Here is a 243,793-nt window from a genome sequence, read left to right on the forward strand (position 1 = left end):
GTGTTAAATGTCACAAGAGATTTTCATCTTAGTATTTAGTGGCTGGCAGGAGATGACTCAAGGCCATGGAATTTAATTTTAAATTGTTTTCAAATAAATTCACAGGGTCCAATAACATGAAACTTTGGAAGGTGACAAGGTGGCTTTGGAGATTTGAAAGTTTTTAAAGCTGTATATCAAAGGCTACCTCTGACAGTTACAGGGATTTATCGTGTTCTCGACCCCCATTGTTTCTAAAAGCTCTCAGCCATGCTTCTTTGTGTAGGAGAATTAAATTTGGAAAACTTGCCGTCTTCCACTGCCTGGAACCTCAAAATCTCTAACCTCATGTACCTAGAAACGGCTCAAACATTCTTTTCTGGGGGCTGTCATTAAATCCCCATTTTCTGGATGGGGACACAGAGGGTACACCATTGGTCAAGGTCACCCAGTGAGTCAGTGGCAAAGCTGGGAATGCAACCCAGACTTTCTGACTCCCTTGCCTGTCCTCTGACCATTAAACCACACGCTCCTGACCAGGATGAAACAAGCTTGTCTGTCCCAGCGTTGGGAGGGAGCTGAGGGAAACTGCAATTTCCCCGCTTCCCTTTCAAGTGTTCGTATTCCATTTATTTCATCAGCTAATGGGCAGATCACTCCAGATCATTTTTCACTCTAAAAAACTTAGTTGTATTAATTTTTCAAGGAAATGCTGTCTTAATTTGGAAGAGCAAGAAAGACAACATTTTTTTTTTCCATTGTATCACATTGTGTAACATTGGCAGTGTAGCCACTTCAAAAACCCGCAGAAGCTGCTTCCTTTGCTCTGCCGATGGCCGGTTCCTTTGCCAGCTTCTCCGTGTGGCCTTCCTTGTACTGGGGTCGGGCGTCCCGTGGTTTCTGGCAAAGGCAGGTCCCACCGACAAGCCAGGCCTTGACGTGGCTGTTCCTTCTCTTGATCTTTTGAATGCTCCTTGACCACAAGAGAACCCAGTTCTCCCGCCAGCTACACCCCACATGCCACTGGAAATGTAGTCGGTGGTGAGGATCCAGCAGGACGCCAGCCAGAGTGCAGAGCAACTTTACTAGGGACAAGGGAAAAACAATGCAACCAGTTCTCCCGCCAGTGAGTACCATCTCCTGCCAAAGACCATGGGGGGAGAAAGCTTTTCAGTGCTGAGCACTGGGACCAGCCTCTGGGTAAACTCTCCCTCTAGTTCCTGCAGCCCGTAAAGTTGTTTCTTCCAGCGTTGTATGCCTGTCATGTTTGATCATAAATAGTTCTTTCTCAAAGTGAACAAAATTGTTTACTCTCAAAGACCTGTTGCCATTTGGGGGACAACTTTCCAAACTCTGGGTAGGGTGTTGTGACCTGCCCACTGCGCGCCGTCTCCCTGTTTTGGCTATTAGTCATCATCTTGTGAGGACTTCGCTCCCAGAAGCTGTTAGCAGAAGCCAGAGCCCCATAGAAATGGGATCAGGGAACCACAGGTGTGTGTCGTCACGGTGCTATCCAGACTCCTCTTTCTCCTCCCTGTGCATGCTATGGTCAGGTGTGATTACCCAAAGTCATTTCACAATTTAGTGCTGTCCCCCCGGGGAAGGGCTACACCTGTTTCTGTGCCCAGCCACCTAGACTCTGCTTGGCCAGAGACTTGAGGACTCAGGCTCTCCCACTGCATTTTGGAACAAAGTTCCCACCGACACACAGGGTGGCCCCAAATCAGTTTCCCTAAAGGTCACCAATACTTTAAAAGCCGATTCTGCTTCTCTTTCCCCTCACACATGGCCCCCAACACATCCTATTATTCTGTTCTCTGGCTCTTTCTGCAGGAGCTATCAAGCGCTGTATTCCCAGGAGAAGGAATAAGTTTGCTAAATGTGACGGCACTCGATGTGCTCCAGGAAGAGTGACAACATAATTTTGTTTACTATTCACTCCAAGTTCTAAAGAAGTAAACTTCATTAACTTTTCTGATAAAATACAAAGACTCTATTATTTGCCTTACCCATAAAATTAAAAAAGAAAAAAAAAAACTTTGATGTCCTCAAGAAGCAGATTTTATTGAAGTTTCTATTGCTCTACCTTGGTGATGGAGAGGCTGATACGGCTTTGGTTGGCCTCTGACCTCTGATGGGAACGCCCAGGTCGGCAGCTCTGTGCGGTACTGGGCATCGGCTTGCCTGCCCGTCAGTATATACTTAATGGTCCACCCCACAACTTGACCAGTAGAACAAAGAGGTGATAGATCTCTGGCTAATGTTATATGGTTTACAATTTTCCTTCCCAGGGTAACAAAACTAAGAATGTAGATACCTTATTCAAAGTAGTTCCTCAACCAGAAAATAAGAGACTTAAAAATATAACATAGCCCGGGGCACCTGGGTGGCTCTGCGGGTTAAAACCTCTGCCTTCCACTCAGGTCATGATCTCAGGGTCCTGGGATTGAGCCCCGCATCGGGCTCTCTGCTCAACGGGGAGCCTGCTTCCTCCTCTCTGTGCCTGCCTCTTGGCCTACTTGTGATCTCTGTCTGTCAAATAAATAAATAAAATCTAAATATATATATATATCATAGCCCAAGGAAGCCTGACTTCAGTCACAGATGGGAGATGGGTTTAGAGAGACTGAGGCCCCGTGAGGAGGACAAATCAGCCTGGACCTCGAGCCTCTGTATTTGGTAGAAGAGGTGACAGGCCCCGTGTAGGACCGGGTCTTCTTGAGTTTCTGTCCACCAGGTGGAAATCTGCTCTTAGGATGAAAATTGTAAGGAAAAGTATCTGGAAAAATAATTTTTAGAAAACTGTTTTAGTTGAAAAAAATTAGCTAGAAAACCAAACCAAACCCCCAAATTAGATATTGGAGCAGATTACCTTATTTTTTTATGACTTTTTTCTGCCAAAAGGAAATGGTCATGTGTGTGATTGTGTTAGCAAGCACAGGCCCCAGCCTCCAACTGCTCACAGAAATTAAACTGCTTTCAAAGGGAGTAGCAGGCGAGACAGTCCAAGAAAAAGAGTTTAAGGCCTTTTGCATTCATTAAAATTTATTTGGAGCATGATAAATCTTCCATACATGTCAACCGGTCGTCTTTTCTGCTTTATTTTAAAAGCAGCATTTGAGGATCTGAGAGTAAACAACGATGTGAAAGTTTCCTTCACAAGACTTTCTTGTTCTATTTTTCCTCCCCTAATAAAATGGTGTTTATGGCTCAATAGACAGAGTTAGAAAGAATGTGAGTAGGAAGGTATAAAGTTTTAAAAATCTAAACCTCTAAGTCTTTTTATACTTAGAGTTAAAAAGACTCTATAAAAATATATATATATATATAAAATATATAAAAAAAAGACTCTATAGCACTGTTTTTGGAGGTTGAACTTTCAAAAAAAAAAGGGCAAACTTTGTTTTTTAATTTAATCTTGTATTGTAAGTATATATATCATAGTGTGCATCATTTTAGCCGTTCCTAAGTATACAATTCAGTGGTATTAAATATAGTCACAATTTTGTGTGATCATCACCACTATCTATATCTAAAACTTTTGTCCCCAAGAAAAATCTGTGCCCATTATTAACTCCCCATTTTGTTTCTCACCGCCCACCCCCCCCAGCCCCTGATAACCTCTATTCTACTTTCTTTCTATATGAATTTGCCCATTCTGGGTATCTCTTATTAAGCTGGAATCATACAATATTTGATCAGTCTGACTTTTGTCTGATTTATTTCACCAAACATAATGCTTTTAAGGTTCATCCGTGTTGTAGCGTGTATCAAAATTTCATCTCTAAGAAGGACAAAATTTTACCATAAACAATCAGAATTTTGACCTATTTTCTTCTTTTGTGCAGCCCTTGTGATCTGGAGTTTGTTAACTCTCCACGGAGGAAAGCAGATGTCTCTGATCTTACTTGGCTTTGCTTCACTTCCAGTCTCCTGAGCACTTGGAAGTTTTTTTCTGTTGCCTGAGAAGCCCAGAGAGATTCTGGGTTTTGTTTTTATTTTTCTTTTGGATTGTCTGGTATTGTGAACTGACAAATTCCAGTTTTAAAACCAAAGGACTGAAAATCTTACGTTGAGGCACTTATGGTCAACCCCAAAAGTTGTGTTTTTTGTTGTTGTTTTGTTTGTTTGTTTTGTTTTGGCCCTCCTTGACCTGAATACTTATAATTTTTCTTCAGCTAAACTGGGGAGAGATACAATGTATAGGCAATGGACATTTAACACAACCCACATTCATGACTTCTTCTTTTTTTATTACCTTTTAGCCTAGTGTTTCACAACCCTATTGGGCTTGATGGCACCTTTTAACAAGTATTTCGTTAAGTCCCTTTTAAAATCCTAAAATGAAAATAGACAATATAACCTATATACACCTATTTTTTAAAAGTCAAGATAATGCCTTAAGCATGATGTAAATTAGAAATAAAGGGAGAATGATTTTTAATAAAATAACATATATTCTAATAATGTGTATTCCGATTTGCTTGGGAATAACTACATTGAAAGACGTAATGACATAGTCAGAAGCTGGCATTAGATAGAGAACCACCTTTAACTTCAACAGCTATAAACACAAACCAAGACAAATGTGTTATATAGACAACTAAATCCACTGAGCAATGTTGCAATTCTCCAACAGTTCCATAAATTTCCAAAATAATGAACAAGTTAAAAAAAAAAAAGTTCTGAGCAAGGCATAATGTTTTATTCCTAGAAAACTTAGGGTGTGTTAAAACTGTGTAGTAAATATATTGTGCTTATATATAAAATGGAATTAGATTTTTAGTTGAAAGGATACATAGGCTTGTCCAAATTCATGACTGTCTATTCAAAAGTCATGTACGGAACAATTCTTCATTGTGCAGTACTGTCCCAAAGGACATATTATTTTCTGTACAGCTTTGTGCCAGGACTGCCTTGCAACATGTCAATATCCCTAACATTTGCCTGGTAAATGTTAGTAATGTTTCCCAATCAGTGTGACAATCAAAAAACAAAACTCACAAATTTTTGAAATGACCTGAAAGTAGAAGAATAACTTGTCTAGTCTTTTAGAGGTGGGAAACCAGCAGATAATTCGAAGTGCCTCTAACAATTTTCAAGTATGTTTACACACCTAATTTCCAGAGTGGGATCTGGAGAGAGAAAGGCTCCAGGGACAAATTAGGCAGGGAGGCTCCTCATGTCCTTGCCCATGCCACGGGCCTGAGATCTTATCCTCTGCCTTTTTTTTCCCAGACATTCCATCCACCACCACCTTTGCCAAGCTTCATAAAGATAGGAAAGTACATAAACAGTTTTCCTGTGGTGTAGTGGAACCTCTGGGGTTGAACATGCAAATTATGTCGTTACAGCTTCAAAAAAGGTTCAGGTTCTTTCCTCCATTTCATTTTTCCCTTCTAAGCTCACCCTTAATTGCAGCCTCCAGACCAAAGCTGCAAGTCTTGGCATAGCTCCCATACCATTCAAAAATCTAATAATTCCTTTCTATATGTGTCTCCAATTCCACCTCCTACTTGGTTCCTTGCCTACAATGTTCTCGAAGTTTGCCTGAGCTAAACTTGGTGGCTTCCTGCCTTCTGTGCCACAATCACCCTGGAAACTGAACTTTCCATTCTCCAACATTTTAGTGTTCCGGGTCATCTTTCCTGAGTGGCCAATCTTGCCACATATCAAAAATATGTTCTAGGGGCGCCTGGGTGGCTCAGTGGGTTGGGCCTCTGCCTTTGGCACAGATCATGATCCCAGGATCCTGGGATCGAGCCCCGTGTCAGGCTCTCTGCTCAGCGGGAGCCTGCTTCCTCCTCTTTCTCTCTGCCTGCCTCTCTGCCTACTTGTGATTTCTCTCCCTGTCAAATAAATAAATAAAATCGTTAAAAAAATATATATATGTTCTAACAAAGCAGATGCCTTCTATGCCTCAAAGACTCTAAAATTTTTCTCCAGCCCCGATCACTTATGTTGCCTACCCAGACCCCAAGATAATCCTACAAAATGAATTGGGAAGGTGACATCTTTTCACTGAGGTCACTGAGATGGGACAGATTGATTTGCTAAAGTTCCGTAACTAATAAGTAGCAGAAGTAGGGAACGAATACAGATTTTGGTTCGCTTACTTGATTTTCGTCTTTATTTTCTTACTTTAATTCAGTAGGCTTTTTAGGGGTTAGTTCACTAACCCCATTAAAATAAAAACTTCTTCAGTGAACTATTTCATGTTTACCCTTTCCACTCTCCTTTGAGATTGTGCAAGTCTCTCAAAAAGCCTTCTTGCTTTGCTTGCTGTCAGTCTGGCAGAAAACCCCTCATTTCCTAGTCTATCATCACATCCCCGGAAGTGCCTCTGCCCTTTAGATGGTTTAAGGTGCCCTTCCTTTGACCCCTTCCCCCATTCTTATTTTTTCTGGACACACAGAACCCAGATTGCCACACTGAAAAACATGTTTGCCCTGCCTCTGGGTAGCAAAGGTGTGCTAATATTTGCTGTTTTATTTCTGAAGCATATTGTAGGCAGGAGAGCACTTTGGACTTGGGACTTTTCGGAACAATCATTGCTGTAAGTTCACCAGCTGCTGAGATGCCAGCTTCCCATGGGTCTCCCCTTGCCCCTGCATCACGAACTGCTCTTTAAGGTCTTGCCCACATGCTGCCTCCTCTGTAAATCTTCCTTTAAACTTCCAAAAGAATTCCTCTATTTCTCTCATAGAAGACCATCTAAAGTCTGTTTAGCACCTGTTTAATTCTGTGGGATATTATAGTAAAATGCTCGCAAATATTTGTTTTGTGTTCTTTCTTCTTTATGCCTGGAATTACATTTCACTCATTTCCTTGCTTATCATTGGTATCGAACCTCCTGCTTCTCTCTAGAGTTGCTTCTTTCTAGAGTAGACTCTCTCTGAGAGGATCTGTGGATGTTAAATTTCTTGAGTTCTATATGTTTCAGTTAAGAAATTTTGGGCAACAGGTAACACACATCCTTGCTCAGATGGTTTTAAAAATAAAGGAATTTAATGATCTCACCAACAGGTCCCGAGATAGGGCAGCCGCATGCAAAGATACCATCTGAAGGAATGATTCTTCTCATCTCGTGCTGCTGTTCTCCACCTTTCTCATCTGCTCTGGGATTAACTCCCTTCTTTACCATGGTTGCCACAATCCCAGATATCACAGGCAGACATGATAATGTCCAAGGAAAGAGTACGCTGCCTCTTCCCCTCTGGACCTCTTGAAAAGAAAGGAGAACTTTCACATGGTCCCCCAGCACACTTCTCAAATAGAATTGTCCAGGACTGAGTTACCCAGCCCTTTTTATACCAACAAATGTCAAGGGGAATGGGATTACTATGATTTAAGATCTACCTTTTCTTGAGGGCTGGAAGGTGAGGGCAAACACCATTACCAACTTGTGATATGGGTAACACTTGGCTTGTTGGACCACATTTACAAGAACGCCTTCCAAGAACGCACTTAGTCTCCACAGAGAGTTGTTCTTGAACCTGGCAAAGCAGGATTCACAATGGGTCATGCCCTAGGGCAGAGAGCTCATGGCTGCACTGTTTTAGCAGGCTTGAAGAAGTTAGGGCAGCAGGGATACTTAACCAATCTTATGATTGAAAACTCAGGGCAATGGGGAGGGCACGTTTTGCATGGAGCACTGGGTGTTGTGCAAAAAGAATGAATACTGTTACGCTGAAAACTCAGGGCAGTGGCCTTTCTGGCGAGAATATGTGGAAGTGGGACAGCAGCTACCTGCAGTTTTCTTTCCAGCTTCGGTGTCAGCTATAGACTTCATAGGACACCCCCACTGAACCAGCTTGTTGCCTACCTGTAGGAAAGAGGAAAAGAGTTCCGAAGATGTATGATAAGAGTTTGTCTTGCCTCATCCCTGAATTGCATGGAGAAAGAATGAACACTTTAGAAAAACAGGGCTCTCCCTGCAAGAGAGAACATTTCTTTAAAGAGGGCTATTGAGTGTGTTCTATACCTTGCATGCTTGAAACCCTCACCAGCTGTGGCTGAGTCTTAACTCTAGACCGAAGTTCTTTTCCCTTCAATACTCTGAAGATTTTGCTTCATTGTTTTTTCTCATCTAGGACTACAGGTGAAAATCTGTGAGTTATCTGTTTTGATTCTTTAGAATAGTTTTTGCATTTTTTAAATCTTTAATGTGCCAAAATGTCATAACTTTATGCAAATATGTGAAGTTGTTTCATCCTGTTTGGTGCACAGTACTCCCTTTCAATCTAAGATGGCGTTCCTTTTTTTTTTTTTTCAGGTGTTATTTCTTTTGTCATTTGCTTGAGGATTTACTTCATTATTTCTATTTTATTCCTTCTGACTAACCCAGGAGACTCATGCATCATTAAACACATTTTCAAACTTGCAAATATCTCATCCAAGTCTCTTAACTTCTCTTGCTCACTTTTCATCTATTTATTCTTTGTGTCCTGTTCTGTAAGGATACTTGCTCCATTTTTCAGCTCACCATTTAGCTCTTTCATTTTTCTTTTATGCTGCTTAGCCCTCATTGAGTTTGTTTTTCTAATAAACTTCATTATTGAAATATAACACATACAGAAAAGTGCATAAATCCTAAGCATACAGGTTGATAAGGACTCACAAAATGAACCCTCATCTGTTACATCTGTGTAACCCTTACAGATGAAAAAAGAGGACAGCACCAGGGAATGGTTGCCTTTGCAGCTTTAATATATAGGACATATGTTTCTGATATGGTAACTTAGTGAAATGAAAGAATAAAGAGAAAGTGGAAAGTACTGCCAGACTCCTCTTTAACTTAGCTTGCAATTCTGGCCAAGAGTTCATTCTGCTGGAGCCACCATTCTGGTCCTGGGTCAAAGAAGAGTTTTGTTCCCATGAGGTAAGTATGCGATCCTCTTTCTCTATAAAGATCTAGTTTACTATGATATTGCTGTCCTAATTATTTCCTCTTGCTCATATGATCATTCTCCTCACTCTTCCTCTCTGTGATGTCAGTTCATGAGTTTCTATGGCCAAACCAAACCAAGCGGAAGTTTTTCTGAACAAACCCTTTCCTAGAAGTCTAAGGATGGATTATTATGCAAGGGCCCTTCACTGATTGGGAGGATTAAGAGGAAAGGGTTATTTCTTCTCAGTAAGAAATATATGGAAATGACAACTCTCCCTAGACCATCAAGTCAATGTACACTGGCCTGCTTATTGCCTCAGGAGTGATCTAGAAGGGGATTCTGGAGAGGTATGCTATCTTCCTTACCTAATTTTCTGTCTACCACTCTCAAAGTTATTGTTACTCATTCTCCTTGTGGAGGACTCTGTTTTAGCAGATACTGTCGTGAGGAGAAAAATCTCAAGAAATGGATCACAACTTGCAGTTCTCATATAGGTCCAATGAAGTCTCAAAAAATAGGTCATAGATAGAAACTTCTGTGACTCATTAAATTCAACAGATGTTATTGAGCACCTACCATTTTTTTTAATTCAGTCAACAACTATTTATTGATCAACTACTATGCATCAGTCTCTGTTTTAGGAGCCATAGTAGATACAGGAAATAAGATGAGACCCTGCTTTGAAGGAAATCATAGTTCAGTTGGAATGGAAAAGCATATAGAAATCATGAAAACCAATGACAGAAAAAGACGTTGCCCTGGAGCAGTATAAACAAATGACACTGGGAGAGGAAAGGGAAGGTCAAAAGAAGATACAGATGTAGTGAAAAGAAGATGTACATGCACCCAATGTTCATAGCAGCAATGCCCACAATAGCCAAACTGTGGAAGGAGTTGAGATACCCTTCCACGGATGAATGGATAAAGATGATGTGTTTCATATATATGATGGAATATTACTCAGCCATCAGAAAGGATAAATACTCACCATTTGCATCGACATGGATGGAACTGGAGGGGATTATGCTAAGTGAAATAAGTCAAGCAGAGAAAGACAATTATCATATGGTTTCACTTATTTATGGAACATAAGGAATAACATGGAGGACATTAGGAGAAGGAAGGGGAAAATGAAAGGTGGGAAATCAGAGGGGGAGATGAACCATAAAAGACTATGGACTCTGGGAAACAAACTGAGAGTTTCAGAGGGGAGAGGGTGGGGGGATGGGTTAGCCTGGTGATGGATATTAAGGAGGGCATGTATTGCAATGAGCACTGGGTGTTATACACAAACAATGAATCATGGAAAACTACATCAAAAGCTAATGAAGGTGACTAACATAACATAATTTTAAAAAAAATTTTTTTTTTAAAGAGGGAGCTCACACTCAGATCAGTAAACTAGGAGGGCTTTGTGGAAGATAATATTTAAGATAATCCTTATAGCTAGGTAGGAATTTGACAGAGGGGATGGAAGGAAGAGCATTCCTAGAGAGAAAACTAGAAAGTTGCCTAAGAAAGGGATGGAATTAAAGGCCAACAAAGTATTTGCGTGGGGCTGGAATGGCAGTAGAGACAAATAAGCAGAGGTTTTTTTTTTTAAAAAAAAAAAAGAGAGAAGTGGGCACCATACTTATAGATAGCAACTCTAACCAACAGCCAATGGAGAGTGTGTCATCCAAAACAAACTATTTTGAAAAGAATAGGGTTTCCGACCGAAAATAAATGATACTTTTGATAGTCCAATAGAGTCTGGGTTGAAAGCAAAGTGACAAAATGACCCTTTCCTTAAGGAGTCCTCTTTTTCATAAATGGATTAGAGGAACCAAAAATTTGCCCAGTTTCCCTAGCTAAAAAATATGGGTAAGCTAAGGTAAACATTAAAGAATTAGTTCCAGCTAAAAGGACCCTGGAAAGCTTTCTGGAAAATGCACATTTAAGCAGAGTTTTGAATGATGGGACAGGGGTGGAGAAGATGGATCTGGGAAGATCAAGCTCCCAGTTCTATTTGTAATGCTCATGGGGCGAGGGTGCCTGTGGAATCATTTGCCCTCCACAGGCATAAGCTGCCGAAGCACTCTGACCCAGCCAATTAAGTGTGGGTATCAAATGAGCTTCTCATTAGCATCAAGTGCTATGATGGATAGACATTTTATGAATCCTGTGCAATCCTCTAGGCATTTAAACAGGGACTTTCTTTATCTTTTGTAATCACTATTACATAATACCATGTGTGGCCACTATCCCCACAATCTGGGGGGATGGAAAGGAGAGAAGTTGGGGACGGCTTCTGGGAGAAGTGGATGGTGAATTTAAGATCTAAAAGTCGAGATGGAGGGAGAGGGAGAGCGTCTCAAGAGGAAGGTAAAGGGGGCAAGACAGAATTTGGTGGAATCAAGAAATGTCAGTAGTTCTGGGGCACTGAGGTAGAGGAAGATTTTTAAGTAAGGGGAGTATGAGCCACATCTAAGGCCTTGAATACCACCGTAAGAAGGTTAGCTCTTACCCTAAAGGCGATGGGAGTCATCAAAGCGTTGCCAACAGGAGCGAACTTCTGCTTTAGAAAAACCACTCTGGCGCCTGAGAAAAAGAATTGAGCGGTAGTAGGAGGATGGAAGGCAGAGAGAGGAGTCCAGCTTCCATCGCAGTTTCCCAGCCCAAGCAAGGTGGCCCGGATCAGAGTGTAGTAACTAAAACTCACTTTTAAGAGCTGCAGAACGCACTTATTTTTCTGCCGCCTGCTAATGTCGTTAAGGTCTCTCAACACCCCTTGTTTGTCAGAACATTGCCCAAGCCAATTTTTTAAACCAAAAGGCTTAGGAGTAAGAATATCACATACACTGAGGAAATTTTAATTTAACTTTCCTGAAATTGGGAAACCAACCTCTTGCACAGTTCAGCACATTCCTCAAAGCTGCTCTCACTGTCCTGCCCGGCTGAGTCAGGCAGCAAGAGGACGTCGTTGCTAAGACGACTCCATCCAAGGCCCAGCACTCGGCGCTGCCCTCTGCTGCGCTCTCTGGCCAAACCCTTTGGGATTGCTTGGAAAATTACAAAGGAAAACTAGCAACGCTACTACTTCTCCACCTCTTTCTCAGAAATCCCGCTTTAGGCATCCTGTTGTGGCCACCGTGTTATTTCTGTATCTGTCTCTCCCGCCACAAATTCTTTCTTCTTTGAAAGGAAACGTGAACTTTCCATTGAAATTAGGTTTCATTTTCTGATATTTTCAGACCTTATTTAATTTTATTCTATTTGTTGGAAATCCATCTAAGGAAGGAGGAGAAAGGGAAGGAGAGAAGGTGCATCTGATCTAATATGTGTTGCCCAGGGCTAAGTATTATGAGGCATCCAGGTACCAAATCTAAATGCATTTCCTTGTTAACATATACGACACCGTATATTAAATAAGAGCAATACAGCACATCTGGATTTCAAAAAGGTATTTGGCAAAGTTTCAGTATAAGGAACAAGGTGAAGAAATGGAGACTAGTTAAGGTTGTGTGGTTAGCATGATTCAAATCTGACAACATCCAGAGCATGTCGATTAAAGAATCCCTGACATTTTGTAGCAAGGGCTTTAATCTTAACCCTATCCTATTTATCAAATTCATAATCACTTGGATAGCAACATGTGCTATTAATTTCTTAAATGATCCAATGCATCTAGTGCAATTCTAGGAACTTAGTCATTGCTCAATAAATGTTGAATTTAATAGAGAGGAAACCATTGATACTTCACCTGACAGAATCACAATTCTAAAGTAGTTCATTAGGCTGAAAGAAAGTGAAAATACAAATACAATAATATTGAAAAGGTAAAAATTAGTTTTGTGCTCTTGGGCTCAAGTAATCAATGTTCAGGTATAGGATTGAAAAAGCCTAATTTAACATGTGATTTTAAAAATTAAGATTTAGGGGGCTCCTGGGTGGCTCAGTCGTTAAGCGTCTGCCTTCAGCTCAGGTCATGATCCCACGGTCCTGGGATTGAGCCCCGCATCGGGCTCCCTGCTCAGTGGGGAACCTGCTTCTCCCTCTCCCTCTCCCCTTGCTTGTGTTCCCTCTCTCGTTCTCTGTCTGTTAAATAAACAAATAAAATCTTTTTGGCTCAGTGGGTTAAGCCGCTGCCTTCGGCTCAGGTCGTGATCCCAGAGTCCTGGGATCGAGTCCCATATCGGCCTCTCTGCTCGGTGGGGAGCCTGCTTCTCCCCCTCTCCCTCTCTCTCTGCCTGCCTCTCTGCCTACTTGTGATCTCTGTCTGTCAAATAAATAAATAAAATCTTAAAAAAAAAAAGAATTTAAAAAGAATTAAGATTTAGCCAACTACATGCGAAATATGCGTTAATAGGTGACTTTTCTCTCCCTGCAAAACCAATTCAGGCTATGTAGCATCATACACGATCAAGGCAGATAATGGTGTACTCACCATTGAGCTGTTTAGACATCTGGAAACTGTGCTTCATACTAGACACTGCATTTTAAAAGGATTATTAATCAAGAGACTGTGTCCAGACTAGATTAAGCATAATGGAGCTCCTATGAAGAAAATGTCAAGATATTTGAATTATTTGCCTATATTACAAAATAAAATTTATGCCAGAGTAGGGGTAGTACTGGGAGTCTTCATGGTAGTCTTCACATGTTGAAATGCTATCATGTACAAGCAGAATTCAGATGATTCCTATTTGCTCTAGAGGGCTTAGTTTAACTAAACTCAGCTTAGCTAAGCTAAATTTAACTTAACTAAATATAACAGCTTAACTACACATTTGAAAGAAGTGAAAATAAAGCAGATTTGACTGTAAGTAAGAGATAATTCCTTAGCAAATAAATTGGCCAATAAATGAAATAGTAAGTGTTCCAAAGAAATACTGAAAAGCAGGTTACTTTTAGAGAGAATTATTACATGAAATAGTTTGTTGAATTTTAAAAAGTACTTCATATTTCAAAGTCCCTACCATCCCTAAGACTGCCTGATTATGATCACAGTTATATTGTCTGAAAGGAAAAAACAAAAATTAAACCACCATAACCAACTAATCATCATGCAGACCAATATGATGCATGAATTTAAGAAATACTAATGCAGTTGAATTCCACAAGTCTTTGGGGATTGCCTCTTTAGTACTAGGCACTTTGTAGATGCTGACTTTATCACTGAAGCTTACAGTCTCATGGTGAAGAATGATCTAAGTGGGTAATTTCAATATGTTTCATAACATATTGCACGTAACAGACACTTGTATTAGTTCCCAACAGCTGCTGTAAGAAATTGTCAAAATTTAGCAGCTTAAAACACCACAATTTTACTACTTACAGTTCTGGAGGTCAGAAGTCCAAAATGGACCTCACTAAGCTAAAATCAAAATGTCAGCATTCTAGTTCCTTTTGGAGGAAGAATAGGAAAGAATCTGTTTCCTTGCCTTTCCTACTTCTAGAAACCATCCATATTCTCTGGTCTGTGGCTACATTCTAATAACTTCAACGCCAATGACATTAAGCATAGTTGTTCTTACACTGCCTTCCTTCTGATTCTCTATCCTTCTGATTCTGCCTCCCTCTTCCAACCTGAAGGCCTTTAGGATTATGTTGGCCCCACCCAGATAATCCAGGATAATCTTCCTATTGCAAGGTCAATGGAATAGCAAACTTAATTCCTTTGCCATTGTATTAGTCATGGAGGACTGTCATAACAAAATACCACAGACTAGGTGCCTTAAATAACAATTTTTCCCCCCATAGTTCCAGAGGCTAAAAGTCTAAGATCAAGGAAGTAGCAGGGTTGGTTTCTGGTGAGACCTCAGTTTCTGGCTTCTAGACATCCTCCTTCGCCCTGTGTCCTCACATGACCTTCCCTCCGTACATGTACACTCCTGGTACCTCTTCCTCTTCACAAGGATGCCAGGCCTATTGGATTAGAGCCCTACTATTATAAACTCTTAACCTTAATTAATCCTTAAAGATCCTACCTCTAAATATAGTCACACTGGGGTTCAGGATTTCAACACATGAATTTGTAGGGGGACACAATTCAGCCCATAACAGCCATGTAACTTAATATATTCCCAGGTTCCAGGCATTAGGACATGCATATGTTTAGGGGGCCATTTCTTGTCTACCCCAGTCAGTGAATGTTTGTTGAATGAATGAATGAATGAATGAATGAATGAATGCTAAGGCAGGACTGCTGACAGGGAAGCTCAGAGGAGATCCTTAGGTCAACCTGGTATCTCAGGGAAAGATTTCTAAAGAACTAATTATGGATGCATATAAAGTCAATAGGGGAAATTGTGGGAGAAAATATTAAGCATCATGCAGTCCAATGCTCAATTTACAAAGAATAAAAAGAAGGGTCAGGGAGGTTAAATGACTTGTGATAGAAGCTAGTTTTCTCTACCTTTAGTCTAATACTCAGTCTACCATATTGGTCGACACTTGGGACAGCATGGAGAAGGGCTGCCCTTTGACAGTGCAAAGAAAGCAAACAATAGGTAGTATGAAACAGAAGCACTCCACCTCATCAGACAAAACAATCCCCTTGGGGATTTAGGAAACTACAAGGAAACTCTGTGCTCTAAGTATGTGATGATGAGAACTTAGGTAAAGTGTGAGCCCCTGTTTCATCATCTACAACATGGGGTAATAGCAACTTCTATTTCATCCAATTATTGTCAACTTTAAAAAATGAGTGTGCTTAGAATAGTCTTTGGTGCATAAGAAATACTCAATGAATGTAGGTACTATTATCATTGTTATTATCATTACTAGCAACTTCTAATGCCTTTATTGTAATGGATATACCTCCCAGCTCACTGGTGCTGAAATAGTACCAGGACACAGAAATCAACAAGAGTTTCCACCACTATGGACGTCAGTCCAACCAATGCCTAAATGCCTATGATAGTCACACAGGTGGTCTCTGTGAGTGAAATGAGCCAGCTGGGCCCTGTGGCAGAAGGAGGGCCCATGTCCAGCGTATGTGGAACAACTACTGAGTTCCAGACAATTTTTGCCATATAGCATCTTGCCCAATTGTCTGAACACCAGTTTTTCAGAGGAAGCTGAAGATCCGGATATTTACATATAAAATATCAAAAATTTTCACTGGCAATTCCAATCATAAACATCTGTGAACCAGATGTTGCCCATAGACTACAAGTTTGCAATGTCTAAGGTGAAGAAAGCACTGACTAATTAACTAGCAGTTCTCTACCTGGGGTCCTAGATAGAATTCAGGGGTCTTCGAACTTGAATGGGGGGAAAAACACCTAATTTATATATAAAATAATTTGCATATCTTTTTATATCTATTTGTATTTCTTTTATTAAATAATAGAAAATAAATTGTATATATTTATTTTTCTAACACCTAATTGAAATTGAGCATCTCCTTAATTATGAGTATCAACAACAGACCACAGGAGTATTAGAAGTACCTGTAGCTATCACCCATAGAAATCACAAATATTTTTACATCACATTACACCATTGTGGCATCTCAAAATATCTACTGTGCTCATTACTGCTTTGAAATTACAATTAGTAGATCTACCCTAGGTCTTGCTGTTTAATGTATAATATATTTAACGTGTGTGTGTGTGTGTGTGTGTGTGTATAACACACATAATACCGTATCATGAATTTGATTTTTATTTTTTATTTTTTTATTTTTTAGATTTTATTTATTTATTTGACAGATAAAGATCACAAGCAGGCAGAGGCAGGCAGAGAGAGAGGAGAAAGCAGGCTCCCCACGGAGCAGAGAGCCCGATGTGGGGCTCGATCTCAGGACCCTGGGATCATGACCTGAGCTGAAGGCAGAGGCTTTAACCCACCGAGCCACCTAGGTGCCCCTGATTTTTATTTTAATACTATGTTAACTATTTCATCATATTTAGTTGCTTTTGCAATGCTTTTTTATTTTATGAATTGAGAAAGATTATCCTGAGAAGGGTTCCATATTCTTCACCAGACTGCGAAGGAGTCCATGGAACACGCTATACACACGCCTACACACACACACACACACACACACACACACACATGTGCACGCGCACACGCCAGGAATGAACATTGAGCGTCCAAGGAGGGGAACGAAGGATCCAGGCGAGACAAAAGATTTCTCCAAAAGGAACACACACAAGAATTGTGCATCTTGGTTTGCTCTTTGAGAAAATGTTAGCGTGTGACCATGCTGCGGTGGCCCATCTCTATCCCTGAAGCAGTGACCTGAATTCATCCAGTCTTCTCAGGTACTACAGTTAAATCGAATTTCAATGCCCTGGAGTGACTGAGTGTTGGTGAAACCGAAGCCTGCTGTTGTTAAGCGTTATTATGGAAGCGGGCTAGCCAAGGAACCCCGTTTTGTTCAGTAAACGGGTCATGCTAGAACTTCAGCTGTAGTTACAGATAAAGTTTTTTTGTTTCGGTCTTGCTGGGCTGAGGAGCTTCTAATTATTTGCCTGCGATCCCCTCTTACCAGAGCCTCTCTGCTGGTAGATGATGGTGGGTTACTTTGCAGGTCTGGGAAATGTGTTTGGCCTGCTCCAGTCTGGGCTGCCTGCTCTGCTTGCTGGGTTTTGCAAATCTGAGCTCGGTTGTGGGTTTATTTAGTTCCAGGAGACTGGTTTGGCTTTTCACATTCCTAGGTCTCGTGTGTCTGAAGACCTTCAGTTTGGCTTTACGAATGATCCTATGGTGTAACACTAGCTCCTAAGCGGTAACGTAAGTTTGGTAATAATAATAAAACAGAAATAGGGAGCTATCAGAGATTATTAGTACTGGCGTATGAATTAAACCATATTGTAACAAATCTGTTTCAAGGGTAATAATCTTAGTTTGGACAGAACTGAATTCAAGACCTCAGTCTCGCTGGCATTTCCCACATCCACTTCCTCTGAATATGAAGATTTCCAGATATACTTACATGATGTACGCTCCCAACTAGTCTTCAGATAGTGCTCTAAAGGAAGTCATTTCTACCAAACTCTGTTTTCAAATGTCCTGATAATTTTTGAGTTCCAGTATTTTTTGAATACTCCCAAAGTCAAAAATAAGAGGGCTCCCATACCTATTTATAGTCCTGAAGGGGAGAAATACTTGTTTCTTTTGTTCATCATGGTTCATCTCTAGCCTGGTACACGATAGGTGTTTAGTTAGATATTTTAGAACTAAAATATTAGTTCGTTTAGTAAATATATGAATCAATGCAACACAAATTAAGTGTAATAACAATGCTTATTTCAATAGTTATTGAAAGGATTAAGACACCATTTTAAAAACATCCATAAACTCGTAAGTCCTATATAAGTGAATAAACTGGATTCACCAGTGCCATAAACCATAGCTAACCTCACACCCTCCCTCCATTGATACCAACTCTAATAGTCGTTTAGTTATATAAAAACCTGTCGCTAAGTGAAATTATATATTTGGCATGTTTTTATTTGCTGCCATTCTATTCTCTCTCTCTCTTTTTTTTAAGATGTTGTTTATTTTATAAGTAGGCAGAGAGAGAGAGGTGGCAGGCAGAGAGAGAGAGGTGGGGGAAGCTGAGCAGAAAGCCCCTTTCGGGGCTCGATCCCAGGACCCTGAGATCATGACCTGAGCCGAAGACAGAGGCTTAACCCACTGAGCCCACACAGGCACCCCCATTCTATTCTCTTTTTATCAATGCTACCCTCATGGGGGGGCTGCAACTTCCAGGGGTCCAGGGTCCTCACAAATCTTGTACATTTGACATAATTAGTTTAGAAGATGCCCACTTCCTTACTCCAGACACTGAACATCTCCTAACATTGCCTCCCTACCATCAAAATTTATCTTTTTTTATGTGCTATTTGTTCTCAGTAGTACCGAAGCTAACCTGAAGAGCTTTATACATGTAGGTATGTCTCAGCAGGTTACTATTTAATGTCATATCCTTCTTAATTGGTGCATGTGCCTTTCAGTAGGGGCAAATACTTCAGCCATCCTGGCAAAATGGCAGGAGCATACTGGCTTTTCCAGGATCATTACATATTATACCACATTGGCAGCTACCTATTTGGTGCATAAATTCAGCCCTGGCAGTACATGCAAAGGCTTATTTTGCCTCTGTTCCACCCAGGTGCACTGGGAGACCTGGGCAAATTGTCCCATGTCTCTCTGCCTTAATTTCTTCACGTATAAATTGAAAAGGGAGGACAGAAGTGCCCCCCAGATAATCTAGTCCTTACTGCACCTAAAAGAGCAGTGGTTCCAGGGTTATCTCTAATAAACCGGGTTAAATGAGAAATCTGTAAGAGATGCTGATGTTTTTCTCACCCTCACTTGACACCAGACTTTGACAATAGAGTAATTTAGGGATATATATAGATATATAGATACATGTATATATGCTCTTGGCCATGTAGCAGCCTGAGGTGAGAATTGCCAGTAGGTATTTCTACTGCTTGGTGATCATTCAGGAACCCAGGCTAAAGGTGACTCAGATATCTGGCCCCTATTAACACCCTCAATTCCATTTATGAGCTTAGAAATAGACCACAAACTGGTAATTTTATCACTTTGTACGTTAAAACATGATCCATAAATTGATTTATCTCTTCTCTCTATAAATTTGAAAATTTTAAAAAAATCACAGCATGATGGCTCTTTAACTGCATGTAGTGGGCAAACTTGATAAAACATATAGAGTTATTTTTTAACTCTACGAAGACCTATTAAATGAATCTGAAGGCTTATTTCTTTTTTATATGATTCTTCGGCTCAATACAAAATGTCAAGGATTGATAATAAAGGTCTATGTTTTTAATGTCTTATTTGCCATCGTGTTAACATGTCAGTGTCAGGCTGTCCTTTCTGTAGAGGGAACTAAACTTTTAAAGATAAACAAAGGAATGAGTTCCTTTGTGTTCCACTTTTGTTGACACTGGATTTTTCTTCTGGACAAAAATAAAGCCCTTTCCCCCCATCATAAGTAGTGACTAAACTGACCAAAAAGGAAAAATAAAAGGACAGTAATGTGTTGTCACATGCCAGGAGACAGTGGTGACTTTTTATTTTTATAGTGCATTGTAAAAGACATCTAACAAAAGAAGTTTGAGGGACTGCTAAGAATAAAATACATTTAAAGGTCTCTGGCTTCCTTTTCAAACATGACTTGAAGGATGATCAGCATTCATTTCTGAGGGACAAATAGTAAGTCAAGGAAAGTAAGTCAGCTTATAAAGAAATATATTTACCAAAACCCAGAAAATGAGAAAGTTATGCTCTTCACATCCATCCAATACAAGTTTGTTTGCGTCTATGGAGAGCCGTGATATTCTATTGGCTAGAACCGCCACGTGGTTTCTCTGCTTGGCTGGATCTTTAGGGCGAGCAGACCCACAGCAGCTGAGCAAACAGGCTGGAGTTATGTGTAGCTTGAGACCACCACAGGGGCTGCTGGAGGAAGGCAAGACAGCCATACTGTGGAACCTGGGGGAGTGGCTTCTGAGAATGAGATGGTCTCAGGGGCGTCAGAAGCCTGTTATGGACTCTGTGCCAAGATGCTGAGTCTCCCAGATCAGCAAGGTCCCCAGATCAGGTTAAGTCTGGGGTCTCCTGCCTGCCTCTGTCAGACAGCCAAAGACACTTGGTGCTAAGTCCCAGGGAACTGTTTCTGGGCCCTCCCACGGCTGTCTCACAGTAGTTTTGGCCCAGATCATTTCCTGCTACATTTCCTTTCTCCATTGCCATGTAGAAAAGTGTGATGGGGCATGAAAAATAGTATTGCGAGCCAAACAACACACTCTATTTGAAAGGATTGGTCTGGTATCCTTAAATAAAAAATAATTTTGCTTGTAATTTCAAATGCTAGCCTACGAACTTGAAAGAAACTCAAATGACCACAGGATGGGGTGATATAGACTACCATGTGGCAGACAGCAGAAAAAGGAGATCCCATAAGAACCTGGGAAAGGGGTCCCTAATTAGAAGGTGTGGCTCTGGTGTTGGGCCTGAAGGCATTTGACTATAGTTAAGCACTTTCCAGGACTCAGAAGCCTGAGATGAAGTTAGTTATACATCTAATGCCTGCTCACACTAAGTCTTTAAAAGTTAATTATACCAAACTATACTTTTTCATTTGTATTATTTTGCTTGTTAGCATTAGAATTCTTCTGCTTTATTTTCAGAATCTGACAAATTACTAAATAATATAAGGTAAGAGTAAATCTGAAAACATGTGAGATTTGGCAAATAGGTTCCAGACTGACCACTTGTTTATTGGCCACTCTGGGGAAAACTCTACCACTTCAGGTCTTTAAGCAAAAACTTATTACAACGAGTTTGATAGGAATAAATCTGGAAAATTAAAATGATTAATGTCCTTGCCCCTAGGCAAGATTAAAGGCAAATAAATATCCTATTTTTTCAAAAAATATTCATTACTATATAAATAAACAAAATATACTATTTTTCAATAAATATTCATTACTACTTCATTACTACTTCAGGCTCCCTTTTATTTTTTTTAATTTTTTAAAATTAACATATAATGTATTATTTGTTTCAGGGGTACAAATCTGTGATTCATCAGTCTTAAACAATTCACAGCACTCCTCATAGCACATACCCTCCCCAATGTCCATCACCCAGTTTCGTTTGTATTATTAAAGATAGTCAGGATGCAGTCTCATATCTTGTAGTCTATCCCACATTAGCAGAAATAGTTATAAATTAAGGTTATCACATGTATGAATATATATTTAATACAAAATATTCGTGGCAGGTAATTCCATTGGAAAGCAGTCATCCTCTTCTGAGCCCATGCACATGTGTGCACAAGCACCAATACTATCACCCATGCACAGAATTCAAGGACAGACCCAAAGGAAAAAAGATGAGTAAGGAAAAACAATCGGGAAAAGTGGGGCAGAATTGGAAATCAAAACAAACTTATATTTGAAATGATGTGATTAATAAAGTAGCCAAAGAATGGCCCTTCAACATCAAAGTAATGCAAGAACAGGGACATTTTCCAAAGCTCCATGGAGAATAAGGAAGTCATTTCACTGCATGAACTACAACAATATACACAACACTAGCTCTCCTTTCTAGTCATAACAAAAATTACTTGAAACATATACAGAGTGAAGGAAAGAATTTTGGTTGTGAATATTGAGAATTCAAGAAAAGAGATTTCCTCTGAAGGCTGAAAATCTACCCAGTGTGTATATATATATACACACACACACACACACACATATATATGTGTGTGTGTGTATATATATATGACTTTTTAAGTTAAAATTCTTGTTTTCTCCTTTACCTTGAAAGCCTAAAATAATTTAATCTCCTTGCAAATTATTTTAGAAAATAGACTGTAAACATTCACATTATTGAGCATATGTTTAATGGAGATAAAAGAACAAGAACAAGAATTTTAATGAGGCATTTTTGCTAAGGAAAGATCTGAGTGAATTTCATGATGGCTTAGAAAAATAGAGTGGGTGTGTTTCATGTAGATTAATGTTATTTGGAAAGTTATAGGATAGATTTAAAATCCATTTTATGATAATAATGACAAGTCACCTTAAGTAGTGTCATTATGTGCTGTTAATAAGTTAATTCATAACTGAACTTTCCTTCTTTCACAATAGAAAAATTCAAAAATATTAACACCATGAAAGATAAATAAGAAAGGGGACTAGTCTAGATTAAAGGGAACTAGAGAGAATGACAACCATATGCAATGTACAATCTTTGATTGGATCCTCAAACAAAAATAACTGCAATAAACTATGTTTGGTGGAAAATAGAAGAAATTTGAATATAGACCCTTTATTAAATATTACTGAATCAATATTAAATTTCTTGGATGGTTTGGTAGACTATCTTCATTCTTAGGAAATACATGCTGATTTAGGAGAAAAGTGTAAAGTTGCTTTCAAATATACATGCAGATATACAGGTGTGTGTGTGTGTGTGTGTGTGTGGAGAGAGAGAGAGAGAAAGGTAAAAGCAAATGTGACACAATGTTAACAATTGGTGGATCCAGGTAAAATAAATGGGTTTTCATTGTACTATTCTTTCAACTTTTCAGTTGATTTGAAATTGTAAGGACCCAGAGTTACTAAGTTATAGATGAGAGCTATTTCACTTTTTAGCAATTTTCCAGGTAATAATTGAAGAAAGAATGATAGAATTAGTCTATCTCCATTTTGCAATTTCTAATTATTTATGAATCTAAATGCCAAGCATCAGTGGCCATAAAAGGAAAGATGATCAGATATTATGTGCCTTTTAAGAGAACACATCACTGAGAACACACCATTGTTGTAGACTGGGTTTGACAGAAAAATTAAAAAACAACAACAAAAGTATCGAACCTAAGTTCAGTTTCCAGCTGGCTGTTCTCAAACATCAGCAGAATCAGAATCTCCTAGAAGACTAGGTTAAACCACAGACTGAGGTCCTTCAAACCCAGAATTTCTGATTCCGTGGGCTTGAAGTAAGTTTCAGTGATTTGTGTTTCTAACAAGTTGCCCAGTAATGCTGAGGCCGTGATCTTGGTCCACCCTTTGAGAACAACCTCTCCATATCAACATATTAACTTACAAGAACTACAAACGACAGAGGAACAAGTCAAATAATACCATAGGGCTGCTATCAACAAAACCAGACTGTGGGTAAGCAAAGGAAAGAACAATCTGCTTCTTAAATACAGTACAATTTAAATAAAGTTGAAAGGGGAACCTGTAGGTTAAAAGAGATTTAAAAGATGTACCCATCAATTGTAATATGTAAAATTTTACTTGGATTCTTATTTAACTGTTGTGTTGTTATTTTTTTAAGATTGTATTTATTTATTTGAGAGAGAGAGGGCATAAGCAGAGGCAGAGAGAGAGGGAAAAGCAGGCTCGGAGCTCCATCCCAGGACCCTGAAATCATGACCTGAGCCAAAGGCAGATACTTAACTGACTGAGCAACCCAGGCACCCCTTAACTATTTTTTAGAAGTATTTATTATATTTACGAGACATTTAGAAATTTGGCCACTGACTGGATAAATTATGGTTAATTTTTTAGTTTTATTAGTGGTATTATGGGTTTTTGAAAAAAAGAAAGTTCTTATTTTTAGATGTATGTATTGAAATATTTACAGATGAGAAAAGTTAGAGGGAAAAAATAAAGGCAAAAAAATCTATAATTCTTAATAGCTTTGCTGATTTTTATTCTCCAACAAGAATATTTTTTTTATCCTTACTTGTTTCATCATTAGCATTCCTGTCTAGCTTTTTAAAAATCCTCCTTTCCTCTGATGATGACTCAGTTCTTGGAAATCTGAGATGGCCCTCACAATTATTCTCATGGTTAAATTCTCTTTCCTTTGGTGCCAGCATGAGTCTTCCTGAATCTAGAGTATGCATGTGTTGATTTCCTCATTAATTTGACATTTTGAAATGTCAAAATACTAAAATACCAAACACAATCAATATAAGTTCCATTTTAATTACAAATAAAATCATGAAAAATTAAGTTCAGTTTTATTGTGAAAATACCATATATAAAGTGTATATGATGAATAGATAGATTAAAGAATACCAATGAAAACCATCCATCAACCACTCATCTTAAGAAATAAGACTATCAATACCCTAGAAGATCCCATGTGCCACCATCTAAATAACCTCCCCTTTCCTGCCGCATGAAAGTAACACTATGCTGAATTGCATACTAATTATTCCTTTGCCAAAGAATGGTTTTATCATCTAACACTATAGTTTTGTCTGTTTTGATACTTACATAAATAGAATCATACCACGCATTCTTCTGTGTGTCCTTATTGCTATTTTACATCATGTTTTTGAATTTCAGCCATATAGAAATGTATAGCAGTCATCCATCCTTTTTCACTGCTGTATAGTATTCAATTATTCATTTGTACAGGTTTCCAAGATTTATCAGTTCTTGGATTGACAGATAGTTTCTCTCTTCCTTTCCAAATTTTAAACCCTTTTATTTGCTGGCTTTGGGAACTTTTCTTTATTCATTTACTCTTTCTACTAAGGACATCATTTTGTTTAGATTTTTCTGTTTTTTGATGTTAGTTTTGGCGGATTATCTTTCCTAAATAAAAGTTCTTCTGTTCAGGGGTGACTGGGTTGCTCAGTCTGTTAAGCATCTGCCTTCAACTCAAGTCATGATCCCAGGTTTCTGGGATGGAGCCCCAAGTCAGGCTCCTTGCTAGGCAGGGAGTCTGTTTCTCCTTCTCCCTTTGCCCCTCTCTCTGCTCATGCTCTCTTGCTCTTTCTTTCTCAAATAAATAAATAAAATCTTTTTTAAAAAATGTTATTCTGTTCAGCTAAATTTTCAAATATATTTTCAGAGCTGAGTGTTCCCTTAGATTTGTTTTATTTCCTTTATATCTACCATTATCTCTCTGTAATCATTTCTTCTTTTATTTTTTTGTTAACTTGCCTAGTGTTTTGTCTACTTTATCATTTTAACGAACTTGTTATATTTTCTGATTTCTGAATCACTAATTATATTGTTATTATTTCTTTCCATTTGCTGTGCTTCATTTTTTTCAGCCAGATACCAAAACATTATTCACTCTCTGGAGTCTTCTACCAAAATTATTTAAAGCTATTGAATTTTCCTCTAATGGCTGCTTTAGCTCTATTCCATATGTTTTGATAGTATTTTTTTTAAAGATTTTTATTTCTTTATTTAACAGAGAGAGAGATCACAAGTTTGCAGAGAGGCAGGCAGAGAGAGAGGGGAAAACAGGCTCCCTGCTGAGCAGAGAATCCAGTGTGGGGTTTGATCCCAGGACTCTGAGATCATGACCTGAGCCGAAGGCAGAGGCTTAACCTGCTGAGCCACCCAGGCACCCCTGTTTTGATAGTATTCACGTTCTTGTCCTTTTGTAGAAATCCTGTGGTTTTTGTTTGGATTTCTTTGTTAACCCAAAAGTTGTTTAAAGAGAGATTTTAAAATTCCAGGCAAGAAGGATTTTTTTCATGATTAGTTTGTAGTTTATGATTTCTGGTGTATATTCACAAAGCAACTGAAAATATTGTCTATTTCCAGGGCACAGGTTTTGTGATAAAAAAATCCTATTAACTATTTTTTCAGCTCTTTGTATACTTACATACAGGCTTTTCATCCATTTAAGCTATCATTAACTATGTCTTCTTTCCAGGCACATGGTTAAAGTGTTCTACCTACCCCAATTTAGGTTAGAGATGGCTGTATTGATTGCTGTGGATAATGAAATGTGAGCAAAAGTAGCATACAGCATTTCCAGGTGAAGGCCTTTAAATGCTGGTGCACTATTTATTTAAACATCAGCTTGCCACAGTACCAGGAAAGGAATTTGGAGTAAAGGAGACTCCATCAGCCTGTAAGCCTCAGTGAAGGAGGCCTTGAGAACAGGCCCCTATTCACCCATGATGCATGTGTCGCATAGGCAAGAATTTAATTTTGTTAGTTTAAGCTGCTGAGATTTGGGGATTGTTTGTTCATTAGCAGGGTAGGCATGACTCAGTTCATCTGAATACAGCAGGTATACAAGACGCTTCAAGGCAGAAGCGTCTGCTTCAAGAGCTTGATATGTCATCAAAGACTCAAGTTTGTGTACCTTTAAATCTTGACTTCAGCTTCTCCCTGATAACAAGAGATGCAGAGGTTCTAGGACTTAGACTCAGACATGAAATAGCAAAAACAAGAAGAAAGAGCATATTTTCTCTAGCTCTCTCTTAGGAAAACGGAAACTCCCTTATATAGTCCAGCAGAGGGCCCTTTCTGCCTCGTTGCCTAGAACTGTCACAAGCTTATTTCTGAGCCAATCACTGACAAGAGGGATGGAATTTCATGATTGACATTGACTAATGGTCTAGGATAAAACAGATGTTGGGGTCTCAACCACAATGACTGCTGGTAGCCAATGATCTCTATTAGTATGTATACATATGTAGGAATGATTATTTTTCAATATTTTAACAGAAGAAATATGTTGGTTTCTAGAATTTTCCTGGTAAATATGAATTAGTATAAAACAAAGTCATTAATTTTCTCCAAATTCTGAATTTAAAAACTTTTGTTTCTTAGGTGATAGTTTATATATTATCATTTGTATCTTACATAGGCTCTTTATTTGTAAAAATAGCCACTCACATGGTGTCAATAGAAACAGAAATGATAAAAATATATAAAATTATAATCCAGGATAAGCAATGATTAGAGTATATTTGTACACTGGCAAATATATATTTCTTATTACCTGAGAAAGGACAAATATCACTTTAACCAAGGTTCCCATACTTTCTGACAGCTAAATTTGGCTCTTTTGTTTTACTTGCCTAAAATATTTCTTCTTGTCCAGACTTCAGTCAATTACCATGTATGTTATCTCCTTGTCAGATACAGCTCCTGTTCAGTTTATTTATTTGTAGCAAATGGTCGATGACATTTCAGAGATCATTTCCCATTAATACATACATCTTTTTAATGTGTACATCGTATCTTTTGTATGAATGGATCTTAATTTAACCTGCCCTCCCCATTTGTATGTATTGAGGTTATTGCCAGTCTTTTGTTTTTATAAGCAATGTTGCGATGAGCATCTATTTTTGTTCATTTATATAAGCATATCTGTAGCAGAAATTCCTAAAAGGGAAGTGTGTTTTCACCACTTGACACAGCTCTGATATGAGTCAGACTTGCCATTTTTAAGAAATTATTCAGAGGATATATCCACAAATAAATAACTCTAAAAACATTACTTGATTCATAGGAAGATATAAATGTTGAATGACTCTTGTCCCTGTATGAACACACCTCTTTATTTTTATTTCACCACTTTTTCTGGTGAGTTCACAAAGTTCATATTACCATAGAATGATTTATTCGTGATTGCCAATGTGATTTAATTAATTTGAGAGGTTTACAGCTATTTCATTCACTTATAAATATGAGAATAAATGACCATTAAAAATAACAAAATAGGGGCGCCTGGGTGGCTCAGTGAGTTAAAGCCTCTGCCTTCAGCCCAGGTCATGGTCCCAGGGTCATGGGATCGAGCCCCATATCGGTCTCTCTGCGCAGCAGGGAGCCTGCTTCCTCCTCTCTCTCTGCCTGCCTCTCTGCCTACTTGTGATCTCTCTGTCTGTCTGTCAAATAAATAAATAAAATCTTAAAAAAACAAAAAACAAAAAACAAAATAAATACCACCATCAGGAACTTGTGAGAAGAAAAGAGTAGTTTTGAAAAATAATGTTTTCCAAATTCTCCCTATATTTCATTCAAGGTTCATCTCTCAGAGCATTACTTTATATATTTTTTTAAATGTTTTATGGGTCCTTTGTGAAATAGTGAAGGTTACTGGATGTATGACTTAAGTTTTGCAAATCAAATGTTTCTTTAAAATTCAACAAATTTTCAATGAGGTTTAATTAGGCAGAGAAGTGGTTCAGAACTCATTTTAAAACATGCATGATAATTAGGGAACATCAAAGAGTATTGTTACATTCTAAACAGTAAACAACCAGCTGTTAATGATTTAACAAATTCCAAATGTTAGTTCAGAGAACTGAAGCTTTGTTTTTTTAAGGCAAGTATAGATTAAGTCAATGATTTACTCAATTCCTCTTCTCAAAATATAGTTTCACCAAAGATTGCAAGGGTCAAATTTCATGGAATTTTGGACCTGAGAGATGTTATGTGTCTTCCCATCCACCAGCAGGTGAGGACGCTGTCTTGGCCAAGGTCATATTTGGTTACCAATAGGCTGAGCTAGGACACAGTTTCCCTGGCTCTCAATCTAGGTCACTTTCTACTAGACTGTGCTGTGTCTGCATTAATGTATGTAAAAAACCTCACGACACCATCTACTGAGTTTACTGTGGTATATAATTTTTTTTAATCAAAAAAAAAAAAAAACTATGTTGAAAATCATGGATAAATTACAGAGATATACCAGTGAAGGAGGGAGGAAAAAGTTTCTCTCAGGAATCCATGTTCTGGTGGGAAAAGTGCATCCCTGATGATTAAAAGAGGCACTTGGGAAGAATGAGAAATCCTGCTGGGACTGATGAGCTTTCTGCCCTGAACTTGCTGGGAGTGGTGGCATGTCTGTCCCATTATGTCATGGTTGCCTAAGATCTACCACATTCTCATTACAATCATAATCCCTCCTTCTTACACCCTTTACAGGTTTTAAAACATGTCTCCATGACTGTCTGGTCCTCCCAGTGAATTGTGAGGCAGTTGTTATCTCCAGTTTCTAATAAAGAAACCCACTGTTATAAGAGGGTGACTTGCCCACAGCCTCACAGCCAGAAAGTTGTAGAAGTGGGACTGGAACCCCAGGATTTCTGGCCTTTGGTCCAATGGGTTGTTCAATATTAATCAACCTGAATTTCCCAAATTCCGAATATTAGTTTACTGGGAATTCTGAGGTTACTTTGGAAGGGAGATCCTTCAGTGGAAGTTTGGGTAACCTAAATTTCCAAATTATAGCATGCTTTCTTGGAAAAGGAAAATAGTAGCGCCCAAAAGTTCCATGGAAGTGCTTGTGGCTGTTAGTGAACTGTGAGGATGGCATTTTGCTAGAAGCATGAAACCACAGTGAGCTTTGAGTTCCTCAGTTTGTTTGTTCCATTCCTTGTCATGGGGATAAGAAAACTTGAAAATAAAATATCACTGAAATTAAATGCATCTGGAAAGAAGTTTACCAAAATGTTACTAGTCCCTGGGTGGTTGGATTGCAAGTTAATTTTGTTTTCTGAATTTTCCACATTTCCTACAATAATTATGCTACTTTGATAATCGGAAATTACAGAATTCATCTGTAGCTGTATTTAATTCCCAACCTATTCAAAGGGGAAATTTACATTTTTTTGATCTATATACTTAGATGGAAAGACATTTGTAACCTCTCCTAACAAATAAACATCCTTTAAAAAAAATCAATCTGTGAGTGAGCTAAAGAATTCATTCAGGCATCTATCCGTTCTTCCAACAAATACTTACTGAGCACCTACAATGTACCAGGCGTACTTAGGCACAGGGACTACAGCACTAAACAAAACAGATAGAAATCCTTGCCTTCATGGACCTTCCATTTCAGAAAGGGACACACGAGTATGAAATGAGTATAACAGAGTATGTTAAATGGTGCTAAATTATCAGAAAAAAAAATGAAGTGTGGAAGAATGGAGCGCTTAGGGTGGGAACATTTGGGACAGGGTATTCAGGGAAAGCATCTCTGAAGAGGTGACAAGAAAGAAATGAGGTAGCGAGCCTCATGAGTTTCTGGAGGAAGAGAAATCCAGGTAGAGAGGGCAGTGAGTGCAAAGGCGTAGGGCAGGGATATATTTAGCATGTTCACAAACCGCGAGGTGGCAGGATCATCTGGAAGACCACATGCAGCAGGAAAAAGAGTAGAAGATGCCATTGGCAAGAAAGAAATACAATCTGACTTAGGCTCTAGGATCATTTTGGCTGCTGTGATAGGGATAGATTGAAGGCAAGCAGAGGCAGATGCAGGGAAACAGATGGAAGGAATATTATAAACCTCAGCAAGTGGAGTTGGTGGCTTGAACCAGAGGGGCGAGGATGCAGGGAGTCAGAAGCGGATAGCTGTGGGATATATTTGGAAGGCGGGACTACTGAGATTTGCTCACAGATTGAATGAAGGTTGTCGGAGAGTCAGCCGTAACTCAAAAAGTTTCCAAGTGAGCAACTAGAAAATTGGAGTTGTCATTTCCCAAAATGGGGAAGATGGTGGGAAACAGACTGGAGATGGACAGAATTAGGAACTCACTTTTGGACATGCTAACTTTGAGATGCATATCCTCTATCAAAGTAGAAATGTTGATTGACCCTTGGATATACAAAGGAGTGGTTTGAGCTGGAGTTAAAAAGTTGAGACATGTGAGCATGCAAATGACAGGTGAACCCAAGAGGCCAGATGAGAGCAACAAGGAGTGAGTGAGAGCAGACAAAAGAGCCAAGGAGACTTGAGTCCCAGCTCCTTACAGAAACCAGGGGAGGGAAAGCCAAGAGATGGCATATCCCGGGGGCCCAGTGAAAACCTAGTGAAACAACAAAGAGGGTATGTATCAGGTGGTGATAAGTCAAATGTAGCTGAGAATTATTGTGCTTCAGACCAGTTATTTCTCAGAAACATTTGAGTCATGTTTGTTCCAGGGACTAACAACTCATAATGACTGTGCCAGAAAAAAAAGCATTTTAGAAACCGTAGTATCACTTCTTAGCATTTTGGCTAAGATAGAGTATAAAGGCCATGGTATAATGAAAGATGGAAAACATGGGTTGGAAGACGAGCTCCACTATTTATTGGCTGTGTGATCTGGGAGAGTCGCGTAGCCGGTTCTATTCTAGGTTTCCACATCTGTAAGACTGAAGCAATACTAGCTATCCCATTCTGTTGCTGTGAGGAATAATGGGAAGAAAATCTCTATCTATCTTTGTTGTTTCTAACAAACAACAGGCACTCAATAAATGTTAGCTTCCTCTTTGGAATTAAATGGCAGAGTTGTTGGGCCATTTAATGGTCAGACCTTATAACAGATTTTAGACTCTGTGAAATTGGTCCTCAATGACCTAATTCCCCATTGTCCCCCTTCGTAATTACTTAGGTGCCAAATATGTGTCCCTTGCTAAACTTTAAACTTGGCTTCTCAAACTCAAAAACATGAAGCTGAGGAAGTTTTAAAAAATAACTGGCTTACGTTCTCCGTATTCTTTTTTTTTTTTTAATTTATTTATTTGACAGACAGAGATCACAAGTAGGCAGAGAGGCAGGCAGAGAGAGGAGGAAGCAGGCTCCCTGCTGCGCAGAGAGACCGATATGGGGCTCGATCCCAGGACGCTGGGACCATGACCTGGGCTGAAGGCAGAGGCTTTAACCCACTGAGCCACCCAGGCATACCATGTTCTCCATATTCTTAATGTCATCAAAGCAAAGAAAGGTTTGGGAACTGTTTCAGAGAAAGGAGAATAAAAAGACATGACAAATAGATACAATATGTGATCCTGGACTGGATCCTGGACTGTTGGGGTAAGGGGCTGCTAGAAAGGACATAATGGGGACAACTGACAAGACTGGAATATGGACTATACATTTATTACTAACATGTTAATAATATTAAATGCCCTGAATTAGATAATTCTGCATGTATATCTAAGGGAATATCCTTGATTTAGGAAATGCCACTAAATCATTTCAGATTAATGTCATTAAAATAATTATATATAGAACAGAGAGAGAGAAAATGAGAAACAAACATGACAAAATGTTAAAAGTCAATTAATCTGGGTGATGGATATACAAATTATCTCTATTATTCTTGCAACTTTTCTGTACATTTGAAATGATTTCAAAATAGGAAGTTGAAAAATACCACTCCATGGAGTATGCTGTTAATTACTTCATGCAAAAAGCTTCTTGCCCAGGGGTGCCTGGGTGGCTCAGTGGGTTAAAGCCTCTGCCTTTGGCTCAGGTCATGATCCCAGGGTCCTGGGATCAAGCCCTGCATCAGGCTCTCTGCTTAGCGGGGAGTCTGCTTCCTCCCCTCTCTCTCTCTGCCCGCCTCTCTGCCTCTTGTGATCTCTCTCTGTCAAATAAATAAATAAAATATTTAAAAAAAAGAAGAAGAAAGAATCTCTTATTTAAAAAAAAAAAAAAAGCTTCTTGCCCAGAGGGGTTGGGGCAATTTTTCTTTCACATATATTTTATACATACGGCAATTTTCACAACAAAAAAAATTAAAAAATAATAATGAGGAATGTCTAAATGTCTGTATTTATATGGAAATATGTCAGGTGAAAAATGAAATTGCAGGCCTTTGAATTACAAACACCTTTGGTTATGGAAACATACACACACGTTATACTTGGTTTATGTCTGGAAGATAGAAAAAAAACCTTTAAAAGCAATTCCTCTGAGGAGTCCAATTGTAATTTTATTCCAATAATTTTCTTTCCTGTTCAAGTTTTTAAATCATTGCTTTTCTAATTTAAAATATATTTTAAGGTGGATAATAAATGATACTGTTAAAATTTGTGAACCAGTAATGAGGGAGTGGTTTTGAAAGAAAGAAGCAGAGAATTTCTCCTGCTGCAAATACAAAGATTAGAAAAACTAGAATTTATCAGTCTTGGTCTTTTGTCTAGGATCACACTACGGCAGGAAGCAGAATTATTCCTGAGAATGGACAAAGCAACTGTTATTTAAGATCTTACTGGCTTTCAGATATTTAGGTAAATTATTCTTTTTTTTTTAAGTATTTATTTATTAGAGAGAGAGAGAGAGAGCAGGGGGGAGGGGCAGAGGGAGAGGGCAAAGCAGGCTCCCCACTGAACTGAGAACCAGACATGGGGCTCAGTCCCAGGACTCCGAGATCATGACCCGAGCCAAAGGCAGGCACTTAACAGACTGAACCACACAGGCACCCCTAGGTAAATTATTCTTAATCCCCAGTTCCCTGGCTTCTGAAAATCTAGAGCTTCCCCATGAGTTCTGCTAACATCTGATTTTATCATTCTAGTTTACTCTGCCCCTTCAACAGTCAAAGCTATTTTGTTGCTGCCTGGGTTTTCTCTGCTGCCTTTCGTAAGGAGCTCAGGTACGTTCCTGGTTTACAACTGCATAATTTAAGGAAAGACTTGAAGAGTGTTGGAAGCACCTTCACCAGACATTGTCAAACCCTCCACTATCTCCCTCTTTCACATTACCCTGACTCCTCAAAAATGGATGCTCTCATTCTATGAGCCTGGGGCTGTGTGTATACCCTCAGAAAGGTAGTAACATTCTGTCCTAGCAATTGCATCTACAGTGAGCCAGCTGGTCTATCCTCCTTGCCCCAACTCCCCTTGGAATTCTGGTGAATGAGGTGTTTGTGAGTAAGAGTTTATGATTATGGTTTTTGCAAATGAAACATCCAATCAGGCACAATTGTGGCAGGGAGTGAAACTGATTCATGGAAGTCAATAGTTATCAAAAGACTGTACCTGAAATGCCCTGATGTCTCCTCTGCCTCATCCCTCCTTGTTCTTAAAGACATGATCCTAGGATCACTTCCTGGTGAAAAATGTTTATAGCTCTCTGGTCCATCTGCAGGCTGATCATCTTTAGATGCACATAGTAGCTGAAACCACACAGGTAAGCGAGGTAGTCTAAAGGGTCCGTGAAATACAGAGCAACAACAGCAATAAAAATAAATGACTGTGATTAGAGACACAGACTATAGACACTGGCACTCAAAATTCAACCCCAGATCCTCTACTGGCTACTTTGATCACAGAGATACTTGTTAGACTAAGTGCAGGGAAAAGAGAATGACACAAATTCCTTTGAAGATCGTGGGGAATTTGTTTTATTTACTTTCATGAAAATGAGGGCATGTACGGAGGTGGGAAAAGTTTATAAAGAAATCTATGGATAAAGTTTAGTAAGCCTTCCAATGTATGGCTTGTCTTGCTTCTGACCCTGAAGTGTTCCATACCTTTTCTTCATTATTTTCCCACTTACAGTCATTGACCAAAACATTTGTGTTTGTCTCTCACCAGCTCAGGAAAAAAAGGTCATGAAAGGTCTTTAAAGACCTATCTCGGTAGGAGCTCTGAAGTTAGTTAAAATCCAAAATAGAAGAATGAGGTTCATCTCTAAGCTGACCCTGGCCTATCCATCTAAGCTCTGGAACTCCTCACCAAGTGTGGCAGACAGAATAATGGCTTCCCAAACATGTCCTCATCCAAATCCCTGAAAGCTGTGAATCTGTTACCTAACACAGCAAGAGACTTTGCTGATGTCATTAGATTAAGGAGATAGAGAGATTATCCTGGATTATTCAGTGGGTCCAACAAACCATAAAGGCTGTTAAAAGCAGATATAGGAGAGCAAGAGTCAGGAAAGAGATTTGCAGGTGCTGTGCTCCTGCTTTTAGAGATAGAAAAAGGGACTGTGAGTCACGGAACACAGATGGCCTCTAGAAACTGAGAAAAGCAAAGATTTCTAGCTGGAGCCTCCAGAATGATCACAGCCCTGCCAAAACCTTGACTCTTCTGAGCAGTTCAGACTCTTCTGACCTCCTGAACTGAGTAATCATAAACGTGTGTTGTTTTAAGCCACTAAAGGTGTGTAATTTATTTTAGCAGCCATAGGAAACTAATACACCAAATCACCCACATTATTTTCTTCTCGTACTTCTCTCTAGCTGAAACTGTGTTGTTCAACTGATTTGAACTCTCCGCTCCCTCAAGAATGTAAGCTACACGTGATAATGAGAAATAACCTAGGACTGAGCTCGTTCCCTTTCTCTCTGAGAGACAGAACTACTAATTATGCTGCTGAAATAGGTTGACATTAGTCAGTATCACCAGAGACCAAGAACCCGATATTCATTCTCATGTGTTCTTGGGAATCTACGATGGGCCAGGTACTTGGGAAGCGTTAGATGGAGAGAAATATAAACATGGCTCTGGACACCTAGGAGTTCTCACTCCAATTACATAGAATAACAAGGTAATATTGATTGTAAAATTGTTTTTTGAGCAATCAAAATGCAAATAGAATAGCAATGTTTTAGAAGTCTGTGTTTTACAAGAAAGGTATGGCGGCTCAGTGGTGAAGAGTAGTGGCTTTCAACTCAAGGCATTTAGTTGAGAATCTTGACCATTCTTTCTTTCCCCGGGACAATCTGGAGTGGCTTCTTCTCTCTTCAACCTTACTTCCTCATCAGTAAAATGGGACCGTGAGATTCATGCCATAATCATTGTGATAATTAAATTGGAAAATATATGTGGGAGCCTTTAGTATAATGCCTGGCACAATATAATCACTCCATAAATGATAACTTAAAAATAGAATTCATTTCTCGATATCCAGAAGCAATTTTTACAAAACTGGATGGTTTCCCAACTTTTCCTCACCAAGAACCTCCAGAACTGAGTTATTATTTTGAAGAGCTTTGCTTCCCATGTGTTCCTACTCCTTCCCCCATTCCCAAATCCACAGTTTCTGCTCACTGCTAAAATGACTTTCCAAGTCAGATTTGTCAACTAGGATTTTCCTTAGCCTATTTTCTTTTTAGGAGGTGGGCCCCAGTCAGAAAAGGGGTTTTGGAGGTTAGTTAGGAGCCTCTCCAAATAAAAATACAAACATCATTCGGGAGGCACCATAAGAAAGCAGAAATGTAAGGACACATTCTTCTTCTTTTTATGGTCAAGATGGATGAGCTAGGGGCACCTGGGTGGCTCAGTGGGTTAAAGCCTCTGCCTTCGGCTCAGGTCATGATCCCAGAGTCCTGGGATCGAGCCCCACATCGGGCTCTTTGTTCCTCAGGGAGCCTGCTTCCTCCTCTCTCTCTGCCTGCCTCTCTGCCTGGTTGTGATCTCTGTCTGTCAAATTAAAAAGAAAAAAAAAAGATGGATGAGCTAAATTTGTTAGGGCAATTTTGTTTGCTTCTATGTGTGTGTGTTTTGCCGGGGGGGGTTTACTATAAAATCCCTCATTGTTCATTTTCTGCTGGATGTTTTGCAATATGAGTTTCATGGTTTACGTTCCAACACCTCATTGCCAAGCTGATTGGAAAGGCAATTGATTTTACCTTTCCAAAGATTAAATTATAAAGTTAAACACATGTGCCAGATTTTCTCTTTAACACATAAAAATGCTTTGTCTTATTTCTTTTACATCTTAACTCAACACACAAAAATACTCAATCTTATATTCCGAATTTTCAGAAGCTAATGCGGGGAATAATAAAGAATGATCAACACATGGGGCACCTGGGTGGTTCAGTTGGTTAAGCGGCTGCCTTTGGCTCAGCTCCTGATCTCAGGGTCCTGGGATTGAGCCCCACGTCGGGTTCCCTACTCAGTCTGCTTCTCCCTCTGCCCCATCCCCCAACTTGTGCACTCTCTCTCTCAAATAAATAAAATCTTAAAAAAAAAAAATGAATGATCAACAGATACATAGACCAGTGAAACAGAAATGACAGCCCAAAAGTAACCCAATCATACACAGTCCACTAGTATTTAACAAGGGAGCCAAGAATACTTAATGGAGAAGAGATAGCCTCTTTAATAAATGGTGCTGGGAAAACTGGATATTCACAAGTAAAAGAATGACCCAGTATCCCTATCTTTAATCATACACAAAAATTAACTCAAAAGACTTAAATGTAAGGCCTGAAACTATGAAGCTCCTAGGAGAAATTGCAGGAAATTGCAATTTGATTTTTTTTTTTTTTTTTGGCAATGGCTTGACATGGTTCTTGGTAATGATTTTTTAGAAATCACACCTAAAGAACAAACAACAAGATCAAAAATAAGCAAGTGGGGTTGCATCAAACTAAAAAACTTCTGCACAGTAAAAGAAACCCTCAACAAAGTAAAAAGATAACCTATAGAATGGGAAAAAAATATTTTCAAAGCACATATCTGATAAGGGTTTCATATCCAGGATATATAAACTAAATAGCAAAACAAAACAAACAAAACCCACAAATAATCCAATTAAAAATGGGCAAAGGACCTGAACTGACATTTTTCCAAAGAAGATACACGAATGGCTAACAGGTACATGAAAAGATGCTCAACATCACTAGTCATTAAGGAAATGCAAATAAAAACCACACTGAGATGTTACCTCACAACTTTAGAATGGCCATCGCCAAAAAGACAAGAGACAATAAATAAATGTTGGCCAGAACTGGAAAAAACTGTGCACTTTGGTAGGATTGTAAATTGGTACAGCCACTCTGGAAAACAGTATGGAGTTTCCTCAACAAATTAAAAATAGGTCTTTCCTAAGATCCAGCAACTCCCAATTCTGGAAAAACATCCACAGGAAATGAAAACACTAACTTGAAAAGATACCTGTACTCCTATTTTCCTTGCAGCGTTATTTACAATAGCCAAGACATGCAAACAATTTAAGTGCCTATCGATAGATGAATGGATACAGAAATTGTGGCATATGTACACAATGGAATATTATTCAGCCATAAAAATTGAGGAAATCCAACCATTTGTAACAACATGGATGGGCCATATATGCATTATGCTAAATCAAAGTCGGAGAAGGACAAATACTGTATGATCTCACTTACATGTGGAACCTAAAACAAAACCAACCAAACAAACAAAAAACGCACATGAAACTCATATTAAAAGAGACTAGAGTTGTAGTTTCCAGAGGTAGGGTGTGGGGGAGGAGGAATTGGAGGAAGTAGGCAAAAGGTACAAACCTCCGGTTGTAAGATAGGTAAGTACTAGCAATGTAATGCACAACGTGACGACCATTGTTAACACCACTGCCTGCTATAGAAAGAAGTTGTTAAGAGAGTATTTCCCAAGCATGGTCATCACAGGAAGCTAATTTTTTTTTTTTTTTTTTTTTTGGTGATGAGTATTCTTAGAATCTATTCTCTTATAAACATTTCCATATACAACACAGGAGTGCTACCTATGTGATGATATTTTTTCTTTTCTTCTTATTGTATCTGTATGAGGTAATGGATGCTAAATAAACCTATTGTGGCAATCAGTTTACAGTATGTCTAACTGAAAGAGTCCTGCTGTATACCTTAAACTTATAAAGTGATATATGTCAATTATTTCTCAATAAATCTGAAAAGAAAAGAATAATTAAGCCCCTTAATTTTTTTAACTTTTTATTTCTTCTTGGCATTTTGTTTTGTTAGGGTTTAAAGATTTTATTTATTTGAGAGAGAGAACAAGTAGGGGGAGCAGCAGGCAGAGGGAGAAGGAGAAGCAGACTCCCCGCAGGGCAGAGAGTCTAATGAGGGGCTCCATCCCAGGGTCTAGGATCAAAGCTTGAGCCAAAGGCAGCCGCGTAACTGACTGAGCTATCCAGGTGACCCTGTTTTGTTAGGGTTTTAATGTCTTTTTTCAAATTGAAAACCAATCAATTAACATGTAGTGTATTATTAGTTTCAGAGGGAGAGTTTAGCCACTCATCAGTTGCATACAACACCCAGTACACATTACATTAAGTGTTTTCTTTAATGCCCATCACTCAGTTACTCCATTCCCCAACCCCCCTCCCCTCTAACAACCCTCAGTTTGTTTCCTATAGTTAAGAGTTTCTCATAGTTTGTCTCCCCGACCCCCGCCAAAGTAGAGATTCTTTTTGTTTTTGTAAAGTTTTTATTTTAACTAGAGTTAGCTAACATTTATTGGGGTTTAAATGGTGTTTTTCCAACATGGGAGCCGATGTGTCTCTTTTCCTTTTTTTCCCAAATAGAAAGAACTCAAGTAGCAGTCCCAGTGATGAAGCCAGCGCTGTGGAATGGGGGTTATCACCTGTAATCTCCTCATATGCTGGTGGCTTTCGGAAAATCCAACCTTCCCGCTGAGTAAAGGGTCTCAGCAAATATGGCACCTTTTCCCCATTTATTACGGCAGCTACCCAGGAATCTGTGATAGGGTCATATTCCTTTTGGAGAGGTGGGAAATTTGAGGAGAGTAGTCTATGGAGTCATGCTTGGAAGGATAGACCCCTGGAAGAGTGCTCGTCATTTATGATGGGCAGGGGCTGGGAGCTGCTGGCAATCACAGCACAGCTTCCCCTCGAGGACACCGTGACTATTGAGTCTGCCTTTCTGGCTTGCCTGCTGAGACCTGTGTGGAGCCTCAGCAGGCACAGCACGTGATATGTAATTCCTGGGCTCTCAGAAGGCGACAGAAGCCAACTTCAAACACTTGCAAAAGAATTCAGGCTGTTTAACAGTGGGGATCTACCAATCAAGATGTACGAATGAATGTCAGCCCCCCTCACTTAGAAATCTAAACCAGGGTATATATTTTGCCACATGGGTCAGTGTGTGTGAAGACTGGAATCTCTCCCTGTCTCAGGCTATTGAATTCAGTTCAATTTGTCCTTACTACTTATTAAATTCCTTCTGTCTGTATAGCTCTGTATAACACATTACTCTGGTAAACATGGAAATGAGTGATGATGTCAGAAAGAAAGGAAAACCACATTTAGAGAGTCCATTCTATGTATCTGCTTTAATTCTTTCTTAAATGTTTCTCACAACAACCCCAAGAGGCTGTGCAGTTTGAATTAAGGGTCCAGCCTCATGTAATGAGCAGTCTAATTGCTGAAACTGCATTAAAACAGAAGTTTCTTTTTTCTCATGGAAGAGTCCAGAAGTTGGTGCTCTGGGCACTTTCTACCTTGTACTCAGCCATCCCTAGAGTATTACACTCATCTGTATAATGTAAGATGGCTCTGCACACCATCGATATTCCCTCCCCTTGCACGTGTCCCTTCGGCTCACAGCCTGTTTATCAAAGCTTAGCCTCATGGCCAAATCTCCCTGGGAAGTGGAGGACTTCTAATAGGTGGTCACATGCCAGGCTACAAAGCAGAAATCATTTACATAAGAGCTAAGGATGAAACAGATATTGTAGAACTTAGATCATTCTAATGATTCCCATTTTACATTTATGAAACTGAGATACACACAGACTCATAACTAACCTTCCCCAGATCCAGGGGCTTTACTGACCTGTACTGCCTCTCTGTAATGCCCTACAATAGTTGCTTTAGCCTATTGGCTAAGCTTTTCCTGCCAGAATAGAGTCCTGAAATGCCAGAAGTATGCATTTCCACGGTTCTATATTCTTTATGTAATGGGAAATAAGACTATGACGAAAACCATTTAAGGGAGAGCACTTAAGAGGTTCCAAAGCTCTCATCCAGTCAGCAAGGGAAAACCAGGTTGTTTCAGTGTGAATTCTATGGGGTGGGCGAAGAAGTCCAACACACCAAGCAACCAGGGTGGCAAGGTTGGTAAGACTTGTCTGGGAGGAGTCAAGGTAGAACCTTCCCTCTCTCTGGTTTTATACCCTCAATATGACAGTGGTCACGCCATCATGATGACTCAAGTCTGCCATCATAACATGAAAGCAGCCCTAGGTTAGGCAGTATCAAGCAAATGGGCATGGCCATGTTCCAGTAAAATATTACTTATGGACACTGAAACTTGGCTTTCATATGGTTTTCATGGGCCACAAAATATTATTCATCTTTTGATGTTTTCAACCATTTAAAAATGTAAAAATCATTCTGAACTCATACTCCATTTTTAAAACAAATAACAGGTACACCTGTACTATGGATACTGCTTAACAATAAAAGGAAACAAATTTTGATACATATGACAACTGGCATGGATCTCAAGGATGTTATGCTGAGTGAAAAGTCACTCTCAAAGGTGACATACTTTATGATTAGATTAAATAAGAGTCTCAAAATGACAAAATTACATAAAGAACACAGTAGTGGTTGAGGATTAGGGATGATTGGAGATAGTGGTGTGGTTGTGACTACAAAGGAGTGGCACGAGGGAGATCTTTGTGATGATAATGGAATTGTTCTGTGTCTTGATTGCGGTGGTGTCTGCATGAATCTTTACCTGTGATAAAGTGGCACAGACACACACATGCATATGCGCACACACACACACGCACACACGCACACACACGTGCACACACACACATTATGCCAATATGGATTTCTTGGCTTTGACATTGTACTAAATTCTGTAAAATGTAACCAGTAGGGGAAACTGGGTAAAGCCTACATGGCACCTTTCTGTATTATCTTTGAAATTTCATGTGAATCTATAATTACTTCAGAATTAAAAATTTAAAAAGAAATTAAAACACACAGTGGGTTTGGCTCATGGGCTGTAGTATGTCAACCACTGGACTAGAAAAAAACATTTGCAATATATATAATGGGAAGATATTAACATACATAATTATATAAGATAATGTAAGTCAATAGGGAAATAATAAGCAACCCATTTTTAAAAATGAACAAAGGATATAGGTAACTCACAAAGAAATACAAAGGCCAATAAGTATATAAAAAATGATTAAAGCAACATAGTAATTAAAAAATAATAACAATAAGCATCTTGCTACAGTGTCAAAAACATAAGATTAATATTATCAGGTGTTGGCAATGTGATGCAGAAATGGATAGTGTCATACACTGTCAGTGGGACAGTAAAGTGGTGAATTAAATTCGAAAGACAACTTGGTGGTTTCTGTGAAAAATTCAAAAGATATCTCTCTAGTCCACCAATTATACATCTCAGAATTAATTCTCTGAATATACTTCCACAGGACCACAAAGATGAGTATAAGAATTTTCACTATAGTTTAGTTGTTTCTTTTTTCAAAGCAGCTTTATTGAGCTATAATTTATATAGCATAAAATTAACTCATTTTAAATATACAAGTCAATGATCATTAGTATATATACAGTCATATAACCATTATAAAAATCTATCATAAAATCCAATTTTAGATCATTTCCATCACCCCCAAAAGATACCACCCGCCCATTTGCAGTCACTCCTTGTTCCCATCCCTAGACCCTGGCAACCACTAATGCACTTCTTTTGTCTCTATAGATTTGTCTTCCCTGGATATTTCATACAAGGATTACATTTTAGTTTTAATTGGGACATGTTCAATATTCAACAACATAATATTTCTTTCACTAATGCTCTGGTACCAACTATGGACATGATTTAAAATCATGCTTGAATTTAGCTTAAAAGCATCAAGGATACAGTTTCAATAAGAAGGAGCTTGAAGGATATTAAATAGCATGTAAATTTGCATGTAGACCATCTTCCTTCAGAATCTGATAAGCAAAAGCTGTTGAAATTTGTCACAGAGTAATGCCATGCAACTGTTACACTGTTCCCCTTCCATAGGGGATACAAAATTGATCCGTGTATTTTCAAAGTGGGAGGCATTGGTACTTTGACAGAGTTCTATTACAGTGACAGTATTCTTATTACACCCAGTGTCTAATGTACACCTAATTGTATTAGACACAGAAAGCTGTTATGCACTGATTATCAACTGCTGTTTGTAATCTTTTGAATGCACTTTTCTGATGCTGAAAAAAATGCTGGAAAAAGTCACAAGAGAGAGAAAATGGAAGAGAAAGTGATCCATAAACAATGGGGCTTCATATAGCTCCATGTGGCTACATCAAGCCTCATGATGTCTCAGAGACTCTGACAAGTTCTAGGAGCATAATAAATCTCTAGGCTTAATAGCAATAAAGCAAATGGTAGCTTCTGATTTAATATGTACATGGGTGTCAGGGTTATGGTAACACTTGATATTATGAGTCCTTTGAGACTTAGACCTCCTGACAACTGCTGAGCCTACTACACCCCAACCATAAATCATTGGTCCTCCTAATCAATCAAAGATCAATTTTCTTGTAGGCAAACTGCTAATTTAAATGTTCAGGGCTATTTTCTCTGTTTGTTATGATGCAATTACATTTTCAAATATTTGAAAGGTTCAGTAGAGAGAGAAAATAAAAAGATTTGGTTCCTTCGAGCAGGGTAGGTGCTACTGATACCTACAAATTCAGCCACAATGATAAGAAAACAGAAAGCATAGGGTTGTTCCCCATTGGGACCAGATCCTGAAACTCTGCTCTCTCCTTTCCATACAGTAATCATTTTGGGAGAAAAGTGAGAGAGTGGTAACAATAGAGTAACATCTTCCCCATGGTAGAACAAGCAAGACTTGAAAAGAAACAAGGCAAGAAGAGAGTGGGAGAAGAGTTTAAGAAACTAAAATTAGTTCTTCTTGACTAAAGCAGAAGTTGCAGGGAAGAAAGTGGCAAAGGATGAGCCTGATGTGTAGACAAGAGCCAGCAAGCAATGTTAAGGTCTTGGGAATTTACTCAAGGACAATGGAGAGCTATTAAAAGATTCTGAGTAAAGGAGCAGCCTGATGAGCCTTGGAATTTTAAGGTTCACTTTTGATACAGGGTTAAGAACAGTGTGGAGGAGAATGAAGCAGAGGCAGTGAGACCCTTTTAGAGATCATCAGAATTCCTCAGGAAAGATGATCATGCTGACATTACTACAGTGCTGGTAGGACAGAGAAGAGGTATTTACATGGTGGAGTCTACAGCACTTGAATCTACACTGAATGAAGGGATGTGGAGAGTGAGGGAAAGAGAAGGAGGAGTCAAGAATGCTCCCTGTGTTTCGGGTTTGGGCAACGAGCTGGCTGATGGTGACATTTACTGACATAGAGGTCAATATGGGAGTAGCTGGTTGAGACAATGTCTAACTGGGACTTTTTTTTTTTTTTTAAGATTTTATTTATTTGTCAGAGTGAGAGGGTGAGAGCACAAGCAGGGAGAGTGGCAGGCAGTAGAAGAGGGAGAGGCAGGCTCCCCACTGAGCAAGGAGCCTGATGTGGGACTTGATCCCAGAACCCTGGGATCATGCCTTGAGCTAAAGGCAGATGTCCAACTGACTGAGCCACCCAGACATCCCCTAACTTGGACATATTAAAGTACTAATATTAAATATTAAAGAAATGGTCAGGGGCTCCTGGGTGGCTCAGTGGGTTAAAGCCTCTGCCTTTCGCTCAGGTCATGATCCCAGGGTCCTGGGATCGAGCCCCGCATCGGGCTCTCTGCTTGGCAGGGAGCCTGCTTCCTCCTCTCTCTCTCTCTCTCTGCCTGCCTCTCTCCCTACTTGTGATCTCTCTCTGTCAAATAAATAAAATCTTTAAAAAAAAAAAAATGGTCAGAAGGCAAGTACATAAACAATATGAGTTGGAAGTTCAGGAAGAGAAAGGAAAAGGGTAAATATTTGAGAGTGATATATTAAAGCTATGCAGATAAATGAGATGAGACAAGACTATGGGGAAACCAGGACACAAAGACAGGCCACAAAGATAGTATTATTGGAGCTGGGATCACAATCTTCATATAGTGGCCTTGCCTAAGTATCAGAAGACAGAGCCATCTAACATTGTAGCAGAGAGCCCCAAATTAGGAAAAAGAGCAGTTTGAATCCCAACCTGGTCACATATAAATCAAATGATATTAGGCAAGTGACCTAGACTCTTTATGCCTTGCTTTCTTTTTTTTTTTTTTTAATATTTTATTTATTTGACAGAGAGAAATCACAACTAGGCAGAGAGGCAGGCAGAGAGAGAGGAGGAAGCAGGCTCCCTGCAGAGCAGAGAGCCCGATGCGGGGCTCAATCCCAGGACCCCGGGATCATGACCTGAGCTGAAGGCAGAGGCTTTAACCTACTGAGCCACCCAGACGCCTCTATGCCTTGCTTTCTTAAGCTGTGGTAAGCAGATAATAATATGAGCTTCAAGGGTATTGGAGATGGAATGTGAATGCAAATCCAAAGCATCTAGTTCAGTGTATCGATCAATAAATGGTAGTTCTTACTATCATTTTCAATGAAGGAAGGAAAACGTTTCTTTGAAGATCATCACATATTTTACAGATTACAGATTATGTTGAGAGATGCTGATTTTAGTATTTTAATTTTAATTGAAATTTAGTCAACTTTCACCTTTACTTCTCATTTAAAATGCCTGATCTTTAACTTATACAAATTGTCACTTTTTTTTTAAACAGTAGTTGTACCACAGGAGGATTGGTTGGCCCAAGACCATGCTATATAAAGTGCTAGAGATGACAATCTGCAGTCTATATTGGAAAAGCTCTGCCTAAGGCTGAGAAAGACACAAGAACCACTTATAGTGTCACACTTATTCACATAAGTGTGGGCTTATGGGCTACTGGTATTCTGTATAAAAACACTACAAAGAATAGAGTACCATATGTGGAGGGGAAAGTGCCTACATCATAGGCAGTACTGTTTAATCTATTTGGGGAAGAAAGAGCCCATATGAAAGAACATGATAAATATGCTAAGTTTATACAATACATGCTCAGTGATAAATATTCTAAGCATGTACTTCAATAATTCTCTCATCAGCACAGCCTTGTTACCCCCACCATCAGCAGATACTGATAATTAATCAACTGAAATGAATCTTTACAGAATAAACAAATCTGTTATACATGAATGATGATTATGTCTCTTTCAGTTGTGAAGGCTTTTCATAACTTATTCATGCCAACGTTTGAAGACTTTTCCCTTAGGGAACAAAATCTTTTTGGTGAGACCTCTTTCTAGATTGTTTCTGGTGATCAGTGGCATTTCAGCCATATTCAGTGGATGTAGGGAATTTTAAGGAGCATATGGGGTTTGTGGGGTGTTATTCCAGTCCATTCTCCAGGAGGGAGGGAGTAAGCTCCTCAGTCTATCTCACAGGCACTTGCAGTCTTGCTGGCAGAGCTGGGATGGCTTGCTCTGACTATACTCATAGAAGTGGACATGACGCTATTGTATTCAGATCTGAATAAATCTCTGTATAGGCTGCTTTGCAGCTTATGCATACAGACATTAACTCCTGTGGATAAGGAATATGGAAAGAAAGTGCCACATGCCAGACAAAAAGAGGCCTCAGGTTGGTCCTGATGAAAATAACAGCAGTCTCATGAATACGATGTACAGACCTACTCCAACCAGTTCCTAATACCATCTTCATGCCCATAATGAAGATAATACCCTACAGGTCTCTTGCATTTTTGCACATCTTATTAGCAGAGGCTTTTCTGGTGTTTGCTCCAAATTATCTCATTAGGACATTTGTATAACAAACAGCTTTGGAGACTTCTGGCCATAGAACAGCATGCTTACTGTCCCCTATAAAAGATACAGGTTCCCTAATTCAGAGTCCTCCCCTGTAATGCAAAAAACTTTGGACAGGTATCACCTGGCCCTCTTTGTGTCACCTTATGGGAATGGGACTTAGAGAAACCAAAACTGATATCTCAGCTGTTGCTGTTACTGTGAACAATAAACTGTCCTCTGTCTCTGATCCAGGAGTCTCGTGTCTTCTGCCCACATCCGTGAAACTTGTTAGCTTGCAGTAGACTAAAATCTCAGAGCCTTTACAGGTTTTAACACTGGGTTTCACCACATCTAATATCTAATATGAGTTATTTTCAGTTTCAGTATACCTTGGAAATTTGCCTTTGTGCTTCTAGTCCTTCAAAAGTGAAATGTGAGATAGAGAGAATTGATCTGTAGTCAGTACAAATTGAAGATATTTCTGAAAGTCATGTGGAAAGCCAAATAGTCAAAGCCTATTCTAAATCACCCGCAGGAGATAGGAAATTATTAAATACTCTTCTATATCTTAAAAGCAAAAAAACTCACAGAGAATGAATAACTAAAATGTTTTTCTAAAAAGTCAGACATAAAATTTCAAAATAGGAAGAAAACTCAAAAATAATTTGATTTGACTGATTCTGTCTATTCAAAAAGATAAGGCATGTAAGGATAGTCACTGACTTCCTTTGCATTCTCTGTAATGGTTTTGGTAGACTTCTTTAATTTTCCTTAAAAAATTAGAGCAAATTTGATGTACAAAGTTATTTGTCACATTTTACCTATGGTAGATAAAAATGATAAATGATTTAAAACTCCCAAACACTAGAGAATGGTTAAGTGTTGATAAATTCTTGCAATGTAATATTAGGTAGCAATTATAATTATATTTTGCAAGAATAATTAGTGACATGATATCATTTTTATGCCATATCATTGAAACGGTAAGATACACAAATTGTGTAATCCCAATAATATAACACATCATTACAACACACACTCATGCATACAAAGAAAAGAACTAGAAGAAAGTTATTGTAAAATATTAAAATAGTTATAACTGGATTAGGGGAATATGGATGATTTTTATTTTTTCTTCTTTGTTATTTTTGGTGTTGTCAAAACTCTCTCTAATCTAATTAGAATTTAAAAATAACTGATGCTTTATGCCATAAAATCAAAATCCTATTCCTAAATAACTAAGGCTCAGTCTGTGCTTAATCCACCACACTGTTTATTTTAGCCTCTCTCCTTCCCATTTAGAGCTCTCTTTGCTAGTTGGGCAAGCTCAGGGTGCAGTGTGGTTTTGATGGGGGACGGGTAACAGAATTGTATCTGACTTCTCTGCCTCCCACTTCATCCGATTCCTCTTACCCTATCCTCATGTGAAATCCCATATCTGAAAATCCCTCAAATGTTCATCTCTGGGACCCCTAACCCATGCCCTGGCATTTCATTGCTGGACTTTGGCCATCTTGCTGCCTAATGGTGCAATTGAGTACAAATTGGGGACACATTAGGCAGAATATCTTCTTGATTCACTCCCATCTCCTCCATCAAGTCCCTCTTTTCTGCCCCAATTCCTGCTCCTCCTCCTCCTCCTCATCTCTCTCTCTCTTTCCTGCCCCCCTCCCTACACACAACTAGCTCTGGATCAGCCCAATTCAATAGCAACATCATTCAAGTTCCTCAGTAATTTAAAATTTTCTATGAGCTACATTAAAAGAGACTTATAAAATTAATATTAAGAATATATTTTATATGGGGCGCCTGGGTGGCTCAGTGGGTTAAGTCTCTGCCTTCGGCTCAGGTCATGATCCCAGGGTCCTGGGATCAAGCCCCACATCGGGCTCTCTGCTCAGTAGGGAGCCTGCTTCCCCTTCTCTCTCTGCCTGCCTCTCTGCCTACTTGTGATCTCTGTCAAATAAATAAATAAAATCTAAAAAAAAAAAAAAAGAATATATTTTATTTAACCCAACATGTCTAAACTATTGCCATTTCAACACGTCATCAATTTATGTTAGTCAGATATTTTACATATGCTTTTTCTGTACTAAAATCTTTGCAGTGCAACATATATTTTATATTTTCAGCACATCTCAATTCACCCTAGCCCCATGTCAAGTGCTTGGTAGTCATATGTGGCTCATGGTTACAGTATTGGACAGCAAAGCTCTGGTCTTTCCCCCCACAACTTCTGATCTGTGTCCCATTAGCCTGGGTCTTCCAAAAGCGTGCGTGGCTTTTGGGGCTGGCTGTGCTAGGACAGCTATCTACATTAACTAGCGACTTTGGAGGCAATGCCTGTCACAGATTGTGACGGCAGATCAGGTACCTTTCGTTTTCCTGACTTGCAAAAACCCTGATAGGCAGTTACATATCCGACCTATGAATCTTGCCAGAGTATGTGACTGGATCAGTGGAGATCTGTTCCCTTGTGAATGGACAGTTTGCAACTTAAGGACAGAGGCTATCACTGTCCTTGATATAGAGCATCCCACCCCAGTCTCACTATAGTAAATAGCTTCCTATTCCACCTTATGTCTGAGGTTGGCTGGCTGGCTGACTGGCAGTCTGTTCAAATGAATCAGGAGAAGAAAACAGAATATTAGTACTTGATTGAGCATTTGCAACAACGAGTACATTCACTTCATTGGTGAAAAAAAAAACCAAAAAACAGAGTCTTGGAGGGGAGAAGTAATTTGCCCACAGTGATAAGGCTGGTAAGTGGCAGAACTGGATTAGAACTAAAATCCGGGTCGCCTGATCCTTAGCCGGTGACATCAAGTCTCAAATCATTTACTTGTGAAAACGTTGATTGAGCTACTGCACCAGGTCATTTACCAGTAGAAAGGCCCAGGATCTACCCCAGAATTAGAAGCCATTCACCTTCTCCATCTAGCTCCAATCTTTCTGTCCCAAGTAACTTTTCACACCAATGCCCAGAAAACACACACACACACACACACACACACACACACGTAATTGCTCACTGTCATCAGTGCTAAAAGGGCCAGAAACAGGATGCAGAGATAGAGAACAACAAGGAGCTTCCTGCTTTAGAAAGGAGGTTGGGAAGGCACCCCGAGTACCTGAGGATGAAAAAGAAGATCAGGGAGAGGGACTGGTGGTGTTCGCCACAGACTGAACAGTCAGTGCAGAGATCCTGGGACAGAAAAGCTCGGCCTGTTGAGGAACTGGAGGCAGTCAGGAAGTAAGGGGTGGGAGAACCTGAGAGGCAGGAGGGGCCACATTCCATGGGGTCTCACAGAGAAAAGCCAGACAGTCAGCTAGAGTTTGAATTCTCCTGCCCCTTTTGGTATCTGGTGAGTTTCTTCTTACTTTTACCTGTTGATGTTTAACGACCTCTTATTCGTTTAAAGATCCTCTTATTCTCAAGAGAATGAGCTCTGCCACCTGCACGAGTCCCTGGAGGTTGACTGTGCTCGCCTCTCTTTCTAGCTGGCAGGGGATCCCTAATGGACTTAGGCAGTGGCAGCCAGAAGGAAGATAAAGCACTGCAAAGGCCGGTGGCCCTGGGACTGGAACTGTGATTGTGTCCAAGTGACAAACAAGTTCAGACATGAACCATCTGGTCCAATAGCCTCAAATTGGAAACCTAGAGCTAACACTGGTAAGTTGTTCGTAAATACTCAAGGGCTCTCCCATTCTCTGCCTTATTGGAATTTCAAGTTCCAGCTTCGAAAGTAAATTTTCCATGTCTTGTAAATTGATCTGTCTCCCTTCTTTTTTTCCACCCCTATGTTTACGTGCCTTTGAAAGATTCTGAGACAGTGCGCCTAGGCCTGGATAGTCTTTATCTGTGTAACAGAATACTAGAAGCAGTAACACTAGAATAGAGTCATCGAGCTCCAGAGCAGGAAGGAGTCAAGGAGGACAGCTGCTCTGATCCTTTCATTCTTGTATTGCTATCATTTAGAACCTACTTTTATGTGCTGAATGATTTACATATTCAATTATCCTAGCAACCTTGCAAAATGGGTACTTTTATTTCATTTACAGATCAAGAAACTGAGGCTCAGAGAGGTTAATAACTGCCCAAAGGCTCTGCAGCTGTAATTGGCAGAGCTGGGACTCCAATAAAGGTCTGTCTGATTATTCACTCACCATTCTATTGGAAGCTAGGTAGACAAATAGACAAAGAGAGAGATAGATGAGGAGGTAATAAGAGCCAGGGCAGAATCTACATAGCTCAACTAGTCCTTGCTTGTCTACATCTTGATTAGCTGTAAAGAAGGGTGAGAGGGAAATAATACCTATGATAGAGTTTGTTGTTGTTGTTGGTGGTGGTGTTTTTTTTCTGTTTATTTTTGATGCTTACTTTTTATTAAAAAAAAGAAAAAAACAAGTCTCATGAAACCAGTTTTGGTAAGATTGTTTTCCTGAGCATCTAATTCCATAAGGAATTACAGAGCTCTTGATGAAGAGTTTTAGGAGTTCTTTTTTTTCTTAAAGATTTTATTTATTTATTTGACAGAGAGAGAGATCACAAGTAGGCAGAGAGGCAGGCAGACAGAGAGGAGGAAGCAGGCCCCCTGCGGAGCAGAGAGCCCGATGCCGATGCCGAAGGCAGCGGCTTAATCCACTGAGCCACCCAGGCGCCCCAAGAGTTTTAGGAGTTCTTGAGAAAGAAACAGCTGCCCTAAGAAGGAATGCTCCGTACTATAGCTGGTCAGGCCTGGAGAGCTCACTATACGTTCCTGGCTTCTGCTCCTTCCTGCTGATCAGATGCTGGCCTACTGACACATTTGCCTGTTCTGCTACATCCCTCCTGGGTGCCCCGAGGGGTTGGGGTGGCCTACGCCTGACTTGCCATTGCTTTGAGTGGATTGCTGGGCTTGGGGGACCTCAGTCAGACTCATAAACGCAAAGTTGGGCTTGGTGAACAAACCCTAGAGTATTCTGCTTCCAGGCCATAGAGATAGAGCTTAATCTCTTTAAAGACTTGACGTAATCCCGCGAGCAATCAGTTTTGCTTTACTGGGATCTTATGGGACCATGGTTAAAGGTTTTAAATATTCTACTCTCAGAACTGCTATTTCTCAAAGATTTACTATGCCAGTGATACCATATTCAGAACAAGGTGTGTTAGGCTCCCCCAAAGGCATTCGTGTCTCCATCCTCAGAACCTCTGAATATGTTACATTACATTATGTGGCAAAAGAGGATTAAGATAGGAGGTGGAATTAAAATTGCTAACCATTATGAACTGAATTGTGTCCCCCTCAAAATTCATATACTGAAATACTAACCTCCAGAAGCTAAGAATGTGCCTGTTTTTGGATATGGGGTATTTAAAGAGGTAATTAAATTTAAAATGAGATCACTGGGATTGCCTCTAATCCAGTAGGACTGGTATCTCTCTAAGAAGGGAAGATTAGGAAACAGGGACGCACACAGGGAAGACCATGTGAAGACACGGGCAGAAGACAGCCATCTATAAATCAAGAAGAGAGATTTACTAACCCTGCTAAAGACACAAACCCTGCTGACACTTTGGTCAGAGACTTTCAAACTCCAGAATTGTTAAGAAAATAAGTTTCCATTGTTTAAGTCACCTAGTCTGTGGCACTTAGTTATGGTAAACCCTAACAAACTAATACACTAATCACTTGACCTTAACATTGGAAGGTTATCCTGGATTGTGTGGGTGAGCCTGATGTAATCACAAGGGTCCTTAAATATAAAAGCGCAAGCAGGAGATCAGATTGATGTGATATGGGAAGAACTGGACCTGCTCTTGCTGCCTTTGAAGATGGAAGAGGGCCATGAGCCAAGGTATGAAGGAGACGTCTAGAAGCAGAATAGGAAAGGAATAAATGGATTCTCTCCTAGAGCCTCCAGAAAGTGGTACAGCCCCACCGATATCTTGATTTTACCCACTTTACTGAACTATAAGATAACACACTTATGATGTTCTAAACAAGAAACTTGTGGCAATTTGTTATAATGGCAACAGGAAACCAATGCACAAGGGTTCTGAGCCTGGTCCGTACAACACAGCAGGATATAAGGCATGACCCTTGCTTCAGCACGGTTCCGACTTCTGTTGTTCTCATACTATTAGTTCTTCAAAATATCCCTACTATTTCTTATTTACCTACCTCTTTTGTCAGTGTTGTATAAGACACCAGGGGTGTTTCTCTTATGAATGGTGCTGGAATAAGGTACTGGGAAGAGCAACTGCTCTGGTCTAATATAGGAACATTCACAATTTGCCTTAAAACTGTGGATGAAGCCAAGTCATCAGATGTCCTTAATTTAAACTTCCACTCACTGGCCCCTGTGGGGTAATCTTCCTCAATCATTAGAGGCATTGGTGCTCTAGGTGTAGGACTTCGTATTTTCTTTTTTTAAAGATTTTGTTTATTTATTTGACAGACAGAGATCACAGGTAGGCAGAGAGGCAGCCAGAGAGAGAGGCGGGGAAGCAGGCTCCCTGCTGAGCAGAAAGCCCTATGCGGGGCTCGATCCCAGGACCCTGGGACCATGACCTGGGCGGAAGGCAGAGGCTTTAACCCACTGAGCCACCCAGGTGCCCAGACTTCGTGTTTTCAATGCATACATTAAATGGATATTTATTGAGTGCCTTATACATGTCAGTGTTGCAGACACCAGGCATACAATCTCTACTACTTTCTTTCCAATGGGGAAGGCAGATGACAAATAAATTATAAATGTATTCCAGGTGATGATAAGGGATAGAATGAAAACCTAAGCAGCAGGTGAATGGAGGAGGGGCAGATTTCTCTGATCCAATGACATCTGACAAAGACAAGAATAATAGATCTGTGAATTCTCTGAGGGCCAGGACTGTGTCTTCTTCACCTTGGCTTCTGTGCATAGAATATGATGTAGGGCAGGAAAATGGTTTAACATTAGAATATAAGGCCATGTTAGCAGGGGCTGCAATGATCAACACTTAAGCCATGGAAGTATAAATAACGTGTATAATCCCTTGAATCCTGGTCAAGCATCAGCTCTCTATTGAATTTTACCCAAGAGTCCGTTATGCTCTCAGAATACACAGCAATCACATACCTCTGTCAACTTAGAACTTTTGGGGGTACTATGTGCCATCTGTTACCGCAGTACCATATTTAGATACTCTTACCAGTAAATACTGTAGTCTAGGGACTTGAAATGAAATTGGAAACTTGAATTCATCCCCAAATCTGTAGTGGCTATAGCAGATTTTAGAAGTTTTTCTTTGCCTCATGCAAAGCTCCATGTAATTTGAGTGCCTGTGAATCTCATCATTTATCCCTGGAATATCTGGCTATTGACCAAGATGTTACGATGAATTGTATGTAAAGTTAGTGATTGTGATTCCTTTTCCCCAGCAGACTTTTGGTAGTTGCTGATATGGCCCTTACTTCCATTTTTGGGTAACTTTCAATGCTCACATTTTATATTTGGCGAAACTGAAGGTCTACCCATGGGGGCAAGGGTTCACAGGCTTGTATATACCTGCTCTGGTCTCAGCAACTAGCTATTCAAGGCGAAGAGCATATCTCAAAACTTTGGGGATTTGTTTTCAATTACACTTTCTCAAGATGTCTTCTTTTCTTGTCTTGACTCCTTCCCTCCCTTTCCTTTTTTTTAAACTCTAAAAATGTTGACACAGCTTTCTCTTTTTGATCTACTAAGAATACTAGGTCATATTCATTTCCGACCTACTTTTAGCCCACTCTCAGGGAAGCCTTCTTATGCTTGATCTGACACTGGGCAGGATTCGCAAACCAAAATGACTGCCCCAAAGGGTCCTGGGTCCTGAGCAAGGTCAGAACTTGGGAGCTCTTCATTTACTTATTTCATGGTGCTCCGCTTGCTCTGGCACACATGTCCTTTACCAGCTCTGCCACTAGCTTTGCAAAATGCAATCCATATGAAGGATCATGTTGCAATTTGTAGTAAATGCCTAAAATTTCCAGTAGATGATGTGTTTTGCAAGCATTCTTGCTGGAGTAGACTTTCCAGCATGCTGGGATCTGGGAGCGGGCTGGTAGTGGTAAGGATACCTCTTACTGGCTTGTCTGGTGTTTAGGGAGCTGAAGAAAACCAGATAGTTTAAGAGCATGGTCAAAGGGCATCTACAAGGTATGGCTGCTCTGGGAAAGGTGAAAGCTCAGAGCAGGACACGCTGTTCACTTTTCTGAATTCCTGGGGCTTGAGCTCACTCTCAGGCTGTGTGCCTTCATAGCCCATGACCTTTCCCCGTGATTTGGGTTGGCTGCTTTCCCAGCACACCAGGTTGGCACCCGGTGCTATAAGACAGATGGCTTTGGGACCTCTATGGGTTTCTTTGGGCAGCTATAACAAAGTACTACAAACTAGGTAGCTTCAAACAACAGAAATTTATTATCTCATAGTTATTCGGAGTACAAGTCCCAGTCAAGGTGATTCTCCCAATCAAATCAAGCAGAGCCATGCTCCCACGGAGATTCTGGGTAAAATCCTATCTTTCGTCTCCTTAGTTTCTGGTGGAGGCTATTGACTGTTGGCATTCCTTGGCTCATAGCTGGGTCACACTAATCTCTGCCTTTTTATCACCTGGCCTTCTTTGGTATGTCTCTGTGGCTTCTTATAAGCACATCAGGGGCAGTTACTTTCAAATGGTAGGGAGGATGGTAGTCTGGCAACAGAGAGAAGGGGCAAGTATGAGACAAGTCCCTTATTAAGAGTGCACCAAAACCTGTCAGGACATGATGAGGAGGTCAGAGGCAACACGGCAGGTGCCCAGGCAACTTACACTTCATCTTCCCAGATGATGTTTCACATCACACTATTGCTTCCAAGGAAATCAAGGAGCCTCTTTCCTATTTCAGAACTTGTGGCTGAAAATTTCCTATTTTGAGAGACTTTTTGAAAATTTCTTTTTTTGGGGAAATTCTAGAATGAAGGAAGAAGCTTAATAATTGAGTCTGACTCCAAATCTAAGTCAAAATTCACTTTTATCCATATGTGGATACACTTGCGTCCATAGAGTGGTAGGTTTGGTAGGTGGACTGATAGCCCCCCAAAAGACATCCATATCCTAAACTCTGGAGCCTATGAATGTTAACGTCTATGGCAGAGACTTTGCAGATGTGATTAAGGATCTGGAGGGTGGAAAGATTATCCTGGATTATCTGGGTTGGCTCTAGATGCCACGGTAAGTGTCCCTAAGGGGGAGGTGGAGGGATTTCTCAGACAGAAGAGGCCATGTGAGGGAAGCAGAGTCACACAAAGAAGATGCTATCTATGTTTGTGGGCTTAGAAGATGAAGAAAAGGCCGTGAGCCCCTGGAAAAGGTAAAAAAACAGATTCTCTCCTATATCTTCTGGAGAAAGCCCAGCCCTACCATCACCTTGATTTTAGCCCCTTAAGGCTCACTTTGAAATTCTGACCTCCAGAATTGTAAGAGAATATATTTCTGTTTTACGTCACCAACCATGTGGTACCTTTGTTAGAACAGCCTTAAGAAACTTACAAACAAGAGTATGATACTTTGTCTTATATTTAAAAACATAACTCTTTCAGAAAACTTATCATGAGCACTGAGTAAGATATAGATTGGCATATCACTCTATTGTACACCTGAAACTGAAATAACACTGTATATTTACTACACTGGAATTAAAAACGGAATGAAATTAAAAAATATATAACTCTCTTACATAAGGACATAGAGGCATCAAGACTTGAAGACAATACAGTAAAAGTTTAACAGTGGCTAACTCTGGTGGTGGGATTACGAGTGATTTTTTTTTTTTTTTTGGTCATTACTATGATTTCCTAAATTCTCCAAGATATCCAGAGAAAATCTTACAGATTCTTGATTCTTTTTCTATTTTTTTTTCTTTAAAAGTTAAGAGAATATTATTCAATCTTAAAGAATCTTAAAACTCTGACACACACTGCCACATGGATGAAACTTAAGGACATTATGCTCAATCAAGTAAGCCAGTCACAAAAAGACAAATGCTATATGATTCCACTTTTATGAGGTATCCAGTGTAGTCAAATTTATAGAGTAGAATGGTGGTTGGTTGCCAGGGGCTGCAGGGGAGGGAAGACTGGGAGTGGCTGTTTAAAAAGTATAGAGTTTTAGTTCCGCAAGATAAAAAGAGTTCTGGAGATTGCATAACGTGAGTGTGCTTAACAGGACTGAACCATACACTTAAGATTGGTTAAAAATAGATTTAGACCACATTGAGGGTGCTTGGTGGCTCAGCAGGTTGGGCGACTGCCTTCAGCCTGGGTCATGATCCTGGAGTCCCGGGATGGAGCTCTACATGGGGCTCCCAGCTCCCCGGGGACTCTGCTTCTCCCTCTGATCTTCTACCCTCTCATGCTCTCTCTTACTCGTTCTCTCTCAAATAAATGAATAAAATTTCAAAAAAAAAACAAAACAAAACCACACATTTTTCTAATGTATGGTTTTTAAAAAAATTTTTTAAATGAAATTTTTTAAAGTTCATCTACATTATAAAAGGAGAGCTTCAGTGATGCCCTTAAAAATAAATATGCGGTATGTGATGTGATCTTGGTTACATGAGGTTGTGTCTTCTCTGTACCTTTTAAATTCCTTCAGAGCTGCTGGGGCCACTTCTCCACATGAGCTGTAGACCCACCCCCCACCATTTTTTTCTCTAACAATTCCCCTGGTTTTGCTTTTGTTTTTGTTCTTTCACTCTGCATGGTCTTTCTTCTCTGCCTATGAACATGTTCAAGTTTTTCTGGCTCTGTTAGATCTCTTGGGAGTATGTTAATCTCTTGGGAGTATGTTTGAAATGCTTATTTTTCTGGCTTTTACAAGGTAATATGTATATTGCACAGCCTCTTCTTACAAAAAGACACACACTTCAAAACACTCCTCTTTTGTATTACTGATCTTGGGTGTCTTGCCAACATTCATATACCAGGGATGTAGGTGCAAGATAGGACGACTCCGTTTCTCTCTCCACCCCCACATATATTAGTCATCACAGGTGACTAATTTTACCTCCTATATATTCTTTTAGCCCCATCCCATCTCTAGTTTCAGGCCCTCAGCCTGCCTTTTCTGAATATACCAACAGTTCCATCTTGCCCCATCTTCCCCACGGCAAGCAGAGTGATCCATCTATATTATAAAACTTCAAATGCTACTTCTCGCTCTAAAGCTTCAGTTATGGTGCATACCCTTCTTCAGCATGGCACCCAAAACCCTCCATGACATGGTCCCTACCTGTCCATCCAGACCCTTCATCCACCAGTCCCACAGCTCAAGTCACCTTTCATGACCAACTACTTGCATAACTTGCTGTGGTTCTCCGGCAGTTTCTGGGTCTCCTGCCTTTCCTCCTTTTCTCTGGCTGGAAAACCCTTCCCCTCCATTTCACTGAACTAATACACAGCCTCTTTTCTGCATACAACTTAGGCATTATCTCCCCTAAGCTACTTTCGGAGTCCTCAGTGTTCCCATAGTGCCCTGGGAACAGGTTGTTGCCTTAACAGGTTATTTAAATAGAAGTTAACTATTTATGCATCAGCCTCCTCAACTAGCCCTTAAGCTCTTTAAGGGCTGGGACCATCTTTCAAGTCATTTTGGTGTTCCCAGTATCTAGCACAATGCCTGGCACATGTAGGCACTCAATTAGTATTGACTGATTAAAATAACTAATTATACACTTTTGCTGAAAGGTTATATCCATAAGCCACAAAACATTTAAAGCCCTTTTCTCTGACCACCATTGCCTTAATTATAAATTGTCATAGCAGAGACATGTGAATGGAATTTTGATAAAGAGGGCTAAGATCTCTGGAGCTTATGCGTTCAAATTTTCCAATCAAAATTCTGACCTAGTTGTCCTAACAGGGCCTGTGTGTGTGTGTGTGTGTTGGGGGGGGGGAATCTTTGACCTCGTCCATCCTAATACGCGGGGCTGAAATGAAGTAGCCTCCCGAATATTATGTTCTGCACTATATATACCTGTCTGATACTTAGAGTTTACAGATTTGGCCTCAAAGTAGATTTGCCAGTGATACTACTTTGCTATCTTCCCTTCGACTGGCCAATGCCTTTGGATACATTCTACTATGGCGCAGAGTGGAGCCCCTTTGAAGGCGAACCGACATAGAAAATGTGGCTAAATAGAGACCTAGTGGAGTCCTCAACTTCCTCAGTCTCCGTGCCCCTCCTGTCGAGTCTCACCCGGGTCTGGCAGTCGCCAGTCGAAGTCAGCAGCCTCCCTCATAAGGTCACCTACCCCCAGGCCACCCGCCCGCGGCACCGAGGTTGCCGCCCCTGGACGGAGCAGCCCGGGTCACGTGCGCGCGCCCCGTCCACCGCCCCCGGACCCGGGCCCGCCCCGGCCGCAGGGCAGAGGCCGTCGGATCACGCGCGCCCCGGCTGCCCGGCCGAGCGCAGCCAATGGGCGGGCGGCGCCCGCATGACCCGCGCGGGCGGGAGGGCGTGGGGAGGCAGGCCAGGCGCGCACGCCGCCGGGCTGTATCGCTACCCCAGCTGCCGCCGGGACTGGAAGTGAGCCGCCGGGGCCCACGGTGCCAGCCAGCCTCCGAGAGGGTCCTGCAGCCGCCCGCACTCGGGGCGGAGCATGGCGACCGCCAAGGTAAGCGTCGGCCCGTTGTCCCGGGGAGCGTGCCTGCCGGCCGGGGCCCACAAACTCGGGAGCCTCAGGCGTTCACGTGCCGAATTGGTGCAGCGTGGAAAACAAATAAGAAAGGGGCGTGGGGCAGCTTTTCCACCTTGCAGCAGCGGGAGGAGGTGGGTGACCGTTCCTCCCGGGTAGCACATGTGGCCCGTGCGGGGACGGAGGCCCGACCTCGCGGTAGAAACTTTGCCGGTTGAACCCTCCCACTTGGCCCGGGAGGGGAGTCGGTGCCTGGTTGGCGCCCTGCGGGCTTAGCCACGCTCGGCTTGGAGAAGCCCGGTGGGCCCCGGCGGGAGAGGGCCCGGGGTCATTAGAGCCCCGCGGCTGCCCCAGAGCGCACCTGCTTCTGACCCGGGTTGTTGTTGACTCAGGCCTCTCCTTCCCGGCGGCACAGCCTGGGCTGAAGCCGGAGCCTATTAGGTTTCAAAGGCCCCGCCCTCCTGCGGGTGGGGAAGTCACCTTGACTTCCGTTTTGGAGGCTGTTCGGACTAGTTGGTTTGCGCGCGCGCGTGTGTAAAAACTCCAGAGGACCCCGTCCCGCCCCCACTTCTCATTCTTCAGCCCTCTCCCCATCTGACAACACTTACATACCGGCCTCTGAGCGTTTGAGAGGCTTCTTTTTAGAAATGACAAAACAGATTGTCCTGGGAGCCTGTTAACTCTTGTGAAGTTTCACTTAAAAGGAATTCTGTGTAATGTGAATCATTCACTAACCCAGAGGAAAGGCAGCTCCGACAGCTTGACCTTTCCTCTTTCACCGTTTTTTGGAAACCTGGACACCATTTCAGTCTCTTTGGACTCCATTTCAACTTTTCTGACAGAATACCATATTTAGTCCCAATCACTTGACTCATTGGAATTTATTGCTTTTAATTTTAAGTTCACGAAGGCAGCCCTTTAATCAAGCCTATACAACTTCTTAGTTCGTCTTAAGTGCCGTGAACTTAAATATACCCAACATCTCAAACATTTGTCCTTAATCAAAACTCTGTGATAACCCTCAAGAGGAAAACATGGCCAACACATCATAGTCCTATTTATTCAAGCAAACTAATCACATTTGCAATGGAAATTGTAAGCAGACAAATATATTTAAATGATGTTCTATGACTTAAGTTTCTCCAGGCTCCCCAAATCTGCAGACTTCGTGTTCCTAACTATGTGGCCTAAGTGGCCTTTTTCTTTTCTGTAATTAATTACTCTTGAGTGTGTGCATGAGTGTGTTTATGTGTGTGTGAACATATGGGTATAGAGAACTGTTTTAGGTAGATTCTTTAAGGATCCCTGGTATTCATTTTTGGAAACTATATTAACCCTTTCAAACCCTTTCAGCCCTTGACCTTTTCTTTGCATTAAATTTGCATGCAGTCAGAGTCCAAGGCTTCTTATGAATGCGTTCTCTCCTGGTGACTTTTTGCAGCAGAGTAGGTGAAAGTAGATTCCCGTACTTTATTTTTTTAATATCTGCAGGTGATTTAAATAATTTTACTTAATTTGGGGGTAAAATAATTGAGGGACCTAAATTGAGGAATATGCATATAATACAATTGGAGTATAAGAAAAAGATCATTAACCAGTATGAAGTAGATAAGTGACATGGAAGCAGATCCAGCTTTTTGGTTGTATCTTTGTGAAACTGTCACATCATGTCAATAAGTACAGTTGAATTTTAGCCAAGTATGAGAGAGAAAATGAAACATTTCATTTTTGCTCTTCGGGAGTTTGTATTTTTGTTTGTTTATTCATTTTAGCCTTGCCTCTTTTCAGGGTTTCTGATGGCTCATGTCATGTATACCTGTATTTACAAGCCAACAAGACATCAACACCAAGTCAGAGCAGATGAGAAAAACAGGATAAAGGGAAAATAAGATGCAGCTAGGACTAAAGTCAGTGGAAAATAAGGATGTACTTGCTAGACTGAATTTTCTAGCATCCAAAGTAAAGAGGAAATGATCAGTGAGGTCAGTTCCGTGAGAGCGAGGTCTCCTTGTACTAAGGGTGGTTTCTCCCCATGTCCTTTTATATGCTGCGAGTGAACTGCATTCAAAACTAGCTCATGATCACACACATAATATATATGTAAGGCCATTTCTTATAGTGTCACTCCCTGTAGCTCAAGGGCAGTACGGTAAATGTAGTCTTAAAAGTTCCCAAAATGAGCTGTGCTGGTCTGCCTTAGTCCAAGAATGTCTCTTACTTAGTTGCCTTTTGGCACTGTTCTTGCCATGAAGAGCTTGCCTAGGAGAGAGCTCACTTCAATGGAATGTCTCCGAGGTTGGGCCAAGAGTCTGAAACTCAACAGTTATAGGTGAATTCCAGCACTCACTGTGATGAATTATTTGAATATTTAATTAGGCAGATTTGATATTTTCTGGATGAACTCAGCCACACCTAGCAGTTTATCTCTTTATTCTGAGTTTCCTATTTTTTTTTCTTTTTTTCTTTTTCCCCAAATGTAACTAATTGTTCATGTCCCTCATCCTTTAAGTAGTTCAGATAGGCAGGCTAAGAATCTAGTCTTTGGCCTGCTTTTATTTTGCATGAAGACTCCGCATAACGATGCCAAAGGTACATGTTTTTCACGATGTAACATTTATCTAACTCCTAGTATTTTGAGACAAAGTCAAAAGCTTCCATTCTCGGGGCACCTGAGTCCTCAGTGGGTTAAGCCTCTGCCTTTGGCTCAGGCCATGATCTCAGGGTCCTGGGATCAAGCCCCACATCCGGCTCTTTGCTCAGCAGGGAGCCTGCTTCCCCCTCTCTCTCTGCGGGCCTCTCTGCCTTCTTGTGATCTTTCTCTGTCAAATAAATAAGTAAAAATCTTAAAAAAAAAAAAAAAAGCTTCCATTCTCTTGTTCTACCTACTTTCGTAAGGATAATCCTTATGGGTTCCCTTGCTTTATGATAAATGGTAAGTGGTCTGCCTGTACTATTTGTGTTGTTTTCAGGATTTCTTTTAGAAACTTCCAAGCACTACCCTGCATGTATTAAAATGCAGAAGAGTTTTTAAAATTCATGCAACTCCACAAAAAATGCATTTTTATAAAAGTAGTATTAGAGAGGAAAAACCTTTCCTTCCCCTTCACCCCTTGTTTGGTTGTAGGGAACATTCCTTCTTGGTCATCGGTTGAGTTTGTACATTAATAATGATGAAGTGAAACTAAATGAAACTGTTAAAAGTTAGAGAATGCGCCCTCAAATTCATCCTTGAGAGACGTTCAGAAACAAAACTGAACAGGGACCAGTAATTCGTCTAAAATTAGCTTGGACCTGAAAGAAAGGAATTTGGAGACACATGGAAGTGTTAATAATGAAAATTTGGTCTGTAGGACTAGTATACTTAGTATTGATAGTCCCTTCTTGAATGAGTTGTTGCCATGATCGTATTATGTTCTTTTTTTTTTTTTTTTTTCAAGATTTATTTATTTATTTATTTATTTGACAGAGAGAAATCACAAGAGAGGCAGGCAGAGAGAGAGGAAGGGAAGCAGGCTCTCCGCTGAGCAGAGAGCCTGATGTGGGACTCGATCCTAGGACCCTGAGATCATGACCTGAGCTGAAGGCAGCGGCTTAACCCACTGAGCCACCCAGGCGCCCTTATGTTCTTTCTTATGTTCCAAATATGGCTAAGTTGAGGATATGAAGATGAATTGGTCTCCCTTTGTACCTTCAAGAAGACCACAGCCACACTGCAGGCTCATTCCTCTCATGGAAATGCCTGGGTAGGCTTAGTGCTATAACAAGGGCTATGGGGGCATCAGGGAAGGAGACCATTTCTGTGGGCATAGGAGGTGGTATTTCAGCAGGAATGGTTGTGGGGAAGAGGGAAGACCCATTCCAGTGATAAGAAACAGCAAGTGAAAGGCAGAGTTATGTTACAGAGGAACCTTGGTCTGGCAGCCTTTTCCCTGGCTCACCTAGTTTGGGACCCTGTGCACCCTGAACACCCTATGTGGGTGTTCCCCAGTTAGGCCACACTCCTTATAAGTGTCACTCAACCAATAGAGAACTGGGGGGTGGGAGTGGTGGGAAGGATTGAAAGCCAGGATATAACATGTAAACAAACTAGGGAGCACGTCTTTTGGGATATGGAGTTGTTTATAAGATTGCTGAGGGGCTGTGACTCCTTCTGCTTCTTTGACTTCTTTGGTCCTATGTCTGGTGTCTACTTTTGTTCTCTTCTTAAATGGAGTCATTCTGCCCTGAGTTTTCCACTCTCTGTGAGTGGGAAACTCCCCGCTTCGCTCAGCATGTGCTGCTTCATAAGCTTCCATCCTTGCTGCCATGATGCCTTGGGGTGTGTCTTGGAAAGGAAGAATGTGTGATTCTGCAGATGCGTGTTGGTTTTGCTGGGGAATAAGGGGGCTGTGCCCTCGCCACCATGATACAGTTCCCTTAGCATGTCTTCAGCAGCAACTGAGCAAGCCCTGTTTTCATGGCCTGTTTAACCAGACCCTCTTGTTGGGTTAAATCGGCCCAATTATGGTGGCTCTGGTCTGTTACCTCAGAATTATTCCCAGTGGTTGATAGGTAGCGTGGTGGTCTGGTTTGTTGATTGGAAACGTTTACAAGATAGAGTACTCATATTCAGCCATTTCCTTTGGAAATTTGCTGTGCAGTTGTGTGAGTGAAAATAAGCCCGGATGGTTCCTTTTGACTTTAGGTGCTGACAACATAGCAGAGTTGGCAGTGTTGAAATTCTTAGTAATTTAACCTAAATAAACCACTCTATTTAATGACTGTTATTAGGCTGGTAGCTTTGTCTTGATTTCCACATGTAGTCACAGTTTCCACATGTTATCCATGAAAATTGTTGACTTGATATGTAAGAGTCAGATATTTCAAGATACACTTACTGTTCTACGGTAAAATGTCTTTTGCATAAGACTCACGCAGTACAGTTTGGAGGAAAATTGTATAAGTCTAAGTGTAGAGGAGGAAAAAGTTTTTCTGGACTCTTCCTAGGGGTCCCTGGCTGGATCTGAGAATTAAATTGACAAAAACAAATGGACAGGAGAAAAGCACACAAATTTTACTGAATTTTTACCTGGGTATGGGAGTCTTCACAAGAGAATGAAGACCCAGAGAAGTGACGAGGGCAGGAAACTTTTATTTCTTTTAGACAAGGAAAGAGTGGGTTTGTAAAGAATTGAGGTGAAGGGGTTTGGGCCAGGAGTAGTAAATGATGAAGAAGTAACTAGAAGACAAGTTAGTTTAGTTGGTTAGTTTAACGAGGTTTTATTTGTACAGCTGTCTGGGTCCCCACTTCCCCATCTCTGGCGATAAGAATGTCTTTCCTCCTCCTGGTATAGGGAGGGTACCCTTCACATGGGAGTTACATGACCGATTTCAGGAAAGAGGGTTGTGGGGGCGGAGGTCAGAGTGACCTTCCTGCTCCTACCGCTTTCTCAGACTCCTTCGGCTTCAGACATTCCAGATGCCAAGGGGCTGCGTTTTGGTGCACTGTGTCCTGAACCCCATCATAAGCCTGATTTGAACAAGCTTGTAGCCCCAGATGCCTATATAGAAGTTTTTCTAAGTTAGGCATGAGATTTTCACGTGTCTGAATCTGGTCAGTGGTAGGTTGAGCTGCAGAGGAGCTCGGAACTGATTTCTTAATTGGGAGGAGGCTGCAAAGAACGTTTTATTTATTTATTTTTGTGTAGCTCTGGTTTAGTGAGGAGCTAGCCAGGGAGGAGTGGGTTATATGCCCGCAGCTTACATTGATGGTGAACACATGGATGAGTCTTAACTTCTCTGGGAAAGTAGGGAGTGTCTGTGACGTGTGTGATGAGCAAATGCAGTGTAACGTGTGCAGATGCTTTGGGGATTTGGAAGTGCTGCAGGATGGCCAAGAGATGCCTTTGTGGGCTGTGGGACATTTCTGTCTAACTGAAAACTGGGGGACAAAGACATTATTTGATTTACCTGGACAGGACAGAGTTTGCTTTTCAAAGCTTGTGATCCATTCAGTGTTCACCATAATAGTTAGCCGATGTGGCTGCTTAGCCAGATTCTCTGAGCGGTCTTCTGGAGCCTTGTTGTTGGAACTTTTGGTCCATGGGCCAGCAGCATTGGTTTACTTGGGAGCTTGTTAGAACTGCAGCATTTTTGGACTCAGCCCAGGCCAAAGATTTTGTTGCATCAGAATCTGCATTTTAACTAGATCCCCAGGGGACTGTATGCACATTAAAGTTTAAAGAATAGTGGTCTGTAACTCTCATTACTGTGTAATTAAATGTAGTTGCCTTCCTATGCCAAGGGTGCAGCACCTTTTGAATGGTTGTAAGTTAGTCCAACTTTTTGCAGAATTAAATACATAATGATAAAGTCCAGAATAAATTTTAGGGTTTTAGGATTAATTTTGATTCTGCATTGGGGTCAGGATATTATTTTTGGAACATATCCCTGAATTATTATTTAAGGGAGTGCACGATTATTATGCAAGGGTTGTACTTTTCTCCATTTCTTAACTACCCACTCATACTTAAAGGTCCTGAAAATGAACTTGTGCCTCATCCTTTTTTTTGACATTCCCTCCTAAAGTCATCAGCTCTGAAACTGTTAGCCTGTCCTCCTCATTTCTGGATTCATGGGACCCCATGTCCCACTGCTTCCTGCCTGTAACACCTTTCCTCAGCATTCACGATATCCCCTCTCACTGCTGGCGTCGTAACTCTCATATTATTCCTTTATCTCATTTGCCGGCTTCTTTTCGTCCTTCTGCTTCCCCCTGAACTGTCGGTGTCCCTAGATCCTCTTCCCTCTGAAGGGTGATGGCTCCGTGTCAGTCAGTCTGGGTCGCTCGCTCAAGCAGCAGCCTTGCATTTGCAGCTGTTTGTTACAAATCTCAATTTTTCTGCCTGGAAGATATATTTCCAACTCTGCTTACCTAGAATTGAATTCATCTTGTTGTTCATTCCTCACTTTGAGCTTGCAACTTAACTTTCCTACTGGTTCAAGTTTCCAATTAGCTCAATTAAGTGCCTGTTGTGGGCGGCCAGGAGAGGCCATCGGTGGGAATTTGGAAGAGGACGGAGAGATGGGTCCAGTAAACCCTTATGCCCTAGAGCAGGAATGTCCTGTCTCTTCCATTTATGTCCAAGTTTTTATTACTTTTTAGCTACAGCGTTGCTCTAGCTTCCAGCCTGGTGGTGCCTTTGGTCTGTTCCTTTCACTTCCCTCTCCATTCTGTCCAGGTCTGTCAAAAGCAGCTTCTAAGATTGGCTCTTACTGCCAGGCTCAGAGCAGTACTGTGTTCACGTGGACAGTGCTTAACAGTTTTTGTTAAAAGATGCATTCGGGTGTGTTGTTGATACTGACCATCTCCCAGCTCATACTGTACCGGGCTTACCAAAATGAGTCTGTTATTGGTCATGTTTTCAAGAATTCACAGTCTGTGGGATTAAAATAATCAGTTAATATGAAGATCCATGCTTATCTTTATGATTATCTTTATAATCATCTATAGCATAACAGGGAAGGTATTGTAGCCTCAGTTGACAGGGAAACTTAAGATTCAGAAATGTTATGCAAGTAACAACAGCCTTAGCACGTTACATTTATTTAATACAAAGTCAGGCACTGTTCTAGGCACTCTGAACATGAAGTAATTTAATCTTCTCAACAATCCTATGACATATAAGTGCTGTTCTTATCTCCATTATACAGATGGGCAGACTTACCTGAACAGAGTGGTTAAGTGTCTTGGCAAACAGAGAAGTTAAATGATTTGTCCAAGGGCACACAGCTTAGAAGGGCCTGAGCTAGGATTTGGAAGTCAGGCAGCCTGGGTCCAGAGTCCAGGCACGTAACCAGGAGATGACATTGCCTTCTTTAATTTGCCTTGTTACACAGTGAAGTCTCATATTGCTTATAGAATAAAATTAATCTCTTTAGCCAGCTAATGCCTCCTTAGTCTTGGCTGTTGTCTCGTTTTTCCAGTATTACCTCACGCTCGTTCCCTTCTGATATCCTTCACAGTGCTTTGTGAATGGGACCCCTGTTCTCATTCCTAGCCATAAAGCTATGGCAACAGTGTAACTCCCAGGGGAAAAGGGAGCCTGTTTGTTTGTTTGTTATTTAATTTAGAGCTTAGTCAGAGACAGGAGTGTTTCTTGTCATTTCTCTGTATGGGTTGGCAGGTTTTTTAAGTTTTTTATTTTAACTTTTTTAGTTCTCGTTAGTTCTTCTTAGGAACAGGGTCTTAGTTTTATTTCACCATTCCTTCAGACACCTGCCATGATGTTAATCCCATATCCCGAATTTATAGTTTTTACAGTTTGTTTGTTTGTTCTAATCAAGATTCAGACATGGGCCACACATGGCATTTGACTGATGTGCCTTTTAAATCCTGTTAATCTGTAGGTTCTGCTGCCTCTCATTTTATTTCCGTGCAGTTTATTCCATGAGGGAATTAGGTCATCTTTCCTGCAGTTTGGATTTTACTGATTGCATCCCCCTAGTGTTCTTCTGTCCTCAGTATTTTCTGACAAGTGATAGATAGGGAGGCTTGATCAAGTTTATTATTAATTTTTATTTTTTGTTTTTGGCTTGAGTACTTCCTCAGGGATGCTGGGTGCCTCTCAGATTATTGAGTACTTGGTACTGAGTACTACATCAGGGGCTCATAATTCTTGTGGGTTTGGATGTTGTCTTTCTATTCCAGCAACTTTTGCATACTGGTTTATTTAAGTTGGCTAAATTTTTTTAAAAATTTTTATTTATTTACTTGACAGAGAAAGAGAGAGATCACAAGTAGGCAGAGAGGCAGGCAGAGAGAGAGAGGAGGAAACATACCAAAGAATGCCAACCAATAAAGGTGGAAGGCTCAAAGGAATATTGAAAAATAAAGCCAAAGTTGGTGGCATCACAAGTCCGGACTTCAAGCTCTATCACAAAGCTGTCATCATCAAGACAGCATGGTACTGGCACAAAAACAGACACATAGATCAATGGAGCAGAATAGAGAGCCCAGAAATAGACCCTCAACTCTATGGTCAACTAATCTTTGACAAAGTAGGAAAGAATGTCCAATGGAAAAAAGACAGCCTCTTCAATAAATGGTGCTGGGAAAATTGGACAGCCACATGCAGAAAAATGAAATTGGACAACTTCCTTACACCACCCACGAAAATAGGCTCAAAATGGATGAAGGACCTCAACATGAGAAAGGAATCCATCAAAATCCATGAGGAGAATGCAGGCAGCAACCTCTTTGACCTCAGCTGCAGCAACATCTTCCTAGGAACATTGGCAAAGGCAAGGGAAGCAAGGGCAAAAATGAACTATTGGGATTTCATCAAAATCAAAAGGTTTTGCACAGCAAAGGAAACAGTTAACAAAACCAAAAGACAACTGACAGAATGGGAGAAGATATTTGCAAACAACATATCAGATAAAGGGCTAGTGTCCAAAATCTATAAGGAACTTAGCAAACTCAACACCCAAGGAACAAACAATCCAATCAAGAAATGGGCAGAGGACATGAACAGACACTTCTGCAAAGAAGACATCCAGATGGCCAACAGACACATGAAAAAGTCCTCCGCGTCATTCGGCATCAGGGAAATACAAATCAAAACCACAACGAGATACCACCTCACACCAGTCAGAATGGCTAAAATTAACAGGTCAGGAAATGACAGATGCTGGCAAGGATGCGGAGAAAGGGGAACCCTCCTCCACTGTTGGTGGGAATGCAGGCTGGTGCAACCACTCTGGAAAACAGCATGGAGGTTCCTCAAAATGTTGAAAATAGAGCTACCCTATGACCCAGCAATTGCACTACTGGGTATATACCCTAAAAAGATACAAACGTAGTGATCCGAAGGGGCACATGTATCTGAATGTTTATAGCAGCAATGTCTACAATAGCCAAACTATGGAAAGAACCTAGATGTCCATCAAGAGATGAATGGATAAAGAAGAGGTGGTATATATACACAATGGAATACTATGCAGCCATCAAAAGAAATGAAATCTTGCCATTTGCGACGACGTGGATGGAACTAGAGGGTATCATGCTTAGTGAAATAAGTCAGTCGGAGAAAGACAACTATCATATGATCTCCCTGATATGAGGACGTGGAGATGCAACATGGGGGTTTAGGGGGATAGGAGAAGAATAAATGAAACAAGATGGGATTGGGATCTTACAAAACAAACTTGTGGGTTGCTGGGGGGGCGGTTGGGAGAGGGGGAGGGGGGTTATGGACATTGGGGAGGGTATGTGCTATGGTGAGTGCTGTGAAGTGTGTAAACCTGGTGATTCACAGACCTGTACCCCTGGGGATAAAAATACATTATATGTTTATTAAAATAAATAAATAAACAATGCTAGAAAAAAAAAGGGTGGAAGGCTCGATAGAATTAAGAAAAGGAAAAAATACCACTTCATAACCCTTAGGTAATAACTGATTTGGGCAAGGTTCCTCCAGTGGATGCTAAAAGTCGTCAGTAAAAGACTGTTGGAATTCCCATTGTCTCAGAGTATCTCCTTGTAAATTACTAATTACAGACGGGGAAAAGGTACCTGTACAATGAAGAGCTCTGCTTCGACCTCTGATCCAATTTAACATTATCAGGAAATGGAACAAGTTAGCATTGACAGCCCCCTGAGGTGATGCAGTGGGAAGTACAAAACATCCATGACATTGGGAGAATACTTGTTAAAAATGTTGGATCTAAGTCTAATCATGGAGAAACAATCAGACAAATCCAGAAAGTAGGACTTTCTGTAAGACCTCTGGTCTGACTTCAAAAATGTCAATGTTGTGAATGAAAAGGCTAGATTAAAGATGTCAGAGGAGATGTGACAACCAAATGCAGTACTTGAACCTGGATCCAAAATAAATAAATGAAACAGTAAAATAAATAAATAAGTAAAACAATGCCCAACTGGTGTAACTTGAATGAGTGTATATTAAATGATTCTGTATTAATTTGCTAGGGCTGCCATAACAAAGTACCAGAGACAGAGTGGCTTAAACAACAGGAGTTTATTTACTTACAAATCTAGAGGCAGAAGTCCAGGATCAAGGTGTTGGCAGGGTTGGCAAGGTGAGACAAGATTTAGAATTTGCTCGTTAGTCCTTGGATGGCCTTTTTCTCCCTGTGTCTTCACGTAGTCTTCCCGTTGCGTCTGTGTCCCAATTTGATTTCTTGTGAGCATTCACACACTTCTCTTATTGCAGGTTGATGTTGACTCTGAGTTTGAGGATCCCACTTCTTTCCATTGTCTCCCATCTCAGTACCAGAAGGAAAAGCTCAGTTCCTGCTTCTCTTTTTTGGTGGTTCTTGGAGATTTGTTAGCCTTGTTTTGGTGTCCACTAGCAGTTTGAGAAGACCCTGGTCTTGACCTTTGTCCAATTTTCTGTTGGATTATTTGTCTTTTCACATTGATTTGTTCTAAAAGCACTTTTTAAGAACCTTGGCCCTTTGCCCTGCCTGTTGCACATTTTTTTTTTGTAGTTGTTTGATATTTAACTGGTCAATAATCACCTTTGATTTTAAAAAAAGTTTTAAATTAAAAGATTACATATTTATTCATCTTTTCATTTATGGATTCCGAGCTGTTCGTGATGTTTAAACGTGGCTTCCCCATTTAATAATATATAGGAAACCACTTATGTTTTTCTAGTACTCTTTATAAGTCTCTCTTTCTTTTTGAAATTATTAATTATCTGAAGTTATTTTAATGTAAGATGAAAGGTAGGAAACCAGTTTAATTTTTGTTGTTGTTGTTCAGCCCCAGGAAGTCATGAACCTTCACTATAGTGCCACATCACCAGCCAGCATGACCCGCTGCCAGCTCAGTCCAGACCCTCTGCTGGCTTAGATTCTTAAGAGAAAATACGATTAGTTCAGAAAGCCAAGACAGCTTCCCCTTGGGGCTCAGTTGTCCTCCCGTGACTCCATCAGCTCAACTGCTATGAATAGGAATATGGAAAGAGTACCAGGAACTGGGAAAGAGGCACTGCTAGATTCTGCCCCAGCTTACACTGCTTTCATTCAGTCCTTTCTCTCCCTTCCCCACCTCCTAACAAATGAGAACACAGGCGGTCATATTGCTGGTTAGTGATAAGAGTGAAAATGTAAATGTCCAATTGCAAGGCTCATAACACAAGGGCAAGTAGCATTCCATGAGGGGAATTTGGTTGGACAAGCAGGAAAATCTTCCAAGAGGAATTGGCATTTGACCTAGGTCTTCAAAGAACTGCAGCATTTTTAAACTTCGCATTATGGAAATTTTCCATAATGTAGGGGGAAAAAAAAAGAAAAGTATAATGAACCTCCATGTTCCTGTCTAGCCAATTTCAGGAATCATCAGTTTGTGGCCAGTAATTGTTTCATTTATACTGTACTGGCTCTTCTCCTTCCATCCCCCTGATGTTTTCAATACAAATCCCTATCATCGTATCATTGTGTATGTAAATATCAGTGTGTATCTCTAAAAGATTTTTTTAAAATGCAAACCAAAATATTATACCTAAAAACAAAAAATCAATGATTCTTCAATATGATCAGATATCTTTTCTGTACACACTTTACACATTTCCCCATTTCTTAAAATTTTTTAAATAGTTTTTTAAATTGTCATCTACATAAGACCCAGGCATTGCAGTTAGTTGGTGTGTCTTAATTTTCTTTTAATCTCTAGGTTCTCTTGCTCTTTCAGTCTTGTATTCTCTAAAAGCCAGTATAATATAATGGTTGAAATCTTGGACTCTGTGTTCAAATTATGGCCCTGGGCAAGTTACTCTATGTATACCTCAGTTTCCTGACTTATAAAAAGGGGCATAGTTGCATTTGTTTCCTGGGTCAGTGTGCTTGTGTTTGCAAGGCTCAGAGCCAGGCCTGTAACATCGGTAGCTTTATGGAAGTGTTAGCTGTGGGTTTGGAATCAGAGAAGCTGCTCAGAGTAACGTGAAAAGTCTGTGGACCACAGAAGAGAGCAGAGGAGGGCTCATGTGAATGAAATTGTGTGCATTCTTTAGAAGGAGGGTCCTGGTTGTGCAGAGGGTTCCTGTTCTTTTTCTTTAGGCTTCCTCCTGGCTCCTTGACTATTCTTCAGTTCAGTGATGTTGATGCACAGTGGAATTTTGAACAGGTAAGGTATGATTTAGTGGAAGCAACTTTTCTATTGTCATTTGATTTGCTGCTTTCTCTTCCTCTGCATTTATGAAGTTAACTGTTCTCTCTCAGAAGCCATTTTAACTTTCTGTGGCATTATTTGGGCTCCAGCAACTTGTGATCTCTTAAGTAGAACCTTTCAGCACTTTATAAATATGTCATATACTTTTTATAGTCCTTTGTTCCCCATCAGGAACATACATCCCAGTCTTCAGAACAGCACAATCAGTTTTTATTCATTTAAGGAGCAGTAGTAATTTGACACTTGCTAATATGTAACAAATTATATTGGGAGCTGTAATTACAATTGCAGCTGGTTCCTAATTATACTGTAACCTTGATGCTTTAAAAAAAAAATTAAGACCGAGTTCAACCCGTAATACAGGAGAATAATATTCTCCATTCGGCAGGTCTGCTCTCTGCTGACTGCGGGCGCTTACACATCGTAATGCCAAATTAAAAAGACTTTATTAGTTTCAGCTCCGGTGTTGTCCAGTGATACCCTTCCGTAAGGATAGGTTGAAGTCCCCATCCCTGCTTGCCAAATTCTTGGCACGTCCTCCAGGTATTATAATTAGTGTCAAAACAGCCTGGGCTCTTGGGTCATTTTTGGCTCTGTAATTTACCTACTACCTTATGACCAAGAGTCTTACAGCCTCAGTTTCCTCATCTGAAAGATGGTGATAGTAATGACTCTTTACCTTAAACAGTTTTAGAGATGTTCAAATGAGGTCATGCCTAGCATAGAGTAAAGGACCCGGTAAAAGTTACCTGGTCACTGTTAATTGCTGTCACCAATAATGAACAGTCCAGCTCCAGAGACTGCCTCTGCAGCCCCCGACACCAACAGAATTACAGTGTTAGTTCTGCCACCACGCTGATTTGCAGAAGCACTTGTCTCCACTCATGGATCAGGCCGGCATTCCCCTTGTGAGGCAGGGTCTCTGGCTTATTTGGCATTGGGTCCTCAGTGCTAGGCGCGGGACTGGTACAGGGAAGTCTTCCCAGAGGCTATGGCATTGTGTGAATGGGCAGGACCATCTAAGACAATGGTTCTCAACTCAGGGTGGAGTAAATCTTCCCCAGGGCATATTTGGTAATGTCTGGATACATTTTTGGTGGTCACATCTGGGAGGACGGGTGGCCAGGGATGTTGCTAAACATCCTGCAGTGCACCAGACAGCCCCCCTGTAACAAAGAATGATGGGACATCCAAAATGTCAGTAGGGCCAAGATTGAGAAGGCCTGCTGGGAGGTAACCTGACTGCCTGGGTTATGGTGTTGTGAAATAGACATGGGGTTTGGGGTAGATAAACCTGTTGGGCCTGCAGTTTTCTCATCTGTAAAGGAATAGAGTCCAACCTGCTTCAAGGGTTCTTTGAAAATAAAGGGGGATTATACAGGTGTGTCCCTAGTTACACTACCTGAGTTAATCTTTTTTTTTTTTTTTTTTTAAGGATTTTATTTATTTGACAGAAAGGGGGAGAGCACAAGCAGGGGGAGAGGCAGAGGGAGAAGCAGACTCCCCACTGAGCAGGGAGCCTGATGTAAGGCTTGATCCTGGGACCCTGGGATCATGACCTGAGCCGAAGGCAGATGCTTAACCAACAGCCTCCCAGGCACCCCTAATTAAGTTAATCCTGATTGTTCTGGCTACTCATGATTTTTTTTCCCCCAGTAGACTTAATTTTTTTTTTTAAGATTTTATTTATTTATTTGACAGAGAGAGATCACAAGTAGGCAGAGAGGCAGGCAGAGAGAGAGGGGGAAGCAGGCTCCCTGCTGAGCAGAGAGTCTGATGCGGGGCTCGATCTCAGGACCCTGAGATCATGACCTGAGCCAAAGGCAGAGAGGCTTAACCCACTCATCCACCTAGGCACCCCTAGACTTAATATTTTTGAATAGTTTTAGGTTCACAGCAAAATTGAAAGGAAGGTTCAAAGATTCCTTATATAACACTTGTCCCTAAGAATGCACACTCTCCCCATTATTTTCCTTCAGAATGGTACATGTGTTACAGTTGATGAACCTACATTGACACATCATTATCACCAAAGTCTCTGGTTTGCATTCGGATTCACTTCTGGTGGTGTACATTCTGTGGGTTTGGACAAATTGTATAATGATAAGTATCCACCATAATAGTATCATAAATGGTTTTCACTGCTCTAAAAATCCTCTGTATTCTGCCTATTCTCCTTCCCTACTCCCTCACCTCTAGCAACCACTGATCTCCTTACTGTCACTATACTTTTGCCTTTTTTTACCAGTGTCATGTAGTTACAATCATACAGTATATAGTCTTTTCAGATTAGCTTCTTTCACTGAGTAATCTGCATTTAAGTTTCCTTCATGTCTTTTCATCGCTTCATAGCTCTTTTTTTTTTTTTAAGTGCTCAGTAATACTCCAATATCTGGATGTCCATGGTTTATTTAACTATTCACTGAAATATACTTTGGTTGCTTCCAGTTTTCAATAATTAGGAATACAGTCACTGTAAACATTCATGAGTAAGTTTTTGTGTGGATATAAGTTTTCAATTTGTGAGTTATATGGTAAGACTATGTTGTAAGATACTGCCATTCTGTCTTCATTTTGCATTCGCATCAGTAATCCGTGAGAGTTCCTGTTGCTGCTCATCCTCAGCAGCATTGGTGTTGTCAGAATTCTGGATTTGGGCCATTTATTTATTTATTTATTTTTAAAAATATTTTATTTCTTTGACAGAGAGAAATCACAACTAGGCAGAGAGGCAGGCAGAGAGAGAGGAGGAAGCAGGCTCCCTGCGGAGTAGAGAGCCCGATGCGGGGCTCGATCCCAGGACGTTGGGATCATGACCTGAGCCAAAGGCAAAGGCTTTAACCCACTGAGCCACCCAGGTGCCCCTGGATTTGGGCCATTTAGATAGGCGTGCATTGGTATCTTGTTTTAATTTGTATTTCCCTGATGGCAGATGATGTGGAGCAACTTCTCATGTTTACTTCCTATCTATACGTCCTCCTTGAAGATTTTTGTGAAGGTCTTTGGCCCATTTTGTATTTTTTTTTCTTATTGTAGAGTTTTAAGAGTTCTTTGTACATTTTGGATAGTAGTTCTTAATTGGCTCCTCTTTTGCAAATACTTGATCCTAGTCTTTTGCTTCTCTCCTCATTTTCTTGACGTTGTCTTTTGCAGAGCAGAAATTTCTATTTTAATGAAGTCCAGCTTCTCAGTTCATTCTTTCGTGGGACATGCCTTGAGTGCTACATCTAAAAAGTCCATGCCTAATTCAAGGCCATCTGAGTTTGCTCCTTTATGATTTTCTGGGAGTTTACATTTAGGTCTCTGATCCATTTTGAGTTAATTTTTGTGAAGGATTTAAGGTCTGTGTGTAGAGTCTTTTTTTTTCCCCCTGTTGTTATCTAATTGTTCCAGCACCATGGTTGAAGAGGCTGTCTTTGCCCTCTTGTGAAAGATCAGTTGGCTCTATTTATGTAGGTCTATTTCTAGGTTTTCTATTCTGTTCCACGGGAGATTGTTAATATCCTCTTGGAGGATTGACCCTTCTGTCATTCTCTAATGTCCCTCTTTATCCCTGGTAACTTTACTGCTTCATAATGGGCTCTTACTGAAATTAATATAGCTACTTCTGCTGTCTTTTGATTAGTGTGTAGGTGACAGTATCTTTCTCTGTTCATTTACTTTTTTGTTTTTTAAAGGTTTGTTTATTTTAGAGAGGGCATGGGTGAGTAGGAGGGAGGGCAGAGGGAGAGGATCTCAAGTAGACTCTCTGCTGAGTGAGGAGCCCACTGTAGGTCTCAACACAGGATTCAGTCTGTCCGCCCTGAGATCATGATCTAAGCTGAAATCAAGAGTCAGGCACTTAACTGAGCCACCCAGGTGCCTGCCACTCTGTTCATTTACTTTTAATCTGTAAGTATTTTTATATTTACAGGGTTTTTTTTTTTTTGTAGATAGCATACAGTTGGTTCTTATTTTTTGATGCATCTGACAAGTTCTGTCTTTTAATTAATTGGTACATTTAGATCATTAATATTTAAGGTGATTTTGATTATCTTGCTTGGTTTTTTCTTCATGGATTTGTGGTTTCATGTCTGACATTGGAGGGAAGTTCTCAATCATTATTATTTCAAGTAATTCCTACTGTTCCTTTTTTTCTTCTCTTTCTGGTATTTCTTTTACATCTGTGTTACACTTTTTGTAGCTGTACTGCAGTTCTTGGATACTCTGTTTCCCCTATTCTACTCCCCCCCACCCATCTTTTTTCTCTCTGCTCTTCAGTTTTGGAGATTTCTGTTGAGATATCCTCAAAGTCATAGATTCTCCTCTTAGTCATGTCCAGTATACTAATAAGCCCATGAAAAGCATTCTTCATTATACTTAAAGTGTTTTTGATCTCTGCTGTTTCTTTTGGTTCTTCCTTAGAATTTCCATTTTTCTACTTATGTTGCTTGATTTGTCCTTGTATGCTGTCTACTTTATCCTTTAGAGCCCTTAGCATATTAATCGTAGTCGTTTTAAATTCCTGTTTGATCATTTCAACATTCTTGCCATATTTGAGGCTGGTTTTGATGCTCACTCTGTTTCTTCAAATTGTGTGTGTGTTTGTTTTACCATTTGCTATGCTTTGTAATTTTTTCTTGGTAGCCAGACACGATGTACTGGATGGATAAAAGGAACTGCAGCAAATTTGCCTTTGGTAGTGTGGTGGTGGGGTGCAGAGGGAGAGGAAGTGTTCTGCAGGCCTGTGATTAGGTCTCTACCTATTGGAGAGTCTCTTACTCCAGGCAGTGTACTTCACAAGGATGTCTCAGTTTTTCCCCCTTCCCTGAGGTGGGAGAGAATGGCTAGCGGTGGCTGGGATAGGGTATTTACCATCCCAGCAGTAAGGTAGGCTCTGATAATACCCCAGCAGGTTAGACTGTTAATAAGTAATTTCTCCTGAGAACAGATCTTGTTGAAAAGAACAGAGTACTCGGATGGCATTTGGGAATGTTTCCTTTTCCTGTCCTTGTGTGAGATGTGCGAATGATTTTTCTCCCACTTTCACTGTGAGAACCAGGTGGAGTTCCAAGAGGTAAAACTCACAAAAATGTGGAGACCCTCCTATGGCTGGGACTTTCTGGAGTTTTAAAATCTCTGTCTGGTCCACGCTGAGCCTCCAGCAGTTTGTCTTTCATAGGTCAGGTTTTCCTATGCCAGCAGTGGTTCCCACAGAGTTGGTCCTTAAAATAACTTTCTGAAATAGATATGTAGGTTTTGTTACTTTGCCCATTTTATAGATGAGGAAACTAACTTAGAGATATTACCTGATTGTCCAGGGTCACCGGGTTAGTAATACACTGGGACCCAAATCTTTACTCTGAACTTGGGAATGTTTGCTTTTGTCAGAGTGGGCAAACACCTGTCTCCATGAGGAGTTGAAAATATAAACAGAAAAATGTCTATTTTAGAAAAGACTCATACTGTCTCTTGTCAAGTTTTTACTCTTGGGAACATTTACTGGAATGTTAGCTTTAGCTTAATAACAATAATAATAAAACCTAAAATTAGTGTATTTAAAGTTATTTTAGCATCACAGAACCCACAGCTAAAACATCACCATTCATTTCTTAACTGTTATATTCTGCTTCTTAATACGGAATTGTAATGGTGGTGGCTTTATCCTTGTTTAAAGTTTGTCTACAACAGTGCAGAGTTAAATCCAGCACACTTCACAAGCTACTGAATCCTTTTGATAAACATCTCCAGCACCCCTGACATGACCTGTTTGTGTAATTACCTGGCGGGTTAACGTTTGTGGTATCTGGTGCCTTATAAGTCAACTGTTGAGTGATGTGAACTTTTGAGGGTTGATTACACAGAAAGGCTGTGGTTTGAAGCATGCCTAACAACGCCTCTTGTCTCTATACTAATGCATGTTTCAGTAGCTTTTTCATAATCACTGCTCTTCATTTGTTAGAACTAAGGGAAACTGTAGGATGAGGAGTGAGTGACTTAGTGAATTCAGTAAAAAATGATTTTTCTTCAGTTTGGTGAGACACCTCATTCTTTCTTCTTGAGTTAATGCTAGCTGTGGTTTTGGGGAATTCCAAACTTTCTTTCGAGGTTACTGATTGTATCAGTCAAGGTTCACTTGCAGAGAACAGAATCCACTCTAGCTGGTTTAAGCAGAGGGAGATTTATTACAGGGTATTAAATGGCTTACAGAATTTGTTGGGAAGGTGAAGAAACAGACTTCAGGTTGAGCTTCCAGGAGTGCCTTCTAGGCCCTCACGGCAGAGCAGGCCACCAAGGGAGCAGCAACGTCTTGTGTCGTCATGAAATGGCTTGCCGGAAGGGGAGTGTTCAGATCTGTACTGCCACTGACATGGGCAGGAGGTTGGCACGGGAAAATCCAGTACTTCTAACAATGATGCTTGCTGGCAGAAGCATGGCCCCCACCTTCCCAATTTTTGCTTTACAAAATGTTGCCTTCCACATCTCACCTAGCTTCATCGGATGGACAGCACCTAGGCCGTATAGCTGCAAGGGAGTCTGGGAAATGTAGTTTTAGCCTTCCAGTCTCTGCAGTATGGGAAGTAGATGGGAAGGAGAGTTGAGCCCAGCTTCTAAATTGTTGGGCCACACCCAGAAGAGCTTTCCTCTGGGATTCAGGTCCGCCTACTACACTTACTTCCTCCGATTCAGAAGACAGGCAGAGAGATTTCTCCCTCCACCTCCATTTTCTGCTTGTCACTGCATGTGTGCCTGTACATACAGCCGAGGCTAGCTCATTCTGATGAGCTGTCTCTTCTGGTTTTTATTTCATATCTAAGGTAAATAATTACTTCATGACAGTAGAATTTTCAGTGTAAGCCTGTACTGGTCTTAGCTTTCAGACCTTTTAGGTTTCGGGGTGGGGTGGGGGGTGGTTGGGCACAGGGCTGAGTGAAGGCGGTGTTGTGCAGTTGGTGGAGTAGCAAAGCTGAGATTGGGATTTTAGGGCCTAACTCAGTGGGTCTCAGCTGAGCCCCACAGTATAATCTCGTGATGAAGCTTTTTAAAAGTACCCATTTCGGATATTCTGCTTGGATTATTCTGCTTGGATTAGCCTTCGCAGTCTAATCTGATAGGCCTGGACCTGATAAAACCCAGAAGTCCTTCGGGAGACTTGAATAGACAGCTGGGGCTGAGAATAGCAGTCCTAACCAGACTGAATTGGACATTAGCTAAAGCTGTGGTTCTTAAATTTTAATAGCATCAGACTCAACTGGAGGACTTGTTCAGGGGTCGATTGCTGGCCCCACCCCCAGAGTTTTTGATTTGTAGATTTGGAGTACATTGTGACAGTTTGCATTTCTAAAAGTTCGCATTGGAGGCTGGTGGTCCAGTGCCCACACTTTGAGCACCCCTGGCCTAGAAGGAACTACTGTGTGTTTTCACTGTACAGATTTGCGTTCTACTCATCTGAAAAACTTTCTTCCTGCATCAACATAAGCGTCTGCTTAGTTTCTTTTCTTTGCAGGAGTTGGGAGTAAGATGCATGTGAGGAGATCATGCATATATAAATAGATGTCTTAACAGCTTTTCACTGGAAGAAGAGAGCTTTTCTTCTCTGTACATTTTCTTCTTCAAATTAGTATCCCTTATTCTGTGTAGGTGTTCTTGTGTTCTTCCCCACTGCCCTGTTGGACTCACAATTCTGTACTACTGTGATTTGTTAATGAGCCTACAACTGTGTTTGATTCCAGTGTTAGAAAGCCAGTTTCTGTTATATTATATCTATTCTATTATATTCCTCCACGCAGAAAAATCTTTGCTGGTGTTCTTCTTTTGGCTGTTCTAACTCATACTAAAATAAGAATGAATTTATTTGTCCTGCAAGTATTTTTCTGGTTCTCCTTGTAATGCTTCCTGGCACCACCTTTTAAAATCACAGTCATTGAAGTTATGTTCTTGTTGGCTGTTTTTTTAATACGTAGGATGTTCCTAGTTAGTGCATCTGTTTTGCAAATGCTGTTGTTAACCTGTTCAAGCTATTATATGCAATGTTTGTCTTGTCAAAAATTTTACATACTCAGTGGTCCTGAAGTCTATGAAATCTATGTGAAACATAGATTCACTGAATTGACCTGAAATTTCCATATTAATGTTCAGTAAAGGTAAACTTTTCCCGGTTTGTGGAAAAAAATATATATAATGCATAGTTTTTTTCAATTTTAACCCTTCCTCTTTTCACTGAGTCTTGACTGTGTGTGAAAGTTAGCTGCTATAGTATGAGTCTCTGTTGTATTGATTTAAGGAGCAAATGGTAATATTTCATAGTCATCTGCCAAGAACTCTTTTCCTTCATGGTGATTTTCCTAACTATGCTGGAAAACTAGTACCTTTATTTAAAACTCTTGATAGACAGATTTTGTTTAATAGTGGAATCTGTTCTTACAAATGTAAATTCAGAAGCATGATGATAAAATCAGGCAATTAATTTGTAAGAACAGTAGCTGTAAATATTTACATGCTGTTAGTATAAGGAAAAAAAAAACTTAACAACAATGAGATTCAGCCTTCTGGAAACAATCCGAAGTTTGATGAATCTTCTAAAGGCTTGTTAAAGTGATGCAGAGTGTGCATGCTGAGCAGCTGTTTTGAGTTGACTTAAAAAGGGAGGCTGCATTTCTGTAGTTCCCTTTTTCCAGCTCCCAAAACTTCCTGGGTATTGATTTTTGCCACCAGGCAGAATCCATCTCAGCACACCTTCAGAACGTTGGTACTTCTAGCTCTAACTTAATGTTGTCTCAAAAGAAACTGTGTTTAGTATTCTTCCTTCACTGCACATGATACCCAACAAGAAGATAGGAATGGGAGGTAGAAGTAGAAATGGGAATTCTGGCTAGCCACACAGCAGTGGGGAGGCCAAGAGACTGGTAAAAGTTTTTCTGAATTTATCCCCAATTGAACCATAGTTATTTTGTGCTTCATTAGTATGTTCAGGACCTAATAACACACATTTCCACAGGCCGCAGGGAAATTCCATGGCGTATCTGGAACTTGGGATCTGTTTTCAAGAAGTAGCATTGGTTGAGGCTCAGATAACAGAAGGGATGTTAGGAAAACGTCTGTGGTTGGTGGTTTGCTGAATGTTTTTGAAGATCCATGAGTTCCTTTCCCCTCCCTCCTCCTTATTTTTTCCTTCTCAATTTATATGCCAGGTTACTCATCGCTTAGACTTTTTGAAGAGTAAGCATGGTAGAATATAAACACCTTTCCACAAATAATACAAATAATGGATTTCATTTGAGTGCTTTAACTGTGTGTCCTTTTTGGTGCTAAGCACTAGATGTTATTATCTCCTGTCACTCTTTCAACCATCCAGGACTTCTGATTTTACAGGGGAGGAAAGGGAGACTGAGAGGTCAGAGGTCTAGCTCAAGGTCACACAACTAGTAGGTTTAGATGTCACACCTGATCCCCAGTCACAGGTGGGCTGATACTAAAGCCATGGTTTTTTTTGTTGTTGTTTTGTTTTGTTTTTAAGATTTTTAAACATTTATTTATTTATTTAGTGAAAGTCGGGGTGGGGCAAAGGGAGAGGGAGAGAGAGAATCCCAAGCCAACTCCATGCCTAGTGCAGAGCTCGATGTAGGGCTCGGCAGGGCTTGATCCAGGACACTGAAATCATAACCTGAACTGAAACCAAGAGTCTGATGACATGTAACCATCTGAGCTACCCAGGCACCCCTAGAGCCATGTTCTTAGTCATAGCACTGGATGGATGCTAAAGTCTGGTGGTTGTAGGAGAAAATCTTGATTTCTAGGCGTGTATTATATTAGTGGTTAATGTAAGTTATGGTCAGTTTGAAGCTCTCTACAATGGGGCTCAGTGGAAAGACCAATAGAGTAGGAGGTGGAAGATTTGGGATCTGATCTTAGCTCAGACGTTACTTAGATATGTAAGCACAAATGGGTACCAGATCTGACTTTTGCGGAAGTAATTGACCCTCTTTGAGTCTTCGTTTCTCCTTCTGTAAAGTGGGCGCAATATTATGCTGTCTGTAGGTCTCAGATTTTGCTGTGAAGATCCAATGAAGTAATAGTCATGCATTGAAAATATTAAATGTTCTATACACATTAGGTGACATGACTTAAATTTGTTATATGGATTTTTAAAAAATGAATTTATAGAATTCAGTACTTCAGCTAATATTTATCAAATGCCTCTTGTGCCAGACGTTATACTAGATGTTGGTCATACATTGATGAATAACTCCTGCTTTTTAAACAAAATTTTTTTTTAAAGATTTTATTTATTTATTTGACAGACAGAGATCACAAGTAGGCAGAGAGGCAGGCAGAGAGAGGGAGAGAGGAAAGCAGACTCCCTGCGGAGCAGAGAGCCCGATGCGGGGCTCGATCCAGGACTCTGGGATTGTGACCTAAGCGGAAGGCAGAGGCTTAACCCACTGAGCCACCCAGGCGTCCCTAAACAAAATTTTTAATAAATTTATATACCTTCACCCATTTCTCCCACCCCACTCCCCTGTCTCTGGCAACCACCAGTCTGTTCTCTGTATCTATTTTTTTTCCCTCTGTTTTTGTATGGATATATAGATTCCATATATAAGATCATACAGTACTTGTTTTTCTCTGATTTATTTCACTTAGCATATGCCCTTGAGGTCCATTCATGTTGTTGCAAATGGCAAGATTTCATTCTTTCTTATGCCTGAATAATAATCCATTATTTATTCATATGTATCTATCTATTTCACAATTTCTTTGTCCATTCATCCATCAGTGGACACTTAGGTTGTTGCTTTGTCTTAGCTATTGTAAATAAAGCTTCAGTGAACATGAGGGTGCATGTATAGCTTTTCAAGTTAGTGTTTTCATTTTCTTCAGATAAATATACCTAAGTAGAATAGTTCCATTTTTTAATTTTTTGAGGAATCTCCATACTGTTTTCTATAATGGCTGCACTAATTACCATTCTCACCAGCAGTGTGCAGTTTCCTTTTCTCTTCATTCTTGCCAACACTTATTATTTTTTTTTAAATAGTCTAACAGGTGTAAGGTAACATCTCAATGTGGTTTTGATTCTCATTTTCCTGATAATGAGTGATACTGAGCGTCTTTTCATGTATCTGTTGGCCATCTGTATGTCTTCTTTGGAGAAGTTTCACTTGATCATGGTGTATGATCCTTTGAATAATGTTGAATTTGGTTTGCAAGTATTTGTTGAGGATTTTTGCACATATATTCATCAGGGATACTAGCCTGTAATTTTTTTTTTCTTGCGGCATCCTTTTCTGGTTTTGTTATCAGGCTAATGCTGGACTCATGAGTTTGGAAGAGTTTCGTCCTCTTCTATATTTTGCAAGAGTTGGAGAAGGATTGGTATTAATTCTTCTTTGAATAGTTGGTAGAGTTTGCTAGTGGAGCTGTCTGGTCCTAAACTTGTGTTTTGGGAGGTTTTAAATTATTGATTCAATCTCCTTACTAGTAATTGGTATCTTCAGATTTTTGTATTTCATTATGATTCAGTCTTGGTAAGTTGTGTGTTTCTAGGCATTTATTCATTTCTTCTAGGTTGTCCCATTTGTTAGTATGATTGTTACAGTGGTCTCTTATCTTTCATATTTCGGTGGTACCAGTTGTTGATGTCTCCTCTTTCATTTTCAATTTTATTTGTGCCATCTGTCTTTTTTGCTTGGTGAATCTGGCTAAAGGTTTGTCAGTTTTGTTCATTTTTCAAAGAACCAGCTGTGTTACATTGATGTTTCCTATTGTCTTCTTAGTCTCTGTTTCATTGATCTCTGCTCTCATCTTTGTTGTTTTCTCCTCTATGGATTGTGTTCCCCTGTGCCCCTTTGATCCTGGCAGAGTCACAGAGTGAAAGTCTTGTTTCTTAGGGAGGTGCAGTCCTCTGGGGGACACTGATGTGCATTTGGGGGTTAGCAATGGAAGAATGCTGTGGGAATTTAGGGCAAGGGAAGTTCACTCTAAAATAGCATTGCCCAGGGAAAGCTTGATGAAGTGCATGGAATAGTGAAGTAATTAGATTTTGTAGGATGTATTCAAATGGAGCAAGAATAGTTCACTTGGTGGAAACCTAATCTTTGTTTTTAAAAGGAAACCCAGCTAAGTGCCCACGGTAACCATATGCCTTCTAAAAAAATGTCACATATGGGGGCACCTGGGTGGCTCAGAATGTTAAGCATCTGCTTTTGGCTCAGGTCATGATCTGCAGGTCCTGGGATCGAGTCCCACTTTGGGCTCCCTGCTCAGCAGGGAGACTGCTTCTTCCTCTCCCTCTCCCTCTTCTCCTGCTCGTGCTTTCTCTGTCTCTGTCTCAGTAAAATAAAATATTTTTTTTAAATGTCACATATGGACTGTTGTGAGATGTGGAACTTGGAGGGACTTTGTCTGCTCTTAAGAGGATGGAGGCGTTTTTATGCTGTCTCATCTTCAGTAGTGTTTGGCCTATCCTACCTTTCTCAGAATATAAACCCGAAAGGAAGGAATCTTCTCTGGAAATGTGTAGATTGGCACTATCATCAGTCTTAGGTTGATTAGCATTCTGTTTTTTCCTCCTTAATTGAACAGCAAAGAATATTAATTTAGAATTTTAAAAAGATTTCCAAATCTTACGGACAAAAAAATGCATTGGTGGTTACAAGTGCTCAGCTGAAATTAAAGGGATTATCAGTCTTGCTTTGGGAAACAAGGTGAGTAGCCAACTCGTTTCAGAAAAACTACCTCTCCCATTCCAGTGATTAGTTAATAAAATTATTCCTGACAGTGGCAGGCCAAGAAGCTCGGCAGTTATACATTTAGAGACAGAGAACCCATTGTCCAAAGATCTCAGAAGAGCCTCTGCAAACACACAGAAGGGATTTAGAACAATTTGCATAAATCTCCCTGTGGATAGCGACATGGCTCTGGTATTAGGGTGGTTCCAGGAACCCCTCCTTGGCTGTATCATGGGGTGACGCTGTGCTTGGTGAGAATTCAGTCTCATGACGGTTATTGCCAGCAGGATTGGGTGATGGGACACTGAATAAGCCCACTGTTTGGTTCCACATAAGGACTCTTTTGTGTTGGCCTGGGGTAGCCGTATTCAAGTTTGTCTTGCTTTTTCTCCACTGATGTTTTTGGACTTTGTGGGCTGGGGAATTAAGCACAACACCTATTCTGAGCTAATCTGTCAAATTTTGTTCTCGAAAGGTAACCATAGCCCCTTGTATTCTAGAATGTGGAGAATAATAGTCATACCTTTGGGGACTTTGACTTCTTAAATTAAAAGTTGGGGAGGGAAGGAGACCTTGCTTGGCATGCCCAGATAGCTATGTATTCATGCATGTTCCTGGCAGAACTGTGGGAAGTAATTCCCTTGTTTGTTAATATGATTTGCCTTGTTCACCAACTTCTTTAAGAACTGTGTTCTCTTGCATAGTTAACAAACAAGTCGTACTTTATTTATTTATTTATTTTTTTACAAGTTGTACTTTAATATTTAATACTCCTCTGTGGAAAGGTATGGATCACTCTGGTGTGTAGTTTAAAAATGCCAGGTGGTCACAGATCTGTTTGCAGTTTTCTTTTTTTCTACTTTTTGGAAAAAAAAAAAAAAGATATACATTAAGTACCACATATTAAGAGCTTTACTGGTTTCTTACACAGACTGTTACCATTCTAGAAGCCACATAAGGAGTCTGATTTAAAATCCAGGGAGTAGTTTATGCAATGGGGAAATTTGGTGCTTTAAGTACAAAAATGACATTAACTAATTTCTAACCTGGAGTTTATTTTCTTTCAGTCTGCTAGCTTGATTTCTCAGCTTTGTTCTAATAATATAAACATTTTTATGTTTATTTATAGGTGGTTTTAACCAAGAGAGCAGATCCAGCTGAGCTTAGAACAATATTTTTGAAGGTCAGTATAAAGGAATCTATTTTGTTTCTTGTTTGATTTGTGTTCTTGAACTTTTAAAGATTATTTTCAAACAGCTCTTTATTTCATTGTTTTATATATATATATATATCCCCCAAAAGGTATCTTTACTTAAGACTTATGAAAGAGATCCATTTCAATTCTATCTGTTTTTTGAAATGTATCAGCAGCTTGCAGGTGATTGGGAGGACAGTATGGTTTACATTTTAATTTCTTTTCTTTCACTTGGTATCAGATACTGGAATTGTTGGGGGATTTAGTCTCACAACTCATTGACCTTTCCAGGACTCACATATGTGTTGTGATGATTGTGGTTTTTCTCCTAAGAAGTTGAAAGGTCTTTGTTAACATTAACATAATCTTGATCCATCCAGAGAGGGCTGTCTGTGCCTCTCCTTGGTAGAAACCCATCGTTGTTACCATCATCATCTTTATTATGGTTTTATTGCAACTGTGGTTCATGGTGGAAGCCCAGTATGAGTAACAATACATACCAGTTCTCGACAGATACCATGTATTTCCTTAGTTTCTTATATTTACCCTACTTGGTGACATTGGGCAGTGAATGAATGATACTCTAATAAAGTCTACCCCAGGTCCCAAACCTTGAATCACGTAATGTTATTTTACCTTGATTAAAGTACTCAAAAAAGGAAAGGCCACTTTTGTAAAGATCATTTAAAAGGTGTATATGTGGGCCTTTTCTAAACATGATGGAAAAGCAGCTGTGCTGTTATTATCGAGGACCAAGGCTTGAAATGAAACACTTCGCATTCTGCTGTGTACCAAATACATGGCCCTGAAAGTCACTAATGCTGTGAGCATCACTTTCCTCAGGAAAGTGTTGTACTATTAAAAAATACTGAGATTGGCACAGTACCTGTACCCCTGGGGATACAAATACATTATATGTTTATAAAAAAATTTAAAAATTTAAAAAAAAATTAAACAAGCAGAAGAAAAAAATACTGAGAAATCAGAGAATTTGAATACTGACAGGATTATCTGATGTCAAGGAATTGTTATTGATTTTTTTATTTTAATCTGGATGATGATATTGTGATAGGAGCTATAAAGAGTCTTTTTCTGTTAGAGATACACACTAAAGTGTTTACAGATAAGATTATGATGTCTGAGGTTGGCTTTTAAACACCCCAGTTTTGGTGTGGGAGGGAAAATGCCTTGTCCGTGTGGTGGTAATATTAGAAATTGGTAAAGGAAACTTTGAGTTTCTTACCCTGTTCTTTCTACTTTGTACATGTATGAACATCTTGTGAGTTATAAAAATTTGTAAAGATTGAGTGCAAAAACTTGGGTGAAGGTGCCCAGCGTCTGATACGCATTGATGACTGATTCAGTGTTTGAAATTAAATAATTCGACATGAGAGACAGACTTCAAAAGGAGATGGTTAGAAATGTGAGTAGGGCTGGGGGTGGGGAGAAGGGATAATATGTAAGAAGGTTTGGATTATGTATAAGAAAGCAGAATTCTTTATAAATTTGGTTTTAACCTGAAAGGACAACACAGGATACAGATTCGAAGGTGGAAAAGGATTGTAGGTCATGCAAGTCCAGAAAACAGAAATGCTTTCTCACTGGACTGGTATTTGTTACTCTGCATTCGGGGTCCGCCATGATTGGGATGAGGTGTGTATGCGGGAACCGTGGACATTTTTATTGTGTATATTTGAGATCTATAGTATAAAACTTAAAATTCTGGGAGACCACTTGCAGTGGGTTGCCAGAGACCCTAGAGAAATGGGTAAAAGCTTATTAACCTCAGCTGGCAAAGTCATAATCATTCTTTGAACTCAGGACCTCGCTGTTACTTTTGTTTTCTAAACCAGCAGTAGTTGTGGGCATCCTTCTGACAGGAAATGGGAACAACTTTGAATGTCTTAGTAGATGGTACATCTTGGGTACCTCTTGGTCTTTTGGCGTGATCCCGTAGAAAGACTCCACCTGGGTAAAAGCTGTGCCCACCTTTTGAGGCTACATGGCAGCTGGGTTAGGTTAAGAGCCTACTTTGGAGAGCCTGTCTTTTCCATCCACTCCCATTAATAGAGGGCAAGTCTCTGCTGGACACAAATCGGATTGGTCAGAGTTCTGGAGAGAGCCACCTGTGAGATTTCTATGTCGGTGAGCCTGAAAGCTGGGGCGGAATCTTTGGCAGCACATAGGGAAATGCTGTCTGCTCTTGGGGTGGCTAAGACGACGTGGCTTTTGAGTGAGAGTGTGACTTAGAGTCCAAGGAAACGATGGGGCCAGGAAGGCGGGGGGACTGTCCATGAAGAAAACAGTGATCAGCAGTTTCTGGAAGGGATTTTGGCTTTGGCAGAGGTTTGGGTGATCTCATCAGGCCTGGGCAGGGTCGTACCAACACAAATCCACCTTGGCTCAGCATGTGGGGGATCTCTTGTTTACCATCTACCACAGATGGTGTTGCGGTGGGAGGAGAATAGGGATGAGGAGATTTGGGGTGAGGGTTGGGGGCTCTGCCAGGCATGGCTCCACTGTGGCCAGGCTTTCCCGTTAAGTGGGGATCAGCAGTAAGCACTCTGCAGACTGGACTACTTTGCTGATTTTCTGTGACTTTCTCCTGACTTTTCTTCCTGATAAATATCCCAGCCTTCTGACTGTTACACTAGTTAGGGGGTTCTCTGTAGCTCGGGGAAGGTGGACCTTAGGACCAGACGAGCTGACAGCAGGGAAAATGGCAGCTGTGGAGGTCAGAGAGAGCCAGTGGAACTGGCAGAGAGGAGGAAAGAGGGGTCCTGGAGGATGGAGATGGGCCCTTGAGAAGGGTTACACTTTGTTCTTTTTTTTGTGGGGGGAGTGTTGCTTACTGTATGTGAAGTGTAGCGTTAAGTGTTGGGGATATAAAGATGCATAAATCATGGATTCTGCTTTTTACTAGTTCACTGTGTGTAAGTATAAAAAAAAAAGCCATGATATGGTTGATAAGCATTATATGGTGTTAATTAGTAGGAAGATGATGTGGGGCTAATTACATCTAGCCAGGGTCATTGCAATTACAGAGAGGTGGTGTTGTTGGAGCTGGGCTTGACAGTGAGTAGGTACTTACCAGCTGGAGAAGGTAGACGGGGGCTTTGGGGCAGAGGAAGACCGTTCCGGGCAGAGGCAGCAGCAGGTGTGGAACCAGATGGCTGTAAGAGTGCCAGACAGAGGATGACCTGGAGCATAGCCTTTTGGGCAATGCACTTGGGTGGTGGGCAGGGGGCACTTGGTGACTAGCATTCCTAGCCTGAAGAGGTTGAGTTGGTTATGCAGCCTCTTCAGGTGACAAGTGGTGGCTAACATTTTGTCTGCATGCAGAAGTTGAAGTCCAGGTATGGTCAGTTTGGTTTCTAACCTAAGTGTTGACGTGCGTTTTGGAGCAGGTGTGCTGAGTGCTCCCAGTTTAAATAAAACACCGTGCAACTTTGAGGTGAGTGGGATGTATAGAAGAGGTATCAGTAGCGACCATGTCTTCAAGGAGTTCAGCTTTTACACGGGAGACCAGGTTTACAGGTACGCAGCAAGTGAAAAAGAATCTAGGTTAATGTAAGTGCCAGTGCGGTAAACGAATATGGAAGTTGAGGTCCAGGTATGGTCAGTTCTGTTTTGTGGCACACAGGAAGCAGAGAGGCTGGAGTCCTCTGTGGTCCCTGTGGTGGGGAGTGGTCGGAGAAGGCTCCCTGGAGAGGGATCTGGGAGAGCCGCAGGGTGAGTGGGCGCTGGAGAGTCAGGAGGAGGGCAGCTGGGGAGTTCTGGGGGAGAGGGCCACATTTGAGGGAAGGCCAGGAGATGGGTTTGCGAGCACACAGCCTCTCCACGTTGAAGGATTCTTGCTCCTTCACTTGTTGATTTAAATTCAGCTCTGTGCCAGGGAGTCTGCCAAGCCTTACAGGGTGTGGGTGACAAAACTAGGAAGGTACTTGGGAGTTTGGCACGCCTGCTGAACAATAGGAAGCCACTGGGGTCATCCAGTGACACTGGCAGGGTGGGTGGAGATTTGGCAGCAGGGTCATGAGTTAGGCGGCCTTGGGCGTAATCCCGGTGCGGGGCCCTGAAGACTTGTTAGGGTTATGGCAGCAGGGGGATGGAGAATGGGGAAGGTTAAGACATTTTGAAGGACTGCTTGATGGAAATGATCTTGTACAATGTACGAGAGTGTGCAGGGATAAATACAACCCCCGGATAGAGCCTAGGTTAGGGAAGTGCCAGTAGTGAGAAGGGGGAAATCGAGAAGAACACCGTTCGCTCAGGGGAGAGCAGAGGGGGTGGTATGTACTGTTTATGGGTGGAAGTAGCTGAATGCCTATAGTGTAAGTTGTGGGAGATGAGAAAATTGGGTAAAGGGACTAGATGATGGGAATAGGTCCTATGACAGTTTGTAATGATATATAGTGAATTACACTTGGATTTTTTGTAATTATTCTTTGTCAGCAAAACATATGTGTTTAGAAATTTGCTTACAAAGTTGGGAAAACAGTTAATTTCTTTTTTGAAAACTTAAGATGAGAAAATGTTTCATATTCTATTGGCAAAAATTTAAAAAGCAAAAGTATATAAAAAATTAATTTGATTCTGCTGTATAGATAAAATCTGTATCTATATCTATGTATGAATATGTAAAATTATATTTTATATACCTCTCTGTCCATATCTCCGTGTATGTAAATAAAACCTTTTTTTCCTTTCACAGGAGAAAAAATACTTTTTTATCCAGCTTTTCCCTTCACCTAATACGTTAGGAAAACTTTTTTCCTATAATTGAATGTATTTCTATAGTATTTTTATTGTTGTGAGCTATTCCTGTGTATGGCTCTTTTTACCATAATTTATCTAGCCACTTGATATTTTTGGATGCTTAGTTGTGTTTCCTGCCTTGCTAGTATAACAGCACTGTACTGAATACTTTTGGACCTGCATTTTTGCAGATAGCCTTCATATGTTTAATCATATTAAAACTGACAAAAATTTATAAGGGAAAGAGAGAAGCTTCAGGTCACTTGTAAAATCTAGTCACAAAAAAGGATTAAATACCATTTTAAAGATGTGGGAGCTGTGTGGTCCACTCCCCTGATGGGGACCCCTGCGGGCCCTGGGGCCCATTGTCAGTGCGTTCTTATTATGATCTTTGTCCATCAGCTGAAGGAACAACCTTTGACATTTTTACTGTAATCACAAGGCAGACCACCCAGCCTGGGTAATGCGCTGGTTTTGCAACCTGAAGAAAACTGTGTTTTCCATGTTCAGATTAATATGTTCTTATATTTATAAAATGATTTCATTATCACCTCTAAAAACTGGGGCAGAAAATATCTTGATTTTTTAAAAATGTAAACTGTTGAGGTATAAATCAAGTGCCCAAATCATAAATGTACAGCTCCATTAATGTTCCCAAAGTGAGCTCACCCCCATGTAACGAGCCCCCCAGAAGCCGTCTGATGCCCCGTCCAGTGAGGACCCACCTCTCCTGAGGGGAACCAGTTGTCTGGTTTTCAGCTTCATAAAAATGGATTCACAACACTGTGTTTTCTTGTGTCTCATTTGATTCACACGTGCTTTATTTATTTATTTTTTTAAAAAGGTTTTATTTATTTGACAGAGATCACAAGTAGGCAGAGAGGCAGGCAGAGAGAGGGGGAAGCAGGCTCCCTGCTGAGCAGACAGCCCCGATATGGGGATCAATTCCAGGACTCTGAGACCATGACCTGAGCTGAAGGCAGAGCCTTTAACCCACTGAGCCACCCAGGCGCCCCTTACTCTTGCTTTAGTTGTTGAGATTCATCCCTGTTGTTGCATGTGGTTGGCGTTCTCCTATTCTCATGGCCGTGTTGTATTCCGTACTGCGATTGTACCACAGTAGTTCATCTGTACATCCTACTGTTGGTTGATGTTTGAGTTATTTTCCATCTTTTTGCTATTGAAGCTAATGCTGCTGTGGACATTACAATGCCAAAGGGTGTTTTTTAGTTAAAATGCACACACACACATACACACACACACACGTTTCTCTGCACACGTTTCTGTTAGAGACGTACTTACAGTTGAAATTGCTGTGTCTGTGGTTCTGTGCATGTTAAGTTAGAGGAGATGCTGCCAGACAGTGTTCTAAAGTGGTTTGACAGTTTACTCTCATAACACCTGTGTATGAGAATTGCATTTGCTCCCTGTTTTTGTAAATACTTGTTAATTTCTTTTTAATTGTCCTATGTATGGGTTAGAGGTATGGCATTATAATTTTATTTTGCACTTTCAGTGGAATTCTTTTTAAGGGGGACAGCAGCTCAACAGTGAACGTTACCTGGGGGAAAAATCGAAGACTGATCATGGCCCAGAAAACTCCCAGGATGGAAAGTAGCACAATAATTTTAAACTTTCCTTCATTCAATAGATGTGTATTGACCATGGTTCTCTCTGCCTGCCACCAGTCCAGGACCCTGAGGATGCTGCAATGAGAACCACGGGAACAAATCCTGTCCAGACAGAACTTTCACTCTAGTTTTAGCAATTAAGGTACATGCAGTCTTGCAAGAGTAGACAGGTGAGTTGGCCAGGACTCCTGCTGTAGGGATGGCAGGAGTTGTCAGCGCATCCTGGCATCCCTTCGTGGAATTTGGGGGCAGACCCAGAGGGGGGTCTCTACCTTAGGAAGCCATTTGTCGCCAACTGATCAGAACTAGTGTTGAAGATGGACTTACTTGCAGGCTGTTTCCTAATAATCATGTGATAATTAGTGTGTGATACACTTGCATCTTTTTTTTTTTCAGTATTTAAATTTATTTTTTTAGCATAACAGTATTCATTGTTTTTGCACAACACCCAGTGCTCCATGCAATACATGCCCTCCCTATTACCCACCACCTGTTCCCCCAACGTCCCACCCCCGACCCTTCAAAACCCTCAGGTTGTTTTTCAGAGTCCATAGTCTCTTATGGTTCGCCTCCCCTTCCAATTTTTTTTTTTTATAAACATATAATGTATTTTTATCCCCAGGGGTACAGGTCTGTGATTCGCCAGGTTTACACACTTCACAGCACTCACGATAACACATACCCTCCCCAATGTCCATAACTCCCTCCCCCTCTCCCAACCCCACCTCCCCTCAGCAACCCCCAGTTTGTTTTGTGAGATTAAGAGTCATTTATAGTATGTCTCCCTCCCAATCCCATCTCGTTTCATTTATTCTTCTCCTATCCCCCTAACCCCCCATGTTGCATCTCCACGTCCTCATATCAGGGAGATCATATGATAGTTGTCTTTCTCCGATTGACTTATTTCACTAAGCATGATACCCTCTAGTTCCATCCACGTCGTCGCAAATGGCAAGATTTCATTTCTTTTGATGGCTGCATAGTATTCCATTGTGTATATATACCACCTCTTCTTTGTCCACTCATCTATTGATGGACATCTAGGTTCTTTCCATAGTTTGGCTATTGTAGACATTGCTGCTATAAACATTCGGGTGCACGTGCCCCTTCGGATCACTGCGTTTGTATCTTTTTAGGGTAAATACCCAGTAGTGCAATTGCTGGGTCATAGGGTAGTTCTATTTTCAACATTTTGAGGAACCTCCATGCTGTTTTCCAGAGTGGTTGCACCAACTTGCATTCCCACCAACAGGATACACTTGCATCTTAAAGACAAGGAAAGGGAGAATGATTTCACTTGTGCTCCTGGGACAACCAAGAGATTAAGTGGGAAAAACTGAAGTAAGAGAATCCTTACCTGAAACCACATAAAACAATAAAGTACCAATGTATTGAAACTTAAAATAAACCTACTTAAAAGCTAAGAGAAAATATGGGTCGATATTAGTCTTGAGATGAGGAAGGCCTAGGTTCTAGATTTAGAAGTAAGCAGTGGAAGAAATTGCAAAGGAGGAAGAAAAATCTACAGACCCAATTATCTGCAAGTATCAAAACTGGATAAGTATTTGCAACAAATCTGGTAGAGGGGGGAAAGGGCATGTTCGCACACTGCTGGTGGGAGTGTAGATTGGTACAGTCTTTTTTGGAGAGCAGTGTGGTAATAAGTATCAAGAGCCTTCAAGTTCCCTCTCCTTTGACTCAACAGTTTCTCTTCCAGGAGTGCAGCCTTTGAAGATTGCAAGGAATTTGGATAATTGTTATATGCAAGCTGGTTACCTTAGCTTTATTTAAAAATAGCCCAAACCGGAAAACAACCTTAACATATACTGGTGGGAGAAGAGTGAAATTGTGTTTCTAGCTAAATTAATTACTCACTGCTGTAGGCAAACATAGGTATGGTTCTCAATCATGGATTGCTGTGGTTAGCCGGGACATCTCCCTTGTACTTCCTGTCTTGTTTTGCCTCTGGAAGATCAAATATAATTCTTCCACGTTTCCCAAAAGCCAGTCCAATGCTAAGTGAAGAATAGGGGGATTCTTGGACCATTTTTGAGCTTTTCTTTTGTACCGTGCTAAAAATTATTAAACAAAAATGGATTGTACAGAATATTTATGAAGTGCTTATTGTGTGTAGTGTGTTGTGCTAATCATATTATGTGATTATTTGTTTATTTCTAGCATTGATCTTAAGAAGCAGGAGATGTTGTTATCCCAGTTTTATAGGTGAGGAACCAGAGGCCCGGGAAGCTTACTTTACAGGTCATCCAGGTGGTGAGAGGCAGAAGCAGAGCTCAGTGCAGCCTAGGCCTGAGGGACTCCAGGGCTGGTTACTGAGTATCTAAGCGAGTTTATCCTGCCTTGGAAGTAAAATGTAGAAGTAACAAGTGACTTTTAGAAACAGTTGTGATGGGACTTGACCCTGTGGCTACAGAGGGAGTGGAGGTGCTTTGGTTGCACTTCCCTTCCCGGGCGCCCCACATCGCAGTGGCCTCCACTGTGGTCGCTGTCATCCAACTTGCCTTGCTCTTTGTGCAGCTCTCTGAATTCCCCTCCCACCCCCAGTCACTGTCCTGTCCCCAGGGTCAACAGGTCCTCTCCTGTGCTGTCAGGATACCAGATGAGCCTGTGTTGTTTCTCAGCATCCCCTGTGGCCCCTGGGACTCCACGAGACAGGGATGAGCAGCTTCCTGCTTCCCGGCACTAGATGCTGTCACTAAAGGCAGGAGGAACGCTGTGTGAAAGCATTGAGTGCACCCAATTCTTATGGGCCATTTCTACTGTAGAATGGAGAGGAAGCTAACTAGATCAGCCTTTCACATCTCCTTCCGTAAAATCCCACAAGAAGCCATACAGTTAACAGTTTGCTTTCCAGCTTAGCCTGTTTGTCCTCCTTTCTTGCATTATTGGTGTCCTTGAAACAAATGGGGCAAAGGAATTAGGTTGTTCCCATCCATGATTTTATAATTAATTCTTTTTTTTTTTTTTTAAAGCTGTGTTCTTACTAAAAACAAGATGTAATTTTTCTTTCCAAGTTTCTGTAAACTAGGGTTTCTCAATGTTAATACTGTTGACATTTGGGGCTGGGTCACTCTGTTATAGGGGGTCGTCCTGACCTAACTAGATGCTGGTAGCATCCCTCCTCCTCAGTGACAGTCAATGACAGTCAAATTTGTCATCAGACACTGTCAGATGTCCTCTGTGGGGAAACTTAAAACAAATGGAGAAAATGCAAAGCAAGAGAAACCTCGCCAGCCCTCCCACCCTCCGCAAAAGGCAGGTAACGTAGAGAGGGTGGGGCCTCTTAGGTTTTTGCTTGGCTGTTATGGGGATGTTGGTGTTTATAAGCTGGACGGTCAGGCTAAGCTGCCCCCAGTTGAGAACCACTGGTATAAATATAAAACTTGGAAGACTTAACATGTTTCTGTTTTTTTCTATGAGATGTTCGGAAATAACTGTGCTTGAGAAGAGTGTGTTATCATGTCTGATGTCTTATCTGTTGAATATTTTCAGCTTTTTCACATTGACCTCATGATTATGTACTTTTGAGGGTAAAATATCTTTTCTCTTTTTTTTTCTAAACAGTATGCAAGCATTGAAAAAAATGGTGAGTTTTTCATGTCTCCCAGTGACTTCGTCACTCGATATTTGAACATTTTTGGAGAAAGGCAGCCTAATCCAAAGACTGTGGAACTTCTAAGTGGTGTAGTGGATCAGACCAAAGATGGGTATGTTTGTTTTTAATTATCTTATTTAATATTTTTTGTTTGAAATAGCTTTTTATCACTTTAAATATTAGGAAGTCACTGAATACCTTTCTATCTCTCAAGAGCATTTTGTCTACCTATTACAATTAATTCATTGTTAGGAATAATACCTTTAACATTTCCTTCTTAACACAGTTGGGGAGTCTATGTGTCTGTCTTCTTTTTTTTTAAGATTTTATTTATTTAGGGAGAGAGAACAGGCTTGAGTTGGGGGGAGGGCAAAGAGAGGGAAGGAGAGAATTTCAAGCAGACTCTGCACTGGGCACAGAGCCCTGTGTGGGACTCAGTCTCATATCCCTGAGATCATCACCTGAGCTGGAATTAGGAGTTGGATGCATAATTGACTGAGCCACCCAGGCACCCCGTGTGTGTATTTTTTGACAGTAAAGAACGGCTTATAGTTTTAGAGACTTAACTATAGTTGATGAATGGTGTGAGATCTCCTAGAGCGTTTGTACATATTTGGTATTTTTCAAGGGAACTGTAAGAATTGTGAGTAAATGTAAAATACAGCTCTACGAACATGATCTTTCCCTCTGCTCAAATAACTTTTGAAATCTTTCGTATGATTAAATAATATGACTTTAAACAGACAGAATAATATGATGATTCCAAGTCACTAAGAAGGCATTCTACCCAAGCTGGAAGAGACAGATACTTTGCAAAATGCCTTTGGATTTCTTTTCCCCTACCAGTGTTGTCACATTTTAAAAATGAGTTTTTCCTAAGCTGTTTAAGATTGCAGTTTCCTGGGGCACCTGGGCAGCTCAGTGGGTTAAGCTGCCTTTGGCTCAGGTCATGGTCTCGGGGTCCTGGGATCGAGCCCCACATTGGGCTCTCTGCTCAGCAGGTAGTCTGCTTCTCCCTCCTCCGCTACCCTGCCTGCCTCTCTGCCTACTTGTGATCTCTGTCTGTCAAATAAATAAATAAAATCTTTGAGAAGAAGAAGAAAAAAAAAGATTGCAGTTGGCTTTTACCATTAAGTGTGGAATTTTAGGCCCCAAACGCTCGATAATAGAAATAACAACATCCCATAGTAGCCAAGTAAAAGGTCCAAGAGCTGGCCTTCTCTGTATTAACTGTGGTAGACCCAACCTCCCACCCTTGCTACCTGTCAGTACCCTCTTCCATAGATTGCAGTGACCTGCTCTTCTAGAGTGGCTTTCTCTAGGTCTGGGCCCGCTCTGTTTGTCGCCTGTGATTTTTCCCACATGAACTGGTGAAGATACAACTTGTCGATGTATTGCAAATGCTTCTAGTTTTCACCAGCACTTCCCTTTTCTTATTTATGCACCTGTGGTCCCATCTTGCATGGAAGTAATCTCCACTAAAATGAAGGTGTTGCAGGTAAGAGGGAGAAGGATGGATCTTGGCAGTGATACTTACAGTCATCACTGTAGAGTGATGCTGGATTTGCTGGATTATGCCTTCTCTGTTTATTCCGTGAAGGTTATTTGAGTTACTTCTGTTTTCTACCTCCACCTGGACACAGCATTCTTTGCTTGGTGGGAAGGTGTGTGTAATGCATGAGTAGCCCATCATTCCCTGACAGGTCCTCTCTGGGGAAGTGCATACATTTCATATATTTTCACACTACATTTTTTCATATATATTTCATATATGTCACACTAGTCCATCGAAGCAAAAGCTAGGTGGAACATAGATTTGTTCCAGCAGATGTATTTTTGTGGGGGGAATTTGGTTGCTTTCACACACCTTGTGTTCATGATTCATATGAAGTGTGACCAAGCTCACATGCAACAAGAATGATTTGATTCAAGGTTTAAGGCCAATTTTTTTTCTTACTTGATAGTTTAAAAATTCTTGGGCACCTCAGTGGCTCAGTGGGTTAAGCCTCTGCCTTTGGCTCAGGTCATGATCCCAGGGTCCTAGGATTCAGCCCCACATCAGGCTCTCTGACTCTGCGGGGAGCCTGCTTCTCCTTCTGCCTGCCGCTCTCCCTGCTTGTGCTCTCTGAAAGTAAATAAAGTCTTTAAAAAAAATTCTTTAGGGGCACCTGGGTGGCTCAGTTGGTTAAGCTGCTGCCTTCGGCTGGGGTCGTGATCCCAGGGTCCTGGGATCGAGTCCTGAATCGGGCTCCTTGCTTGGCGGGGAGCCTGCTTCTCTCGCTGCCTCTGCCTGCCACTCTGTCTGCTTGTGTTTACTCTCTCTGGCAAATAAATGAAATCTTAAAAAAAAAATTCTTTAAATTACAGAAACATTGAAAGAATGTAATGAATACCTTATTACATACTCTGCATCGAGACTAATTAACACGTCACCTTTGTCTTCTCTTATACACACATGCTTTCTACATACAAATACATTTGTACACATCATTTTCTTTTTTGGCTGAACCATTTAATTATAAACTGTAGACATTATGATATTTTAGCATTTATCTTCTAAGAATAAGAACATTCTTCTATGTAACCACCATACCATTATCTTCCTCAGGAGAATTAACAGTGGCGTGTAATATCTTCTGATATCCAGTCTGTATTCCAATATACTGGATCTTTCTACCTGCCCCGCAACCTCAAATGGCTCTTTGCTGGTTTTGTTTTTTTTGTTTTTTGCTTTTAAATCTGGGATCCAGTCAAGGTTCTTGTATTACACTTAGTTGTTATATCTCTTTTAATCTAGAATAGACTTTTGCCTTCTTTTTTTTTTATTTTTATATTTTTATTTATTTGACAGAGAGAAATCACAACCAGGCAGAGAGGCAGGCAGAGAGAGAGGAGGAAGCAGGCTCCCTGCAGGGCAGGGAGCCTGATGCGGGGCTCGATCCCAGGATCCTGGGATCATGACTAGAGCCAAAGGCAGAGGCTTTAACCCACTGAGCCACCTAGGCGCCCCAACTTTTGCCTTCTAATGTTTTTTTCATGATACTGACTTTTAAAACCTGGGCCAGTTATTTTATTGAAAGTCCCATGTTCTGGACTCATCTGGTTGCTTCTTCAGGCCTGGATTCATGTGAGGTTTTGGTGCAGGTTGGAAGAGATTCTGTACTCTCTATTGTACCTCCCAGGAGGCATGTTGTCACAGGATTGACAATGAGAAGTTGGATGTCTTGGTTAAGGTGGCATCCCCCAGATTCTACAGAGATCGTTTTTGTTCGTAATTAGTAAAGAGATACTGAGAGGGGTGCATATCCTGTCTCCCGGCAACTCAATATCCACTAGTATTAGCATCCATGATGATCCTTCCCTGAATTAGTTGTTATGTTTGTGGTTTGAAAAGTGGTGATTTTTCTTCCTTCCTTCCTTTCTTTTCTTTTTTTAAGATTTTATTTATTTGAGAGAGAGTGAGAACACAGGAGCAGGGGGAAGAGCAGAAGCAGAGGGAGAAGCAGACTCCCCTGCTGAGCAGGGAGCCCAATGCGGGACTCGATCCGGGGACTCGAGCCAAAGGCAGATGCTTAACTGACGAAGGCACCCAGGCGCCCTGAAAGAGAAGTGGTTGATTTTTCAAATTCTGTTATTTCTCCTGTGTTTATTATCTAGCATTCTTTGTTAAGGAAAAGCTTTTCTTCCCTCCACTCTGTTTTCTTTCTCTCTTTATATCGGTATAAAGCCATTGAAGTTCTTCCTTTAAATTCAGTGTATTATAGTCTATTGCTGTTACTCTTACTGATGCTCAGCTTGTCCGACTGTGGGCAGAGGGAGTGCCTTTAGCCTGACTTCCGTGCCTTCTGCCTGTGAGGGCTCCTTGCTTCAGGAGTGTAAGGGGCTCCAGGCTCACTGTGGGTATTCCCTATCTCCAGCCTAGAAATCACTCTTTTCTTCAAGAAGTCTTTGTTTTTTTAGGTTGGGAATGGGGCATAGAAGCAGAGCTGGGCACAGGCTTATTGCTACTAGGTTGTTACTACTACTCTGACTTCTCAGTGGAAAGAGCAGAGAATTGTGTTTAATAAAATCAAAACTTCATAATGACATTTCCTATTTACATTTAACATGACAGGAATTTTTCCTAATAGTTGATCTCTTTCTCTCAGTGAACATTTTGGTTCCTTATTAAATTAATATATTTATGGGCATTAACTTGTATGATTGTTATACCTTCCAATTTTTTCCCCCATGAACATAGATGCTTTTCCTATTTATTTTTACAGATGCTCTCCAAAAATAATAGCCTTTGATTCATGAGATAACGTACTGTAACATACGTTGTACATACATAACGTAATATATATTTTTTCGAAAGCTTCTAACAAATCTGAAATGCTGGCTCTGCTTTCCTGGTTGTGCAGATGAGCTAGCTGGGGCTGTCGCTGATCAAGCTGTTGGCCACCAAGCCTGGCCGGCTCCAGAGACCACGTGGCCTTTCCACTGCTTCAGACTGCCTTTTCTCTCATAAGCTTGTCATCCTCTTCAACTTGACATTTTCTTTCAGATTTTGTATTATCTTAAATCTCAGTGTTTCACTGTGACGGAGAAAATCTTAGATGGCCTCAATCTCTTGTCCTATGACTTTTTCTTCCTTTGGTTGCAAAAACCTCAGTTTCAGAAGGGAAAATAGCCAACCATAATCTTTTCATCTCGACACAATTATTTAGAGTTTTTTCAGTGTCTCCTGTGATTTGTTAACCTGCATCAATATTTTCCATAATCTGGATGTATTTTAATTGCAGTTCTTTTATAATCTTTTAGACTGTATCTACCAATTCTCGTATTTCCATATGCGGTTCATATTAACAGTGATAAATAGCTTCATCATTTTCTATGAAATTATGTCCCATACTTTATGAAATTGTGCCCTTCGAGAGTTATTTCCGTTTTCCTTTTGTTTCTAGTTTTCCTTTTGTTTAATTAATTCCCTTAGAAGAACTTAGCGGCATTCCTAGATGCAAGGGTAGAAATACTTTAAGTCTCACCATATGCATTGTAATTCTTTCCAAAAGAATTCAAAACTGAGTAAGTTGAAGAACTTGTCCGAACTATTAAAGCTTTCTGAGCAGTAGCACGGCACTGGTGTTTGAGCCGAGACCTGCCTAAGCCCCAAGCCTGTTCAGATGTTCATGTGCCATTTTCCCAAAGCCTAACCTGGACACATAGCTCCTCAGTATTTATGTCACACATAGGTGTAACTGTACATCTGTTCTCAATGTAAAACTGAGAATGCCTTCATTTCCCCTTCCTTTCCCTTTCTTTGGAAGCATAGCATTTATCGAGTTCGCAAGTCACAAATCATCTTCCCAAATCAACTACTGTTCCTTGAAAAAATTACACGACGAAGCCACATGTTGGCGCACGGAAGCACAACACCTACAGCAGGCAAAGGGGAAGCACTGGTGTGGGCTCTGTTTGTATCTCCAGGCTCTTTCCACATCGCTTGACTGGCCAGAGGGATTTTAGTGCATAACCTTATTAAAATTTGAAAAACGATTTGTAGATTGGTAACTTTAGGAATAAATATAGTGGCAGCTGTGCTGACCCAGACGGCAGGGTGAACTGCAGTAGTTACTTTTAGGTAGATACTGGCCCACGAGCTGTGGTTTCTTGAGTGTGTAGACCGGGTCTTGCATATTTGCAGATCTCCAGTGTCCAGTCTAATATCTGGCCTCCGTTTCACAGCAATTTGTTGACCAAATATAGGTAAATCTAGTGAGAAGTATTTATCCCCCTTCCTACCCCTGAAGTTATGAGAGCCCAGGTGTATTGAGGAATGGAGGTTCTAGTTCAGTTTCGAGGTTACCCACTGTAGTAGCTGAATAACGTCTACCTGTAGATATCAAGTCATATTCCCTCAAATTTGGAAATGTGACCCTGTTAAGAAAAAGTATCTTTGTAGACGTGATTAAATCAAGGATCTCGAAATGAACAGATTACCCTGGCTTATCCATGCCTTAAATGGCGTAAATGTCCTTGAGACAGATGTGACACAGACACTGGGGCCACCAGAGGCTTGAAGAGCCAAAGAAGGCTCCTCTCCTAAAGAATCTGCCTTTGGAGGGAGTGTGACCCTGCTGCAGCCTTGGTTCTGGACGTCGGGTCCCCAGAACTGGGATGGCACGGATTTCTGTTGTGTTCAGCAACCTAGTTCTTGTTAGTCTGTTAGAGCAGCTCCCGGGAACTCCTACACTCACACACCTGTTTTCTCTGGTTTAGAAAGCCTGTAGTCGCAACTGGCCTGATCGTGAACTGCCTTTTTTCCAGTAGTAACTTTTGGCTAGATCCCGACATTTTCCAGGTGGAGACCCCTGCCGCAGCCTATCTCTGGGAGGGCACTGCCCCTTCCCGAAGGCTTCACTTGTGTGTGGGGTTGGGCTGAGCTCTAGGCATGGGAGTTAAATGCCTGTGCACTGCATGAACTTAACGGACAGGGATTCTCTTTCTTTGGAGCACTCTTGATTCTGATTCAGTGTTTCATTGGGTAGTGACTTGGTCATACTTCCATTCTATGAGCTTCTTGCTCATTTTCTGAAATGCAGAGGCTGGCATGCCAGGAATATGGGAAGTGCAGGACACAGTGATGAGAGAGGCAGGCCGTGGCCCACTGTGTAGGAACTTGGTGTTGAGGATTAGGCCCTTGGGGATTAGATGTTGGTGATGGGGAGATCTTTGAGAGCACTGGAGAGCCATCAAAGGATAATTTTAGTCTGGAGGTTGTTACAATTTGCCTGTGTTAGAGCCTTCTCAGAGTCTTTGATTTCACCTTTCCCCACCCCTCTTCTAATTGCCTGTTGTGTTTAGATTTTCCCAAATTGCACCGTTTTAATAGATTTAATAATGGGTTTAATCAATTTGTGAAGTTCCTTGAGAGAGATGAGAAGAAACTTTGAGTGCCCAGTCCTGGAGACTTTGCTTGTTGGGCCTCATGGGTAAGGAGAGCTTGTTGCAGTGTTTGAGGAGAATGAGGAGGAGGAGGTGTTGGGAGATGGAGGGTCTCTAGGACCCTCTGTTCTGGGGGCCAGATCCTCTTACCTTAGCCAGACGGTATGAATTCTTTGCTTGATGTTGGGTTTATTTGTATGATTTTTGATGTGTGTCTTAGATTTGTCATCATTATGGTTTTGTTTAAAATGGGATTGAAGCTTTCTTTGTATATCATCCAAGGGTAATTTTCACACATTAACAAGAGCAAGTAAAAGTAATTGTGTGATTGTCCTTTTGAGCTTTGCAAGCATGTTTCTCTTTGTTATTTAATATTAAGGGATATGTCATTAGGGAGAGCTGGGCTCAAGAGCTGTTTTCCCTAGTACTTGAACTTCTTACCTGGGAAGATTAAGTGGGGTCTCAGTAAGCTCGAAGTATTGGGTGCCTTGCCTCTTGAGCTTAGGATGCTCACTGCCCTGTACAGCCTAACCCATGTCTTTGTGGGGTGGGCACTGGCTGCCTCTGGCATCCGATCAGTTTGCTTAGATCATGTATGACTTTAACACGTACATGTTTTTCATCTCAGGCATAGAAGTTCTTTGTGGTCAGCACGAGAACAGAAGTTGGCTCTTCTTTTGAAAACAGGACAATCAGAAATGCTGATTTCTTAATGAGCTGACATGTCTATTTTCCCATTACAGCCCCCACTTTATTGTATTAAAATGATAGCTCTATAATCAACACATAATTTCCTTTCTCTTCAGAGAACAGAGTCCTGGGCCTGTTCTCATTTTGAGGCAAGAGGAATAAGGGTGTCAAAGAAGAAACAATAAAAAAGAAATCTAGGGCATTAAAACGTGTGGCTGTATAAATCAAGTGTGTTCTCTGCCTTTCCCTTGTTCGTTCTTCAGCTGAGGGAAGGAAAAGTATGGCCTGTAAATACTTGACAAGGTGAAGGAGGATATAATAATGTTGTTGATGATAACATCATTTTTATATACCTGTTTTCACTTTGTGAGGCTGTTGCAATGAGATCCAGGCCTTGGCCACATGCTGGGAGTTAATGAGGTTTACAATTGGCAATGCTTAAAGAATATTAGGGTAATGTATTTAAATATCAGCAGTTCCCAGTCAGAAATGCTCAGCATCTGTCAAATATAATCCGGAATCAATAAGAGGAGGTCTTTCAGTTTGCTAATGAGGAGTGTTTTCTACATGCTAGAGTGGACACAGATTTCAGATAAACACCTGAAATTCATAAACTATAGAATTAAGCAAAGGCATCTCTTTCATTAAAAAAAAAGTTGGTAATAATCAACAGCAGTCACCTGAAAAGCTTAAATTTTCTTCTTAGTCATCAGACTCCCAAATTAATCTACCAAAACAAAAAGCCTCATTAGCAGCTCTCATTGAATCAGTGTTATTTTTTCTTTCTCTCAAGGTGTCTGATTAACCCCCTTTCTTTTTGCATTTCTCACTTTGTGTTAATATTTGATGTCTGAAATCATAGGGGGGTGCGTGCAATGTGGTGGCTAGACACTGTCTGCAAGGAGCAAATTATAAAGAATTCTTAAAAAGGTTTGTATTATGTCTCTGGTATATTAGAAAACCTTTAGGAATGTCAGGTGCCTGGGTTTATTTTTCTTTTTAATTTGGGAAAGGGTTGATTAATGACTGGGTGTTGATTTCACTTCTCATTCATATGTAGGGACATCCCTCCTCCTCTTACCCCTTCTTCTGCTACATAGGAAATGCAGGCCCTCTTTTGGAGAGTGTTGCTGTCAAGGGAAGGTGAGAAATGGGGCCAGAGCTGGTGGGGGAGGGGAGGTGAAAGGAGGGTTGTGGATAGATGACAGCATAATGTAAGCTGACGGTAATGACTGTAGAGAGCGGAGCCCTGGCACGAAGGAGGGAAAAGGAGGAAATTCTAGCACATTGTCTGAGAAGGAGGTCTGTTCTTATGAGAACTGGGTGAGTTCATCTAGAACAGCTGTTCTCAAAGTGTGCCCCCCCCCACCCCCCGCCGGACCCCTGGGAGTCTCTGAAAACCTTCTCAAGGAATCTGTGAGGTCAAAGTTGTTTACCTAATAATACTAAGATTCACATCTACCTTTTTCACTGTGTGATGTGAACGGATGATTCTGAAAGCAGTCGGGGTGAGGGGGTGAGGCGTCAAATGTGTGGTGCCTTAGCTGCCATTAGGGAGTGCCACCAAACCAAACAAGACAGGTGAGCAGTCATGCTCTTCACTACCACACATTCACAGTGATGGAAGTGATAAGCACGTCAGGTCCACTTCAGAGTGTCCTTGAAGAAGCGGTAAAAATCACTGATTTTTATTAAATCTCACCCTTGAGTACACATAATTTGAAAATTCTGGGTGGCTAAATGAGAAATTGGCATAAAGAATTGCTGCTGGTTATTGTCATGTGGGTGGTTGTCTGAGGAAAAGGACTTGACTGCTGATTTGAGTTGCTAGCTGAGTAGTGATTATTTTTCATATAACACTTTTTAAGAGAATTAAAATTTTCATGTGACAGTTTCCCAATACTTAGATTTTTCTGATGTAATTAGTGGAGATATTAATGATTGTGAGTTTATAATACAGTGTAATGAAATGTGCCAACATTTGGAAGATCGGCATAACTTAGGGAAAGGTGTTTTTCTGTTGTCCTGTACAGAGTGTTTCAAAATCATGCCTGGACAAGAGTTCTAGTCCTAGGGGCGCCTGGGTGGCTCAGTGGGTTAAAGCCTCTGCCTTCAGCTCAGGTCATGATCTCAGGGTCCTGGGATCGAGCCCCGCATCGGGCTCTCTGCTCCGCAGGGAGCCTGCTTCCTCCTCTCTCTCTGCCTGCCTCTCTGTCTGCTTGTGATTTCTGTCTGTCAAATAAATAAAAAAAAAAATAAAAAAAAAAAAAAAAAAGAGTTCTAGTCCTAGTGCAAGACAGACCGGTGGAGTTTAATGTAACAGAGTGGGTGCGGTTTCAGAGTCCACATTGTAACTAATCTCTGAGGAAAGATCAGAAATTGTTGGGATTTGGTGTTTGGAGGAACCAGGTACCTGAAAAGGCTGTTAAAATACTCCTTCTATTTCTATGAATCTGCATGAGGATGAAATCCTTCATATCCCTCCAACAAAACAACAGATTATAGCAGGTTGAATGCAGCCGTCTTCCATTACGTCAGACATTTAAGAGATTTGCAGTGACATAAAATGCTCTTTTTCTCACTTCATTTTCTGTTTTAGAGGATAGTTATTTTTCATACAGATGTGCTATTTATATTGCCATGTAATAGGTTTATCACTTGGAAATGAATTAGTAAAAACTTTAAAAGTTTATGTTTTAATTTCCAGTGTAGTAATTACACATCTAACCCATGTAAATAAAACTCTTTGGAATCCTCAATATTTCATAAGAATATTGTAATTTTACCACCTGAAAAACTTGCAAATATTTCAAAACCCTAAGAAATGCTGAGCTAGAAAAATGGAAGGGCAGATAGAGTATAGGACAGAGATGTGTGGTTGTGGTGGTGGGATTTGGGGGATGTTGTCTTCTGGTTTCCTTGGTTCTGCTCAGGGAAGTAGATGGGAAGGAGCATGTGGGTTGAGGTACTGGCAGTTTGAGGAGAGAGGAGAGTATACTACATAATGATTGCCTGTAGACTGAATCTGGGTAAGGGGCAAAGAGAGGACAGTGGCATGTGAGGCAATGAGAGCATGGTAGGCTTATTGAATTGTATGTTTGAGTGTGGTTGAAGATTGTTTAGGGTATAAGAGGGAAGAAGAGCAGGACGATTAGGAGATAGTGGCTTAAATGTGAGATGCATGACATTGAGAATAAGGAAGTTTTGCAGTTACTGGTAATGGCAGACGTCTGGAGTCTGTGGATGTGAGTGTCTGAGGAAGGATGAAAAAAGAATCACTAGAAGAGAGGAGGAACTCAAGTGTTTGGAAGGTCAGGGTGTTTTATGTGTTTGTATGTGTGTTTAAGATTTTATTTATTTGAGAGCATGCGCGTATGTGCATACGAGTGGGGGAGGGGCAGGGAGAGGGAGAGAATCCCAAGTAGAGTCTGTGCTGAGTATGGAGCCAGATGCAGGGCTCAATCTCATGACCCTGAGATCATGACCCGAGCTGAAACCAAGAGGTGGATGCTCAATCAATTAAGCCACCAGGTGCTCCGGGTCTAGGTGTTTGAAGGCTCAATGTTGAAGTGTTAGTACATGGAGCTAAAATTTGGTTGGGGTTATGAATCAGGGGTCATTAAGTGATGGAAACCAGGAAAGTCTCTGTGTGGTGTAGTCAGGTGGTGTGAGTATTTCAGCGGGAGTGGGGTAAGGAAGGAAGTGTCGGGGAATGGTCTGGAAGAGGTGATGAGGAGGAAGGAGTTTACCTGCCCTGTTTATAAGCCTGGTCCACCTAGGAAGGCTGAAGAAACCCATCCATACTCAAGAGGGGGCTGCAGAGGAAGCATTGCCCTCAAGGAAAAGCCAGGTATTGGTTAGAACAATAAGGCAAAGGGATATATAGAGGATTTCTCTGAAAGGGATCCCTTTAGAGAGGGGATTGCACAAGATCTTGCTCATTATGTCTTATAGAAGGCACAGCACAAGGGTTTTTGAGAAATGGCACAGAATAAGGAAAGTACACAACCCTGGGGATTAGATGTGGGTGATGGGGAGTGAGGGGGTAGGCAGTGAACAGGAAATCTGGGCTGCCAGTGGAGGTTGACATACATGCCCAGGATAAAGGGCACAATGAGATTAGTTCTGGTGCACTCTAGGTCATGCGTCCTAGGAGACTGGGATCTTGTGCAGTTGTAAGAATGCCTGGAGAGGAGCATTTTTACCACCTGAAAAACTTTCAAAGCAAAAATATCCTGTGGGATAGAAACTCTGTCGATAGTTCCTCCTAGATGGTTAGACCAAAGACTGTAGGAAGCAAATAGTTGCTGAGTACATGTATGATTCCAGGTCTGGTGCTAACAGTTTCCATCCAGTTTCTTCACACTTGATCTTAGCCCAAAGGCCGAGAAGCGATCCATCCAGTTTCTTATTTAATCTTCATAACAACTCTTTAAAACAGGTACTTTGACTCCCTACTTTAAAGGGAGGTATAGAATCAGAGTTTAACTAGTTTGCCCAAAGTAACATAGTGAGTTGCTGGAACTAGAATTTGGACCCAGTTCTTTCGGGCTTTGGGGCTTGTACCTAATCTGTTCTTCCATGGGACTTTCCACACACAGAGTAGAGTAGACTATTGAAGGTGGAACTTTGCTTGAGAACTCTGCCTATATCCTTGCTTACAAGTTCTGATGCTCTTTGCAAGATTCTTAGCCCCTAAGACTCATTCTTTGGCCGGCATGAGGTGGGCCTAAGTCCTCCATGAGCACTTCTCCAACTGTCATCCACACCCATAGACGTAGGAAAAACTGCCCTCACATTCCTCTCAGCCATTTTTTTCTAAGCCAGGGATAGTTTTTGGATCATTCTTCCCCTTTCACTATTCTTAGACTCAGGCTCGAGGTCCCACTGCATGCCATATTCTCAGAATTCTTGTTTTTCTTTACTGGGCCCACTGAAAATACCAGCCCCCTCTTCCACATTCTTCCCAGCATGCGGAGGTGCTCGGATAATGAAAGAGCAAAACAAGTGCCTTCCTGTATTCCATGGTTGGTTGTCTAGTCTTGCTTTACTCTGGCTCAGAGGTGTCTAAAACTCACATCTTAGGGCACCTGGGTGACTCAGTGGGTTGAGCCTCTGCCTTCGGCTCAGGTCATGATCTCAGGGTCCTGAGATCAAGCCCCATGTCGGTCTCTCTGCTCAGCAGGGAGCCTGCTTCCTCCTCTCTCTGTTCCTGTCTCTCTGCCTACTTGTGACCTCTCTCTGTCAAATAAATAAATAAAATCTTAAAAAAAAAAAAACAACTCACATCTTAAATGTGAAAGGCAGAGAAATCAAGGATAAGCTCTGTTAGCTGGCTGCGGGAAGATGTTTCTCTACCAGTGACAGTGTCATAGGCATGGGGCGTGGCATTGCTGAAATTAAAGCAGTCTTGTCATAAAGCCGTGAGGGATTCCTGAAGTGAGGAGATTCGGTGCCCGTTAACTCTCCATTGCTGGTGGCTTAATTGTCAGTGCGTCACTTCCTAGTAAAGAGAGCGAGAGTCTCAGATCTTAATGAGGGTTTCTGGGGGTGAGGCTCCAATCACAGTCTGGTGGAAAGGTTTTGGGATTTTCAGTCTAGAAGAGCAGGAGATGAAAGAAGATGACGGTCTAACTTGCACAGAAATGATAAAGTAACTTCATCTCTGTAATAAAGGATATATGGCATGGTAAAGTGACCAGGTGTTACAGACCCGAGAGAACCTAATACTTAAAAATTTAGGTTAATTTCAGATTTATTAATCCATTTAACTAATATTTATTGACAGTAGCTGTGTGCCGTTCTGAACAAAATAGTGAACAGTGTGCCCTTCTGTAGCGAATAGTGCACACCGATCCTTCACACCTGCAGCAGGTGGCTGCGTCTCTTAGAGCAGGAAGGAGGTGCTGAGCGGCTGTGTGCTCTGGGGTGCCATGGTGGATAGGGTGGTCAGGGAAGGCCTCTGCAAAGTGGCATTTGGGCAGAGATTGCAGTAAGGGTGAGACTCTGTGAGTTGAGCTTTCTGGGTAGCCGGAATAGCAGATGCAGACGAGGTAGGAAAGTGCTTGACACGTTTGGGAAGTAGCAAGGAGACTGAGACTGGCGAGGAGCCAGAAAGTGAAAGAAACCAGAAAGGCATCCAGGGATCAGATTGTGTAGCTCTTGGGCAGTTTTATTCCGAGTGTAGGAGAGGTCATTGGAGAGTTTTGAGGGTGGGACTGACACAATGTGAGTTAACTTTGGACGGATCTCCCTAGCTTATTTGTAACGAATAGAGTGAAGTGGACAAGAGTGGAAGAAGGCAGAAGATGGCGGGATTAGAGGGCCCATTGTGGAGACAGTGGTAAGTGGTTGAATTTGGGGTTTTCTTGCCAGATTGGCTCTGAGATGGGAAAGGGCAAATTAAGCAACCGAGGGAGTCCTGTGGGAGGGGTGGGTTTGAAAGCAAAAGCAAGACTTTTGTAGGACATGTTAATACTGACATGCTACTAGAGAGCTCAGCTGTTAGATGTTTGCATCTGGATTTCGGGGGGAGATCGACTTAGAAGTAGAAGTAAGCCAGATTCCTTGATCTGAGACCATTTTCAGCATTAGCAACTGGTGGTGTAATAACTTCCGAGGGTTTGGAATTGGGGTTATTTTTTTGTGGGAAAGAGGGCCTTTATTATATTGAGTATTGTGAACTCATAGAATGCTTTTTAAGTTAATATTTGGCATGTTTTAATCAATTGTATTTCTCTCATTTTGGCCAGTGGGGGTCCATTTACATTTTCTCCTTAGCGATCCAGTAGTATTTGATAGCTTACTTGCTTTCTGGCACAACAGGACATTGTTTTCTGTGTTTCCTGCTGCAGACCTAGAATCATCTGCTCTTCATGGAGTCTTTATTCTTTGTAATGGGCAGTTGTATCTAGAGATCACAGTCTAGGTATTAGTGTGCTTCTTTTGGGTTCCCATTGCTTTAAGGTCTTAGCAGCTACTTGGGGGAAACATTTTCAATTCATACGGAATTTCTGACTCAATGTGAACAATTGACAGGATTAGATTCAAAGTATTTTTATTTCTTTGCTTTTTCTATCATCTCTTTACTCTTTCATTGAAAAATCTTGGTTACCAGCAACATTCATGTAATTACACGTTTGCAGTATGTAGGTTATATTCAAAACAATAACACCAGTATTGCTGCTAACGGTTAGATATTGAATGAAGTTTCAGATTTCTTTTCAGCTCTTTTTGTGCTTCAAATGTATCCCACTAAAGACTTACAGTGAAAGACTGTGTTCTAAAGTTATTTGAAACAATTCATTTCTCTGTGTGGTTTTGCCACCAACTTGATATATGGTTAGGTTCATTCGTTTCAGTTTGTTTTCAATTTTTAGGGGTTGCTTTTTTTCTTTTAGATTTAATTTAATTCTTGAATATGTAAAACATATGTTGCCTGAGTCAAAGCTGTATTAACAGAAGCAAGGTATCCTCAGAAATGTGACTTAACATGTCTCCTCTCTCCCCTTAGAGGTCACTCTTCTTTGATTTAGTTCCTGGCTTCTTCTTCTATATGGTGTTTCTCCCCCAAGTATAAGGAAATTGGTCATTTTTCTGGCCCAGTCATACCTATGAGAGATAACACATAGTGTGTGTATATGTGCATGTGTGTGGTGGGTCAGGGTTCTCCAGAGAAACACAACCAATAGGAGATGTGTGTATGTGTGTGTGTAGGGGTGGGGAGAGGGAGAGAATTTTTTTATAAGGAATTGGCTCATGTGATTCTGAAGTTGAGAAAGTGAGCTGCAGACCCAGGAAGGTCAGTGGTGTAGGTCACTCTGGAGCCAAAGGCCTGAGAACCAGAGGAGCCAATGGTGTGAGTCCCTGTTTGAGGGCAAGAGAAGATGGACGTCCCCCTTCAGTCAGGGGGGCAGAGAGCAAAGTCTTCCCTCCTCATCTTTTCTTCTATTCAGCCTCTCAACCCATGTTGGGGAGGGTTTGGCTCAGTTCACCCATTTAAATGCTAATCTCACCAGAAACACCCTCACAGACACACCCAGAAATAATGTTTAATCTGGACATGTTTAATAGTGTTGAACCCCAGATCCCAGTCAAGTTGACACATTAAATTAATCATCACAACTTATGTGTAAGATTAGTCCCTAGGACATACATACACTTGCTTTTGTCACTTAGCCTTATATCCTAGAGATCACTCTAAATATATAAAGAAATCACCTTCATTCCTTTTTATGGCTATTAAGGATAAGAATATATATTTTTAATCATTTCCCCAGTTTCTTCTAATACTTATTGAAGCTGTGGGCCATTGCTTTTTAAGGTGGCTTATATTACTTGGGTCATAAGGACATTTTCCCAGGGTTCTCGTCGAAGAGACCTGGACACACCGTAAGGAACTGGATGAACTGTAATTACACTCAGGATATGCTTTTCCTTCCTTCTATCTGCCTCCCAATTTCCTGCATCAAACACTTCCAAGCATTTGCCTCCCTTGTCCACTCCTACAAGTAAAAAGGCTTCGATGTTGCAGATCTCAGTTTGATTCTTCTGGTCACTGCTTCCTCAGACAGAAAAGATTGTTCAAATGGCAAAGGCACTGTATAGTGGAAGGAACTGGATAGTGGTTGAAAAAAGCCACATTTACATCTTACTTAATTTCTTAAAAGCTCTGGAGCCTTAGCTTAGACAAGTGACCTAAACGTTCAGAGGCAGTTTTCTCACCTGATTAAATAGGATTATTCCTTGCTCTGGGCACACTTCTGTGTCGTCTCCCAGTGAGGTACCATCTGTGATGGTGTAGTCAGCCTTCCCTCTCCCCGTTCTCCCAGGTACGTTCCAGCATTCCTTCCTCCTCTGCTGCATAGCACCTGCCACTCCTCCACCCCCACTGCTGATGTCTTTTCCTGGCGACACACATATTTTCCAGTATCTTTACCAAATGGAGAAAATCTTTTCATGATTCCACTTTCTCCTCCAGCTTCTGCCTTGCTTCTGTTCTTTCTGAAAAGTTCATCGAGAGCGTTCTGTTCTGGCCCTCTGCTCTTCACCCCTGCCTGTTTGTGCTTGAGTGCCCTCCCCGGTGGATTTTCTTCCACCGTTCTGCTCTGGTTAAGATCCTGAGAAGGAAACACTTACTCTTCCTCCTGTGTGTGTCTCCTTTACTGCTCACGCAGGACACTTCCCTCTGACTCCGCTCGTCACCAAATGTGTGGGGTTTTTCCCCCACACTAAGCAATTCTTTGACACCAGCTGGGTGTCTTACAGTTTAATCCATTCTGACAGTGGCTCCCCGGAGATAGCTTCAGATCCTACGGGTTGAGGGCTCAGCCCCACAAGACCGCCTTTCTGTGCCTTTGTTTCCGATGCCAGTTGTAAGATAAGGTTGTTCCCTGTGCTTCTGACTGATCACCTATAAATGGGAGTTTCTCATGACCCCCCTCCTTGAGTTTGGTTAACTAGCTAGAGTGGCTCAAGAACTCAGGAAAACGGTCTCCTTACACTTTCCCAGGTTTTTATGAAAGGATATGATAAAGGCTACAAGTGTCCATCCAAATGGAAGAGCTGCGCAGGTATGGAGTTTCCATGCTGTCTCCCAGAGCTGTCATACGTTCATCAACCTGGACGCTGCCTGGATGCTTCTGGGATTTTCATGGAGTCTTCACCATGTAGTTGATGGTCCATTTGCAGCCCTTCTGCCCTCCTTGGAGAATGGGGGATGGGCTGAATATTCCAAGCTACCAGTGATGGCTTGGTCTTCTTGGTGACCAGCTCCTATTCAGGGGCCCACCCAGAGTCGCCTTACTAGAACAAAGCCACAGCTGTCACTCAGGCAATTCCAAAGGGTTTAGGAACTGTGTGCCCATGAGCCAGGGGCAGGGACCTCTCTGTAGTGTCTCTGTTACCTCACAGAACTGATAGGAAAATCCAGTCCCAATTCCTCAGGTTAACATAGTTTCTCCCTTGCACCTTCTGGAAATACTCTTTGACTTTCAGGACACTCATCACGTTCTTTTATCTCCCTGATTGTTTATTCTCATTCCCCTTTTTGGTTCTTCCTCATCTCCCATCCTCAGAGCTCAGTCCTTGGACTTCTAGTTTCTTCTGACTACTTCTTTGCAGTCTCTCCTCTCACTTTACAGTCTTAAATACGTCTTAATTCCTACTTTTGTGTCTCTAGCCCTCTCTTCTGCTTGAACTCCAGAGTCCCATGTACCCAGCTGCTTGCTTCAGATCTGCATTTGCATATTTAGCAGGCCTCTGGAAACCTCAAGTGTCCTAAACTGGGTTCCTGATTCTTTTTCCAAAAATGTTCTTCCTTTCTTATTTGTTATCTCAGGATGTTCATTGTAACTGTCATTCAGGTCCTAAACCCTGGAGACATCCCTGCTTCCTACTTTCCTCTCACACTTCCAATTTAATCTTTGATCAGAACTGTTGGCTTTACCCTCAAAATATAGTAAAACTCCATCTGTCCAATTTCTTAGCACAGTGACAGGAGCAACAACTTCTCCTCAGGTTTCATGATACCAGTATAGACAGTACGGAAATGGGAGATGGCAGAAAGTTGATGAGGAGAGACAAAGACTTAGTATCTGGGGCAAGTCCAAAACACGAGAAAAGGTGCAAAGGCAAACTCTAGGGTTTCCTAAAGGGATAGGGGACAAATTAAAAGGAAGTTTCCAACCCAGTTTCCTAACTGCCATGGTCCTCTCTGGAGAATAGGCAGTTTGCGGCTCCCTGACCAGGGGAGGTGCTTAGTGAAAGACTCAGCAGGTGGATTTCTAACACTGAGCCCACGTAACCAGAAAATGTGGTGATGCCCTGGCTGCTAGTGAGGGTGAAGAGGGACAGCAGGGGACCAGAGGTCCCTACCGCTGTAGTTCTGCTTCATGTTTGTCTTCTTTTCAAGCTGATCTAAATGTAAATTTTCAAAACTAAAACTGTAGTAAATGAGCACACACACAGAAAAATACCGGGAGTCTCATTAACTCACCCCACAGTGATTCAGTGCAGCTGGTGATTGGTGCGTGGCCCCCGGTTGACCAGTTCTGTAGATTCATTGCTAGTGAGTCAGTGATCTCCCAGTAAACATGACCCTGCATTTTACATGATTTAGGTTCTTTTTTTATTCCATTTGTAGCACTGTGGCAGAAAGTTACAGTGCATCCAGAATGTGGCCATTTCTTTCCTCCTTTGCTGCTACTATGCTAGTTTGAGGCAAGACCATCTCTCACCCAGATCTCTGTCATAGCCTCTTAATAAGTCTCCCTGGTTCTGTTCTTGCTTCCCTTCCATCTGCTCAGCACGGCAGCCGGAGTGATCCTATTCATACTTAAGTTCGATCATGTCACTCTTGACTCACAACCTATTTTGCCTCCCCATTTCACCTAGAGTAAAAGCCCAAGTCCTGACTGCGGCCAGCAAGGCCTTACCGTGGCCACGTTCCTTCCCTTCCCCCCTGCTTCATCTGCTCCTGTTCTTCCTCCTAAGGACTGTGTTCGGCCCCTTCACTGATCGTGCTGCACCTTGAACACACCGTGCTCAGTCTTACCTCTGGGCCTGTGTATTTCCTCTTCCCTAAGAAGCTCCCTTCCTTTAGGTCTTTGCTCTGATGACATCCTCTTAGGTGTCTTTCCCTGCGCCTGCTATTTTAAGTCGTACCCCTAATACACCTTTTCCTTTTTACTCTGGTGTCCTTCGTAGTGGTTATCTTGCAACGTAAGGATTTTTTTTTTTTTTTAAAGATTTATTTATTTGACAGATAGAGGTTACAAGTAGGCAGAGAGGCAGGCAGAGAGAGAGGAGGAAGCAGCCTCCCAGCCAAGCAGAGAGCCCGATGCGGGGCTCGATCCCAGGACCCTGGGATCATGACCTGAGCCGAAGGCAGAGGCTTTAACCCGCTGAGCCACCCAGGCGCCCCGCAACATAAGGATTTTATTCATTGCTTCACTGTGTCCCCTGCCGCCTGCTCACACACACTTCCTGTAAGCTCCTTGAAGGTGGGGATATTTGTTTTGTCCACTGCCGAATCTGCGGCTCCTGGGACAGTAAGGTCAGCATGTAGGAGCCCTCCACCCATACCTGTGGAATGACTTTGAATGGATGGGGCATGTGAAGCGCCATCAGTGCCTGACATGTCATCAGATAGATGATGAGGGGGTGAGAGTCTCAGGCTCTCCTTTTGGTTCCATATTGAAATTCAGCATGTTAAAATCCTCCGTTGGCATTTTTCTCCCAGAGTCACTAACATTTTATGCAGTCTGCCTCTGTAATAGGTGCTGGAACTTTCAGCAAATCTTTTTTCTTCTCATGTCTTCACTTTTATCTTCCCTAAATAGGCTGCTGCCACAGTAGTCTGGGGTCATTCTAGTTTTTGTAAAATTACTCTGAGAGAGTCTTTGTATAGAGAAAACTACTCATAGGATTAGGTTTTTGATCCTTTTCAGACTCCTACCCTTCCCTTCAGCACCCTGAGAAGGCCTGGATGTTCACCGAGAGCCATTCGCCATCATCCCTCTGCCCCTTGTCCCTCTTGCCTGTGCAGCTCTGTCCTCTGCCCTTATCGTGTCTGCTTACGGTCTGGTGAGTTCAGGCCTTCTGCAGTAGAGTTAAATAAATGCAGTCATGTCTTATCTCTGAATGCATTTTAGTTCACAGTCTTCTTCTGGTTATTAATTTAAAATAAAATTTTAGAATTCACTAATGGTGTTGCATTTCCATGGGTGAAAACCCCTTGTTAAAGTGTCCGAGGATTGGCTGAATGTGTAATTCATATTGAAACCTTTTTCTGTGCTTTTTACAATGTCCTGATCAGTGCTTTCTTCCACAGGGTTTTCTTTTTTTAAGTCAGGAAGTAAAACAGTCACCAACTTACTGAAGGAAAAAGCATTAAAATGCTGATGTTGCTTTTCCACAATTAGCAATAATTATACCCAGAAAAAGCAAAAGAGTCTCAAAAGTCTCGTAGCTTAATTTGGTTTTGCAAAAATATAAAGTACTCCTAGCAGTTTCTAATTTTGATTATTCTTTACAATCGCTATTCTGTGTTGTAATTGCCTGCTTTTAGAAAAGCTTGGTATTGTGAGGAGACCTTTAGAAATAGGACTTGCTAATGAATACAGAGATAGTGTGGAATAGGATGGGGAAACACAGTGGGCAGAAATTTTTTCTTTTTTCTTTTTTGCTGTTTTTCAACATTTATATAGGTTCTTTCAGAGAATAAAATAAAATATAAACCTATGTAGGCCAGGCTTAAAAAGTTATAATAAACATTTTTGGTTCTTTTAATGAGAATCTACATTTGTGGGTGGTCTGTGTTAACAGATGAATTTATTGTATTTTGTTCATGGTTATTTATGTAGTAAAATACAATTAAATACAAAAAAATTTCTTTTCAAGATTCTTACCAGTCTTAGGCAAACAATTTATGCTCGTGTAGTAAAATTTTAATTAATCTTTATTGGATAAGGATGGAAATAGCAGTCTGCTTATTGTGAATTGGGGAAAAATCCAGAAACACTACTTAATCGAGCTGTTGTAATCAGGAATCACTTTTTATTTCAATTCTCTTAATGTTTAAGTTATTAGGCTTCTTTTTGCAATAATGGCGGTTTATGCAACCTAGTCTTAATTTTAAAATTTTATTTGAAATCGCAGAGTGTCTTAGATAATCATTCAGAACACGAATTCTCCTAGAGGCATTGGGGTATGACTGAATCTATACTGATCCCAGCATATCCTGAAAATGTTTTGCATAAAGATTCATCAGTGCTAGTGCTGTCAGTTTGTTTCTCACAATTTACCTCACTTCAGAGCAGAGTGCTAAAACCAAAAAACCAAAACACATTTAATACCGAGTATATATTTTTTTTTCTCCAACTGCATCCCAGCCCCTGGACTGAACATGACGATGGAAGTTTTTTCCAAACAGCTACGGGAATATTCGTGGTGTGGTGGGAGGTGGAAGCATGGCACCTGAGCTAAGTCATGGTGTTTTGTGTGGCCATTTCTTCCTTATCGTGGATTAGAAAACAGATCTGGGAAGGAGAAAAAAGACACAGTTCACCGTTGTATCTTGGGATCTCAATCCCATAACCAAGAACTCACTTGTTCTTGGCAGAGCTTTCTTCTTAGTGACTCTTAGGTTGACTGGACAGCTTTGCAGTTGACTCCTGAACCTTGATCCGTCCTCCCCTCCACCCTGGTCACTGTTGAGCCTCACCTGCCCCCTCTCCTTTCCAGGATTTGAAGCTGCCTTCTTCCTATACTGGGAAAGGTGAGAAAGTATATTGGATTTGGCACTGCCACCTGAGGACTCATTTCCATTTTGTACATGTCCTTTAAAATGAACATTGTAAATTCGGAGACCCTTTCCAGTGCAGATGATACAAGGCAAGTTGTAATTGCTTCTAGGCCAAGAGTTTAGACTTAATTTGGAATTACGATTATGTCTCAGAAAATCAGAAGTCCACTGTTTTGGAACTGTAAGCTGCTTGGGAAGGTTGGTGGGGAGGCAGTAAGTGTTGTAGAGCAAGCGCATTGTTCTTAGACGTGAGTACTGGTTTGCGGTGGCATGGGAGGGAGGGCTAATGGATTATTTGGGATGGTGGCTACTCTTAAGGCAGGCACTGACTCTAGAAAACTGTGAATAAAACCATATGTTGCCGTATCTAAACTACAGAACACATTATTAAATTTTTAATATTTAAAATATTTTAGATAATGCATGATGTCTCTGTACTTTTATTTATTACTGTGTGCCTTGAGTTTTAAGCACCTTATCCTCTAAGTTAATTTTGTTGCTGAACTCAAGTGCCTTCTCCACACCTTGTTATAAAGAGTAAAAGTCTTTGATGGTCTGAGATGCAGTTGATGGAATTGTTTTACAACTTCGAGTAAATCTGAAAAGTAAACTCTGAGTAAAAAACCCAATCCTTTTTTGTTTACATTGAATATGATCAGACGTGTTACCCCTGGAACTTGGTCTGAATTCTCTTATGTTATCAGAAATTTCTGCAAATTGAATTTGGAATCAACACGTGGGTACTTTTTTTCTTTTTCATGGTCTTAAATACAGAAAATCATAATCTATTTTAAGCTTCTTATAAATGATGGAGCACTTGTTTACATGGGTAAAATGACTCTATCTAAGTAGTGTATTGAAGTTCATGTTAATGTTTGCTATTTAATGGCACCTAATGATATTCAATGAAGGGTTATGCTAAACCGAAGAGAAAATGTGTTACCCAGGCAACTGCCGCAGGCAGAGTAGAGATGCAGGCATATGGCTCTATAGTACACATTATTTCAGCATCTTTAAGCATAAAGAACCACACATGTAATTGACTGTGAAAAATTACTGCTCAGTTACTGTATTGTATGGTCATAATAGAAGTAAATGAATACGTCATTGTTGTTGGAACAAGTCTGTTGGGAATCACTTGTAGACTCTACTATTTAAGAAGCAAAAATACAATCAGAAGAAAATAGCTGGTTTAATTAACATGTAAAATTGGGTTAATTTGAATTCAGCTGGCACAGCAGATATTAATGTTGGCTTTTTTGTGTATATGATATTCTGGCTTAAGCCTGTGTGCTTTTATTTCTTCTTGCCCACAGCATGAATAATTCTATTTTTAAAAATATGATAAAGGCTATTTCGGTCATTTAATTTTTGCTTTGCCAAGTGCTTATGTTATGATCATGTCGAAAAAGGTATTTGTGTGTATCCATAGTGTAAGACTTAAACTGAATGAAAGAAAAAGTTGAAATGCTTCTGAGTGATTGATAATAGTCCCTGAAGAGGAATCAGTAAAACTTGATTTCATAGGTTTTTAAAAAAAATTTAGTTTACTACTTATTTTTAATTTTGTTTTTAATAAAGTGACTAACTGGCAGTTGTCATTGGCAGATGCAAGAAAGTAGCACATTTGCTCTTGTCACTTTCTGTATGTCTGTGCTTAGGCGCTCATCTGTTTTCGAATATCCCTGTAATCATCATTACTTTGCTTCAAAGATTCAGAAAAACACATTGAGAAAGGCATTGTGTCCCAATTAAAAAATCATTCAACTCAATCGATTTTTGGTATTTTAAAATGCTATTTGAGCAAAGAACACCCATAGTTAATATGGGCCTGTGCTAAAAGTATGCATGAGAAAATTCTGTTCTTCACCTTGTCTCCTGGGCTTTAAGTACTCAAAATCTCTTGAGTGGAAGGTACTTTTTGTGCTCTTTAGTGCTAAACCAAGGGAAAATTAAACTGAAGACTGGAGTCAGGTAAGTAAAGGGTTTGGCAGCATGTGCTCTACTGGAAGCATTTAAATTACCTGGTTATCCAGTGGTAACCTAACAGCCAACCTGCTGCTTGATGCAGAGTGATAGCAAGTATACAGCAGTCACTTGAAAAAATGCTGGGTAACAAATTTGTGTGCCTGGTGACATTTTAGGTCCTAACTGTCTTATCGAAAGCTTACATATCTCCATTATCCTTCTTCATTTACCATTTTAGTAGAATTGAAACCTTCTCATCCAGCCTTAAAAGGACAAAGGAAGATCTTGGAAATCGATTTTTTTAGTTTACTTTGCTTACCTGAGTGACTTTTCTTTCCGTTACGGCTGAGAACTACTCTCTCCCCACCCCTCGCCTTTTTTTTTTTTTAAACCAGTGGTCTTTCTCCCTTTCAATTTTTCTCTTCCATTAAAGGTTCCCTTTAAACTTTCTAGGGTTTTTGTTATTTTTCTGTTTACAATCCCTATTAGTGTGGAAGAACAAAGAGGATATTTATCTAGAGCCTGTTGGAGATAAAGAATATGATTTGTCTCTAGCTTTAAACACCCTGTGGGAATTCTTTTCCTCAGTGCGGTATGACTCTTGTGGAGATTGGCCACGATTAGAACTTTTTTATGATTCAAAGTTTAAAAGGTTGGGGAGGTGACAGGACATGAAGACAGATTCTCCTGAGGTTCTTGGGCAGTGGGCAGTACTATTTAACAGGGGCAAGAAGGAATGGAGTATAGAATGTGTAGAGGTGAAAGACTTTTTGAGTGTGTGGTTCAGCAGACGATTAGCAGGAGAGAAGTAGAATGGGGGTGAGTCATACCTGTTAAATGTGCAGATCCCTCTGATAAGGCAGGCGTTGTTGGAGGTGTAAGAATGCCCTGTGTGAATCCCAGTAGTTGGCACAGTTCGCCCTGGGCCACTTGAGTGCTGTTTGAAGTGAGCTGTAAGCGGTGGACAGACAGGTAGATCTGGAAATACGGGCTTATCACTTACTGAGTCAAGTTCACAACTATGAGAGCCTGTGTATTTATCTACTGTTGGCAATATGGAGGCAGTGATATATGTAGAGGTGGTATTTATAGGCGAAACGCATTATAACAATACACTAAAATTGCTAATAAAATCTTTAATAGGTTTTTTAAAGCCAGGCAGTAGCCTGCTTGTTTGAACAATATTCAATCTGCCAGATTTCACTGGAGCCAGTGGATTTAAATAGACCCCTGGCAAATGCTGCAGTGAGATTTGAACCCAAGTGTGTGTGTAGAACTGAGGAGCCCAGCTGGCCTCAGAACAGATGTGCTCCCAGCACTGCCAGTGCTGGAACCATGGTGGGCACGGGAGGGCTCCCTGTGGCCGAACGTGAAAGAAAACAGGATTCTGGACTGAAAGGCATTGGAGAGAGCCTCCTTCATAGATCAGGAAAGGAGATCTGGTCCAACATGCCCAGCAAAATCATTCAGCCACTCAGGCAAAGGAAGAACTGGAACTCAGGCCGCTTTCCACCTTACTCCTGATGATTTTAGCATATGCAATTAGGTAATAATAATTCATTGTCTCTTTAAAGTGTGTTAAGAACAATTGGAATGAATTTGCCTGCTTGGGTTATACGGCTTACTTTGTTTTCTCACTGACCATCAACTGGCACCATTTACTTAGGAGCTCCTCCACCATCTGCCCAACTAGTAGTTTTCATATCCTGTGTGACCGCAGGGCCTCAGAGTCTGTACCTCTAGCTGCCGTAGCCCCTGGGGCCATAGGCCATTGAGTGTCCCTGATAGGCACCTGACTCCCCCCGCTTGAATAGCTGTGTGACTTCTCAGACAAGCCCTGGATTTGAACACTTCTCAGATCTCTCTGCTAATAAGCAAGCCCTTGGCCCAGCCTTGCTGCAGCCTCTTTGGACTGGGCTCACTTGCTCCCCCTGCAGTCTGTGCTCTGCAGCATCCCGAGTGTTCTTCCCATGCAATCCCAGCATTCCTGGGTCTAAAGTCCTTGGTAGAGGCTGTCCCCCGTGCGTCCTTGTGGTACGGCCCACTTCGCTTCATACAGCCCTGCACGCTCCTTCATCCCCGTCTCCCTCCTACTTCCCTTGTCCTCTAGTCTCCAGCCCTCTGGTGGCTCCCTGCCCCATGGGGCTTGCCACGGTTGGCCTGTCTTGGGGTGGTGCGGGCACTGAGGTTCTTCTGCCCCGAAAATTCTTGCTCCACATCTTCCCAGTGCTTCCTCCTTCTCACCATTCAGCTCTTCATGCTACCTCCCAAGATGTGTTTCCTGACCACATAGGCAGAGCAGCCCATCTCCCATCCCCATCATTCTCAAGCTTGGCTGCACAGTAGAATCACTTGGGAAGTGGGAAGAAACAAAAGGCTGCCCAGGTCCCTCCAAAGACTAGTGAATAGGCCGTCTGGGGCTGAGAAGCAACTGCTTTAAGACATTGCTCTATCTTCTGCTCTACACGGAAGTTATCTGATTATGAATCATCTTATTTTTATGTAGGTATGTTTGTGCTCATTGCCTCTTTTCTCCACTAGAATGGAATTCCTTGAGGATACAGTTCTGTCCATCTTACTCATGTTCATAGTATCCTTAGTGCCTGGGGCATTGCCTGGTACACCAGAGATGCAGGGAACATATTTGCTTGGTGGCCTGAATCACATATATTTGCAAGGCATTTGGGAGGGAGATAAAAGAGCTGGAAAACCCCAAAAGCTGTTGAGGATGTTAAAATCGTGGAGGCCAAAGCTCTTTTGATAAACTTTGGATCTCAGGAAGGCCCAGTTCTGTGTTTCTGGTCCCCCCCTTCCGCCCCCGACATTCACAGATACTTGAACCTGGGTGGTCTGGTGGTTGGAACTGAGTTTTTGGAGTTCATTTTGACTTTTATCTCTGCCATTAATCCTGGACAATTGTTTGGCTTCTGTTGTAACACACGGAAGAGGGTTATAAGAAGAAGTTATTTTTGCGAAGCACTCTTGTGGTTAGGAGCCTTAAGTAAAAGTGGTAATTGGATTTTGATATGGTGCATTGTCTACAACCAAACTTCCTGAAGGCTGAGCAGATCAGATCCTTATGTGCAGTTGCTTAAACTTTCCTAGCCACAGAGTTGGCCTGGAGGTGGGAGCTAGGCAGAGGATGAAAGGGACCACATGGGGTATAAGCCACTGCTGAGCAGGAATAAGCAACAGCCGGGAGGAAGAGAAGCTGGAGGTTGTCCTCCTTGGATAGCCAGTTAGCCAGTTAACGTGACTTTCTGTCATTTGTTTCTTTTTTCAGTCCCCCCTCCCCCACCATCTCCATCCCTCATTCAGCCCTCCTGCCACATCCTAAGCTTAGATCCTTGATGTTTTATTTCATGTAAATTTTAATTCTTTCTCTCATTACAAAAGTAATTCAGGACATGTATTATTGAAAAGACTCAAAAATATGGGCAAGCAAAAGGAGAAAACTTTGTTTCTAAGATTTTAACTACCTGCAGAGAACCATTGTCAACACGTTGGCATACATCCTTTGCACTTTTATGTATATGTAAAGTATTATTTTTGTCCATTTTTAACAAAATGGAGTCTTTTTGTATCCATTTATATAACTGAGTTTTAACTTAATAATGTGAATCTGTTTGTAATGATGATAGTGGTTGGAGAGTATTCTATATATGGATGTTTATTTAATTAGTATTTTTGCATATTGAGGTTGTTTTCGCTTTTTGCACTATGGACCATGCTGCTTGAACATCCTTACCGATAAAAGTTTGTGCACATTCATTCCTTATTTTGTAGGACACAGCCTGGAAGTGGGATTGTGGTGTCAAAGAGTGTGGGCACGTCTCACACTCTTGCTGTGTTGTCAGATTGCCCTCTTTGGAGAGCATAGCACCCTAGACTCCCCTCGCCTTGTCCTAAGCCACCCTTCCTTTCCTCCAGGCCTTCATGGCTCTCTCCTGGATTTAGCCAACACATCCCCCGACGCCTGGCTCTTTTCCTTCCAGCTCAGTTAACACTCCTCTGCCAGACTAAATGGTTTAAAGCAGAATTCATCGTGTCACGAAGAATTTCAGACCTTGGGTACCATCAGGATGTGAGCCCCTTTGCCCCTGCCCTTACTCCAGCATTCTCGCACCACTGGTGGCTCTTCACCTGCAGCCTTCCTGCCTTGGTTCCTGACCCACCGTCTGCCACCCTGTCCCAGGCCATCAGTTCTGGGGGTTGGGGGGCAGGGGTTGCACTTTCCACCTGTGTTTTCCCTGCACGCAGAGTAGGCATTGAAGGCCCACTGCCATTGGCGGCCTCTCCTTCCCCCACCTCCCATCTCTGCTTGGACACATGTTCCTTCTGCAAGACTGATGGTACACGTCCACTTGGTTGCATCATCCCTCTGACATCATGTGATGGTACTGACAGTCCCCATCTCTTTTCCCTCAATATAATAATAATCTTTCCTTCCTCTCCACTTCTGTTACTCACCACTTTTTCCCATAATATAGTTTTCAGTCTGCAGTCTCTAAGCATCTCTAGGCTAAGAGCTATGCCTTGCAGATATGGGAGGAGGAGACCTAAGGGGATGCCAGTAATCTTACGCAGTCCTGAGCCCAGTGTGCACATACAGTCCACTTGGAATCCCTTTTCTGCTTGCCTTAGTATTTGATTGTAGGATGTGGTGTTTAGGCTGCTTTACGTGGCTCTCATGGGGTTGTAACATTGCTGCTGTTCCAGGTGGCTTTAGAACGAGGAGAATAATGACTAGTGGTTTGAAACACAAAAATGACCTCCTTAAAAAAAACCTGTGGTGACATTGGAACCAAGAACAGTAGTTAGACCGGGGCGCCTGGGTGGCTCCGTGGGTTAAAGCCTCTGCCTTCAGCTCAGGTCATGATCCCAGGGTCCTGGGATGGAGCCCCGCATCGGGTTCTCTGCTCAGCAGGGAGCCTGCTTCCGTTCCTCTCTCTCTGGCTGCCTCTCTGCCTACCTGTGCTCTCTGTCAAATAAATAAATAAAATCTTTAAAAAAAAAGAACAGTAGTTAGAAACCTGCTTTTCCCTCATCCGAGTGGTTGAAGGCCTTTGAAAATGGACTGCTGGGTTAGCTTCTCTTCACTGACCCGTGTCCTGCTCTTAGTTGCTGTGGGTGGGCATACTCGAACATTTCCACAGGTAGCGATCACGGAGTCCGACAGGAGTTGTGGGATTTATTTTAGAGGGCATCGGACATTGTCAGAGAAGTTTTGGGTGGAAACGGAACCAAGTGAGCTCACCAGCCAGGTCTGAACTTGATTAAGCTTGTATTCTTTGTTGTAATTTACTCTAATACCCATTAAATCTATAAAGCAAAACTGAAGTACTGTTTATGTGAAAATATATATATACGTCTGTGTGTGTGTGTGTGTGTGTATGTGTAGATAGCGTGCTGTAAATGAATATAGTACTGTGTAATTATTCTGTTAGCCCTCTAGTCAGATTACCTTGAAAATCCTAAATGATCTTGCTGAATAGTAAGACATTATGATTTCATGGTTCATCTGTCTACCTCCTACATAGATGTATAATACTTGTATCTAACAGGATTACCAAATTACATACCTTTTTGGTATCTGTAACGTGCCTAAAATTCCAGTGTATTCATTGGCCAAGTGACCAGAAACCACATTGACATTGCCAGATGAGGATTTGTTCATGCATATAGATAGGTTTCTCATACGATTTTGAGAGATGTAAGATACTCTTTTTATTGTATTTAAGTCTTTATTCCAATCATTAAATTATTTAAAAATGCCTCTTTTCTGAGTAATACACTGTGCAATTCACTTTTGATTAACCACACATCTGTGCGGGGATAATTGAGCAAATAGGATTATTTTGTGCCTTGACAAATTGCCAGCAAGCAGTTTGGTGAGCAGTGTGGCTGTATGGTTGTTGGTACCTGCTCAGAGGAGTCCTGGGAATAGGAGTGGTGGCGAGAAGAGAAGAGAGTCAGAGACGCCTTCCCTCTCTGCTGTTTCAGTAGTGTGGAGAATGGAGTGTGAGCCTTGATTGAGTAGCCTCTGGGCAGTCTCATTCACAGCTTTAAGGAGGCTTTGTTTCAAAACTCCCAGGTCTGTTTCCTGTCTTAGCCTTTGTATGAGTTTGCTAGGGCTGCTATAACAAAGTTCCCCCAACCTGGAAGACTTTAAAAATAAGTAAATAAATTTATTGTCTCACAGTTGTGAAGGGTGGGATCAAGGGTGTCAGTGAGGTTGCTTTCTTCTGAGGGCTGGGAGGGAAGATCTGTTCCATGCCTGTCCCCAAGCTTCTGGTGGTTTGCTGGAAATCTCTGGCATTCCTTTGTTTATAGAAGCATCTGATCTCTGCCTTTATCTTCACAGATATTCTTCCTGTGTGCATGTCTGTGTCCAAACTCACACTTTTTAGGACTCTAGTCATATTGGATTAGGTGTGCACCCTATTCGGGTCGGAGCTCATCTTCACTAATTAAATTTATAACAACCCTACTTCCAAGCAGTGGTCCTATTCTGAAGTACTGGGGTGTAAGACTTCAGCATGAATTTTTTGGGGAGGATGCAGTTCAACTCCTGTCAGCCCTTCTCCCGAGTTCCACACTGGTGCTTTTGGTGTCCTGCTGGACACCATATCCAGTGTCCCACCAGTACGTCAAATGGAATAGTCAGAATTGGTCTTACTGTCACATAGGACCGTTCTCTCTTCTTTTTCTCTCTCACTCTATCTTTGTTGGTCATATCTTCCTGCTTAGTTAGCCAGGTTGGATGTTTTGGTTGTAGTGAGGCCCTTTTCCTGACCCTCAGTCTCTGACATCCATCTCTACCAAGTTCTGTCATTCCTGCCTCAACTGCATTTCTCTAGCCTTTCCTCTCTTTTCAATCCTGGTGTGATAGCTCTGGCTTAGACCCCTGCTGTCTCTAGCTCTCACACTACCTCGCATCTCATCTTGCCTGTGTTAAATTCATATTCCACCCCAATTCCTTTTCCTTTTTTTTTTAAAGATTTTATTTATTTATTTGACAGAGAGAGAGAGCACAAGCAGGCAGAGGCTGAGAGAGAAGCAGGCTCCCTGCCAAGCAAGGAGCCTGTTGTGGGACTCAATCCCAGGACTGTGGGATCATGACCTGAGCTGAAGGCAGTGACTTAACTGACTGAGCCACCCAGGTGTCCTGCCAATTCCTTTTCTAAGACAAAGATCTGAACCTGATATTTATTAGTGCCCCCCACCCCAACTTTCAGTGACCTCACTGCTTGCAAAGAAAACAGGATTTAGTAACTTGGGCCTTAAAGGTGTTCCACAGGTGGCATTATTATAGCTCAAGTCACTCTTCACCTTTCACAAACTGTTAGATATGGGGTTGGCAACACCTGCGTCCTTCCCTAAGCACAGCACACCCCATATGTTGTCACCTCTGTGTTTTCCTCTGTTCTTTCCTCAGTGTGGAACGTCTTCTCTATGCCCTTCACTCTTCTCGCCACCTTCCCATCCCAGCTGGAATTTGCTCTCAGTCAGATGGAAACTAGGACACCTGGTTTTTTGGCCAGAATGCCAGAACCAGTTGCTTCCCTTTCACATAAGTCATTGACTTCTAGTTTTCTCAAAAGTAAAATGAGGGGGTGCCTGGGTGGCTCAGTCGTTTAAGTGTCTGCCTTCAGCCCAGGTCATGATCCTGCGGTCCTGGGGCAGGGAGTCTATTTCTCCCTCTCCCTCTGCTGCTCCCCCTACTTGTGCGTGCATGCTCTCTCTCTGTCAGATAAATAAAACCTTAAAAAAAAAAAAGTAATATGAAGATGATCTCTAAGATCTTCTCAATTTCAGAATTTCTTTTTTTTTTTTTTTTAAAGATTTTACGTATTTATTTGAGAGAATGAGAGAGCATGAGAAGAGGGAGGGTCAGGGAGAGAAGCAGACTCCCTGCCAAGCAGGGATCCCGATGCAGGACTGGATCCTGGAACTCCAGGATCATGACCTGAGCCGAAGGCAGTCACTTAACCAATTGAGCCACCCAGGCGCCCCTAAAATTTCTTCTTTGAATGCCACATCTCCATGAAGCATTCCCTAGGTTTGTAGGCAGAATAAATCACTCCTGTTTTGTCCCTGTACACTTTGTCTTCTTTAACTTATGACCCTCAACTCGTGCATTCTGGTGGGAATATATGCACGTGACTACCTTGTGCTCCCCCAACAGGCTGTAAGCTCGTCAAGGACCCCTGAGAACGTTTGACTCCGCTTTGCTTCTTCTCCCATCCCTGTCTACCCCAGTCTTGCTTGCTCATAGACTCTCAGTGAGAACACTGAGTGGTAGAGATGTTCTTGGACAGGCATATTTATGTAACACATGCTGTTCCTGGTCCCGAATATTCCCTTGCATTTGGAAGGATGTGTTTTGGATGGTGAATGACAGCAGTAGTCTATTGAACACACGATGGAATTTTCCTTTCTTTGTGACATTATTATGATCAGGTGACTTTCTGGAAAACACTTAACTTTGTAACACTTAACTTTGTATAAAAATGTGTTCTCTCTATGAGATGCTTAGAAGTAATTAAGTGTTTTGAGAAACATAGGAAAACACTCCTGTTTTCTTCCTCCCTCTCTATCCTCCAGAGACTTGGACTATTTCAGTGTATTATTGAAATATTTGGACATTTAAAATACAGAATGGTGTCACAGAACATTTCTGGGAAAGCTTTTGTGGATGTGTTTCCTCCTTGGAAGTCAAAGAATCTGTGGCCTGCTGTATTGTTCCTAACAGTCAGATTTGATCATGTCATGACCTTGCTCAGAAGCTGTCAATCACTCCTTGCTTCCTAGAGAAGAAAAAGGAGGCCCTTTTTTTGTTTTCATGCCCATCTCTGGTCTTCTACTTCTAATCGCATTTCACAGTGTTTTTCTTTTATGTGCTTTGCTGCCCAGACAAAATCAGTTCCTCACCATTTCCCTTGTCCACGCCCTAGCTTTCTCGCACCTGCCTTTGTGCTAGGGTTCCCTGACCAGAGTGCCTGCCCTTCTGTGCCCATTACTACATACCTGAACTTCACGTGTTTTTCAAGACCCAGCTCGTGTTCATTTCTGCTGCAAAGCCTTTGATTCCCTACCAGAATTCTGTTTTCATCGTGTTGGTCCCTATCTTAACATTGTATACTGTCTCTAGTTCTAGACTGGTGTCATCTGCCTTATCAGAGCAAAACGTCCTTGGCGTCACATTTCATGTCTGTATTCTACTGCCCCTACCAGTGCTGTACGGCCAGCTGAATCCACATGTGGTCGGTGGATATCAGCAATGAATGGGTCTCTGTGAGCCATTTATACATGGTGTATAAAGGTGTTAATGAATGACAAAGCTGCTCTATTTTGCTGCTACACAATCACATCCTAATCTAAAATATCTCCTCTTTAATTCTAGAATCCAGCAATATGCCTGAAACAAAAATGCCATTTTGGCTAAAACAGTTACATTTGAAATTGTAATTCAAACCTGTCATGTTCTTTCTTTAGATCCTCCACATTGCTGTTTCAGTCCACTGTATGTGAAAGGAAATGCTGAGTGTTAATCAATGGTTTTAGGTTTGAATGTAGTTTTTTGGCAGTGATGTTTAATTTTTTTTCCTTAGTGTCTATTTGTGTATGCTTTTATTTGCCACAAGCTACTGATTTTATGCTCTGTGCTTGTTTTATGTTGCAGATTAATATCCTTTCAGGAGTTCGTAGCATTTGAATCTGTCCTTTGTGCCCCGGATGCTTTGTTCATGGTGGCCTTTCAGCTGTTTGACAAAGCTGGCAAAGGAGAAGTGACTTTTGGTAAGGGCGTGAGTGTGTGTGCACCTAAGTGAGTACAGACTTGTGTCAGCTGTTTGTTTGCTTTCGTCCCCAGGAATGAACTGTAGGGAGAAGCTTTGCAGAAGTTAAGCATATCCCTTTTAACAAAGATTGTTCTGTGTTTTGCGCTCCAGGTATCTTTCTGTTTGGAAAAAACCAGATCTTTGGCTTAGTTTTGAAACTGTGGTTTAGTAAGTGAGGGAGGTTGTGCATGACTTTTTCAGAGCCGTAGACCATGGGAGCTAGGCGGGACTTCTGTTCATTCCCTTCAGAGTCAGTGGTGCTTCCCACGGATAGGAGGAAGACGTCATCCACTGCCCAAGAACAGAAGGTACATGCGCCCCGACACTTACAGTCCTTACCTGGTTCCCACGGAGTAGCTTGAGTACCAGGACTCTGCCCAGGATAGGAGCTCAGGGCAGCACCAGAAGAACCTCAGTCTTCCAAGCCCTACGTGCTTGGGCTGGGCTGTCGTGCCTGCCCTGCTGCTGCCTTTATTGTGAAAAGCCAGAACCCGTCTCACAGGGAGTAGCTGCAAAGCTGCAGAAAACCCAGAAGTCCTTTAAGTATTAGGAGAAAGGAAGCAGCGGGCCAGGAATAGGTTCTTTATTAAAAATAAACTGCTTCCTGACGTTTGAAAAAAGTGTACAAATAAACTTTTTTATACTGAAGGTATAGATTGGCTGGAAAGTACCACAGTTTCCTTGGACTGTGTGGTATCCTGCGGATGCTCTTTGTGCACATGAACCTGCTGTAGACAGCACTGCCCGTGAAAAACGGTGGAGACCTTTTGGGCTTACACATTGTTGATTCAGGGGAGGTGGCTAAGGTGCCCATTTCAAATGTCTTTATTCATAGTTTCCAATTCATTTAGACTTCCTGGGCTTTTCTTACTTGACGGATGGTGAGAAATGTACAGATGGGAGGAAAATACAGACGGTATCAGCGTACCATCTATTCTGGAATAGTTTGGAAATTGGAGAAACTTAGCTCCTCCTAGCTCTTGGCTTTGTTGTGCTTGAGCAAGTTAATCATCCTCTCAGGTCTTCATTTTCCTTCTCAGAAATGAAGACAATAGCTGCCTAAAGTACAGGTTAGGCAGCATAATAGACTTATTCTTGAAGCCTTCCCCCTCTGCAGCCATTCATCCACATTCATTGGACATGGCCGTTATTTAAGGCTTGATCACCTGAGGCAAAACATGGACATGTGCCTGGTTTTGTTTTGTCTAGTCTAGAAGCTCAGATGCTTTCCATGAATACTTATTGCGGATTATTTCATATTTAAACATCCCTAGAATAATTTCAGTTTTTTTCTTTTCCCATCAATCCAGTTCGTCTTAGTATCACTGTAACCACAGCTTTTCAGTGGAACACCAATAAAAACATGTCCCGATTGAAACTGTCCAGTAACAGACGAGCGGCTTGCTCATGTTGGCCTTAATTGACCCAGTGGAAGTCAGTTTGAAGAATACGTTAGGACAGCGTTTCCTGGGGGTTTACAGAGGACTGGGGCCCCGCACATCTGAATGAGTTGGGCATTGTCGTGCCCTCACGCCCTCCTCCTCCCTGGAGCACATGTGGAGGCGGGAGTGCGGGGGCACCGGAGTGGAGACGGGCGCTGAGAAATGGCCTGCACGTGTTCTCCTTATGTCTGAGCGTGAAGCGGTGACGGGTATGGGTGGCACCAGCCGTAGGACTGGCCTAGTGGAGAAAAGAATCAGGAGACTGTCCCCCTGTGGGGAGGGAGGGCCTGTTGGTGTAAGCAGAAGGAAGGAGCAGGTGAAGAGGCAGGGGTGCGGGGCAGAGGGGGGGTCATCTGTGAGGTGCAGCCCGTGCAGTAGCAGGAGTGTTCTCTGCTTCCTACCAGCGCTCTGCTGATGGGCAGATCGTTTCAGCCTTCTGAGCTTTATTTTCCTCATCTGCAAAATCAGAGTAGTAATAATCCGAGTTACAGAGCCATGTGAGGATTACAGGGTACACTGCAGATAGAGGTGCTGTCTGGAAAACAGAGGCCTCTATAAAAATATTACTGAACAGAGGCCTCTATAAAAATATTACTGAAAGAAAAAACTTGAGAGAGCAAAGGAGGATTTCTTTCTTTCTTTCTTTTCCTCCTCCTACTCTTTTTTTTCTTTTCCTTTTTGTTTTTCATGTGTGTGTTTTGGGAAGCTCTGCACTTCCAACTTGCTGTTTAACCATGGGCCAGGTAGCCAGTCATTTGCTTACCATCTGTTCTGTGTTAACACCATCCCATCTCTGAAGGCATAGGACATTGAAATGAGAAATCATGATTTCTAAGGAGCTAAAATTCTAATGACAGCATCAGTTGCTTGTAACTTGTAGAAGAAATGCACACCTCCTCTCCCAGTGTCCTGCCCTCCACAGGCCGTTCGTTCCAGAACCTGCCTGTCTGTCGACAGAACAAACAGCATATGTCCTGTATGCATTTATGATAAGCTGATGGGGTCCTCACCTGGGGGTGGGGGAGTCACACATTGTAGCCTGGGCTTTTCTGAGCTATTCATCCCTATTTGGGATTAAGCTGAAATGGATAGACACTACAAACAAGAACCTAAATGACCACCAAATTACAAATTAACAGCTGACTTTTAACGTTTTTCATAAGGTAGAGTCCTCCTAGAGAGGTGGGTGCTGTGTTTAGGATGCTTTTACCCAGTAAACAAAATCATGGGGGAGATAGGGCAGCCTAAGGAGTGTTTCAATAGCAGGTATCTTTAGAAGAAGCTAGTAACAAGTATGTTTTACAGGAAACTTTTAATGGGGTTGGAGAAACTTTTTTAAAAAATAGAGTTTGGCAGAAAAGGGGACTGATCAGGTCTCATAAGCCCACAGAATTCAGAGCATCCCGATCTGTGTCCCGATCCTGTCCCTGTTGGACATGTACACAGTGACACTCCTACCTCTGCTTACATCCTTAGCTCCTTGTAAACCCTTCACCCAAGAATGACCCTTTCGTGTTTCAGGTTGCCTGAGTGTGCATCTTTGGGAAGGATAAGCCTGAAGAGATCAGAGAAAAAGTCCTCCTTTCTTACCTCCCAGATTGTCTCCATTAGCTGTGGTCATGAGGAGAGCATTGTTTCATGGGACACAGAGATTGATCCGGGGTCTTCCCATGGGCTGCAGGTGAGGGAGGAGAGTGGTCTCACTTCCCCATACCTCCTGGCCTTGCATCCTGTCCAGAGGAGAGCTTTTACCTTCTTGATCTGTACTCGTCCTGGATTTCACATGAGGGCTTCTTTGGAGCAAGGCTGGACGAAGCTCCTTAAGCAGCTGTGTTTGCAACAAGCCGCCGTACTCCTGCTCCCGCTAGTGCTGATTCTGGTACACACCGAACAAAAATCAGGTGGCGCGAGGGGCGGATATTCCAGTTTTACCTTTCAGTGAAGGCTTGCCCTGTTTCCTCTGAGGCCTTGTTTATGTTTGTCATGTTTTCATGTCTAGATACTCCTGTGTTGGCTGCAATGAAAAGATCTTGATTAGGCCAGTTTTACTCCTTTGATATCGAGTTTGTTATGTTCACTTGTTTCCTCTGAGGAAAAACTGTATCTTTAGTATTTTGTTCTCACCATGTTTTCTTGTTTTGATACTATATTTATAAGTACATTTTGAGATGTCAAGAGATGTGTACCAGGGTGTCCGAATAAGAAGAAAATTCTAGTTAACAATTTGCAAAAGCACTTTGTTCTGTTTTCATTTGTGTTTTTAGCCTATTTTACATATGATAGTGAGTTTTTGCTTTTAATTTTTTAAAGTGTGCTTCTCACATAAACATAGTATACATACAATAGAATGCACATATCCTAAGTTCTCACAGAAACATAGCAGGCCTACAGTAGAATGCACACATCCTAAGTGTACGTCTTGATGAACTTTTGCACAGTGTTTGTGCTTGTTTTATCCCCATCCAGATCAGAAGGAGAATAGTGTTGATGTTCCATGGGCCCCTTTCCAGTTATCGTCCCCCAGGCCCAGTGCTAACAGCTGACTGTCACCATCGACTGGGTTTGCTTGTTTTTAAACTTGATAAAAATGAAGAGATACAGGGGCACCTGGGTGGCTCAGTGGGTTAAAGCCTCTGCCTTTGGCTCAGGTCATGATCCCAGGGTCCTGGGATTGAGCCCCACATCGGGCTCTCTGTTCAGCAGGGAGCCTGCTTCCTCCTCTCTCTCTGTCTGCCTCTCTGCCTACTTGTGATCTCTCTCTGTCAAATAAGTAAATAAATAAAGTATTTAAAAAAAAAAATGAAGAGATACAGAACATTCCATCTCACTCTAACTTTTGCTCAAATTTCATTTGTGAGATTCAGCTATGTCTTTGTTGTATCTGTTTTTCCCCTTGTTTTTCTTTGTTGTATACTATGCCTTTGTATGACTTTATCCTGATTTGTGTATTCATCTTACCACTGGTAGACATTTTCACATGTCCACCTTCAGTAGCTGCAAATAATGTGCTTTGGATGCTGTTTCATCTGTCTTTTGGGTTGTGGGTATGGGGCCATTTCTAGGAGTAGAACTGTTGGGTCTTAGAAAAGGTGTCTTTAGCTTCAATAGACACTGCCAAACAGTTTTCCAGAGTACTTGTACCAGTGCATTCACACTGTCAGTGTGTGAGAGTTCTCGTTATCCTATGCCTTTGCTAACACTTGGTATTACCAGTCACTTTTATTTCGGTGATAGCTCATTATGTGGCTTTAATTTGCATTTCCCTGGCTACTAATGGCTTGTGCAACCTTAAAAAAATATTTGCTGTCCACTGCATATCTTCTTTAGTGGTGTGCCATTTTTCTACATACCAGCTGTTTATGGGTTGTGTATCTCAGATAACTTCATTCCGTGACTTAATATTTCCACTCACTTAATAGGGCCCTAAGGAATACAAGTTCTGAAACTTAGGTAGTACAAATTATCAACATTTTCTTGTACAGATAGTGCTTTCTGTGTTCTATTTGAGAAATCTTTGCTTATATTGGGATCCCAAAGATAAATCTCCTATGTTATCTTCTAGAAGTTTTTTGTTTGCCTTTCAAATTTAGATTTTTAGTCTTTCTAGAATCTGCTTGTGTTTTTTGTTTGTTTACTTTTGCATGTTGTGGGGGTCAAGATTCTTCCCCAAACCTCAGGGATACCTAGTTTCCCAGCACAGTTTATTGAAACAATTGCTCTTTTATTGCCCTGCGGTGATACAGTGATCATAATCACCTGTGGGTCTCTTTCTGAACTCTGTCCTGTAATTGTCTGTCTGCACCATCACTATACTCTCTTAATTACTAAAGCTTTGTAATAAGTCTTGATTTCATATGAATCCTCCCAGTTTATTTTTTAAGATTATTTTGGCTGTTCCTGGCCTTTTGAATTATCAGAACAATTTTAGGAAAAGTTGTCTTTACAAAAATCCTGAGATTTTGAATGCTATTGCATTGAATATTTTAGTGTGTTTTTACGTATATCTGTATGTGTGTAAATTTTTGACTGCCTTAAGGGTTTTTTGGAGTAGTTAAATAAAAGCTTATTTATTCTTTTTTATTTATTTATTTATTTGACAGAGAGAGAGATCACAAGCAGACAGAGAGGCAGAGCAGAGAGAGAGGGGAAGCAGGCCCCCTGCTGAGCAGGGATCCAGGATCCCGGGATCATGACCTGAGCCGAAGGCAGAGGCTTAACCCACTGAGCCACCCAGGCGCCCCAAAAGTTTATTTGTTCTTTTTTTTAAAAAGATTTTATTTATTTGTTTGAGAGAGAGAGAAAATCAGCAGGGGAAGGGGCAGGGGGAGAGGTACTAGCGGACTGCCCACCGAGCGGGATCATCATGAGCTCATAGTCATGACCTCATGGTCAGTCATAACTTGAGCTAATGTCAGATGCTTAATCGACTGAGCCATCCAGGCACCCCTAAATAAAAGCTTATTTAGTAATAAATGTTAGTCTGCCTGTTCCACCACTATTTGGAAAGCGTAAGTTGATGGAAACTACGAATTTTGAAAGAGCGAAGAGAGGATACATATCTATGTGATTGTCATCTGAAGATGCTAGTGTATGCCTGCCATTTTGTAGATAGGTCTCTTGCCAGCAGGAATTAGTGCTAAACCTCTCAGAAGGAAGATAGCAGGAACAAGAGCCACATTTTATATGTAAGCTGAAGAGTAAGCATGGTTTTTAAAAATATTCATGAATCTTTGAAAAGATTTATATTATGTTGACACATTGACTATAATAAATGGAAAGAAACTTCAGAATTCTGTGAACTTGAACATCATTGATACTTAACTATCATATTAACATTGTGGGCAAGAAGATGCACAGAAGAGTCAATCATGGTGGAAAGCAAGGAAGAAAGGAAAAAGGAAATATTTGTTGATGGTCTGGTTATTTAACCAAAGGAAAGAAAGAATGAATAAAGTGATATTATAATAATTACATATTTCTACACCATTATGTGAGGAGTTGTTTATAAGAATTTGAATTTATGATATTTAAGGCCTAAGGTCTTATCTCTTTAAAATTACATTTTTTGAGTATCAACATGATTTTCCTTTTTTTTTTTTTAAAGCATTACTTTTATGCTAGATCAAGAGCAGCACATTTTTTCTATGAAGGACCAGATAGTAAATATTTTGAGCTTCATGGGCCTCAGGGTCTCTGATAACCAGTCAACTCTGCTGTTCCTGTGGACAGTATGTAAACGAATGGGTTTGGTGGTCTTCCAGTAAACGTTTACTTACAGAAAGAGTTGGTGGGTCAGTGGAACATAGTTTTCCAACCTGTTCACCAGACTAGTAATAGGAACATATACAAGTTGTAATTTTAATGCTAGGGATTAAGGGATTAATAGAATGGGTGAGTTCTGGTGATATTGGGGTGATTACAATGAGCTATGAAACAAAGAGGGTACTCCTCTGTACACAGTATGGTTTGGTTGGCTTTATTGAGAAAGTGACTTTCGAGCACAGACTTGAAAGAGGTAGGGGAATTGATCATGTAGACAAATGGAAGAAGGAGAGAGATTGTCCTAGACAAAAGGAACGGCTGTTGTCTAGGTTTAAAGGCTGGAGTGTACTTGGCACATTCGAGGACCACAAGGAGAACCTGTGTGAACTAAAAGAGTCAAGGAGAGCCTAGTAGGAAAGAAGCTCAGAGAAGTAACAAAGCTGATAAAGTAAGACCCTTTTAAAGATCAGGTTAGGTGTTGGACGTTGATGGTAAGTGAACCGAGAAACTGTTGCAGGATTTTTTTTTTTTTTTTTTAAGCAGAATTACATAATCTGATTTATGTTTAAACTGGATCACTCTGGCTGCTGTGTTGAGAGTAGATCATGGAAGGAACAGAGTAGAAAGAGAGGGACCAGTTAGAAAGCTATTGCAGTAATCCACGTGAATGATCACTGTGGCTCGAACCTGAGTGAGTTTAGGGGTATTTTGAGGAGAAAATCAGCAGGGTTCTCTGATGGATTGGATGTGGGCTGTGGAAGAGAGAGGAGGTAAGAGTGATTTCAAAGACTTTGTTTGGCCAGTTAGAAAGTGGAATTACCAACCAAGATGGGAAGGGCTGCAGGCTTGGGGTGGGAGGAAAACAGGAGGTCACTTTTGGATGTGTTAGTTTCATGCCTATTGGATATGTAAATGAGGTCAAGTACGAGTGTGGAATTTGGGAGATAGAAATTTGGTAGTTATCAGCAAATAGTGCTTGAAGCCATTTAATTGGTAGGGGCAAAAGAATTAGTGAAGATAGGGATATCTCTTGGATCTGACTATATTCTAAGACTAAAGATTATAAAATCTCCAGGAGCTTACATTTTAGGTAGAAAGTAAACAAAAATTATATGATGTCAGGATAGACTATAATGTAAGCTAAGTGCTAGGAGGGATAGAGGCCCTACGAGCAGCGCTAGAGGAGTGTCTGCCGACACCCAGGAGCTGTATGGCCTGTGAATGGCAGGAACTTGGAGCTATGGGGGTCTGGAGGTGAAGGTCACTTGGGAGGTGCTATAACAGTCTCATGGAGGCCTGCGTTGGCCTTGTAATCTCTCTGGACCTACCAGCGAATGAATCATATATGACTTCACTGTGGGGCATAGGGGGTCAAAGGGCAGGAAGAAGGACCGGATAGTAGGTACTGAGCTTGTTCTGCTCCAAAGACATACGGTTTTACATAATCTCTTGGGAGAAGGCAAGTACCTGACATTTTTATCTTTAAGTTTATTGATCACTTATTACCTTATTTGCTTCTGGGCTAAGTGCTTTCTACGTAATTTATTACTTAATCCTCCCAACTTGGGAGGTCTGTCCTATATAATTCCCATTTTTCTGAAGGGAAATGGCCTTGGGAAGGTTAAGTAACTTGCCCACAGTTGTGGTTGCTGTGGTACAGTCCGGGTAGCAGCCTGATGACCACCAAGGGTTTGCTGTTTACGGTGTGCTTCTGCCTCCCCCAGGGGGTGGCTATGCTCTGGGGCGGCCCTTCCTTCCTAATGAAGACAGAGGCCGACTAATCTGGAGTAGTTTCAGACAATAATTTTTCATGAAGAAGTAAAGAACTTTCATGAAGAAGTAAGCAACTGCATTTAGTTAGGAGTTTGTACGGCTGTAGCAGGAAGTAATTGTAAGGAAGAACATACCCGGATTAGAGTTCTCAGTAGACACAGAAAGTTGCCTTGGTGGCACAGTTGTCCAGGTAATTTGTTGAAATGCATTTGACATGGTCTCACCAAGGAAGCTTTATCTTTTTTGACGTGAACAGAATTCTAAAGGTGGGGGGGATTTATGGAGTGGTAGGGGGTGGGGAGATGGTCTTCGTACAGGCTGAGGGTGTTAAAGGAAGCCCTTGATTGAAATGAACACCTTGAGAGCTATGGGCACAATATGATGGAGGAGGCTCCTGGGCAGGAGTTTTTAGTTAATAAGAGAGGCAGTTGGGAGGCCCGCAGTCTCTTCAGAGGAGAGGGACCAGACCCAAAGGATGCCTGGAAAAGATGGATTTTCTTGCATTAATTGGAGTGGGGCACAGCCAGAGGCAGATGCACCAATGGTCATTGTGTGGGCTTTCCAGTACCTCTGTGAGGCAAGCAGATGACCACTCTCCTGTGAACACAGGAAGTGAAGGTCAGGGCTTAAAGGTGTGGTGTAGACACATTGTGAAGGGTGGTTTCCCAAACACTTTCATTTTCCCATGTTTCTTATTTGAGGATGCTGGGAAAGCAAAGCGTTTTCCTTACAAATTTTAAGAAAGAGCATGTGTTGTGGGGGCTGGGTGGTGGTGGTGGTCGTGGTGGTGGTGGTGGTAATGAAACTGTTAATCCTGACGCATTTAGTGTGCTCACCAGTGACCAGTCTCTTGATGATGCTAATTTCACATGACCTGTTCCAGCCCTTTGCTGGTTCTTTGGTTGTTGTATCTGCAGTAGGCCACAGGAACGGCCTAGCCCAATAGTAGTAGACAGCCTGAATCTTAACTTTGGTCCAGTGAACGTCATAGGTGGACCCCCTGAAAACTCAGAGTATATTACTATACCATAGTACTTCTTAGGTTGAAATCTGAAATTTTTGCTTACTTGCATAATGCTAATACATGTTTTTCTCTTTAATTTACTTTTTGCATTCCAGTGAACAAAACTTCATGAACTGTTTTATAACTCAGTTTTAAAGTTATCATTCTTAGTATGTGAGAGTAGCCACCAGTTTCATTGTCTATGTGGCAGTGATGTGCATAGGGGTCTGCGGTTTTTAATTGAACTTTAAAGACAGGAGTTCTCGAAAGACAAGGACTTCTTGATTCTGGGGTTCTGGGTAAGGGTCAGGGAGTCCAAGAATGGCCACAGTTGTCAATAATGTCAATAATGTTCTGTCTAAATGAGCATTTGCTTTTAGCAGATCTCAGAGAGGTCAGTGATCTGCCAAAAGATAAGTGCTTTTTGTAGAGGGACAGTTTGAATGAATAGACATACATCTTATTTAAGACTTTTCTAGCTGTTAAAAACTTCAGTTGTGAAATAGTGCCATGCTTGGGAAGCTTTGACTGGCATTCTGCTTCAGGTTCGTCAGTTGACCTGGAGTCCAAAAAAACTAGCCCAGTCTTGCTCCTTTATTGGAAATTGCGGTGGCCTCTCGTCCTTTAATCTTCGCCGTTGAACGATATTGTGAGTTTTGGGTACCTTCAAGTAGTGGTGTTTCTTGTTCCTGTTAGTGTTATGTGAAAAAAAGATTATCCGACCAGACAGTCACTTTTAGGGCGCCTGGGTGGCTCAGTGGTTTAAGCTGCTGCCTTCGGCTCAGGTCATGATCTCAGGGTCCTGGGATCGAGTCCCGCATCGGGCTCTCTGCTCTGCAGGGAGCCTGCTTCCCTCTCACTCTCTCTGCCTGCCTCTCTGCCTACTTGTGATCTCTCTCTGTCAAATAAATAAATAAAATCTTTAAAAAAAAAAAAAAGATTATCCTACCAGACAGTCACTTTTAAAGCCTAAAATTTTTAGTTTATTAAAGCTCTGAGAAGTTCTGCAGAAAAAGAAATCAATTTAACTTCGTCAAACTTACTTGAACAGGACCTTTCTTTTGTCTTTGAGACCTAAACACAATCTCCAGAACTAATGAAGTGATCTCTGATACCCTTCTCTAGTTAATTCTTTGACATGGATGGTGGTGTTTGGAGGGGCCCTTTCTTGGTTCACGATTAGATTTTGTACCAGAGCATCTGCTGTGAAAGTAGAGTGGGCACGCTCTGGGAAATAGGCAGGCTAGCTGACATGACAAAATACGCGGAAACAGTCCGCTTCAGTCATTTTGACTCAGGTTGCAGAAAATGGTGAGTGCTAAAATTATGGAAATAAGTTTTGAAGGTATGCACCCAAATTTAATAAAGGTACTTGGAAAATGAAATATTCCAGAGATAAGTGAGGGCAAAAATTGGTTAAGGGTTGAAAGGAGCATTATTTGGGGGAGGTTCTGATTTTGGTGTTTCAGAAAAATAGTGTGTTATTTTGGTGAAAGAAATTTACTGCTCTACCGTAGATTTAGTTTCTATTATTTTGGGACTCAAGTCCATTTTCTTATACACATTCCAGTAGAGAATGAGAATATTGGATAAGAACAGTGTGTGTCTTGAAAGTAAATAACTTCCACATTGATAAGAATTGTGGCATGCCTCGGTGCCGAGTGTCTTTCCTGAGATCCCAGAGACTGTTAAGAAGCTGTTCCAGTTCATTGGGTCAAAAATCCACTATTTACGAAAAGCTAAATACGGATTTGCACGATTGACCATAATGGCTTCAATTTTGAAAGATAGTAGTATCAGGGAGCACTTCCAGTTGGTGGGATAATTTGAGAATCGTCCATGCTCAAATGGCTAAAATATTGTACTTTTTGCTACTTCATCACTCCATTTTAAAAATAGGGAGGGGGGATAAAGGCCTGTTGAGAAGGTGGGAGAATGTCAATTGGAGAGTAAATCACAATAACCCTGTGAAGCCACTCCTTAGTTAACAACTGCCTGAAGGTTAACCGTACTTTAGAAGCCTGTCAGCGTGGAGAGACTGACTGGGGGATTCTGCCCCGTTTGCTGGATGTGCGCACGCACGTGTGGGTCAGGTGAAGGGAGAGGAGGACTTGTGGTTAGGGTAGAAGGTGTGGAGAACAGAAAGCCGACAGTAAACCCTAAAACTTGGAGCACTGGGAAAATTGGACTATTTTAAACTGTACTGCTCACTTAAAAATAGTAAAATTATACCATTATTCTTTCAGTATGAGGGAGAGATAAAAATACAGTTTTTCCAAATTGGAAAATTTGCTGTAATCTTGCTGCTAATGACTGATTTCTTCCAACAGTTGCAAGGCAGTTTTTGCTCTGATAGGTTGATAAAGGAAACAAAATCAAGAACATATTGGAAGTTCTCAGAGAAAATTACAGTTTAGGTATGTGTTGGGGGTGGATAGTTAGACATTTTAATTGAAATAAAACAGTTTTATACTAATATGGGATCACTGTGGGTGTACATTTGTAGTACATCTGCTCTTGAAGCATTTCAGTAGGGTTAAATGTATGGTAATGCTTTTGCAAGAAAATCATTTTTGATCATATCCGTCTAAGGAAACTGGCTGAGGAAATTGGTTTTTTGGACAATACAGATATTATACTTGCATTTAGAGAATGAATTAGGAATTCTGTACTCCCTTAAAAATTTCAAAGACTTGGAATTTTTGGGTTGTGGTCTTCTCTAGTGGTGAGGAAAGTTAACGGTAATTAGTACAACAGATGATTAAAGCAAACACATACCTGGAGAGTGACCAGACATTGTTTTGTGGCACCTACTTTTGATACTATGAAAGACTGCTAATGGTTTGGTTTATCGGGTTGAAAACACCTTGTCTAGCATGTGGATCGAAAACATCTCAGTTGACCTTTCACTGTTTATTGCATTTGATAAAAGATGAGTATCAAGTGCTAGGTATCTGCCAGGCTTTAACCTTTTTTTAAAATTTTCGTGAAGCAGCGTTTATACTGTGATGAGTTAAGCAGTGTGGTAATCTCAACGATTTATAGATCCATCAGATTTTAGAATAGGAAGGATTCTTACCAGTAAGGCAGACCATGGGTTTTGGTTGTAACAGTGTGGAGGTGTTCATTACCACTGTGGACTTCCTGGCTCCCTCTCAAGTGGGCAGAATTAAAAGCTTAGGGCGTGGGGCTTGGGAATTTGTTTTAAACAAGCTCTCCAGGGGAATGTCCTTTTCACCACCGTTGAACAATGGCTGGTATAGTTCATGGCTTTCTTTCATGGATATGCAAAGAAGCCCAGAGTGGGGTGGAAAGTGACTGGTTTTTCCAGAACCACAACTTTGCCTTCCACACCATGAGAAGAATGATCTTTTTCTCGGATGCCCATGACCTCATCAGAGTAGTTGCATCCCTTTCTAAGTACTGGATTGGAAGAGGTGCACATTAGCTCTCATTTTTACCTACTCCGACACTGCATATATATGACTTCAGTCTCCTGTTCAGCCCAGCCTGCCTGCGTGTGTGCTCGCAGAGTGCGTATGTGCTTAGAAAGATACTTACCACCGCTGTACCTGTGTGTTGAGAATAATAATAATAAAAAGTTTCGGGGGCTTACAGGGAACTCAGTGTTAATGAGAGGGGCTACGTGTGTGAAGTACTTACTCTTTACTTACTCTCTTTTAATGGCACCCATTTTCCCCCTAGAACTTTCTTGAGCGAGTGTGAATTGTAGCCACAATACTTATTTCCTCTTCAGACCCTTAACTGTGATTAATATAAAAAGGCACTTGTCAAAAGGGTTTGAAATGGCAGCCTTGATCCTGGAGCACGTGGCAGGAGAGGTGTGCATCCCCTTGCTCCATTATGTTATTTAACTTACCAGTTGAACAATTTGTCTTCTGCTCCTTGCTTAAGATGGCCGTGTGAGCTGTTGTTAACTGTATCAGCGGGGTGGGATATTACTTCCCTTAGAGCAAAAGCACAACTTTCTTTGAGGATTTAGTGCACGTTAGGAAAGCACCCCAATGAAGCCGTTCGGAGCTGAAGTGCGGGTTGTTCGGCAAGTCTCCCTCTGCCTCCAAGAGGGATTACTTTGAGGTTTAATAAACATCCTTTTTGTGTTTATTGTATTAATGAAATTTTTTAGGATCCATGAGAGAGATTATGGTTCAGTGTTTAAAATAATGTAGCTTGATGAACCTTTTTTATTTGAATGGGAAGCTCGTTTTCGTTGATTTGCAGCTTCAAAAAGTGAATCTTTTGGAAATTAAAGTGCATTAATTTAGTTATTCTGTATGGAAACAAAAACATAGAAAGTTAAAATTTGCATAAGTGAAGACCTTGATGATTTCAGATTATAGTGTGGTAGAGGTTAAGGAATAAGAGCCCATAGAATTTATAAAAACAAATTCAGTCTAACCACTTAATGGCATGTGCAAGTAATTTGCCAATTAAATATTTCTAGTTATCTGAAAGATTTAAAAGTAAAGAGTGTAGGCTCTTAATCTTTCTTAATTTCATACTTTCAGAAACATAATAGAAAATTACTAAATTTTTGATCACTTTTCTTTCAAAATTTTAATATATGAGCTAAGAGAAGGATGGATTTTAAGTATTTGAGGAAAATTATTGCTTTTTGAGAAATGTATAAACTACGATATTTCCAAATCACACTGTGCCTCATTTTTTAGGTATCATTTGTAAATACTTGATTCCCAGATAACAGTTTTCATTATAATTAAGACTTCAGATTTTGGAGTTTTACCATTTTGATTGTCACCTACTATGTTTAGAACCTGTGCTAGGCATACTTAGCTCCACACAGCACTCTGAGGTAGATATTTTATTCCCATTTTACAGAGAAAATTGAGTCAGAGTTAGTAATTTGCTTAATGTCACTCATTAGTAAGAGGCAGATCTGACAGTCCTAGGTTTTGTAAACAACAGTTTATTGAGATAAAATTTACTCACTTAAAGCGTATATAATTCAGTGGTTTCTAGTATATTCATAAATTTGTGCAACCATTGCCACAGTCAATTTTAGAACATTTTCTTTACCCCGAGGACATGTTTATCACCCCGTACCTTAGCAATCCTCACTTTTTGGCTGTTATGAATAATGCTACCATGAACATTTGTGTACAAGTTTTTGTGTGAACATATGTTTTCACTTCTCTTGGATATATACTTAGGGGTGGAATTGTTGGGGCATTTGGGAACTATGCAATATTCCAAAGCGACTGCATGGTTTTACATCCCACCAACAGTGTATGAGGGTTTTGGCTTCATATCCTCATCAGTACTTGTTATTTTAGTGGGGATGAAGTGGTTATCTCATTGTGGTTTTAGTTTGCATTTCCTTGATGGCTGATGATGTGGAGTACCTCGTATGTGCTTATTGGCCATTATATGTCTTTCTCGGAGAAATACCTGCTCAAATTCTGTTGCCATTTTTAAAGCTGGGTTATTTGTCCTTTTATTATTGAGTTACAAGGGTTCTTTATATGTTCCAAAGTTCTTTATCAGGTACATGAGTTGCAGAATTTTCCTGCCATTTTGTAATCTGTCTTTTCACTTTGCTGATGATATCCTTTGGAGAACAAAAGTTTGAAATTTTTGATGAAATCCAATTTATTATTTTCATGTGTTGCATGTGTCATAATAAAGATCATTGTTAATCTTGAGTCAGAAATTTATGCCTGTGCTTTCCAGTAAGAGCTTCACAGTTTTAGCTCTTATACTTAGTTCTTTGTTCTATTTCGAGTGAGTTTTTGTGTAGAGTGTGAGGTAGGGTTCTAACTACTTCTTCTTTTATTTTATTTTATTTTTTTGTTAAAAAGGCTAATCTTTCCATATTTAATTGTCCTGTCATTCTTATTGAAAAGTAGTGACCAAAAACATGTTTATTTCTTGACTCTAAGTTCTTTTCTGTCTGTATGTCTATCTTTATACCAGTACCACGCAGTCTTGATTACTGTAGCTTTGTAGTAAATTTAAATTACAACTTTGTTCTTTTTCAAGATTGTTTTGGCTCTTCTAGGTCTCTTAAATTTCCATATGAATTTTAGGGTCAACTGGTCTATTTCTGCAAAGAAGTCAGCTAGACTTTTGATAATGGATCTACCGAATCTGTAGATCACTTTGGGGTAATACTGCCACCTTAACAAATTAAGTCTTCCAGTCTATGAACATGGAATATCTTCTCATTTATTTATGTCTTTAATTTCTGTCAACAGTGTTTTGTAGTTTTTGGAGTATGAGTTTTGCCTGTCTTTTGTTAAATTTATCCTTAAGCATTTTTTTTCTTTTTGAGGCTGTTACAAATGGAGTTGTTTTCTTACTTTCACTTTTGGGTTGATTACTTTTGGTGTCTAGAAACACAGTTGATTTTTGTATATTGATTTTTATATCCTTTAGCCTTGCTGGATTCATTTATAAGTTCTAAGAGTTTTTTAGTGGAGTCCTTAGGACTTTCTGTAGGCAACATCATGTTGTCCATGACCCAGTTTTTAAAATTTACAGCTTTTTCTCCTATAACATACTTTATAGCCTGAGAAATTTATTAACTTCGGAGAAATTACTTGACTTTTTGAGGTTATGTTTGGGAAAGAAACAGTTGCCACAAACAATTGCCAATAATTCTTTTTGTAATCTTTTTTGTAATCTTTAAAAAAGTACTTTTTGTAATCTTTAAAAAAGTACTGTGGGCATTTAGGCTGGAAACATTTATGGGGAAAGCAAAGTCCCACAGATAAACTCAAAGGATCCTTGAGCTTCTTTGATAAGTCTTGCCTTAAATAATAACCACCATTATTTGGTGATATTATGGGAACTGTAGGCCTTCCTAACATTGTTTGGCACAGACTGAAATAACAGTGATTATACTTTAAGAGATAAGCATTCTAATTTGTTTTTACTTTCAGAAGTAGTGGCTGCACTAAGAAAAGTATGACTTTAAATACCTAAAACACATAATGTGGTGCCTCTTTCCTCTTCCAGTGGTAATTTAGTTTTGCTTCTTTGCCTATTTGATCTCTACCTGGGGTTACGATTTCAAGTCCTTATGTTTTAGACTAGGATAGACCTTCTCATTCTTTTTAAGTTAGTGATAAATCTGTCCTGTGGTGCTTATTTGAAAGCTATCAGCTGATGAGGTATGAATTATTATTATATATGAAGCTCAGTGAACCAAATAAGTAACCAAAAAGGCTAGAACATTTGGGGTTTCCTCTTTCCCATCGAGGAATACAAGTTAGGTTTGGAAAGGTCAGAGAGTGGTAAAGGTTTAGTGATAGGATGGCCTTCAGGTTGATTCCTGGAGTCTTTTATGGTATAAAGCTCATGGAATTTCCAGTGGGATCCAGAGTCCAGAGCAGAAACTGGAAATTGCTTTGGTTTTTAGTTTCTGATTTTCTAGCTATAAAATAGGAAGAGTACTTTTACCTTTTCATTGCCTTACTAGGCAGTCAGATCTCAAACAATCAAATGTTGGAAGAGAAAGCTCTTTGTACCTGCTAAAAGGAGAAAGGAATATTAACCTGAGGTGATATTATATTGCCTTCCAAAGTGAAGAGGGGGAATTCCAGGACCCATTGTGACTCTTGGCTCATGGATGTTTCTGTTCATGAAGCGAAAGGAAAGTATAGAGACAAAGCATTTCGGAAGACAAAGGCCCCAGAATGACTTACAGAACAGGATGAAGTATTCATTGACTTGGGAACCTGTTCCGTACTTTTGTACAAAATGTGTGCGTTTTCCAGAGTGGCAAAACTTGATATTTTACTTCTTTAAAAGGGTTGATTAGTGATGAAAACGAGTAGAAATATTGGTAGTTCTCTTTTTAGGAAGAATCCTGCTCCCTCTTGCACAGTCATCTGGTCTCTCCAGTTACAATGGCTTGGCAGTCTTAAGATATTTGAATACATAAACCTCTATTAGGCGAATTAGGAAAGTGTAAAACGAATTTTGTAGAAATGGTAGCAAATGGTTTTTAAAAAAAAAAAAAAAGCCCCTGGGTCTTTTTCTCTGCAGAGTCCCATGAACAGTTCTTCTTCCACAGCAACCTTTTCTTCACTGTAAGTGTGGCGTCAAGTTCTCGGCGTTTAAAAATAATATTTGCTCTGGCAAGTGAGGCCAACGTCTGTAACTGCCTGGAGCAGGATCTGTCATGTCTCAGTGACCCCAGGTGGCTTTGGTCCAAAGCACTCTGATTGGACCCTTAATTCACTTCAGAGGAAATGAACCCTTCTCCATGCTGTTGCTCTCCACTGAAAAACTCCCTCACGGATTTATCTGGATAAGTCCTTGGCAGTCTTTAGGACCCAGATCATGTTTTGTCTTCTCCCAGAAGCCTTTTTTTTCTTCTGGAAGGGCCCCCCTCCTAATGCTTCTGTTTCCTTGCCACGAGGAACTCCTGCAGGTGAACACTTCCTGTGTTACTGTGAGGGTCTGCTGTTTAGTTGTTTCTTATGGATTAGACTTGGATACAGCAGCATGCCTTCTCCCACTGTTCGGCTTCCCACATGGCAAGTACACTGCGCACAGTGGCTGTGCTACTTCCGAGCTGTCAGCTAGCTGAGCCCTGGCGTTCTTACCGTAGCCAGTTTGTCAGAGCAGCTGAGAACTGGTAAAGGGACCACATTCTCTGGGTCATGTCAGGTGGAGCCCGTCCAGCTCCAGGGAGCATCAGCCACATGGGACGTGAAGAGGAGGTCATCCACTGGGTTGCACAATGTGGCAGCCCTCTGAGTCCTCTTGTGTCTACAAGTGGCCTGTGTTTACACGTTACTGGATTACATTCGCTGGACTGGAGACTCTTTCCTACCTCCATCCTGTCATGTGTTTGTCTCTTTCAGTGAGAAGTTAAAAATTAGGAAAGAGTGAATCTAACTTTTCCATAACTTTTTGGGGCAGTTTTTTCAAAAATGAGGTCTTAGACCGACCCTTGTATCAGAAACACTAGCTATTCTGGTTAAAATGCAGGTCCTCAACCCTCCTGATAGATAGGAGTCAGTCTAGGAGTGGAACTGAAGGCTTTAATAAGCAGGACTGATGATTCCTAATATGTACTTCCCTGAAATCTTAGGAAATGATTGTTTTTGTTTTGTTTTGTTTTTAAAGATTTTATTTATTTGAGAGAGAGAGAATGAGAGAGAAAGAGAGTATGAGAGGGAAGAGGTCAGAGGGAGACGATGACTCCCTGCCAAGCAGGGTGCCCTATGCGGGACTCGATCCCGGAACTCCCAGGATCATGACCTGCGCGGAAGGCAGTCGCTTAACCAACTGAGCCACCCAGGCGGCCCTGGGAAGTGATTGTTGAAATAGCTTCTCAGTAAGTGGAATCTATAATGCCTCAAAGGGTTAATGCCACTGTCTTTAACCTATTGCTCTACTGTCAACATTTACTGACTCATTTAAATTCTATTTAGTAGGTAGTTGCTCTAAGCCTACCAAACTAGCCATGGTGGGAGAATCAGATGTGAACAGAAGGCCCTTTGCTCTTGAGGTGCTGATCGTCTATGTGGAAAGAAAAGATACACAATAAATACATGCATTCACAACACATATCTGCATATATATACATATTATGTAAATATATCTTGAAAACTGATTATTACCAATGGTACAGGTCTGTAGGATTGACAGTACGTGGTGTTGTGTCTTCGGGATCACATATAGCTCTGCACTTTAGAGTGACTGGATGTCAGTACTTTAGGCGGGCTTCATAGGAGAGAGCAGCTCTGTGGAATAGTGGCAGAAGGTGCTAGACTTAAGGGTTCAAAGTTCACGTTTTGAATTCAAGTCAGAGCCTCTACCAGGCAGTAAATGTTACTTTAATTATAGAAAAACTAATTAGGTTATGGTGAGGCATATTTTAAATTCATTTACTAATTTTTGAATGACTTAAATTTGTGTACGTATATTTCCAGTTTTAGACCGTAAATATATTAAAATGGATAATAAGTGCCATAGCTTTAGATACCAGCATTTGGCTACTACGGTCTGTTACTTTCTATGGGACAGTGAAGGAGAGAGAGGTCAGGAAAAAGAAGGATGTCTTTTTTGAAAGGTATGCAGGATTATTGCATGAAACTTTACTCCACAAGCATGCTTGGCAGAAAAGTGGCTAGGACACTGTTCTTGCTTACATTTTATTATGATATGAAATGTTTACTTAATAGTGTAAAAAATTGTGTTTTTTCTTTTGGTCCCATCTTTGTCATTTGAACATCATCTCCTACTAGATACTTTATTGGTCTAGACTAGAAGATGGTGGGGAGCCTTCCCGCAACCTCTGTGGGGCCTGCTTCATGCAGAGGTGTGGAAATGGAGAATGGAAAGGAGCCACGGATTTTCTGGGGGCACTGTCTGTTGTATGACTTGTGCGTAGCACCATTAGAATAGTCCCTGGCGCACGAGCAGTGTCTGAGAAAGGGTAGCCACTGGAATTCCGGTTCAGGAATTTCTTCTCGGATGTTTTAGAGCTGTAAAGAAACTTGTTTTTCCTGCTTAATTTATTTCATTAAGAATGACCGTTACCCTCACTGTCTTCGGGGGGGGGGTCTTTTTTTTTTTTTTAACCCCAGTTCTTGTTTCACTTCCTTTTCTTTATGTCCTCTCTGTTTTTCCTAAAAGTGGGGAAGGCAGAATAAAGTCAGAGAAATTAAGGGTTGTACTTTAAAACTTTTTAGTGTTACTGTCCTCATTAGGGCCAGCCTGAGATTTTCTGCCACCTTTTATAAAATTTATGCCCAGTGTAGTTCTGATTTTTACTGCCTTCTCTGTGCAGGTGAACACCCATCCTGCTGATGGCAGCACTGCTGTTTCTTCATAGCCAAACTTAAAAAAAAATACTGGAAATGTTTAAAGCATGGAATAAAAACTTGGGGTTGTAATGCGGTAGAAGTCGGAGATTTGGGGGAACAGTGGAAACCTGTGCCAAAGTTTTTGGCTCCTTTCAGAAACCTAAAGGACCATCTTCTTTTTTCTTTTTTAAAATAGGTGCAAAGAGGGGAGAAAAAAATCCACAAGGTATCAGGCATAGCTTGGTCATAAAAATGAGCAGGCTTGGTAGATATATTTAAGGAAGTGAAGGCCAGGACGAAACCTCACTAATAAAATAATATGTGTCCCTCTGCCTTCCACACATACATTTTTGTTGGGAGGGGGAGACTTGTAAAGAGAAATGTGAAGCTTTAGAAAAGTCAGGTTTTTCCTGTTATTGTTTTCTTTGTCAGTTTTCAGACGATTTGTGATAGAGGCTCAAACGAGGTAAAGGATCATTATAAGTACATTTGGTGCCCATCTGAAACAGGATTCTGTGGGCATGTGCAGTGCCAAGTTGAAGAATTGGGCTGCAGACTCTACTCCCCATCACTTTTGTCTTTACATGCCTTTCTCTCATGACCAGTGGAACTTCTTTAAGCTCAGATAGAGTCTTAGCACTGTTGAATATGTGCTTCAGGATATATCTAACTGATTTCTAAATCCTCAATAACTTTTTTAAAAAATGGAAGTGTATTTAGCATACTGTGTTGTATTAGTTTCAGGAGTACAACATGATGATTTAGCAAGTGCTCACCATGATAAATGTAGTCACCATCATTTGTTCCTTAAAGTCCATGTATGAGTGAAGTCCCATGGTTATTTGTCATTCTCTGACTTATGTCACTTGAAGATTACACAGACAAATGGAAGAATATTCCATGTTCATGGATTGGGAGAACCAATATTATTAAATCATCAAGAACTTTTTAATGACTTGAAAAAGGACTATATTGGGGCGCCTGGGTGGCTCAGTGGGTTGGGCCTCTGCCTTTGGCTCAGGTTTTGATCCCAGGGTCCTGGGATCGAGCCCCGCATCGGGCTCTCTTCTCGGCAGGGAGCCTGCTTCCTCCTCTCTCTCTGCCTGCCTCTCTGCCTGCTTGTGATCTCTGCCTGTCAAATAAATAAAAAAAATCTTAAAAAAAAAATTTTTTTTTAAATAAAAAAAAAGACTATATTGAAGACTTGTATAGTGCTATATGTGTTTCTATATGTGTATATGTGTTTCCTGCCACTAACAGTTGAATTATGTCCCCTGTGTTTAGAAAATAATATTTGTTGAAACAAAATATGTGAGATGATGATATTAGGTTTAAATTATTATTTTGGTTTGGTTTCCCACTTCCTTTAGGTGCATGAGTGGACACACGCACACATGGGTGTATATCTGTGTGTGACTTCTTGATTTTTTTTTTTGCTCTTTATTAGTGGGACTTTTAATTTCGGGTTCTTCACTAATTCCATGAAGATTCCAACGTTTATTTTTGCTATGGTTTTATAACCTATGTTGTTTCAAAGTTGAATTATTTTTGTAAGAAGAAAATAACAATATCCTTTTAATAATTACTATATAAGGATAAATCTGATTTGTTTTAATCAGTCTTTCTTTTCTCTTTTCAGAGGACATTAAGCAAGTTTTTGGACAGACTACAATTCACCAACATATTCCATTTAACTGGGATTCAGAATTTGTGCAACTACATTTTGGAAAAGAAAGAAAAAGACACTTGACATATGCAGAATTCACTCAGTTTTTACTGGTGGGTCCAGCTCTTAAAGTGTAAATAAGTAAAACTGGGATCCTGATTTACCTCAAAATCACTAACCTGGCCAAACCATCCTATTTGCAAGTATTTCTTTATTAGTATGTAAACATAATATGATTAAATGGGTTCTTACAGACTGTGTAGAATCCCTTCGTGTGGAAAGGAATATGCACTGAGGCCCAAGGAAATCAAGTGATTTGCTTAAAAGTCATGTAAGTCGGGGAGGGGGGCAGGATTGGAACTTGAATTCTTGACTTATGACTAGTTCTGCTGCTATTCACCGATATTTTATTTTCCTTTGAGGGATGACAGACACGTCATCATCAGCCTCTAACTATAGAATTATTTCACTTGAGGCCTTTTATAGACAAAGGCACTGGGTCTGCAACTTGACTACAGATTGAAATCACCTGGGGAGCTTTAAAAACAACTGGTATTTGGGTCCCCCATCTCTAGAGATTAGATTTGACTGGGCAGGGGGGCAACGAGAACCTGGGCATTGGGATAGTGAAAGCTTCCCAGGTACTTAAAATGTGCAGCCAAGTTTGAGAATCGCTTTTCAGAGAGCACCTGCTGTCCATACCCAGGGTTAAACTCGGGGTTTTTTACATTTCTGGGGTTCACCTTCCTTGGCATTGTCCCTCCTGCCTTTCTCTCATCACCACCCCTGCGCCATTGTGGTCTCACCATTTTGCCACTGATGATGCCAGTGGGCGAGTAATAACAAAATATGATTGCAGTTTAGTTTTCCTCCTGAAGCATAATTTTAAAAATGTTTTAATTCCAATGTTAACATTTAGTCACTAGAGGTCAATATCTGTATGGTATGTAGGCTCTACGATAAGCCACTCTTTCTTTTGGACTTCGATGCATTTGTTTTGTTTCTCTAACAATTAAATTTTATTTATGTTTTATTAAATATAATTTTAAAAGACTCACTTAAGGCCATTACTTTGCTGTGTTTAAATTCTCGGTCTTGAGGAAAAATTTGCCAGGGAGATCACCTTCTTTCCCTTGTCACTAGAAATGTCTTCAGCGGGGGTGGGGGGGGTGTTTCCTGATGCCCCTGTTTATTTCGTGTGCTCAGGGCTTTGCCAGAGCCCTCTGAGGAGTGGTTGGAAGCTGGAGTGTCGGGTGGATGTGGAGGGCTCAAGAGCGCACCCGCTCAGGCAGGCCGCCATGTGTGCTCATTCAGTCAGTGTTTTGCGGGATCTGTTCTCAGGCACCAGCATATGTAATAGGTTGACTTTAATAGGTACCTCTCTTTTTGACTTCTGGTGGTTTTGTTATGATACGTAAAATTCGCCATGCTATTTATTTAGTTTGCTTTTATGTTCTAGGCCTCTGGGAACTTAAAGCAAGATGTTTTAAACATACCTTATATGTTTTTTTAAAATGTTAGTGTCTCTGAATCCCCCTTTTCCGTTCTGTGTAAACACAAACCTACTTAAATAACTCAGGTGGGGAATGGAATGTGAGTTATGGATTTTTGCTGTTGTTTACACAAGACATTGGTGCGCAGTAGGAGGTGGTATTCGTTTTGATGAGGAATAATTACAATAATGCTATTGAGACAAATGCCTCAAATTGACTTTATGGAACACAGCCTAATTAACTTTTAGCCTTAATGGGATGTTAGCAGTAGTAAGGATGATCACGTTTCCCTTTTAAGCAGGTATCAATTATGCTGAATTGAGTCGGCTATAAACCACTCACAGCAGCTTCTAGGCCTTCTTCAAGATATGGAGAAGCCAGTCAAAGCTTAGATGACTCGGGGATTACGGATTGTTTCCAGCTGCAACTTACAGGGCATTCACTTATATTTGATTCCTTTTTATAATGTTAAATGGAAAAACAGCCCCTAGTGTCCTGCATGGGATGATTTTTGACTTTGTAGCCAGAGTGCAAGTGCTGAACGTACACTAGATTAACATCGTTGTGGTGGATAATTATCTCAGCGAGGGCCTTGCCTTTGTGCTGTGCTCCAGGTCCAGATCTAAAGGAATTGATGGATGTATCATGATAGAATCTCTATGACTGTCAGGGAAATGCTGGTTTTAATGTCTGTCATTGGGTTACTCTCCCCTCCCTGCCATTCAGATGTTTCGTTGGCTTCCTGTGAACTCTTTTCTGAATGCAGGTTTAGCTTCAAACCCCGACTCCAAATGCTTTGTTTTCTTCCTTTGGGCTCTTTTTTGTAGGCAGGAGCTTCTTAAAAATACAAGAAAGCTAAATTTCCTATATTTTGGGCTCTTGCTTTGTCAAGCACACACCTGCCGTTCTGCTCTAGGGCGAGGCTCCGAAGTAGGCAGCAGCTCCCGGCAGGGGCCAAGGTTGTGAAGGCAGGTGCTAGGCCGCTGGAGCCTGGAAAGGCCTGCCCCAGGGCTTGCTGCTACCTATCACCTGATGAGGAAGAGGAGCAGCCCCAGGGACAGCTGAGAAGTGTGTGTGTTTTCAGAGAGCCTTAGTGCTATGTAGAGAAAACCCTGCTGAATCGCACAGATGTCCTAGAAGGGAGGTCAGGTTGGTTCCAGCCAACTAAGTCTAACGTTCGTGAGTTACCTGTGCTGATGTACATACATGGGCTTGTGACTGGTGAGCAGAACTGGTCTCTGCGAGGTCAGATTTCTGTTTTCTTCCCTTAATGAATGTTTCACTTTATCTGAGCAAGGGTGAGTTGCTTATAAGCCACCATGTGGCTGTGAGGACTCTGCTCACATGTCCCATCTGTGTACTGTCTGGCCAAGCTGCCCTCTGGCCGGGGTGGTGCTGGTCACGGGCGCTGCTCAAATGCTGTTCTGTGTGGTTTGGTTTTTAACTTCATAAAGTGGTGAATCAACTTGATATTTTTTGAGTCGAACCTGCCTGACTTATACTTTCCAGGTAAATGATAGTGTTGAAGCAAGAACCAGGGGTACAAAGACTCCTTCCCAGAATCGTGTTCCTAGTTGGTAGAGAAGGATTTCAGAAGCGAGTGGGACCGCAGTCCTCTTACCTCATCATTGGCGCTGTTGAATTTACTAGGGCTGTGTTTTGTCTCTAGGCTGTGGTGCATCTGTGTGAATGGGAGTAGTTTGTTATGGAGGTTTGCATGTTAAAATATTATGAATATTTCCACATACCTCTGTTCTTGCTTCCAGTTTTATGGTTGCTAGTTGAAAAATGGATTTTAATATACAGAATTTTTTAGAAAACGAGAAATACTCTTGTATACCCGATGGAACTCCTTTTCTTAAATGGTATTAATATAAACTCTCTACCCTGTTTGGAGTTATTTCTTGTACTGTGGTTATGACTTGCTTGGGACAAACCACCCCGTTGAGCAAATGTTTGCTGAACATGCAGGGTTTGTCCAGAGGCCTTGTGCAAAGCACCAAGAAGTACAGAGATAACAACTTTTTAGATACTAACAGTGCACAAGTCTAGGGGTCATTTCTGTGTTTATCCATCTGACGGGCTCAGAAGGAACAGCTGTAAGCAAATGGGTACACCCTACAAGGCTGCTCTCTTACAGCAGCAGCCCTCAGGAGTTTGCAGCATAGGCCCTGATGGCAGCTATGCAGCTGAAACCAACATTCAGGTGTGGTTAGGGGAGCATCCAAAGTATAACCTTGAAGGACCAGATACAAGCATAAGTACGGCTAGTTAACCTCGCCATTTTATAGTTGAGAAACAGGCCTTTCGCTTCAGGTCTCTTAGCAGTATCTCATTTGTGATTTTGATTTGCATTTCCCCAGTGACTAATGATGCCAAGCATCTTTTCATGTGCTTATTGGGGCATTTTTATATGTTCTTTGGAAGATGCATTTCTAGTTTGTTATGGGGTGGACATCGTAGGCAAATGTGGGCACAGAGTGAGAGGCCTCTTAAACTTTTCTGCCAAATTATTCTGTTGGTGCTAAGATTCACTCTTGAAAATAGAAGTAATAATAGTAACAGTCTTTATAATTTACAAAGTGCTTTTAAATACTCTGTTTCTGATAATGACATCCCAATACCATGAGAGGTAATTATCATTACCCCCTATTGTATGGGAAAGAGAATAAATGGACTTGAGGTAAAAGTTTGCATTTACAGGTAATATTCTGGGGAAAGTGATACTCGCTTTCATTGGGTTCCCAAAGGAGTACCCCTAAGGAGTACACAGAAACTGTTCTGGAGTTTAGCTTCTTCTGTAAGATCATAGACATGTGGTTCAAAAATAGTATGTTGTTTCCATTTTATTACATTGTCTCCAGGACCAAGGCTATGAAAAATTAGTTTCTGTTCCTAGAAGGGGCTGTGCTTCTGAATGGTGCACAGTCATGCCTTGCTAGATATTTGATCATCCTGCCCCCCACCAATTAATTGCCAAATATGAAAACAAAAAAAGACCCTTAGTAGGGGGTGTCTGTTTCTGTCATTTTCAGTTACTTTTTTTTTTTTAAAGATTTATTTATTTTAGAGAGCACGAGTGGGAGGGGCAGAGGGAGAAGGAGAGAGAGAATCTCCAGCAGACTCTGCACTGAGCGCAGAGCCCCTTGTGGGGCTCGATCCCACTACCCTGAGATCATGACCTGAGCCAAAACCAAGAGTCTGGTGCTCAACCAACTGAGCCCCCCCCCCCACCCCCAACACCTGGCAGGCATCCCTGTCATTTTCAGGTACTTTTTGATGATATTTTATAATCATAGGCATATATTTCACATATAATTATTATAATTTTAAAATAATCTACAAATTAGGAGATTCTAGTTGCTCCAGATTCAGAATAGAGAAGCCTAGGGCGGCTACCAAATGTAGTATGTGCGTTAACTAGAAGTCTTTTGTTACTGGTTACCTTTCACATAGTATTTTCCAGCTTAGAAAGTGCTTTTACATGTATTTGTCCTTGTGATGATCTTAGATGTTAAGAATTTGCTCTTGTTTCTGTATGAAAGACAAGCACACAGAGGCTTAGTTTTCTGGACTTGTTCAAGGTGAGATATGTGGAACCAAAGCTAATTTCAATTTTCCTAAGTCTCTGTCAATGTTTTTCAGAGTTTGGGTAAAATTTTTCTGAAGTGATTATTTTAAAAGACAGAGTCCTGAGCCTTTCTGCCTCTCAGGGGTCTGATTCAGCAGGTCTGGATAGGGCCCTTCCACTGAGGACAGAGAAGACCGGTTGGTCACTTTCTAATGCAAGAGCGAAGTGGCAGTGGCCTGGGCTGGATGGTAATGATGATGAGCCAAAGTACTGGACTCAAGAGAAGGGATAGGCCTGGCCAGGCTTGGCAATTTAATAGGATGGAGATAGTTAAGGATATGGTAAAACTCCCAGTTCACACATTTTTCAAGATGAGTTTTAGGTTCAGGTGAATGGAAGGATGGTGACGGGTACTGAAATGGGGAGCATGGAGGAGGCTGTTTTCCCAAGGGGCTGCAGAGCAGTGCTTTGCTTGTAATTGCTTTTCGCATGTGTGCAGCTGGGTTGTTTCCCCCTTTCTCAGTTTGGAGGTTGGATGATGCTTTAGGAGTCCCACTTATGGGCCCACAGACATGGGCATTTCCAAGAATTCTGTTCCCCATTTTGTGGAGCCAGGACACTTATGTTTCCAAAGGCCTTCCTCTTCTTGCTCTAGGAAGAAGAGTCATCAAGAAATCAGCAATGCTCTGAATTCATGAAGAGGCTAGATTTTGAAGTGTGGGTTGCTTTAGTTACCCAAGAAATAGGATTTGCCAACTTGGGAGGGAATGGAGCTAAAAATCTCTCTGAGTGTCTTCTCCTCAAATGGAGTTTAGGAGTGAAGTTACCTGACCCAACGGAGAGCCCTGGACATGTGGGTGTTTTACTGTAACTTTTTTCAGGTCCCCGTTTTGTCAGAAGAGGATGAGTCATAGTTGATCGAGCTGGGAGTAGCACCTGGGAGTCAGAGCTGTGTCTCGTGCCCTGGACTGGACACACACACATTGGCAAGGATCTCAGGTTTGGATGACAAAGCATATTCATGCTAATAATGCAGCTGAACAGTTTCGGTTCTTTTTGCGAAGTGAGACTGACCCAGTATTTTGGCTTCTGGTCAGCATGTTGTACAGATCTGGTCTAGTCTTTTCTGTATACAGTGGACATTATGGTTATTCAGGTTCTGAGCCCTAGAGAGTAGAGCTGTGGAAACTTCTATTCCCAGGCGCTGGCGGTTGTCACCTTCACTCTCCCGGTCAGAGATTTGCTGCTCCTAGTCAGCTGTGGTCTGGGTTTCAGAGTCCCCATCACTTATGGTGCTGTATTTGTCATGCCGTCCTAGTAGAAGGCAAAACTTTCAACACAAAAAAGAAATTGTCCTCCCCCCACCCCACCCTAGCACCACCAAACAGAGGGAAATGTAACCTTCAGCCATGGCAACATCAAATTCTCATGCTTTGGAATTGATGGAACACTTCAAGTGTGAACAAAAAACAATCACCCGTCGTAGAACTCAACCGAAGCCATGATGTTTAACAGGTTGGTAGACAATAACAAGGTCCTTGTTTAGGATCGAATAATCCAAGCCATTTGTACCTCCCTTTTGTCCCTCACCTTGCCATCTGCATTCGTTAAAATATCTAGACCATGGATCTTTAGTAGCCAGAGACCAGGATTTTATTTTCATTTTTAACATGTGAGTACTTTTTAAGTTGGACCAGATGGAGATGAAGTGCAGCTTCGGTATTGTTTCATCATTACAGCCCCACCTTGGTATTCCAGAGTGAAACGAGTGAACATAGCTAATGTTGTTTACCCTCAGCTCTTCTCGGAGATTAGATTTTATTTTGTGTTCAGCTGGAAGGCGTTGCTAGTTTGTTGTTGGGTGATGGGAGATGTGGTCCTGTCCTGGTCACTTGGAGGATTAGATGCAGGACATGTGGCGTTCACGTTGCCCTTTCTGCTCTCAGGGCAGAGGAAATCAGAATTCACCGTGCTGCTGTGTCCATGGTGTTCATCCGCTTGCTGTTCTGTCGAGCAGCCTGGTGTGCAGGCTTTTACTAACATCCCGGTAAAAATGAGCATCTCCCCAGCCACTACCCACTGTGAAGTTTAACATTAAATCCCAAGAGCGAGGCAGTTGAGATGGACGAACTCTGTGCTTGGTTTCTGCTGAGGTGTTGCTGTGTGTGCAGGCCCACGGGCAGCGCTGCTTCTAAAGACTCCTTCAGTTAAAGGCCCCATCCGGTGACCTGGGGAGGAAATTTCACCCTGAACTCTGAAAGTCTGACTGCTTGGGTGGAACATGGGGGCACAGAAAGGTGTTAAGAATGGGAACTGCTTATCTCTCTACCTAGTCCTTTACTAAGTTCTGTTTTTAACTCTGTTAATAATATGTGGATCTTTATTTTAACCAGATTTTTTCCCCTTCAGATTAGCAAAGGATTGTGAAAATGAAGCGGATACTTGTATGTTGAAGAGGATACAGGTTCTAATACACGATGTGATACAGAATTTATGTGAAGGAGGGATGAATGTGATACCATATTTTTAAAGTGAATCTTCATACATTTTCTTCCTTGTTTTCATAAATAATTATGTGCATTTTTGCCAGAATTCTTCTACCAGGACTCCTAAAAGAGAATTCTTTGAGTCGTATCCTCATTGATAACTCCTTGCTTTTATTAAAGTCTGGTTATTTTTTTTTTAATTCACAACTGTACAAAACTCAAAACATGCAAACTAGCCAGGGGTCTTTTTTGGTATTCTTGGCTTTATAATATAAGTCATCTGGATCTGCTGCTTGTTTTGAAGGTCTGTTGGTCTGTTTTGTTTTGTTTTTGTTCTGATAAATTGTCCTTGGGCTGAAGCACAAACTTGCATATCTGAATAGAGGTGGAGAGAATTTTTGCATTCAAAATATACCCACTTGAAAATTGGAGATTATTAAGGAAATGACAGGCCTGGAACTATTAGAAGCATGAATGTTAGACCTGAAGTGGTATAGCCCCCCTCTATATGTTTATTTCTGTACAGCTAGCAATTTTGAAGAGTTTGATTTTGTTCTTTCCCTCCAGCAGTCTGAATGCGTGTGCTGAAGTAGTTGGAAACTGCTGCAGTAAAAGCCTATTCCATTAATCATCATGCAGCAGAATAGTGGGAACAGAAAACTGTTCGCTGGCAAATAAGAAAGAGAAATTGGGCCTCCTTCCATGTGTTTGAGCACAACTGCCTTCGGGATAGCCCTGCGGCTCCTTGCTCTGCGACCTTCTGGCCTTGGGTGAAGGATGGTCCTTTCTCCTTAGTCTTTGCTGTCCCTGGCAACAGCTCTTAGCAAGGGACACTGGTGAGAGCTGAGCTCCCTTGGCAGGGCTGTTCTGTCTTCCCAGGTCTCTGGGTTTCCCACCAGTCCCAGGTCCTCCGTTTTATTTCCATACTCACCTTTTGGATACTTGGTTCCATTTTATGGTCACCTGGCTGCTCTTCCTGTGTACTATGGGACGATCTCCTCTATTTCTGCTACCGTTATTTTTTTCCTTCTGGTTTTTCCTAGGCCATCCCCCTAAAGGGAATAGGCAGTCCATATAGGTTAAGGTTGTGGCTCCAGAGCTGGACCACCCAGGGCATGTCCAGTTCATCCTCAGTGTCATGTGACCCTGAGCTGCTCTTGACCTCGTTGTCCCATCTATAAATGGAGGGGATGGTGGGGCCCACCTCAGTCCTTTGGGAGGATTCAGAGAGATGAAACAGGAAAACACAATAGTCGCTACAGCGTAATATACACTTAATAACACTTAGTAAGTGGTAGCCTTTGTTTTTCTCCCCTCTGGGATCCTCCTGTCTCTCTTTCCCACATTTATATTTCTGTCTGTATCTCTAGCTTTCTTTTGTTTATAGCTCAGCTTAGGCCCATCTCCCTCCAGTTTCTCATTGTGGTCAGCTGTCTCGTCTCTTTCCCCTTAGGTGTTCTCCCCCCTGGTGGATTCTTCTGTCTCATCATCCAAGGGGAGAATTACTTGAGGTCTGTCTTGCTCCATTTTTATGTGCAAGTCGTCACCAAAACATTTCTTAAAATCTCTTATCCAGGTGTCTGTTACAATGGTCTTACTCACAGGTTTACCCAAAGCAGCATCAGCTAGTGGTTACAGACCCCAGCCTTGGAGTCAGAGGGTAGCTCAGGATAGATCCCAGCTCGCCACTTCCTGGCTGTGTGACTTTGGGCTAATCAGTTACCTCCCAGAGCTCCGGGTTCCTCTCTGGGAGATGAAGATCATATTCCTTCACAGGATTACCGTGAGGCTTTAATGAAGTACCATGTTTTAAGTTCTTGGCCCGCCACTGGCTGGTGGTGGGCGTGCTTAAGCATTCGGCCGTTATTGTTCCCCACCCGGTCTGGTCTTCATCTTGGTTCCTGTGGCTGCTTCAGAATGACTCAGTGGAGCCACTGTTCCTTACGAGGTGGTTTTTTTAAATACTCAAAGAACTTACACTGAAAGGGTCCTTAGAGGATTTTAAACCATTCACCTCAACAAAAATCAAAGCTCCCACTTAGTAAGTGCCTGTCATGCATGACGTCTCGTTTTTACAACTCTCCACAGTGGATGTTGCACGGGCTCTGAGATATATACTCCCTAATCCTCCTCAGAGTGTCATGGTTGATATTTGAGCTCTGCTCATTTCTGTTCCAAACTCCAGATTTTTGTCATCACAACATACTGTTTCCATAACTCCCTGTATGAAAATAAACAGGTTCCTTGATTGTGTTCCTCAAACTGTCATTGCACAGATATTGCCAGTGACTGGGAGCCTGCTACTTTGCCGTGTAGCCCCTTCATTGCTGGAGAGTTGGACAGGTTAAAGATTTTGGTGTTTTGTGTTAAAACCTGATCCCTACATTTTTTTCTCTGTGGATTTTTTTTTTTTTTTTTAAGAAATACAGGGAACCAGTCTAACTTCTAGCTTTCTTTTGTCCTGTTTTTTTTTAGTCCTTTTAACCTTTAAATATTTGAATGTAACTCTTGCTTCTCCCATTGTTCTCTGCTCGTTTTGGAAAGCTCGCTCTTTTCCTTATATCCTCACCGTGCATGTCAGAACTCTCTGTTACACTTTTATCCCCCTGGGTTCAGATCGAGGAGCCACCAGGGTCTGGGCTCTGTGGGTACGCGTTAGGTTCGCCTTAAACAGCTTCAGAGGTGCCAGTGAAGAGCTCTGATTTTCAGTTAATCTGCCATCAATAGCAAGGCTGAATATTTATTTCAAAAGCCATCCATTCTCAACTTAAGTGTTTATAGAGGCTCTATGTGTTGGCTCCCTCAGGCCTCCTTATTTGTCTTTCCCTCACTCAATCTGTTGGGGTTGTTAGTGAGCAGGGCCAGGAGAAGACCTTAGATTTGGTTCTGCTTGTCTCTGCTCTTGTTGGGAGAACAGTCCTAGCCCTTGGAGAACGTAAAAGACATTTTTGTGAAGGGAAAAGTCTCAGAAATTATACTGTTTCTCATGAAAATAGACAACAAAATATCTGGAGCATTAATAATAATTTTAAAAGCAAACTTGAATTTTTGTCTTTTCATCGTTACTAAGATTCCTAAATGTCAGATATATTTTGTCAGCAGATTCCTGACAGGCACATGATCCAGGCTTCTGAGGTGCCGTGCGGAAGTGATAGCGGCAGCATCAGTGGGCAGAGCTGCCTGGGTTTGCGTTCCAGCTTCTCGGCTTCCCAGGAGACCTTGGTTTCCTCAACTGCCATGACGAAGTTAATAGTAGAGCCCACCTGATAGGGTTGCTGTGAGCAAGAAGTGACTTTGAACTGTGACAAACTTTAGAACAGTATAAATGCTGTTAACGTAGTGATTGTGTTGGTTGAGGTAATAGCTTTACTTCTTCACCCAGAAGAAGAAATAATCATGACATAAACAGTTGCTCTTCACGAGGCAAGCTGCTTTTGGTTTGAGGAAACACTTAACTGAATGTTTTCACTCTATCCTACTATTTAGAGAATGATGTACAGTTAGCTTCTTGTTTTTTATAGGATTTATGGTGACCCCAGTCTTTCAGAGCTGTTGGAAATGTATTCTAAAGTTGTTCATCATGAGAGTAAAAGTGCTTTCGTGTTCTGCAGTGGAGGAATCCCTGCTCGTAAATGTTCAATCCTGAAGTGTAGGCACAGAAGTGGGTAGTGACGCCATCCCTGTTATCGTAGATGCAGCCCCTGGTCTGACTCGGGAGCACCCACCCCCACTGGGTTGTCTGTTTCCCAATTTGAAATTCCAAGTGGGTTGGTCTTAGTGTTCTGAGGAGAAGAGGGGGCCAGGAATTCTGGGGTGGCCGGGGTAAGTGATGCCATTTTTGGTATCCTGATCTGAGGAGCCCTAAGTCTCTAGTTGAGTTTTAAGCTCTGGGGGAAAATGGTAACTAACTGAACATACCTTCTGCTGTTGTTGGGAGTAATCTTGCCTTACAATAGCTTTAGCAGTGGGTCTGGCAATTCGAAGGAGACTGTGTTCATTTACTTTCAATTGAATACATACTGTGGTCATTTTTCACTACAGGGTGTTTAACAGTTGCTTTCTTCCTTCCTCTCAAATTGGAGGCACTTATACAGAGAACCCCTTTTTGTTTAGTAGAGTGTGATTTGTTCATCAGTTGGTTTTATGGAATACCTATCACTGAAGGTTATGTCCATGGTTTATTGAGTACCTAGTATATCTGAGGCATTCTGCCTACGACAGTAGAGGGATGAACAGGGCGTAGTCTCTCTTCCCTGGCAAGGTAGGGAAAGACAGGAGTATAAACAACTGCTTCAAGTAAGATGGAATAAGACAAGTCACAATTGAGGTGCGAGCTGGGAGCCACATGACCACGTCAGTTCTTTTCAGCTAAGAGACCTGCTTATATTTACTTAAGTGGTGGCATTGGAGTTAAGCCTGGAGGAAGTGGTAGGATTTCAGGAACTGGAGAAAGAGGCTGCAGTCTACACCAGGTGGAGGGAGGAGTGCGGACAAAGGTCGGGAAGGACTGAGCATGGGGTGCTGGAGACCAGGCTGAGAGTAGCTCCTTGGATTTAGTGATGTGCCATGGCATGGCCTTTCCAGGAGACCCACGTGGATATATTCTCTGCGCACTTAGGGATTCTGATCCAGCAGAGAGGTGTGGGGGATTTGGATCTGGGAGTCAAGCCTTCTGAGAAATCTTTGAGGCCTAGGGGAGTAGAGCGAGGAGACTTGAGGACAGAGGGCTGACAGAAGCCTCCTTCCACCAGGGAGATTAAGGTCCCAGAAGAGACTTGGGACCAGGACAGGTTGGATCAAAACTGGCAGATGCCATGAGTGAGAAGAAGCCTTTGAATAGGATAAGAACTCTGATTCTTACTGTGGTGGTGTCTTTTAAAATTTTTTTTTTAATTTAAAATTTTCAAATTCTACTAAAGTAGGAAAGTATATTATACTGTGACTCACCGTGTTCCCATTACGCAGCTTCAGTTATTATCAATATTTTATCAAACTTCCTTCATCTCCCACCTTTCTGGGGGAAGAGAAGGGAGATGGAGCACTCTGAAGCACGATCAGACTTGCGTCATTTCTGCAGTGCTTAAGTTTGCACTACTTCGTAAGGGACAGTTTGTTTTTACACTACTCTCAGTCATTGTCTTGCCAGAGTTTAAAAAAATAGTGACTCTCTATCAGCTAATTACACTTTTTTTTTGTTTAAATAATTTGAAGTCCTTGCAGTGGTTTTTAATCCCATAGATATCAGATCTCACTCGGAGGGCCTATTCACGAAATAGGCAGTGTCATGAGGAAGATAATGAAGTGCCCTCTGTAGACAGGATGCTTCTCCCAAACAGCACCTGATGGGGTTTGATGGAGGCTGTTTATTTTGTGTGTACACTAACTCCTTGTGAATCACAACTGAAATCTAAATTGGGCTTCCTGTCTTTAGATGGGAGGAACTAAAACAGTGGTACTGTGAGTTGACCCACATACTACCAGTTCCTCGTTCTGGAGCAGCAGTCTTCATTCGGGACCTGTGGCCCTCTCCGGACGCATTGTTGTCATGCTCTTGGGGGTAAATGGGCTACCATCATCTAGTGCAGAGAGAGAGGGGAGGGATGCGCAGGACAGCTCCCCATAACAAAAGCTTAACCCTCCCAAAATACCAGTAGTGCCAAGCCTGAGAAACTGTACGTCAGAGGAACAGCATATTCCAGAGAAGAAGCTCGTTTTTCGGTTTATTACATCACATGTTTGTGTACCAGGTTACCAGTGAGAATTTTTCTGTCTTCTTTGGAGAGAGCTTAATGTCCCTGTAGATGTTTTTCATTGGATCATCTGCATCACCTAAGTTGGGTTTGGCCGTATCTCTGGGCCTTCCAGACGTCATTCCAATTTTTACTTTCGTCGTGTCCTTGGACTCCAGCAGAACATGGAAGTGATTTGGTTTCTCTGGGCAGGAGATTTAAGGTAGAATGTATTTTCCTAGACGTGTTCACTGGTCTGAGCAAAGTTCTGTCTGTGGAAGAAGAGGATAGCTTGAGAGTGTTATTTAACAAGCTGGTAATGCTTGTTAAATCAAGATATGGTCTGTATTTCTTCACACTGACTTGAAATTGAGCAGTCTTTTGCAGTAATTAGTAAACATAAATTATTTCACTTTCATTATTTGTAGGAAATACAATTGGAACATGCAAAGCAAGCCTTTGTGCAAAGGGACAATGCCAGGACTGGAAAAATTACAGCCATCGACTTCCGAGATATCATGGTCACCATCCGGCCCCATGTCTTGACGCCTTTTGTAGAAGAATGTCTAGTAGCTGTAAGTTTTAACTTACCCTAATGAAGCAGGTTTTTGGTGGTTTTTTTTTTTTAACCTGGCAAAAGCTCAGTAAATAAGGGATTATAAGAACAATTCTTTAAGACTATGTGGAGTTTTTTCAGTTTAAAGCACTAACCATTTCTTATGGTGATTCCATGTATTATCAGACTTATAGACAGAGTATATTTTGGCTGGTTTTAATGGAGATAGGTTAATTTGTTTTCTGTATCATATGGAATATCTTTAATGTATTAACTGGTTTTAAAAAAAAAAGAAAAATTTATGATTTCATATTAATTTTGCTGTATATTTTAAGGTATATCAAATTCTAATCTTCACTTTCATCTATTTTCCAAAGCAAAATTTTTTTGAAAAAATACTACATTCAGATATATTTCTTTTAATTGTCAGCAGAAGAGAGACTCTAAAGCTTTGATTTACTCATTCATTTAACATGGGTGTGTTGAGGGAACAGTGGCTCATATGGTGGGCAGGGCCTGGCCGTCCTGTGTGGTAGCTTAAATCCCAGTGGCTGCCCAGCCACTCTTCTAACCTCATGGGCCTAGGAGGTGGTCCAGAACATTCTCTGCTGGAGGCCCCCAGGCCTTGGTCACAAAATACAAATCACCAGGGATTTACTTACTAAAAAATACAGGTAGTAAAGCTTTCTTCTGGGCCTGTGGATTGATCACCTATAGGTGTGAGGTCCTAGAATCTCCTTTCTAAAGCTTCCCAGGTAATTCTGATGATCGTGCACATTTGGAAACCCTCACACAGTGCTTTTGTTAGTCCCAGGGAGAAGACTTCCGGAGTGCTTCTACCGCACTCTGGGATTCCTACAATGTTTACCATAGGCAGGAACTCAGCGTAGCTTTTCACTTTCACTTTATTTTTTCCTGGTACCTCTTTTTAGAGGCACAGAACTCTGAGAAGGCCTTTTCCACTATGCACTGTGTTAATCTAGCTCCTTTCCTTGCCTTCCCCCATCCTTCCCTATGCCATTTTAAACTCTTAGGTTAGCTATTTTAAATGATTACTAAGTGTAGATTTATGTGCTTGTTACCTTATAAAGAAGTGCTTTTCCTAATAAAAATATTTTGCCTTGTTAGGGAAGGACAGAATTTGAGACCCCAAACTGAAGTTCCGTTCATAATGGCCGTGCTATCTGTTTCCCTTGCCCCCAGGGAAGAAATACGGCTTCTTACAAATTCTGATTATCAGAGTTCTGACCTGTCTTAACCCCCCACCCAAGCATATGACATCTCATAATTTTACCCGAATACGCTAGTTTGCTAGAAATCCTACCAATGTGAAGTCTGTGCTTAAATGATTATTTATTGCTGGTTTTAAGTAACATGACGAATCATGATATTAATGTTAGCTCGACCACTTTTCATACTGTGTTTGTGTTGGTATAATATAGTTTTACATGTCAAAGCACACACACGTGTGCATGTGTATAGTATAGTTGTGCATGTCTAAGCCTCTCAGAATTGCTCATTAGATGAAATAAACAAACTTATAAAACATTTCCAATTGAAATTTGAACTCTGTAAATTACTACTGGTCCTGTTGTTACAATCCTACACATGTATTTATTTAGTTTTCTAGGACTTGTGTGTGGAGAGTATAAGCTCTGGTCGTGATTAGTTGCAGTTACTTTTAAAATTCATTTATAGCTTTTTTTTTTTTTTTTAATGTGAAAGGAAAATACTTATGGCTATTTCTTCTTATACATGCATTCTTGATTACTTCCAAAACTAGGATTTGATATATGTACTTCTGAATCTTCTTCATTCAATAAATCCTTTGTTTATTGTTCTTCTCCCCTCTCTTATTTTCAACTTATTTGAGGCTGCTGGAGGCACTACGTCCCATCAAGTTAGTTTCTCCTATTTTAATGGATTTAATTCACTCCTTAACAACATGGAACTCATTAGAAAGATCTACAGCACTCTGGCTGGCAACAGGAAAGATGTAGAGGTGACCAAGGGTGAGTGAGAATAAATCTGAATTTTTGCCTATTAGTATCTTGGTGTATTATTATTAGGGTAAAGAAGGCAACCAAGAATTGACATTATAGATTTTTCTGTCCCACTGACACGTCTTAACCGTGTGGCCCATGTGTGTTCTCCATCCTTTGATCAGGCAAACAAAAGCAAATAAAACAATCTTCAGCAAGTTTTAAATAAACTGAAGACAACCTTTGAATTAGGGAACCATGTAAAATTTCCTGTTTCCAAATCGTGCTAAAAGCTGAGGTAAATTGGTGGCCCCTAAAGTGGCCTTCAGAAGTACATGAAGAATTCTGTGAGCTCACACTGTTGACAGCCTCAGAAGGAGATAGCCACATTTTGATGTTTTTTGTTTGTTGTCTAAAAAGAGAGAGAATGGCCTTGAGAATTGGACAGCTTCATTAATATAACCTCCCAGGTTTCTCAGACCTGCAGTTTCAATCACATCCTGTGTCATTTATCCCAAGCCTTCAGTGAGACACCGGGCTTTGAAAGTCAATGTCAGAGAAGCTTTTCTGCACACTCCTTATGGACAAATAAAGGAATTGCAAAACTTCTTACCCTGTTTGGGTTTACTGGAATTCATTGACTGATAATAAAGTTTTGTGATGTTCACTCAGCCCAGCACCTTGAGTTGATGTGCATTTAGCAGCTCTTCCTTCTTGAATCTCTCCCTTTAACTCTTTTTCCATACAGAGGAGTTTGTTCTGGCAGCTCAGAAATTTGGTCAGGTTACACCCATGGAAGTTGACATCTTGTTTCAGTTAGCAGATTTATATGAGCCACGGGGGTAAGTAGGCCTTTTTTTTCCCCCCCCTAATTAGCTTAATAAAAGGAGGTTGGGGTGGGGGTTGGAGGAGGGCAGCAGACTGGGAGAGAAAGAAGCCAAATAAAAGAGGACCCTGAAATATGGGAACAAAAAAAGGGAACGTTTGCAAATTCCATAATGCAGATTTTAATAAACTTGTATTTTGTTGTTGCTCATGCTTGTTTTTTTCCCCTTCAGACGTATGACCTTAGCAGACATTGAACGAATTGCTCCCCTGGAAGAGGGAACTCTGCCCTTCAGCTTGGCTGAGGCCCAGAGGCAGGTGAGGAACAGGAACAAACTTGCTTCCTGATGTCTCTCCAGTAGGGTACCCCAAACCCTTCCAACTCACAGTAGCCTTTTCGACACCTATCTGACCTGCCATCGTAACATGTTGCACCAAAAATGCAGACAAATTTCAAAAGGCTGCAAAGAGAAATTACTGAAGAGACGTTCTGGTTGACAGAGAGTTGCTTTCAAAGATGGGTTGATTTCTGCACTGCACTGGAAGCCTGTCTCCCCTGCTCCCCACCAAAATAGCCAGAAGATCTTTTCTTCTTTCCTATACTCCGGTTTTGGGGGGTGTGGGCCAGGCATCCTGCTTCGGTGTTGCTGCCCCAACGAGGTGGCACGCAGCTGACTGAAAGCCGTCTCTGCCCCTCAGAGAGGTGCTTCATCAGCTCATTGTGTGACTGCCGTGCCTCCCGTTTTTCTGAATATCAAAATGAGATAATTTTGTTTAGTCTGGAGTAACAGTTTGAAGGCTTTTAGACTTCTTTTCTCTGTGAAAGGATTCATAAGTTATGTGGAAACAATTTGAGGAATGCTAAATTTTATTTTATGGTTAACAGAAACCAATCTTGTGAAGTCATGAGAGTCAGAAACTTAAGACACGGGACCTCCTCGTTTAACTCTTGCTCGCCTTGCTGTGGACCAGGATTAGAGAATAAAAGCTTTCATAGCATGTGTTGTGCTTACATGATGTTTGTAAAGTAAATCCAGTCACAGACGAGCATCGTCTTAGAAAAATACCTCCTTTAAGGCAAAGCCACCTCTGAATCCTGTGAGACTTAACAGTTTTTGGCTTGGAGCTCCGGGTCTGTACAGAGACGCCAGTTTGACCACAATGGGTTGATGCGGGCTACATTTTTAGGACTGGCAGGCCTCGAGCCAGCATCCCTCCTTTCAGCTCTTCCCCCCCCCCCCCCCCCCCAACACGGCGGCGAGTTTTGTGTGCAGTGTGTAACTCAAAGTGGTGGGTGTGTGCTCAGTAAATCCTAACTAGGCACCTCTGGAAAACCAGCTGGCTGTTGTTAAAAGAGGGAGCCGATGTCCCCGAGTGCAGGAGAGAGCACTGTGTAATCACGTGCAGAGGGAGAAGCAGCACTGCTCTCTTCCCTTTGATTTTTAGACACTGCTTACCAGAGGATTATCTCTTTGTCTCTATGCAACTAGCTGTTGGAGAAATTTGGGGATTAAGAAAAAGCAGAGGGTTTTGTTTTGTTTTGTTTTTGTTTTTTTAAAGATTCCTTCTGTTCTCCAGCTGGCAGTGGTATCCCACAATTTTTCCTTCCTACTCTCTGCAGCTTTTGAGACTTTATGGTGGGTGCTCATTGATACTGGCCATGCAAGGGTCGGATGAGATTTACAGCAGGAAATGATGGGCTGTGGCTGAGAGGTTTAGAGCAATTTGCAGAGGCCTTGCCTGGAATATTCTTTTCTGTATGAACGCCAGTAGGCCTGACAGCACTGACAGGCTCAAGCAGTGGCGATCGTCCACCTGGTAGGCTCCGTGCTAGCATGTGTCCTCAACAGAGGGGTGCAGGAATGGGACTCTTTCCTGTCTCGTGAGCATGCTACATTTTGCGCTTCAGAGAAGTTAAATAAAAATCTGGGACTCTATTTATTTTGTCCTTTCAATTAAGAGTTAGTGATAGCAGTAGGTCGTCTCCTCCCGCACCATTATTTTCAAAGTATTTTCGCTCATTATTTTGATGCCAGACCTCTCTAAGTATTGCATATTTGTATCTGTATAAAAAGGCAGTGCCTTTCTTAGGGATGCATTTGTCAAAATGAAGTTACTCGTGATTTCCATCTATGCAGAGACAGAGTTGGAAACACCTCATGAAATTCACAGAAGAGATGTTTTACATTCTAAAGATGCATATTTCTGTGTAAAGCTGTTTTCAGTGAAGTCACTTTACAGGAGATTCCAAATTATCTCATTCTATTAGAATTGTATAACATTGACAGCAACTAAAATTCAGTGGGTTGATGGTTGGGGTTGGTAATTATTTTCTTTGTTCACCTATTTTAATTATCATGGCTTTTGAAAAAGCAAATTTTATTGAATGCATTTATTCATTCAACAGGTATTATTAAGCACTATCACCCTCATTTGACAACTTTGCTTGACATAAAATTGCTGTTTTATTTATGTAGACAGAAAAATGCAATACTCTAAGATGTTCTGGCATCAAAAACATGGTAAGGATAATAGGTCAAAAGAACAATAAGATAACGACTGGCCTGAAGCATGAATTTAGTAAAAAGTGGATAGAAAAGAGGAGAAAGTAACAATTACCAGTAATACAACCACCTAGTTGTAGCCACTGTAAATATTTTGTGTTATCTCTGGGTGTTGGGATAGCCAAAATGTTATCTTGTTTTTATATGCATACATACGCCTGCAAATAATTTTAATTAAAAACATCATATTGCATCAGTCTTTAACATTGTTCTTAAAAGATTATAATGAAATATTTCAAACATTTATAAAGGTAAACAGGATCATATCATGAATACCTATCTAACTGCCATATTCCTTTTAACCTGTTTTCACTTTATATTCCCTTATGAACATTTATCTTAACATCAAATAACTCTTTTACAATGACATATGATTTCGTTTTAAGGCTGTAGCCTTTTTTAAAAGTTTATTTATTTATTTAAATAATCTCCTTACCAATTGTGGGACTCGTACTCACGACCCTGAGTTTAAGTGTTGCCTACTTTACGGACTGAGCCAGCCACGCATCCCAAGGCTGCAACATTGTTAACCAGTCCTCTGTTACTGGACATGTAGGTTATTTTCAACGTTTTTGCTCTTAAACAGTATTGCTTTTTAACATTCTGGTAGCTTGATCCATGTTCACGTACATGATTATTTTCTAGTCTGATATTTTATAAGGAGATCTGCAGGGTCAGAGGTTATGTACAAGAATTTGGGTGTATGTTACCAAGTTTCCCTTCAATTTTATACTCGATTAAATGGTAGGTTATCAACTCTTGCCAGGCTGGATATTGCCATTAGAAAACAAACTATGGTGATAGGTGGTAGTTAGGTTTATCATGGTGAACACAAGAGTACATCAGTGTCGAAACACTATGATTTACACCTGAAGTTAGTATGTTGTAGGTCAGCGACACTTCACTAAAATGAATAAACAAAACCCCCCAAACCTGCCAGTTCGACCGATGAAGAATAATGTCTCCTTAATGTTTTTCAGTTTGGATCTCCCTGATCACTGCTAAGAATTAAACATTTGAAAATAGGTTAATAACATTTTGGGGGGAGTGCATAATGGTTTTCATTATGTTCAGATTTGATTTTCAGCATTAACAACAGTAATAACTTTTTATTAATAAGAACAACAGCATCTGATCCTGCCTTCCTCTTTGCTATATTAGTTGATATCATGAATTTGGAACCCAGTGGGCAATTTAAAAAAAATTTTACGTGCTTATTTCTGTTCTGTCCTTCTTTCTGTCTCCTGTCCCCCGCCGCCGACTCCTGTTTGTGCAAAGAAGAAGGCCTCGGTGAACTCATCCCGACCGGTTCTCCTGCAGGTTGCAGAGTCGGCGTACAGGTTTGGACTGGGTTCCATTGCTGGAGGTTAGTGATGGATGAATGCAGATATTTCACTTTTATTATTCCTCTGATTTTCCACATTATGGTATTAAAGGACAGAGCCTGCCTTGGTCTTTCCAAGCCAGTTTCCTGTCTGCACCTCTGAGATGGGACGAGAGCAAAGGAACCAGCCTGTGGTCAGGGCGTTTTTCTCTTAGCTGCAAATAGGCTTTTTTAAAGACGGGTGAACGAGAAAGTTAGGCTGAAGGTGATGTGTTTTTGTACACTTGAACTGTCTGGGACATCGTTTTACCAGGAGACATCTGAGTGAAAACCCATAGTTGTTTACTAGGGAAGTTTGTGCACTTTTACAATTTGTACGTGCACAGTTTGTCCCTTTCCTTCATCCGGCCTCTCTTTGACGTTGACCACCTTCCCCTTTCCTCTTACTGACCTAACTGCCTTCTGAACTATGGGCATTATCTGATTTTAGCTGTTGGAGCCACTGCTGTGTATCCTATCGATCTCGTAAAAACTCGAATGCAGAACCAACGATCAACCGGCTCTTTTGTGGGAGAACTTATGTATAAAAACAGCTTTGACTGTTTTAAGAAAGTGCTACGCTACGAAGGCTTCTTTGGACTGTACAGAGGTTAGTGCCATGTGCTAAATTCATGTAAGGTGAAATAGTAGCCAGAAGGTTTGGTTTTCCATCTGCATGCCTGAAATGGATTAGGGAAACTGCATTACAATGGAAATGCAGCAGATTCTCAATTATCCATGCTAATGGGAGTAGGCTGGAGGCATCCAGGGCATGGCTAATCAAAACAGCCCATAATCTGAAAGCCATTTATATTGCTCTTTAGTATGTTTTATTTCTTAAAATAATTATTTTTTATAAATATCCTCAGTAGGTTTTTTAAAAGGCTCATATGATTTGTCTTCTTGAAGTAACTCTGCTCACCAGCTAAAAGGAAAAGGCATCCTGGGGACGGAGCAGAGCCCACTCAGGATTAATGATTGTCCTTGAATATACCCCAAAAAAGTCCATCAAGTGGGTAAAAAAGTCCAAGTAAAGCGGGTTCAGTGGAACCCTCCTTTACTGCCTCTTTCTTGGTTAAAGTTGCCCCTTCCCTTCCTCTCACTCTGTACCCAATGGAGTTGATTCAGGCACCACTCTAACAGTAGTTCCATCCAGCTGTTCCTTCAGCCCTCTAAGGTTCATGAAACAAGGGAGAAACAGTAGCAAGATGTATGGCATCATAGAAAAGATCCCACAGATCCTGACTGGTTTTCTGTTGGCATTACTTAGAGAGGCTTGACTTTACTTCCCAACCTCTCTGTATTGCCTTCTACAAAGAGAAAAGAAGAAGTGTATTTGCTAAAATACAGTATTGCAGGGTGCCTTAGTGGCTCAGGTGGGTTAAGCCTCTGCTTTTGGTTCAGGTCATGATCTCAGGGTCCTGGGATCAAGCCCCGCATTGGGCTCCCTGCTCAGGGGGAGCCTGCTTTTCCCTCCCCCTCTGTGTGCCTTTTTGCCTACTTGTGATCTCTCTCTCTGTCAAATACATAAATAAAAATCTTAAGAAAAAAAAATACAGTATCGTGAGGCACCTGGGTAGCTCAGTTGGTTAAGCTATCCTACTCTTGGTTTTGGTTAGGGTCATGATATTGGGGTCATGAGATTGAGCCCCATGTTGGGTTCTGTGCTAGGCACGGATCCTGCTTAAGATTCCTTCTTTCTCTCTGCCCCTCCCCCATGCACGTGTGCCCGCACACACTCTGTCTCTCTCTCTCAAAAAAAAATATATATATATATATATACACACACGTGTATATATGTGTATATATGTATATATACGTATATATGTGTGTATATATATGTGTATATATATTTATATATATATTTTTTATGTATATATACACACACACACACACACACACACACAGTATTGCAAGGTGTTTTAAGCTGAGCCACTTTGCCATTTGGCAACTGCACTCTTGGCAAGGTCTTCCCTCCCTCTCAGTGCTTGCTCTAGAAGAAAATAGTATTTAGTACTCTGTGGGGACAGACCTTGGAACTGGCAGCCACAGAAACCTGTGCCTCTAGGCCTCTTCTGCCATCTGCTGACTCCAGGCTTCATTTTATGCATCCAAGTGTAAAAAAACAAAGACCCCTCTTGAAATCTCTCACCTTAGAAACTAAGGGGTCTTAAACTCCGGAGAAGCTCCATTTTCCAGGTTCTGTTGTGTAAGTAGATAACTCCCATCAAAGGCCTTTTGATCTGTTCTCTACCCTCTTTCCCTCACCCCCTGCCTCTTTTTACAATTGGGAAGGTCTTTGACCCCAGGTGATTGATGATGACCCTTACAGGGTCACTGCCTTCCATTTGAAATACTCTTCTGTCCTGGTGACAACAAACGTCACAAATGAAATGTCTCCCAAGTAGTACAAGGTTAATGTCACAGTGCCTGCTTTGCAGTGATTCGGGCAAAGGCTGCCACCTGCCCCATTCCCGTGGGTGGTTTTCTGCCTGGAGAGCTTTGTGCATCAAGGCAGAAGGACGTCTGAGCCTTGCCATTGCTTCACAGACTGCTTTTATGGCCGTCCCTCTGTATTGGATTAAATGTTGAGAGTGCCTTTAGGATTGTGAGAAATATTTTTTGTCCTGCTCAATGTCTTTAATATGCTTGTGTTGACCTGGTTTGATGTGATGTTGAGTCCCTTCTCTTTCCTCTTTGACCAGTCTGACAGATCTTGATTCTTGGTTGTATCCAGGTTTTCTTCCTTGACCTTTTCTTTTAACCCCATAGACAGAACAGCTTAAAAGCATGTATGAGTACTTAGTGCCAAGCTATAATATGGGCATCCCACAAACATCATGCTATTTCAGAGATTATGTGTGTAAGATGAGGGACTGGAGGATGGGGGGTGGGGAGCTGGTTTTAACTCCATAGGGAAGGGGAGTCAGCCCCCCTATTAGAGATGGAAGCTCACTTTTGAAAACCAAAGACGCAGTCCTCCCCTTTTTCCTGGTTTAGAAACAGCCGTTTATCTCACTGTTTTGGCTGCCTGAACCCTAGGGGGTTCTCTGTGAGAGGGTGCTAGGTAGAATGTGAGTATAAGAAAATTAATTCTGAGAGTCATCTCTGTTCATTTCCTCTTGAATTCTTCTATTTTCTAGTAAATGGTTTTAAAGCAAAAGATTTATTATGAAACCTCGTTGGGTTTTGTTCTTTAGTTTGAATCTTGAGAGCAAAGAGATGATTGGTGGTAGTTCAGGTTAAAAAAAAAATCATTTTTGACCTTGCTTCATAAAAATGACCTGTTCCTATTATTGATTAGTTGGGGACCAATTGTCTTTCATTCCTTGCACATAATTATTAATTAATAATTATATGGAACTGCTTATTTATGAATGCTTGTCATTAGGGTAGGAGAAAGATGAGATGAAAATGGGAAGCCATCAGTACTAGTATAAATTTTAATAGAAACAACAGAACCTGAGGTACCCTGGGAATCACTATTGTAACCTGTGTGTGCAGCGTCAAGACAGCACGCAGCCTGCGTGTGGTTCTTTCACTAAATTTCTCATCAGATGTAGTTCTGCTATTTAAAAATTTTATTTTAGGGGAAACTTGAATTTCAGTTTTGGGAATTTAGAATTGCCTCTGATAACGCTTCACCTAGCAGGATATGAGAAGGTGTCAGAGGACATCTCTAATTTATAAACATGTTTTGAAATATGGAGCCTATTTTTTCTATTATGGAATTTTGCTTAACGTGTAATTTTTCTGCATCAATACATATGTAATTGCTAATATTTCCTGAACAGTATAATTTGGGAATGTTGCACAAGTAAGGTCTCTCCCCCTATTTTAAAATTATCTTTATGCGTATTTCAGAAAAAAGTTGGCAGTTCACCCTGAAAGAAGGTGCGTGCCGCATGCATCCTTATTATAAGGTGAATGAGCATCTTCCTCCCTCTCTTTTTTTTTTCCTTTTCTTCCCATAACAAGAATACAGATCTCTCCAGGGATGCTGTATTTGTATGGAGAAATAATTCCTCGTGCAACAGCTAGAATGAAGGTCTTTCTAAAGAATTCTTGATACCTCCATCACAGGTGGTCTTTTCTCTTTGCTTTCTCTGGCAGCGGCCAGCCTCTGCATGCAGCCAGGAGGTTATCCAGTCCTAAATGGGGAATGCATTTCGAACACCGCCCCAGGGTCCAAAGGGGATTGATAACAGTGTCAGCAACTGTCCTCAGTGGATGTGGTGGTGGGGCGTCCTGGACCCCAGCAAGCCAGGAGGCGTTGTAGTATTGGGGATTAGGTCTTACTCTCCATGTCTCTGTGCGGTGCACCATTCCCTTGTCTCGGAGAGTCTCTTATTGGGATCGGGATTAATGATTGTCCCTTGGAAATCCTATGAGACTGACTCTGCAGACCTTCTCTGTTGTATACACTATTTTTGTATGTATGTCTGTATGAGGGGAAATAACACCCAAGATCATCCAAATCTGCTGTCAGATTTTGAGGCAGAAAACTGAAGTCAGTTGTAGAAGGCTTCCTTTATTCCTCCTCACTCTCCAGATTGATTTCATGCATTCAGGTGTTTAAAATTCCTAATGAAGTGCCTGACAGCTCATTTGGTTTGAATGAACCACCAGACCAAATGAGTCACTTATTGGCCTGCTATTGACTTGGCATATTAAAGAGAAACAATTGATTGGGTTGCATAATCATCCCCAATTAAATGCTCTTACCAGTCCAGGAATAACTAATTTCTGCCTTTAAACTTTGCTATACTCTCCTCCCTCAGATGCTTCAGGTAATGAGATGAGCAGCCTTAGAATTAGGAAAGTTTGGGGGAGGATCTTTGGGGAGAAAGAGAGATTCAAGAGAAATCAGAATCCATGAGAAATACTTCTTAAGGAAAGGTTTTTGTTTTTGTTTCTGTTGATGGGAGAAGTCATGGAAAATCTATCAGAAGGAAAAATTAGATCATTTTATGAATTCAACTTAATTTGGAGCACTACTCAATTTTTTAGTTAATTGGCAGAAAAAAAATTTTTTTGTTTTGTTTTAATTAAACCCATCGATCAAGGCTTACAGAGTCTCAGATGGATCTATTTCACGTTGTCTATGTAGTGCAAAAGCAGTCGTCTTCCATCCTGGAATGTTCTCAAGGTGACATCTAGAGGATATTGTGGTGATATCTCAGGATGTTATTGATATGTTTGCATTCTGGAAGGAAGTTTTGTCAGACAGCTGGTTTAAGCGAGGCCTCTTGTGGTTAATGGTTCTATAGAGGGTAGTACCCAAATTACAGGAGTCCACAGTGAAGTTCCTTCTTGAGTAATTCTTGTGGATAAAAATAAACTTAAAAAAATTCTGGCACCAAAATAAAACGATTGGAGTTTCTACAACTGTTTTGCATAACTTAAGAATGCATGTATCTTGGAACCAACTGCACTGAATCCTTGTACTGTGCCAAATCATGGGGGTCTATCCTTGTCCAGCAAAGCTTCTGATGAGCACAAAATAGATTGGTTTGAATCTAACTATTTTTTTTCTTTTTTAGCCAGTTTTTTTGGCATATTTTAATTTAGGGTATTAAGGCTGTGAAAAGATCAGAAGGCAGACATTTGCGCCTAGGAAGCTGTGAGCTGGGTAATCACATCTGTGGAGATGTACAGCCAGCCAGCTCTCTTGAGCACAGGGTGTTAACACAGGAGGGGGAGGTAGTACAAGGTCAGACCAAGGAGGGTGGGTGCGATATCAGAGGCCAGAGAGTGCCAGATGACAAGAGTGGTGAGCTTAGAAACTTGGGAAGGATGACGAAAAGATGGAAGTAGACGTAGCCCAGCGAAGACAAGATTGAGTGAGTTAGCGCTGGGCCTCCAGGATGGTAATTTGCAACCAGTTGCCCTTGCTGAGGCCTCAGCAAGCAAAACAGGTTAAACCTCATCAGCAAGGAATTAGTTGAGGCAGAAGAAAAGATGAATAGGAGTTGTCATGTACCAGAATGATAAATGGAAGGAGGGAATATGACCTTTCTTCCCAGTGATCTTCACTTCTAAAAAGCCAGCCCCGATACAGAGGAGTCAAAGGAACTAAATCCTTCCTAGACAATAATCAGTATCATTCATTTACATTTTGACACTCAGTCTTCCGAAGGCGTCCTGAACCATGGTTGGTTCTTGACATTTGGAGTAAAACATTTAATCCAGATGAGCAGTCATTTAAATCTGACCATCTGCCCTGTGGTCCCCACCCCACCCCCAGCCATTACCTCAGCTCCGCTGCGCGGTCCCAATGGGGTGCTCCCCAAGAGCCAGTGCAGAGACCTGGAGTGATCTGAAAGGGGATAGCTCAGTAGGGAGGGTGGAAATGCCTCATGCCTCAGGGCAATATGAGTCAAAGGTGGACAGACAGGCAGTTGGAAGAGGAGGGAGGAAAGAAGGCTTGAACAAGTGAAGAGAGAAGGCCATGGAACTGGGAGCAGGAATAAAAGCTGTGAGACAGGACGCAGAGAGTGCTGATAGCTCCAGAATGAAGGGTAATCTGATGTTGAAAGCAAGGTGGGCTCTCTGGGAAGATGAGGGCAAGTGTAGTGGCCTCTGGGGGGAGGTCAGGAGGGTAAGAATTTAACATTGGAGGGGTTTCCTCTGGGTTGAAACTAGATAACACAAAAAAGTGCTTCATGTGCCTTTGGCTAGAGGACTAGGGATCGTTTATGTGCTCATTTCCCCTCCCGAACTCCACTGCTCATCTCTGCCCTGGACACCCCCTTACCCATTACGAGCTCAGCAGGCACTTTCTCAGGACCATGCTTTCCACTCCTGAGTATGTTTTTGTCTACCCGGAGACAGATGCTGCTTTAGTTACAGAGTTTCTTCGTTGCTGGGGGCCCTCAGCGTCTGTGCTCCTGCCCGCCTCAGCGAGTGGGACGTTGTAGGAGAGCTGCACAAGGTGCTTGCACCGTCCACGGGCGGCCACCTGCTGCTCTCCCCAGGCCCGCTTCCCTGTGCGTGCCCGGATCCGGCCCTGTTCTCCAGGTTGTCACCAGCAGGTTGATCCCGCTGTTCAGTCCTTCAGTGCCCAGTACTCAACGCCTGTAAAGAGAGAAGTAGACATGTGATGTGGATGTCCATCGCACCTCCACTGAGCTCCTTTTGCCCTGTGGAAGGGCCCATCTGTGCAGGGTGCTGGCCCAGTACTGACCGGGGCCCGGAGAAAAGTTTCCAACAGTCTGGGCCAGAAGAAAAGCCTTTACAGAGCAAAGAAAGGTGGAGCAGTAAGTCTACTAGAGGGACAGGGAGATGCCAAGCCGGGGCAGAAAACCCCGGCTGGAGGACAGCGATGGAGCTGAATGAGCTCAACTCCAAGTGCCACTGCCCACAAGGACACAGCTAGTAGCTACCAGAGTCAGCCTGCAGACCTAGCATCCTGGGTCCAGACTCCACAGTCCTCTGCCACTTGCTAGAAATCACGTTGTAAAAAGTCGCTTATCATGAGAGGTTGAGTAGTGTATAACTTCTTAACAGAAACATTTTAGTTTAACTTGAAAACCTAAAGATGTATCGTTAATGTCTGTGCTACTTCCTTACCTCTGCACAGAGGAAGCAGGGCCACGAGACACTCTCGGACCAGACGTGCCCTTACATCTGGGGGACAGCTCTTCTAAGGCATAATGCTATGGAGACAGTACTCTACTCCAGACTTAAATCTGGGCTGTGTAATCGGTAGAATTGCCTCTTGTATGCAGGAACAGAATCAAGGACATGCCTCGAACAGATAGGTAGAAACAGCTCATTTTTGAATGTAGTGAGGGTTGTGAACAGTGTCTAGCTCTACTTTTACTCATATAATCATTGTGATAAACCAGTGAGTCATCATCAGCGCCTGTGATTTGCCAGTGAAGAACCTAGAGTTCAAGAACACCCCGAAGATCACTCAGCAGGAAAAAGGTACAGGCCTCGGATTCCAGCCCGGGTCTGTCAAACCTCCAAAGCCCACGGTCCAAGCCATTCATTTTGCTGCCAAGCCATTGGAAATAAATCGCTTCAGTTAGGCCAACAGTATTAATGAGTTTCTCTCAGAGTCCCTTCCAACCCTGAGATTCTAGAATTCTATTTCTAAAAGCTTTTTAAGTAAAGAATAGCATGGTAGCCCTCTGATCTAGCACAGTGCTCCAGGAACCTCTTTGGGGTGCTCTAGGACACTCAGGTTGGAGGGTCCTGATGGGGCTTAGTTTCCCACACCTCCAGCTCAGTTCTCACTGGGTTTGCAAGAGGGTCTAGCATCAGAGGGGGTAGTGTGATTTATATCTCAGCCCTATGAAATTTGAAGACAAAATACTATATTAATATTGTACCCTGTAAATCTTTTCTCGCATTAGCAGCCTTCTGGTAAAGTTTGCCAAGGAAGCATTGCCATATGTGCTGATGGAGCTGAACTAAAATGAGAAGATTAGAAAACTAACCACACTAATAAATTTCATTTGAGGCAGTTGGAAAATAGACTGCTGTTTTGACAAGTTCGAAACAACACACACATCCATCCTCTGTTAAAATGAGTTTCCACAATCCAACAGAAACATCTTATATTAGAAGCCTCATTTTTCTGCTGAGTTACCCAGATGTCAAACATACATGTGCTTTAAACTTCCCTGGGATGGTGTTGGAGTGCCATAACCAGACTGGCTGTTTTAGGCATTACTGAGCCACTCCTCTCCCCCAAACCCCCAGGGGGCGGGGAGTCAGGGATCCGGAAGAGTTCCTGAAATCCCCACCTCTGGGACTTTTCTTTTTTTTTTTTTTTTTAAAGATTTTATTTATTTATTTGACAGAGAGAGAGATCACAAGTAGGCAGAGAGGCAGGCAGAGAGAAAGGAGGAAGCAGGCTCCCCGCAGAGCAGAGAGCCTGATGCGGGGCTCGATCCCAGGACCCTGAGATCATGACCTGAGCCGAAGGCAGCGGCTTAATCCACTGAGCCACCCAGGCGCCCCTCTGGGACTTTTCATTGTCCCACACATCATGCCCCCTTCCAGAGGGCATTTATGCAGGGCTGCTGGTGTCCAGGCCCATGTCCGTAGTGGCACTTGGGACAGGTCATGGTCCACAGCTGCCTTTGTTTCCCCAGTTAGCCAGAGCAGTCACCACAAGAGTGGTCCTTATCCAGTGTGTCCCCAGGGGCCAACATCTGGCTAAGTCTTAGGAATGGGTCTGTACTTTGGTTTTATTCTTACTGAGTTGAAATTGTTTATTTAGTGAAACTCGGCCTCCGATTATATTAACTTTAACCTCTTGATTACTCTTCCTGCCTTAGGTCTCTGGCCCTAGCATCTGTCCTTCACCTGCCTCTAGAACTTTGTATTCTTTGAATTTCGCTCTCTACTTCAAAAGCCACCCATGTATCTACAGACTTTGGCCCAAGCTCCTTAGTGTGCCCTGGGAGAGAAGCAGTATGCTGTAGCAGTACGATGCACCAGATAGGAGCACCCCCTCCAGCCAGACTGCCTGGGTTGAACCCATTCTCCCATCTAACAGCTGAGTGACCTTGGGCAGGCTCCTTGAAGTCTGTTTCAGTTTCTCTTGATGGGATAAGAATAACTTGCACTGAGTTACTGTTTTGACTTACATGGATTAAGTGTGTTGATTCACCTAAAGCCCACAGAATAGTGCCTGACATGTGGGAGGTGCCCCCAAATTCTGGCTGTCACCACTGTCACTACGACGGTTACTTAGCACCCGGTCTGTGATCCAGCCACAGCCTTCAGTCGTCTTGCCCCAACCCGACGGTGCCGTGCTCTTCAGACTTTGCTGCCTGTTGCTCACTGGCCCCAGCTCTTTGCTCCAGTGAACCTCTGCATTGCCTTCGAGATAGATCTAGTACCTCCTCCTCTTTGATGCTCTCCTCATTCCTGCAGGAAACAGCTGGTTCTCTCCACTGTATTCATGTAGTTCTTTGATGCCTCTGGGTTCTGGGACTTACCAGAGATCCAGAGATGGTTTATCTTTCTTTTTTTTTTAGATGGTTTATCTCCCTTCAGGGGCACACGGAGACACCTAGGGTTCCCTTTTCTTCTACACTGAGAATTTCTCCTGGGGGCGGCACAGACCTCACTGTGTCCATCCCAGTTCCTTCCAGTCCCAGGCATGGCAGAAGGCTCTTGATAAATGTTTGCTGAACAAATAAATATCTGCTGCCCTACATTCAGTCTTAAATACAGGGTTTTCTCTTTTGTTTCGTTTTTGTTTTTTGCTGTTCATGGTACATTACTAAATTTATAGTGAGAAAGACAAATCTCGATAGCTTAAAAGGCTGGCTGAAGTGATTGTGTCTAACACTGGAGTCATTTGGCTCTGTGGGCTGTTTTTTATTAGTCATTTTAAAAGACTGTCACAGGGTGGTTATAGAGACAAGAGATCATCACTTAAATCACAGTGCTTTCAACCCATCCATGGTTTTGGTCTGCAATTTAATGATGAGAAAAATACATCTAGTGAGTAAATATTTTAACTAAGCATTTTGGTACTTGACCTGAATGCAGAGGAAAATGGAAATTGTAAACGTTAAGGTGTAGTTAAAACAGCACATCCCTCTGTTTTACCTGTAGAAATTAGCATTGTACTTGTATAAAGTCATAACAGAGCCTCTTTTCTCCTATCAGAGACATCGCATTCTATCATTCAGTATAAGTAAAAGATTCCTAAGTGAATCTAGTTCAGGAGGAGAGAGTGAGTGCTCACTTTGAGCAAGAGCACTTGCTTGGGCCAGGTGGCTTCGTATTCATGTTTTCTGTGCTGCTTTGGTTCATTTAGATTATACAGAGCATAGCCCACCTCCCAGCTAGTGAGAGCAGAGTTTTGGTAAGAGTTTACTCAAGAGAGAAAGAAGGCAGAGATCCCCCAGCGATGCCACGGTAGGAATGTCCATGGAACCTGGCCTCAGAGGGACCAGAAGATGGTCAAGGCCACTCCCCCCACCCCCCCACCCCGACCTGGGCACCCTTCATGGGCTGTGTTCTCTCTCTTTGGTGTCACTGTTGCATTGGCTTCCCATTCTCTTCTGTCTGTCCGTCCACTTCCTTACTCTTACGTTCCTCGTGCTTCATCTAAGTGTTTGGCCATCCAGGGTTCAGCCACCCCCACTCCCCATCTGCAGGGCGTCTGTTACCTCGGCGCCTCTGCTCACTGGCCCTTCACTCTTAGGAGTCTGTTGCACAGTGGGTGAAGATCGCCCACTGGCCAGCTCCGCTTAGGCTATCAGCTCGTAGGGCTCAGGTTGCTGGACTTGTGACCTGCACGTGTTTTAGGTGTCTTATCCTTGTGCAATTAGCTGTGGGTCTGGGGTGAAGCAGGTTGCAGATATGGCGCCCTAGAAAAGACATTGCAAACTCAAAGGTTTCTAGGATCCGGGCAGGTTATGTACGTGAAGAAAGGCAGGGTGTGAGAGGCAGATTCATGTTTGCTGTGGGGCACAGGACAGGTGAGTGTTGTCTAAAAACACGGACTCTCGAGGAGGAGGGCTTAGGTTGGAATCCCAGCCTCACCATTTATCCGCTGGGTGATTCAGAGTGATGAATCTCTATATACCTCAGTTTCCTCTCTGCAGGGTGGTTATAAGAAGTACATGAGTTGGTGAATTGCTTAAGGTGGTGCCTGACACATCATAAATAATACGTTAGCTGTTTTTAGGTCAGCTGTTTTTAAAGAACAGTTTCATTAGCATCTGCATTCTTATCATTGCGTTCCACGGTGAAATGAGCTTGCTCCCATTTTTCCTCAAACATGAAGCTGTTTGTGCTTTTTGTAGAACCAGAGGCATAGAAAAACATTTCTCTCTTGTGAAGATAGCAACAGAGCAAGAAAAATAATGAATGACAGTTGTCCTCAATCCCACGTCATCAGTAGGTAGTTGGGGGGGGACCGATGCTCCAAAAGGCAGTGCCTTGTCCAGCTGGTGCAGGTTGCCATACTGTCAGAAAGCGGCCAAGGGCTGTCAGATCGAAGCAGTCGTCGGTCCATCGATCGATCTGTCTTTACATCTTAACAGTAAGCTCAGATTACATTTGAAACCTTGTGCTACTCTGTAAAACACATCTGCAGACTGGATACAGACAGCCCTCAGGCTGGCAACTTCCAGCCACAGGCTGAGGAAGATGGTGTTTGCCAGGCTGGTCTGGTACAGGGGAGACTGCCAGTGGATCAGCCTTCTTACATTGACGAATTAGAAAATTGTCCCTACCAACAAGGACGGCAGTATGACAAGGGGACAGAACGCTCTGATTCTCAGAGTGAGCTCACGGTGTGTTTCCAAGAAAAGGCTTTTGCCTCTGATTTTATTTTCTTAGCACAAACGAAAATGATGATATTTTTTAGTTTACCTATATCAATCCGCTCCTGTTGTGACTGCCTTTCCCAGAAGCGGCCTTTCCTGTGAAAGGCATCCTCTTTTTGTGCCCTTGATACGTAATTCCCACTCTGTCTAACATGTTTAAAACAGAACTTCTCACTTCCCTCTCCAAACCGGTTGCTCTCCCCAAGCTTCTTTTCTGTCTTCTCTCCACACACACACACACACACACACGCACACACGCACACCCCCCCCCCCCCATTAGTATGCCCTTTTTCCCACACAGTAGCGTGAGTGGTCTTTAGAAAATATGAAGTAGTGTATCACTCTCCTGATGGGGGCCTATAACTAATTCCCAGCTAACGCAGGATCTTGGCCCACAGCGCTGCTCTAGCATCCGGCCCCGACCTGTGTGTCTCTCTCCTCATGCCGGCTCTGTGCCTGCTGGCTCACCGAAATTCACCCTCATTTTTGAGCACACTGGGCTTGTTCCTACTCTGCTTTCTTTGCCTTATCTGTTCCCCCTCCAGAATGCGTTTTTCCCCAATTGTCACGTCTTCAGGAAAGCCTTTCCCTTCCTTCCGTCTGAGGCTGGTCAGAGCAAGAACCTTGTTTGTCTTGTGCTTGTCACCAAGTTATAATTGCTAAATGAATGAATGGCTGAACTGTGGGCCTTCGGGGGGTGGGGAGATGAGAAGAGCATTAGAAAAAAAATAATAGAGTCACTAAAGTACACTTACTTCACGTATTTAAGAGGCAGGAGGGAAAAGAACAAACTTATGGAATAATGAGATTTCCTCTCTCACTAATGCTGTTGATTTACCCAACGTGCAAACGACCCAGAATATAAGAAGGAATTTACTTGGTCCTGATGTGGCTCTTAGACACATTTGTACTTACACATTCCATTTTGAGTATTCTCATTAAAAGTAATCGCAGAAAATCGCAGCCAAGATTGCCCCAGTGTTTAGATGGTGATCCCTTCTTTAGAGCTGTTGATTTCTTTAGTTAACAGTATTTTATTTAATATACTTCTGCTTTTTGTTGCTTCTTAGGTCTGTTGCCACAGTTATTGGGAGTTGCCCCAGAGAAGGCCATAAAACTTACAGTAAGTCTTTTCAGTTAATGCTTCGTATGCAGGGAGTTTGCACACACTCAGGAGTCTAGCAGATTCTCAGGTTTGTGTTTCCTCGGAGGTGCTGGCTTCTTCGAACCTAGGGCACTCATCACACAGAGCTTGTCACTGTCCTCCACTGAACACTGAACATCCAAAAATGTGATGCTATATTTGAACAGGACCTGTGGTGGCTGCTACCCACCACCGCCACCACCGTCAGCCTCTGCCACCAGTGCGGCAGCAGCTGCCGCTAAATTTGCCTCCACCCGTGCTGTCTGTACGGTACATGCATGTACCTGTGTGACCTGTTCTTGTTTCACCTCCAGCGAAGTGGGACCTGGCATTTATACATGAGGAAAGTGAGGCCCACAAGGTTTCAGTATTTACCCGTGTCCACAGTTCCTGTGGACAGTTCCTGAGCGGAAAGATTAGACTCCAAAACCGGGTTTTTCTGACTCCAAAGTGGCATGTGCCATTGATAGAATTCATGGTTCGGGCGTATTCCATAAGCATCTGCCAGGCCACCTGACAGGGGTCTGAGTTCTAGCTGAAGTTGATCAATTTTCCAGTTCCAAGTTCTCTTGTGACACACGGAAGATACTCAATAAATTTGTGGAATGGACAGATACTGCTGTTACATGACGAAGGTCATAAAGCCCCAGAAAATTAAACTCTTCCTTGAGATTGGGCTCTGTAGCCTTGGGGCCTGAAATTCTTTTACTGTGTTACTGTGTGGCCTCAGGACAACGCATCTTCTCTGGCTTGTATCTTCCAAAAACGTGGTTGATTTTTAAGATGGCCTGTAGTACATGCAATTTTTGAGTACATTATATTTAGTTAATTAAGGTTACTGATGTTGAGAAGTCTTAGATACTGAATTTCTACTAAGCTAAAAAATCTGCTTAGCCAACTTTTTCTCGGTGATGCGTTTTGTTTTAAATTTTGTTAGCAGACGTGAAAGTGATTTTTAATCAGACTCCATAATCCAGTTTTTAACTTCTAAAATGTATGTTTTTATTATGTTCTTGGTGTCAATATGTCTCTCTTACCTCATTGTAATTGGCAGACATATTTGCATTTGAGGCTTGTAAGCCATCTATCTTTTTTTTATTTTAAAGACTTTATTTTTAAGTAATTGCTACTCCCAACATGGGGCTGCAACTCACAACCTGGAGATCAAAGGTCATGCTGTCCACCCACTGAGCCAGCCAGCCGCGCCTAAGCCATCTGTCTTTCGATTTCTTTCTCCCAAGACATCAGGGATACTCATATATGTTTTACCTTTAAAAAAAGTACATATGTGTTATTAAAGGCACTTCTCAAACTCTTTTAAGATCCTTAATTTATTCAGTTTATGATTACTTGAGTAATACTGACAGAGAACATATTTACATTTGAATATTTATATGTGTTTAATGACTTTCTTTATATTTTTCATCAGCTTCTGTAAATATTTTTCTTTAAGGTGAATGATTTTGTGAGGGATAAATTTATGCGCAAAGATGGTTCGGTCCCACTCGCAGCAGAGATTCTTGCTGGCGGCTGTGTAAGTACCTTTTGCCTGTGTTTTACCTGTGTTGCAAAGACTTGTTGCACATGCATACCCCCACCGTGGTAACCTAATGTGGACTAAGGCTTCTGTTCAACCACAGATCCTGTGCAGGGGCAGAGTCCTCTAGGGCCCGAGAACCATTCCTGAGATGGAAGGGTAAATGTTTCCGATCTTATTGCCTGTTAAGTCATGCCTGTTCAATCCATCATTGCTTTCGGTTGGTTCCGCAGTAGAAGTCATTTGTGGCAGAAAGTGTTTGGCCTTTGAAAGAATCTTTGCTGACCTTTTCCTAAAGTTCATTTGTAGTACGTTCTTCTGTCAGGGCACCCTCTGCTGGGCCACGCGCTAAAATCTGTAATTCATGGAGTCGGCAGCCGTGGCTCTCTGCTTTGCTTGACCTTCCATATCCCAGCACCTGCTCAAGCTTCTGTGTGCTTCTGGAAGAAGGATGCTGCGAAGCAACTGGCTGAGTGTGCTCCACATTGTCGAAAGTGCTTGGAATGAGTATTTCTTTCTGTGGATGAACGGCCTGCATCTTGTTCTTAAGCTCAGCAAAACGTGATGTCTAGTTTTACCTCATGTATAAGTTTGTTCATGGGAATGCAAATACTTTAAGTAAATTAAACTCTTCTACAAAGACTGGCGCTATTTGAAGATATGGTCGGTTAAATAAACGGGCTTTGATCACTAGGGCAATACAATATTGGTATATTTTCCATCTAAACCTGTTTCTTAAAGATGAAGTCACTTATTTTTTCAATTAGTTCTGTGCAGGTAATGGGCTTCATAGAATAATTTTTTCTTAAAAATCATTGCATTTCAATGCTGGGCAAACACCTGAGAATATTAAACCTTTGCTGGGAAAGGGCTTATTGTCCTGTCTGACTTTGAATGGGAGTTCCTTAAAGGGAGGAGGAGCTAAGAAGTCATCTTGGTCATTCTTAAGAGGTAGACGGAATTTGGCTCTTGCCTGACTCTCTTTCTGTTTGATCAGTGACCTGTCGTAGATGGCCAGGTAGGGTCCCCTTGTCCTGTAACTTTAGGAGCATTCAGTCTGGAAAAAGGGAGGCTTTCTTATTCTAAGTAAAAAGGGCACACAGTGATAATCAAAAAGAATATTATTAGGAGGTGCAGAAGCTGCTCTTCCTGGTAAGTACTTTTCATTTGAAACAACAGGAGTGCCCATTTGCGTCTCTGGGTTTTCTCCTGTTGAAGGGGTGCGTCCCATCTACTGCCTCTGGCCTGGCCTCCAGGCTGTTGCAGGGGTGTTTCTGGCGGGGGGGGGGGGGGGGGGGGTAGGGGTAGGAGGGGTTGTTTCTCTTAAGTCAGGTTTTAAACCTTCTTGAAAAGACATGATTATGTATCGCCGTAAGAATTTAAAATGTGAAATTATGTGACACTGCTCAAGATTTTGGCAATAACCTGCAGGTTTATAATCTTTTTAACGAAAACACCTTGCCAGCACGTGGGTCTGGGAGATGGGTTGTGGCACGTACTGTCTGCTGTAGGTGGTCTTGTTTTCTTGTCTGTGATCGCCCATTTCAAACACAAAGCACAGATTGGCATCAGAAGTGGTGCCTAGTTGTTGTAAAGGGGTGCAGCCCTTCTTGAAGCCTGATCTAAACACGGGCTTAAAATTGGAGCCACTCGGGCTTTACAGCTACTTAAAATATCTGTGAAATGAGGTTTACCATCCTTCATCTCAAAGGTGGGTAGACCGTGTCCTCGGTATTTCAAGGCTCCTGCTTTGCTCCCTCCGCCCCACCAATGCTGCTTTAAGAAGTCAGAGTTTATTGTTCGAGTGAGCAATCCTGTAGGTAGCAAAACAATCCAGACCCGTCAGCTCTCTGAGCAGCGTGTTTTTAAAGCAGCAGCGTCTTCCTTTGCTGCGACAGAGTTTTCCCACCCTTGAAACTAGACACACACCTGAGAAGGTCCTCGTGGCTTCCACAGCCTTGTCTCTCCAATTGGGAATACAAAGGGCTTTGAAGGGCTGTGTCACATGATGAGCTCCCCTTCTTAGTTCACCCAAGCATGCCAGGCATTGTCTTTTAAGTCCCCGGGGGAGCTCCCCTTGCTTCATTATTACTGAGAATTAGTACACATGGCTGACTTTTCACTTGTAACTGAAGCTGCTCATGTCTTTGAAGAAGGCTTTTTCTGTTTTATAGTCTGTTTTCTGCAAAAACAGGAAGAATATGCAGGGAGATCTTTGTCTTATAACCTTCCCAGCACTTGGCAAAACGAATAGTCTGTTTTATTATATTGTTTTGGAAAAACAACCACAATGGTAATAAATTTGGAGGAAAATTTTAGAAGAAAAAGACAACAAAACTCCATTCATTAATTTATTTTTTATTATAGCAACATCTCTAACTGAAGAAATAAAATCTTCTGTTTCATTGATGTGTATAAAAGGATCAAATCTGACTTTATCTTAAAGTCATTGTTTGCACTGAGAGTAATTTTGGTTTAGAGCACTATTAAAAATTTGACTTGAGCTTTCTGAGCATTTTTATAGATTCACACATAACAGTGGTGGTATATTCAGCACTGTTCCAGACCAAACTAAAATGCTGAGCCTGGGGTTTACAAACTCTGAGTCTGAAAAGTTCTTTGCGGTGCGTGTTCTCCATACGTTGCTTTGCTATGCGCTATATTAGGCAAATAGTTGTAGGAGTTTTGACAGAGACCCAGATCCTCAGGCATCCCTGCACGAAGTATATATATCTTCTGTTTCTTTCCACCTTTCTCCTTCTTGGGTCAGAAGCTCGGTGCCTGGAGGGGGGCACGATGAGAGGCCGCTGGTCAGTGGCGGTGGAGCTCACAGGAAACGTGGCAGAGGAGAAGGGGCCTGTCACTGCTCCCTTCCTAGTAGGTTCCCAGGGAATTTAAAAACTGACGTCACCTCTCACCACGTTGTTGTTACCTACTGTGTTGCTACTACTTACACCGGACACACGTGGTGCCTCGTCTGTAAGCGGCAGTCCTTAATTTTGCAAAACAGGTGTCTGTTGACGGAGTTCTGTGCATCTGCTGAAGTAGAGGGTTGAAATCCTGAGGAGTCTGGGGTCTTCAGTTTTTGATCCTTTGATCTTAACAAGTCATCAGATAAGGAAAGACAAGTGGTGCCATGACTGGTTTCAAGGAGAAGGTAAATATGAGTAACTTATTTGGCATGAAAATAAATCTACATTGAAATGAAAAGAAATACTATTCACTGGGGGAAAAAGTGACCAACTCTAAACCTCTCTCTTTTAAAGCTCAGATTTAGTAAAAATTATTTGTATACCAATGGAAAATGAGAGCTTTCTGTGCTAATTTTTAGAAAGACAGGTAAACATGCTTTTTGAGCAGTAGTCCTTTGAAAGTAGGCCCACGGTATTTTCTTCCTTTGCGATCCCCACACACAAACACACCAGTGTAATACATCTAATGCTTGTGGCAGTTTATACTCACATCAAGTGGCAAAAGCAATTGATGTGCCTCATCACTGGTTTGGAAAAGGACTGGTGAGGCCTCACTGCAGTGCCCTCCACGTATGGCCCTGTCGTCATTGCCTGTATTCCCGTTACTATGGTGAGCCCCACAGGTGTGATACCTTTATTCCTGTGAGTATAGCTGTGTATCAGATACCATTTTTGAGGCACGTTTTTATCACTCGCCTCTTTTACATCACCTTCAGTTGTGATGAATCTTCCTTATGTAAAAAAACAAAAAGGTACAGACACTCGTGCTCACCGCTTAGCTTCAGCGGCCAGACTCCACAAATGCGGCTGGAGGTCCTCCGCTTTCTGATGTGATAGCTTGTCCCTCCTTCATCTCCCAGGAGATAACCTTATCCCGAAAGTGGCGATTTTCATTTCTGCGCATGTCTTTATACTTTCTATAAGTACATCCCTGAGCAATATAAATGTTGGCCTTTGGAGGCTTCTTTCTGTAGGACAACTCACGATTCTTACATTGATGCCTTCGCTGTTTTTCCCGCTGGTGCAACTCATGTACTTTGTTTGCAAGAAAAGAACAGTAAATGGGAATATAACATTCACACGTTGTAATGTGGCATACTGTGAGTATGCCTGTTACAGATGTGTGGATTTATAGGATTTTGTATAGATATAATTGGGACAGTGTATTTATTTGACCAATTTTTTTTGTAACTTGCAGTTTCTTCCCTAGACCTTCCCCTTGTTCCTTCCTCAATCTTCACCATTTAAACTCATGCCCAACACTAAGCAGATTTAAAATTACAACCCTCCTCACTGCCAGCATCCATGCTCCCTCTCTGCGTTACTGCCCCACGCCTTCCCTCCCTCCTGATGGGAATGACCTCAGTGTGTTTCTCCATCATTGAGGAGGAGCAGTGTTCTGGTTATCTCCTGTTGCATAACAAGTCACCCTAAAACTCAGTGGCCTCAAACGCAGTTTATTATCTCTTACGTTTCTGTGGGTTGACTGGGCTCGGCTGGGCGCTTCTCATTTCTGATCTCCACGTGGTTACCAGCAGAGAGCCGCCGGGGCTGGAGTCATCTGAAGGCTTGACAGGGATGGATGTCCAAGGTGACTCCCTTGTGGCTGCAGTGATGACAGCGAGGCTGTTGTACGGCGCTCCTGCTGTGGCTTCTCTCGTAGCTTGGGCAGCTTGATTCTGAAGGGGGCTTCCCCAAAGTAGGCATTTGGAGAGCCCTAGGCAGAAGCTGCAAGTCTTCTTAGGACCACTTAAGACTTTGAGTGTCACTCCTCCTGGATTCTGTTGGTCAAACAGACCTCATCTGCCAGAGTTCAAAAGGAGAGAAATTAGATTTTTACCTTTCAGTGAGAATAACAGTAAAGAATCTCCAGACTGCCTCTGGAGGTGTCAGCAGCCAGTATCGCAGCACAGGAACATCCTCACTGCCTCTACTTAGGATGATTTCATTGTTCATCCGACATCTTCTCTGAGGGTCTGTTGCTGATTCTAGAACCCATTCCTGCTTCAGATCCCTTTTTCGCTGCAGGCGGCAGAAACTCTAAAGTAACAGTAGCAAAATGAGGGTTTACTAAGGGTGTCTGTGAAACTAAAGGTGCTTGAGAATTGAGGCAGTTCTGGGAACTGGCTGCTTTCTGCATTTTCTCCTCTTGGCCTTCTTGGTCTCTCTCACAGTGACTTTACATGTCTCTGCACATTTTCTTAAGATTGTATTTTTTTTTCCAAAACAGTTTTTGGTTCACACAACTGGGAGAAAAATACAGAGATTCCCCTGAATACCTTTTACCCCTACACATGCATAAACTCCACCAGCATCAACATCCCCCAAAGAGTGGTATAGTTATTACAATTGATGCACCTGCACTGACACATCTTTATCATTCAAAATCCGTAATTTACCTTATGGTTCATTCATGGTGTTATACATTCCCTGGGTTTGGACAAATGTACAGTAACATACATCTATGATATTAATAATCATACAGCGTATTTTCACTGTCCTAAAAGGCTCTGTGCTCTGCCTATTCATCTCTCCCCTTCTCTTCCACCCAAAGCTCACTTCCATCAATCTTTTTACTGTCTTTACAGTTTTTTCCTTTTCCAGAATATCTTAGAGTTGGAATCACGTAGTGTGTAGCCTTTCCAGATTGTCTTCTTTCACTTAGTAATAGCACTTCAGGTTCCTCTGTGTCTTTCATGGCTCAGTAGCTCATTTCTCTTCAGACTGAATAGTATTCCTTTGTCTGGATGTACCAGCAGTTTATTTATTCATTCTCTTACTGAAGAACATCTTAATTTCTTCCAGGTTTGGGCAATTATAAATAAGATTGCTATAAATATCCTTGTGCAGGTTTTTGTTTGAAAACATAGTTTTCAACTCCTTTGAGTAAATATCAAGGAGTACAATTGTTGGATCTTATGTTAAGAGTTTGTTTAGTTTTATAAGGAACCTCTGAACTGTCTTCCAAAGTGGCTGTACCATTTTCCATTTCCACCGGCAACAAGTGAGAGTTCTTTTGCTCCAAACCCTCGCCAGTGTTTGGCATTGTCAGTGTCATGAATAGTGTTTTATTTTGCTGATCCATTTCTTCTCTTCCTCGTGGTTTTGAATTCTTCAAGAATTCCTTCAAATTCTTGCTAACCATTTGGCCTGTCTCACTAACAGATGACCTTCAGCTTCTTTTCATCATCAGCCCCAGCTAATGAGTGCAGGTAGCTCAATTTTGTTTTGTTTTGGTTTTCATTTAATTATTAACAGAGGAAGTTTGGGGCGCCTGGGTGGCTCAGGGGGTTAAGCCTCTGTCTTCTGCTCAGGTCATGGTCTCGGGGTCCTGGGATTGAGCCCTGCATCGTGCTCTCTGCTCAGCGGGGAGCCTGCTTCTCCTTCTCTCTCTGCCTGCCTCTCTGCCTACTGTGATCTCTGTCTGTCAAATAAATAAATAAAATCTTAAAAAAAAAAAAAAAAGAGGAAGTTTTATTGGCAAGTGTCAGCTTTGTGTGCCAGGCTATAGATCAGCCTTGAGTTATGACCCCGCCCAGATATTAATAACTTTGCTTAACAAAATCATTTGTTTCAGGCATCTGTGAACTCATTCAAATACATCTTGTCCTTGAATTCTGCAAGTATCCCCTGAATAATAATGTATGTACTTTTGTTATAAAATACACCTAAAGGCATATTCTTCATGATTAAGCTTGAAATCCCTTGAGGTTTCACACCAAGTCATATAAAACCAGGGAGAAAATTTCTTCATGTAATGAAGACAATATGCTCTGATATTTGGCTAGTGAGTCAGATTGCCTGAAGTGGATTTAAGTCCTACTTCTTCGATCTTTCTCCTCTCAGAGTTTTCTGTGGAGATGTGGTCTCACAGTGTAGATTTCTTGCGGCAGAATTGTTATTTATATGTGTGTAGATGTCTGCACATATCCTACTTATGAATATAGAATGATGTGAGGCTCAGTCACTAAGTTCAGTTTCTGTGAGGTTGCTCCTATGTTACATGTCAAGTAGATAGAATTTATTATGCATTGTAGTGAAGCTGTGGAAGTAAGGCTATTTTTTTTAAATTTTTTTAATGCTTGCACCTTTATAGTTAACTTGTTTAATGAAAATCTAATGGTTAGTTACATTGTTTTCAGATGGTGTCATTGTTATTATTTGGAATATTCTCTGGGAAGTTTCTCTGCATGCCCCCCAGATATAAGCCCATATTGCATTCCAGTCTTCCTCCCTCCCTCCCTTCCTCATTTGTCAATGGCAGTTTCTAGTTTGATAGATGACTTCCAGTAGGATTTAGTGGATTAAATTATTTTTACTTACATAAGCTTCACATTATTTACTTTTCATTCATTTCCATATATTTACAAACTTAAAATTGTACCAAACACATTTTTTAGCCAACATTTTCTATATTTCAACATGTATTATAATTGTGCTTTTTTATTATAGAAAAATATCTATATTCAAGCTAAGGTAGAAAACAAAGCAAAAGAAACTGACCATAATTCTTCAATTCTCATAGTATAAGTTTTCTTTAATATCTACATATGCTTCATCCCTTTCTGTCCACTCTTTTGACTCCAAGGCCTAGAGACTATATCAGGTAATGTGTACAATGTCTGGTCTGTCTTCACCACTTAAGGAGCTTTTCCTTTATAACTTGGTGCTGTCGGCTCCTTGTATCCTGGGGATCATGGGTAAATGTTGCCAGCCCTGAGACATCCACTAATGCTGAGAACAGGACCCATGTCTCACTGTTTAGTCCGCATGCCTAGCATTGTGTCTGATACATGGGAGAGACTTAAAAACATTTTTTGAATGAATAAATGCTTGATTAAAAGGTGTTGGCAGTAAATGTAGGGTAGTGATTTGATGTACTGAGTTGCTGTTCACTTCGATACAGATAGTCATGAGAGAGGCAGTAATTCCAGGGATCAGAGTGTAAAGGAAATGATGGACTTGAGGGGATGGCTGTAACATGCCCATGCCTATAGATACATACCCGGGATGTTTCTTTTTTCTTTTCTTTTTCCTTTCCTTTCCTTTTTTTTTTTTAAGGTTTTATTCATTTGTCAGAGAGAGAGTGAGAGCACAAACAGGGGGAGCAGCATGAAGAGGGAGAGAGAGAAGCAGGCTCTCCACTGAGCAGGGAGCCTGATGCGGGACTTGATCCCAGAACCCTGGGATCATGACCTGAGCCCATGCTTAACCGACTGAGCTACCCAGGCATCCTTATCCAGGATGTTTTGTAAGAAATTTTTTCTGTCCCTCAGTAAAGGAACTAACCGTTAAAAAGGTTCTATTTGTTTTATTTGGCTTTATTCCAATCCCCAAAATAAACAGAACCTTAGGAGCAGAATGAATATAAAACACTTAAAATACCTGGGATATTTGATACAGCTTATTTATTATTGCTTGTGTTGTTAGAAAAGATTATATTGAATGATTAATATATGAAGTTATCATGTCAGAATCATGAAGGAGTCATGCAAAAGAGTGGCTTTTTTTTTTTTAAGATTTTATTTATTTATTTGAGAGAGAGAGTAAGAAAGAGGATGAGAGGGGAAAAGGTCAGAGGGAGGAGCAGACTCCCCATGGAGCTGGGAGCCCGATGTGGGACTTGATCCTGGGACTCTGGGTTCATGACCTGAGCCGACGGCAGTTGCCCAGCCAAACTGAGCCACCCAGGTGCCCCTGAAAGAGTGGTTTTAAAACAAAAGAGACCAACAGAGATCTCGTACTACACACCTGTTAGAATGGCTGAAGTTTGAACCACTGACAGCATGCCAATGAGTGTGTGAAGCAACAAGAACTCTCATTCGTTGCCGGTGGAAATGCAGAATGGTACAGCCACTTCGGAACATAGTTTTGAGGTTTCTTACAAAAGTAAACTGTAAGATCTGGTGATTGCAGTCCGTTTTTTTCCCGGAGGAGTTGAAAACTTACGTTTTCAACAAAAACCTGTACAAGGATACTTATAACAGCTTTATTCATAGCTACCAGCTACCAAAACTTGGAGGAAACTAAGATGTCCCTCAGTAGATGAACTGATAAATAAACCGTGGCATAGCCAGACAAAGGGATATTATTGAGTCTAAAAGGAAATGTGGTATGGAGGTATGAAGAGACTTGAAAGAACCTTAAATGCATATTAGTAAGTGAAAGAAGCCAATGGGAAAGGCCATGTACTGTGTGATTGCAGCATAGAATCCAGGAGGGATAAGACATTCTGGAAAATGGCAAAACTATGGAGACAGTAAAAAGATCAGTGGTTGCTAGGGGTGGAGGAGAGGCAGAGAAATGCATAGAGTGCAGAGGATTTTTAGGGCAGTGAACATAACTCTGATATTGTCGTGGTGGATATATGTCATTATACATTTGTCCAAACCCATAGAATGTACCAACAATGAACCGTAAGGTGGACTGTGGACTTCGGTGGTCATGATGTGTCAGTGTGGGTTCACCAGTTCCAAGAAACGCAGCACCTGGGTGGGGGCGATGGTAGTGGGGAGGTTCGCATGTGTGGGGGCAAGAGGTAGGAGGGAAATGCTTTTGTAAACCTGAAATAACTCTAAAAAATAGAAGACCCGGTAAGTAGCAAAAAATGTTAACCATGACAGTCTCTTAAATTGGAGGGTTTGGAGAAGCCCGTGAGGCAGCTTGGTCACAGTGTGGCCAGAAAGTCTTCTGGGGCTGGGACTCGGGCAGTGGGCTGGAAAGAGGAATCTGCTTGCCTGGCTGCTTCTGGGGGAGCTCGTGCTCCAGACTTGAGCTGGACTTGGAGCACGAAAAACAGAGGTGTCTGATGGCACCCAGTTTATCAGGATGGCCTACCTAGCCATCTTCTGCATCAGGGGGAAGTCCAGCTTGTAAGAGGCCCTGAGCCAGCCAGATGTCTCTCTTCTGTGTCCTCCCTTTTCCTTCTGTGGCAAAGTCTCAGCCTTGTTTGACTCAACACGGTTCAAGCACTGGGCCATCCTTCTGGTTATCTAATAAATGGGGGAGGGATTTGTTATGATTTGAAAATACAAAGAAAGATTGGGCTACAGCTTTTATACAGTTAAGGTACTTTAGACATTGAAGGTCTGTAAATCATTACATGATTCTGGTAGTAGTAGTCAAAATAGACACGGATCACAGACACAGCCCAAATGGGAACATTTTTGACAGGTCTGTAACTTAATTGCTTTTTAATGTCAGTCAAACAGATTCCACTTTGGTTTCTTGGCCAGGCTTCTATAGGCCTATTAAAATCCTATGAAGTTGAAAATATGATACTTGTAAAATGTGTAAACAGCATAGCCTTTTGCCGTGTAGTTAAGAAGTTAAGAATAGGAAATTTCAGTTTGGTGTCTCTCAAAAACAGTTAAGTGGTGAGACTCCAGTTCTCTCTCACAGTTTCCTAATAGTCTAGTTCCAGAGTTTTTACTAAACAGCTTCATGTGCACATCACATCCAAGGAGGCGACCCTGTGCTGTTTCACAGTCCGAGGCTGCATGTAGTCAGGTAGCCCAGCTAGGCGTACTAGTTTGCTAGGGCTGCCGTAACAAAATGCCACACACTGCACAGTTGACGTCACAGAAGTTTGTTTTCTCAGACTTAGGAAAGCCAGGAGCCCAAGAGCAGGGTGCCTGGGTTTCCTTCTGCATCGTGTGTTCTTCGCTTGCGGACGGCCATCTCCTTGCTGTGTCTCCACACGTCGGCCTTCGGTCTGTGCGTGGCCCATGTTTTCATCACCTTTAAAGACTCTGGTCATACAGAATGAGGGCCCATCCACATGACCTCATTTTACCTTAATTGCCTCTCTAATGTCCCTGCTTTCAAACACAGTCACAACCCGAGGGTGTAGGGTTAGGTCTCCAACACAGCAATTTTTGAGGGACGCCATTGAGCCTGTAACACCAGGAGTTAATAAGCTAAAGGTTCTTTTCTCAACTTGCAGCAAGGACTCGGCTTCTCAATTGTAGCTGAGTAATGATGTCTCCTGTGGGCACTGGGTCCAGCACTGTCCCTTCAGAGCTGGGTAGAGGGTGAGGGACTTCTTGGCTCATGCCCCCTCACGTTTGCCAGCTTCTTTGTGAGATTATTGAATTCCTGTCTTTGGTATTGCCACATACCTGACTGCCATCAGCTACTGTATTTTAATTTTATTCATCCACCGCTATTTGCTAAATATTTTTTTTATACCTCTGGTTTTTTGTTTTTGTTGTTTTTTTTTTGTTGTTTTTTTCCTAAAGTAAGCTCTATGCCCTATGTTTGATGCCAGGACCCCGAGATCGAGAGTCATGAGCTTCACTGACAGAGCCAGCTAGGTACCTCCCTGTGATATATTTTTTTTCTTTTTTTGAGAGAGGGTGAGAGAGAGAGGAGGCGAGGCGAGGAAGGGGGCAGAATCCCCACTGAGCATGGAGCCGGATGCAAGGCTCGATCTCATGAGCCCGAGATTATGACCTGAGCTGAAATCCAAGAGTCAGACACTTAACCAGCTGAGCTGCCCAGGTGCCCCCGCTGTGATCTTTATATATGATGATAATACCTACACTACATACAAATTATTTTCATGTCTCCATGTAACATTGAGTTAGTAAGAGAATAAATAGAAAATATCTCGGAGCTTAGATTTCTTAAGCGGTCTTTGTTTTTCAGGGTGCCTGGGTGTCTCAGTCAGTTAAGCATCTGCCTTCAACTCAGGTCTGGCCTTGAGTCCCACATGCAGCTCCCTGTTCAGAGGAGAGTGCGTCTCCCTCTCGCTCTGCGCCTCCCCTCTGTGTGTGCTTGCTTGCTCGCTCTCTCAAATAAATAAAATATTTTAAACAAGTTTGTTTTTCAGTTTCTCTAAATATCAGATACTGTCGTCACTTGAGCATTCATTTTATATGAAATGTGCATCATTAGACATTTACTAGTGTAGACCTCTTTTATAGTTATAATTTAATTTGTATCCAGATAATCAAAATAATGTATTTGGGTGTTAGTTTAAAAAAGCCATATTCCATAACTTCATATTAATCTATTTTTGACACATGTAAGCACACATTTTAGAATGTCAGTCTGCAATTAGATATTCTTAGCACATGTCATTTGTGAAAAGCACTTTAAATCTAAGTACATTCAATTGAGCATAATTAAAATATCAAGATACACATTCTTCATATACATTTTGCCACTTAATTTTTTAAGTAGCTATAAGTATCTACCATGTGAATTCAAATTAAAGGGAGGTGATTAAATACAGTTACATTTAATGCTTTTAGTTTAAAATGTAGCAGGAATTACGCTATGTTAAAAAAAAATACACTGCTGTGTTTTCTGTGGACAGCAGCTTGATGACAGGATTTTTTTTTTTTTTAATGCATGACTGTTAATAGTTTCTGAATATTCTCAAGACTGTTACCCAGAATGGTTTGAGGGGTGTAGATCATATGAAAGCATGCTTTTTCATCTTGTGAGTTCTTTTGGCTCGACTCCCCAGATCCCAGGAAAGAATGGTCAGGACACCATCGAGGTTAGGAACGAAGCTTTGGAGAAGGGCTTGTTTACTTCCTAACAGGTGAAAAAAAATGGATCCCGGAGAAGTATGAACCAGAGCTCCTTAACCAGTCCTTTAGAATGATGTATTAAAGCTATAGTTCTCTTCCGTAGCCTAATGATAAGCAGATAGCCTTGACAACTCATTCTAAGGCATGTAACTTTAAAACCTACTTGTTCACCATTATTGGACCTAAACTATGATAGTTTCACTTTAGTGTGGGGTCACTGTCCTTAGGGCCCTAGGGTATGTTGCCTTTCTATTTGATTTTTCGAAATTCTGTTTTTAAAAAGTAGATTCACCCCTTCCCTCAATAAAATTACCTGTGCGGCATCAGAAGTATCAACAGTGAGCTTCATCATTTCATAACATGGCAAGAGAAATTTGGGTGACCGAACTGTGAGAAAGAAGAAGAAATCAAGCTTACAGTAGTCTCTGGTCAAGGAGCAAAAGCTGGGATGGGAGCCACATTTCAGGTTCTTTGCAGTCTCTCTAGCCCATTTCAGAGAGGCGGGTATTAGAGGAAAAAACCCTGTAATTTTACTTCGAGCCACGAGGAGCACGTCACGTGAAAAATTAGAGCATTTGGAAATAATGATGCTTTGTGTCGAGAGAGTCCTGTCCATTTGGGAGGTTGGTGCTTGGGCTTCACACTGGCATAGTTGCAGCTTGCTCAGTCCTGTGTCCCTTGTGGGTGGCTCTCAGCCATCCTGATGCAGAGGTGAATTGACGAAGATCAGGTGTCGTAGTCCGGGATCACGGCCACTGCAGCTGTCCTGGAGGCGTGGACTTTGATTCGTGCTTGGTCGCAGAATGGGACGTCCAGCATTGCCTTGGGACGGTGTTAAATGTCCAAAGCATCAGAAGTTGCTCTTGGATGGAAAGGGCATTTGTGAGGCTTTTCTCATAGCAGTCTCACGGCCTGGTCAGAAGAACATGCCCCATGCCTTGTTCTTGGTGGGGCGCTCTGGCACGGTGCCCAACCTGGTCTCTGTCTCCAATGCTTCTGTGCCTCGTGGTGCTCGTTTCCAGAGTGGTTTGCTGGTATTGGGGGCGGTCCTTAGCTGGATGGAGGCACAGAAACCAGTTCCCCCAAGAGAGTGGGGGAGACACTGAGCTGGTTAGCTACCATTGCTGCTTTATAAGCTCTTTCCTGCAGCAGGACAGGACGAGCCTTTTCTCAGTAACAGAAGTATTTCAGAATTAGAAGTACCCATGTTTTGTTGAATGTGAGCTTGGGTTTAACTGATAAAGTTAAATGAATTTAAATAAAAACTCTCCCGTTATGTTGAGCATCTCTATCACCCATCACTAGGAGAGGTTTTTTTTTCCCCCCTAAACTTTTTTACTCGAGATTACTACTTCCTAGAATGCTCAGTATCACTGTGCTTTCCTCAGAAAGAACGTTTAATTTACAGATTTCTAGGGAGAGACAAAATGGGAGCTCATTGTACTGGCTTTGAGGGCATTTGGTAAGCTAAATTCACCTAAACAGTTCTGTCCTGAATTTGTTAATGGTGATCAGTACCGTTGACTGAGTAGCATGCTAAGCACTGGGATACGTGCTTTATGTGCATGCTTTCATTTCATCTTTACATAATCCTATAATTAACTTCTAGAACGTGTGCTCCGTAGGGGTGAAGCTCTTCTTAGTTCTGTGTGCTCTTAGACAGCTGCTGTAGAGTGGGCACACAATTTCTTTAAAAAAAAAAATGCTACAAAATAGTTTGTCATAGTGACACTGGTATTCACTACAGTGCATTGGGCAGTGCCCAGTACCTGGTAACAGCCCAGGGAAGAGTCCCCATCTCACTGAACTGACTCGTTCCTCACCTGCAGGTCCTGTGCACTCAGTGGGGTAGGGTCTCAGGGATCCATGGGTGCCTCCCATGGCTCTGGGTCCCCTCGGGCAAGTGCACATCACAGCCCTAACCAGCACATGGGCAACTGCAGCCTGCTGTGTCTCCGTCTGTCGGAATTGAGGCGGGGAATGCATGAGCCATTGCCCTGGACTTGTCTTCAGAAGTCATTAGCTACCTTGTTGACCTGTCTGTGTTGCACATTGGGCTAAAAGCTCACCATAACTTCTGGAGAGCCAGGACGTTGTGTTTACTGTTGATTCTCAGAGGTCATTTGTTTTTACGTTTGGTTTATGCTTCGGAACTTTCGTCATCTCCTTTTGCTGAATCCTGACCCATTTGACTATATTTTTCTATATCTTTGGAGCAGAAGGAGTACAGAAAATCCCGGTTTCACACCCTGCTTTCCTCTCCTCCCCTATGCAGAACCCATCTGCTGTTTTGTATAAGTGTAACATAACCATCCCCAGTTCTGTTTTATCTTACTTTTCTCCTTAATTACGCTAAATATGTTTGCATTCTACCTTGCTTGCCTCCATATATGATATCACCTCTGCCTTTCCCTTCCCTTAAAAATGTGGATTATACAAACTCTAATTCCACAGCCTCCATTTTCCCATCTTCCTGGTCACAGATCACACCATGTGCGGGACCTCGCCTTCCTGTGCCGGCAGGCATTGCTGGCCATTTCACTGTTAGCTCTTCCTTCTGGAAGTCCCTTTCTTGACTTCTGTGCCTGGACTGCTGTACACTCTGGTTTGTGGCAGAGGCTTCTCATCACTTCTTGGGTTTCCACTCTCGGTGTTTCATCTCCCTGTAGCCCATGTAAGCTCCTGCCTTTGGTTAGCACAGATGTGGGGTAACACTCTCATCTGTCTCCATCCCTGCTCCCAGCACACCTTTCCATTGCCTTCTGGTAGTGTCCCCCAACCCTTACGTCCCTGTGTTCCTGTTACACAGATGTAAAACGCTGGGTCCTTTCTTTGCTACTACATACTTCTTTGGCCCGGCATTCAGCAGCCCGGCCTGGTGCTCTCTACTACATCCATTACCCACACAACCCCCACCCCCTACCTGATCAGTGCAGTTCTGATTCTGGCCTTTTTTTTTTTTTTTTAATCTCCCATCTAGTCTGCTAAAATCCTGATTTTCAGCCCTGCCTCAGGGCTCTCCTTCCCTCCTGAACCCTCTCCCTTCTGCTATCCAGTCGTCTTTCTGAGACACAGATATTAGTCATGACACTCTCCAGCTCCCAGACTTTATTCCGGACCTGCTCTCCTCCTGGCACACATGCAGTGGAAGGTGCTGTCTGCAGGATGGAGCCGGAGTCTTCGGCATCGCATTCGAGGCCTCCCATGATTTGGCCGCCTGTGGCCTTATCTTAACTGTCTGTCTCCCAGCCCCGCAGGCCCTGTGTGAGTGGCTGGCGGGTTCTGCAAGCTGCCAGGACGTGCGGTGCTCTGTGGCGTGAGGGCACGGCTGGCCTCCAGCAGGTGTGCTCTGCGTCCAGGCTCCCCCTTCCCAGCTTTGTGATCTCGGGCATGTTACATGAGCTCTTTCACCCTTCTGGTCTTGCTTTGTTCTCTTATAAAACTGGAAGAATATTACCCACCTTCTATGATGAGGACGAAAGGGAAGATTCTTACAGCACTCTTGGCATCGTGCCTGGTACATAGTAAGCACCCAAATAAATGCCAGTGGAGGAAAACGTTGATCTCACCGTAATGATCACTCTTACTAAGATTTCGCTTGGACAGGTGTGGTGGTGGGTCTCTGCACCCTGTGAGTGTGGCAGGCCCCCATCACTGTGCCTTTGTGCCATTCTCCACCTGGATTAGCTAAATCCGAATTGCATGCAGTCAGCAGCTGATGCGTTACTTTCTTATGTGCCTTCCCGCCTCCCCACATTATCCCAGCCAGCAGAAATCTTGCCTGCCTTCAGATTGCCATGGCAATTTGTCTGGACCTTACCTCTTGTGTATTATAATTTCCTTTCTTCCCACGTGCCGCTTTTTTCTCCTCACAAGGCATGTATTTATCGGACCCAGTTGAAAATCCTCTGCTCGCTGGCTGCGTAGCCCCGCATAAGTGCTGGATTGGCCTGCTCGCGCTGCTGTAACAATACCACAGCCTGGGTGACTTAAACAACATGAATTCATTTTCTCGCCTCCCTGGAGGCTGGAAGTCCAAGCTGGTGTCAGCAGGGTTGGTTTCTTCTGAGGCCTCTCTCTAGGCTCAATGATGGCTGCCTTCTCTCTGTGCACTCACGTGGTCTCTTCTGTGTGCACGATCGTGTTCGTATCTCAGTTGGCTCTTATGACACATAGTAGGGCCGCAGTTACGTTGCGGTAGGACCCACTCATACGACCTCTTCTTCCCTCAGCTGCCTTTGGAAAGGGCCTGTCTCCAAATACAGTCATCCTCTGAGATGCTGAGGGTTAGGACTCACTTCAGTCTATGAATTTTGTTGGACACAGTTCAGCCCATAGCAGTTCCTTTAATGTTTTATGCCTCAGTTTTCTCTTCTGTAAAATCTAGAAGAAAGACCTCTGGGAGGGCTGGAGATAGGTAATCCACGCAGAGCAATACCCCAGTGGCCAGTAAGGGGTGCTTCATTAATATTTATTCCTTCACTCCTATTTCAAGCTCCTTGAGAACAGGCATGCTTTCTCACTCACCTCACGTCCTTGGAGTTCTTAGGACAAACTGAGCATGATTACTTATGAATATGTGATGAATCTTTATGATGTGAGTGAAGGTATGATCAGGTGGCAGAGGTGTCTGCCATGAGTGCGTGTTTGTCTTTAGATGGATGCAGAGGCTGGGTAGCAGCTACGATTCCGGCAAGAAGGAGCACACCAGGAGACCTGTAGACGAGTCTGTGTGCCCACCGTAAAGACGACATACCACACAGAGCCAGTCCTAGTGTCGAAGGTCTTCGCCCATTCTACTTGCCACAGACTCCGGAAAGTCACAGGGAAGTGATCTGTGACGTAGTTGCACACGCACACATAGGAGCGTCTTCACACAGCCAGGTCTCTCCAGTGATGAGGGGCACCAAGCCGGCACACACAATAGGTGTTCCTGTTGGCAGCCCGCGGAGCCCGCTGGCTTTGATCTCCCAAAGGAGGCACAGGGTAAGGCACTGTGAATGGACAATAGGCCAGGAGTCAGGACAGCTGCAGCCAGCGTGCTACTCAGTGATCAAGTCGTGGCGATGCCCAGACACTGCGCATCTGGTGATCAGCATCGTCTGTCGGTGCCTCGGAGTCTCCCGTTTCCCTCTAGCTTGACTGCAAAGGACCGCTTCATCTTCGGAACCTTTACAGTGTGCCACTTTGAATCCGTCTGCTCTTTCTTTCTGAGCCCACCCAAGGCAAGGAGCCCGTCCTTTTTTCTCGGTATCCCTACCCTCTCTTCCCACTGTGTCTGTTCCCTGCAGCTGTCTGAAGCGGATCTGACTTTTGCATTGTCCGTAGTGATTAGAATTCACTCTTCTGTGCTCAGAGAATCAGTATCTATTGATTGGCTTGGAGTCAGCGAATGGAGTATTAAGTTCTTATTTTGTATATATACAACATGAACTTTGACAAGTGTTTGTACAGATGGAAGAGAACAAGTGAGAGCAATTCTGTACCTAAGAATTGTACCTTTACTAATGGCACCACGTGGATCTGTAGAAGTTTGTTGTGAGGTCACATGTAAACCGTAAAAGTTGCTTTCTGAAAGAAGTGGAAAACTGGTATTAGAAATCCCAGCTGTAGGGAGGCCTGTCTAGCAGCCTCTCCGAATTCAGAGGGGTCTGGAGGTGATGCAGTGAAGTCAGGCGATCGTCAGCTCTCACTGCACATCTTAATCACGCAGGAGCACTTTGTAAAAGGGTCGTTGTGGAATTTCTTATTTGTCTGGAGTAGGATTTAGAAGTCACTGCTTTTCAGAGCTCTTAAAGTGACTAATATGCAGCCGGAGAGGAGAACTGTCCCTCTAGGAGACCGGAAAAGAATCAGGTTTAGAGTCACTCCCGTGTCCCAAGCACTCGTATGAGGTGAGGTGGTTTGACTCAAAGGGACCAGGGGGGTGGGGTTGGTCCTCCCAGGATGTGCTCAGCTACCTCCCCTCTGCCTGCAGGCAGTGTGTGCTGCATCTGCTTTGCGTTTGTTCCTGTGCTGTTCTTTGAGATCAGTGTATGCAGACCACTCTCCCTTCTGCCCTTGATAGAGATGCTCTTGCCAACTTCTGAGCTTTTAAAAATCAGTCTCAGACTAATTCCAACTCCGCAAATCTTTCTCAGCAGTTCTGCTCCCATGCATGATTTCAAGATAAGTTTTTATTCATTTCTACAACTCAAGAGCTTGGATTAAGAAGCACAAACCTAATCCTCACTGTGCCACTGGTGCTATTACTAAGCTGGGTCCGTCTCCTCATTTCCTTCTGCCGACCTTAACTCCTGTCACGCGTCGTGTGCAGCGATGCAGGTGCAACCCCACAGAATGCTGAAGGGCTGTAGACAGGCTATAGGTTGGCCCCGCCACCTCCTTGCAGGTCACAGCAGTGTGGGAGCAAAGCATGGCTCTTCTAAGCCAAAGAGAAAAGGAAGCCTAATGTCTGTGCAGACCAGAACACATGGGCCTCCGGGCGTGTCGCCGCACGCTCTTCTTCCCACTTTACAAGGGCCTTTCCTGGGCCTTTTGATGCATCTGTTCTAGGTTTTTTTCTACCAGGGTTGTTTGGCCCATCTCCCAAGAGCCACCTAGGAGAGCTGGTGGGGGTGGGGGGTGGGGGGTAAAACAAGCAAGTGAGAAGGACCGGTCCGTGTGGCAGTCAAGACACCGGGCAGTACCGCTGCCTTGGGAACGGTTGTAATGTGGGCAGAGAGTGGAAAGCTTGGTCTGTTTTTAACAACAAGTGTGTCTTGATTAAGGGATCAAGTTAGTAAAGGTAGAAAAGCAATTTGATTTATAGAGAATTAATGGGTGAACAGATTTCTTTCTTTTTTTTTTGGCTAATGTTGCTATGTATATCAGGTAGGTTACGTAGAGGTATTTGTTTTTCTTTGTAGAGGTAATACATGATCTATGTAGAAGAAATACAAAATAGAGCAGAAAAGAAAATAAACCACTTGTATCCTACCACCTCAAAAGCACTGCACTCGTGTATTCCGTACACGATGGTAAGGAATAACGGGGACAGCTGGACATGGATTTCAGTAGGAGGGTTTTTACTTCCCAGGATGTATGTTGAACATTTTCCACAGTATTTTTATTGGCAGCATATAGTACTCATTGCATGACATACTCAAATTCATTTAATGCATCCCCAGCATCAGATATTTACGTTATCTCATTTTTGTTCCGAAGTAGTTTTAAGTTATACTTCCAAGATCATCTTTGCAGCCACTGTTGGTTAGTACTGGCCCTTTGGTGAGGTCGCATACGTTGGTTAATGATGTCAGGGAATCTAGCCAGAAGTAGTTTTGTGTCCTGTGAGTCCACATCACGCTTGTTACCATGATGGCACCGACTGAGCTGTAAAATAGCAGCATTGTGGCTGTGGTGACATCGCTCTGTGGTAACGTCACTGTGCAGTCAGGATTCTGAGCTATACCCTGCATCAGCCTGAGTGTGGATGAAATAAAAATTTAATGTATGTGTGACAAGGAATAACAAGTTGAAGTACAGTGGGAAAGAATGTAATTGCTTATCATAAATACAGGCTTAGCTTTGAAATAACTAGCTTAAAATTTCCCTTATAGTACACTTTAAAGATTTCCACCGATGGTCACAGGGGTGGGGCACCCAGCCCCTGCTGGAATGAAATAACACACATTGCTCAAAGTTTGGGCCATAATTGATTTAATGCATATTTTTACTACTTGGACCTTTATCTTCTGTGAAAAGAGCAATCTTACACAGGTAGTACATAAATAAAATTATAAGAATATGCGACCCCATAAAAGGGTGTTTGATGATGGACCTGATTTTTTAAGAGAAGAAAAAATAGCTTTCATCTGCGTTTACATGTTCTGGCATTTCTTGAGTCATTGCCAGAGTCAGGAGGTCCATCATGGGAGAACCTGTGTCCGCCCTGTCTCCTCCTTTTCTGACAATCAGGTCAGTGCATCTTTATTTGGATACTCTTTGATTTTCATTCTCTTGTTGCCTTTGTGCCCTTGGCTTTGAGCCCTGTGATGGCAGCTATTTGTGCTTCAGGGAATCTTTGTCATTTCCATGTAAAGACACTGGTGAGGCCGGGAGACATTGGTCTCTGGTTTTTTCCTTTCAACTTCTGAGTGAGGGAAATAGGACCTCAGTACCCAAAGTCTCTTTGGCAGTAGCTGTATCTTTGATTCAGACTCGTCACTGTCTTATATAGTCTCTTGAAGATAGGATATTCTGCACTCCATGGAGGATAATTCCCCCACTCTTCCTAACCCATCTTACCTTTACCCTTCTTTGGTCTTAAATCTTTACTTTTTCTCTCTTTTAGGCAGGAGGCTCCCAGGTGATTTTCACAAATCCTTTGGAAATCGTCAAGATCCGTTTGCAAGTGGCTGGAGAAATCACTACTGGTCCACGAGTCAGTGCCCTGTCTGTTGTGAGGGACCTGGGGTTCTTTGGGATCTACAAGGTAACTTTCCTTTTAGTCAATTATTAGGTTCCGTGTTCATCTTCTAAATTAGCAAACGGGGCGAACTATGTAAGTAAACTTCTCCTCGGTGTGAAATTGATTCCTCACATTTTGGTACCTGGAGAAGACGTTCCACTGGGGCCCGTAGGGCACCTTCACGCCCGCTGTCAAAAAGCCATCCTCAAAACACACTGATCACGGTTGACTGTGAGGTGAACGGTCCCCAACTGCGTAGCTCCTTACAGCAACAATGGCTGGAACTTTATTTGGTTTTGTTACTGGTGCAAAACCCTAGTTCCCAGCGCTGCCCTCCGTAAAGGATAGATGGAAGGATCACAGGGAGCCCTTTCTCGGAAGACAGGCTGAGCTCTCAGTTCCAGGAAAAGCCTGTACCAGATGGAGAATTTATTTCCCGATCCTGTACATTCCGGCCCTGTCCATATGTATTTTTCATTTGGAAAACAGTTCTTGGAATAATTGCAAAACTGGGCTTTCAGAAAATTCTTGATATTTGTTATTCACAATCCTCTACCAAAAAGTTGAATTGGAATCTATTAGAATTAGCTCCATATATGTGCAGCTCTAAGGCTTTATCAAGCATAAGGTGTTTACCATTTTTCAGTAAGAAGGTTTAAAAAATGTTTTTCATGGCCAACTTGACTAAGTAAAGCTTCAGGAATAAGTAAACCTGAAGTCAAATGTTTACATAAAATAGTTGTCATTTATTTCCCCATAAATATACAAAATCCCATCACATAAAATTGGTATTACTCTTTTCTGTACATATGTATCAAGAAATACTCTGTGCTACTCTGTGCAAACTCTTTGTAAGAATTTTGAATCAGTGTTTTGATCACCGCTTTTTGAATCAGCCATTCACGTGGTCTCAAGGAGGGCCTTGTGTTCATCTGTATCCCACGCTGGCAAGGTGAAGCACTTTCGGGCTCTGTGTGCACTATCATCCCTGGAAGCTTTATCCCACAGACACAAAACATTAGGACAATTGTTTCTTTTCTCTGCTTCCCCGTTCATCCCTAATGGACATACCTGGTCCCATAGTGTAACAACCAATATGCTTTTGAGAGTGAACTTCCTGTGCCTGGTTTTGACATCCAGCACAGCATTTGTGACATCCTACTCCCAGGAAGACTTTTTCACCCTTTTTTTAAAACTCAAGCTTTGCAGGTGATCTTGGGAGGCATCCAGTGTTAGTAACAGCTGACGTCGTTTCGAGCAAATTTGCTCTTCCCCGGAATGCCACTCTGTACTTCCCAGGGTGAAAGGATTGGAAAAGTACCCCCTGACCCGAGACTTGTTAGAATTGAATATAATGTGACCCCTTCTTTTCTGGGGACCTAGGGGGAAAACATGCTTTATATTTAGGCATGTGTGGTGTTTAGGAACAAATATGCCGGTATTTTAAGTAGCACTTCAAATGCTCAGGGTGTGATTGTGTGGCGGAGAACACTGTTAGAGCCGTTTCATCTACCAAACTATTATCCAGCCGCAAAGGAACTCATCGCCGTATTGTCACGAAGCGTAGCATTGATAAATTTGAAGAAAAATCATCTTCCTTTCTAAATTTGTAGGCTCCTTGCAGACTGTAACACAATGTGGCAGCGCGTCATTCTGACAAGATGCCATGCCGTCTTTCAGTGGGCTGTCTGGGGGAAAGCACTTAGGCACTATGGCAGTGACTGCTATCGAAATGTCTCGAAAGATAAAATGGTAAAAACTTGTTTGATGACACAGAAACGGAGACTGTTAAACTACCTGCAAATGATACAAGACTGAGAGCGAGCCCTTTGCACATTCACGGCGTTTCCAACCCGAAATCTCCTCTCCGGCCCCTGGGAAGGAGCAAGGCTCCAGGTTTCGCAGTTAGGAGGGCAGAGGCTGCGGGGGGCCGGCGTCTGTGCTGACGCTGGGGCTCCGAGGTGGCTTGTTTCCACTTCCGTGCTGCAGTTGCTTTCCTGAAATGAGCAGGACTGCTCAAGTTTGAGCAAGAGACCTCTCCCATATAAAGTTGGCTTAATTACTAGCCAGGTGGTTTAATCTAGTTCAGAGGCATTCCGCAGGGCTTGGTGCCTCCTTACAAAACGCCGCTTTTGGTGTAATGATAATTACCAAGTGAGGTCACTACCACCTTGAGCTTCGGGAAACTTGATTTCTGTGCAAGAGAGTGAGTTGGCAGTCTCATCCTTTCTGCAGGTCACTGGTGTCATCGGCTGCATCGGCTAAGACCCAGTCTAGACCTCACTCAGCGGAGTTCACCTTTCCGCTCCCTTACGCTAACCCGCAGGTTTTGTTTCTGGAGACTGGCTCTCCTCTGGGCCCTGCTCACCGTCCCCCAACCCTCCCTGGTCAGAAGTCATTTAGCAATTCAAGAGCCGTCCTTGTCCAGGCATCACAGCTTTTGCATTTCTGTGTGGTTTAATGTGATTTTCTTTCAGGATAGTGCTTTTCAGTAATAAAGGTTTTCCTGTTTCTCCTCGTCATTGGGTAGAAAAATGCACCTGACCAGGAGTGACCTAATACTTTAGAACTTGTATGCATCTCTGCCAGTGGGTCTTTAAAAAGGGAGAGAGAGAACTGACGTCCTCCTCTCAGTGTGGACTGGTGATCTTCATTCTCCTGCCCTCGGGTCTTCTGTTTGTTGTCGTTAACATGACAATGTGGGACCCAGGGCGGTGCTCAGTGAGCGGCTCTGTCTGTGTGGTTAAGCCTGCTGTTTAACCTCGCCTAAATTGGACTTAACCAGTCTTCCTATTTTTCTCCTGAATTGACTTGCAAAATGCCCAGCTATTCTCTGACTTCCCAGTAAATGGTAATTAGAATATTTGCTTTAGAAATACATTTACAACTGAAAAAAAAAGTGGCTGCGGTAAACATTTCACATTCCTGAGGTTAGAAATAGTTTAGAGCAGATACTGTGAACTCTGCAAACAAAGCCCCCCCTTCTTTTGGTAACATTAAGAGATCAAGCCCCTGTGCAGACTAGGTGGGTGATTGAAGTCAGGGCAGGATAATTAACTGCCCCTGCAGGAGCTACTTGAATATAATGTAGTTGGTTTTGCTGTTTTGGGTTTTTGTTTGTTTGTTTGTTTGTTTAACAAAACCTGCAACATACACTACTTTTCTTAAGAATGTAGGAGGTCTTACTTCCCTTTCCCTACATAAATTTTGTTTAACTGCATAAGCCTCTGGAGCATAAGTAAAATAAATAAAATACATTCTGTCCTAGAAGAGGAGATGGTATCCATCTTCTGATCCCTCTTCTCTTGGATGGTGCCTTTTCCATAGGAGCCAACAGAGAGCTTTGATAAGGGAATGGATTACACTGTAGGAACAGAAAGAAACCTCATTTCACATTAAATGGGAACATGGCTCATAGAGGCTACAAAGATGCTTCCTTAAGCAGTGGGCCAATTTATGTCTCTTTCTGAGGACAGTGAGGTCCCTGAGGTCTGTGAGGCACTGACAGCCAGGCCAGCAAGCATTGTTGGCAACCGCTTTCAGATTGTTTAATCACGAATTACGCATCAGCTCTACCTTGGAAGGTGGTTACCTGGGGATGTGGCTGTGTGTCTGCTGTGTTCTAACCAAAAGCGTTTGTCCCACTGCATTCAACAGTGTTCACATACAGTTTTCATACGCATGCATGCATGTTGTGTATGTCTGTTTGTTTATGGAGTGTACATGAATGAGCCGTTGGAGCTACTGGCCATAAAGTCAGAAAGCTAGTAATGATATATCGGGTACATTCCTATTTCGTCTGCTAGTTGTCTCCAGGAGATGTTGTTTGTGTGTTCTAAAAGTTAAAATACAAGTTCACGTTGCAAAAAAATCAAATAATTCAGAAACACATGTGAGAAAGATTCTCTACTACTTCCGGTTTCCCTCCTCTCTTCAAAGGATAACCACTCTTTGTTACCTATCCTTCAGAAAAGAAAACCTTTCTGTTTACATCAGTATTTCTCTCTCCTCTCTCCCTTTCTTTTTCTCTCTGTATATCACATATTGGCTCAATATCAGAGCTGTGTGTGTGTGTGTGTGTATTTAGAATATTTCTAAATACACAGTATTTTTTTTAATTGAACTATAGTTGACACACAGTGTTACGTGAGGTTCAAGTGCACACAATATACCTTAAAGTTCTTTCCTCATTTTATATAAGAGCTGTGTAGAATTTTTTTCTAGAGTTTTTCTAAGCGGTTTCCTGTTGATAGGTGTTCATGTTGTTTCCAGTTTGGGGGTATTGCCAGCAATGACAAGGTGAATATCCCTGCGAGATATTTTGACATACTTTTGTGAGTATATACAAATGATAAATTCCTAGCAATTAAAATTTTTAGGTCAAGGGGCATGTGCATTGTTTTTGTATTAGTAGATTTTATTAGATCACAACAGTTTAGCAATTTGAGCTTGATAACATAGGAGTACATAAGAATAATTACTCAATTTAGCAGCTTTTAAAAATATCTATTTTGGGGTGCCCGGGTTGCTCAGTGGGTTAAGCCTCTGCCTTCAGCTCAGGTCATGATCCCAGGGTCCTGGGATCAAGCCCCACATTGGTCTCTCTGCTCAGCGGGGAGCCTGCTCCCCCCCCGCCCCGCCTGCCTCTCTGACTACTTGTGATCTCTGTCTGTCAAATAAATAAAATCTTAAAAAAAAATAACATTTTAAAAAATATCTATTTTTATGAGTTCAGGGCTCCACCCGTCGTGCCCTTGGGGACAGTGGTGCCCTGCGAATTTTCTAACACCGAGGGCCACTTCATGGTTTTACAGCCGCTCCATTGCTGGTTCTCACCCCCTACCTCTCCCACATTTGTCTTTCCTCTGAGCCTCTGTGAAACCCTCCTCATGGGCTTATTCATTTTGATTCTTGACTCCCCTAAATCTGTTGTCCCCGGAATTGATCTATTAAAGTGTAATCAGATTAATTGATTGGGAATGCATTCATCATACTTCTGATGAAAGCCGACTGGTAGGTGCAGAGTCCTTTCCCTGCTCAGGAGTTGGTGGGTAGAAAAAGTCAGCCATCAAGAAAACTAATTTTTGTTCTTGGGGAGGCGGAGGGATGGGCAAAATGGGTGAAGAAGACGGGGAGGTACAGCTTCTAGTTATGGAGCAAATCAGCTGCAGGGACAAAAGGCACAGCATAGGGAATTGAGTCAGTGACACTGCAGTAGAGTTGTATGGTAACCGCTGGTAGCCACACTTGAGGTGAGCTCAGCGTAACATACAGAGATGTTGAATCACTATGTTGTACACCTGAGACTAATGTAATATTGTGTCAGCTCTACTAAAAAAAAAAAAAACAAAACCAAACCCAAATCTCTGACATCAGGTGATACTAAGATCCTTGAAGGAAAAGGAGACAGGTGAGTGGAGAAGGGCCAAGGCAGGATGGGATGTGGGGGGGGGGGGGGTGCATTTTAATAGGATGATCCATGGAGCCACTCAGATGAGATGATATTTGAACAGAAACCAAAGGAAATGAGAAATAAGTGTGCCCTACAGAAACTGTGGTCCCTGATGGAAAACCATCTCGCAGGTTCCTGCTGCACTTAGAATAGAGTCCCAGCTCCTGCCCCGTGGCCCCATCTTCTCCACCCTCCATTTTGTACCATCCTCTGCTAGCTACACTGGCTGCCTTTCTTTTATTCAGGTATTCCGAGTTCACTCCCTCTGCCTGAAGGTTCTTCCCTTCATGTCTTAGGTCAACAGAGGCTTGCTCAGAAAAACAGGCAGGTTGCTCACTGTCCTAGTGCCGTCTTCCAGTTCTTTTCAGGGCACCCAGTACCATCTGCTAGTTTTTGATGTGGGTGTGTGTGTTGGTGTCTGCTCATCTAGAGTGTACTCTGATACCAGAGAGCTAGCTTCTTCACTACTGCTTGTAACCGTTTGTGGCACGTAAATAGACATTTGATAAATATTTGTTGAGCAAACGAATGGCAAGCAAAAGCCAGGTGTTCCCAAGTTATAAACAAGGATATTAGAGCACAGAAAGTGAGTGAGTTGGCAAGTAGTGACCAAAGATTATGATACCGGGGACATCAGATGTAAAGAAAACATCTGATTGAGAGCTTGATTTCTCATTTCTGGAGGCATCTATTCCTTCACCCAGCAAGTTCTGCCCTGGACACTGCGGATACAAACAAATAAAAATTGCATGGTTTTCTAAGAAGTTCACCATCACATGGAGCAGTCAGACAGGTAAGAAGATCCTTGGAATACAGCATGTGTGCAATTGGGAAGGGCTGTCGGGGTGTGCACGTGGTCCTTGAGGAAGTAGGGCTCAGTGGCAAGGACAGAAAGGCTTTCCGAAGGAGAGGTAGCCTTAAAGGAGAGGTCATTTTTCACCAGTGGAAGGCAAAGACAAATGGCATGATCAGGGTTGTGTCTGAAGAAGGATAATTCAGTTTCAGTATGGACATGCCACGTAGGAGCTTGAGACCAAAGGTGGGTGGCTTGTTAGGAGGATCTCGGCTGGGGATGGTGGGAAATGATGGTGAAGATAGAGGGATAGAGGGGATATGTTTGGGGTTTTTTGTTTTTTATCAGTTTAAATTTAGATATGTTTGCCACAAATATATGTGTATATTTGTATCAATGTTTTATTTTCAGTGTGAGAGGATGTTTGAGAATCCGTCTCATAAATTCTTGGAAAGTGTGGCAAGGTGAAAAATAAAGAATAAAAGATGACTCTCAGGTTCCTGGCTTGAGCACCTGGATACAGTAAACTTTAGAATTTTTTGATATTTAAGAAGCTGCAGAAACTTCGCAAGATCCTCTATCGGGTGTTACCTCTCTAATTGAGATGAGAAGCCCACAAATCTTAGATTTAGCCAGGTGACTTAGTAGGCAGGGGTGGGGCTATGAGAGCCTATCACCTGACTCCCTGTGTGGTGTTTGTCCTGCCCTGCCTTACTGAGTATAGAACCAAAGCCTTATCAGACCCTGTCAGAGGGCTGGGGACTCGAAAGGCTCTTTTAAGGGTCATCTGCATGTGTGAAACTAGGAGAGTGGGTAATATCTCCAAGCCAATGGGACACCAGTGATGCAATGTGGAGACCACCCGCATCTAGGTGGCAGAAAGGAGAATGGATGGAAAAAACCAGAAGTAGCTCTCAGGTGGAGAACTGAAATGAACAGTTGTTAGTAGGAGTTGGTAGAGGGATAAAGTACAGGGGAGGGGGGTAGCGATGAGTGGTATTAAGTGCAACAGAGACCAGACAGGATAAAGCCCAAGAAAAAAGGTCTTTGAACTTAAAGATGGAGGTCAGCAGTTATTTTTAAGAAATCAATTTAAGTAGAATGGCAGAAGTAGAAAACTATATGAGAAAATATTAGCAGCTACAGACCACTCAGCTTAAAGCTTTTACTGTGAAAGAAAAGAAGAAAAAGAGTACAGAAACTTGAAGAAAAGGAGTGGAAGGATGTTCGGGAAAGAGGAGGTTGAGAGATTCATTGCCTTTTTCAATTTTGTTACGAGAACTGTGGCTAACTATAGACAGAGAGGAAAAAGAGTCACTAGAGATAGAAGGATTTGAAGCATCTGAAGATAGCAAGATCGAATATGGTGTTAGGATTTCAGGAGAGGCAGTAGAGACAGCCTAGGCTTAGAAGAGAGAAAGAGAGAATGCATGTACGTGCCTAATGGCACACAGGCTCTTTGGAGGTCGTGTGACTGAGCGCTTACCTGTGCAGGCCCTGTGCTTAAAGCTCTATATTACGTTGTGTCATTTAATTCGTCCTACGGCCGAGGAGGCAGATAGTAGTGGTGTTTTTTTGTTTGTTTGTTTTTCGGAGGTTTTTTGTTTTTTGTTTTTTTGTTTTTAAGCTCCAAGTTACCACCGAGGCAAAGAAGTCTTGATGGGTTTGGGTAATTTGTCTAAGGTCACAGACCTTGTAAGTAAGTAGGGGGCTGGGTTTCTAACTCAGTCCAGCCTCTCTTTGAAACCTGAGCTATCACATAAAGGTCTGTTGAGCCAGATAGGAGAGAGCACGTGCTGGCTGTTTGGGGGAAGTTTGACCACAGAGTTATGTGCTGAGCGCAGACAGGGAGTCATAGCTGGCAGGTTTGGGGTCATGGTCGACAGTGAGAGTGGAAGTGGAAAGAGTTGAGATGGCGCTAAGCATCATGAACTTGGCTTGGCTGAGGCTGGGGCAGGTAGCTTACTGCTCTTGCTGATGGTTTTTTGTAGCCAGTGCTATTTGAATACGGTGGCGATCCTGGGAGAACAATCCACTTTGCTCTATTTTGTTTTTTTAGACTAAGAACATGGTAGATCTGTCAGCTCTTTAAATTGTAGAAATTAAAGTTATTTTATCCATTGTGAGGCAAAAGGGCCCTTTATTTATTTTTTTAAATTCCTATGTTAAGCAGAGTAGCAACAGGAATCTCATTATGTTGTACCAAAAGCCCCAGGTAACCTGGCAGCGGCCGTATTGCTTTTGTTGTTCCAAGTGATAGCTGTTGGTGTGCCTTCCTGATGGCTTTGTCAAAAATACCCTCCCTCCACGGATATGCACATTTTGGACAGCTTATTAAAAGGCAGAATTTTTGAAATTCAGAAGAGGATGTCAAATACCTCAAGGGTCCAGGTTTTGTATCTAATATGGTGAGAATTTGAGAATAATATTGGAAGTCATATGATGTTATCCATATTATGCTTAAAGGTTGCATTAAGGAAAAAAAAAACAAACTGGAAAGAAAAAGACTTTATATCTTCCTATCTCTGTGTTCTAGGTGCATCAATGAGGAGAGTCGTAGTATGTACATGTTCATAGGATTGTTGTCAGGATTTATGAAAATAATGCATGTAAAGGACATAAGGTAGAAATTAGCACATAGTTTGCATGATGTGTTATTATTAATTATAAATTATGGGATATCAACTAATGGATAACCTTGTAGAAATACCTGGTTCCTTCCACTCTGCCCCAGTCCTGGGTAGTTTCTGATGTTGTGTGGTCAACAGCTGTCTCTGGGTCAGGCATTCTTCTTTGGACTTTGGAATAGGAAATAAAAGGAGGCACCTTGAAAAATACTGTTTTAATAAAACACTACCTAAGGGAAGTTGAGTGTGCTAAAAGAGGACTAGAAAATGTTCTTAAAAATGTTAGAAAATGACTACATTGTACACCTGAAGCTAACACTATGTTAACTGTATTGGAATTAAAATTTTTAAACTTCATAAAGAAATTTTAAAATATTGGGAAATTATTAATTTTTTAAAAATCATTTTTCCATTTGTTCACCAAATATTTGTTGAGGCCTGACACTTACAAGGATGAATATGCTATCATTGCCTTCAAAGTGACCAATGCTCAGGGAGGGAATAGAATATAACCATGAAGTGCCATAGTTCTTTAATGATTAGTGCCATAAAGGTTTTTTGGTTTGTTGTTGTTGTTGTTGTTGTTGTTTAAAAGAAGAAGAGAGGGTGTGCAGAACAGAGTGTGAGAGAGAATCCCAGGCAGGTTCTATGCCCAGTGCAGAGCCCAACCTGGGACTCAATCTCATAACCCTGAGGTCATGACCTGAGCTGAAATTAAGAGTTGGTCACAACCAGTTGAGCCATGAAGGTGCCCCATGTTTTTTAAAAATCAGTTTTAGTAGGCAAAATAGTTTTTAAAAGAAGAAAATGCAGATATAAAAGTGTATACTACAGGGACATCTGGGTGGCTCAGTGGGTTAAAACCTCTGCCTTTAGCTCAGGTTGTGATCCTGCCTGGGATATAGCCCCACTTCGGGTTCTCTCTGCTCGCCAGGGATCCCACTTCCCCATCTCTTTCTCTGTCTGCCTCTCTGCCTACTTGTGATCTGTCTGTCAAATTAAAAAAAAAAAAAAAAAGTCTTTAAAAGAGTATACAACAATAAAATGTTGGTCTCCTAGTCCCATGTGACAGATGACCTAGCTTTCCAGAGGTCATTTTTATCAAGTTAGTGTTTTGTTCTTTTGTTGTGAGTTTTTGTTTCTATTTTCTGCTGAGTGCCTGCAGGATTAGTTTTAACACAACAGTCTTTTAATTTTTTTTATTTTTTTTTTTTAAGATTTTTATTTATTTGACAGAGAGAGAGATCACAAGTAGGCAGAGAGGCAGGCAGAGAGAGGAGGAAGCAGGCTCCCCACGAAGCAGAGAGCCCGATGCGGGGCTCGATCCCAGGACCCTGAGATCATGACCTGAGCCAAAGGCAGCGGCTTAATCCACTGAGCCACCCAGGCGCCCCAACAGTCTTTTATTTTAATTAAACTTTTGGAATATAATGTGCAGTCTTTCATGCTTAAAAATACTGAGGATGATGCTACTAATCCATTGCTAATAGGGTACTCTGAATGTTTTCTAGAAATGATAGATACATTTCTGCTAATCTGTCCTTCCATTTATTTGGTTTCTAATTGTAACTGATGCATTCACTTAAGAGGTACCCAGTTTAATGGTGGCTCAGTGGATTAAAGCCTCTGCCTTCAGCTCAGGTCATGATCCCAGGGTCCTGGGATCGAGCCCCACATCTGACTCTCTGCTCAGCAGGGAGCCTGCTTTCCTTCTTCTCTTTCTGCCCACCTCTCTGCCTACTTGTGATCTCTCTGTCAAATAAATAAATAAAATATTTTTTAAAAAAGGTACCCAGTTTAAGAAATGTTTATTGAGGGGCACCTGGGTGGCTCAGTGGGTTAAAACCTCTGCCTTCAGCTTGGGTCATGGTCTCAGGGTCCTGGGATGGAGCTCCAAATAGGCTCTCTGCTCAGCGGGGAGCCTGCTTCCTTGTCTCTGTCTCTCTGCCTGCCTCTCTGCCTACTTGTGATCTCTGTCAAATAAAATCTTTAAAAAAATGCTTATTGACTGTAAAGTTAAGGAGGTACACTGTCCCCTATGGGGTCTGATCAATTTAGCAAACCAGTACAAACCTAGGATTAGGTGTTTCGCCAAATTAAAGATTGGCTCTTAGCCTGATAAATAGAAAACTCTACTGTGATTCAGTTGTAAACCATCTAGTAGTAATACTTAAGCAGCAAGTTGTTTAAAGACTATATCAGCTATTTCCATTTTCTGCTGCAACAGGACAGTGTGCTTTCCATTGCTGATGGTAATGACCTTTATATCATCACCTTTTATTGAAGTTCCTTTTGCTAAGTATTGTACTGAGTACTTTAAGCTAGTCATTGGATCTAAATTCTCATGTCACTAAGAATGTTACATTTAATAGATGAGGAATTTGAGGTACAGGGATACTGAGAATGTATAGCTAAGTGGCAGGGCAGTGATCTGAGCTCAGGTTTCTGACGTCCAAAGCCTGTATTCTTGTTCCAACAGTGTCCTGCCATTGATGGAAGTGGCAGAACTGATATATAGATCCATATTAAGATGGTACTTAAAATATATATATATATGTATATATATATATTTGTCAGATAGAGAAAGAGCATAAGCAGGGAGAGTGGCAGGCAGAGAGAGAAGTAGGCTTCCTCCCCCTCCCTGCGCCCTCCTAGCAAGGAGGCCTTTGTGGGACTCATTCCCAGGCCCAGTCATCATGACCTGACCTGAAGGCAGACACTTAACCAGCTGAGCCGCCCAGATGTCCCAGATATGGTACATTTTGACTGTTTCCTTCTTCTTCTTTTTTTTAAATATGGTCTGCTACTTCTCTGAAAAGTCATTTTCTTCAAGAAGAGTTAGTTGCATGTAGAAAGGTGGAACATGAGGATGAGAACCAGGCTTGACTAGGTGATCAGCCATAGTGGTTGATAGTGCAGAGAGATGGCCTCCATTGAGTGTACATCAAGGAGAAAAAGTGAAAAAGGAATTATCAGGGGGTGTTATGTGTATAATATTGCACATTTTGAAGGAAACTTGTCAAGGGAATGTGTCAAGAGCAAGCCAGCTTGAACATCTCTTTAAGGCATTAGGTTCTCCTCATAGGGTTTCTAACCATTGGCAAATAGGATGTTTGAGCTGATCACCCCATTGAAAACAATGAAAAATGTTGGGTAATATACTTTAGTGTATTTTGTAAAAGGCTTTTCAGGTTATAAGCTAGTCAGGAGTATTCAAGCCAAAATTTAGGTGAGATAAGCAGAACCCTGAGGCTGGCTGGCTTTGGCCTTCAAGGCATTTGCCAAACACCTGAACTTGAGCATTAATTCTTGATGTCCCAGGGGACAGCCAGGTACTGCCCAGAATGCTAAGTCTAAAAGAGAAGGGTAGAACTCAGGAGGGCAAGCAAGGCACTTACTGTCAGGTGCTGAGCTTGTTGAGCAGTCCTGTGACAGTGCATCCATCATACCTCTACTTTAGGGACTACTCTTGCCTTATCCAATTCCTGGTCCTAAAGAAATTCATCTTCCATAAACCTGGACCTCAAAGGGTTATAATTGTAAGCCAGCCCTTCAGTGTAAGGGTATAATTAAAATGCTCTCTTTTACCACAGTGGACTATAAGGAAAATTGCTTTGGTTCTGGAGGGAGAGAGAGGGAGAGGGGAAGAGCCGCCCCTGGTAATAATTAGGAATTCTAAGCTTGTCTCATGGGTTTGCATGCTAAATTTCTATTTCTTGGGTGATAAGAAAACTCTCAAGCTGTCAGAGTCTTGAATTGGTAGTACACCTACGTACCTGACAGAAGCAAACACAAGTTCTCTCTCTCTTTTTTTTTTTTAAGATTTTATTTATTTATTTGACAGAGAGATCACAAGTAGGTAGAGAGGTAGGGACAGAGAGAGGGGGGAAGCAGGCTCCCTGCTGAGAGCCCTATGGCATGGGGCCGGGGGGGACCCTGAGATCTTGACCCGAGCCAAAGGTAGAGGCTTAACCCACTGAGCCACCCAGGTGCCCCCAAACACAAGTTCTCATGAAATGAGCCCACCTTCGCACCTGTTAGGATGAGCAGTGGGCATTATATGTAAATGATGAACTCCTGAACTCCACTCCTAAAACCAATATTGAACTGTATGTCAACTAACTAGAATTTAAAAATAAAGAAAGAAAGAAAGAAAGAAAGCCCACCTTCAACCCAGACCTCAGAGTCTAAAATCTCAAGTGACACAAGGAAACAAGGGACTTTAAGAAGAGATAGCAGCTTTTTAAACCTGCCAAGATTTAAATTTCAAAATTATCAGAAATATAAAATGAAGTTTTTATTTGTTTTTTAAAAAGGGATGAAATATTTATAACGATTAAACTTTAAAACCAAACATTTCAAAATTCTGGCTTTAAGAACAGACTAAACATAGCTGAAGAGAGAATTAGTGAACTAGAACATAAGGGAATGACTCAGAACAGAGAGAGAGATTGAGACAGAGGAAAGTATGAGATGGTCTCATAAGTATAAAAGGAAACCAGAAGGAAAGAAGAGATGATGTCTAAAAATTCGCCAGAACTATTAAAAAGCTATCAGTCCTTAGATTTAGAAGCACAACAAATCACAAGTGGGATAAATAAAAATAATCCAGATTAAGATGTCACAATGACACTGCTGAATACCAGGGCTGCTGGGAAGTCCATAGATGGCCAGAAGGAACAGCAGGTACCCCCAAAGGAGAATGGTTGAACTGACAACCAACTTAAAAACCCAGAATAGTAAAAGCCAGACATCAGCACAGTGTTTTCAGTGTGTGGAGGAACAAACCTTTCAACCTAGAATTCTATACTCTGTGAAAGTGTCTTCCAGAAGCAGGGATAAAATAAAGACATTGTTTAGACTAGTAAAACTGAAAATGCATACCACCAACAGGCCCTTACTAAAGGAAATTCTAGAATGTTCTTTAGGTAGAAGGAAAGTGATCCAGATGATAATTTGGAGATGTAGCAAGGAATGAGGAGCAAAGAGTGGCATATGTTTTAGTCTAAATAGCATTGTATGAATTTAAATATATGTGTGATGGTAATTACAGTTGTTCATGTTTTTAAAGCTAGAATTAAAGTACCTGACAATAAGATGGGGGGTTGCTTATAAGTTGTACAAAATGCATGTATTACACAGGAGGAAGCAGATAACAAAGACAGTAAGTACATATATTAAGATTTCCAGGGTAGAAACGCTTAGAGTAAAAACAGACTGAACCTTGCAAATAGATAGTGGGGAGATGTCAGAAGAAAGAAGGCAAGAAAGGAAAGGAAAACAGACGGTGGGACATGTTTTGTAGATTAGCTCTGTGAAGGTGACATGCTCAGAGACTACAATTCCATGTAATAAAACTCTCTGCCACTTCCGGGATTTCTAGCCTGTCTAAATGTTGAGCATCCTTGATGGCAAAGCAGCATACCATAGAACAGTAGAGAACTAGAACCAACACAGAAGTGGCATTTCCTACCAAAAACAAAAGAAAACAAAAAAAGAAAAAACCCTTGAGTCACCAAGACGCTTTGGTTAGAATTGCAATGAAATTAAGGAGAAGCCAGTATCCTGAAAGTCCCCAGACTAAAGAAACTAAATAATAGGTTTTGATATTTCATATTCAAATTGAAGTAATTTCAGTGTCACCGATATCAAGTCTCCAATTGTTGGCTGGGTCATTTGGTTTTAACACCAGTGACACAGTCCCATAACGGGTCTTGGCACCAGTGCCTTTTCTCCGCAAGATACTGAAACTCACCCTGTTCAAATCCCAGGCACGTGGGCCTCACTCTCCCTTGACTGGGCGGGAGAGGTGCTGCCAGGCTGTGTATACAAGGGTTAACTCACTGGGGAGAAACCAAGAGGAATGCTAAGGATCAAGACCTGACATGCTGCCCATTGTTTGTAGCTCCAGGATCAAAATATACAATTATACATGCCAAATAAATTCTAAACCTGTAAGGTAGGAAAGGAGGGGTGGCTCTGACTACAGGTGCCAGAAGCATTAAATAACGTCCGCAGACAAGGTGCACCACTGTTGTCTTGAATGCTGCAGGTCCCTCCGTCTGGCATTTTACCCCCTGCCAGACAATGTGCATTCACTGCAGGAGTCTCTGTTGAGCCTCCGTCTCCCAGACCTGCTGGCTCCTGGTGCCCGGCCCTGACACAGAGGTGCCTTTGTGAGTGTAATTACCTTCCCCTGTATGAGAAATACTCTGTTTGGAGCTGTGGTTGCAGGTACAGCTAGGAGAAGCAGGAATTAGCATGCAAAAAGACTGCACTGCCCTGACTCCTTTATCAGCACTCATTCTTGAGGCTTGTTTTTTGTTCCTCAGATTGATTGGGTAGGTGTGATACCATCCAAGATGCAGAGCTTTAAAGCAAGAAAACAGAGCCTTTGGAGATAGCAAAGAGAGAGAGAGAGAGAGAGAGAGAGTGTGTGCGAGAAAGAGAGAGAGACAAATCCTGTTGTGTTCTTTTGACAATTTCATGCCTGACAGAGCTGCCAAAGTAAACTGGAGTGGATGCTTCTAGCAACTTAAGAACTGATTAAGCTCCCTTGGGCTTTCCCCAGTGTCCACATTAAAAAAAAAGTGTGAAGCAGAAGAAATAATTCTTTGGCCACAGCAGTACTGTGGCCAGCGTCTTTGAGCCTGAGTGGCCCATGCTGATGGTGGATGATTAACCAGAGGTTAAGTGAGACCAAGCCTTGTAGAAGTTGCCCTAGACTCCGAAGACAGAATGGTGACAGGAGGCCTTAGATTGATAGAGAATAGAACGGAGCCAGGGTGGAGAAGTAAACTAGATTTGAGTTTTGATTCTAGTTTATATATAGGTCTCCCCTCAGATGCCTTTTCTCATTCCTGTCTATTATTAGTGGGCCTTTTGTTAAAAAGGAAATTAAAAAAAAAAAGTCCCTCTTTGGAGAAGTGCTTTAATGAATAGTAAGAGATTAGATGATTGCATTTTGTATTTATGAATTTTCCCCCAAGTGATTTTACTGTGTGTAGAGAGGAAGTGCAGGCTGACCAGAGAGCATCTGAGGGCAGAGTTGCCCAGAGAACTGGTGAGAAAGATGTAAGGCAGGAAAATGTGGGGATTTTCCTATAGGGCAAGAACATTTAAAGATTTATTTGAGGTGGCACACACTTTGTAATTGATTAATTTTTTAATTGCCAGAGTAGTGATTTCGGTGTTGCTGACGCAGGCTCTTGGGCAGCATGGAATGTTGCCCCTGATCACTTCGGAGAGCTCAGACGTGGGCAAGTGGATTTCAAGTCAGACGGGTTCCGTGACGTGATGTAGGACTGCAGAGTGGGTACTCACCGTGGAGAGAAAAATTCTCACTGTTGGAACTTTGAAAGCCTTTTTCACATCCTGCTTCCCTTTTCATCGTGCAGGAGCCACAGGTCAGGTGTCGCCCAAGGCAGCCTTACAAATTGGCACCTGCCTTTGTGCGGTGGACCTGAAGAAAGTAGTGGGGAAGGAAGGGGGGGCGGTGGAAGAAGTCTTTTTCTCCAACCTTTTGCAACTTTAGCTCTCCTGGGGAGCTGGGCTTTGATGCCTGCTGTTGTGAGAGAGGCCAGGGATTCCTGATTCCTGAGAGGGATTTGCTGCAGGGAGATGCCTGAGCAGGCCAGCAGGCGCCAGGGGAGGCTGGGACACCCACACCTCCTCGGGACTTTTGTGGTTTTACCATCATTTATTCCTAAGCCTCTGGCCCCAGCCCTTGGCTTTTCCTTCTCCCTTTTCTCAGATAATCAGAAACCCATGACCTCTTTCATGGTCTGATCATCATTCTAACATGTGTAAATTACTTGACAACATTGTCCGATTCCAGGTAGGAGAAATACGTCTTCCTGACCCATTTTTCCCCCGTGGTGGTTCACAGTGCAGCTTCAGTTTTTCCTTAGCTTTGTTCTTTTTGTTTGTTGGCTCACTTGCGTTTTCATCAGGCCATTTTTGTTCTCAGGCATCAGGAGTGTTTCCAGACATCTTAAACATGTTGCACCCCTTACTAGACACGTGTTGTCACACAGATGCAGGATTTGTTGTCATGATTTCAGGACAGGAGGGAGTGTTCCTTCTTGGGGAAACCCACCTGTGGCTTCCCATGGCCTTATTCTTATTCACATCATGCCTTCTTCCTGTGGCCTCCTGATCATCTTGAAGCCACATAAGCATCTGACTTTCTCTCCTTTTTTTTAAATACTCATATTCCAGTACAAAATCATCAACTACTTTTTCCTAAGCTCTGTTACATTGTCCCCAAGAAATTATAGATCTCTGTTTGAAAAGCTAAAAGCTTGGCTTTGGTTTCTGATATATTTCTCCAAGAAATGGGTTAGTTTTCCTTATAGGAGCCTGACCATGTATCCCAAAGCCTCTGGTTTCTCTTTTTAATTGTGTTGGTTTGATTATTGTTGTTTCTGTGTGACTTGGTGGAGTCAAGTCAGTGTCACCAGAACATGCCTTAGGCACAAGCTGACAGCCAGAGATTTTGCTGAGTGTCCTCTAGCCCCTGCTCCCTGGCCCGCGGGGCCTACTCTCTGAAATAGGCAGCATTGATGGAGGCTGAAGATAGAAGAACAGAAACAGAAACAGAAACAGAAAGATAGAAGAACACGAAGAAAATCAGAACAGCACTAAGGGAGTGCAGATAGTGTAGAGGTGTGTGGAATTCACTCCCTGTCTGCCCTCTAGTTAAAGAATCATCCTGGTGCACCTCGGTGGCTCAGTGGGGTAAGCCTCTGCGTTCGGCCCAGGTCATGACCTCAGGGTCCTGGGATCGAGCCCCGCATCGGGCTCCCTGCTCAGTGGGCAGTCTGCTTCTCTGTCTGCCTTCTGCTCCCTGTGCTTGTGCTCTGTATCTCTCTCTCTCACAAATAAGTAAAATCAAAAAAGAAAAGAGGGGCGCCTGGGTGGCTCAGTGGATTAAGCCGCTGCCTTCGGCTCAGGTCATGATCTCAGGGTCCTGGGATCGAGCCCCGCATCGGGCTCTCTGTTCCGCGGGGGGCCTGCTTCCTCCTCTCTCTCTGCCTGCCTCTCTGCCTACTTGTGATCTCTCTCTCTGTCAAATAAATAAATAAAATCTTTAAAAAAAAAAAAAAAAAAGAATCCTCCATGGAAAAGGTGGTATTTGGGCTTTAAATGAATGAAGAGCTACTATTCAAGGAGTTGATGTTCCCAGCAGTTAATATTTTAAAATCAAGGGGGAGAAACATTTTAAAGGAAAAATATTACCAGCAAAAAAAAATAGACTGAAGTTTGGCTCTTAGATGTGAAGATTTTGGGAGAAGAGGTTAAAACTAAAAAGTAATAGATTTAGTAAAGAGCAAGATTTGTGGGAGGAAGAATTGTATCAGCCTAAAAAATTACTCCAAAGAGATCTGTTTAGAAAGCCAGTAATACGGAAGTGTTTCTTTTACTATATAGAGGAAGTGGGGCATGAAGAAGCTTTCACTGATCTTCATTTGAATTGGTTCTTTGGCATCTAATTTGAATATCTCCTGAACAGAGTAAGCTGGCAGAACTTACCAGAAGGTCTGCAGGCAGATGAGGCAAAGGAAGTAAAGGTAGTGAAACAGCTGGTGAGGGTCTTCCCCAATCATATGAACTGGTCCTAAGGGAAAGACTGGACGCTGAGCATGGATCCTGACATTCTTCTGTACTTTCTCTCCCTGGAAAAAGCTGGGGGAAGGGGAAAGATTTGAGAGTCCTGTCCTGAGTTTTGCATCTGCCTCTGGCGCTGCCTCCAAGGATGTCCCCTGAGCAAGCCAGTAGTGTGACCCTTAATAAATGTGCAGCTGATAGATTAATAATAGTCCTGGGCATCGTTTGCACATACATATAAAAGGAGGAATTTGGGTGTGATGGATTTTGTGGTTCTTCTTTTCAGTTAGGTATTTAACAGTTTGGGGGTAGACAAGATACAGAAGTGTGGGTCGATCAGCAGAACATGATATAGATCCGCCCCCCTCCTTTTTGAATATCTGTACAGAATGGACAGAGGTATCTTTTTTTTTTTTTTTTTAAAGATTTTATTTATTGGGACGCTGGGGTGGCTCAGTGGGTTAAAGCCTCTGCCTGTGGCTTGGGTCATGATCTCAAGGTCCTGGGGTTGAGCCCGGCATCAGGCTCTCTGCTCAGCGGGGAGCCTGCTTCCTCCTCTCTGCCTGCCTCTTTGCCTACTTGTAATCTCTGTCAAAGAAATAAATAAAATCTTTAAAAAAAAAATTTATTTATTTCTTTGACAGAGATCACAAGTAGGCAGAGAGGCAGGCGTGGGGTAGCAGGGGGGTAACACAGGCTCCCTGCTGAGCAGAGGAGCCCAATGCGGGGCTCCATCCCAGGACCCTGAGATCATGACCTGAGCTGAAGACAGAGGCTTAACCCACTGAGCCACCCAGGCGTCCTTGGACAGAGGTATCTTAACATATCCATGGGTAGGTTGAGGAAGAGCAAGCATGACAAAATCCAGATTCTAAGCATTTGTTCTGGTTGGAAGGATGGGCCATGCTAGGACAAAGTTTACCAGGATGAAACAAAGCCCTGCTTATGTTACTTATTTAAGGCAGCTAATGAAGTTACAGTATCCCTAGGTTAATGGCAGTTCATACGAAAAAGACTAGGGGTTTTATTACCCACAGTCTCATTTTGAGTCAGGAGTGTAATGATGGTGTCGCAAAGCCAAGGCTATGGTAACAGATGTGTCGTGTTAGGAACTTTGACAGAGTGGAACCTAGCTTCAAGCAAAAATCCCTGTGATCCAACATCATTCAACCTTACTAAATTCACTGGGCTCGGCTAGATCTGTTGAATCTGGATGGATTCATTATTTTCTTTGAAGAATCTCTCAATTTAGTGGAAATTTTTAGGTATTAGAAATCTGTGAAAGAAATGATATTAAATCATTAGGTGTTGAAAAGGGGTGACTTCCTTCCCATTTAGCCTCCCTGACACAATATATGTCTCGTGGTTTTCATTAGAATGCTACATTTCTGGGCACACACCAGTTCTCAAGGCCCCTCCGTGCATTATTTTGGCACCAGAAATTATTTGAAGACTTTGCTGTAGTTGCTAATTGCTCTGTGCACAGCTCTTAAATGGGTGGGAATTATTGTAAATATGTTAAGGCTTTAGAACAAGCATTTATCAATGTTTCATACCCTAGAGGAGAAGGGTAAGTATGTGAATAAATTAGGGGATCCATGAACCCCTTGAAAAGGTATATAATTTTTTACGTATGTGTAATTTTTTCTGGGAAGGAGTCCAACGCTTTCATCGGAATCTCAAGACAAAAACAAACCTCTTCCCCTGCTACCTATATAATTTGTCTACTTCCTAGTATACAAACAGAGGGTACCTTGGTTGTAACTGCCCATCTTCTGAGAACAGATACTCCTTGAAATGCCAGTGAGTGACATGGAATTTAAAAGGATGTTGTAGGCAGAGTTCCAAAAGTGTTTATTTTTTTTTTTAAAGATTTTGTTTATTTATTTGACAGAGATCACAAGTAGGCAGAGAGGCAGGTAGTGGGAGGGGCAGGGGGGGTGCGGGGAGGAAGCAGGCTCCCTGTCGAGCAGAGCACCCAATGCAGGGCTCAACCCCAGGACCCTGGGATCATGACCTGAGCCACCCAGACACCCCCCAAAAGTGTTTAAATCGGAGTCTTATCATCGGAATATATGAGAACTATCCCCTTCTTGCTCACACCACACAATAAAATTACTTTTATTTAAAAAAAAAAAACCTCAGATTTATTACTTGCAGAATTTGGGTTATTTTTTTTCTGTTCCCCTTTCAGCTTGTGAGTACAAACTCAGTCTCCTCCAGGAATATTTTGTTCTGAGGTAAGTTCCAGAAAAGCTTGATCTTCTCAATGGGATATGTGTTTCATGTGGTTTTTCTTCCTTTTCAAATGTACAGGGTGCCAAAGCATGCTTTCTGCGGGACATTCCTTTCTCAGCCATCTACTTCCCATGCTATGCTCATGTGAAGGCTTCCCTTGCAAACGAAGACGGGCAGATTAGTCCCGGAAGCCTGCTCTTGGCTGGTGCCATAGCTGGTGAGTGGCCCTCACAGAGCTCTGCTTGCCCCAGGCCCCTCCCATGTCACTGCTCTGGAATTTCTTACTTACAGTTCTTGATAGGGTGCATACGAGGGGTCTGTAGATTACTCTGAATAGCTACTGAAAAGAAAGGAGAAGAATTTAATCTTCTGGCAGATTAGATTAGGCAAGCTTAATTTCTTAACTCCAGAAAAGGCTCATTAAAATATGGTGCATTTTGTGGTATTGTTGAATTCTAAGTTCTGTATTGTTACATAGTTTTACTTCACAGCAAAACAGTTATAACAGTTCAGCTGGAAAAAAATTGAATACTTGTGCTTAAAGGTGTCTAACCAAAATAGTGCATAAATGCTTGTCCAGAATTTAAGCAGTGGTTATTATTTAATAACTTTTTAATTAATTTTTTAAAGATTTTATTTGAGAGAGAGAGAGTGAGAAAGAGAGCACAAGTGGGTGGAGGGCGGAAACAGACTCCCCACTGAGCAGGAAGCCAGAGGCTGGCTTGATCCCAAGGCCCTGAGTTCATGACCTGGGCAGAAGGCAGATGCTTAGCGGACTGAGCCACCCAGCAGTAGTTATTATTTAGATAAAAGTAACAGTAGAATCAGGAAGACTGAGCCTGAGGAGATACTGGATTCCTCTTAGCTGTGTTACCTGGCCAGGGTATGTAAATTGAGCCCCAGAGAGAAATGGCTCTTGTTTTCAGTGCTACAGTGAATATGTCAATACAAAAAAAAAGAAAAAGATGAGGACTGGGGAGTTTGGCTTCTACATCTCAATGTAAATTCCCAGAGGAAATTTGATTATGGCCACAGCAGGAATCCGTTGGATCTTTGATGCTCCTTGTTCAGAGAACCTAAGGGCTCCAGCAATCCGGATTCGCTCTCTAGGTGGTGGCAAACATTTAATGAGTTAACAGACCCTAAGGCAGTCATGGGATGCCTGGGTCCAAATGTTTCTGATACAGGTGTTGTTCTCCAGAGATGTGTGGCTTAAGTCTCAGGAGAACAACCCCCTGCTCTGAGAAGTTGTTTGCTGTTTTGTGGGCCTGCCTGGAGCCTGGGAGCCCCTGAAGGCAGGAACCAGCAAGCTCCTCTTTAATTCTTCAGTAATCCCCTTCTTTGAAAGGCAGTGATGTTGGTCAGTGAGGCAGGGTTGTCTTTTCTTGGCTGCTCAGGGGCCTCCATCTTGGGAGGCCACTCTGCTTCTGTCATGAAATCATGATTTTGAGACGAGATGATAGAATTCCCAGTTTTAATCCGAATTTAGCTATTGTTTAACTGTATCCTTTTGTATGTCCTTTACATGTGCATAAATGAGTATTTTTTAAACCAAAAATGACAGTGCAATGCATTTTGTGCATTGCACAAGATAAATTACTTACTGGAAATGAGGTAGGACCTACTGGGGGGAACTGCCACACCACTCAGTAGTGCGTTCGATGGACCAGTTACCTCACCTCTCCTGAGCCATACCTGTGAATGGAGACGGTACTTGTGCCAACTGTAGAGCCAGTCCTGGAGGTGCAAGTGGGAACACCTGTGTGGAGGACTTTGCATCGTGCCTAGCACACAGTAAATACTCACGAAGTATTCGCCAGTATTACGCTGGATCCAAGAGAGTCTGTCTGTAACTTACCCAGAAATCAGTTGTGAGAACAGAAGATACATATTAGAGCTCAAAGTCTAGGACTCTCTCCAAGCCGTGTTTTCCTCACCCCACAAAAATAGCGCCTTTTGGGGCGCCTGGGTGGCTCAGTGGTTTAAGCCTCTGCCTTCGGCTCCGGTCATGATCTCAGGGTCCTGGGATCGAGCCCCGCATCGGGCTCTCTGCTCAGTGGGGAGCCTGTTTCTCCCCCTCTCTCTGCCTGCCTCTCTGCCTACTTGTGACCTCTCTCTCTGTCAAATAGAGAACTAAAATATTAAAAAAAAAAAAAAAATAGCGCCTTTAGCTCTTCCCTTAGAGAAAGATAGTCAACCAGGTTTCATCACCGGCTAGCAATTTTCTAAGCAATCCATGCTACCAGAGCTGTAGAAATTCCTAGTGGATTTTATTCTCTTTTAAGGTTTATTTTCTTCCTTCTGTTATTTTTATGATTAGGAAAATAATATTGCTAATTATAAACTATTTGGAAATTAATTGAAGGGGTAAATAAGAAAATATCATCTGTTATTCTGTGACTGTAAAATAATCCCTATTTAACATTTCTGCTAATTTGTTTCTCCTTGAATAGTTTTTAACAGAGTTACAATCACACTGTGGAGATGTGGTTTTTACTTACTTTCATTACTGAAGCACTGTTAGCACTGCAAGATGGTTCATGGCATATTGCTGTGGGGCCAGACTAGGCAGATTCAAGTTCCAGTTTCTGTGTGATCTTCACAAGTTCTGTAACCCCTCTCTGCTTGTTTCTCCGTCTGCATATGGGTGAAGAGTAGTATTAGTCTCATAAGCTTATTGTAGAGATCAGTAGACATAAGTTAATAAATGTAAAGATCCAAGAAAGTACCTGGCACATAAGCATTTTTAAATGTTAGATAATAATACATATTTTTTAAAACTTTATAAACCTAGTTTTTAACTGCTGCATATTTAATCCTCAATCTTGGGTTTTTTCCTTCAAAGAACAGATTAGCGTCAAAGCTTGATGGACCTATCATCCTTGATTTTCAGGCATATTTGGGAGGTTCCAATCAATCTGGTAAAAATAAAGAACAAGTGAGAGGTACAAATATTAGAAAAGAAGATGTGAATCTCTCATTATTTGTGAGTGATTATATAGCTTAAAATCCAAATAAAAATGCCCCTAAATGTATCAGAATTAACAACTAATGATAATCTATCTAGTGATAGATTATCTATCTAGTGATAGATCTCTATCTATCTAGTGATAAGCAGGTAACGGATGTCAAAGGAGGAAGCAGGACAACCAGCTAGCTGCTCAGGGTCGAACCTTGCCCTGCAGGCTCAGCCAGATTGCTGTGTTGTATGGAGAAGGGCAGGAAGACTTCTGTGTAGACATGTGTTGTGCCCAGTGCAAGAAGGGCAGCAAGCACAGAAATGCCAACATGTGGGCTGTTGGATAGAAGATGGGTCAGATCCCCACATACCCTTTTGTGGATGCTTGTGAGAGCAAAGCCAGTTCCTGGGGAGAGGACGTACGGGAGGAGCAGGTTCAGAATGCTAGAAGGTAGAGCTGGAGGGAGCTGTGTCATTAAGAGAAAGGAGAAAAGCTTATCTCAAAATAAGCACAATGAATACCACTGACTTTTTATTATGACACAAATGTCTCATCACTATTTTTATGTGTGTCTTTATATAAAATATAATTTTAGATTTAAGTTGCTCTCCTACCCAGAATATATATAATTTTTGTTGAGCAATTGTATTATAAATAAGATGAATCTGGGATTTCATTAATATGATCATGCTATCTATATTTTGATGGCAATTTCAGTTATTTAGTAAGTACTGTTTCTAAAAATTCTGTTTGACCTGAGGTTAGATTGCTTTAGCAATATTTTTTTTAATTTATTTTATTTTTTCAGTGTTCCAAGATTCATTGTTTATGCACCACACCCAGTGCTCCGTGCAATATGTGCCCTCCTTAATACCCACCACCAGGCTCTCCCTACCCCCGCCAAAACCCTCAGTTTGTTTTTCAGAGTCCACAGTCTCTCATGGTTCATCTCCCCCTCCAATTTCCCCCCAACTCTCTTATTCTCTCCTTCAACCAATGTCCTCTGTATTATTCCTTATGCTCCTCAAGTAAGTGAAATCATCTCATAATTGACTCTCTCTGCTAGACTTGTTTCACTCAGCATAATCTCCTCCAGTCCTGTCCATGCTGATACAAAAGTTGGGTATTCCTCCTTTCTGATGGAGGCATAATACTCCATTGCATATATGGACCATATCTTCTTTATCCATTTATCTGTTGAAGGGCATCTTGACTCTTTCCACAGTTGGGGACTGTGGTCATTGCTGCAGTGAACATTGGGGGTACAGATGGCCCTTCTTTTCACTATGTCTGTATCTTTGGTGTAAATACCCAGTAGTGCAATTGCAGGGTCATAGGGAAGCTCTATAAAATTTCTTAAGGAATCTCCACACTATTTTGCAAAGTGGCTGCACCAGCTTGCATTCCCACAACAGTGTAAGAGGGTTCCCCTTTCTCCACATCCTCTCCAACACCTGTTGTTTACTGTCTTGTTGATTTTGGCCATTCTCACTGGTGTAAGGTGGTATCTCAATGTGGTTTCATTTGAATTTCCCTGATGGCTAATGATGATGAACATTTTTTCATGTGTCTGTTAGCCATTTGTATGTCTTTTTTGGAGAAGTGTCTGTTCATGTCTTCTGCCCATTTTTTGACATGATTATGTTTTTTTGGGTGTTGAGTTTGAGGAGTTCTTTATAGATCTTGGATATCAGCCCTTTGTCTGTAGTGTCATTTGCAAATATGTTCTCCCATTCTGTGGGTTGCCTCTTTGTTTTGTTGACTATTTCCTTTGCTTTGCAGAAGCTTTTGATCTTGATAAAGTCCCAAAAGTTCATTTTTGCTTTGTTTCCTCTGCCTTTGGAGACATGTCTTGAAAGAAGTTGCTGTGGCCAGTGTTGAAGAGGTTACTGCCTATGTTCTCCTCTAGGATTTTGATAGATTCCTGCCTCACGTTGAGGTCTTTTATACATTTTGAGTTTATCTTTGTGTATGGTGTAAGAGAATGGTCAAGTTTCACTCTCCTATACATAGCTGTCCAGTTTTCCCCACACCATTTATTGAAGAGACTGTCTTTTTTCCACTATATATTTTTTCCTGCTTTGTTGAAGATTAGTCGACCATAGAGTTGAGGGTCCATATCTGGGCTCTCTACTCTGTTCCACACTGGTCTATGTGTGCTTTAGCAATATTTTAATAGGGGTAGTTGTTGAGTTCTCAAAACCTAGAGAATATTGATTTTTTTTTTTTTTTTTTTTAGATTTATGTATCTGCTTGTAAACTGGGACTATCTTTAAATTCTGGGAACATCTCCAGTATTTCACAGGATAGAATAAGCCTAACTGATATTTGAATTTATGTTCATTGACCAGCATAACTTCATGCGTCAGAAGGTGAGAGCTGAAGCAGGGAGCCTGAAGTTAAGAAACTAAGGTTTAATTCCCTGTAATGAACGTGTTGCTTTTTGATACACAAAGAGCATTTCAATATGGCTTATGGATAATCCCAAATAAAGGATATCTAGTACTTCTCAAATTTTAGAGCTGCATCATACCAGGTGATTTTAATTATCAGTGATGAGATAAAGGGTAAGTCCGCTTAGACTAAGTTATAACTCTGGAGTATTTCTCAAAGCTGTTCAATATACAGACAGTGAATTGCTAAATATGTGTAACTGTCAGGACACTTTTGCAAACGTATTAAAAGGATTAAGTTAGGAGAGAAGTCCTGTTGGCACAAATTTGTTAAATGATGTGGACATAAAGATTAAGACAATTTAAAAGCAATTCTTAAATCCTCAGAAAAAGTAATGGAGAGATTGAATCAAAGTAATAGACTGAGCATATTCATCCATCTCTCCTCTTGTCCCGAATACCTGAAAATGTCAGGTATTTTTAAAACTACTATTGGCAGGTTGAGGAACCAGGTGGTGGGTAATAGGGAGGGCACATACTGCATGGAGCACTGGGTGTGATGCCAAAACAATGAACACTGTTATGCTGTAAATAAACAAATAAAAAAAATAATTAAAAAAACTACTATTGGCACTGGAAAATGTTAGCCCCAGCCCTGGGAAGGGAACAGAAGCATATTGAGTCTGAAACCGGACCAGAGGGTACCACGGCCCAGGACACTGGCAGGAGAAACCATCCTGAATATAAGAAGAGAGCAGGAGAACTGTAACCTCTGAGGGAGTCACAGAATACCGAGCGTTGGGGAGGCCTGCAGGTAAATCTGTCACAGGAGTTCAAGAGCTGCCTTCATGGCAGGAAGGTGGGGCTCCATCCTCCCTGCTCCTCTTTGTCTTGGGCTTCAGACAGCACCTGAATCCAGACTGTGAAAGCCCAGAGCTGTTTTGCAAAGAACATCACCTGCCTGGAGAGGGCAGGTGTAAGGAACTGAAAGAAAGTAGGGTAAGGCTTCAGGTTCCAGACCTTCACCGCAGATGGCAAAAAATAAAGAAAGAAATGAATGGTAACTCTCCCCAAGAGGGATGTAAAATAATTTCTTCTACTTCCAGAATGAAGTGCTCCCTAGTCCAGAGATTTGGAAGGTCCCAACCCTGCCAGGCCTCCTTACCCCCTGGTACCTAGTTTGCAGGCCTCCCCCATTCCACAAAGCCCATTGCCGGCCCTCCCACTCAGGAGAGGAGCCTGCGGAGGAGACTGACCCTAGGGGGTGGTAGAAACCAGCACTACACTAATCGGCCTATTCTTTGAACTTGATTATCAAGAGATAGCCAGGGGTTCCTCAGACACGGAGCAGCCAAAGACGTAAACAGAGGAATTTCAAGGAAAACAACTAAATCAGAGGAAAGAAAACTTTTAAGAACTGTAACTAGGATCTGCAGAGATTTGAGAAGAAGAATCATTCTTTTAAATGTTTTTTCTTTATTTTTTATGTTATCATATTTTTTAAGAGGGGTGGAGGGGCAGACGGAGGGAGAGAATCCTAAGCAGGCTCTACCCAGCAGGCCTGATGCAAGACTTGATCTCACAACCCCAAGACTTTGAACTGAACCAAAATCAAGAGTCAGAAGCTTAACCGACTGAGCCACCCAGGCACCCCTTGAGAGGAACAATCCTTAAGAGCTTTCTTTTTTTTTTTTTTTCCATTTTATTTATCTTAAGAGCTTTCTTGAAAATTAATAAAGGGATCATCAAAACTAAAAACCCATAATTGGTCTGAATGATAGAATGAATATGCTCAAACAGCAAATTACATCTGGAAAATGAAGTGATGGAAAACAAAAACAAGAACTACAATATGGAGCAAAAACAGAGATTTTAAAAAAAGAGCAAATGTGAGACACATGTAAGATTAGTCCAGGAAGTTCAACATCTATTTAATAGGAGATCCCTGGAGAGAAGTCATACGAAAGGGGGACTCAGAACGAGTCAGCAATGAACGTTGACTCAGCTTTTCTTTTCTTTTTTTCTTTTTTAAGATTTTATTTGCAGAGAGATCACAAGTAGACAGGCAGAGAGAGGGGGAAGCAGGCTTCCCGCTGAGCAGAGATCCCCTGATGCGGGACTTGATCCCAGGACCCCAGGATCATGACCTGAGCCAAAGGCAGAAGTGTAACACACTGCGCCACCCAGGTGCCCCTTGACTCAGCTTTTTGTGTGCAGTCCTAGCTACTTTAAAAGTATCAAGGAGAGGATGTCTGGAACCTCGATGGCATTCCCAAGCACACGAGCATTCAGAAGGGAGGGCAACCTCAAGTTTGTTTTCTCCCATAACTTAAAGGTTACACCTCACAGACATTGCTGAAGCAAAGTGAAAAGTGAATTTAAGAAAGAAGAAAATATGGGATGTATGAAACAGCACACATAAAAGTTAAACCTGAGAGTAGATTTAAATAACTGGTGACTTTAGTATATGTATTTTTATATAAGTAGGGCTTGTTGGTGAGGGTGCAAATAAATGCTAATTTATTGTACATACTGTAAATATTGTGCTTATGTGATAAATGTGTATAATATTTAAATTAGGAAAGGGTGGAGATCAAAAGAGAAACAACTAGAAGCAGAGAAAATAAAAATTACAATATGGGATAGCAGAAATAAGTCTAATAACCACAATTACAGCCACAATTGAATGGATTCAATGCCCTTAGTAAAAACAAATGCCTATTTTAGACGAGTTGTGAAAAGAAATCTAGTCATCTGAAGTTTGAGAAAACAGTGACCTAGAACAACTGAAAGAGAACGGATTGAAAAATATGTATTAGGCAAATACCAACAATAAGCAAGTTTAGCAATATTAATGTCAGACTAAATGGATTCATGGTTTAAAAATAGCACTCAGAAGCACAGAGGCATATTTGACACTCACAAAAGAAAATTCACTGAGAAACCCGTGTCCGAGGCAAGCTGGGATTAGTAGGAATCGAGTTTATTTGGAACGCGCTGCAGGCCAGTGTGTGGGCAAGGAGTGCGAGGCTGGGGTCCAGCCAGCGTCCAGGCCGTAAGCTCACTGGCTTGAGGATGGGGAGAGCTTGCTAGCCGGATATTCACTGGCCAGAAGATAAATCTCAGTCTTCTGCAAATCCGTTCCTAAGTTCCGTTCTTCTGAGGGAGCACGTGGGAGAATCTCTGTCTCCTACCTTCCGGTTCCATTTTAAACCGAAATCCTCTCCCGGTGTATTGCCGCACGCCTCTGTGTATTATCAGCATGCTCTTGTTTCCTAAAACCTCAGCTTAACAGTATGATAAGAACATGATATTTTCTTATTCCAAAGCTTGACACTTAGAAGCTGGTCCATCAAGTAAATACTATGGATAAGGGTACGGAGGGAATTAGTGAAACTCTTTTAACCTGGATCCAAAACAAATAATATTAATTTCCTATTCCCTAAACAGAGAAGCACATTCTTGACAGATGCTAATGGGATATTTGTGAGAATTGCAGATTTCTTGCCCTGCAGTTGTATTTTGCTGGTTGTGCTTTCTTTCTGTTGTAAATGAACTTCTGTTCTCTAGGTGCTAGGCCCCCTTTAAAGGGTTATGTTTTATACTGAGCTGGAGAGCACCTCAGATGCTTCTTGTCCCAGAGGTGTAGTAGGTAAGCCGCAAGGTCTCACGATTTGTCTCATGGATGAAGCATGGGGCAGGCTGCTGTTGAGGAACCTAGAAGAAACGTCTGTTTTCTAGCCAACTCTTGCTTCCCCGTCTTTGGGAATCAAGAAAGCCAGATCTCTTGATCAGTGTTGTCTTGGCCTTTTGCAAGCCAGGAGAGACCAGGCAGATTACCCAGAGCCTTTGCCAATCCTGGCCCCCCCAAATCAACAGATTTCTGGTGGCCAGACTCTTCCTGGTGCATCCTGCCTTCCTGGCCTTGCTTTGGAGCAGCCTGGAGCTCTTCTCCAAGGTTTTAGCCAGTCTTATACCAGAAGTCCCCCATCCACAGAGAGAGCCGCAGTTGCCAGCCTGGGAAAGATGAGGGTGGGCGAGAGATGATGAGAGTCCCAGGCAGGCTGCCGTATTTCCAGCCCCCGTTCCCCCTTCCCCCCACAGCACCACCACCACCTCCAATCAGTTTGGCCAGACAACTTACTAAACATCTCACCCATTTCTTTTGGCATGTTTATGTCATGATCAGTATGTTTCCTCCCTGTCTCTAGTACTTCTCTCTTTTTTCTGTAACAAGGAACTACTTATGAGAACTAACTGGAGGACACTTTTTACCCACGTTATTGCCTGTGTGTTTCCCACTGTCCCTCGGACATGCCTGCTCACCGTCGCAAGGAAGATTTTACTATGTGCTGAAAGCAGAGAGCCTTGCTAAACTCTTTCTAAACCAGGAAGTAAAATGTGGTGTGAACACAGTGGGTTTCTAAGCATTCTTCATGTTTCCTTCCATTATGTTGGAGGATAAATTCCTGGCTCAAAGTTAAAATAATTCCTCCAAATTAATAGGAAATTCAGTATGACTTATCCAGTGAAGCACTGGATAGAAAGTAAGCTTTTTCACATGCAAAAAATGTGATATATTTCATAAAACACAGTTGCTTAACATGCGTGTTTGTGAGGAGCTCAGTAAAGATGGAAGAGGAAGAGATGCAGTTTAGTAACACAAATGCAGACGCGTGTGGTGCAGAGATCCCCAGGCACGTGCGCGCATGTGCGCGCGCGCACACACACACACACACACACACACACACACAGTAACTTTAAAGCTGTCTGTTAGAAGGATGAGATGTACTTGTGAGCCAGACCACGTTGGTTTGGACAGAAATTCTTACAGAATTATTAAGCCTTAAAAAAAGCAAAGGAGATTTATGCATCTGCATTTGACCAATTTGGTTTGGAATAGGTTCATAATGGAAAAGTAATAAAACCATAAGAGACAGTGTCTTCTGAGTACAGTCTCGCTTTTAAAAAATCTAAACATGGGAGGCCCCATTTTGGATAAAATGACTGTAGAAAAATTTCCCATTGGTAATTTTGGGAGGGTTTTGTTGCTGTTGTTGTTCCTTTTTCATTGATTATCAGCCAGTATAAACTTTCAACTTTCTGTCAAATATTTTTTTTTCTGGAGATGTCAGTTTTAGGAAAAAGGAATCCTGAACTGTTATCTGTAGGAGTCTCCATCTCTGGTCACCACCCCCAACCCTCTCCCCCACCCCCAGCACACACATACACACAGAGTGTTTGCTTAGCCCTCAGTAAAGGCTTTCTCTGGTGTAACTGGAGAGGTTCGGCTTTGGTGGATAGAGGGTGGTTGAATGTGTGCGAGAAGGCACCTCGTGTGACTGCCAGCAACCACAGAAAAGCATGAAGAGGAAACGCATAACAAACTTCACCTCTGAAAATCGGACCTAATAACTTTGCAAGTTTCTGATTTAGACAGGGAAGAAAAAAGGAAAAAAGAAAAGCTTTCTCCGTTTGTTCCAGTTGAAGTAGCGTTATGGAGAAATAATTCCTTAAAACCATTACTGAATACAGTCTGTACCAGAGAGCTTGCTTGGGTGCTTGGGAGAGAGCAGGAGAGGAATGTCTGCACAGCCTCCGTCACTAAGGTAGTCACGGCTGCGCCGCCCCGAGAGGATAGCAAAAGAGGCATTTGATTTCATCAGACTCTTAACTTTCTTTCCATGGCCAGCGGTTGAAAGCACAGTTATTTTTATATAGTATGAATGTGACCAGACTGTGATGGTGGTGCGTCTCCTGCAGGTATGCCCGCGGCATCCTTGGTGACCCCTGCTGATGTTATCAAGACGCGATTACAGGTGGCCGCCCGGGCTGGCCAAACCACTTACAGCGGAGTAGTGGACTGCTTCAGGAAAATACTGCGGGAGGAAGGCCCAAAAGCTCTGTGGAAAGGAGCTGGTGGTAAGGAAATAATTTGTTCTTAACCAGACCTTTCGTAGCAGGTAATTTTTTAAAAAATCTAATTATATCTGTTGCTCCCCCATTTCTTCAAAGCTCGTGTGTTTCGATCCTCTCCCCAGTTTGGTGTAACTTTGCTGACGTATGAATTGCTACAGCAGTGGTTCTACATTGACTTTGGAGGCGTGTAAGTATCCCACTAAATCCGCAGCCAGGTTGGGCAACTCCAGTACTCAGTCGCTGTTAAGAAGGGTACGTCACTCTGATTGCTCTGATGAAATAGACAAGATGTAGGAAAATACTGAAATCATGTAACCACACTCCTTTCCGGGGGGCACAAACAACCAACTAGAATTCCACAACTCCTTTATGTGATGAAGATTTTCACAGCGTTTGCATGGTAAAAAATGATAAAACAGATTCTCACCCAATTTTCTCTTCTGTTAGGAAACCAGTGGGATCAGAGCCAGTTCCCAAATCCAGGATCGTACTGCCTGCTCCCAATCCTGATCATGTTGGAGGCTACAAACTGGCAGTTGCAACATTTGCAGGGATTGAAAACAAATTTGGACTCTACCTACCTCTCTTCAAGCCGCCGACATCTACCTCAGCGGTGATGAGCGCAGGCCCATAGGAGGAGTGCTGCCGGGCCTAGAGAGCGCTTTGTCTCCCATGGAAACAGTGTTCCTCCTTTCACTTCCATCTCTTGTTTTAAAATTCGAGTCGAGGCTTTTTAGAAGGTGAAATCATTCATTTTCTGTGTGTTTTCTTAACCACATCATCGTGAAATTATTCATAATTATTCTTTTGGGCCTCTGCTCACAGACCTGGGTTTGTATCTGACATTTACTGGGATTTGGTCAACGCTAACGTGATTTGGGGGAAGGAGTAAGTCTGAGTAGAAGTTTGAGCTGCTCTCCTTGGATTAGGATTATAGTCCCAAAGAGACTCCTGAAAGGCAATCATGGTGCTCAGAGCGAAGTGTTTCATGCATGTTTCAGCTGGTAGGAAACTGGGTGCATATTTATCACTGTAGAAAACACTGGAAGAAATGAAAAAAAAAAATGATCAGAAATTGCCAGCCTGGCTTCAGATTTTAAACATGTACTAATTCTGTTTCTGGATTATATTATGAAGCTTTTATGTGAAACTTTTTTTTTTTTTTTGGTAATGAAAACCACATTGAAGATGTTTAATAATCATACTCTGTTAGTGGTACCAAGACTCTTAGAGAAAAGTCTTTGTATTTTAGGGAAGTACTTTGTGCCCATAGACTGAAAGCCCCGGGGGGAGATAACAGCACCTCTCCGGGACGTGCTAATTTTGGATCACGGCTCATCTGATGACACGTGCCGGTCGTTGCCTGTTGCAGTAGACACTGTGGGAAGCACGTGCCCGCAGAACTGGTGCCTTCTTTCATGCCCTTCCAACCCCCCACAGCCGGCACCTCTTCACTTTTAAGGTCCCATTTATCTTGAATCATGTGAGACAAATATATTCTAATATGCGCTTTTATTTAATTTGTGGTGCCTACGGCTCACGTGTTTGTAAAGGAGGAAATAAACTATTTTTAAAGCTGTTGAGTCGTTTGCTCTTGTGTATGTCAGGTGGTCAGTGACTGTAATAATTGTCATTATCGGACTCTGTTTCATTTTCAGGGTGCTTTTGTCCCTATTGGCATGGCTATATCTTCCTGGTCCTTCAAGGTCATGTGTACCCTGATTTTCAGTGTGCCGACATCCAGAGTGAGTAAAAGAAATGACAGTTAACCCTAGATAAGCAAGGAACCCAGTGCTTGGGCACTTTTCCTCTAGTCATCCCCAGTACTCCGGGCAGTTTCCTTCTGTGAGAATTCATACAGATTCTCATTTTGTAATACAAAGTTTCACTGGAAGGTGAGCATGAAAACGGGTAGAAAATGACAATTGTGTTTTCTAATCTTCTCTGATCCTTCTTCGTTCGAAAACCAAATGTCAGTGTATCTGACATTTGGTGGTATTTGGCCAACACTATGATTGGGGGAACAAAGCTAGTCTTGAACAGAATGTAGGGCTTTTGGACTTCTTAGACTCTGGCGAGGCTACTGAGAACCTCTGAGCAGTCAGTCGGAACTTTCTGCACCTCCAGAATGGCCCTACAGGAGAGACAGCCACTTTCCAGTCTCTGTCCGACTTTTAAGTCAACGTGTTGACATTCAGAGTTACTGTTCAAAGCTGAGGAGCATCCATACCATCTATGGATCTGATTTTTTTTTTCCCTAAGTGAACAAAAGCTTTGTTAGCTTCACCAGAACAGGACAAAGACTGATGTGGCTCCCTTCATGGTTTTGGTTTTGCAAAACCAAAGCAAAAACCACTCCCTCTGTCTACCCATCCTTACCCCTGATCCTTGCTTGGTGGGATAACGTGATAAATGCTTACATTTTAATCTCAAAGACCAGTCACAAAACTCCAAATACACCTTAGAAATATGGGGGGTGTTGCAGTGACATATCACTCCAGCTCTGGTATATTTTGCACGTGGACAGAAGTCCCTCAGTGTAAATCTCTGCATTCTTCTTTCTTCACTTGCTGGAATTGTGTGGGAAATCAGATTTTCATGCTAACAACAGTGACCCAGATCTCAGAAAAGGTGCATTGCCCTGCCTGCTTGTTCAAGAGCTGTTTTGATGTTTACCTGCCGCGGAGCATGGCTCTCTTCCGTAAGGGAGAAACCAGAGGAATGGAGAAGCCAAAGGAGATAGGGCCACCGGGCAGTGTTTCTTTAAAATCCTTGGCTGCTTCTGTTCGGGATAGGCTGTGACTTGAGACACTTTGAAGGAGGCCTGATTTCCATCTGAGTTCTGCTCAGTGGGTGGTGTGACTATGACATCCTTGAACAGGACTGCAATCACCGTGTGGTGAAAACCGCGTCAAATTTGTTCTGGGTTTTCCTTCTTCCTGAAGTGACAGCACAGGACGTCGGCTGGGCCGTGGCTGCCGTTCGTGCAGCTGGTCATTTCCCTCCTTGACGCTGAGGACCCAGAAGCTGTGTCACCCCATGCCCCCTGCCCGCCCCATGGGGCCAGCCTCCCCCTGCTCTGCAGGCCAGTCTTGTCGGTGAGTCTTTCTCAGCTCTGCCCTGGGTCCACCTCCTGTTGCTTAGGAGGTGGGGCGGGGGGAGAAGCCTGATTTTTGTAGCAGCTTCCTTTTTTTCAAGGAGGGGAAAAAATGTGAAACTGACCACAAAGTGAACACACGGATTCTTGGGTTCCAGTCGTGGCTGGGTTTCTTGAGGCTGGGTGGCATGCTGTCGCCAAGCTCATGCTGCACCTCATAACCCACAACCATTTGCTGAGCTCCCTGGGGTCGCCTTAATCCCAGCAGCCAGTGTTGCACAGGGGAAAATAAGAATTCTGGCACAGAAAGGAGTCATTTAAGTGCTTATT

General features: G+C 41.8%; 1 protein-coding gene across 3 annotated transcripts; it reads left to right on the top strand.

Annotated features, from left to right (window-relative positions):
• The first annotated feature begins 58,896 nt into the window (after nucleotides 1-58,896).
• On the top strand, nucleotides 58,897-241,550 carry SLC25A13 (solute carrier family 25 member 13). Of its 3 annotated transcripts, none has more exons than XM_046020856.1 (18): nucleotides 58,897-59,063; nucleotides 86,101-86,154; nucleotides 96,138-96,280; nucleotides 129,744-129,859; nucleotides 151,825-151,964; nucleotides 165,559-165,705; nucleotides 167,560-167,698; nucleotides 168,417-168,510; nucleotides 168,727-168,811; nucleotides 172,336-172,423; nucleotides 172,872-173,030; nucleotides 185,799-185,851; nucleotides 187,326-187,406; nucleotides 208,259-208,399; nucleotides 229,173-229,311; nucleotides 240,211-240,369; nucleotides 240,463-240,553; nucleotides 240,814-241,550. In XM_046020856.1, the coding sequence occupies exons 1-18, from the start codon at nucleotides 59,049-59,051 to the stop codon at nucleotides 240,998-241,000; spliced, it is 2,031 nt and encodes a 676-aa protein (XP_045876812.1). In that variant the 5' UTR covers nucleotides 58,897-59,048; the 3' UTR covers nucleotides 241,001-241,550. The 3 variants fall into 3 exon arrangements, with proteins under 3 accessions (XP_045876812.1, XP_045876813.1, XP_045876814.1); XM_046020857.1 differs by having other exon boundaries at nucleotides 172,339-172,423; XM_046020858.1 differs by lacking the exons at nucleotides 58,897-59,063; nucleotides 86,101-86,154; nucleotides 129,744-129,859 and having other exon boundaries at nucleotides 96,158-96,280.
• The last annotated feature ends 2,243 nt before the right edge of the window (nucleotides 241,551-243,793 follow it).

The sequence above is a fragment of the Meles meles genome, chromosome 10 (genome assembly GCF_922984935.1).
Source record: "Meles meles chromosome 10, mMelMel3.1 paternal haplotype, whole genome shotgun sequence".
NCBI classification, from domain to species: Eukaryota; Metazoa; Chordata; class Mammalia; order Carnivora; family Mustelidae; genus Meles; species Meles meles.

Bases quoted from the DNA above. Each gene is read 5' to 3' on its own strand.
- SLC25A13 (XM_046020856.1), top strand. The intron at 167,699-168,416 runs GTGAGTGAGAAT...TTTTCCATACAG, and splicing joins AGATGTAGAGGTGACCAAGG to AGGAGTTTGTTCTGGCAGCT. The intron at 208,400-229,172 runs GTAACTTTCCTT...TCAAATGTACAG, and splicing joins GGTTCTTTGGGATCTACAAG to GGTGCCAAAGCATGCTTTCT.